General features: G+C 39.5%; 1 protein-coding gene and 3 long non-coding RNA genes across 12 annotated transcripts; 2 read left to right on the forward strand and 2 right to left on the reverse strand.

Annotated features, from left to right (window-relative positions):
- Positions 1-10131: 10131 nt before the first annotated feature.
- On the reverse strand, positions 10132-71753 carry LOC111927543 (uncharacterized). Of its 2 annotated transcripts, XR_015283606.1 has the most exons (5): positions 71663-71753; positions 71040-71191; positions 56908-56983; positions 13760-13858; positions 10132-10612 (listed from the first exon to the last, which is right to left on the reverse strand). It is a non-coding gene; the product is annotated as an uncharacterized LOC111927543 (long non-coding RNA). The 2 variants fall into 2 exon arrangements; XR_015283607.1 differs by lacking the exons at positions 10132-10612; positions 13760-13858; positions 56908-56983 and adding exons at positions 65896-67842; positions 70017-70095.
- Positions 31434-33662, reverse strand: LOC147654972 (uncharacterized). The gene is made up of 2 exons (XR_015283608.1): positions 33316-33662; positions 31434-32222 (listed from the first exon to the last, which is right to left on the reverse strand). It is a non-coding gene; the product is annotated as an uncharacterized LOC147654972 (long non-coding RNA).
- Positions 71688-237824, forward strand: ZFAND3 (zinc finger AN1-type containing 3). 8 transcript variants are annotated; one of them, XM_086878361.1, is made up of 8 exons: positions 71688-71768; positions 107121-107161; positions 109059-109085; positions 176459-176638; positions 194502-194567; positions 199340-199450; positions 213891-214061; positions 237434-237824. In XM_086878361.1, exons 2-8 carry the CDS (start codon positions 107134-107136, stop codon positions 237586-237588), a joined length of 738 nt encoding a protein of 245 aa, XP_086734487.1. In that variant the 5' UTR covers positions 71688-71768; positions 107121-107133; the 3' UTR covers positions 237589-237824. The 8 variants fall into 8 exon arrangements, with proteins under 8 accessions (XP_086734487.1, XP_086734491.1, XP_086734486.1 ...); XM_086878360.1 differs by lacking the exon at positions 71688-71768 and adding an exon at positions 71893-72207; XM_086878365.1 differs by lacking the exon at positions 199340-199450.
- Positions 202260-203506, forward strand: LOC147654973 (uncharacterized). Its single transcript, XR_015283609.1, has 3 exons — positions 202260-202353; positions 202545-203059; positions 203398-203506. It is a non-coding gene; the product is annotated as an uncharacterized LOC147654973 (long non-coding RNA).
- Positions 237825-253168: the final 15344 nt, after the last annotated feature.

A 253168-nucleotide genomic window follows, 5' to 3' on the forward strand; every position in this document is an offset into this window, starting at 1 on the left:
GGTACATGGTCAACTAGGCCCACACAGCCTTTTCTACTCCAAGGAAGGGATTGTCTTCCTCAACCCCTTGTCTATCTTTACCTCTCTATTTCCCCTCATCCTGTGAGCTAACTTTTCTTTCTCCAAGCCCTTTGAGTTTATTCTTGTTGCACACCAAACCCTCCAGTGAACTATATGAATCATTAGCCCAGCCGGATGTGATCCTAATTTCTGGGGTGGTTCTGCTTAATGATTTAAAGCCACTCAGGGTGTGACACATGCAAGGTAAGAAGGCATCAGATACAGCTGGTACGAAAAAAAAAAATAATCTTTCTTCTATAGGGAATAACACAGTGTCAAAACCTAGTGAAGTGTTTCAATATTTTGCAAGAAATAAACCTAGAGTAATTCCCACCTCTGGCCTGTATTTGGATGACCATACTGTACCCCAGATAAAACCAACAATATAGAAATGGGTAAAAATGAAGAGTAAAAAGAATAATTTAACTGCTTTGATTTTCAAAGAGGGGTTTGGGACAGCCCAACTGTGATTATAATGAGCATCTTTTATTTCCTTTGTGAGAGATCTGTAGGGATACGGTGTCTATAAAAATAGGGGCTCAACAAACTGGTAGGACATGATTACAAGAACTGTGCCATGCTGCTACACAAAGCATAGTTCAAAACACAGACATAATATTTTCTCTGAAAAAGGTGGAGTTAATTGCAAATTCTCTTGGTTTCACCAAAATCTGCATCTTGGGTTCATTTAATGAAGCCTGAGCAAAGGAAATGTGAACAGCTGGGATACCAGAGGCGGAGTGAAAAGGAGGAGGAATTCAGTGCAGTGGAAAATGCAAAAATACAAACTGAATGAGGCATAATACACCAGGGATGAACTCTGCTTTGACCTTTTAAAATAATATCCCTTATCCTGAAGGGAACAATGTGAGATGTTATAAGAAAGTTACTGTCCTCTGAAGCCTGATGTCTCAAAATAATGAAGGCTAAAGTCCCATTAGATGTTTGTTTAAGGACTAACACATTTAGCAGCTGTAAAACCTAACTATAATTGTTACGTCTATGTATTAAATATCTTGCTGTTTGTCACTAAATTACATTCTTCTCTCTCAGTGGGATGTATACTCTGTTTAGCTGTTCTACCTGCCCTAAAACTAGAGTTTTCTCACTGAACGTGCCACTTGGTTGTACAGTTCTTGTTCTAGACCTTGAATGAATAGGGCTGGTCAAGAGAGATGTGAGAAACATCTTTGAAAGAGCAGACTTCCTGCTAGACAGCTCAGGAGTAACACAGGCAAGACTTAGACCAAAATAAAAAAAGGAACAGTTTTTCTTTTGTATGAATTTAAGTAGGAAACTATAACCCCTGGAATACAGAGCTGTGAGACAGCGCCTTGCCCACAGTTTAGTGCTGTCTGCACCATGGAATGATGGACACGTCAGAGGGAATGAGGGTTTTCTCCTGGCAGGAACTGTCCTAAAACAAAGCAGGCTGTCCATGTTTCATTTACAATTTCAGTGGGAGTTTGGCTCTCTTTAACCTAGTGTGCTTTGGTCCATGGATCTTACCCAGTAGAAAGTTTCATCAAAGCTCAGCTACTCACTGAATCTGTGCTTGAGTGGACTGTTAAGTCTCAGTGTCCTGGCATTCAGGCTGCTGAAATGCAACACCTTGAAGTCTCAGATCTTCATGTCAAGCTTCTCATTTATCTCAGTCACTGACAAGCTTTCATCTCATACAGATAAGCTGTTCTCAGTGTTTAGAAAGTCATCCTTACAGCCCACTCTAGCTTCTCTGCTGAGCCTCTTAACCCAGTTACAGTTTTATATCTCTCACCTCTCCTGTGGATGCTCCAGACCCAGAATGACAATCCTCAGAACTCAAATCAATAAACTGTGCTCCAGAGTTGTGAGTTTTGTCCAAAAGTTGTAAGCTCAGATAGATTACTTAGGTACAACTTCAATTTCCCTTAGTCTGTATTTCCCTATCAGTTGCTGGCTGGAGAACTGGGCATTAGAAAGAAGGAAAGAACAAAGACATGAATTCCCTGCTCCGGGAGACAAACCTGCAAGACATCAGAAATCCATAAAATCCTGAGCTGGCACCACCCCCAGCCCTGGGGTCTCAAAAATGCCACTGGATGAAACCAGGCACCATAGTTCATCCGCACAGAGCAAATGCAAACTTTTTTGTAAAATCATTGTTGCTGGAAGAATTATCTATTATCTATTATCTCTGTGAGAGCATGAGAGATGAAGTTTGGAAGCCTACTAACAATCACTGAAATTATCGTTGTTATCATTCACTGTTAATCATCATGCCTGGCTCTAATGCACTTAATCAGAGCAGCTGACACTTGGGTTGTAAATGAGAGTCAGCCAAGCCAGAGAGAGGTGGAAAATGCCCATGGCTCTTGAATGGGGCTGGCATCTTCTACTCATGGCAGCTTTTGAGTCAAATAAAGACCCTAGCAGCAGGGTGGAAGCTCCTGGCAAATTCTTCCAGATCCCTGATTATAGCTGGTCTTGGCAGGACATTTAAATGGTGCAGGGAGATAGCAGAAAAGCTCCCTGTCATTGAACATCCCACACAGGACTAACAGACATGCTGAGGAAGCCAGCTCCTGGTCAGGGAAAATTTTTCTTGGGGTGTTTTTGAAAATTCTTGCCTGCCAGCTGTTAATGGATGGGACTGAAATGCAGTCTGCATGTTAATGAGCCTATTATGAGCAGCACTTTATCTTGTGACAAAGGTGGATTTAATGGAGTTGAAAGGTTTCCCAGAGTAAATTATAAATGTCCTAATAATGCAATGAAGACTCTATTAATGTATTTATTAATTACAACACAGCCACATTTCAGCAAGCCTGCTTCACCACCCCAGTATGTGGCTTTTCCAGTAGAGAAAGCTCACAGGGACATGTCCTGCAACCTGAAGATGAGAAACTGCAGTCCGTGTCGCAGCCCTTCTAGAAGCCCTTAACATGGTGTTCCTTATCTCATCTTGCACTTTTACTTCCACTCTATCTGGCAGTATCTAGCCTTGATGTCTGTGAGGAGCTTAGGGTGCTTATTACTCAAATGCTTCAAAATATCTCCTCAGTCTATGTGTCACTGTCATAGTTCTGGAGTGGGATGAAGGCTCATCTCATGTAGGTTTGGGCCATATCTCATAGCTCCCTAGGCATACCCCATTGTTTCTCTGGGCTATTTTGATGAGGTTTTACCCATACCATGAATCTTCCAGCAAAGGTGATGGTCATGTCAGCTTCCACAGTGCCTGCTTTTACAAGGTACTGTGGCATGTACTAATTGTTATTTTTTGCATGCCTGGGCTCAGAGCCTTAAAAGTTCAGGTCAGTCTCAAGGCTGAGATGAATTCTTTGTTTCAGGACTAGTGCTGTCTTTTTTACACAACTGGTCAGAGGACTCTTCTACCTGAGGTGCTCTGGTTAGGTTTCCATGAAGATTGTTCAGAGGAGAAAGGGACCATGATAATTGTTTTACAACACTGTCAGATAGAGGACATCTTTCATTGTCTTTCAGGTTATGATTTGTGTTAATAGTGAAGTGTGAATGACTGCAGACTTCCTGTGGGTTTGCTGGAGTCAAACTTTTGAACTCTTTCCTCTCCTAGGAACTAGCACACTCAGAGGTAAGGAAAACAAGGCATGCAATTAACATAAAATTCTGGCACAGTATCATGATTCACAATATCACCTAGGTTTTTTCTTTCTGTGCTCATCACCCTTGTTTCTTATTGAATGCCATCTGTGCACAGAATACCTATGTTTTCAAGCTGCAATCTACATCTCATTTGGTAACCATACACCTGTTGAAAAAAAAAGGCTAATACAACAGCTCAGACAGCTCACAACTTTTCACTGACAAGGAGAATATGATCTTTCCTACCACGATGAAAGACTCCAGTTGAGAAACTTGTGGTGAAAGGAGCAGCACAGATCTATAGGAGATGCTTTCCTTCATGCCAATGGGCTCATTGGTAATTTTAAAGAAAAGGTTTAAAATTCTATTTCAGTTGGAAAAGGGGACTAAATAAGCTCCTTCATCCCAGTTTCACTCTAAGCTCTCAGTTGCATTGTAATTAACTTTATTATCTGCAGCAGTGTAAGAACATTTTCAGTCAAAATAAGAAATAATGGTTCTTCTACAGTACTTGCTATCCAAGACTGAGTTATCATATCATCCTACTGTCTACTGCCTTTCTTTGCTGTGAAGCAGCTTGTCTCTGCTGACATGAAGTAGTGGTGGGACAGAAAGATTCCATGTTGCTGGCCCTGACTCACCGCCCACTCCTATGTCCTAATGCTGTTCCATTTGAAAACACATGAAAGAGGCCACCCTGAATGAGCTCTTCTTGGTGGTAAGCATTCTTTGCTAAGGAATTACAGATCTCATCAGAGGTCCAGCAAGTTTTAATACTATATCTAGAAGAAAAATGGCTGCATTTTGGTATTTTAAGGAAAGAAAGGTGGGGGCATTTGATCATTTCTTTAAAGCAAAGAAGAAGTTGCTCTGAACATGGAAAGCATCCTATTCAGATCATCTGGACCATGCCTGGACTCACTTGCCATCATATAACTGTGAACTTCAACATCATCATAGAAAGGTATCATTACAGAAGGAGGTCAGTCCTGATTAACGTAAGTATCCACACACTTCTGAGAAACAAAAGGACCATGACAGGTCTGGGTATCTCTGTTCTACCACTCTTCTGGGGGTCAATTGCAGGAATCCTGGCAGACATGATCAAAGAAAAGATTATCTTCCCAATGCTTGTCATAAGTGATCAGAGAGGCACATTAAACCACAAATAGAGCCATTTGTATCAAACATGATGGTTTTCCTGGAAAATAGAAATAATATAAATTAATTTGTCAGCTAATATTTAGATCCCAGCCTGTTCCACAGCAATACATTGAGAAGAGCTGGTTGAAATAATTATTCTTGACTTAAACAATCATTCTTTTTATTTCTGAAGGCTAATGGAATGAAAACATGCTTTCTAGACCTTAGCTAATGACAGAGTCAGAAATAATGATCAGGGACCCTTATGTTCCTCTCATAATGAGGAAGGCAACACAAAATGATAGGGATGTGAGTCCTCAGCAATCACTTGTTCTTTATTTAAAAGATAAATGGAGCATTCAGATGAGTTCTTTAGGTAAAGTGAGCCACAAATAAGGTTTGAGGGCAAGAATCTCTCACAGGTAATGCCATATAGGCAATCACTTCTCTGGAGAACAGATTTACAGATGTTGAAATTTCTCTGTCACAGAGAGGCAATCTAAAAGCCAATACTGTGAGGACAAGCCAAATTAATCCTTATTTCTCATTGCCCCAAGTCTGCACACAAGGTCCCCTCTGGTGCAGAAGCAACCACATGTCTAGCCTGGGTGTCAGCTGGTAGAGTGGTACAGGATGGTCACAGGAAATGAGAGCCCCAAAAAGATTCAGAGAAGGGGACATAGTAAATTTGAAAATCGCTTTTCATATGCCTGTCACCTGAACTTCATGTCCCTCTGCCATGCACTCTCCTGTCCCCTATCCTTGCCCAAGCCCAGATTCTAGCACTAATCCAGCTCACACAAGACCCTCAGCAAAATTAAATGACCCAGAGATTCCTGTTCCACTGTTTGCTGGGTATCAAAAGACTGGACAAAGCAAGCCTAGAAGGTGCCTCAGAGAAGCCCTAAATAGGAGCTCAGGCAGGTTTACCCCAAAGGAGAAGAGGGCAGAGGTAGTCATCCATACAGCTTCAGAGAGAAAGAGCAGGGTATGGGAAGTCCCCCAGGCTCTGTGCTGATAGACAGATGCAATTTCCTTGGCATCTGCTAAAAAGAGCTGGAAGAAGTGAGAGCCTGGAAAGACTTCTTCCCTGCTGGGTCATTCTTGCTAAGGAGATTGTACCTGTTTGTTTCTCATAGGCTGATGAAGGCAGTGGCAAAATGGAGCCCCCATAATCTTGGAAGAGCAGTTCAGGTCCAGCTCTCCAGAGGCATCTAATTTTTCACCACATCACCACATAAAGCAGGTTCATGTTTCCTTTATAGTTCTTGTTGTACTCATCAGTACTCCTGTAAATAGACCTGAAACAACATCCACAGCCTGGGGACTTTTAGGGAACGGGCCTAACTCCTTGGTTGCTGCACCACAAAAAAATTAACCTAACATCACTGCTTTTGCTTCTAGTGTAGGAAGAAGGGAATCACCTGCAGGTTCAGATGGTTAAAAAAGAGTCCAAAGGCAGGTATGCCCATATCATTGATTACTCAGCAGGGGAAGTATATAATCCACTAAAAAAGTTCTGAAAGATGCATGATTAGTACAATCAATAGTATTTCATTCCTTTCGTTATGAAACCATCATGGAGGGAAAAACTTTTTTAATAATCACTATGATACATATAGATGGGTATGTACCAAGAAGCAGTCTCCTGGAAGCAAAGAGAGAGTAGTTCACAGATACATTTCTTTTTTATGAAAGCCTGCTTAGCCCATTAGAAAAATAAATTTAAACCCATTGATCTGTCAGGGTTAATGACAAGAGAAGCACATCTGAGAAATTGGTTAAATATTCAAGACCCTATTTTAATAAAGCTGTTTTCCCAGGGTATGTTCTCATCAGCTCTCACAAGTTTAGTGGCAGGAGCTTTTTTAATGTCTTCAGCTTTTTGAATGTGTTCATGTTCCATAAGCATGTAGAGGAGCATCTTGGAGCGGGAGAGCTGACCGGTCCTGCAAGTCAGGACTTGAACTCCAGCACCCTGGTTGACATCTGCCCAGTGTAGTGATCCATGAAAAGACATGTGGAGATGACATACTCTAAATCTGTGACCGTAAAATATTCCACAAGACTTTGCAGGCTTACATTAGAGTAAGTTCTGTTTCATTTCAAGGAGGAAAAAACTACTAAATTAGTTAGTAGATAGATCCATCTATCAATGGATCCATTTTCATGCCTGCAACTTCTCTGTTAAGATTTTGGACTTTTACTCAAGATTCAAGATATTCCTAATAATTAACTTGAAATAGACTCCTCCTGTATCACATTTTGCATTATTCTATAGAAATACGAGTTTTTGATGCTGTGAAGCAAATACAAGCTTCAGAAATTCCACTACTGTGATTTTTCTTACCCTGCCCAAGACAGTATGAGATGCTAATCACCATCCAAACTTTGCAGCATGAAGACTGAATCTTGAGATTCTATTAATGAAGACCCAGCTGCAGTAAGCTGGGCTTGTGGCTTAGACAGATGGTACAAGACTGCCCAAATAATGAACTGGGAAGGGCAGTTGTCCAAGAAAGTGCTTCAAGTAACTTTAAATGTACATTTGACTTGGTGTAATTTGTCAGCCAATGTATGAATTTTTAGTCACGAGCACCAAGCTCAGGGATGATGTGAGCTGCTTTAATCAGCTTGCCCCCGGGTAGGAAAAGCACACAAGGAGAAGGGTACTGTCAGCAGCACAGAGCAGGTCTCAACAGTTGCCTCCACCAACTCTGATTCACTCACTGCTGGTACAACACTGTCACTCTCACCTGTAAGAGACTAATACTAACATATGCAACCACCTAAAACAGTCTGTGCTGGCAAAAAAACATTTGCAAAACAGTCAGTGATGGGATACAAATGTATTGCCCTAACAGATACTTCAATATTTCAAGATGGGGGAAAAGAAGGAAAGAAAGGAGAGGAGAGCAGGGGAAAGAGGAGGTAGTATATAATCTGCTAAAAAAGTTCTGAAAGATGCATGATTAGTGGGGAGGGGGAGGGGGAGGGGGAGGGGGAGGGGGAGGGGGAGGGGGAGGGAAGGGAAGGGAAGGGAAGGGAAGGGAAGGGAAGGGAAGGGAAGGGAAGGGAAGGGAAGGGAAGGGAAGGGAAGGGAAGGGAAGGGAAGGGAAGGGAAGGGAAGGGAAGGGAAGGGAAGGGAAGGGAAGGGAAGGGAAGGGAAGGGAAGGGAAGGGAAGGGAAGGGAAGGGAAGGGAAGGGAAGGGAAGGGAAGGGAAGGGAAGGGAAGGGAAGGGAAGGGATCATGTTCTAGGGCTGCCATGAATAAGAGTTGACTGTATCAAAACTGGTTTCCCTACAATCCAGGTGAATGACTTGGCATTTGGCAACATTAAAAATGTTGAAATGGGTGCTGCAGACTGCACCATCCTATCTCTCTGTGTAAACATTCTGTCCCCATCATTATTGGCTACTCCTTCAGTTTGTGTGTCATCCTCAGATTTTATCAGCATCAATTTTATATTTATTTCAAGATTACCAATTAAGAAATAGAAATAACACTGGACACAGACTATTTCCTACAAACCTCACTCCCGTCAGTCAGCATTCCCTACCCCTTTTGGCTCAAGTCAAAATACTGTGCTGGGGTATGCTGAACACAGTGCAAAAGCACATTATCTCTCTGCAGTCTCTGTCAACAACTGAATTTGTAATCACATACAAAATGAAAGTTGTTTTGTTTAGTACACTCTACCTCCTTGAAAGCTAAGTTGCCTGATATTAATTATATTTCCAGTTAGAACTTCATATTTCCCTGTGCACTATTTTGCCAGGTATTAATTTCAGGTTGTTCAGTTTGCAATTATCTATCTTCCTGTTACACCCCTCTAAAGGGATGAAAAGGCACTGGCAAAACCTAAGACCTTTGCAGTCATCTGCAATATTGCCAGCACTCCCAGGTTCATTAAAAACAGACATTTCCTGAGACAGCCCTCTCAAAACTCCTAGATATATTTTGTCCTGATAGATAATGTTTAGCAGATTCATCAGTTACTTCTTCTGGGAAGCAATCAGCTTTATCTAAGTCCACATGCTGTAGATTTTCAAATGCAGAGTGGAAATCTTGACATAATGCCTTTGACTCCCTGCCTTCATTGTAATATCTTTAATTATCTCTGGCTGATAACAGCATTCCTACTGTTCCTAAGCCTACAGAAAGTCCTCACTGCCTCTACCTTCTCTCACTAAATTAGAGGGTTTGTGTGCTGTGTTTATCTGCTTCCCACTCCAGCAACCCCTCTTCTGCTGCCTCTTTCCCCTCTCTGACACTGGAAGAGTGTTGTGGTTGAGTAACAGCAGGCAGGTTCTGGAGGGGGATAACAAAGTATGCCTGACAACTGCTTTGAGATTCAGAGACTTTCTGCAATTCATCTACAGGTAACGGGACCAAAAGCCCTGCCAGCAATTAGAGGGAAATTATGTGAAGAGATAAATTTGAAAATTCCCATTCTCGGGTTCTCTATGCTGTTGTACAGGGTTTCTGTCTGTCAAAAAAAAAAAGATAATGAAAAGTAAGTTAATATTTGGCACTGAGGCCGTAACAAAGACAGGCACAGAAGTCATTACTCTGTGGGGCGGGGGAGTCGGCTGATTCTGAGATCCTGACCCCTCCCCTGGAGGCAAGATACTTTCTGCAAGAGAGAGAAAAGTAACACTCCCAGAAGTCTTTGAGTTAGTTGTGTTAAACTGTTACACTCCATTGGTGTTCTCCCCTGCCATCCCACCCCGATACCTGTATCCCAGTTTCCCCCCGCCCCTCTCCTCCTCTCTAAATACCCCAGCTTTTCCCCTGTTCGAGAGAGCGCCTGTCACCGGCTCCCTTCGCCAAGGGCTTTGCCTTAATAAAGGCTAGTTCTAAGCGGAACGCCACATAGCGCTCTAGTCCCTTCTTCCGTGTCACCTGCATGCTGCCGCCGAGCTGAGCTGGGCTGAAATCATTCGCCGAGGCGAGGACGTGACTGTGCTCCTGGGCAGTCCTTCTCAGGACAGCTTCTTCAGGGAGTCGCGGCACAACCTCCACCGCCACGGCATTACTCTATTAATTTTGTGTCTTTTTTCATTTCACTCATTTTCTTTCTCCAAATTACCTGGTGCATCTTGTCTTTACTGCCACATGCACAACTGAACTAAAAGCTTTGCTCTCAGGATGCATATCTACTACAAGGAGAAGATCGTTATTGTAATAGCACATTCACCACACATACACACACTGTATTCTAATAACTACAGCTGTGTAGAGAAATCCTCTTAAATCAAAGAAATACCACAATGAATAATGAGAATGTTCAACAAAACACTCTGAAGCAAACAGGGAAATAGACTGTTTGATCTTTTAATATTTAAATACATCTGGAGTGCCCAAGGAATGGCTGCATCTCACAGACTCCTGAACCTGATGCCTCTAACAACATGTTTTTTCTGCATGCGTCTGTAGCAGCCTCTTAGTATGGTTCTTCTTAGCAGCAGGACAGGACAGCTGGGATTATATGGAGCAGCATTTTCCAGCTGTTTTGATTTCTGTGGGTTTTGTTTTGTTTAGCTTGGGTTTTCCTTCACGGAACTTTGTCCATTGAGTAGGCTAAATCGTTGAATACAGCATCCATTTCTTCTCAGTGGAGTTAGGCAATAGCTGAACACTAGGGATGGACACATGCAGCCAGTCAAGGGCTGCTTTGTTAGTCATGACAGCCTGAAGGACCAGCTGCAGTGAAGCACATGTCCCACTGGACAAGCTATACTTCACTGGGAGAAGGAACATAAGCAGCCCGATCTCAGAGGTCTCCTAGTCCTGAAGAAACTGTGAAAGTCAAAGGAGAATTTTGATGAATGTCTGAGGCAATGGCATGTTCACCTCCTCAGCATCTCTGTATGAGGGAAGCAACCTCCTGGTTTTGGGTTCACCCCATGAAGGAGTGGTTGCAGGAAGAGGGTTCCTCATTGTCTGAGATAGGGGATGAGCATATACCCTCTCCAAAGCACTTTCTAAGGACTTCCAAAGCATAAACTTGTCTTCTTGGTACAACCACGCACAGGGCAAAAGCCACCAAGCTAATTCTGCTCTAATTATCATCCAAACTGGAAGGTGAATAGCTGTGAAGCTGCTTTGCTCCACTGAAAGGCTAATTTTCTGGGCAGTGAAAGGTCGACTGGATCTCTCAAAGCTGAGTTTGTTACCTAAACAGAGCTGCACTGTGCCATGAATACTCATCAGCTTGTTAAGAGAGGCCAAAGCACAGCTCTGGGTCAGGTTTCCAACAAAGTAATGTTCCCACTGAGTTAAGTCTGTGAAACTCCAGTCCCAGGTATTAGTACCAACCTGTTTGGAAAATCAAGCCCAAAACCCTTGAAATCTGCCCTTTTTCATGTTCTTCCAACTACTAATGATCTCCATATTTAAAAACTGGTTGTGCTGAGGGGTGGTGTGATAAGGATGGTAATAGAAATAGGTTTTTGGAGTCCGATAAGCTACATTTGGTTGAAATGTTTTAGCCATCCTTTCTTGATGTTCTTGAAGGCTAAATGTTTTAGCCTTACTTTCTAAGAATGAGAAGAAAATAGTAACAGGATGTTTAAAATGACAGCCAGAGAAGGCAAAACTGTTTCACAAATCTCTCATAATTCTCTGGCCATGTCAGAGGAAAGCCATGACCTACTGATACTGTTAAAATGCTTTTGAGCAAACTTCACAAAAAAGAGAAACTGTAGGAGTTCAGAGAAGAAAGCAAATTATTAATTTGATGAAACTTTAATAGCGGGAAAAGAAGTGAAGAATCAGATGGCCTATTTTCACCCTGGAAAACATCATATGCCTCAAGGTTCCACTCTGGATTCCACACTTTTTAATTTGCTTGTATTTATGAACAATCTAGAAAGGACTGGAACTGAAACAGCAAAAATGCACCAGCCACAAATTTATAGGTGTGTGAGTAGTAAAATTATTATGATGAGAAGACTCAGAAAGACCCTAGGTAACCCCATGACTGGCTCAGGTAACCAAATTCCAGTGCCAAAACAACAAAGATATGTAACATTGAAAAAGGGAAAATATTGCTTGCACTGGAATCTAAATTATGGTGGGAAATCTTTACCAAAAAAGCATAATTTCTTTACACCTATCCTGTGATCCATACTTCCAAACTGCTGAGGGCCCTCATGGCTGCGCAGTGCCTCCCCTTAGTAGACACCAGTGCCCAGAATACCAAGGTGGCTCTGAGCAGCAATTGTCCCTGTCACACCATAGGAGACACTGTGCCCCACAGCAGGGCAACACTTCCCTTCCTGCTTCCCTCCCTCAGCTTGCAGCATGAGGCTTTGCCAGTTCACCAAGACAGGTCCTCCTCTGTAGTCTCTTGCCCACCACGCATAAAGACACACATGGGGCCCTCAGGTGCCCCTTGTCCTCTGTCTCAGTGAGGGGCACCAAGGAGGAGAGAAGAACAGAGTATGAAATGTGAAAGAGAAAGAGGTTGTGATATTATAAGGAGAGGGAAAACAAAGGATGGAGAAAGAGAAGGGAGTAGAAATGGTCGAGAGCTGGGGTTTGGGAGAGGACATTGTACTGCAGGTGGATATAAAGGTGACACAAGGAGGCAGTCTAAGTCATCACTGTAGATATATCCATGTAGATTCAATCTGTGCACAAACAATATCAAATAGCTAAAATTAATTAAAAATAAAACACTCAAAAATATTTGAGCAGTTCTATGTAAGCACTACAAATACAGCTGAAATCCTACACATAACATCAGATCATAGGCTCTAAAACTTCCTCAGAGATACTGCACAAGTTATATGGGGATATGGTTCCTGTTAAAGCAAAATGTTAAGACATGTTTGGGAAAGAGCAGAAGACAAGACTATTAGCAAGGGTTAGGTTTATAAATCACTACAATAAGAGTGGTACAAATGCTGCAGGGTGGAAAGGAGGCCAAAGGAGCAGGGAAGCTGGAAAAGCATTCTGTACTGACAATTCTCCCACACCTCCAGGATGCCTGAGAGTCCTGGGGAAGGCTAGGCTGACAAAAAGGGTGAGTGAAAGGGTTGGTGCTGGAAGAGAGGCATGAGCTACTGCTCCAGTTGGAGTAGGTCAGGAAAGGGCTGCCAAGGGATGGCAAAAATAGCTTTCCTATAAGATCTTGTTTATCCTGACCATGACTGGGAAAGCTGGGACAAAATTCAGCCAAGGTCAGCAATTTGGACTGAGGTATGGATCAGAGTTTGTGTTGGGAGAGGTGCAAATCTGTCTGTATTTTTGAGTGGGGCTGGAAGCAGACTGCCAAATCAATGCTTAAGATGCTGAAATAATTCATCTCCTGAGACCTTTTGTACAATAATATGATGAACGAATGTGTAATCTTTAGAGTATACTCACTTTATCCCTCCTCCTTAGCTCATAAAGTGAGGAAAAGAGACATGGAGTGAAAAAAAATCACAGCAAAATTGCTACAGATAGAAATATTAAATACCTTTTGCAAACAGGTGTTTAAGCCTATGTCCTCATTGCTATAGTAGATCAAGGACACAAGGCGATTTAAAATGAAAATGTATTTGTCTATGGATAACATTAGTTTCCAGAGTCATGGGAGTTAATGATAACAACAATTTTTAGAGTATATTAAATGCCATACTTCAAGACTTAATCCAACCTCTAACTGTTTTGGGATCAGGATGAGAACTAATGGAGCTTGAGAATAAGGTTGAAAGGATTGATTATCCTACATCTGCCTGCTGTGAGGTTCTTACATCTTCCTCTGAAGCATGTAGTGCTGGCCAGGGTCATAGGCAGGCAGCTGGATAGGAAGGCACCCTGGATTAGCTTGTTTGTACTCCCCCTGCTCTGCCTTGGCTGCAAGCTATGCAAGGTTTTATGTCTGTAATCCATGGCTCTCCTTGAGGAACACAGAGGGCCTCTGAAATGCTAAACAACCCAGGGAAAGAAGCGTACCTGAAGCCATGAGTAAACCCAACAGACAAACCTCTGGCACAGATTTTGGCTTCTTCTAAATGGCTCAAGGTTTGGATGTCTTTGTTTTCAGTCCTGTATCTGAAAGATAAAAGAATTAGCAGGATTTCTTTAATCTTTGTGTTCTCCTAGATAAGTGTATTAGAGGAATTTTGCAGGTTATGGTAATATTTATTTTGAATTAAAATTAAAGCTGCACCACACTGTGTTTGTTGTATCTTAGTGTAGGGCACAAATGAACCATGCAATCTCCTTTAGCTGACTGCAGAAGCATCATTCCTTTTGCCCAGACCTGGATAAATGAAATAATGGTGCTAATTTTCAGCAAAAGCCAGTTTATATCTTGCTGTGATGCAGCACACACAGAGCCCAAAACGTCTCCTTAAATAGGTCTTTTATTTTCCAAATTTCATGGGGAAATTGATTTTCCCTTTCAAGCAACAGAGAACTACAGGCATAACCTAGGACCTTTTGGAGTCAGCATGCCCAGCTATTGACAGAGGAGACCAATATTTTTGTGTAAACATCTTTTAGTGAACATAAGAATATCTCAGCTGACTTTGCCTGAGCTCTCTCTAGCCAGTTTCCTCTCATTTAATCAGAGGAGAGGCTGCTGCTACTGTCAAAAATAAAGAAGAATATAGAAAAAATGATAGTTAATAGGCAGACATGTCTCCTCACTACAAGCAGAGTTCTTGCTGGTGTCCACAAAATTTCCTTTCCACCTCCAACAGAAATACAGTTTGCAGAAAAGATTAAGATCACAGGCAATGATTTGTAAACTAAGCAACCACATTTCTGGGGCAGAGTGCTCCTCTGCCTGAACAAAGGGATAGAGGGGATATAGGAGTACAACATGAGCACTTGCCATCTCAGAACCTTTGAGGTCTCTCTGATTCCTCCCCATGGTGGTATGAAGCCCTCCCTGACCAGAGTAGCCCACCAAGCAGTATAGCCCACCACCAGCTGAACTATATTTTCGCCTAACAACCCTAACAATCCCATCATAACCTTCTGAAAATCTCTCACTCTTAGCCCTACCTAGTCAACATTCAGGGAAGTGCAATTTAATTAACCCTTTGTCACAAGGACTCCATTCAAGTACCCCATCCAGATAAGCGCACATATTGGCTCAGTTATATTGCCTCAGTTTCTCTTGTCAGTCTTTTTATTTCTCCTTCTGCCTTCAGTAAGCTCTTTAGATTCAAGCACTAACCTCAGGCCAATTTTTTATTTCAAAGCTGGATTACTGCCTTAACTCCCTCTTCGCATTTTTCTACTACTTAGTTCAATGCTCTCTGACTGTGAGGATGTAACACAGCAACAAAGGACCAGGAAAAAAGAGAAGGGATTAAAGTATAAATGGATCTAAATACTTAATAGCTGGAAGGAAGAAAAGTGTGACCTACCTTAATCAGAAACAAAGTGACGACAATAGGCTTCATCTGGCTGTGTACCTAATTGTTGATTTATTTGTTTGGTTGGTCATATATTCATTTATTTTTAAGGCAGCAGGTATCAAAAAACATGCTTAAAAAGGTTTCATTCAAATGTGTCTTCAGACATGATTTGGAAATTTTCTACACTTTGGAAACAATCAAGGCATCATTAAAGGAAAAAAAAATAAAATTAACTTTGTGAAGACTAGCCCACCAGACAAGAAGCAGTCAACAATTGCAGATTGAACCCACTGTGTGTAAATTACATAGACTTAAATACACCACAAGGATCTTTGTGGCAATTCTTGAAACTTATCACATCCCTTTAAATCTGCATCTTGAAGCTCCGGGCTCTGGAGTTAAGAGATTATATAAGTCTCAGCTTCCATCACAAAATAACACTGAATGTCAACAAGGTTCAGATATCAATAAAAACCTTCCCAACTTACATCTATCTCTTTTTGACTTACAGTTTTTGAAGGCAAAGTTATGGGGATGGCATACCAACTTGTCTTTTGAGTCTCTGGAGTGAGTGGTGCAGTACACATGGACCTGCTGTAAACGTGCAGATCTCTCAAGGTTGTTGGCTGCATTCTTTACTCACACTCCAGCTGCACTGGGAGAAGGGACAGAAGATTTGAATTGCCAGTGCAAACACCTGAACTTTTGCCACCTCCTGCCTCGTGGGAAATCTGGGAGGAAGACTCGTTCTGCTGAGACTTCATGGCCTGCCCCAAGAAGAATGTGCCTTTGGGGTCCTCCAGGTTGAAGTAATGAACAGCTGAGAGTGATGCATGGATTGCTTCAACCTATACCTTATTTGCTTCTCTCCTCTGAAGCAATGCAGCTTGACTCATCACTGTAACTCATCTCAGTAGCCTCTTGAGATCTGAGCTGGATTGGGTTTCCTTTAACAAATCAGCCTTCTAGCCTCATTTTAACATTAATTGATTGGAGATGCTTTTAACTGTTCCTTCTGGGTGTATTAATTTTTTGCAGATTGAATTTGGTTTGATGAGGCAGGAAACCTGAAACTATTCCTGGCATCTCCTGTGTACTCAGAATAACCACTCTAATGCATTCAGAGCAGCACAAAGCAACAAGGTGGTAACAGAGCAGGGCTGGGGGCAGGGGGACAGAAGGAGTAGGGTAGGGTGAGCTTAGGTAGTCACCTATCCATTTCCAAAAGACATCAGTAAGTGATTGCTTTCCCAGTTCATCTTTTATATTAAACACTCTTCTCCCAGCAATGCAGGCTGGCAGCTCAGGCTGGGGCTGCTGACATTAACAGATATTAAATATACTCAGGAGAAATATGATTGTTTAATTGTTTAACATTTATAAATGTTTGAAGTGTCTAGTAAATGTGCTGTTAGCTGCCCTTCCAAGGAGGCTTAGTGCAAGCTATTGTGTTTTGCTGAGCAAGAGAAAGGCTGGAATATTAGACAAGGAATCCAAAGGCAATTTTATCAGCAGTGTTATGCAGTCCTGGAACACATTGCTTTTTTATTGGAAGCTTTTCAGTTACAGCCATCAAATAACTTGCTATTCTTAAACATCGAAATGCCATTTTGCATTTTAAACCCTCCAAGCTGGTATGTGTAAAGGATTGCTGTGCTCAACAGCAATACCTCCTTCTTCTGCCACTGTGGCAAGGCTCTGGACAGGGTTAGGTTTTGATGCTCTGTTAAACCAAAGATTTCATCCTTCCTGCTCACCCACACAGGAGTGGGAGAAACATTTGGCCAAGTTCCTCTCTCACATAACCCTACTCAAGTCAATGTTTAGCCCTTAGATGAGGTTGACTGATTCCATTCCTAGCAAGGTAACATGGATCACTAAATAAGCGTTATCCATCTCAGAGAGTGTTTGTTTCTTCCCACAAGATTTGCTATCCTTTTATTTACAGAGATGCAGTACCAGTAAACTCCAACATTACAGCTCAGCTGTTCTGCTTCTGGAGCAAAGAAAATAACAGATGAGAATATAACTGCCGGAAAAGAGGATTGGCCACACCAGAAGTTATATAAAAGAACATCAAGAAAATGGACTGGGAGAAGATCCTCCCTCTGGCTATTTCTTCTCTGTTTTTCAGCTTTTGGTTTTATAAGAAGCAGCTTGAGGCTGTCCCTTCCTCTTGGCACAGGAGGGATACTGTGCCTGAGCCTGTGAGACCTCTGTTAGCTTGGGCAATGTAAACACCCCCTTGCAGAGGTTTTCTCATCCTTAAAACAGCATCTCTGTCTAGAAATCTTCCACAGGGCTATAAAAAGGAAACCAAGTAAAAGTAAAGGGCCATTTTCTTTGGTAAAAGGCCAGGTTTCCTTAGGAAAAAATGGCTGTTACATTTTACAGAAGAAATTCCATTTATTACTAAGTTACATAGATTAGTGAGTGACATGCACAGTATTTTTGGAAAGCATCCTCATTCCTTTAAAACTCCCCACTATATCCAAATAATACATATACAGCCATATCTGGACTAGGTGCAGCCCTTCAAAATGCTCCTCTCTAGTCAAAATCTCAATTCAGCCAAACTGAGGGACCAGCTTTTATTTTGTATTAAAGAATCCAAAAACCATTCTTCTGGTATACATACATCCACACCTTACCTGAGGTGGTCAGTCCCAGGAGAAGCCTGAAGCCTAGGACATCCCCGAGACTCAGGACTATACATCCAATGCACCCATAGAGATGATTTGAATTCATACTGAATTCAGGCCTATCCACCATTTCAAGAGGAAAGAAGGTCCTTTCCTTGTGAGGAAGGACTTGGACCATCTCATCTGTCCAGTCAATTATGTGATGTTACTACAGGCCACAAGTGAGGACAGCAGAGCCAAGCATCATGCTTTGGGGTCTCTGTACCCACACAGCCTTTAGCACCTGTACATGTTCCTTTTCTCCCTCCTTCCCATAACCTGGGCTGAATAGCTGAATAGCCCAAGGCAGTGATTCAACAGGCTAGACAGCCAGCGCAGTTTGCTTAATGCAGGTCATTAAGATTAGTCATTAGGTGGTCATGATGGTCAACAAGGAACTGGCCAGTGCACTACAGAGGATTTTAATCTAGAGTTCCAGCACCAGCAGGTGCTGGCTTTGGTAAACCGATGGTCTCATTGAGCAAAACAAGGCCTGGGTCCTCCTGATTCTTAGAGCAGTATGTTTATTTTAAATTCAAACCTACTGTCTTTTTCTGCTCCTCTTTTTCTATTGCTAAAAATGGTTTTATGACAGATCTTGATAGATATGAATTGTCTGCCATATGTTGTTTCCTTTCCTGACTGTTATCTCCATATGTCAAATGTACTTGGATCTGATGATCTCCATACAAATGGTAACAAAACAAACAGACAAGGAAAGACCAGACTACAGGGGAAACAGAATCTCACTGAAATACCAGCAGACAGCCTTTTTACAAGAGACTGTACAGTTTACATGCTGTCACTCAAAAACAGTGACTCCTTCTAGGCACTCTCACACATAAGTTGCTCTGTGCTAAGACAGGGTATGTTGAAGGGGAAATTCCCTGGGCATCCACCACCAAGCTTAGTGAGAGTAGTGAGAGACATAATAAATAAGTTTTATTTTGCCTCCAGCATAACTTGTGCCAAGCTTTTATAATTTGGGGTTTTTTTTCCTGGTAAATTGGGTAAATTATCAGAAGTGCCTCAAGTGACTTAAATTTACCAAATATTTGATATCTTAAGTCACTTAGACACTTAAGAAAATGGTATCTCCTCTCTCTTACAGTCACTTCTTTCCTCCTTCATTTCCTTCTTACCATATTGCCATCTTTTTGGGTGTCTTCTCCCACTCTCCAAGAGATCCAACAGCAAGTTTTGCTTTCCTAGAAAAGACACAGAAATTGCTGCTCATCCTTCAGGCTGTTTCCCCCTGCAATGAGCATCTGTGAACATGTGAGTACTTGGCCTGGCCAAAATCTTCTTGTCATGCCTGTTGAAGAGAGGACAGGATATTCCAGGAAGACTGGTGACCATGAGGACAGGTGAAGCCTTGCTCCACAGAGCTATTCTCTCTGTGATGAGAGCTTTCTCTGAGGCCACACAGATCCAGAGTTGTGTTGTGCAGCCTCTGTGACCATCTTGCATCACTGTAAAGGAATCATTTTTCCAATGGTAAGCATACCTGCAGCCCTGCCTCCTTCTTTCTGTGCCCAAACCTTCCTCAAGAAAGCATGACACAGTGCCTTTCTTTCTGGCTAAAACCATAAGGAATGAAATTGTTCTTTACACACCAATTTGTGTAGTTCCTGAGAAAGAACCCACCAGCAAGGTAAAAGTTAAAAAACATATTTCAGGTATGATAGCTTTTGACTTCCTCAAGTTCTACATCTCTGAATCCTTCTTTTCTTTCTCTCTTTCTTCCCCTCACAGCCCCAGCTGAGCTGCTCAAGAAGGGAAGCACAGTGTTGTAACAGACATCTTTCCAAGGTTAGAAAAGACACCTTTCTCTTTAGAAACGACAGTCTACATCTGGTTAGCATTCCTCTCCTGTCTGTAACAGATACAGGCAGAATTGATTATCTTTACTTCAGACCTACTAATTAAAGCCCTGCTCTGATGTAATGGTATCACTAAAATTTCCACTTGGGTCATCTGTGGTTTTTTTGTGGATCCTATTTTTTTTATTTTTTTTTTTCAAGACATGAGATTATATTTAAGGGAGTACATTTTTAAGGGAGTACATTTTTAAGGGAGACCAGATAGCAAAGAAATTAAAGGAGATAATGAGTCTAAACAACCAACACAAAGGAGTTTTAAGACCTAGAATAATTCAGGTTTGAAGGGATTTTAGGAACCCATCTAAACAAGCTCAAAATCATCTTGAAAAGCAGTCAAGCTGCTGAGGGCCCTGTTCAAAAGGTTTGAGAATTTTCAAGGATGCTACAGCCTCACTGGAGACTTGTTCCAGTGCTGGATTGCACAACTAAGAGGTTAATGCAACAACTAAATAAAAGGGTCTGTGGCTGGTTTCTGTCTTGAGCTATCCTTTCAAGGCAAAACATGGAAAGCAAGCTTGGTGTGGCTGGTATTTGCGTGGGGCTCAGCATCTACCCGAGAAAACTTGAGGAAGAGGAACTGCTAAATTGGTGTTTCAAGCTTTTGTTCAACTACAAAGCACATCAAGGATGCTAACTCCTCAGGAAGTGTTACTCAGCCTGCACAGCCATTTGGTGAGCAGAGAAGAGGAAAAAAGGTCTGTAACAGTTTGTCTTGAAGAGCAAGGTCTTGTGAGCCCAGCACTTCACAGATTATCCCTCATCAGAGGACTGGCCACACTGCTCTTCAAAACCAAGAGGGTTTAGGGACTCATCACTCATCATGTTATCAATGTTTTCATTAGTCTTACACTGTTACACAGACCTACTTTTATAGATAATGTGACTGCAGCGTATTTCCTTCCAGCTGTCCCATAATCTTTTCCAGGACTTTACTGAGAGATCTAAGTCCACAGTACACTCAAGAGGACAGTCACAGAGGGTTCACAGGCAGAAACAAGCAGCAATGAGCAATCCAGGTCACAGGAACAACAAACCAAGTCATGCCAACTTCAGTGAAGGCATTAAAATTGTACACTGAGTGCTGAGCCACTGCTGAAAGAGATCTTACTGGAACGAGTGCTTGTGTGAGCAGTCAGGAACATGAAACAGATTGAACCCTTCAAGAAATGCCTCTTTCTGAAACTCAGGTTACCACTTGTTAGTCTGAGTGTAGTTAACAGAGGTCAGAGGTTCCCTTTAGCTGCTGGGTGAGCCCCTCTCTTCATAAACCTTGTCACCATTTGCTCTTGTGATGATGGTGGTCCCTCAGACCTTTCTCATCAAAGGAAAGGAGGTTGCAGCAGACCTTTGAATAGTCAGAGGAAGCTAAGATGTTTCTAAGAAGCTTCAATACACATGTAGTTTATTTGTCAAATTTACTAACACCTAAGATAAAAAGCTTGCTGTTTGCTCAGGCCAATACTAAACAGACTTGTTGGGTTGCCTGTCTTCTACTTTTTGGTTGTTACTACTTGTATATTTAGAATATTAAAAAAACAAGTGTGTCTTTTGAGCTAGCTGAAACCATAAGTTGATCCAAACAGAGTGCATAGACTGTACAACATGCTTGCATACACTGCAGTTTTTCTTTGAGTAGTTCTTGAACTAACCTCTCAAGCCTGAGATTTCAGTATTTAGCAGTAAAGTTCACAGTTACTAAAATTCAAATCTTCTGGGCCACTTGCTCATAAGCCACAGAAGTGCTTTTCTTGAAAGTGCAATATAAATAAAGAAATGAGACAGTGTATGTAAAGAGTAAAATGTGACCACCTGATCAGTATACAAAGATGTTAACCCAGTTGAATGTTGTCACCATAAGGTGCCTTCTTTGTTAAATACCTTATGTCCAATGTTTCTGTGACAGCCTTCTTTCTTAAATGCCACCTTGCCTTGTATTGCCTCTGCTGCTCCTGGCACCCCCTAACAGCAACCGATGACACCACCCAGTATGTAGATGAGTGAAATCCCATGGGGGTTAGCACACAGTGGAAGTGAAATTAACATCTAAAGACCCCAAGAATCAGCAAGCCATGGCTCAAACCAGACTCCACACTACATCAAGGACCAAGGGAGAAAATCAAGCCACTTACTGATGTTCCAGGCCTCGTCGCCATAACTAAAACACTTGCTATGCATGGCTACCCTAGGTTTTCAACAAGCCAGTGTCTTCCCAGGGACTCTCGTGGGGACAGAAGCCCTGGCTCTGCTGTACGGCAAAGCCGAACACCTCCTCCTCTGTGTTGACCATTGGGAGCAGCAGTGGTGTGCACAACCCCTTGAGCTCCCCCCACCTAGAGCTGACCTCAATAAAGACATTAAAAAGGAGCCAGTCTCCTTGCCTGTTCTTGTCAATGTACATAATTCGATTTAAATTGAAGAAAAATGACCCTGGCTAATTTTTTTTACCCATTCATCTTTCCAGGACTCTGGCCTTCTGACTGTGCTTTGACAGGGTATCTGAAAGCAGCATAAAGGAAAACCGCTCAAAATATTCATGGAGTCCTCATAGAGGTAAGAGTGAACTTTGTTTATTGCCTTTATCAGTACGTTTTTATAGGGTTTTACAGGGTTCACGTGGCTTAAGGAAAACTACTGTTGGGTAAACTAACTTGATCATGCACATCTACTTTTACATGAATGATTATATGCAAATCTGCACACGCCTCTATGTCAATCTCTCCTCCCCATTCTGCGGTTAGTGCATCTTGCTTATCATCCTCTTTCTTGTTTACAACTTCACTATTCTCCCTCATTATTCAAGGAGACTTCAAGGACACTGCCTCTGGGGCTGTGGGCTGGGTTGTGCAAAGAGGCTTTGAATAAAATATTGTGTCCTTGGTCTGCTAGAATATTCTCTACAGCAGCAACCAGTTAAGTGAAAGGCACTGGGATATGGGAAGGGCTGAGGACCAGAAGGGATCACTTTGAGTGGTCTGTGACCACCCTAGCATCAGGGCTGAAAGAAAGCAACAATTTCAGACCTCCTTTCACCACAGCCCCAGTTACCACAAGTCTGCCTGTATATAAGGATTTACATAGTAAATAACTCCTAGTTTTGCCTGTGACCATTAAGTACCAGTGTTATTGTCCTTAGGGAGCTCTTAATGTCTCCATATTAATTTAATATAATTTTGTACCTGTTCTTTAGAAATGCAATTTCATGCGTTGCTTTGTTTCAGACAATACCATTTAGACAAACTGAAGTCACTACATACACAAACTCCTTAAAGGTAATACTGCCCTGTGATGAAAAGAAAATATTTGATTGCTTCATATGCTTGAAAGGGAAGAAATTGAAAGGACCAACCAACATCAGACAACCTCACTATTTGGTTTCATATTTAAAGAATTTGACTATATTTTGTTGTCAAACTCTTGCAGCTTAATTCAGTACAGTTTTTACCAATATACAGTGCACTTCTGTGTAATTGCTTCTGTTTCAGTGGTACCCTTTAATCAACACAAGATCTTGCGCTACATACAGCACATGTGGAGCTCCTAGAAAGCCTTGCCAAGCCAGAACCTTCACAAGCTCTAAAAGAACATGCCACTCTGAGTGGAAAATAATAGAAATCATAAAGCTTCCATAATGAGTGCATTCAGTTTTGGTGCCATCTAAAGACTGAAGCATGTTTGAAATTAATTCTACAAGACAGACAGGAACCACTATAGTGTACAAGCAGAACCAGGAAAGACGAGAGAGGAGGAAATGGAACAGCAAAACGACCATGGCACTAATGACTATGGCTATTAACAAGATATTGCAAGAGCGAAATTGTCCAGGGAGAGAGACAGAGTTTGGAGGCGGGGTGGGGGGGTGGGGGGTGTGCACATATGTGAAGGCATGGGACTAGAATCAAAAGGGTGAACTCCCAAATCTCAGTGGAGTTAAGCAAGTTTTTAAATATAAATAAATTACGTTTCTCTTATAATCGATTTAGTGATTGCAAAATGTCTGTTAACAGGTTTGAGATTCTTTTCTGAAATTAATTCACCAATTGAAATTGTAACTGAAAAACTGTTAATTAATTCAAGTGACCTACACTTCATTCACAAGGTATTTTGGGAAAAATTTTGCTGGTTTTGTACAGATTTCTAGATAGATAAATATGCTTCTCTATCCCTAGCTGCTGTGACTCATTACTTGCTAACACTGAGTTCCAAAGGCAGGATCTATTGCAAATTTAAATTTCGCTGTTTGGAAAAAAAAAAAAATCACACACCAGCTAAAATTAATGGTAAAATGTAAAAGATAAAATTTTTCCTTTTTTTAAAATTTCTATGGGCACATATGCTCCTGGGAACTCTGGCCTCCAGCTTCCCTCAATGGGAGAATGATAAAAACACCCCAAAACAACAGAGGGCTTGCAAACATCACAGCAAAAGACTAAAGAAATCAACTTGTGGGAAAAGCAGTAGTTTGAGCCTACATTTCTTGACATGAGACACATTTCAGACAGATGTTTTGTATAAATTGAAGAGGTATCCCAAGCAAGGACCATCCCAGCAAATTCATTTGAAATCACAAATGTTGATGGCAAGTTAATTAAAAAAATCCCTGAAATTTTTTATACTTCTCTAGCATTAATGAGTGGAGGTATCCTGCATTTAGGTGGTACATTTCTTTGTACAAATGAAGGATGGTCACAACTTGTCCTGCTAAAGGAGTACATCTCTAAATCCCCCAGTATTTGGGATTATGACAACAACACAGATACTATAGCAGCTGTGACTGCAGCTGCTGAAGTTTAATTTTATTAAGTGATCTCTAAGGAGGACAAAATAACTTTCTGCACATATTTGAAGATCAAAAAATTTGATCTTTAAATTTTGATTCTTTTAATTTGAAAATTAAAAAGGGCAGTGTAAATGGTACCAAAATAAAACATGTCTGTATGATGCTAAGCAAGTCAGAGGATCTGACTGCAACACAGTGAATACTCACACATGCCATACATCTTAAATACATTACAGGTGAGTTCCCTGAATCAGCTGCTCAGTTGGATATAAAATGTGAAGTACAATTTTTAGAAAAAGAGTTTCTAATAATGCAATCTACCAAACCAAGGGACAGAATTCCAAGGAAAGGGGTAGAGGGTTCTACCCCTCTCATTTTTGAGACACAGACATTCAGTTTGATAGCTGGTCTGTCCAGAGGTAGCTAGAAGGAAGGTCGTTTGGTCTTTTCCACATATAGCTATGATTTTCTAGCAGCCAGTGATAGGCAAAAAAAGAAACTTCTGTTTTCCTGAGAGTAAAATAATCTACTCTTTCAAATTCATTTCTATGGCAACATTGACAGCTCACAGAGAATGGGACAGTGTGTTCTCCACTCCGCTTTGTGCCCCATCTTCAGACAGCTCTTCCCTGGCTCAGCACCCCTTTCTGGTACTTATTGCTTCCTTGTCAATGGCAAACCTACATCCACCACTGCTGCTGCAGGTTATGGCATCAGGCTAGACTCTGAAATCCATAGAGGCAGGACTGACAACAGGCAATAATTTAAATTAATTGAGATTTCCCTTCTCATTTGGAAACAACTCGGGGAAAACATAAACCTTGTCATGTTTGAAAGATGGCTTAATACTACACTCCTGAATGAGACATGACTGAGTCTTAATCCCACTGAGTGAAACTTGACCTGTTTGTATTAAGGGTTTATTATTATCTCTGATATTTCTCCCTCTCCAAATCCTATGCACATCATTTACATGGGATTTTTAAATGGCAAAGCAAAATCCATTTGGAGAGACATTTTCTCATTTTAATAACATTTTCACACACATCAGCTAAGTCAGTCACTGTTGCAAGACCAGCCTCCCTTTTCTGCAGTGATCAAAATTAAATGCCAGCTGATCTCCTGGAAGGCTACAGACTGAGCCCAGTACAGCAAGATGCTGTGGTAGGTACTGATGTTCTTGGTGAATCCCATCACTACTTATTAATGTGTTTAGCAGTAATTCAATGATAATTACCATATTCTTACAGAAATCACAGGATCCTAGTCCAGTAATTTTTCCTGAGGGAGTTTCTTTATACTCTGAGACCAGACTTCAAACCACCAGGGAAAGTGCCAAGTTAGAACCTGCCTCCACAGTGGATCAGGTGAAGAAGTGGCCCTGAAGTTAACACAGGAGCTTAGAGGTAATGATGGGAGGTCTTTCCTGCCAGGAACCTAAGAAATAGATGTCAAATTCAGGCTTTGCTCTTATTTGGACAAACTCAATTATAAAGCTTCTATTTTTCAAGAAGGAGAATAGTATAACTTCCTATATTTCTCCTCCCCACAGAACAGGTTTCTCCCTGTAAGGGACCCTGTCTCTGCTGTAAGGACCTGAAAGGAAAACTAGAAAGACCAGAGTGCAACCTCCCTAAGTCATGTTCAGCACTGGCTGGCTTAACCAGAGCTGGCCAAGGTTCATCCAAAATAAACACAGGGGACTCTTAGGACCAGCCATGTCTTTTTACAGGTAAGGTACTTTTACAAGGTAAGGTCCTTCCTCGTACATGCTTTGATCACATATATCATGTTCATTTCCTAAGGATAATAGCCCACAACACCAAACAATTCAGGAACATGTGCCATCAGGACCTATGGATTTGAATTGACAGAGAGTATAGACATGTTCTTATGAGGACACCAGAGGAAAGTAACCTCACTTGCAGAAGCAGGAAATACTCTCACATCAAGGGTTCTTCCACAGTTACTACCTCCTCTCATCCCCCCAAAATATCTGTCTTCTTAATAACCTGAGCCTGGGCCCCTACAGTTCAATAACAGAGAGCATTTGCTGTGAGAGTAATCCTTAAGGGAGGGTCACCCAGAATTTTTTGAAGGACTCGAAACCATTCCAGAAGAAAACCCAAAAAACCAAATATAATTCAAATGTTCAGGATCACTGTATAATAAAAGATCTTTCAGTCTCTCTGAGCTATGAAATGAATCAGAGGTCACACAAATATTTTAATTTTTTTTGTGAGTACATGCAGAATCCTTTGTCATCCATTATGTTCTGCAGTTATAAGTGATCACAGGACACCCAAAAAAATTATTGAGGGTGCAAACTGGTACTGTTATAATTCCTCCTTGGGCTCAGATTTTGAAAAATGCCATTTTTTTCTTCAGGTTTCCAGTGAACAAGGTCATGGGAAATGCTGTTTTATACCTAGTAGCTTTCTAACTTTATGCCAGTTTTGTTGCATGAGGATTGTGCTCAGTCTCAATAATCCTGTCTTCAGGCAAGAGGCAGAAGAACTAAGGAAATGTACTATTGTGTTTAAGCATTTGCTAGTAATATTCTATGATTGGGACTATTATAGCATCTGAGCTAGTCTTGCTTTGCACCTTGCACAAGGCATTCATGCTTGAACAAAGAACATACAAAATGCTACTCTTTGGATTTGGCAGCACATTATAGGCATTTGGCGCAAGCATAAATTTCAGTGTAAAGTGCAAGGCAACAACGAATCCAATCTCATTCATTCCACAAAGAAAAGAGCAGGGAAAAAGAAGAGTATTTTGCGCTTACCCAATAATGAAATTTGCCAGGGCTGAAGAGTCTTTTTTTTTTTTTTTTTAACATTCGTATCAGCCTTGCTTTTTAAAAATGGAAAGAATGGTAGTTTAAGGCAACTAATAGCTTACCAGGTCAATCTCAGCAGTGGGATATGAATGAGGAGATGAAAGGTATAGAGGGAATGAAATCCCCAGACACAGAACTATGATCCTTTTGGGAATCATTCCCATAGAGCCACTTAGAACAGGCCATCCCAAGCACAACACCCCTGAGAGTAAAAGAAAAACTTTCTTCTTTGTATCTTACCCTCTATGTTAAAAAATACTGTTTTCAGCTTATTCCCTGAGGAGTCAGAGATTCATCAAGAAGAAATAAAGCTGGCCAGTCTGGGAGAGATTGTGTCTCATGTTCTGCAAAGGCACACATTTCTCTTATCCCCAGGAAGAAAACTGCCTCGTTTTATATTCAGATTCAAATGTACTGAAATTATAAGCAGTAGAATAATTATGTTCAACATGATCTGCTAGATCTGACCTTAATAAGATAGCCTGGTGTCCTTAGCTCTTATGTGACTGACTCCTTCCATTTGTAGACCTGGGGATCATTTCCACATTCTCCCTTCAGTAAAAATAAGTTATGTGCTTCTTGCATCATGTCTATGTGCTCTGTGTGACCCACAGGCCAAAATAGCAACTCATTTGGTACTGTTGTGTCTGAGTGCTGGCTTGGCCAGTGCCACCAACATAGATACAAAGAAAGTAAACATTTACTTAGAGTAATAGACACAGCTGTGGAGTATTTTTAACCCTTATTAGTTTGGTAGTGAATTTTACCAATGCCAGAAGAAACAGTGACACAATGAATTTGCTGTGAATGTTGATGGCTCCACAAAGGTATTTGGTATCAAAACCTGTCACAAACCAAAATCTATCAGCTTCTTTACTTCTGACCTCCAGGTCACATTGGTATTCCAGTGCTACACATCTCTCCCAGTGCTGCTCATCCATGACCCACAGACTGTATTGTAGCATCAAGCACCCCACACTATGCAGACAACTAATTTTTTTCTCATGGGATAGGTGTAACACAAAACCGTCACACCAGCTGGAATGGCTCATCCTTGTTTGGAAACCTCCCTGTACTTAGAAGATGGAAAGCCACAGGATGGGAGGGAGAGGGAAGAACAGATCTGTTCAGGACATATCCTTTGGAATCTGCAGATGTGGTTTTTAATCCCTCTTTTCCTTGGGGATCAGTTAATCAAAAGCACATAAAAGATGAAAATCAACACATCAGCTTTCTCCTCAGTAACAGGAGCACTTGGAGAAAAATGTGTGGCTACAACTTAGATCTAATGACTATCTGCCAATTTTAATCCCTGGAAAGGTGCATGCATGAAAATTTGGTTAGAAGTTGCCCCCAACCTCCCACCCCCCTTTCTCTGATAGACAAGGAAGTAAGGTTTTTGCAACTAAATATCAGAAAACAGGTTATTAAAGTGCTTTATTCTGGAACTTATGCAAACATTGCTTATTACTGGTTTGGCTTTCTATATAATTTCAGATTTCTTCAAACCAAATGCATGAGACATGCCTTAAAGCCCTTAATTTCCACTTGCTAGGTGTAAAAGGAGGCACTCTAGCATTTCCTCCACAGGGATGATGGAAGGATAACACTACAAATGATTGAAAGGTGTTCAGAGGCTGTGGGTATAGATGTTGCAGAGTATGAGGAAATACAAAAAGAACAGAAGTGTCTTTATTGGGAAATTGCATATGTATGCATCAGACCAGGAGACTTGGAGAAAAGATGTCTGTTAAATTTTCCCAAGTCTGTCCTTGGTCTTCTAGGTGATGTTGGAAAAAACACTTTCCTTCCCAGCACATCCATCTCTCCAGCCACAGTTTGGAAACAATACTACTGACCTTACTGAGGAGCTGAGGAGATTGGGAAAGCTGAATTCACTCACAGGCAGAACGCTTCATGATTTGCATCACAGATCATGGATTAGAATTAACAGTGTCATTGTCCTGGTGCAACCCCAATGCAGCTGATTTTGAGCCTCTCATATTTCACTGTTAAAGCAAGAAGAGCAAAAGTCAGTCTTGCTTTGACCAGCCTTGAGCAAACTCCCTGCGCTTTCTGGTGTACACACCTTGGAAAAGGATGACATGGCACACTTTAGCCCTTGTGTCAAGGACAACCACATAACACAAGTTTGCCTCTGCAACAGTGACAAGTCATGCCATCTCTTGCATGAAGCACCATCCCTGCTCAATGAGCTCTACAAAACAAACTACAAAAAAAAAAGAGGCTACAAGCCTCTGTTATACCTTTGTCCTCCAGAGCTTCCCTGGCTCACCTGGCAGAAGTTTCCTCTTAAGTGCCTATGATCTGCCTTGGAGAGCCTGGCAGGACAGCAGACACCTCATGGCAGTTTGTCATTCAGTGTTGCAGGTCAGGGACCTGTGTTCCCTTTCCTATAGAAAGCCTCTGACAGTAATTTTCCAAGCTTTAGTGTATTCTTTAGCTGAGGAAGATCCATAATCTAAAGTTGGAGAGGTTCTCCTGCACGGCAGGAACTTGTCAGTGCCCTGCTGCTTCCCAGTGACAGGGATTTTGCTCCTTGTCCTGTTTTGCATGGCCTCAGCATTTATAGTCTGTAGCCTCCTATACCCCCTGCTCTTTGCAGTGCCACCATGAAAATGTCTGTATAAATGCGAATTTCAATAGCCATTATATTCCCAGCAGCAGCAATCCCGGTCAGTACCTCACAGCCTGCTAATCCGTCATAGTCATGAGGTTACTTATCTCCTGCTCTTTTCAAATACCTCGGCAGTGGATACAAAAGGGGAATGGCAGAAGCTATTCTTCTCTGGGGTCTGAGAAGGGTTTTTTTTCTCTTTTCTCTTTTCTCTTTTTTTTTTTTTTTTTTTTTTTTTTTTTACCAAGCATCACATTCAAAATCCAATGGCAAAGTTTTCAAGAGAGATGAAAGTTGAAAATCTCCCAAATTTCTGCTACTGTAAATCTCTTAGCCCACAAGGGCAGCAAGCTGCAGGTTCCAGACTGCTTAGCTAATTAAAGCACTGTGATCTGAGAGCTTTGAAAGATTAAGTTCAGATCTTCCTTGGGGTAATTTTTAGCTCCACTACCTATTTGCTGATGAATCCTCAGCTGCAGCCTAAAGGTGCTGAGCTACAAAAGGATGTTTGAAGAGTGGTGCTTGTAGCCATGGACTTAGACATTGTTGAAAGGGAAAGAGAAATGTGGCTCCACAGAGACTTCTAGTGAGGATAATGAGAGCTAAAAATGCGCAAAGAAAATAAATTATCATTTGTATTGTATTTAGAATGCTGTTGCTATGCCTCTTATGCTGAAGAATTTCGGCTGCTGATTCACTTAATGTCTACCACTGCTGATGTCCAAAGTGGAAGCCATTTCATCAACTAAAAGCTCTCCCTAAGAGCCAGTCCTCATTCTTTTTTATGTCCCCAGGTGTAGTGTCACAGAAAAATAGAACACTGGGAGATCTCACTGTGTGGCCAGCTGTGACTAAAACAAGGCCACCAAAAAAAAAGCATTGAGGCACTAGCTCCATGATTAACCAGCTACATTGGACACACTGTTTAATAGAAACTGAGGAAAATTCTCTTATGTGGGATGAAGTGTCTCAGATGAGATCAGAGATCTGCCAGTGGAGTCGGGTTTACAAAAGCAAAGGAAGGTAACTGGACTTGCACTTCCAAGCACGCCTGCGAAGAGCTGGGTCCTGCAAATGAAGAATAATAGAGCCAACTAAGCTAGGACATGGAGTATAGCAGATGTGAAGGAATGAGAAGCATGGTGAAAGTGCCTAGCAAAGAGCCCCAAAAGATGGGGATGATCTGGTTCTCATGAGGAGATGGTAACAATACAACTTTATTTTCTGCTTATAGAAATTAAGAAACTTAACAGTTCTTTCAGTTCAACTTTAATAATTTAGTAAACAAGAGATGATTAGTCAATGCACAATAATGAAATCTTTGTGTTTGTTGTCCATCACTCAGGCTTTGGAACAAAGGGATAGAACAGGATTTTCTTCTATCCTTCTACCCAGGGTCCCAGAAAATTCAGTAAAAGACAACGTTGAGCTCTTTGGAAGGTATATTTATTTCCTACTGGATTTCTGCATGCACAGTCATATATAAAAATAAACAAGACAAGGCAAAATAAAAGCAAAGAACAAGGCCTGTCAACCTAAGATAAGCTGTGCTCCTTTTGCTCTTGATCACCTGAACCCTGTGCTTTCATTCCCAGTCAAACTGGAGAGAGAAATAATTTAAGGCTTTCAGAGAAAATAAGCCAAATGTGGTATACCTGAAAAAATATCTATCTCAAAAGCCATGGGCCAGGAGCAGAGAACTGAAGTTGAATTGAGATCTGGCTTTCTTCTCTCCTCTTCCACTCTCCCCACTGAACTGAAAAGCTTCTTCCATCATTTGCTTGTAGAAAGGCTTCAGGCACCTTTTTTTGTGCCAGCATCATTGTAATTACATGAGCAGCCGCCAGTATAGTAAAGGAGTCTTTTTCTTCAGTAAGTCTGCCTGTTTGTCCAGCCTGGAAGGAATATATTTTTGGTATCTTTCCTTGTACATCCTCATGCATGGCCTACTGCAACTTGGCTGTTGGTAGCTTTTCCTGCCTCACAGGGGTAGATATCCAGGAGGAAGAAAGTAAATGAGAGAGTGCCCAAGGTGCCTCCCAACATGATTAGGTTTGCCTTCTGAATTATTGCTGCCACAAGCTACTGAACATTTCTTCCCCAGCTTCCTCTCACAAGGACAGAAAAGTCTTTTGGTTTAACAAGATTTTCCACATGCCTGTTGTTGTGGGTACAGGCTATGCAAGCCAGAAATGAGAAATATTTTCATTGTTTGAGGCAGCTGCATAAAAGTAATAAAAAAAAAAGGAAAAAAAAAAAAAAAGCTGTTATCGAACTCAGGAAATACAATGAATGAGCTCAGATTTACAATAAAACTCAAAGGCAAAGAAATTTGAGGTGATCTTTTGCAGTGTGATTCCTTGACATCTTCTGGATGTTCAAGCGTGTGAAAAAAGAGGTTCAGTTGCCTAATAAATTTTTAAAAGGTTTAATATAAACAAAAAGACAATTAGGAGACAAGAGCGTTTGGCTCTTTGCCAAGGGCACCCCTAGTGTCTTTGGAACACTCCTTTTATCCCATTCTGCTGTAGGGGTTTAACGCATATTCAAACTTTTCCAAGAACTAGTTTGTGTAGACACTCCCCAGGTCTGTCTTTTTAGAGCACGCACATTTGGTTTTAATTTCTCTTTTATGATCTTTTTATTTGGGCTGGGGTTCCTTCTTCTACAGGCAGGCAGTGTTGATAGCAGCCTGGACCCCATCATCTGTTCACTATCTTGCTTTGTACAGAGAGGACATAGCCCTAATGTTCAAAATTCTTCTTGACCTATGCCTAAAACACGTTAGCTGCTAGCAGAAGAAAAAAGAAAAAGACACAGCAAAAGCATATAACATATAACATTCATCTTAATACTTGCAAAAAGCCAATATTGCAATATGGATGTATAACAAAGTGCATGAATACAATTTTGTGGTATATGTGTGTGAGTATGTATATACGGTATAAGTTTGCATTTACATGCTGATTATTTATGTGAACTCTGGCATGGGTGTGTGTACTTAGATTCAGGGCTTATTCTTTGAGCTGGGGTTGTTTAACCTGGAGAGAAGGAGGCTCAGGGGCGACCTTACTGCTTTTACTCCTTGACAGAAGGCTGTAGAAAGGAGGGCGTCAGCCTCTTCTCCCAGATAACAAGTGACAGGATGAGAGAAAATGGCCTGTTGTTGCATGTCATGGAGTTACTTTACCTTTAAGGGAGTTAGAGTTGCTGGGAAGTGCTTGGAGTCTTTTCTCCTGACCAATTATCGGTCATTGCTGGGAATTGACAGCAGTTTAGGCCATTGAAAAGTAGGATCAACTTGTGAACCCTACCTTAAAATGTAAAAGCAGAGCTCTCTGGGTTCTTTTTGATTCCTGGCTTGAAGGGTGGCGGAGCTCCAGGTCTCCCGTCCCTGCCCAGGCCATGCGGCCGGGCGGGGATGGGGCCGGGCCTGCCCCGTCTCCCGGCCGGGAGATGGGGGGGCCTGGGGAAGGTTTTCTCCGGGCCGGGCCGAGCCGATCTCTGGCTCGGCTGCAGGTTTTGCTGTAACTACATTCACTAGAAACTGCCCACTGAAGAAAGAGAGAAGCCCTGGGCTTGCAGCGGGTTGGAGCAGTGACCACACGCTCCAGAGCAGCCATGAGGAACCTTCTATCGCAGACGGCTCCAGCTCCTGTTCGGCAGAGATCTCCAAACCATCTACAAAAGCCTGGGCAAGATTTTAACTCTTTCATTACCCAGATGAGACTTGCGGATTAATCTTTTTATCCAGAGAGAGAGAGAGAGATCAACATGAAAAGAGACTTTATAAACTACCAGTGACAGGAAAGAAAAGAAGCTTCAAGGAAGGTAGAGAATTAAGAAGATGCTTTAATTAAGCTGAAATATCTCCCTGTTAAAACTATGGAGATGGACAATGAAGTCCTGAAAAGAACTCCTTTAATTCATGATACAAGATCTAGAGAGGAATAGTGTTCAAAGTGTAAATTTGAGTAAGGAGTAATTATAGTATAGTGAAGTACTGGGAGATTAAAAGCCTTGAGAGGCCATGAGAAAACTGTTGAGAGATTTGAAGCCCTGAGAGGCCATGAGAAAACTGTTTTCTGGTGAAGCTCACAGAAACAGATGAAGAAGACTTTTTTTTCTTTTTTTGCCTTTGAATAACTTATCCTTAAAAATGCTATCTCTAGACGCATAGCCCATACACACCTCAGAGTGATGTGAGAATGGGAGGAGTGAACTCTAATAATAGCATCTCTGGACAGCTAACATTAGAGCAATAGAAAACTATAACAAGAAATAGTTTTCTTGTGAGAAACTCCATAAATTAACAGGAAGAAACTTCTGTTTCTCTATAAAGATTGGTAAAAAGACTAGCAAGAATTGGGACTGTTTTAACCATCAGAGTTCCAGAGTTTTTGTCTCTGTTGTCATGTGTACAAGGGAATAGTGGGTAGATAGGGGATGGAAAGGTTTTTCTGGAAGTTTATTCTGGTGTTCTTATTACTGTGGTTTGTCAATAAACTTTCTTTTTTTTCCCCTTTTAAGTTGTATGCCTGTTTTGCTCTTATTCTAATCCATATCTCACAGCAAGAAGTAAGTAATTTTCTTAGTTAGTGGTTTAAAACCACGACATTGCACTAGGGAAGGTTTAGATTGGATATGAAAAAATTTCTTCGCTGAACAAGTTACCAAGCTTTTGAACAGGCTCTCCAGGGATGTGTTGGAGTCACCATCCCTGGAAGTATTTAAAAGTCATGTAGATATGGCACTCAGGGACATGGCTTAGTAGTGCGTTTGGCAGTGCTGGGTAAATGGCTAGACTAGACTCAATGATCTTAAAGCTCTTCTTACATCTAAACAATTCTACGATTTTATGATTCTAAACGTATTTTCTGATGTTTACTTAAGCCAATAATAACCCAGTTGTACTTACAGCTCTTTGCAGCCAGAACACTTGGGGCACTGCAGAACAACAACAGAAATGCTTCAGAATGCAATACAAATGCAGTATTAGAAACATAATTCAAATAAAGCATGCTGAGTTCCTCAGAGGCAAAGTCATGGAAATGTCAGAAGGGAATAAATATGTGGTTACAATGGTTTTGTTTCAAAGCACAATGTGAGAAAATGTGATTTATATGGATTTAGCAGAGGAGTGATGGTGGGGTGAGTTCCTTGTGCCAGAGCCCTCTCTGACAAAGACTGACAGTAAAAGTTGACACATGGTCAAATAAAGCTTGAAGGAAGCAAGCCCGGGTTATTGCAAGGATCAGCTCTGTAAAGGGCTTTCAATGAGCAGTATCAGCATGTGACAATTGCTCTGCTTCAGAGAAAGTAGCCATAGTGCTGAACAAAGGGCATGTGAAATTTAATCTTTGCCATTTTCACCTGCTAGTAGATATTGAGGGAGTGACCTCCTAACCAACGTGGGAGCCATGTGAAGACACAAGGAATGATACTGTGATCCCAGAGGTGAGGGCTGCTAAATAAACAGCAAAACCTGTTGTTCATACCCATGGCCCATCCCAGATACAAAATAAAATCCTCTACCCTCCTCTTTTATTACTCTGGGTCCTTACCTTGTCAGAGGTTTACCCAGAGAAACACAGGTCAGCCCACTGGGAGCACCAGCTTCCCTGCTCAGCCCTCAAAACCTGGCAAATGCCACTCGAGCAGTTGTTATTTTTCCTATGCAATATCTCTGAGCACAGCATTGAGATATAAAGGCAGCAGAAGTCTTGCAAACAAGAACCTCATGATTTCTTGAGACCCTTCTCCAAGGCTAGTGCTACACAACAGAAGCTGCATCTGGGTATAAGTGCCTGCCTCCAAGCCTACTGAAAGCTAAATAAGCCCATGTTTGTTTGTCATGCAGCAAGCAGAGCTCTAAGCTGGATGCTGCCCAGTGCTTTCCCCATGTAAATCGGGGAGTTCCTGCTCAGATGCCAAATGTTAGAGCTGCTTTGAGTGCTTGACATTGATTTCAATGGAATACAATTGCTGAAGCTTGATTCTCACTGAACAAAATGAAAGAACTGAAACAAAGCTGTGCCTGGTAGAGCTGAGTTTGGTGCAGAAAGAGAAAGGAGGAACACTGCCCTCCGGCTTTTCAGCTCTTTGGAACAGGCATTTTTCACACACAGACTCCTGTAGTATTCCAGGAAAAATGCCAGAAAGCTCTCAAAGGAGCTTAGGGTCAGGGCTGAGCCCTGCTGGGGATGTACACAGTGAACTAGAAATAGTGCTGGGAGGCAAGAGTACTAAAAAGGCAAAAGTGGTAACCAGGAAAGTACCAACACTGCAGTGGAGCATGGGTGTTCAGCATCAGCTGGCTCAAGGAGGTACCAGGAGACCATTGATCATGTTGGTTGTCTCACTATCATTGCAGCAAAAGATCCCTCTTTCTGACCATCTTCAAAAGAATCATCTTTCTGACTGTCTGACAACTCTCTGCCAAAGGCCCACCCTGTGAGAGACCTGAAGTAGCATAAAAATAAACCCTGTACTTTAATATAATCCTACTGACGTAAACAATCACAAATTTCATGTGCCTATTCAATCACAAATGTGACATCCATATTTTCACTCTAATTTAAAGAACATGGAATGATCTTGACTGAAACTTTAATTCAATATAATCAGGAAGGGAAAGAGCCTTCAGTATATACACAAAATTACTCATTCACTTTATCAGAATAGAATAGAATACAAATTAGTTACCGATATTTGTACAGCACGTAGACAATGAGTGTTTGGGCTCTTGGAGTCTCCTTTCAAGAAAAGGACACAAAAGACACTGTTCTCACCATCTTTGTGTTCCCTCCAGTAGCTTTCCCTGTGTGATGGGTAGGAAGGGGGTCTGGCTGGCATGGGGCCATTTACAATGGCAGTACCTCCAAATGTCTAATTGTTACCTGACATCTAGGGTGCTGTGTATCTCAGGTGCAGTGCTCAGTTTGCACCCCCAATGAAGTCATTGGGGGCTGAGAGAATGAGAACTTCAAGTAATATTGGATCAAGAACCAGAATAGTTTAAAATTTATACTATCAGACTCACTACTTATATTCTTCAGTCTGTGCCTTAGCTGGAAAGGTTCCTTTGGCAATAAATCCAGCACTTCTGCAAAACTCGGAGGCAGAGATTTCAAGCTGACCCACCAAAGTCTAAATTTATTAAGCGGGACCATGTAAGAACAGACATAGCAGCTCTGTCATTGCAAGGTTAAATGTTTGAAATCTAATATACAAAAGAAGGTGAAACACCAGGACATATTGGGCCAAGTGGTATCATTAACCCCCAAAGGAGGACTGAATTCCACATGTCTAGAATCTCTAAAGTGCTACCTTCCTCTCCAGAGACCCCCCATTATGCTGCCTCATGTATTATTAGTGACATTAGACCCATATCTATGGCCTCTCCCTGTCACAGTCCCTACACATTACACATTGACATTGTCCTTTCCTCCTTCATAAGGAATGACATTTTTGACATCACCCTGTGAGCAAAGAGTAAAGAAACAAGTAGCAAGCAGGATGAAAATGCACAGATCCACCTAATTAGTGATCTGAGTTTTGCAGGCAGGTGTTGTATGTTTCTTCTTCACACAGAAGGAAAAAGGATACATGGAAGAAGGAGTCTCTCCCAGTCCAGGGCACCCGGTGAGAAAGCAAGAGTGAACTTCCAAAGTTCATTTCATTCTTTTAGGGCACAGTTACGCTTTTGGGTGTTTGAATTAAAAAACCTCCTGGGGCTTCCTTGTTCATTTTGAGAAACTCCTTTCTTATGTGAAACACTTCCCTTGGACATATGGGCATGAGGAAGTGTAGAAAATGTGCAGCCTGGGAGGAAAGTCTGGAAAGGCTGGCTATTCTAGGCATAGGTTTGAAGATGCTGAAAGAGACACTGAGGCCACTTCTGCCTTCCTGTTCTATTATTTTCCTTTTACCCCTTCAGTTTTGCCTGAAAAGAACTTGAGGATAATAATCAGCAGTAACACAAATAGCAGAAAATGACAGATAGCTAGAAATTAATAAAGGAGATGCTTTTCTGGGATTGTGCTGGGGTCTATAATAGTGTTGGAAGGTACAGAAGAACTTGACTGCCACAATGCTCCTATCTCTCTATTCAGTTTCTCACTTCAGTTTTCCTTGGTGCCAGCACTATATCTATACAGCAGTGTTATATGTAAAAGAAAAAAACAAAGCATTAAGTGATGCCCAATTTTCTGAGGTTCTAGCTCAGTTTTAAATCAGTCTTTACTCAAGTTCCTTCTGGAGAAAGAGCTGAATGATGATTAAATAATGAGCATGTAAAAATAAATGGATAAACAGAATATGAAATGTTTCTCCTGGAATTTTGTTCATTCTTCAGCCATTACCCTCTATTTATGTACAAACAGGTGAAAGGATGGGCACAAATGTGTTCCAGCCTAGAAAAAGTAAAATTGATGGAGACTAGAGATGCCAGAGCAAATGAGATCTCTGAGGACTCAGAAATAAACTCTCTGACATGTCCACTCAATATTCGTTGAAATAAGCTCAGGAAATTAAAGACTAGCTGCAGGGGAAGCAGATCCAAGCTGAACTCCACAGAAGTGTTTTCCTGGATGCCTAAGATCTAGGTCAAAAGAGATGTAATTGTCCAAGGGATGAAATATGTTATAATGACATCTTCCAGAAGCAGTATTCTGGAGTGCTCTGGCTTAATAATGTTTATCCTCACAGTTATACCACTGCAGTGTTAACATCTGTAGAGCTGGCTTAGTAGCACAGCTGTACCTGGAAATGTACATTCCCATGGACAAAGTGGACTTTTGACCCTATGAGTCAGTGAATAACAATTAGGACAGCTTCTTTTCCTAGTGACATTAAATCTGGAATGAATCCATGGAATTCATTGAAATTTCAGCTGGTTTATAGTAGTATAGACTATTTTAACTTATTTAGTTGTGATGTTGTAGACTTATATTGATAAAATATATCTTGTGTCCATTTCATTTGGAGAGAAGATGACTAGAGCCAGAACTTTTCATCACCTCCTCAGACTCCCCATAAAAGGTCCAGAACAGGCATGACTTGACCAGGTTAAGCAAACCTGTATTGTCATACTAAATAATGCCTTCCCACACCAAGCCATATTGATGGTACCACTGCAATAACATCTTACATTTCTGTAGTACCTTTCATCCCAAAAGACACAGTGAGGGAACCTGTTTACAGGCTTTGGTGGAATGCTTTGACTTTGTTGCGCATGAGCTTATTAATTAAAGGTATTTTCATAACCAGCACTTGCAGCCCATTCTGCTCCACTGCTGCAAACTCCTTTGCTGGAGCCTATGCAGCCCAGCCTGAAACTCTGGAAGGCCACAACACTCACTGACCACCCAGCAAACCCCCACGTCCAACTGAAGCTGTGAATGAATGTGAAAAGCTGCCAGAGAAGAGCTACACTTTGCAGGTAAAACTCAGCAAAATCTCACTGTAAGGCATGTAAATCTTAAAACAATGGATAAGCAATAGCCTGACTTATCAAATATAAAACTGGATGAAGCATGTGCAGAGACTTATCAGTCTTAAGAGAGAATCTAGGTCAGATGGTGTCAAAGCAAAAGCTGAGCACTTTCATCATGTTGCATTCTCAGGTTATGCCATGAATATCTAACACAGAGAGGAAAATCTCTACCTCCACTTTTGGTAATAGCTCTCATAACACTGAAGGTAGAATATAATTTAAGTGAATTTGATAACTAACTCTGGAAATAAGGGAATTAGAGGCATCAGTAAATATTTTTACCTCAGAACTTAAACAAACAGGACCAAATTGCTGTTTGGTGTGATAAAATTGAATTCTGTGGATTTTCAGCCACAGATGAACTTTAGCCAATAAAGAGAAGAATGTAAATGCTTTATTCTGATACTTATGACATCATGAAACGAATACAGCTATGCAATGAAGATGTCCTGGTTTAGGGCAAATTTGGGAGAAAACCTCCAGTGGGACTCCCCCCAGGAAGCAAACCCACGATGGTCCTTTTCTCCCACCCCCTAACCGGTTCGGGTAGAGATTGCTCTGAGAGAAGTGGAAAAAACCTGTTTATTTAAAAGGCACAGCACTACCCAGCACAAGAATGAACATTATCAAATTACAAAACTTCTCACCCTTCAGAAGAGATGACAAACTTCAGAGAGTCTCTTTCCTGTGGGTGTTTGTTCTGTTATCAGTCTCTCTGGCGCTGGAAAATGCCACTGCCCAGGCTGGGCTCCCGATAGTACACGGGTGCAAGGTCCCGGTGTTCCCCCGAGTCCCCAGACCAGAGCAGGTTCGATCCGTTCAAGGAAAAGGGAAAGAAAATAGTCCAGGAAGACCTCTCTGCTTCGGCTAGCTGGAAAGCTAAGGCGATCTGTCCCTTATTGTCTTTCTGTGCTGTAGTCAAAACCCCGTCCCGGATGCGGAGGGAGCAAGTACGGTCTCTGATAACAGACTCGGTGCTTCTTCTCCACTCACTTTTACTCTTAGATGAAGTTTTAAGGATACAAAACCTATTTCTGGTCTAGATGGACGAGTGGGGATACAATTTAACATCACACTCACCCCAGGACAGAAGAGAAGATTTCTAAGCACATTTGTCTAATTTAACTCTCACTTCAAATTGGAAGTAATTAAATACATTTCATGAAATTAGAGAAAGCAGAAAGGAATGCTGAAAATTGTCACTTCATCCGTGGGACTGAGATGTATTTTGTTATTTCCTGCTGTTTATCTTTAGCTCTGTGAGCAGGACTTCATATTTATGTTCAGTTATCAGCTGCCAACCTAGAGCATATTGGAAGATGCATGTCATTTCCAGAAGTATCTTAATAAACACCACCAGTGGAGAGGCATTTCACACTTGGCAGTTCATCTGTCAGCACAAGACATAACTTCAAATTATTTCCATGCCCATTCTGCAAGTGTTTGTGGAAGACAACTAACACCCAGAGGATAATACTTAGGGAAGACACAAGTTGGAGAGGACTTGTTTCATTAGGAGAGAGCACAGCTCAGCAAGCTCAGTGGTGACGCTAGTCTTACCATTGATACGCTACACCAAGTTACCAAGTTCATCAGGCCAGTGGAAAAAAATGGAAATTTCCTTGCAGTGAAGAGGTCAGTGCTACTATGGCTCTGAGATGCCACTGCCAAACCTCTCTCAACGACATCATTGTGGACAGAGCATCTGCAGGGGGAAACAGGGCCCAGACAAGTGCTTGCATCACACAGAAAAGTTAAGAGAGCACCCTTTAGCCTCCATAGGAGCTTGCCTTTTTAGCAGCGTCAGTTGCAGTCTGTTTTACTAAGAAATTCTGGAAGTTGCCGAAGTTACTCTAGCTTAAGAATAAGGCCATAAAGTTCAAACATTAATCAAGTGGGTAAAAGTGGTAGCACTCACCTGAGCACTGCCCATGTCCCTCTGAACTGTGCTTCCACTGCCTTGTTTATCTGGCAATGTTCCTCTCTCCCTAGTTTCCCATCTCTTTATCACTTTCCTGAAATTCTTGGATAACTGGGAGAATGAGATAATAGCAAACAGAGAAAACAGGATGCCTGACCCACAAGCAGGCAGCAGAAATTGAAATAAGTATGGGTGTCTTGCATTTCCTCCCCAATGGAGAGGCAAAGGCACAAAGAAAGACATGCATCCACAGAATCTCAGGAAAGGTGTGCATATGAGCAGTGCATCTAAGGAAATGCATGGCTGAGACTGTGTCCCCACAGCACCATGAGAGTAGGTCTTGAGAAACAGGAGCTCTGCAGTTCTGGACACGTATCCCAGAGGTTTTTTTCATTTTTTTGCTTGTCACCATGGATATCACTACATCATTACACTGCAAGTTCACCACTCCCAGCTACCGCCAGCTGGTAAATAATGTGTTTGGTGACACACACCCACACCCACACACATGCATACACACACATGCAGTCACACACACTCTCTCAGACTATGTAGCTTTCTCTCTCCCAACAACACTTGGATAATAAGGGTGTTGTCAAAAGTGACTTCTTCCTGTTCTAAGAAAATCAATCAGCTTCCCCCAGCTCATGAAACATTTTTTCTGGGCCACTTCTATAAGAACCACTCCCTTCTACGAAGAATTAACATGGAATGCAAATGAAATATGTATTTGAAAGTCTGACGAAGGCATGACAAAGCTGGAGGCTACTGAGCAATATCTGCCCCTGTGAAGTGTAAACCCACTGTATTTTTTTGCCCCATAGCTTAACCTAGTTCTGAGCCTCACTGGCTGGTAGAAAAGTGAAGCACAGGGTCTTTGGACATGGCAAGATCAGCAAATTTCAGAAAGTTATAGCTCAATGGTGTGGGTAGTTTTACACTTCTTTAAGCCCAGATGCTAGCCATGCTAAAAAGCAAGTTTATCTGGCAGCCTGGCAAGATTTCAGTGGTTTTATTAAAAGAGCATTTTGTTCTGTTTATTAGATTTGTCAAAAAGGCATTTAAAGATGTTTATGAGATAGCATATAAATTTATTAAACTGTAACATTTTTGTCAAAAATAGCATTTGCTGGAAATCAAATAATGGAAGTAGTAAAACCTCCCATCAGAAAAATCCAGGCAGAATTTTCCATCAGGCAAGGTACAGACTCATCCGCAGAACAATCTGTGAAATACTGTCATTAAAATTCATGCTGTAAAACAGTGGAAAAGATGCTGAGTGCATGCAGGAAGGCTGCAATGCTCCCACCTGGGTTCAGATGTGGCCAATCTGTCTGATGTCCTTGCCTGACTACAAGTGAGGGGCCTGCTGGTTTTGTTGTCACAGCTTTTGCAAAAGGAATGAGCAAGCTTCTGGCCTGTGTTTGGCTTTGTGTTGTGTACTGCTGCCCATAATAATCTCTTGTCCCTCTGCTTTCCAGAACACGGCTGGCTGGGGCTGACATAGTGCGCAGGAATGAGCCACAAGCACATCCTCCACCAGCTCTCTGCTCCAATTCAGAAGCCTCTTCTGCAGGGTTGTTCTTTCTCTTTGTTGCTGTTGTTGTTTTTCATTTACTGCTGTTCATTTCTCTCTCCCTCCTACACCTCCTTCAAGTAAAAACCTGTCTTGTATTTCTGCTCAGAGAGCTCCCTTCTTCTTCTCATTTTTCTTTTTTTCATCCTCCACAATACTATCAAGATGATGTGAAACACTTGACCTCTTCCCTTTTCTTTTTTACTTAGGAGGTAAATTTTGTACTCCACAAATGATACTCTCCCATTTCTTGGAGACTACTATGACAGAGCGACAGGCTGACAAACAGATTAAACCATTACTGTGGCAGCTGGGATCTTGATAACAGCCATGACAATGTTTCCAATGTTCCCAAAATGAAAATTAGGATTTTGGAATGTCATTCCCAAGTCTCTCTTCCCAGGCAGGGGAAGATGTAGCAACAATAAAATGTTTCCCATGCTGCTTCCATTTTGCTGAGGAACCCTAAAAAGTTGGAAAGATGGCGGGGATGAGAGGCATTGGGAGGTTAGGCAGGAGAAATCCATGCACTAAGGAGCTGAAAGAGTAGGGATGGGGAAAGAATTAAATCAGCCCTGTCTTTGTGTCAAGGTGCACTGTTCTTATGCTTGAGAAGTTCATCCTGCCATGAATCAGAGAATCATAGCATTTCTGATCTTGGAAAAGACCCTCAAGAGTCCAACTGTTAACCTAGCACTGCCAAATCCACCGCTAAACCACATCCCTATTTCCACACTTACATTTACAGCTTGCTCCATGATGTATCAAAACCAAACAGACCTAATACTAAAAGAAACAGCCCTAATATTCATACAGACATAATATCATTAACCACTGCTAGAATACTGGAAGAAATAAAAAACTAAATTCATGAAAATTTGCAATTTCCAGCTGGTACTTTTTGCACTGTTTTATGTATTTTAAGGTACCCAGTGAAAGTGATGTAAATGTACTTCTCCTAGAGTGACTGCTGTCTTTCAAACAGTTGCTTTTCAAAACATACATGATATTTTGGTATTGGAAAAGCAAAAAGAGTGTAACCAAGTACCTTACAACCAAGGTATTTAAATTTCAAAAGTTTTTTATTAAATTAGGCCCTGAAGGGCAGAGAAGGGAGCTATTTGAAAGCAGAGCACAGACAAAGGAGATGTGATCTTTTTGTGTAACCAAAGAGTCATCTCAGGTCATCACTTCACCAACAACCCTTCTGGACCTGCTTTGTCCTGGTGAGGAGGTGCAGCACTGCCTTGCCCGCTGTTCTCCCTCATTCCAGTACGGAACATATTCAAAGAATAATGCCAAGTTGAGTCCTGCAATAATCTTACTAGACCTAAACTCTGATGATGCCAAGATTGTGACTGTGACAGTGACCAGCCCAGGGGTATTTAATCTCCCATTTCCACACATCTTGTTCTGGGAAATATACCTTATAAAATGCCATGGGAGCTGAAAGCTGACAGTGTCCATTGCCCAAACTCTCCCTAGCTGCAGTAGACTTGAATGTCCCTATTAAGTATTTATCCATCTGAAAGTGCTGCACTGTTATTAGTTTGACTGAGGTGCAGGCATATGCCACAGTGATTGGCCTGATAAGTATGAAAATGCAAAAGGGTGGGAGAATGGGGATGGTAAGTAAGAGACCGTGTGCAATTTCTATGCAAATTTTAGAGGAATGATCATCACCAAAAAGAACTTCCTTGGATGAATGCTTCTTTCAGCAGACTTAGTATCCACAACCCAAACAGATTGGAGAAACTGCCTAATTCTTTTGGCCTAAAATGACATCAATTGCATGGTTCGCAGAACCTATTTGTGTGCCTTCCTTTACCCCTCTCTCTATAATCCCAACACACACCTGAACATGAAGTCTACTGCCACCATCTTGATCACTCTTTTACTGTAACTGTACAGCAAATTTATCCTGTATTTAAGGAGCATCCTTGTCTGGGTCTGTCCAGGGTTTTTGTTTGTTTTTCCACAGGGAAAAGGTCCTAGGTTTTCAGGAATTTTACATTCTTGTAGCCTTGACTAAGTTAGGATAAGGCTCTTCTCTCCCACCAGCACAGGTCACAGCACACAATCTTCTGCACCAAACGTCAGACACAAAGCCTTGGGGAAGAAGTTGGTACATGAAACATTGACATACTCATTGTTTTTTCTCCCATTTTTGCCAGTTTTATTCCATCTTTGTTGCAATGAGCTATATCCTAAGCACATCCTTCTCCACCATTTTAGTATATCCTATATCTCCAGATCACTCTCAGCATGTCTGATCAGCCTGCTTTTCCTGGGTGTAGGATCACCTGTGAATCCTGGATGACTCCTCATTTTCTGGGCAAGGAGACTGTGAGGTGTGAAATAGTGCATGAGATTGTGAGTACGTATTCACAGACTACTTGTGGGGTACATGTACCATTAGCTGAACCCCATTAGCTTGGCCCTATATCCAGTGAGAGCCTACAGGTAAGCAGATGAAACCACCCCAGCATGAAGAAATATCATATGGGATATGCATATGATATTTCAGCACGAGACCAGGTAGAAAAGTTCAAAGTATAGATGTGTCCACACAAAACTTAACACACCACAGCTCATGCAAAGATTTTTGCACAAGCCACTTTTTAGATAAATTCAGTGTATCAAATGTGAACATTGACTTGCTGTAGTTCACTGTGTGAATTCAAAGTCTTTCAGGTTTGTAAGGAGAGGGTAGTACAAAAGCACAAATAGAATAAGCCAGCCATTAGGTAGCATTTGTCATGTGGCTGTGAATAACTGAGGAAAGTGTGTGAGCAGCACATACAAGAGCCACAAAAGAAAGGAGGATCAGAGGCAATGTTAGAGTTTCTTCCTCTTTAGAATTTATTTAACCCACTGACTGCTCATTTGTTTAAGTAAAAATAAAATATTACTGAAAGACCTCCATGGTTCTTGGATGATACATCAAGGATACCTTAATTCAGCACTTTAGGCTGGTACCCTTTGGACTGAACATTGCCTTGGCATAATCCCAATGCCTTTTACCAAGATGCTCCCCATCACAATAGAGCTGACTTTTCCCTCTCTTCCTGGGGCTCTCAGTAGTTATGAAAGGAATTTATGAAGCAGAAATTAAATAGAAAGAACAATATGACTGCAGCTTCATGAATTTTACTCCAGTCGAAATGAATTTGGAAAGATTTCTAGGTAAGCTTTTAAAGTCAGGAAATATTAAGGCATCAGTTTTTTTTAAGTCTATCAACACTGACACTGATTTAGTATTTTCTTTATCACTTTAAACACCAGGATTCATAGACAATCTGTCAGACTTTCAGAGAAGACTGTCCAAGCACCTTGAGGTCACAAATGTCTTGGAAACCAAATGTCCTTAATATCTACATGCTGCTGCCAGGTCAGAAGAGTTTCTTGTCCACTGAGAACCTCAATTTGCTTCTGGTAGCCTGACATGGGTTACTAGAACAAAGACACTTTGCTTCATACATAGAGGTGGCTGTTGCCAGTCCTGAGATCTTCCATGGTTTGGAGCATTGTTTACTGTGGAAACAACTTTACTGCACTGTGCTTTAGGGCCTTTGGAAAAGAACAGAAGTGGAAAAAAAAGCATGGCTCTGAGGTGCTCCCCAGTGCAGTTTGCATACCTTGTGATAGAATAGCAGTGGATATCTGTCAGCTGAGTCCCACTTTCTCTTTCCTTCCATCTGTGCTGCCCCAGATAGGTTTGTATCTTTTTCCTGAGTCTGTGGAGTCCTCTGCCTGCACACCACAAAGCCTTGTAAGATAAGCAGAAGGGTATGTGAGAGACCGGATGGGTTCCAAATTACTCCCTGGGCAGCTCAAAGCAAAGCAGCTGAAGAGACGGCAGCATTCAAAATACCTGGACTCCCCCAAGCCAGGGGATTGAGTTCCAACAGGACCAATTCCACCAGCTATTCCTAGTTACTCAACTGCATTCCACATATTTTCCTGTCTCTAATGCTTTAGATAAGACATCACATCCTGAAGCTGTGCCTGCTTTGTATGCCTGCAACGTATTTTGTAGCAGCCTTGGTGAAAGCTGGGTTTTCCCCAGTGATTCTGTGTAATGTTTATCCAAATATCTGAAGAATCCTAGACCTTCTGGGGACTAAATTTTCTGGGGAGGTATTCAATAAATAAGATATTCTGCTACATATATATAAATACTTACATCTTCTAGGACCAAATCTGGAGTCTCACCAAGTAAGTGGAAGAAAACACACATATTTTGACAGTGCTATGTAAGCACTTTGGGATTAAAGGTGTCCTATAAATGCAAGATAATTGTTAGTAACAGTATTTCTGCAAGTCCCAAAACAGGGGACTAGGAACAGATACAGGGTATTCTGCATGTTTGTCAAACAAAACATAACCACTATAGCAGAGTATTTCTTGTCTTTTGTTAGAATGAAGCAGAGAAACAGTATGAACAAATATAATTAAAAATACCTTCTGGATTACATGTACCCTGATTGCTCTTGTAAGCCAGATATCAAATTTTGCACTTTTTTCTAGGGGTTGATTTTTACTCTATCTGATTTTACAGTCAGCATTACTTCAAGCTTATTACATTTGTAACACAATATAAAGACAACACTATTAATTTAATTTTATTTACGTTTCAGAGTTATTCAGCTGGAATAACTTGAACACAATTTGATTGAAACTGTCCTGCAGGACTGACTTCAGACACATTCAGCAAGAGTGCTTTATAAATAATGGCAGCATTTAGTACACAAAAAACAGTCTCTTGAACTGGAGGATTTGCAGGAGTCGTTACTTGAGGGGGGAAAAGCAACATTGCCAAGCATAGGGCTAAGCTGAATACTTCTCACTGCATGTGCCTTCAGAAGAGACCTTGGCTGGAGGGCCTGATGACCACACACATATACCTCATACAGAAAGCAGTTCCTAACTTGGGTATTTCACTGGCACAAAAGCATCAGCACTCTGTTAAACTCATCAAGTAATGGGAAAGGAATGAGGAAGATTAATGCTTGTTTTGTAGTGGCCCATCCCAGTCAACAATGGGGAAGCTACTGTGGAGACACTTTGCAGAACCAAATAGACTATCCTGACCTTCCAGGTGTATGTAAAGGGCAGCAGGTGCATCTGGGCACACAGGGCCCAGGTTGTTTAGTTTGAGTCCTATCTGTCCATGTGATAGAGAGTGGCCATGTTGCTGGCAAGCTTTTCACAGGCAACACAATAACGGAATGTTTTCAGCAGAAATTTGGAAAAATAATGAGGGTATTTTGCTGCTCTTTACCAAAATTCTTCCCAATAGCAGTAAGGAAAAAAGCCCAGTTGTTTCTATAAAAATGTTAACAAGTGAGAAATAGAGACTGACAGAATGATGAGAAGGAGATGACATTGTCATAGCAAAGGAGAGCTCCTTGACAGGGTGGGAAGGGGCTTGACAGGAAAGACAAATAGCTTGTGTTTGATGGAGTAAAGAAGAGAAATATAGTAGAGAGGAGAAAAGAATGTGTAAAATCCTCAAACGGATGGATTAAGAGGATGATCTTTACAGCCGCATTTTGCAAGGATGTACAAAGACTGAAAATACACTTGGCAAGACCAAAGAGAAGGATATTTCAGTAATCAAAATGCAAGACAAATGAATTTTAGCCAGGTTAGATAAGGTCATATGATGCTTTTTAATGGGAAGACTAGACTACTAGCAGCAACTTTCTTATCTTGCCTGGAAGTGAAAGGAAGAGTTTTGAATCAATTTTCTCTTCTTATTATCATTTGGTTTTGCCCCAAATTCCGACAACCGGCAGCATCCATGAGATACTGCCATTCACATCTGTGGGAGGACATAGAATCATAGAATTGTTCAGGTTGGAAAATACCTTCAAGATCATCAAGTCCAACCATTAACCCAACACTGTGCAATCCAACATTAAAGCATGTCTTTAAGTGCCACATCTACACATATAAATAAATTTAGGGATGATGATTCCATCACTTCCTTGGGTAGCCTGTTGTCAATGCTTGACAACCCATTTGGTGAAGGTTGTGGGATCTTTGGTGTCCTGCCACTCTGTAACTGAGCTCGTGTAAGTTCTGAATGAGAGTTGTAAGATATTACTGTTAGGGCAGGTAAGTGAGATTTGTTGGTGCTGATTTGGTGGTGTCTAATGGGGGGTGCTCAAGGTCAACCCTCTTATGGAACAAGCAGAAGAAAAAGGAAATTTTGTTTCAGGCCACTGAGATTTTTGTGATCCATCAGTGAGACATTTGATTATGAACAGAATTGCCATGCTATAGCAAACAAATGGGCCATATAGTTTAATAATCCTACTGTGAAAGGGCCTGTAGAAACAATTCAGATTAAGTACAAGGAACCTAGCAGAAGACAAGTAGGGAATGACTTGCCAAAAGAGAAAATTTCTTTCTAATTCTTATCAGTTAGCAACTAACCTAGGCCCTGAAGCAAGAGGGCATATATCATTCCATAACAAAAGAAAATACATATTCTATTTAATAAGAACATCCCCAGTTACATTATCCATATAAATGTCTAATCCCTTTATTTTAATCCTACTAATCTCTTAAGCATAAGGTCATCTTATGGGAATGAGCTAATTAGGCATTGTAAAAAATGTATTTCTTTTTAACAGATTTTTTTTTTCCTTTTAACATTTGCTGCCTTATATTTCCATTGAATGTTCCCTTGTCCTTGTATTCTGGGAGCATGAATAGAAGCATCCGTTTCTCTCTATTCTCCTTCCTTCTACTACCTACATTTTTCACATCCCAGTCAGGGGACTCCTCTCTGATGCACAACTTCCAGTATTTCCAAATGTTCCCCAGTCAAACACCACATTCAGATCACTTTGCAATTTCTGACACTTGTATCCAAGAGCCTTATTCAGTATCTGCCAAACAGAAACCAGAGGAGGGAAAAAGGGTTGTGCCATTGACCCAACCAAAGGCATTACCATGATTTCAGGCTGGTTTGGCCAATACTCTGAATAGACTGGCATTATCTGCAAATTTGAGCACCCTTGAGCATTGAGCAGGAGAATCCACTGCACTCTCACTGTTCCTATCCTGAGGCATTACGGTTCCAGGAAAATCCTACAAGTGCCTGGGTGCTCTCCACCACCACTTCCAGAGGCACTGTCCTATGCCTGCTCAAGCATAGGCATGGATGCCTCTGCCATTGCACCATCTCCTCTACATGTGAGGAAGCTCTGTGGCAGCGTCCAATCCACCTCTAACACCTCACTTTGCCCTCCCTTTTCCAAACAGTTAAATAGTAGCCATGGCAGGGATTAAGGACGTGTCTTGCTGCCAATCTTCACCAACTTTAAAACTGAGTGTTTATTCCTATGCTTTGTTTCCAGCCCTTTTGCAGATGCTTCTTCCTCTCATCTTGCCTTTTTAATAATATCTTTGGGGGTGGGAGTTGATACATGTTTTTAAATGACCAAATAAAATCTGACAATTTGCTCACATCCTGTACAACACTGCAATGGTAATGGAGTCATGATAGTACAGCTTAGTTCTTGCTAGACTATAAAGAGCCGGCACAGAGCAAAATATAGAAATTGTGAAGGATTTCTGTACTCTGGATTCAGTACAATATTTCTTCTGGCACTCATCCAAGCTTCTCTACATTGATTTTTTTTTTCTCAGATCTTATACAGGAAGCCAAAAAACCTTTAAATTGAACCCAGAAGTAAACTGATCACAAGCCAAAGATAAGTCCTCTTTTTGCAGCTATCCGAACCATTATAGCAGCATTTATTGAGTGCTTTTATTTTTCTGGTTTTAATCTGCAGAGTGCTGACAGCTCCAGAAAGATCTTAATGGACTTCAATAGTGATGCAGTGCTAAACTTACATAGCACCTGCCACACCAAGGCATCCCAGTAGGTTTCCCAAATAATAGAGTTTAAAGCTTCTGCTTCCATAAGCCAAAGGCAAGGCTCAAGAGAACAAAAATAAGTTTAGCTTTTAAAATATTGACAAACTTGACATTATTAATTTCATGAGGTGAATTCATCATTGCTGGAATCAATTGCAAGGGAGAAACCAGGGGAGGATCAGCAGAGACAGTATTGGACAGGTCACAGCCACACACCTGCATGGGAACCTAGGAATGAAAACCTTTGTCCTATGTGTAGCAATGGCATTTTTACAGCTGTTTAACCCACTGCAATTAAAAACAGTCATCCAGAAAAGCAACAAGAAATCTGAAGTCAGACTTGCTGTATGTCATTTTGAGCTTTCATGCAGTACCTTCTATGCAATGGTCTCAAAGCATTCTACAACTATGAGAGGCTACATCTTCCTGAGAGCAAAAGCATTAAAGGTATTGCAAACCAAGACACAAAATATGAAGTGATCTGTAGAAATTAATTCATAGTAGCACCAATAGCAGAAACTCGGGAACTCAGGTTCTCAGATTCTCCATCTATCTTAGTCAACAAAGCTTCCTGAAACTCCAAGAGACTAATGTGTTCCAGGAATAACTTTTCTTTCACTTTGGTCCTAATCCTAAGAATGGATGTATAGGTATTATTAAGGCTAAAACAGAATTTATAATTGTAGCTTTTAACTGATATAAAGCAGGTGTAATTTCTTTTCACCAATAGGCTCTCATGCTTTGAAAGAAAAGAAAGCAGGAGAACCAGATCTTGTGTTTTCTGAGCAGAACAGTCTTTCAGGAATAAATTAAACATGTCAGAAACAATTTGCAGACCAACTGAAGAAAGAATACAAGGAGATGCTGAAATGTATAGATCATTTATAAACATATTTGAACAGATCCTGGTAAGAGATTTTACCTCATTTCAACAGATAGGAAACATATTTCCTAGCCGTCTGCATGAGCTGATGGAAACTACTTCTAAACGGTGACTGCAAAGTTCAAGACAGGTAACACTTTCCAGTAGGAAACAGGGTACATGCTTACTTATTGTTACAACTAATATATACTTATTTTTGGTTCCATATCTTTCAAAGTTAAATGCATATTCAATTGATTACAGCTATTTTCTTATTGTCAAGTTACTTATCACATGTCTAATAAATCTGTGAGCACTGATCAGTGCATCAAGCTACAAGTTCCCATTTGAAACTCCTGAAACATTTTTTTATAATGGCAATAAATGTTTTTGATTCAGACAGCATAAGTAACTGCATCTTACTGATATTATGCAGAACTGAGCTTGGAATAAGGCATTTTTATTTCTCTGCTGTAAGATTGTCCTCCATGATTTTCAAACCATTCTCAGATATTTTGCTGCCAGGCAAAAGGTAACATGCTGTCTTGGGTTGCAATGCAGGATGTAACCAAAAGAATGTATTCTATTATGATCTGTTAAAACCAGGTGGGGCAGTTTATCTCTTTCATGACCCATCCCCCTATTACTGGGGGATATCTTCTGTTAATGGGCCAGCTGTTAAAACCAGGTGGGGCAGTGTTCTTTATCTCTTTCACAACCCATGCTCACTCCAGGGGAATATCTTCTGTTAATGAGCCATTGAGTCTCACTGCATGACTGACAACATAACATCATCCCATTGTGATGATGGCTCCACACAGGGGGAGGAGCCAAGCATTCCTACCTGGATATAATGAGAGACTTGGAACTCTCCAGCCAGCTCTTCTCCGCTGGATTCCCAGAGGAAGACCACACTCATATACACCACCACTGGACCTCCAGAGGAAAACTACACGCTTCTAAAGGATCATTGCTTCAACAAAACCACATTTGTCACTGCAGGAGGACTGCAGCCACCTTTACACCAGACTGCTACTAACACCCTGACCAACAGGGTGTCAGGTTGTAGTCTGACTCTGTCAGTGGGTTGTATTTTTTGCTGGGTTTTTTTTTTTTTTTGTACTACTGCAATTTTATTTAAATTTTCTTAGTTTAGAACTGTTATTCCTATTCTCATATCTTTTCCTGAGAGCACCTTGATTTTAAGATTATAATAATTCAGATTGGGGGGTGGTTTACATTTTTTTTTTCCATTTCAGGGGAGGTTTCTGCCTTCTGCAGACACCTGTCTTTTCAAACCAAAGACACATGTAAAATCAGCTACTGGATATGACTGGGCAAAAAGTACGCACAAATAAAGGCAAAAAGACCTCTTCCCTGAAAGAGAAAGTTATAACCAAACTCCATGGAAAAAAAAATAGTCTGGGGATTCAAACTATTCTTATCATCCCATATGGGAAATCCATCTTTCCCCAAGGTCATTCTCACTTTCTGCCTCCTATGAAGTCCATTTACAATCTTTTTTGGAGTGTTTATTGAAGGTGTGAAGAGGGAAATATCTCTGACTGAGCTGTGTCTAGCTAGGAACCAATTTGAACCTTTTACATAATCTACAAATTTGCAGCATCACTTCTTTACACCTTTACACCTACACAAAGCATTTGACTGGAAACCAAAATGTTAACTTGGTGCCTTTGGGCTGTCCTATATTTATTTTTTTGGTGTTGGGCCAGTACAGCTGAGTAAGTCAGATAACAAATATCAAAGGCCCAGTTCTGTCACGTTATGAAAATATGGGAGTACTGTTAGTACTATCCAATGAAGAAGGTACATCTTTGGATTAAACAGATCCAAAATATGAAGTATTACTGGATTTGGATGACAAAATGATGAAGAGATATGTTATCCCAAATGCTTAAGTCCCACAAAGATACAGCATAAAATGTGAGGCACAGTCAAGTTCATGCGTTAGTTTGCATGAGCCGGAAAAGAGGCAGTATAAGAAAGGAAAGCATATGCTACCTTTCGTATCCAAAGCTGGGGCAAATAGTCATCAAGAAGCAGTTGATGCTGGTACTGGTAAAGGAGGAGAACTGTCTAGACTGGGTCATGGAGCAAAGGATCGGAGAGCAAAGGGAACAAAGAATACTCAGTGTATTATTTAGGGGTGACTTGTCTAATTGAGAAGGCCTTCCTGACAGACATTGTCCTCCAGGCAGTGAGTTTGGTGGGGAACTGAGAAGCAGCTTTAGCACCTTGCAGGGAGAAGAAGGAATGATCACAGCTTTTTGTTAGGGGTTGGCATGGCATGGGACAACAAGAGAGGGGAGAGAAAGTTTAATAAGTGGGTACTTTAGCCTGAGGCTTTTCGTTTTGTACCTGTAGAGGATTTGGCATGTTTCGTTCAGGGGCCCAGTACTTCCGCGCACTGTCATAACATAAAGTACATAGTCAGTTCTTGATAAAGTTACCAGCCAGGAACAGGGAGTCCAGAACAGATCAATAGATAATGTGCGAGTCATTGGCAAACCACCTGCTTAACCAATGTCTAAGAGCCTGTCGCCAGAAATAGAATACAGGAGACCAACATGGGTGTAAGAGATTCTGCAGTAAATAATTATGGATTAAACTACAGCTAACTACTGGTAGTTTGTCTCTCATCCATTTTTGTACTGCCTTACTTATAGCTGCTGTCTTTGCACATTTTACTTCAACTGCCAGAAAAAGAGAAAGCTAGACATAGATGTTTTTGCAGGGGCATAAATTAGAGCCTAGGTTTCAGTGTAAGCTGAACCCAAATTTGGCACAGCTGAAACCTGGACAGCAGAGTTTAATTTTAGTAGTTCTTCAATGCCATCACATCTCCTAAGCCTGTGTTTTCCCGATTCTCTTTTGCCCCTCCTTTTCCTCCAGCTTACTAGAAGCCACCTGCTTGTTTCTAGCAAAGCTGAAACACAAAATATCACAACATTCTCCATTGCTTCACTTCTCAGATCTCTTCATTAGCCTGAGAAGATACTACCTGAATGGACTACTTGCTGAGCTGAGTGCTCAGTCGTGGGTGGTCGCTTGTGAGAGAAGGGGAAACAATGTGGTATAGGTAAGTACACTGATACCTGCATGGATGTCATGACATAGATGAAGACAGACATGGGAAGATGGCAAAGGAGACTTGGGCAGATGTATGTACTGCTTTGGGGCAGGTTAAACACAATTAGACAACCTCACTATCTGCTTTACAAGGATTTACAAGTTGCTGTACTGCAACAGCAAGAGCTGCCATGAAGCTGTCCCAGAGAAAGGTGACTGACAAGACACACGGACAAGTGGTGATACAGGATAAAAGCAGAAAGAGCAGAGTCCTTGTGAGAGCCCTTGGCAACAGGAGAATCAAAAAAACAAGAATAGACCTTGGAACAGATTGTGTGATTAAGTGGAGTTAGAGATAGTTGTGTTTTAAAGATCTCCTAGGGAATGGGCTCAGAATAAATGCAGCAGCAGAGTTGGATCTGCAGCAATGTATAAAGCAACTGATGCATTTTTCAACATAAGATAGGAAATGGAGAACCATGGTCTATGTGAGTACATCTCTTTTGAGCAAGTCAGTGTGCTGTTAACCATATGTGCCTATACCAGTTATGCAACATTGTCCCACACAGGCCCTTTTATGTCCCAGAGCTTTTCTTGAATGAAAAGGTTGGTAGGAATACTAGTCTCCAAAGGTTATTGTTTGCATCCTGCTATTTAGGAATAATGCAGAAAGTTGGAGAAGAAATAATTTTAAACCATCTTCTGGTTCTTGGTTTTAATACTACCTGGATGTTCCCCCTTTATTCCTTAGTCCTGATTGGGAATGTCCAACAGCTGCCAGATAGCTTTCCCTGTTCATTCATATGATGATCAGTCAACAGGTGCTGGAATCTGCTGCCCATGGATGCCCATGGATCAACTAGCAGAGCATTGAACCCTTTGCTGGAGAATTCTCCTGACCTTCTCACAGATGTTATGCAGATGCACTATGTTGCAGTAAAGATGAGCTGCTTCCAGTGGACTTTGCTAGCAGCATGGCCATGCCTTCAGCGCACCAGATGTGTGTACTAGCAGCAGCTCAGAATATATAAATCACTGACTCTCAGGTACTTAGAATTCAGCATTTTACTTCTGGGACCAGAGCAATGCAGTCTGCTTTTCTTTAAGAAGAGATACCCAGCTTTCAGTTTCAGCAGTACAGCCTCCCTAGCCTGGTTGCGGGAGCACTTTTACCCAGTGCAGCCAAGAGCCAGGTGAACTACTCTGAGTGTGAGAGCAGTTATCGCCCCCTCTGCAGTAAATCAGCATTGCCAGAAAGTGCTGGAATAGAAGTGAGAGTCACAGTGTGTGGACTTCTGGAAGTAAGGAGGTGATGGGCCCATCCCAGAAATGCAGGGAGGCACCTCTTAGAGTGAGTCATGGCTACCAACACCTACTCCCAATCAGCACCTGACTTCTGACACCTTCTGATCCCAGAAGTGAATGAGCTTACTTGGTAACCAGTCAGTAACAACAGTATTTCACTAATAAGCACAGGCAACTCACACCTCAGAGCTGTTGTCTACAAATTGCCTTTAAAAGGTGGTAGAAATTCCTGAACAGGTTTTTCAAGATTTGAAAACCTTTGACCTAGACAGCAGAAAGCTTTCTTCCCTAGTAAAATGATTAGGCCTGCACTGACACAGTCTTAATCCAACCTTGACTATGAATAACAGAATTGGAAAACAAAGCTGTTTGTCCCAGATCCCATTTTGAGGTGTTAAACTGTCACATTTTTTCAGAAATAGAAGTCATGACACACAAAGTTACTCTGCCAGGTTTTCCCTTGGTCTTCTTAAACCTCTCCTGTTAACCACTGCTGAGTGGGTTAATAAAGAAATTAATAAACTCGGCAGGTAACACAAGTAACAGTCTCAGCAACACAGACAAACTTCAGGAGGCTAATTGTGTCAGTAAGGGCTTGAGGATCCCTGCTCAGAAGTCTCTGAGTCTCTGTTTTTGTATTGCTTCCTAAGAGCTCACTGATAACTTCCTCCTTCCTATCCACCTGTTATGCCTTTCTCCATTGCTATGGTTTCTGCCTGTGGTATTTCACTGAACTGTTTTATGCTTGTTAACCACTGACCTGCACCATGTTCCGCCTCTTACATCAGCAGCCTTCAAGATGTACCCTGTAAGCCGTCTTTCTGTTGAAAAGATGTCTGTAAAATATAAAATGCAATAATCTTCTTGAAACTGATACGCAAACTCCAACAGTGATTTATTCTCTCTCTCCTGCACGCATAGTTTATACATACAGGATCACCCAGCATTTCATTCCTGTGCCAGCACTCAGCTCCGCACCTGAGTATAGGCATTTGCACTGGTCTTCTAGCCAGACACTACTGACACCCTAATTTATCCTACAAATCCACACCTTTGGAGCCCATTCAGGCCAGACTCACTGCTGAAGTCGAAGATGTGTTTGGGAAGCTGGAATGCTAAGTCAAACTTCAGAATGTGAAGAAGCTGCAATGAGCCTGTTTCCATCCCATCTCGCCACTCTGAGACCTCTACCTCCCTCACCCATACACAAACATTGACAGCCACTTTCCCTCCCACCTGCTTGTAAGAAATCCTGCCTCCCACAGCAGCTGTGTGACTCTGGGGTGTTACAGGCTATGAAATCTGAGATGGAGAATCCCAAAGACTTTGGGACAAGGCTTGCCATGCCTGCTGCTGTGGGTAGGAAAAGGATGACTGTTCCTTGTGCTACCAGGAGATAGCATCTCCCTGCCTCCACCCAGCAGTGGCCCCACACCATGCAGCCCATTCATCTCTTTGCACTGCTAGTACCATCAACAGAGCTGTGCAGGAGCAAAGTAAGGATCAGCAGCTGGAGTTTCCCAGCTGCTCCCACAGGGGTTTGGTGCTGCAGAAGTTCAGGTGCTGCAGCCTCTCATCGAGTCTGCTCTCCACTTATTGTCCCAACTACAATGTTGAGCAGATTGATTTCTTTGTCTTGCAGCTGGGCCAAGGTTTCTCACCATGGCTGGTATCTTGTCAGAAGCATCTCCCTAACTACTGCTTCACTTCCAGATTCTAACTGGAAACCATTCTTTCATGGCTTCCTACTTGAATTTCTTATGTTGTTTTGCTGTCTAGGTTCTCCTCAAATTTCTTGCCTGACTGAAACAAAATGGGGTATCCTGGCTTTAGCAGAAGCCTGTTAAGAGTGAAATGCTTTGCAGCTTGACAAAGGGGGTACAGAAATCCCTTGCTGAGTTTCTAAGGAAAATTCAAAGCCTCAGCATTCTCCTTACCTTCAACAAGCACCATTTCCTCACTCTCTGGCAAATACTCCAGCTCCTCCAAACTGGAGTAGCAGTTCTGCCCTTTGGGTGAAAAACTCCTTCAGATCACAGTGTTTTCAGCCCAGGGAGAGAAGAGTAGAGCATACTGACCCAGACACATTACTGCAAGAGGCAGAACAGGATTCTCCAGCAGACCCTCACCTATTTGCCTCCTTTTCGGTATCTGCTCGTGGCCAGTAGCTGCTGTTCTGGCCTGGGGAGCACTAAACTGGTCAGGGCCACCTCCTTCTCCAACCTTTCCTGCTTGTATTGTGCCATCACCTCGTATCACACCATCATCTTGATGTGACAGGCAGAGTGTGAAACACCTGGAGCTCTCTGGAGGTCTGACTCCCTGCCTGGAGTCAGAAGGCGACACATTTAACAGGATGGGCAAAAGATTTGAAGACCACCACAAGCACTGGTCAGCTCAGCAGATGCTGCTGCATGGCATGATAGTTGTGGTTGGCTGCATAGCATTCCTGCAAATCCAGGAGTCTGCCCAATCATTTCCAACCCACAGCTGGAGAAATGCATCTCAGAGGAACATCAAGAGAACTGAGCACAAATGTGGTAGCTCAGTTATATGGCATAACAGAAAGCTGTTAGTGTGCACACAGCAGGGGAAACTGTGCCACAGGTACAACGGTTAACACTTTAAACTTGTTTTATAACAGCATCAGACAAATTTGAAACAGCTGTTCTGTATGCTCTTCATTTCCAGTTGCAATGTATTTGTTTTTCACTTGCTGTAAAAGAAATTAGTGGTGCTACTGCTGTTTACAAAATTACCTGAGCTGCACTTAGGACTTCTGATCTTGCTGTGATCACATGGATAACATAAACGGCAGGATCAGAGTTTGCTCTGCTAATGTTGGTGCTACAGCCTTGAAAAAAGCTAAATGCTAATCTAGCTAAATGCTGGATACATTACGGAGGGGAGCAGGCAGGGGCAGCAACCGTTGGCTCTTGCATTTCACATTCTCTAAGACCTTTTGTCATTGAACTACCAAACACTTTCTCAGGACGCCAAGCAATTAAGCCTCCCTGACACTGGAGTGTTTATGAGAGAATTACTAAACCTATTGAGCTGCCAAGAAATATGTTCAGTTGCCACACCCCTGGGGCTGACATCTTCAGAGCAGTGGAGGAAAGAGCAGAAATAGCTTATATTCAAACAGATTACCACGGGCAGTCACCTTTCAATCTAATGAAGGGTGAACTTTTTCATATTTATACAAGGTGAGAGTTTTATAATGCTTCTTTATCTGTGTTGCAGTAGGACCCAGAAGACCTAGGTGCAGAGAAGATCCCTTTGCACAAGGCGTTATGAAAATCCTGAGCAGGGTAAAGAAAACAGAAGAAATATATAAATATTACTAATATTCTACCTTTCCATTTAACCATATTCTTTCGGACTAAGCTGCTTTTTCAAATGGAAAGACGTGTATAGTGCTTTATTAATTTTTATCCGTGCAATTTGTAACTCAAGTAGTTGCAGCAATGATTTGTGACAGCACTGTTAAGCAAAGCTGGACACTGAGGAAGCAGGTCCTGGGAGGTGCTTACAGAAGCACCAAAGGCATGAGTCCAGCAATCCAGCAAGACAGCACAGATTCTGCAATGGTTGCTATATTGGGAGTTGAGCAATGTGAATGCTATTACTAGATCTGCAGGTGCCTTCTTCTGTGAACTGAGGCAGCTTGTGTCACTTACCAAAGCTGCTTTCCTCCTGGTAAAATTGCTGTCACAATGCTTACCTTTTTATATTTTTTTAAGAAGTACTGGAAATCACTTTCTAAAAAGAACATTCAAAAGTTAAGAATGGTCTTTGCTGAGTCTGCCATCCAGCACCAGGAAATGCCTAGCACAAATTCAGCACCATTACAGATTCATAGATGTCATGGTTTCTAATGATAATGAAAGTCTCACTTATATAGAACGTAGAACCATTGCATCCTTTAGGTTGGAAAAGACTTTAAAATTGGGTTCAACCCCTAACCTAGCACTGCTGCTAAGCCATGTCCCAAAGTGCCACATTTACAAGCCTTTTAACATCTGCAGGTTTATTTTTGTGTGAGTGATTTCAGTATTAGTCACTGTCACCCCACTGTGTGAGGTCACTATTCACTTTTGTTTTCTCAGTATCTTCACTCCTTTTACTAAATCATGTCTAATATTCTGATTTTTTTTATTATTATTTGAAATATATTATCTGGCATTTTTTGACTAGCCTAGAATGTTTGTTTAGTTGCATTACAATTTTTCCATCTGTGCTTTTTCAAAGCGCCCTGGATTACATAAGGGGCTATGGATGCTAGCTTTGGAGCAGGCTGCAGGGAGCTGCAGAAAATGCAGGCCCGTGGCCTTTCAGTCCTGCCTGAGAAGCTAGCCTGGGAATTCAAAGGAGGATTTCAAAACAATCCTCAGAGACAGAAAACAACTGCCAGGTGCTGTTTGTCTGTCCTCTTGTTTCCTCTTGCAGGAGAGGGTCAGGGGGGTAAAGTGCCCCTGACCAATGATGGTGATGTAGCACTTTGCTAGCTAATAAGAATTTCTTTTCTGTACTTTTCCACGTATCTGTCTATAAGACAGGCCTGAAGCAATAAACTAGAGAATTCTCCTGTTGAGACTCCCTTGAGAGTCCAGTGTCGTTCTTTATCGCCGTTCCCAATCAGAACGACATCTGGTGACCCCGACGTGATGTTGAACCGACCCCTGAGGTCCGGTAATCCCGACGTGAAGTGCAGCCGACCCCCGAGGTCAGAAAGCAACCGACGTGACTTCTGCTAATCCCCTGAGGGTAAGCAGCGAGCGGGAAAAAGCCAGCCCTTGCCCCTAGAGGGGTAAGTGGAATTCTCCCGGGCTTTCCTAGAGGAAGCTGGTTCTGGAAACCAACGGGATAGTGGAACCTGCCTGTGAGTGGGTTTGGAACGGCCTATCTTGGTGAAGCAGAGCTCAAAATCCCGGGTCTGAGCCGATAGCGTCTGCATAATTGCATTCGCGGAGCCGCCAAGATAAAGTCCTCATAATGGGGAACTGTACTTCAGCTGATGAACAGCTGGCCTACCTTGCATGGCAGGATGCCCTGCCCCGCATGGGACTCAGTGTTTCTGAAGATGCCATGCGCGCTTTATTTCAGTGGGTGAAAGAGCAAGGTTTTGATATAACTATGAACAATGCCTTTGATCTCGAACTTTGGCTGTCGATAGAGAACCATTTATGGTCAGAATTCATTAACGGAAATATCAGCGTGTGTAGCCTGGCAGCCACCTGGGGAGTGCTTTTTAAAGCGCTGAAACGGAGCCAGTCTGAGGACAGTGAAACCGGGATGAGAAACTTTGATGCTGAAAGTTCCTCCGTTGTACAAGATAAGGGACCGGGAGATGAAACCGTGGATGAGCTGCATAGTGCTTTCTCGGCTCTGCCTGGACCCTCGGAGGACTTTGGCGGCGAGTGAGAGCAATCTGCAGCCCGAAAATCTCCCTCTCCAGAGAGGTTTAAGCGCTCGCCATCCGCGGAGCTCGGCGCGCGGGCTTTGCCAGCAGAGGGGCCTCTCTTCAGCCCCCCCCGCGCCCGGCGCGCGGGCCGCCGCCGAGAAGTCTGAGCGCAGGTCCAGAACACGGCGGGCCGCCACCGCCGGGGGGCCCGCCCAAGCAAACCCCCCCGTACCAACGCGGCGGGGCGTGCAGCTCCCCCCGGCAGAGAAGCAGCAGGGGGAGGGAGAGCAACAAGCTCGCTCCCCCTGCGCCTGCCCGCCGCCACCGGCCGCGGCCCGGCTGGCCGCTGGCCGGCTGAGAGAACCCCGAAAAAGCTGAGCCCAAGCCCAGATCAAGCTGGGGCCAGGCCCGTGGCGGGCATCGCCCCCCCCGCGCGTCCGAAGCACCGGCGAGAAAGCGCGGGGGGGGGGGGTGGCGGCCTCGCTCGCCCCACGCGTGCGCGAGACGGCTCGCCCTCGCGCTCCCCCCGCGCTCCAGCGGGGAGGCGCGGGGAAAGGAGAGCGAACCATGCTCCGCACACATCTGAGTTCTAGCAGCGGCCCCCCCGCACCCATAAAGGTGGCGGGGGGAGAGAAAGACAGCGGCAGGCCCCTCCGCCGGGACCTTCCGCACCAACCCGAAGAAATACCTCAACAAGCCCTCCAGCGGCCTGAGCCGCGCCAGAGTCCTGCAACCCCTGCGAGACCCAAACTTCCTTACTCACTTTGTACCTTTTAAGTCTTGTGTTTACAGAACTAACAACCAGCCGCGAGGAGATGGTAACTTCGAGTTCCCTGAACCTTCCTGAAATTCACGAACTACTGTTTTAACAACCAAGAATTTATAAATCCCTCAAAACCCCCTCGATTATATTTAAAGAAAAAATCCAATGGAAAAAACAACAACAACAAAAAACCAAAAAAAAAACCAAAACAAAACAAAAAAAACGGGATAAGAAGAGGGGATCAAAGCAGCATAAATTGCATTGTGCATTATTTTTATCACTTTGGTGTTCTTTCAAACTACTCTATTGACAAGTTAGACTGTCAATTCGAACAGACTAACAATGTTGTATATAGTGTTGTATATAGTGTGTGTACTAATTCACTGAATTAGAGACATTGGAGTCAACCATCAAGTCCTTGCAAGGAGAACAAATCTTAAATACCAAAACATAAGCCAAAATTCTAGATGAATTCTAGACCAGCATCCATTCAAAGTTCTAGCAAAGAAACCTCTTGAGCTGTGTTTGTTCTCTCTCCTGCAAGGGCCCAGCAGGATGTAACAAACACTGCCTTTTTTATTTTTTTCTAACAGAAAGGGTGAGTTATGGATGCTAGCTTTGGAACAGGCTGCAGGGAGCTGCAGAAAATGCAGGCCCATGGCCTCTCAGTCCTGCCTGAGAAACTAGCCTGGGAATTCAAAGGAGGATTTCAAAACAATCCTCAGAGACAGAAAACAACTGCCAGGTGCTGTTTGTCTGTCCTCTTGTTTCCTCTTGCAGGAGAGGGTCAGGGGGGTAAAGTGCCCCTGACCAATGATGGTGATGTAGCACTTTGCTAGCCAATAAGAATTTCTTTTCTGTACTTTTCCACGTATCTGTCTATAAGACAGGCCTGAAGCAATAAACTAGAGAATTCTCCTGTTGAGACTCCCTTGAGAGTCCAGTGTCGTTCTTTCTAGCCGTTCCCAATCGAAACGACAAGGGGCAGGAAGGGGAAGAAATACATGTGTGAAAAAAAGAGAAGTATTCATAATTGCTTCTGGGTTAGTGTCCTGGGTTGATTATGATGTTAAATTGTACCCCCATTCGTACACCTAACCCAGACATAGGTTTTGTATTCTTAAAATTTCATCTAAGAGTAAAAGTGAGTGGAAAAGAAGCACCCAGTCTGTTATCAGAGACTGTACTTGCTCCTCCCGCATTGGGAGTTTTGACTACAGCACAGACAGACAACAAGACACAGATCGCCTTGGCTTTCCAACTAGCCGAAGCAGAGAGGTCTTCCTGGACTGTTTTCTTTCCCTTTTCCTTGAACGGATCGAACCTGCTCTGGTCTGGGGACTCGGGGGAACACCGGGACCTTGCACCTGTGGACTATCGGGAGCCCAGCCTGGGCAGTGGCATTTTCCAGCACCAGAGAGACTGATAACAGAGTGAACACCCACAGGAAAGAGACCCTCTGAAGTTTGTCATCTCTTCTGAAGGGCGAGAGGTTTTGTAATTTGATGTCGTTCATTTTTGTACTGGGTAGTGCTGTGCCTGTGAAATAAACAGGTTTTTTCCACTTCTCTCAGAGCAATCTCTTCCCGAACTGGTTGGGGGGTGGGGAAAAAAGGCCACGTGAGTTTGCTTCCTGGGGGGAGTCCCACTGGAAGTTTTCTCCCAGATTTGCTCTAAACCAGGACAGTTAGTCATAATACTGCAAATTGCAACTGGTTAAGAATTTTCTTTTTGACCTTTGTGAAAAAATGAGGTTCACATTTTTTATATAAAATTTAAGAAGTTTAATAGAAAGACAATTAGGAGATAGAAATAAAGCAAAATATACAAATACGGCTGGGTGGCTCAGCATTCTGCCCAGAGAGCACACCTGACTAACAAAGGATTGTCCCTTAGAAACAGAATTGTACTACATATTCATAAATTCTCATACATAATTCAAACACTCCTCTTAAGTTTTAGATGTTTCTTTGTTTAGTCCCAACTCGCCTCCCCCCCAGTAGATCAATCCTCTTGGCTCCACCAAATTTCACATTCCCTGATAACAGAGGTGCAATAAATTCCTCCCCCAAGCTCCGGTCACCACCGTCTTCATCTAGATAAGATAATCTAAAAATGCAGGGGGGTCTCTGACTATCGGTTATACAAACAAAAGTAGTTTTTGCTTTAATACTATGCCATAGCTCAACATATAAATGTATTATACCACTATTTCTAAATTTCATCAATAACAGAAATAGAAAGAACTATATTAATACAACAAAGTTTTCTAACCTTATACATATAACATTAATTTTAATATTTAATAAAAGAATATAATATAATATAATATAATATAATATAATATAATATAATATAATATAATATAAATCTATAATACCTTGGACCCTCCATCTAGCCATTATTTGCAAAGAAATGGCACTCTCTTAATCACAGTAATAGCAACATCAGCAGTTTTTAATTTCTAAAAACACCATCCAATAAAGACTCCTTTACCAGAATGCCCTTGAGATTATTGTTTCCATTTGAGAAAATGAAACTGAGGCACATAGACACTTAAAATAACAAGAAGAATGCTGAAGTCCCAACTCCAAATTCCGTGTTGTAACTATTTAAACTTGCCCTTTAGTTTTCAAGCTTATGTTTTATGTTTTAAAAAGACACAGCTATACAAACCTTCTAATCTGTGTGACTCGTAAATTGTTAATTCATGGCTGATACTTTTTTTTTTTTTCTTTGTCAACACAAGGTTGAGAGCCAAAATTAACTCAGCTTTAATCTGAAGACCTCCTTCAAACAGCAAAGAAAACTGAGTTGGATTCATTGAGGCCAAGCCAGAGGCTAAGGTGTGGGTACTTCTCTCTTCAGACAGCTTTCACTGACACCTAACTTAAATTAAATGAATAAGCAAATGCTGAGGCGTTCAGGTGGATCACAGCCTGCCAGGCCAGGTGCACAAAAAACCCAAGGTATGCATCTCAAATGGAGAAAATGAAGTAAGCTACATAACAAAGAGCAGGCACTTGCAAGCTTGGCAGCCTCAATCCCAATTCAGCCAGACTTTGGTACAGTTCAGTCACCTTTTCCAGGGTCAGATCTATGCTGGTGACTTGCAGGAGGTTAATGCCTTCATGGTATGCAATCTATGCTCTGGGCTCTAGTGAATCATCATAATCGTTCACTTTTACTGTTCGCTATGGCTTGAGCTCAGACACGTCCTCTCCACTACCCTTTCCAACACGCTCATTTTATTTTGCAGCCTCAGTACAGGTCTTAACAAGAATGATCTTCCAAAAGAAATTATTTCACTAAGAATATCTGCCTACTAAAGAGGAATTAAAAAGTGGTGATTATTTCAATCAGTTCAAGAGTCTCTCAAACAGGCTGGCATCATGAGTTACTTTTATCATTTTATGGTAATTTAGATCTCAAGATGAGAAGGAATATGTACAATACGTGTGACATTCTCCACCTGCTTGACATGGTTTTAAAGCATTACCTAAAAAATCACTAGAAAACGTACTAATTTCTTGCTGTGAGATATGGATCAGGAGAAGGGCAAAACAGGCTTAAAACTTAAAGGGAATAAACGAAGTTTATTAACAAAACTACAAGAATAAGAAACTAGAATAAAACCTCCAGAAACCCTTTTTCCCCACCACTCAACCATTCCTTTGTTTAATTGACAACATAGAGGAAAAAAAACCCTGGTGGTTAAAACAGTGCCAACTTTTCTATAGTCTTTTCATCAGTCTTTGTAGAGAAAAAGAAGTTCTCTTTTGTCAATCTATGGAGCTTTTCACAAGAAAACCATTTCTCATGGCTATTTCTCTGATGCCAGCCGCCTGGAAAACTCCGCCATCAGTCCTTTCCTCCCATTTCACACCACTCTGAGGTGTGTTCGTGGGCCATAGTTCAAGGGTTGTCATTTTAAGGATGAGTTATTCAAAGGCAAAAATTCTCTTCATCTGTCTCTGTGATCATCTCTGGAAACAGAAGTTTTCTCTTTGTCTCTTAAGGGCCACAAATCTTCAACAATTCTCACTTCTCCATTTCTGTTCCAGCATCTCTTAGGATCACAACTACTTCACGATTTACCCAGCTCTATCAATGAATTACTTTTGTTTAGATCCACTCTTTGAAATACTCCATTTCCCCCCAAAACACTCTTTCATGAATTAAAGGAGTTTTTTCAGAACATTATTGTCCATCTCCATAGCTTTAACAAAAGAATATTTCAGCTTATTAAGACATCTCCTTATTTCTCTCCCCATCTGGAGCTTAATTCCTTTCTTCACTGTCTTTGATAGTTTATGTTGTCTCTTCGCTCTCTCTTCTCCGCTCTCTGGAAAAATTATTAATCTGCAAGTCTCATCTGGGTAGTGAAAGGGTTAAAATCTGTCTCAAACCACAGCAGGTATTCATGATGTCATGTTTCAGCTCAGTGGCGATTACAGCTCTGGACCGCCACTGGGAAAAAAAAGCTTCAGCCACCCCAGAGGCTTCCCCGGAGGCTGTACCAGAGCCCAGCCCGACCTGGGCCTGGGGAGAGTCCCACAGGCTTCATCTCCCAGCCAGGAGGCGCAGCAGGCCCAGCCCAGCCTAGCCCAGCCCCCACCCGTGCCGCATGGCCTGGGCAGGGGACAGGAGCCAGATGGAGTCCTGTTACCTTTCAAAGCTGGAAACCAAAGAGAAAGAGAAATTCCCGGGCTTAGGTTTTAAAGGGTGGTGTTCACAGGTTGATCTCACTTTTCAATGGTCAAACCTCAGAAATGGCCAGTTATAGACCAGGAAAAAAAACTCCCATGAGCCTCCAGCAGCCTTAACTTCCTTAGCTGTTTCCCTTTTTTTTCTTAAATGCCAGACTATCACACTGTTCCACTTTATGGTTGTACACATGTATTTCAGTGTGGGAATTGTATTTATAGTAAAATCAATCACTCCCAAATGTTCTGATTATATACAGGTATAACCTTTTCTAGTATACAGACATTAAAAATGAGATTCACTTAATAAATTATAAAAAGCTTAATATAAACAAAAAGACAATGAGGAGACAAAAGAAATAAAGCAAAGGGTTAAAACGGCCGGGTGCCTTGGCGCGCTGCCAAGAGTACACCTGGTATCTCAGTGCGCTGCCAAGAGCACACCTGGTATCTCGGGAACTATCTTTTTATCCCCTCCTGCTGTGAGGGTTTAATGATTATTCAAACTTTTTCAACAAGTATTTAGCATGTCCCCTCCCTGGTTCCACCTATTTAGAACATGATTTGTATAGTTTTTATTTTTGCTGACAATCATTATTTCTGCTGGTCATCATTATTTTTGCTGACCACCATTATTTTGAGTCTGGTTTCCTTTCTTCTGCAAATGGTCAGTGTTGATAACAGTCTGGGCCCCTCATCCTTCCTTTGAGGGCAGCTGGGCTTCGTATCTTCTGCTGATAACAGTTTGGGCTCTATTGTTCTCCTGATAATAGCTTGGGCCCCACTGCCTTTGCCCTCTGGGGCTTCCTTGCTTTGTACCTAGGAGATTTCTTTAAGCTTAAAACTTGTTAGCAAGAAGAAAGTACATACATAGCCAAAAAGTATTTAACATATAATATTCATCTTAATACTTGCGAAAGCAAATATCACAATATAGATTTATAACACAGAGAAAGAAAAAAGAGAGCTCTTGAGAAACAATGACATTTAATTGCTGATTCTAAATTTGGTGGAGTTTTGCTGTCTGATTCTGTGAGGTCTATTACCCCATCTAATCCTGCAATGGGGTTCTGCTGAGAATGAGCTAGGAGTGAACCTCAGTGAGACATCAAAATCAGACTTTAGCATGAGAACACTTTCTGCATATGTCCTAAGCATTTACCACCTTAGAGACATCTGTTTGTACTTTTTATGAAATTCTGTGTGTCTTGCTAGCAAATACCTTGTGACAATTTTAAATAAGAATGTACAGTTATAATCTCTCCCCCAAATGCCAGATAGTAAACATTACATTTTTCAAGTATTTCAGCATCTGCAGCCTGTATTTTGGCTGCTTTTCTCTGTATTCTCTGAAATACAGAGTCTGCAAAAATATGCCTGGAGAATAGCTGCAGGGTTACTCATTAAAAAGGATTAGCACCTTCCCTACCTCTTTCATGCATTCAGATATGAAGAACTAAAATGGCATGAGCTGTTTCTCTTGTTACGTACTTAAACTGTTCCTTAAACTACTCTAGGCATCACTCTTCTCCAAATTACCTTCCCATCAATCAGGTTTTTCCCCCTCATTTAATTCATGTTTACAGCGCATATTTGCTTCCAAAGATTTTTTCCAGACATGCTTTGCTGTATCTGTACCATCTAATAAACTTTCTGCATATGAATATTCCCAGCCTTGTCCAACTAATACACTATTTCTCCATATGTTTCCTGAGTGCTGCTTATCCATTTGTCTGTGGATGCTTGTACATTGTTGAGAAAGCATCCAGGGCCTGGATGCTGGATCAAAAAGCCAGAGAAATGTTAGTTAGCAGTGAAACGCCTCAAGTGCCAGAGGTCTGGCTCAAGAGATCTGTTGGATGGAGAGCCCACACACTGAATGGAGGTTGCAATGCCCTGCTCATGACTGCATTAATTTTAGATCAGCTGAACCAGTTTTGTCCTTGCTAGCCTCTAAAGAAGCCTTGCTCAGCTATACTTCTCCTTGCTGCCACATTTCTACACAAAAAAAGACCTTCTGGTGGTTGCAAATGGATGGACGTCATTAGCAGACATATGACACAAAACATTAAAGGGTTTAGAAAAGCAGGTACAGATTAACATACTGAATTTTCAGGAAACAATGCTGAACTGATACATTTGTAATTTTCTGTTGTCTAAACAAAGTAGGAAATATCACAAATATACAAAACTGTGTTGCAAAGGTCATCTTAAAAAAAAAAAGAAAAAGGCCAAATACATTATTACAAACATAGCATGAAATCAGAGCATATGATCCCCTCTTCTGGGTCCCATAGTATTAGACTGCACTATAATCCTGAAGTCTATCATGTGTGTGTCCCTGAGACTATTTTTCCTTAGGCCATTACTAGCAGCCAGAGTTAGCTGTTCGTGTGTCTTCATCGGCAGCATGCTTATTAAGTGTTTGCTTTGTGCAACAGCATTGTCTCTAAATTCATACTTTTCTTGTGTTTAACTTTGGAGTGAAGTACCACACCCTTGAAGGCTTTTTAAAAATCTGAACTTCTTGGAAAACTGCAATTTTGACATTATCCCGACATCATTTTACAAAATTATAGAATGGCCTTGGGTTGGAAGGGACTTCAAGAGAGATCATCTAATTCTAATGCCCCTGCCACGGGCAGGGACACCTTCCACCAGACCAAGTTACTCAGAGCCCCATCCAAGCTGGCCTCGAACACTCTCAGGGATGGAGCATCCACAGTTTCTGCAGGCAACCTGTTCCAGTGCATCACCACTCTCACAGTTAAATATTTTTTTCCTATTATCTAATCTAAATCTACTCTCTGTCAGTTTAAAGCCATTCCCTCTTGTCCTTGTCCCTACATGCCCATGTACATAGACTCCATCTTTCTTCTAGGCTCCCTTCAGGTACTGAAAGCCAAGATTTATTTGAAATGACACAAGAGTACTGAGTAGAGAGAATGCTTCTGCACATGTAATAGTTGAAAGCTAACTCAGTATGTGCTTACCTTAATAGAAATTACAGACGTAAGGTCCATTAGATCATCTTTAAGAAGCCAATCCTTATCTGAGGGGAGTTTACAGCCTCTGGTAGTAATGCAAGTAACCAGCACAAGAGAGACAATTTCAGTTTCCAGCTGACTTAGTGGCTTAAAGGGCTGAGTTAACAAGGCCAAGGCTATTTTTTGGTATGTAGTCATTTCTCTTGGTATCCTCAGCAGTGTTGCCTCATCAGCTCAGCTTTGTCCTCAGAGAGCTTTGGCAAGGGACATCCCTGGTGCATCAGTGCACAGGGTGGTCTGCAGCCACAGACACTTTAGAGAGGGCAGAGAGCTGCATCAGTCAGGAGTCAGGCAACCCCAAAATAGAATGGTTTGATAAAATCATGACCATTAGTAAACTGTCATGAACCAGCCTTTTCATAAGAAGTCTGTTTACATGATTTCAATTAAATTCCACTTTTTATTAAAAAGTTTTATTAAAAGTTTTAAGTATGTGTGTATTTTGTTATTGCTTTTTTTCTGTCATAAATTAATTTGATAGAATATGCTTTAGGAAGCTTAATACTAAAGCCATAGTATCTTTGTCAGAATTAATTAGTTGTTCACAAAGATTCACATACTCTGAAGTTCGTTAATAATGATAATTTATTATTTTCAAAGTTTAATAACCTTGGTTTGAAGTGCAAAGCAAAAAATCGAAGTAAGATCGGCAACAGCAGTCAGGAATTGATCAAAATCCCACCTTCAGTAATGCCACACCAGTATTTTTCCACACATTTTCCACTCAGATCTCAAATTTCTGGCGGAGAAGGTCAGAAACATTTCCATTTCACAGACAAAACTAAGGTACAGAGTGCAAGGCTGTAACTTGCTCAATACTATTGGCTAAACCGGTACCAGAAGTACAATCCCCATTACTCAGATCTCAAGTCCAGTTGCTGGAAATTCCCCTCTCCTTTCCTGTCCGTCAAAGGCGGCAGCCAGTAATGACCGTGCCCGCTATGCTCTTCCCTCCCTGCCAAACCTTACCTCTTGCAGGTCCCAGACAACAGGGCCAGCGCAGCCAGCCCATAGCTCCGTGTCCTCACGCAGCAAGTGGCGTTTACCACAGGCGAGGAAACCCACGAGTGCGTAACACGTACACGGCTTTATTTAGGACTGAGGGAACCGAGGACGAACATCTACACGATAAGAAGGCAAACAGAAAGCCAAACGTCGCCCTTGGGGCCCTCCAGACCTCGCTAAAGCGGCACCCAAAGGAAACAAGTCCCTGTCCTCACCCTGCACAGCACTGAAGCCTCCCATAGCCGCCTAACCTCCGGGCAGAGCTCCCGAGCGCGCACAGCCGGCCCGGCACTGGCACACTGCGCTAGCAGCGACCAGGACAAGTGAAAGATATTCAGTATTCCCCCCACCCTCCCTCGGCGAAGCAGCTGCCGGCACAGCCCGAGACAGATTCGGCCCAGCCCCCCAGGCCCGCTCCCTCCAACAGACTTCCGCGTCGGGGACAGGTCTGCGCATGTGCGAGCAACACCAGCACCCCACCCCCCCACCCCACCGGCTATCCCTGGCTGTACCACTGTGCGCCCAACGTATATGTATAGGCAAAAGAGGGCAGCGGCTCCAGGCAGCTCTGCTGGCCTCAGACCCACCTGAGACTTGTCATTAAGAATCTCGTTCTCTTCTCGAGCCTACAGGTGTCCTCCAAATTCGTTTCTCATCCAGTTCCTGCACTAGATCTACCCCAACTTCCCCCGGGTATGTGCTATGGTACATGCTGCTCCCAGCTGATTCGGTGGCTTGACGAAACCATCGCTCTCAGAACGGGGGGATCCACAGTGCGCGAGGACGCTTTGTTGCGCGAGGGGCAGAGCGGCGCTCCGGGGAGGGCGGGCGCGTGCCGCTGCAGCACCGGGGCGGTCACTGGCACCGGCGGGCGGACGGCGCTGCCGCCGCCGCTCCGCTGCCCAGCCCGCCGCATCGGCAGGGTGCGGCCGGGCCCCCCCCGCGCCCTCCCCTCCGCTGCCTGTCCAGTGGTGTCACCCGGCTCCAGCTGACCGGCCTGGAATCCCAGCCGGGAGCCGCGCGCCCCCCGCCCGCCCGCCGCCCCGCGCCCTGGCCCCACCATGGGAGACGCCGGCAGCGAGCGCAGCAAGGCACCCAGTCTGCCCCCGCGCTGTCCCTGCGGCTTCTGGGGGTGAGCCGGGCCCGGGGCTGGGCTCGGGCGGAGAGGGACGGAGGGGGACGGGCGGCCAGGCGAAGGGAGAGGTGGCGGGGGACCGCGGCCGGGCGGGGGGGGTGGGGTGGGTACGGGCCAAGTCCTAACCCCGAGCGCTGGCCCCGGTCACGGGGGCCGAGCCAGCAGCTCGCCGCGGGGAGGGGGCGGTCCCGAGCCCCTGCCGAGCGGGCCGCGGGAGTTCCCACCCTCGGAAAAGTGTTGTCTCCCTGCCTGTGGGTGCCGGGTCCCCGGGGGCCTGGACCGCGGTGTCAGCGGCGGCTCCTGGCTTAGAGGCAGCGGGTGCCCGGAGGGGAGGTGGCTGCGCTGCCCTTGGGCGCGGAGGGGGAGGGGGTGCCTAGGCCGCCCGTGGCCCCCCCGCCGCCCGGACACCGCGGCCTTCCCGGCAGCCCGGCGGGGGCGGCCCGGCCGCTTCCCCAGGCACGTAGATTTCCTGGAGGGGCCGCCCCTCCTCTGGGGCTGTGGGCTGTGCTCCGGGGCCTGCCTTTAGCTCCTCTAAGGCGCAGATGAGTAATGCGGCCCCCTGGGCGCCCTGACGGGTGTCCCTGACGCATCCCTGCCCCGTTCCCGGGAACGGAGAACTGTCGCTACAAATCACTCAGGGCAGCATAACTAATGAGGGAAAAAAGCTAAAGACAAAAATATACTTCTTTCTCCACCTTATGAAAGTGAAGTGGTTCTTAATAGATAAGGCCCTTTTTAGCTGCTTGCTGATACCCTTGGAGGAAGAAGGAGGTAGGGATAATTTTTGTTTGCCAAAGGTGAAAAAAAAAAATAACTAAACTGTTCCTTTCTAAACTGCCACCTCTAGGGTTGTGTCTGTTGAAGATATTTCCGTTACTGACTTTTTTTTCTTTTTAATCAGATGTATCATGGGAGAGGGTCTAGCAGATACACATCATCATAAAATGTCTTTAGTGTCTATCACAGCAGCATTATTCCCTAATGTTCTTATTTATGGAAAATTCAAGGAATATGTGACTAAATAGACTTTTGAGGGCCCACCTGAGATTTACACTTCTCTGTGATTGTACCTTCTTGGGATTTATGTCATGCAGTTTAAGGTACTGTGGGGAAGTGGAGGCTGAGAGAAAGATGCAGTAAGAGTGATTTAGTGATGTAACTGTGCATTTGGTTGGTTTATTAAAGTGGCAGGATTGTAAATTAAATCTCATTTTTGAGTTATGACAGAAGCGTGAGTTGCAACAAATGCCTTGGCCCTGTTGGGAGTGATCTTGCAAAACAGATAATAAATGCAGACTTTTTTTTTTTTTTTTTTTTTTTGTTAGGCTCCCATATTTGTGTCTGATTATTTTTTGTAAAGTAGTGGGCAAGTTTTTGCTATCTCTAATGCAGTGCACTGACTTCTGTAATGTGATACTTATGGGAGAATTGTAGAAAGTTGAAAGTGAACTTTTTCTCTGGGCTCAACTTCTTGGCTAGTTCAGGGTGTTTTGATAACGAGAAGAAAATCTGGTGCTTTGTGTTCAAGGATCTGCTTAACGGTTACAGGAGGCTCTCAAGAAAACCCATTGCCTTTAAAGCTGATATTTTTTAAAACATGCTTCCCTTGCATAAGCAGATATCAAATGGTATATTTTTGCCCTCCCTTTTTTTTTTTTTCCCTTCAGAGTGCCATCAATGCAGGGGTGTTTTCATATGATAGTTTTGAAAGAGAGCGGTGTGGAACAAAACACTCATTTTTTTCCCCACTAATACACTGAATGCCTGTTTTTCAGTGTCTTTAAGTGTCTGCCAGGTGCATTTCAGTGCATAGTGGCAAAGTAAATATCTATTTTTCCACTTAAAAAAACTGTTCTGTCAGTTTCCACACTTGATTGCTGTACTTTTCAGTCTTGAAAAAGTGACTACATGACCTTATTTATCTAGGTCTTGCTAGTGCTTGAGCTGTTGTCTGGTAAATCAGTACAGATGTGCCTTTCTATTGAAATTGCATTGTCAGGAGTTCTTGAGGGGTTACAGTTTTATGGCAACTTTCATATTTGTCTGAAGTTGACATTCTGCTGCTCTTGATTTCTGCTACGGTTATGACCAGTGACATGTCTTAAGACAGTGTCTTACCTATGACTTTCGTGTCATCTTAATATCTGTCAAGTCACGTTTTGGAAAATTGGGCCAGGACATTTAAAGCTATGAAAAGTTCTGAAACTTGTAATTTAATGTAGTTTCCATTGAATTTATAAATAAGGCAGTGTAGAGGAGCAGTAAATACGTTTTCTGGTCCTTGTCAGTGCAATGGTTGAGAGCCCTTTCACAGCTCCTTTTGAGTGAGCCCAAGCCAGATAAGCAGCAGAGCAATTCTGTGTCTGCAGATCAAACAGTAAGGTCTAGATTTTACCAAGTAAAAAGATGATGCGTTTTGGGGGGCTTTTTAAATTGATTTTATTGATGCTTACAGGACTTTTTTGTAGTAAGATACATGCTTTCTGCAGTAAGCCACAGTGACAGGAAACATTAAGGAAAAGACTGAAAGAAGTATTAAAATGAAATTAAGCTGTGGGTTACTGTGCTAAACCTTGCCTATTGGTTGAACAGAGATAGAAGTGGCTCCAGAGACACATGTTGATAGTGATGGCATGCAAAGAGATTACAGGAGCAGACTAGTATGTACTATTGCATTGAAGTTGGAGGGGTTCTTCTTTTAAAAGACTTGGGTTTATATTAGAAATTCAGATTCTCTAGGTTTCAAGAATCTTTAGAGACTGGAAAACTACTAAACTCTTGATGTTTCAAGATCTAAGAGACTGAAAAATGAACAGCTGAAAGAAGATACTTTGGAGTGAGGCTGTTAAGAACTTCTGAAACATCTGCTTAAGGTCAACAACTAACATTTGCTTACCTTTTTTGAATCCATCCTTAAATCTGCAGACTTGCCCTTCTTTTTAGAATCTCTAGTCTGTCATTTCTGCTCAAGTGAAGTTTAAATGAATCACTGAGATGATCTTTGTATTTTACAAAATCAATTCACTTACCCAGATAGTCTAAATTGGGAAACCTCATTAATATTCTTGTTATTTTTGAAAAATTCATACAACTTAGTGTTTGGAAATATTTTGCTCCCTTTTCTCCCTATTTTTGTATCTTCAACTTCAGTCATTATCAACTATCTCACTATTTATTGGAATAGTCTTAATGTACAAAAATTGGAAAGGGTTCAGTATGCAAGTTTTTACTTTAGATTACTTCAACTAAAGTATGCTGTACTTAACTTCTGATTCTTATGACCTGGAAAAATGCTTTCTTGGTTAATTTTACTAGTTATCAGACCAGAGAGTCGTAGAATCATGTAATGTTTAATTTTTCTTAGACTACTAGATTTCAGAAGACTTCCTCTTATGGTGTATATGAGCTCAAGGTTGAAGATTTTATAAATACATGGAAATATTACTGAATGTATTACATTCCAGTTCAACCTTTTTGGTTATTAGAGATGAGGCTGACTCTTTAATGACCTACATGTTGTCAATTTTCCTTTGGCTTTTAAATATCTCCATGAAGGTTTTACTTGTGAGTGAAACAAGAGGGCTGGGGATACTACTGTTAAATGGTGTTATGCATAGAAGGGCCTTGTAAGCTGGTGGTAGCATATGCTATGAAAAGAGTATGTCAGAAAGGGTAATACTTTTACAATTCTATTTGTACTGTAGTGGCTGCTGGTTATCTTTTTATTGTCCAGACTGATGCCATAGCACAGCATTTAGTGCCTTAGAGCCAGAAAAGAAGGAAATATGTTAATAGACGTAAAACAAATGAATTCCATTCTTCAAATGGTGGCAGTCAGCAGGAAGCTGATTGAAAACACAGTATGAATAGTTTCAGCTCAGTTCTGGCAACTATAAGGTACTGTAGTCAGCTAAAACTGATAGTAATATTATTTGAGAACATTCCAGCAGGGCGTTTGAGCGATGTTGGCATTTGCTCTGCCTTTCTCTGACACTGTATGCATATGTGTGATGAGACACTGTGCCCCAAGAGTTCTGTGCAGGCTCAATTCAGAGTTTATTTATGAGTCTGGATTTTCCAGTCGCTTATGTATCATCAGATCCTTGCCATGCCAATCTGGTTCTTTTCTCAATTTAGTTTGCTAAAATTAAACATTTGATCAAACGGTGAATCATTTGACTTAAGCATGATGAATTTGTGAGTGTATATCACCAAAGCTTGCTTTTAGCTTCTAAGCAAACAATGGTTATATATATGTGCCATTTAGAAGCCTCTTTTCTGACTAGTCTTTTCTTTACATTTTTTGGTGATTACAGCTGTTCATTCCAAAGGAACTCGCAGTGTTCCTTTTCAATAAACACTACCTTTTTAATAAACACTGTCTAATTTCACAGGCAGTGTAGGTCATCGAGGATGCATAATGCCTCCCTAAACCTAATTTTGCTTTAATCATTGTTGCAAGCTAACAGAGATGTTTCTAAATGAGGCTTGAGTAAACTGTTGAAATACATACCTTTCCCTCTGAGAGTGTTTTCAGTAGGCTTGGATCATGCAGTTCCTTAGCAAGTCTTTCACTGGCTGGCACTTTAGATCAAATGCTGGAGCAAGCAGTGAATTTTTTGTTTTGAGACAGTGTACTCCATTTTGCTCTTAGGTTAAGACTAAAAATACTTTATGATTGTAATTTTTTTATATTATGCATGAACTTATGTAATACTCTGCTAAATTCTTGGGTAATGGAACTTGAAGCAGTTTATATTTAAAACCATCATTAACTGCTGTAATGATATATCTACTGGTGTGTTGCACAAATAGGAGTGACAGATTATTTAACTGAGGAACAAAGAGTCTGATGAGAAATTGATTTAGTTACAACTTTCCTGCAAAGTACTACACTGTATGATAAGGGATGTTGGAGAGACACTGAAATTATTTGCTTAGATCCTAATTTTAGATGATATTGAGAATTATGAGCTTCTTCTCCTCAGAAGCTTCTGTCTGAGGAGAGCATGGTAGTGAGGAATTGAACTTTGTCATGTTCCCTATTTGAATAAAAATATGCAGGATAAAGCATGATAAATTATGATTTCCCTTGGTCACTACAATAATACAACTAGAAGGACATATCAAATAAAGTCAAAAGATAACTAATTTTATCCACTTTTTTGTACAGTGAGCACTTGCCTCTTGCAAGTACAGTTGCAAGGTACCTTGTTTTTGCTAAGTTTTCCATTTGCTCTGTAGAAGCTTACCTTATGAAATGGAGTTTATTGGCACTTAAAGTAAAATCAGATGTACTGGGCTTAATACTTTAAGTGTAATAAGTTGCTTTCTAGGAATGTGAAAACAATACTTTCTTTTGCAGTACTTAATAGAATAGACAAAACAGAAAGGAGATTTTGTTTCTTAATGAAAACCAGCCGTTCTGGATCAGACCAAAGATGCATCCCGCCCTATTTCTGATTTGGGTGATAAGTGCTGCTGAGGGAATAAGCATAAGGACAGAGCAAGCACGAAGTGATTCTTATCTTGGTATACCTCTTTTGCTACTGGCAGTCTGACATAAAGTTGTCCTCTGTTCAGTAGATTTACAGCTTAGTAGGTCTTACCTATTTTTCAGTTTGCATAATGAATTGGTGAGGCCATATGTACTCTTGACCCTTATTACAATGTCTTGCAGGAAGATGTTCCGTAATTTAACCGTTCTCTCTGTGGGAAAAAAAGTAATTGATTTTGTTTCCTTTAAATATGCTGTGTGATAATTCTAAGGAGTGAATAAATTCAAACAGCTGGTGTATGAGGGCATTTTATTTAAGAAGATCAAAAAATAGGCCTGCTTGATTAATAATATCTGTTAACTTAGTGCAGTCAGAATTTGAGGAAAAGGCCTTCTTGAATAACCATGAATTTACTCAAAATCTGTATATAAAATGTTTTATAAATATCTTCTGATTCTAAATGGGTTCTGTGTTAATTATAGCCTGGCATATCCAGCACCTTTTAATCTAATTGTAACTTCCCTATCAGTCAGAATAAAATTCAGTATTGTGGCTGCTGTTCTTACAAGTGGAATAAACAAGGAAGAACTAGATTGTCCTCCTTTTTGAAGCTTGGAGGAGTTAAGTCACTGTGTCTAAGTCACCTTCTGGGTTTCTGTCTTCCTGTGCGACAGAACTTTCTTCATGTCTTCTGCAAACTCTGATTAGTCAAAAGTACTACTGTTTGGTCAGTGCTGACAATTATTCCACATTATTTCAGTTAGTGCTAGAAAATATCTGTCTTTATGCTAATTAGTAAAACATTCAAATGTTGTATGGTACCATAGATGTGTTTCATATAATGCTTCATTTTGATGAAGATGCTTTAGGTTCTCAAAAGTTTCTGATGATAAACCCAGTCAGTCAGAGGATTATAATATAGGCATCGTAGTTTTGGGGGAAATACTGCTGGTGACTTTAATTCTATACATTTCAAACAATTTACCACTTGTATTGAAATTTGATGTTAATAATATTGTTGCTGCATGTTGGACAGCAGTTGAAATCTCAAATTGGTGGAAGCCTCAAGACTCAGTATTTCTTTTAAGGTGTTGAAATCAGCGATGCAAAACATTAGCTAGAGAGAATGAGCCTTGATTGATGTATTTATTGGAGATGTTGGGTTTTGACTTCTATGTTTTCACTAACATCCATTACTGGATTTCAGTTTCTTTTTAAATTAGAAGTTAGTGCATATAAATAGACACGGGCTTTCTTTAGAGCCAGTGGTTAAAAATTATGAATGTGATATACTTTCTCAGCCAGTTACTGTTTATATTCTTTGAGGTTAAAAATGTAATTGTGTTCATGCGTCTCCTTAAATATACAGCCTTGACTGATATAATTAACATTGTACTTCACAAGTTAAGAAAAATTGTGAATGTTGTTGGACAGTATTTGATCTTGATTATGTTGAAACCCTTATTTGGGTTAAGATGAACTTCATATTCACTTTAGATTGGCAAATTCCATTGATATTTTCTTCCTTTTTTTTTCTCCTTTTTTAACTGAAGTGTCAGAAGTATTTCCTGTCTATTTTGAACGGGCAGGGCTCACTAGGATGGAGTCCCTTCTTTGGTTTTGTGAGAAGAATTGAAAATCAGGCAGTAGCTGCAGCATGAATCAACTTCTCTCAGTGATAGAGCTGTGAAGAAACTTAGGTCAGAGTAGCTTCATATATTAGAATGGCATCTCGTTGGGATGCTGAGAACGCTACATAACAAAATGTTGTTGAGGACACCATATATATTGGAAAATAAATGGTTCTGGCAAATGAAACCTTTGTGTGAATGACCACAATGGTTTTAGGCTGTTGAGATGTCATTAATGTACAGAAGTAGCGGGTTGATATTTTTAGGTTCTGCTAAAATGCTCAATAATTATCTTCTAATTTAAGATTTTGATGTAAAGCTATTTTTGTAATAGAGATGGGTCTTTTGTTTGAAATGGTGGGAAGTTTCTATTCTTACGGAGTGTGGGGTTAAACTTTTATTTTTTTTGACACTTTTTTGCAATCTTGAATGTCAAACAGTGTATTGTAATGCATAGCTCCATTAACTCTTAAGTTATTCCTTACCTGTACTCAGGAAAACATAGTAGTTGAAGAGTTTCAGTATTCCATGAGGAGAAGAAAGTTATTTGCAGTTGTGTGTTCAATTTCTGTTTATGGCATCTGACTAGTAACATTGTGGTAAGTGCAGTACTTGCCTGTACAGAGAAGTTGTATTAGAAAATTGTTGATGGATTTTTACACTTAACATGTCATCTGGTGTCTTCTGTGCAGAAGCGAATGCTACTCCACGTTATGTATGAAAGACTTTTAGGTATCCTATTTGATTCCATCTGTTTTATCTTGCCACCATTCACATGCTCTGAACTTGAACAATATAAGTCAATGCAAGGAAGATACATTTCAGTTTCTAAATATTGTAGTATTTTTATTAGTGTTTTAGGGAAATTTATTTCTAATATTACTTTCATCAGTGTTAAGCCCTTTAATAAACGTACTTTGGTTAATGTTGGATTTCCAGTGTTTGTAAGTTGGAGACTAACTGGAAGTAATGAAAAATTTTGAATGGACATAAAAACTGGTTTTCCTAAAATAAGCAATTAGACAAACAGAGAAAAAAAGTTTGGTTGATGATTACTGTCTTTAGTTTTTGGCTCTTTAGATTATATAGTGTCTAATGTTGGGTGAGTTGTTTATTTGAAGGCCTTAGTAATGTATGTATTTAACTTCTGCTTGGTTGAATGTACTGTTTAAGTTGAAAGTTCTAATTAAATCCTAAGCATCCTAAGGAAGGGGAACACAATACTAGATTTGAAGCAGTGTTTTAAAGAATGAAAAGCTGGCTGGTTTCATGATAAGCACCTAATTGTGCCCTTAGAAGAGCAGAATCCAAAGTCATGTCCTCGTTGACTTAATTGCTGAAACACAATCATCCTTCACAATATGACTGTTACATCAGCTCTGTCACCATAACTACAGCATTTTTATCTCTAATTATTATAATTCAGAGGAGTCTCAGAGGAAGCTGCATATATAAAGTAGGCAAAATGCTATCATTTAGTGAGAGTCCCTCAGTTTTGGAAATTGTATTGTCCTCTGAGTATTGATTAGATGATATTTTGGTCCAATAGAATGTCAATATTAAGGAGCCTGGCTTTTTGATAAATCCATTAAGTATCTTAGAAAATTTTTTTTAACAAGTATCCACTATTAGTGAGTGAAATGCGTTTTTTACTTGAAGCAAGAAGAGTTCTAGGTTGGGTATTGCTGACACCAGTTTGAAAGACAAGGCATTAGTAATGCTTGTTCATTGCTCAGTGCCCTACTGTTACCTTTTCCTTAGTAATCTCCTTCAGTGAACTAATGGACGGTAATGGTTTCCAAAATTGTCGGGGTGTTAACAAATGCTTGCTTATTCATGCAGATAGGTTTCAAATGTTCCCCTGAATTGTTAACATGTTTATCAATTTAAAATCTATTAATTTATATTTTTAGAATAAACTTTTGACTGTGTACTTCTATGAGGGAATTAAAGCAATTCTCATATAGCATGTTTCCATAATGAAGATTCTCTCCACTTTAAATTTGTAAACATGTTAGCATAATTATTCCATTTTTAATAGGAAAAAAGGCATCATAATTTAAATTTTTTAAATGCTCAGAATTTTACAAAATTTAAAATATATTTAAAGTTCTTCAAAGAACCCCCAAATATTGGGGGTTTTAAATTTTTTTTATACAGATGTGTGGATGAGCCATCATTTTTGCTGTAACTTATAAAGGGCTTTTAAGATTAGTCCATATATATTCAGTACCTTCCCTAGGTGCTGAGTAGTTTTTGACCTTTTGTTTCAAATACATATTTTTTTGGCATTGAGACTTCCTGATTAGTACTTCTTTGCAAAGTAATTGAAATTAAACTTGCCTTGGAAATAGTAATTAAGATGGAGAAGGTCGACTCCTTTTATTTAGGAAAGTGGACTAACTCTGCTGCTTATTGTCAAATACATGGAGTATTTGTGATACTCCTAGCATATCTATCTTGTAGTATAATTCTTTTCCAGAATCTAATACCAAGTTAGATATTAGAATGCCTCTGCATATAGTGTTGAATGTCACCATATATTCTTCTTTTACTATGAATGTAGCTCCTTAGCAGTTTTATTTTGGACACTGGATGTGTTCTTGTTTAACTTTCTCTTGGGTACTGCTTTAGACATTGTGCTCTAATGTTGATATTTTTTTAAGACATCAGTTTATTACACAACTTTAGAGACATAAATCCATATGGGTAGTAGGATGTTCCTTTTTTAATAAAAGTTCCTTCTTGACATCTAAGTTTCGAAAGCATTTATTGCTATTTCTGCTGCTGATACACTGTGTGTATCAGCACAATCAGTCCATGCTTTTCTCTGCATGGACTTTCTCTGTTTTCATCTGTGAATCATATATCCTTCTTCATTCAGTTCCACAGTGCTTTAGGAGCCTTGAATGAGAGATATAGTAAAGAGTATTTAGAAGCAAGAAATATTTTCATTTAGAAACAGGTATTTGTTTTAAACCTGAACTTGCTGTAGGACAATACTGGCCCGCTGATGTGCTGTTTCCCAGGTGGTTGATCTAGAAGTGTTTGTGGTGGGTGGACGAAATCTCTTTCAATCAGAAGAGTTGCTATGCAATTAGAAGAGCAAGAACTGCCTGCATTACACATCTGTGAGTCTCAAGTGGTTATGTAGCACTCTCTTGGTGAAGATAGGACCCCATTACCATTTTTCTGTGATGCAGTCTCTCCTTTGACTATTAAAGTTCTTGTGTGACTAATTCAGGAAAGACCAGAAATCTTTCTGGTGAATAATTAACACTTCCTGTTCTGCTTAAGTGACTTGCAAAGAGAGATTCAAAAGGTAAAAACAAAACCACAATGATGTATATTACAGTGATATATATTATTGTATAGCAAATTGATGCATTATATTATACTAAAAATGACATCACTCAGTGATATAATAAGAACTCCAGCATCACAGTTTAAAATTCAGTTGCTTGAGCTGAAGCACAGCTGAAATTCAGATAACAGAAAGTACTGGGTGATATTGAAACTGCTGTAATTGGAATAAGTAAATAGAACAAACCAGTGCTTTGAGAAACTTAAGTCTGCAGCTTTCAGAGATTGGTATAATTTTTTTTTTTGGTTGCTTTCTGTGGTTCCCCCTGCCCCCCCACCCCCTTCATAACAAATTTCCATCATACTCCTAGATACAATTGAGACAGAAAGTGATTTACCTTTCTTATTAGCATTCCTTTTGTCCTTATTATTTCAGTTTGCTGATATTAGAGTGGTGTTTTGACTTCTGCTAGCAAGGTGTTTTTTGCAAACTTGTATAAAGAAAAGATGTTATTTCTTTTTTTAAAAAAATTATTATTTTTTGAGGACTATTTAAGGCTGCTAAGCAACCAGTGAGTATTTAAATCACTTTATGGTCGAAATGGATTTATGCTTTTTTCAAGATTACCTAGTAAAATTATGACACAAATAGAAGCTTCAAGGACTTGTGTTCTTTGGATGTCCATGAAGGCAGTTACAGAAGAGGGCATGGGAAATGGTGAGCATGATCCTCATTTTGGGATTATTAGCTGGTTAATCAGTGGTGCTTAAGTTTCTTTGGCTCAGTTTTCTTGTCTCTCATCATTCTACAGGACAAATTCTGAGGGTAAGTGTTACATTTTTAGTAGCACAGCTGGCTACGTAATTTGGAAAAAGTAGACCAACTTTTGGAGGCACAGGCATTTCTTCAGTGTATGGGAAAGTTAATCTGCTTTTTCTAAGTATATACCTAGATATTACCTCTGTCCCCAAAATCAGTCTTGCCCATACCCTTAGGTCATCATGGTTGCAGCAATGACATGAAAGACAAGTGTGTTCTATCATCCAGGACAGGTGGCCTGATTGAATGGTTTTGTATTTTTTTCAGCTGTTTTCATGCGTGTGTTATTCAGAAATCCCTGTTTCTGGCATGATATGTAGCAAACACTAAATGTGGTATTCTCCTTACCACAGAAAATTGAACTGTTCAATTTGTACCATCAAGAAAAAGCTAGAGATGTGTTGAAATTGCTTTGAGTCTAGTTAAATTAGGCAAGTGTAAGCATTTTCTTTAAGTGAGTATAGGTTGTATTTGATTTTGCCAAAACAGAGCAAAATCATCTACATGAATTGACTGGAGAAAAATGATGCTTAGCTGAAAATCCAGAGTTGTATGCAAATCTATTGTTTGCATGGGGTCAGATGTTGGTAAAAGTTTTGGGATGTAAGAGGGAAACAAAACAATGTACATGAAAATAATAATTTACATATTTTCTGTTCATTAGTTTAATAGCTGAAGACACTTTTTTTAGTTCTGTTACATGTCACTAAATTTCCCAGACTTCTGTCATGCATTAGTGTAAATGGAGAGTGAAAAAAGTTTCTGTGGGCTCCTTTCATAAGGGGTTTTCCATGTGTAAGGGATGCAGTTGAAGAAGGTGCACAAGTTTTATGATTATAAGCCTAAAGTCAGGCAGAATCATGGAAATACCGGGTTTTCTTTTTAATTTTACTTGAAGACTAGAGATGATTTAAGAGTTATGAGTGATACTGCTACTTGCCTAATTTTTAAAACTCATTTTAACTCCTGTTAAGGATTCAGCATTAATTTGATGTAGTTAATGAAGCAGTAGAGTTGCATTTTGCAGCTGCAGCCTGGCACAGAGGTTAGGTGGTTAAAACTTGCTTGTACGGAGGTTACATACACATAGCTTGGACGAGAGTTGAGGATGAGAAAAGGTTTTGGGGCTCGTTTGTGTTACTTCCTGTTAATGATCACTCTATTTGCTGACTGTGCCTTTGCCTGAGGTTGCCTTCAGAGATGCATAAAAAGCTACTCTAACGAAAGAGTCTTTGCTCTTTGCATGCATGAGGATAAAATATTTAACTTGGCTCCGATTTCCCACTCTCTGAATTGGATGAAATAAATGTACCGATTGTGGTTTATTCCCTCAGTCTCTATTATTAGAGGAAAATAAGAAGTTGGGGCTTGTTCCTATGGATGCTAAATGTGAGCAGAAAGCAGGGAGAACAGTGTCTGTGGAAAAGCAGGCCACATAGTTTTCTCTGTCTTGCCTGAGAAAGCAGCCTGGGAAATCATAATGAGGAAATTAAAAGAATCCTCAGAGATAGAAGACAGCCTTGCAGGTGTTGTTTCGAGGTGTGGTGTATGCCACTGACCAATGATGGTGATGTGTTAGTTCACTGACCAATAAGAGTTTTACCTTTCTGGACTTCTGTGTATCAGTCTATTAAAGAAGATCTGGGGTAATAAACCTCGCTCTCCTGTTCAACTCACAGGAGAGTCTGTGTCATGCTTCTTAGCTGTTCCTAATCTAAAGCGACATGTTCCCACACTTTCTCCATATTATTCTAAAACAGGGAAATGGTGAGACTAATAATGGTTTCCGTTAGTGCTGTGATGCCCTTGTTTTCATTCATGTAAATGATTCTAGGCTGTTTGCTTTGAACACTCAGTAAAAGCTACCTTGTGAAAATGACAGCAGTGAACATTACAGTTTACATTAATCTGGATCACTGGTGATTTGATGAAAAAGCCAAAATATCACTCTGTGTAAAGGTTTCCTTCTGGCATGGGATGAAGGTTGTAGGATGAATATCGGGATTTTGAAAGAGACCGGACCACAGGGATACGTCCTAAAACATGATTTATTAGTATTCTTGTACAGTCTTATGGAGTGAGAACATCTTCACCATATGCACTGGTTGTTCATGGTCAGTTGTCACAAGACCACAGGTTACAAGGGTTTTTAAGGGTTAATTAGTCAAGAAACTAATGCCACAAAAAATGTTTCTACTTTTACACCAATAGCTAATTGTTTTGTTTCATACATCTTTACTGCAGTGTGGACTTTCTTAACCAGTCATATAATGACACACAAAACTATTTGCTACACTTTAAAACTTCTTACTACCTTTATAACTACTTCTATATCTGAACTTTAAAACCTTAAAACTTTCCACTAACCAGCTCAATGCCTTTCTATTTAAACTCACATTCTTACTTACAATTCTAAATCTGGAAGCCTTCTCCAAGGTCTTAAATCAAACCCTGTGTTCATGTCTGTGTCTGAGCTTTCATACATGAGATTTTGAGAACTTTCTTGGAATTGCTTGGAATTCCCACAGATGAAGGAATTTTTTTTTACTAGATGTTTAAAACCCTTGAATTTTAAAGCAAAATGTGCATTCTGAATTCTTTTTACCTTGGTAATTGAAATGCAGTTGCCTGAGACCTGGGAAGTGTGCTCTGTGAAATAGAAGAAGGGCACAGTGCATTACATAGGGGGTCTCATCCCATCTTCATATCTGACTGACTCCCTTCCTAGAAAGTGCTGTTCCCTGACCTGTTGGCCACTGAAAGGCATGTGCAGCTCATTTCCTTCATTTCCCATGGAGAGATGACCAGTGCAAACTTAGTGGAGAGGAGTGAGCTGCTCCTATAGCTGGTTCACACTGCCTTCTGTAATAGCTGTGGTGTTACTTAGGGGGCTTTTACTTGAACAGCAGTGGAATAAAAGCTTCTGACTCAGCTTCCAAGGCACCATGTGAGAAAGATCTACACACATCTACACTCAAGAATAAATTTAGGCTGGCAAAACTTTAAAGGAGATAGAAAGGGAGGAGAGTAAAGCATCTTCACATTTTGATTATTCCTTTAGTTCCCTTTTTGCCTTTTCTTCTAAGTTCTCCAAGTACAAAAGAAAAACCTAGGTATTTTTATTTTTGACAATGAAAGAATATAATAGTTTTGGGTGACCTTGTTCTGTCTATCCTCCAGCCATTTTAGTTCTGCTGCACTTGTGTAAAGGCTTTAGTTATAAATTTATAAGGAAAATGTCAAGTGGCTAGTTACAAAGTATGATCTATCTTACTCTGTAGACACTGCAAACTTATCCACATCCTGCTTAAAACTCTATAGAAAAAAACCTCACTGCTTATGTGAAGTGAATTATGACAGCAAGAAACACATTACAGAATGTTAAGCACCAATGCATTTTATAATTTTGTTTTAGATCTTGATGGAGTCAAGGTATGGAGGGTAAGGTTTAAGATGTTTGAAAGATCCTCATGATTTACTTAAAAGAGGCTGCTGATGGGTTTTATGTAGTTTCTCTTCAATTAATTGTATGAATTAACAGAACTTATATATGTTTAATATGCAAAAGTGGCCTGATGTAGATCAGTCTATTTAAATTTGGGAGTTTAGATTTTGGGGTCACTGATTAGCTCAACAGATTTGGTTATGTCAAAGCTATTTCCAAACAAGACTTATTGCTATTGATAGCAAAGTTGATGATTGACCTAAACACTTAACTAACCGCTCTGTGATTTAGCATACATAGTGTTTACTTAGTTGGATTCCTCATTAGTTAGTTGCTGAGAGGAAATGAGATTAGTAGGTTTTGTTTATGTTTTGGCAGATTCTTGTATAACACTTTCTTGTACTGCTGCATTGCTAAGGTGATAAATAGGAAATGCTGAGTTTTCCAAAAAAGAAAAGCTTCTACTTGTTTCTTTGAGCTTTAGGTGATTTGTTATAATTTGCAAGTGATAGCCATGTACATCCTACTTTTCAGAGCTTCCACAGAGAGACTGAAATGTAAGATAAATACATTTTTCATTAATATTTCTATTCTACTAAACCTAAACTTGGAACACCAATCACATGAAAGTATTTATTTGTACTTTAGAGACACAAGGAGTTCCCTAAACTGGAAAAACAATTTGTCAAATTCACATTATACAGAATGTTAGCTGTTAATAAATCAGTGTGTTCCACACTAGAGTAGTTCAAAATCCTAAAATGGAATTGCTTTCCAAAGTACATAAAAGAAGTGTGATTCAACATGGACTAGGAAATACCTGTGTTTAGTAGAGATAGAAATGAGTTCAGCTACAAAAGTATAAAGTTCGGAAAACTGCAGAAGAGATTGAAAATCAAATTATTTGTTATCCTACTGCAAACATAAAGGGAGATTTGTGAATGGAAGGTGTGTATGAGGAATGCTGAGTGATTTCTACTGGATATATAATTTGCTACGTACAGGAGCAAAATTTGCATGATGGCTGGGTAAGAGCAGAGGGCAAAGTTGCTTGCACACTGTACAACCTGTGAGGAGTCATTTGAGCTCAGTTTCAGAGGAAGGACAGAATTTGTTGCAATGGATGGTTATTAACCTCCATCTTTGGGAGACAAACAGAAAGAACTCAAGCTTTATTTTTTCTCTCTTTTATCACTAAGAGGAGTGAGAATGATGCGGAAACGTATAAGGTTGAAAGAGATTTGCGAGAAAAGCAACAAAAATTTCTCACTACACCTTGGACCATGAAAATGGAAAAATATTACTTTTATTGATAGCATTGATAGAAATCATGAATCAATGGGTATTTTCATTATATACATTCTTGTCTTCTGTGTTTCTCTTGCTGAGGTTTTGTACACTTTGAAATATTGAAAAACTTAATACTGATGTAAGCACAACTGAATTCTGATATAGAATCATAGAGTCTGTTCTATTTTTTTTCCTTGTGCAACTTGAGTTTCGAGTGATTTCCTGGGAGGGCCTTTTATCTAGTTAGAGATGCCCTGAATAACATGGTTGGGTTAAAACCAAAAGTCATTATCTTTCATGAGTAACAAAGCAAACATAGTTCTTGTAGCTCAGTGTCCTTCACTGAAAATCTAAATATAATGAATGATTTCAAGGCATTTAAATGACTTGTGTGTTAAACCCCCTTGTCAGGAGCCTTTGAAAATCTTACATTACCATTCATACTTACGTAATGCAATCAAACAGTGATTGTAGGTTTGTAGGTCTGAATCCAGAGCCAGAACTGTGGTGAATATCTTAGTGGGGTTATTTACTTCAGTGGCAGAGTCAGCATTGGATGGGCTTATTTATTACTTCACCTAAGTGCATTTAAAATGTAATTGTGTAGTCCATTTCTTTTTTAAAAAAATGTATATGCTTAATATTATAATAAATACGTTTAAGCTTTTGACAACTCTAAAAGGAGTTCATGTTGGAATAAATAATACAGTTTTACATTTAAATTTTTTCCCCAAGTGGAAATGCATCACAGCAAAAACTGTTGTATATGCAATCTGTAGTACACATTCAGTCTTATACTTAAAATTCAGAACATTTTAAAGGAATGCCGTGAAATAAGATAACTAACTATGGTTCCATCCCTGGTTTGCACATCTGAAAATAAGTCATAACTACATTGTGACATTAATATTTTTGAATATCCGTGTGAAATGTTTTTCTATGGCTGTGGACAGGAGTGCAGTTGTTTAATCATCATTTCACAATAATTATTTAATAATTTCATAAGCAGGTTTTGGTTTTTTTACTTCTTACTGGTTATTCTTTCAATTGTTTAATTACTGGTGGAGATCATCTTGTGTGTGCACAAAAATATAAATGTTTTCCCTATTAGTAAGATACATTAGTAAGATTCATCACTCCACAGTAACCTACTATTGTTTCTGATCATAAACTATTTTGGAAGAAATGCTTTATCAGCATTATGTTCACGTTCTGTTTATGACTATTTTTTTGAGAGACCCCATAGCAGTATACCAAATTTTTGCATCATTTGACTTACTTTCAGTTTTGAGTTGGAAATTCCTTCAGGTATTTGTTGTGCTTCAAAAATATACAGTACTTTTTCTTTGCAAAATGTTGTGGATTTGTTGCATGAGTATGTTCACAGCCTGCAAAATAGTCTACAAGATCAAGGGAAAAATTTTGAAATCCTAATTATAATGGGTCCATTCTGTTGCATTTTAACTCCTATATGAAATTTTCTGCAGCATCATTGTGCAATATGTTTAATTATCTTATGGAATCTGGCAGCGCTGGTAGCAATAGGAATTTTCCTGAACAGAGCGATCAAATAAATTGTTTCAAGTAGAGGACAAGACAGGATTACTGAACACATTGACTGGTGTGAGTGGAATAATTTAGATGATGGTAATGGAAAAAAATATGTTTAAAATATAGTTGAGTTTGGGTATCCTGAATCAGCAGGTTTTCAAATTCCCATACTTGTTAAATTTGGGGGAAAGGTGGCAGAGCAAAGAGGCAGGGACAATCTCTATCATGTATGTGTGTTTAATGTTTGATCCTGTGAACTTAAAAGGTATTTGGAATATTTTTGCCTTTACCAACAGTGTTTGCCATAATAAATGCACCCTCTAGTTTCAGTGAGATGTGGATACCTACACTGGGTAAGAAATAGTCGATGAGCCCAGACTAGCTGAGTTCTGACATTCCAGGGTTGATGTTTGATCCAGTAGTTTCAAAAGCCTCGGTAACTTGGAAGATGAGTCAGTAGTAAAAAAACCACATTACTCCGTCCACAGAAATTCTGCTTTTGTAATTACATATGGTATCAACAAAATGTAAAGCTTTCATACAACCCAGTTTTTATGGAGAAGGCTAATATTTTTGGAGGTGTTCTGCCTTCCCCTAAGCAGCCTTTGAATTATTTGAGATTCTTCTATAAAATTGTATGACTTTTTTTCTTATAATGCTGTAAATGCCAGAAGTGGAGCTGCAATCACTGACCTTCAGTTGTATAATGGTAAGATAAAAATTTTCAAAACCTTTGGGCCTGATATGTAAATGCATTGCTTTGTATATCAGGGAAAATTCACTGAAGAGTGAAGATCAGAGTATTCAACTGAGTATTCCCATTCACAGGTTTGTTTCTTGTTTTTTTTTTTTTAAACTATAGATATAATACTTATATTTCATCTGAAAGTGATGATTCAAAATAAGATGCTTACCTTTAGGGAACAAAAAGCAGAGCAAGGAGAGACAGCTATGACAGTCTGTCCCATTGGCAGCTGAGAGGTAAGAAGCAATAGTTAAAAAACTTTTTTTTTTTCCCTTTGGTCCATTTTGTCACTATTATTGAGGAGGCTTCTGGACCTTGTGCTCTGGGATGAAATGTTCAAACTGTATTACAGGAACAAACCTTGCTCACATTGTGTGACCAGTTTTAGTACAGGTGTTGTAAAGGAAAAATGCATAGTGATGGTTCTCTTGCACAGTAGCAAAAATACAGAACTGAATATAACTTTTCCTCTGAAACTCCTTACAGTGATGGTTGCTGTAGCTGATGGGTAAACTATGAAAAGTGATTTAGTTTAATGCAAGCTAGAATTCTATTTGCATCTTGAAGCTTTCGGAAAAGTGTTGGTCACTGATTCACAAATAGTAAGAAAATTTAGCTTTAATAGCAAATATAGCATAAGATAGTTGGGGAAATGGGAGAATTTGTGAATTTTTGTTGAGGTTTTTTAGGGTTTTTTTTTCTGCTAGAATTAGTATTGTTAACAGGGAAAAATATTGTTTCATAATTTTAAGGCATCTTATTTCAAGTGTGAGGGCTTAATGTGTATTTAGAAGGTTGTCTAGAGAAAATTACTTTTAAGCAATTTATTTTTATGTTGCTTTGTAATCTTACATTATAAAAGCCAAGAGCTGTCTGCTTAGCTTATGATTTCTAGTCAATTTTAAGAGTATACTAATACAACTATACCTTTTTTTTTTTTTAATCTCTGCTTAGCTTATGATTTCTAGTCAATTTTAAGAGTATGCTAATACAACTATACCTTTTTTTTTTTTAATCTATCTATAGATGTATATTTCTATCTCAGTTGGAGCATTGTGGTAATAATGCCAGGGTTGTGGGTTCGATCCCTGTATGGGCCATTCACGTTAAGAGCTGGACATGGTCATCCTTGTGGTTCCCTTCCAACTCAGACTGTTCAGTGATTTATATATATATATATATTTCTCTATATCTATATATCTCACTTATATTGAAGCTATGTGCTTTCTTACTAAATTGAACATTTAATCTGTTATAGCTGACTTTAGCAAAGAAGCTGTGTAACCTTTTTTAAACTTTATGATACAGGGAAACAAAACTCCTTATGTGATGCATAGAAAAGCAAAAGTTTTATCAATATTTAGAAATCCAGTAATTGCAGTTCTTGGATGACTTGCAAATGAAATTTCGAGAGAATAAAATTTTGGAGTCTGAAGACCAAGCCATTTGAAAATACTAAGCCACTTAACTTTTTAAAAAAGGACTACTGAAAGAAAGTGTCTCACTTGCTTTTATTCTTTATAGAGACACTTAAAGACTGAAATTTTTCTATAGAACTGGTGAGCCTGTCAAACTACTACTTTGCTTCTGCTGAAGTTACTGAAGTCTCAAGAGCAGAAATGAGAGTTCCTGCAAACTTTTACTGAGGGAGTAGGAAGTGAGTTGAAGTTATGATTTTATTTACTTTGGCATTGCTCAAGCATTTAGTGAATGACTCTCATTCTATTTAAATATAGTAAATGTTGATATTTGTTTTTATAGGTTCTTTGCTTGGCAATAATACCTTCTAATGTGTTCATTCTCTCACCTTGTAATTTGCTAATTTATTGTGCCAAAAAGAAAAGCATGAAAAAATAGATCAGGATTCTTGTTATACAGTGTAAAAAGGAGGCAAACAGTTACATTCCTGTGTAATTGCTCGTATTTTCTTTTCTATAGTGGGTAAGTTTTCTGTGTTGTTTTGCTTGCATGATACTGAATCCCATAATATGCTAAGTTGTAATATTTATCCTATTTCATTTAATACAGTATTCAGCATTTTCCCTTCCAATAACACAAAAGACTACCACATCAACAAATGTATTTGATTACTGAATTATAATTTTGGTGAGTGGTATTTCTTTCCTGTAGATCTATTTGCAGACATGGGCATTTGCAGCCTAAATTATCATATAATAGTACCCACTGCAGATGGCATTCAGTGCAGCTTTACAATGCAGGTGTAAGCAGGTTATTATTTAACTTGGATTTTGTAGAGCTGAGGGATGATCTTCTGAACTTGCTGTAAGTCCTGTTGTGACTCACCCATTGGTACTAGAGCATGGTATCCTGCTTCTGTAATAAATTTCCTTTATAAATTAAATTATTTTTAGTGTTTCCAGTAGTTCAGCTGATTCAGTGTTTACAACAGCAGAAACTCATGTGTGCTGATAGTTTGAGTTGTAAAATATATCACAGATGTTAGAGTACCTAGAGAATTATAAGTGTTCAGTGCAAATTAGCAGAGGCCAGAGTATGGATTTTGTTAACACAGTGGACAGACACTATGTTAACTCCTGCCTGTATGGATACTTCTCTGTGATGACACATCATTTTAAGGGTACTAGATACAACCCATGGATGTTAGACCAATGGTGTATTTGAAAGTACATTGAGTCGTTAACATTTTTTAATTGAATAAACTGTAAATTTAATTTTCTGACCTTGGTTATGTATGAAGGCTAAGGGGAAGTGAGCACCATCTAATAAAAGATGAACAGTCTGTCCCCAACTTCCTTTCCTGCTTTTATATTGTGATATCTGATATTTGAATTTTTTTTTTTTAAAGTTCTCCAAACTTTTTAAGCCAATAACTAAACTGAGATTTGGACTCGGGTCCACTTTCCCTTAGTGGGTCAGTTAGATACACTGGAACAATTTGCCAGTTCTTCATAGGATGTGCTCAAGAAAAAAGAGGTGGAATATTTAATATTAAACAACCTCCTGTGTTAGTAAGCACAGTGGGATACAGCTGGTCTTTCTTAGAAATGCTTTTGATTTCATGCATGCCGAACTCATACCATAAATGTCTCTCAGGAAAATAAATGATTTTAAGAATTACATTTACAAGCTATTTTCGAAGTTGGCTATAGTAGCATACATGTCACAGGACCTGCATTATTTATTTTGAGCCCAATTCACCCTAATACCTTTAAGAAAGTAAAGATTAAACTTCTGATTAGAGAGTATTGTTGTTGTAGATTTGTCTTCTCAGGTAGTAATCAATAACAGAGTTATTTACACTGGTTCCAATTAACAAATCCTAGGAGTCTCCAGGTATGATGGGTGATAGCTGGAAGTTAGCCAATGCGTAAGTGATTAGAATACACAGTTATTACTGTTTTTCCTGACACAGAACAAATCATTCCTAATGCTGTCAATCAGCACTTCTCACAATCTATTGTAGATACATTTTTATTCACAATATTGTAGATCTGTTGTGAGCAGTGTTGAATGACAGCATAAGGAATGATTTGTTCTGTGTCAGGGATAACAGCAGCAGCATTTACAGTGATGAGTGTTAGTTAAAATTTCAAACAGTGAGTCCTTTAAGCCTGAGATAACAGACCTTATGGAGAAAGATACTTCAGACTTATCTGTGAATCTGTTCTTTTCCACGATCCTTTCTCTACTTCTGTGGGTACAGACGCTCATACTGGAATATAAGGGATTGATTTTTCAGGCATGCTGCAGCTGAACATGCTGAGAGAACAGTTCTTGGTCACAGTCAAAAACAAAACAATTGAGGACTCTGACAAGGTCCCCAGCACTTCAATATTTTAAAAACAGTGTTTTACTGGGATAGCTGTATTAGCTACCAAATCTGATTATGTGGAGACAAATTTCTGTTGCTTCCTTTTAGAATTCTGAGAAATGTGGTTCTGTGTAATATTTTGAAAAGGTATAGAGTTGAAAGATGCAAAAATAAGTAACTCAGAATAATCTAGCATAAAAATGCGAGTGTTCCATTAGGACATTGTGACACTTGTCTGATAGATCCAATTCAGCACTTATGCTGTTTGGGCTGTTTTTTGTGAACTGTGCTCATTCTGTTTCAGGTCTTATGGAAGATACTTCATGCTGTTGACTTCCTGATCAATGTCATGATAGTAGTAGTGACCATATAGCTGCAAAAGAGAATGGAATTATATTGGTCTATTTAAAAGAAAAACAGAAAAGCATCTGTATAATTATTAACATCTAATATTAAGACTCAAAATAATTTTATTTAATTGTGTCCTTTTGTTTCATTTTTTACAGAGAAAATTAAACATACAAATGTTTATGCAATAAGCTTTCACATAACAGAGTTCTTCTATCACTTCTATCAAACACTATAAGGTGTTTGAAGAGTTTCAGTTTTCTCTGTGGAATAAATTAATAACCATAGACTAGTAGTATGTCTGTAAAAGAAAATAGCAAAGACTGGAAGAATGTCTACTGAAAGAATGTGTGGTGCTCTTCATCTGTGTTTTGAAAAAGCTTTAGTGCAGTAGCTTAATAAACTTAGTTCTTCTATAGTAGAACCCAATTGTATCGCTGCAATTACAGAAAGAGCAGTAGCCAGACCTAGAAGCTAACTGTAGGTCATGATAAGATTGAATATAATAATAATAGTAATAGTAATAATAGCAATAAATTTAGTATTTGCTATTATATCAGTGATAGGCTTAAAATCTGCATTTAGTAAATAACTTCTCCCTCTAGAATTGTAGTGGGGTATTTAAGATGCTTTTTTTCTGAAAAAATTTGGAAGTACTAATTTCTATTGTAATTGCTCTTGGAGATCATGTATTTGCATTCAGAATGCTGGAAAATGCAGGACATGGACACTGATACATTACATTATTTTAAAGTGGTTTCCTGCTTTTCAACCACAAATTCTGGGCATTATGGCTCAAGTCCTTTGGGCTCAGGATGTTTATTACAATCTATATTTAAATGTGTTTAAATACCTTTAGCCCAGGTAAATTTATTTTAAGCATTTTCTATTCAAAGTAAAATTGAGAAGAGTTTTCAAATAACATAGCTGGATAAAGTAGAGTTGAGTCTGCTGTTCTTCCTGGGCACATGAATCATAGGATGTGAGTGAAAGAGCATGTTTGCTTGCAGTTCAGTTACTGAACTTTACTGCATTGTTAACTCATTAACTTTTCAAAATCCCTTACTTGAAAATAAGAATGGCATTTAGTAGCATTCCCTGGGCCTAACTCAGGTCTTGGAAATTGTGTTGAAGATATAGGGAGGAGCTGAGATTTTTCAGATATTAAAATATCTCTCTTGTTTAATGTTTTAATCACAGCTTAAGAAAACCTCAAAACCAACCAAACAAAAACCCCAAAATAATGTTTCCCTTCCTCCTAAAAAAACTATTCAAGAACTGCCATTTCATTTTGGATTTCTTAATTGTGCAGATTTCCTACACCCTCCACTTTGGGATTTGTTTTTGAATGGACTGGTTTGGGATGTTTCATAGAGCATACCTCTTAAGCAAGTGAAGGGTCTTGGGGCTGAAGACAGTTCCCATGGCCAGCGTCCACTATGTCTTAGAAGCTCCTGAGAAGGCAACTTTGTACTGAAAACTGCTGATAAGTGGATGCTGCTTTATATGAGCTATCAATGGAGCTGCCTATCAAATGTCATGTTTCACTGAATTAATGGTTGTTAGTGTATAACTGGTGTTGTATTTCTTTACCTATGTTTGTGCCTGGGTGCATATGTGGGAAAGAAAATATCACACCTTTTTCTGTGTTCATATTGATGTCTTGCTTTGTATAAGTCTTTGTTATTATCAGCCTAATTCTTGCTTGTAGTGTTTTGGGGTTTTTTTGAGGGCTTGTTTGCTTTATGAAGTGGTGTTACCAAACATGTTTGTGTTGGTTTGTTCCTTCTTTGTTCTAAATTTTTCCTGTTTTATTAAGTCTTTTTCAGGTGCTTTAGAAGTTGAATGTGTAACACAGAAACGTTGTGAAAGAATTATTTATAAACGGTTTTATGCTCATTGGAAATGTTGTATTGGTTGGAATGACACTGAACTGTTAGAAAACTCCAAAGTTATTTACGAGAGGATATCTATTCTCAAGGTTAAACATCCAAACAGTTGTTCTGAGCCAAGACTTTGTGTAATGTGTTGGTGAAAACACTAGTTCATAACATTCCTGCAGTATAGCAAGAGAGTTACACTCTGTTTCTTTACTTTGGGATGGTTCTTTTGAGGGTGGGAACTGCTGTTCATTACCTGATAGATACAAAATCAGGGACAGGTGTCCACCTGAGAGCTATTAGAAAATTAACCAAAATTTCAGCGTGACCAAGATGAACATGTTAACCTGCTTTTGCTAAGAGTAAGATAGTCTTGGGTGGTTTATTCAAATTTAAGAAGTGACTGTTTATGTGGGGTTTTATTCCTACTTTCTTTGTTTTATTTTTCTGCTATTGTAACAGCAGGGCGGAATTGTTATCTGACAGTGTAGGTAGATCTGCTTACAAGAGTGCTTTGTTTAATTAGCTAGAAGATTGCTCCTAGTGTAGGCAAAATCTTAATAAAATTTAAATTCCTGAGGAGGAGCTGAAGTACTCTTGTTTTCTAAAATAGGATCATGAGACATAGCTTCATTTTCACACCTGAGAACTGAAAATGTCTGTGTGTAGTCAGTCAGGTATAAGAGACAGCAGTGACCAGAGTAAGAGCCCCATTGCTTCTTGACTGTACAATTGGGTATAAGGCATGCTAGGGATGGAAGAAAGTTAATTTCTTATGGTGAACTTCTAGCTGAACTTTTGGGGACTCCTGAAACCTGTTTTAAATGGGAAGGAAGAAAAATTCCATCCTGGTACCTTCTTTCAACTGTGTTAATGAACAATGTAATAAGGTAGGATTGCTGCTACCTTGTCAAAATTCTTCAGCTGCTTTTCAGTAAGTGCCACAATTCTACTCTGGGGTGCAGTTCCAGAAGGATTCGATAACTAAGGAGTGCAGGGAGCCGTAAAAGGGAGTTCATCTCTCATTCACAAAATATTGCTGCTTTTTGGGGTTGTCTAAGCAGATGAGAGATCTGGCTGGACAACCTGCTTATTACTAAATAGGACATAGCTCCTTACCCATCTCAGGATAGTAATGCTTTCTTGCTTTGTCTGAGGAATACACTTTCTTCTTGGTTTTGGCTCTTCATTTGTGAACCTAGCTTCTTGTGCTTTTTAACTTATAGAAATGAATAGTCAAAAAAATAATTTGGATTCTAACTCATCCTGACAGAGCTTCTGCTTATATTTTGCATCTTTAAGTGCTTTCTCTCTCCATATTTGGGATGGTCAACAGTTGAAACTCCTTTTTGCTTGATTAATGTTTGACTTGTTGGACACAAAATATAAAGCTCTGCAGCAAAGTACTTCATATTATAATTTTGGTGTTGTGCTAGATTTTAAGAGAATACACATGGCACAGTGTTTATACCAAACTTTATTAGTATGATTTGTTAATACTAATGCAACAACAGCAATTTTAAACCAGTTTATTACCTTGTCCTTTTAAATGTTACTTGACATAAACCCTGCAGTCTTGGAAATACTTTGCAAAGCTCTTCCCCTCTCCCCCTCACCAAGAATTCAAATGTTCTAACCATTCTAAGCCATTATAATGGCAGACATTTTTAAGTATACTTATGCCATAGAAAAAGAACTTGGATTAAAAAAATTCAATGCTTCTCTATGCATTTGCAAAGAGAAGAGACACACTGGGCTTTAAATCAGCAAGAATCAAACATTTTTTTACTTTCTATGCTAAATCTGGCAGTTCAGATCAAGAAGTACTTTAGGAGGGTTTCCTGGCAGGGTTTAATATGTAATTACTTTTTCCTCTAAGTCCGGGGACAAAATGGTTTCTATCTTGAGGTTTCTTCCAGCTGCTTTTTTTTTTTTTTTTTTTTTTTTTTCTAAGAATGTTTTACTATTTAGTATTTATTTACTGATGCTGTGGTAAAAAGAATAACAGAAGTAGAATAGATTTTTGAGTGGTGCATATCAGCAGAGTATTTATTGGAGTGTTGGATCTGAAGAAAAAGATAAAGTTAATATCTCATATTGTAAATCACGGGAGGATGATTGTGTTGTCATAGGGCAATGTTAGTTATTACCTGCAATATACAGCAAAGTAATATCCTTGAGGGAATTGGTGGAAGGTGGCAACTTTCAAGTTTTATTCCTACTTCTCTAAAGGCCTCTTTAGCTCTTAGAATTCCAATGTTTTAATTGTCCTTTAAGTAGTAGGCTACACATCTTGAAAAAGATTTTGAAGAGTTATCAGGAATGTTTTGTATATGATTTTGCTGCAGAGATTGGTTTTTTTTGATGTTTAGAGTTATGTATTCATGGAAATACGAACCATTTAGCTTTGACTCGAGGGCAACACCATTGTAAGTTCAGCTCGAAACCTAGATGAATCAGATCGAAGTTCTCACAACCTGTTTTAGCTAGTGTTGGGGGTTAGGTGTTTTTTTAGTTCTGGCTCACCTGTGGAATTTTTACTTATCAGTTGTGGGGAAAACCTGGCTGCCGGTACTTGGTGGGTACTTGAGAAGAAAGGAAGAGTTTGGCTGGGCCCAGGGAGGAAGTGGGGCAGGAAGAAGGGGAGGGTGGGGGCAGTTTTGCTGACTTCTTCAGCTTCAGAGAAGGACACTTGGCTGAGAGCTGTTGCTGCGGAGAGAAGGGAATTTGCCATCATGCACATGGAGCTGCTGCTGCTTCTTCTCCTTCTTCCTCGCACCCTCTGTCCTGGCAGGACATGTGGCAGTGCCAGCCATCTCCATGGAGCTGCTGATACACCTCAGCCAGCGGCCCAGGATCTCTGCTCATTCTTACTGAGTGTTCCTCAGAGCCCTGCAGGAGCACCGGGACTGACTTTTTCTGAGAGCGAAACCCTCTCCTCCATCCCTTCCCATCTCGCCTGAGAAGGCTGTCACAGGGTCCCTGGCTCTGTTTTGTTGTTAATGCTGTAGTTATTGTTGTTTGTGTGCCTCATTATACATACTAGTAAAGAACTGTTATTCCTATCCCCAGATCTCTCTCTGAGAGCCCTTGATTTCAAAATTATAATAATTCAAAAGGAGGGGGTCTACATTTTTTCATTCCAAGGAAGGCTCCTGCCCTCCCTAGCAGACATCTGTCTTCCAAAACCAAGACAGGTAGTTTAAATGCACTGGATTCTTTTGCAGTTTATTTTAAGAATTGTTGGAGAAGGCTTTCAGTGAAAACTCTTATTGGTGTTTTTGTGTGTCTTGTAAGACTCAGCTACTTTACTGTGTATTTTCTGTATTCTCCCCTCTTAGTATTTGTGTATTTGTGCTCTTTTCTAGACTAATTATCAACTGAGCACTTCAGTGTCTTTATGTATTTAAAACATAAAAAGTCTTTCAGTCATAGCGTTTTAAAAGGATGCTTTAGTGTGCCCATTAGAAAAAATAATAAATTAGGATCCAGCTTCTTCATTGGACTACATCAGCATATCTTTTGAATGTGGAAATCTGCCAGAAGGGCATTGCACTAGTACACTGTAATGTTCATAAATTTGTCCTCTGTTTCATTTCAAATTGAGGTAAGAATGTGTGGCTCACTGACTGAAGCATCATTTTCAGCAGCTTACCAAAATCTTTAGATGATAAGCAAGATTAAAATTGTGCTGAAAATGAGAAGTCCAACACCAGAATACTGATGTTTTTAAAGCACAACCTCCTATAGTAGCTCTAATCATAAAAGAATGTTACTGATAACACTTCTATAATTGAACCAAGTTCTTAACCCTGAGCATATAGGTATAGAACAGATAATGTAGAAGAAGATTTTGAATGCATTTGTGGGATATTTAATTTCAGATGTAAGTTCATTTAAAAATGTGTTTCTGAATGCATGTGACTTTCGTGTTGCCAAGTTCTCTGTAGGTCCACCTGCCTTTGCCATGTTCCACTTCTGCTCTTTTATTTGGAAGGAATCTGACATGCATCATTTATTAAGAATAATTGAACCATCTCAGTTTAAAAATAATTGTTTAAACTGCCCCAAAAAAACTTGCCTATATTCCCTTAACAAGATCATAAATTACAGAGGACCTATAAATACCAAATATGCAGCATATATGAAATCAGTGAGGTGACTTCTGATTTAGAAAAGTAAAATGGTTTTTTTTCAGTGGGTAGTGTACAGGATATATAGAACTTTCAAAGGATAGCTGAGTATCTTACTAACACAGCCTAATTAACCTCCTTTCTGTACAAGGTGAAGTGTTCGATGCTCTGAATGAATGTTGAAATGTGTCAGGGGAATACAGAATGGGATCAATTTTCTTTCAATAATAAATAATCCTTTTAATTTATTTGGATGAAAGTGAACGTGTCTGCTATAGTTTTGCTTTTGCCATGTGCTAGAATTCAGCTCAGAGTGAATTCTTAGCAGAGGTCTAAGGCTTTGAAAATTGCTTTCTAATGGAAATGGTGACAGATCATTAACTACAATAGTATAAATGCATTGATTTAACATGTATTAAATCATCCCAAGTCGTAAAATGCATGACATAATATGTTCTGAGCATATAGGGAGTATCTTTGTGGTTTTAACTAATTAATGACGTGATTCATACTACGTTAATATTTCGCAAACATAGGGCCCCTGACAATATTGGACAGGTATCATTCCGTGGCTGAGATACATTTGTACTGTAGTGACACTGTGATCCCCACTGTAATTGCTGTCCTGGAATGGGACCAAGAAGTGTTTAACATGCTGCATTTAATCACCAATGCAATTACAGGCACACTGAAGTAGATACGTTTTCCTGCTATCAATTCATAGCAACTTCTGAATTATAACAAACTATTACTAGATATGCTAGAAGGCTTTGTTTCCAATAAAAATGCAGAAGCTGAAATTGTATAGTCATACTTAATTAGCATCTGTGGTTTTGATACCTTTAAGTGCACATCTGCTACATGAAAGCATTTTTTTCTCCAAAATCCTTATTCTTCCATCACCAAGAGACAGATGAACAAAAACTTGTTTTAAGAATTATGATTATTTGGGTGTTGTTTTTCAAGCATTGAGAATACATACCTGTATGTAGTAGTAGAATTTTTACTCTGAGGCAGCTGCACAATTCTTGCCATTTGAGCATCTGCACCAATAATACTAGTTCACCATCTTAAAAACGAGATTCACTTAATAAATTATAAAAAGAATTTAATATAAACAAAAGACAATTAGGAGACAAAAGAAATAAAGCAAAGGGTTAAAACGGCCGGGTGCCCTGGTGGGTTGCCAGGAACACACCTGGTATCTCAGGAGTGTCCTTTTTATCCCATCTTTGCTGTGAGAGGTTAATGCATATTCAAGCATGTCCCCTCCCTGGTTCCACCTTCTTGGATCATGTTATTTTCTGCTGGTCAGCATAATTGTTGCTGGTTATCATTATTCTAGCTGGTCAGTATTATTTTGGAGTTTGGTTTCCTTTCTGCTGCAGATGGTCACTTGTTGATAAGAGTCCAGGCCCCTTATACTTCCTCAGAGAGCAGATGGGCTTCATATCTTTCCCCCTTGCCAACGTCCTGGTACCGGCTTTTTGGTAACAGTTTGCTCTCCATTTCCTGCTGCTGATAATAGCCTGTTTTCCACAGCTTGATCCTCCCATTGTCTTGCCTGTTGGAGTTATCTTGCCTTCTCCGGATGAGACATATCCTTACCATTCAGAATTCCTATCTAAGCCTGTAACTTGCTAAGAGAAAAGAATATAGTGAAAGCATATAATATATTTATCAGAATAATAGTGAAAAGCCAATATTTACAACATTAATTCACAACAAGCATTACCTTAAAAAGTCTAGGTGGCATGCTAATACAGGTGAAAATGAGCATTTTGTATTGCCCTTTGGCACTTGTGTAGGGTAAAGCTAGTATTAGTTTTTAGTGTTTCTGGTGTCCTTTTATTTTTTGTCTTATAGATGGGATGGGGAAGTTTTGAAGCACCTGGCCATCTGCTGGAAAATGGAGGATTCTGTTACTAAAACCTTCATTAGGTGTGCCTGTCTAAGTTTCTTGGCAGAGGTTTGATTTTGGAGACTGAGTATCTTGAGATCAGTCAAATTTTGGTATACTTCTTTTTAACTCTTTGACTGCACAAAATTTCCGCATGTAATTTGTTCTTGAATCTTCAGAGTGGGATTGTCTTTTGGTTCTGTTTATTCTGATCAGCTGCTGCGCGTCTAAATGTTGTAGCTTTGAGATTTAGGGCTAGAATTCAGTTGCATTCTCTGAATGTGGTATTGATAGTCACTTACTGGAAGAGGGGGAAGAAAAACCAAACTTCCAGTGAAGATAGAGTAGAATGTGCATTTGGATGGTACCTTCAATGACATACTGTAAAATGGCAGGGAATATGAGGAATAATTGATGGTATAGAGCATGAAATTAAGTTTATAAGATCAAGTGCTCTTCTTGGAGCAGATAAAGCCACTCTATACCTTCACAAGAATGTAAAGGAAGTACCATATGAAAATGGAATCAGGGAAGCAGTCTTTTCAGTTTTCATAATTAGTTACATATCAATAGCAGTATGTAATACAAGCACGTATAGGATTTGAAGTATGTGATTTTTGCTGCTTAATGCTCGTTGCTGGCTCTCAGTTTGCATTATGCACCTTTAACTGGAGATGCAGATGTGCATTTTTCTGAGGTTGGGGCCTTGTAGCTAGCTGTTTGTGTTCATGCCTGAATGCTCAAATAGTTCCCTTCGTTGTGGCAAGACACAACAGCACAAGTAATGGATGATGGTTTGGAGAGCCTTAAATGTGCATTTCCTGCTTATAAGTACAAACATGTTAGAATTTCCAGGATTTCCTATTTCTGTAAATTATTTCCTCTTTCAGAGTCCCTATGTCATTGCTACTGCTTTCATGGCCATGTTGTTAAGGGAGTGGGTTTTTTTCCTTTGTCAGGAGACGCAATTTTAATACCCTTGCTTCTTTCAGACCAAACCCTGCAGAACTGTTGCATGTAATCATTCTGTCGCATCTAGGGTTGAAGTATCCTCTGCATTTAACTTAGTTTTACTCTTGACCTTCTGAGCTTGCTTCACCTTGTGGTTTCCAATCTACATAATAGTTTTGTGTCACACTTCAGTTAAATGGTTTCTTTTTGACAAATGGAAGTACCTTCAAAGAGGGTTTAACTATATATTCTGCCTCAGCAATAATGCCATTCTATTTGACTTGATTTATCTATAAATATAAATGTCTTTCTGAATACCATCTTAAATTATGTATAAGTGGCGATTATAAATTATCTGTATAAAAATTACTTTCTAGGAAAATTGTACATATAAAATATATACTGTGAGTAATTCTGGATTAGAATTAGTAATTTTGGTACTGTTCAGCATGAAGCTGATGTTATATGAGAGAAACCTAGGAATTACTATAATATGTGCAGTTAAAAAATGTGGTGATTTGATATCTGATTTCAGAAGCATATCCTAAACCAGCTGCATCAGAAGGGTGTAGAAGTTCTGGGTGTCAGCCTAAAGACTTGCAGTCTAAAGCACACAATTCTCATTGCCAGGACTAACATAGAATTCTAGCTTTGCTGTGCCCTATACACCACTATGGTCATGATTTTGCTATGTGTTCCTAGAAAGAGGAATTGTATTGCCTTCTCTAAAAGTTATCCATGACCATCCTTTTCCTATGAAGTGGAAACAGAGGGCTGTGTAGTGATCAAGACTGATATTTCATAACTAGGTTGTTTCAGATAAAATTGTCTCTAGAAGTAGGAGATACTGCATGTGTATGATATATTTGAGACGGTTCTCAGGAACAAAGAAATTTTACATTTTTGTGTTCTTCATTGGCACTATGAGCTTCTGGTAAATTCTGGAGTCACTGAGAAATAATTAAACCAGTGATGTGGTTGACATGTGCTTCAAGAGAGAATGGCAGTATGCAGGTTTACTACTTTTTAAGTCTGGTGAGTGAACCCTCGCCTGCTGGAAAGAGTAGATACTAGCAATAAGAGGGGGGATTTGCAGTGTAGCAAGAAGATGTGAAACATTTTACTGGACAGACAGTGACCTACTAGATTTGATGTATATAAATTGTGTAATGCATTTTCTTCATAAAACTTTTACTAATTAAATACTGCATTTTCACAAAGAAGCTGATTGTTGATCAATGCTGTTACTCTGTCTTTGCTGTTTTCTTAGTTCTAGTGTAATATTGATGTATCTGCTCTCACATAAGTGACTGTCTAAAACTATTAAAAAAGCATTCAAGGTTCAGGTTCTCATCATAGTAGCAGCTTCAGACCGACTTGGATGCCTTGAAAAGGGGTATACAAGGATCAAAGAGAAACTGATCCTTGAAACTGTAACAATGTTTTTTGGCTTACAATGTCCTTTCAGAAAATTTCGTGGGATTTTGTGTGTTAGACGTACATGGCAGCCTTTTCTCAGTTTTTTACAGAGATCTATGTTTTGTTTGCATCTGTGTTTTCCATTGTTGGTGTGCTGATAAGTAAATATTTTATGAGGCTTTGGATTGATATTTAACAGCTGAGATGGTTGATTATACCACTGAAAACATTTGTCATTGCCCGTTCCAATGTCATCAATATGAACCAGCTGAACTCTGCCTTTCTTTTTCTTTGCTGCCCCTGGGTTTAGTGGCTTTGCAGAGAAGGTCCTGCCTGGCATATTGAGCTTCTCCAGAAGGTCTAACCCATAAGCAGTGAGTACTGAACTGCAGCACACTAATGCTGTAGGTGTTGACTCACCATGCTGTTTTTAATTGCGGCTCTCTTGAAGGTAGATGATCTGTGCAGACTGTCAACACATTGAGTCTTTGGGGTATCTACTAGTCTGATGATATATTTGTATGGCTACAAATGCTGTTCTGCTTTTATTGGGAATTAACTTTTCTCCTGTGCACATACTGTTTGCATTTAAAACTAGTTTCTATGTGTCTGTGGCTCTTGCTATAGCCAGCAAATGGTTATGGCTCAAATCTCCAGTGATATGTGATCTTACAGAATTTTTGAGCCTGATGTAAACCAGCTTTCAGATGTGCATGAATTGAAAAGCATGTGTAATGTTTTGATGTGAGTGATACCAAGACATGATTGACCAAGTCTGGATTTACTTTATTACTGGAAAGTCATTCAAAATAACCATGTGCAAATTCGGGCAGGGGGAGTCTATAATTCTGATATGTGTTCATTTGTGATATAATTGCTTTGAAAAAATTTCCAGGTCTTTTTTGTCTCAAGGGAACAAGCAGTTTTTTATAATTGGTGTGTTGTTAGACATAGGTCTCTCAAAATTCCATTCCTGTTTGGCTGGAGGTAGAAAACAACTGTTTTGGTAGTCTCAGTTGTTTCTTTGTATGCATTTTTCTAGAGAGAAAGGTGCAAATGATTTGTCTAAATGATATGTTCCAGCTGGAGGCTTCCCTGAGGAGGAAAAAATGTCTTACGGCCATGGACAGTTTTGGTACAGCCTTGCCTTGTACTTGTACTTGCCTTGTACTTTCAGACTTTCCCAGGATAGTGTTAATGCCTGTAAATAATGGCAGAGTTGGTTCAGGAATGCAGAGCAAATCAAATACTGGGCAGTGTGCACAGAAACCAGTTTGTTCCTGCCTAAAGATTCTCCAACACATAGAGAACTTTTGAAAATATTTTCCAGGTCACTCTGTAAAGGAGATGTGATGTTATAACTTTTTGTAAATTGGGGAAAACATAGTGTATTGCTTTGGGTATTTTCATGCAAGCCCTAGAGAGGTCTCACAACCTCAATTTTTATTTTATTTTATTTTTTGAATTTTTATGAGGCTACTGACTGTGGCATAATTGCATATGCACTTTGTAGACATCTGGGAGGCTTGAGATATTGATGCTGTTCTCCTGCTGTTTTTCTCTCAACTGAAGGTTGCTGCCCTCAAAGCTAAGCCACCCGTGTGGATCATATGAACTATCCTAGTCCATGTTAGTGCAAAGGCAGGCTATTTTAAATTACTGCAGAATGCAGCTGCAGGTAGTCATGAACACCTTGATGTAATAAACCATTCCTTAAACCATTCTAGCTAGACTTCCAAGAGCACATCTGTCTGTGTCCTTATAAGTACAATACTTAATCTCTCCATTGCTGTATTGTATTCAGGATTCATCAGGACTGGAGAGTTGTTGCCAGGGGGAGTCTAATATTCAAGTGGAATGTATTGGTGCTTCCTGTCTATCCTTATTATCACATTGCAATACAAAGATTTGAATGATGAATGTGTAACATATACATTGAATGGTAAAGTAAGTTTATTTTCATATATGAGGTAAATGTGTAGAAATCATGTTTTGGAAACTCTTGGAAAGAGATTACTGTACAAAGTCTCTGTCCATACTCTTGTTTCTAGTTCAGCCACTTCTAGCCACTTAGCTTTGATTCCTAGCCATTTAAGTTCTTACCTTCTCTGTACCCTTGCTTCATTTCCCCCAAAGCTTCCCTGTATTGATTAGAAATAAAATGAATTTTTTAGCTCTATTCTTTTTTTATTTTTTGCCCCAGGTCCAGCAAGACTATGAATCTCTGTTCCAAATGCTTTGCTGGTAAGTGCAGTAAAAGGTTTTGTGTTTCCCTTAGATTATTGAAACCACATTGTTGGCATTTCCCTTAGGATTTGTGCATGAGTTTTCTCTTCCTTAAGTGTGTATATGTGATGAGATTTTCCTCACTTTGGTGCTTCCTTTATTTGCTAATCTAGAACCCCTTGTGTAAATGTACCCCTCAAACCTTGTTCTTGAAGTTTAGGGAATTTAGGTACATCCTTGAACTACAGAGCTCAGTTGCCAGCACAGCTCCTGTACAGATGATGTGGTTTCCACAACACATAAGTCTGAATTGTAATTTGGAATTTTGTAGGATTTATTTTCTAATAACTTCTATATATAGAATGGATAAAAAAATAAAAGTTGGTATAGAACACCTCGTTCCATTTCCTTTAACTTGTAGTCCTTGAACATTAAATCATCAGTAAGTCATCAGTAGGCTGTTCTAATTACTTCATATTTTCTTGTTCTTACGTTATTGCTAGTGTGTAAAATCTTAGGAATTGTTATTGACCTTTTCCTGTTAGCAGCTTCTAACTTTGCCCTTCTGAATGAATTTTTTGTATTACTTAGAATTGTAAGCTTAGTTTTAATTGTAATTAAGGTCCTGACATAGCTTAACTGCCTTGGGGCAATAGATAACATTTTAAAAGGTTCAGTATTTTTTTAAACTTCAAAGCTTTTTTAGCATTTTTTAAACAAAAAATGAATTTTAACTCAGATTTCAGATTCGATTCAGCATCACTTCATTAAACAAACACGTGGGAAATGAAGATTTTTTAAAGGTTGTTCAGCACAATGTATTTCTCTAGCTGTTTTCCAAAGGTATGGGTCTCTGGAAAGGGTATATTGAAGAAAAGTGAAAGTGATTTCTTGTACTCTTTCCCTACTGACCACAGTCATAAACAAGTCTTTCATTTGACTCAGTAGGACTGTTATGTTCATATTAGCACTGTAAATAACTTGTGTTTGTGTACTCAGCAATGCTGGGATTCTGATTCTGAGACATCAAAACAGCCCATCCCTCATTTGCTGAGTTTAGCAGATTGCCCAACACTTCATAGCCAGCAGACCAGGCATTAGGCAGAGTATCTTTTCTTGTGGCTTTTACTGGTTTGGATTTTTTTTGTTTGTTTGTAATTTTGTTTCTTTTTAATGAGAAGGAAAGTTCTTGGCTTGTATTCTGCAATTTTTCTGAAATGCCATTACCTCTGATAAAGTTAATTTTTCTCTGCTGTAAAACTGTAAGATGAGACCCTGTGTGATTGGCAGGGTGTGGATGGGAGAGCTTATGTTTTTAAAATTTCAAGATGATCCTTAGAGCCTGTTTATTTTAATAACAGAAGTCTTTCAAGTGTTCTAGTAACTTAAAGTGCTACTAGTGGTTGGAATAAAGATACTGTTGAAGGTACTGTGGAAAATGACAAATTTATTCTGTGTTATTTAGATTTTAACTATGGTTCCTTCAACAAGTAGTATTGAAATAACAAGTTCTTTCGGAGTGATAACTCAAAACCTCTCAGTGTCATCATTCCAATATAAAAGTGTTTTTCTATTATTTCTTTTTTACCCCTCATGTTACTAAAATATCTTTTTGCATATTTTCTATACTAGCTACAGATTTGTTTCTACAGGTTTCTAGCTACAGATTGATATAGAAAGATATGTACTCCTGTTTCTGTACATTTAACCATCACAGGTAGTAAGATTTTAGGGGAAGTAACGTGCTGAAAGATGTTTTTCACTGTTTCAGGTGCTCCAGAGAAAGGATATAAAAATATTTCCTCTTTTTTCTCTTTTAATATGGCAGGTTATTTATTCAAATGTATTGTAAGCAGAGGGAAATTTTCAAAATATTATTTCTCTTGACCATCATTTCCTTTTTCTTTTATTTCAGAAAAAAGAAATCCACACAATGAAAAAGGTTAGTAACTCTTTAAATTACTTTTTATGTTAATTTTTTTCTAGATGGAAGAATCCAGTCTTCCCTTTTTTAAAAAAAGAATAAATTTTATTAGTAGGAAGGACCCTTACATTTGTGTAAGCATTCCTTTTATATATATATCAGGGGAGAAGGGCATCAAGTCCTCAGGGGATGAAATTTTCTTTTATCAGTGCAGTATGATTTATTCCTGGAACCTTCCTACCTTAGCAGTTTTTTCACAGTTTCCAAACTATCAACAGGTTTGTAAATACATGATCATGAAGTCTTTGCTTCTGTGTTTCCTGGCTTCCCCATTGTTCTGGTTCTGCCAGGACAGGGTTAATTTCTGCAGTAGCCAGGAGGGGGCATGGCTGGGACTGGAGGTTATCCTGTACCACTTCACTTCATTGAAAAGGGTGAGGGAAAAGAGACACTCCTCCAGGGAGAAGGGGTTGGCTTCCAGTCAAGAAAGTCTGGCAGAGGGAGTGGTTGGGTAGTGCCAGTTCTGAGCATTTTGCATATGAACCACTCTCCTCTCTCTGATACATATTTGTTTTCAGTGTTGTTGCTGTTAATGTTTGTTTTCTTATCTCATTGCTGTTTCCAGTAAATTTTTCTTAACTCAGCCTGTGATCTTTACCTTTGTGCCTCCAATTCACCTCTTCAGCCTCTCACAAGGGGAGGGGGAAGTGAGGGAGCAGTTTATGGTTTGGAGTTTCAGTCGGACTCTTAATTCAGGAATATCATTCCTAAACCATGACACCCATCCCTTGGGTTAAAAATGATCAAGTTTGACCTCCATCAGCTTAATTAGCCCAGAATTGGAGCAAAGGGTGATGTCAGTTTGCCTTATTGTTAGACCAAATGCTTCTGTTTTCTAAATTTATAATCAAAACAAATTGACTGAATTTTCACTCACATTTGTCCAAGGACGAGACAAACTGCAAAAGCAACTAGATAATATAGCAGGGAGACTGGCATTCCTTCTTTGACTATCTTTTGTACTTTTTCTTATATTAAACTTAGGAATACTGCTTACAAGTTATTACAGAGATTAAGTTGCTCAGTTTTCTGTGGCAAGAATGAGCTGCATACTGCACAGATACATGCAGCCCTTTGCCTGTAACTGCCCAATGTTTTGATCTAAATCCAGAAAGTTCACTAAGCTTTTCTGTACAGCCACAAAATTGCTGTTCATTTGCCACAGCAAATTAACAGACTAGTTCTTAGCTTGCACATAAGGGTTCATAAATACTGTAGAAGAGCTTGAATTTAGGTGCCTTCTACAGCTGTCTTTGCCTCCTCTTCACACCATCTGCCTGTTCCAATAAGGAATACCTGACTTGTTTTACTTAAACCCCGTAGAAGCAACAGACTGAAATGTTCAAGAGCGTCTCTGAAATAATTTCAAGTTAATTGTATTTCTGCAAAGCACTTCACAACATTCTGTCTCCAATTCAGTGCTGACCATGTGTTATCCATGCCTCAGAGTCTCCAGAAACAGAACAAGTGTAACCCTACATATTGAAGTGCTTCACATAAATAGGCTCTTTAGGTGGTGAAGACAGTTGCTTCAGACTTTCCATGCATCTAGAATATAAATGCAGTAAAGTGGTGTGGGTTTTGGTGGGTTTTTTTTTGTCAGAATACAGTCTGGTAAGTCAAAAAATATAAATTATGGCCAGAGTGTCTCTCTTAGTGGCACTGCATCTTTCAAGAATGCTGCAGTCTTTCTTCTTTCAATATAGTAAATTGCAGATTCTGAGTGATTAAATACAGGACAGTGATGAGTTAAAAATTTCAGAAGTACTCTATTAATTTATCTTGGCTCCAATTAGGTTTATGGAAGTTCTAGTATCAGCTTCAGGTAGGGACATTGTTTGAGTACTTTTTGAAATGCCAGTTGGTAAGGTAGGATCTTTCAGGCAGGAATTCTGCATTTATGGAAACAGCACCTGGTACCTCAAGAATTCAATTTTAATTGGAACCTCTGGGAATCAGAGTCACAGAATGAACTGTTACTAAGTAAGAACAAAAATTTCAATAGAGAAAATTATAAGAAAACACTTTCTACTTACATCACCCCCAAAAATGCAGTCTATCTTTAATACATTTGATTGTGAGTCTGGAAGGCTTAATTTGTGTTATGTTCCTATAAGCAATGAAAAGAGAGGTACAGGAAGTGGATTTCAGCTTGTTCAGTAGTGTGTGAAGCTAAAGGTAAGTGCAGCACTGGATGGTTTGGTGGAGAGATGCAATTACAAAACTAGAAGATAAAATATGATTTTATTTGTGAATCAAAATCCTAGGCATTCTGTCTGAACATGTAATTAAAAGTTCTGGAGGTGGCTATTCATCCCTTAATCCAGCTCTGCAATATTTACATTCATGTTGTGCAAAGTACTGGATCACCATCACTGAAACTGAAAAAATAACTCGGCCATATAACCCAAGAATTGTCTGAGTTTCAGGGGCTTCAACTCATAGTTCAGTCTTACTTTTAGGTTGAAATAAAACACATTTTTTTAATTACTGGATTCTTGATAACTAAAAAATTAATTTTTTTTTATCTTCATTATGCTAGCAGAAAGTCAGTATTGCTAGAACTGCATTTGTATTTTCAATACATATGTTTAACTCTATGCTAGGTTATTATGAAATTTTGAAACTTTAATAGTATTTTTTATGTTCCTGAATTGAAAAGCTGTAATAAGGAGTGAAAAATAGATATTAATATGTACTATATATCATCTGAGTCTTGAAGTATCACATTATTCACCTATTGCCTGAACTCAGATGTCTGACTGTAGAGTTACTTCATATTTTTGCATATCTTAACCTTCCTCCTTTGTTGAGCAGACCTTAATTTTGTCATGTTTAAGTTACATGCAGTTTTTGGAGCTTACAAAATGGGCAGTTTTTTGTGTCTCAGACTTACTGAATAGTACAATTTCCTTTTCTCTCAGTTTTTGTAAATCTTTCGAGCTCTTTAGAACTTGTTGTTGTTGCTGCCATGTCTGGTAGTAATAAATCCTGTTGTAAGCATGAGCTGACAAAAATCAGTGTTCCTGCCTAAATAGATTTTGCTGTTAATTACCTGCTGATTTGATTTTTAGTCAAGCTTTTAGCTTGCTTGCAGGAAACTTTTTCAGCAAATGCATTTTGCATGTTGCTAGTTCAGATGATGCTTTTTTGACTGTACCCTATTGTATGGTAATTACTAAATTATGCTTCATTCAGCATTGTGTTCATAAGGTTTTCTACACAAGACATTTCTTTTTTCAGTATGGTATTCCTTTTGTTGGCTTCTAATAGAAGCCAGTGCCTCAATATGTTGCATCATTAGGTTAGAATTTGCTGCTGTATTCATGTTTTTGCATTTTGAAGAACGTGGACTGCTTGCTACAAAAAATGACTCTCACTGGCTGGAGTTTGAAAGTAGTCAAGCTTCATCTTTAACGTCTGTTACACAGTCAAGCTTGCAGCTAAATATTTGTTTGGAAAATTGTATAGCTGTTAGAGTGGCAACAAAAATGTTTCTTATTTCTAGGGCACCTTCTAGTAAAGAATATAACATTTCAGATTAAACTGTAGATATTGTTTGGCATACATTTGATTTATTTTTGTACTCTGTCCCCAAAGAATTTCCAGATGGGTAAACCTGGTAGGAAAAAGATGTCTTAGTGTAATTACTAAGCTTGAAATATGAGATGTGTGTTAAGCTTGAAAGTCACCATTAAGTGGAAGTAAGAAAAAAATTGGACAAACTGCTTCAGTTATTTATACACTTGATTTGCACTGCTGGCCCAAATAATTCCTTTTACTCTGTTAGCACACATTATTCTTTGGCTTTAAAAAAAAATTAAAATCTAAGTAGTAGTTCTGTTTGCATTGTTAAAACAAGACAATATTTTGTGGAAAGGTTAGGAAGGGATTTTTAGTTGACTCCTTTTACCCTAAACTGTCCTAAAGGTTTGGAGGGGAAATACAGATCAGGAGAAAATTAGTTTATTCAAATACAGTTGTATTATCTAAGCTTAGGACTAATAATTTTACATTTGTCAAAAGTAAACATCACAACCACATCATCCAGCGTATTTATAAGGTACCTTTCTAGTTCTTATTATATACAGGAGAATTGGAAATTTGGGAGAGAGAGATACCTAAAGCTTTCTAGCCTTGCTGAAGTTACAGATTGCATGTTGAGTGAAGTTAGTAAAACATTACTCGAGGGGTCCATACCTACATTGTCATGGCATGGAAGCTGCAGAGTAAAGTGCTCCTGTGTTGCTTTATGTCAATACTGATATGATTTGGCTGTGCATTGTATAAAAAGGTATGGAAGACGCTGTGTAGAAGATACAACAATCACCTTCCTGGAACCTGGCTGTGTAAAGGCATTGTGTGCACAGCAGTGCGATGAGGGGTGTCAACAGGGAGTATGGCTAGTGGCTTGGCTGCTGGTTTGGTGTGCTCAATTATTTTGTCCTTCTTCATCCTCCTTTAACTTCCCCAGATAAAATAGTGGGAAGGGGCAAGCACTGATGGAGGGCAGACCCATGAAATTTCTGTGCAATTGTTAGTGGAAGAAAGAGTTTTTTCCACAGCTGTCACTCAAATGTTGTGTATTGAGGTAGGACAGATTTTTCTTTTTCTCTTCTTTCTGGCTGCTTTAAGTTAGTGGGGCATTATCTTGTCACATAAGTGTTTCTTCACCAACTCAGTGTAGTAAAATTGAATGCCTTTTAATTAATAACCATTATAATCTTATAGTCAATCAGTCATATCTTCAAACTATGCTGTAGGACATTAGTGCTGGTTGGATTGTGTCTTGCAAAATTAAATCTAGTAGACTGGGGCTAATTTGTTAAAAATATAAATTATAAAATATAAATATAATAAGCACATATTATATATATATTTATTATATAATAAATACAATAAGTTATATAAATTACACTAAAACAAAAACATGACTCTTTCTCAGTACTGGCTACTTGAAAAGACTGCCAAAGAATCTTAATTTAATTTTTTGCTCTTGTCTTGACAAGACATCATTGGTGTTTTCCATGTATTTTCTTATCTCAGGGGATTGCCAGTCTCATTGTATAGATTGATCTACAGGCAAAGAAAAGTGCTTAAGCTCTTTTTTTCCTCAGAATTATATTATTTTTAGTTTTTCATAGCTTTGTTTACTAGTATTTTTTTTTCTTTATGGTAAAGCCAGTTTCTTTCTCTTTTCTTAGTATCTTGTTCCCCTTCTAACTCATAACCTCTCCAAATGATTCGTTGAAGCACCAGCTGTCATTTAGTCTCTTGTATATAGGTTGTTAATGTAAAAAAAATGTTCAGAAGTACAACTTAATTGTAATGATGTTTGCACTTTGCCGGTGCGAAAGTGAAGTTACCTGTTGAGGATGTGCAACCCACAGGTTTAATTTATGTAACTTCTTTATTACTCCATTCTCTTATAAATGCATGCATAAGATAGAAGAAAGAATGTTACTCTTTTTTTTCTAATTTAGCAATTTGCTTGAAAAGTCTGTGCTCTGTTTTGCGTATTTGCTCATTTGTAACCCTTCTATAGTTTATAGAGACACAAGTGATTTGTTCCTTAGCCTCCCTGTGGAGTTTGTTCCATATTACAGTCTAATTCCATGTCCGTGTTGTGCGCTCCTGAGATGTTAATTTGTATATTTTGATGCAGTTAATTTCATCGTGTTTTTATAATCCAAACTGAATCTAACGAGCTATGTGCTTTGGGGACCCAGCCTTGCCTTGCCAATAGAACAAGTGGTTACTGAGGGAGATTGTTTTAAATAAAACATGGCACTTTTGCATGGGACCAGCAGCCTTCAGGGAATAAAAAGAGGTTATTTAACTCTTTCTGCCTGAGAAGAGAGGGCAATATCAGAATGCATATTTTAGAAACATTCAACGCATTCCTTTAAAAGTGTTATGGAGATTCATGATTTGTCTTTTACATAAAATGTAGTTTGCTATTGGAGATGCATTAGGCACTACTGCCTGCAGAGTATTTAGGAATTCATAAGGATATGTGTCAAGCTGACTGCATGTTTTCTGGGGTTTCTGATTGCTAATGCCAAATCAAAATTGCACAGCACTAGCATCTACCTTTTTCTTTCCCCTTGTACTGCCAAACAACAGGCTGACAGATAACAGGAGTGCCAGAGGAGGTTAACATTTCGAAGTAGCTGGGAAGATGTGTTTTATGATCAATGTCACCCTGAAAACTAAAGCCTTCTGATAATGTTTTCACAGTTTTAGTTACTTTCCCATGAAAGTTTTATAAACATAAGTTGTTCATCACATTCCTTCTAAGAAACGTCTTCTGATGGATGTTTCGCATGACCAGTGTGCTTGGGAAGGTGATAACTTAATTATCCAATCCCTGGTCATTGTTGAGAATCTATAAATACTGGAGGCAGAGAATAAAGGTTGGTTCTTTCCTGTTCTAACACTGAGAAGCGTTTGTGTGAATAATTTCGTGTCCTTCAGCGACATTATCCAGCATTCTACAGTCTTCAAACTAACTAAACTTCCTTGTGAATTCAAGCAAGACAACAATGATTTAGGAAGCTAACTCTACTTTGCAATTCTTTCTTGCATTCCACCCCGAGCATCTCCTTTCCTCTGTCATTACTGTTAACACATTTGACCATCTCTAAATGGAAGTAGTTACTATCCAACAGCGAGTCTTAGTTAAGGACAGTAAGAAAGAATTTAGGTGAACAGTCATGGCAGTTAGACATTTCAACAGTCCTTGCATACACAGGCAAGGCAAGACCAGGAAAGACCTCCCTTGTGAAAACCCTTTTTTTGAGCAGCTAGCTGTAAGGGAAGTGCAGCTGTTTGTGTATGGGACAAATGTGATCTGGTTGATAGAATGAAATGTAACTGATTACTTTTCAGTTCTTTAGCCATTTCATATGAAAGAAATATGTTCTAGCAGCTAGACAGCTAGGATCCTGACTTGATTTCCTTTCTACAGTCAATGAGGATTTCTTTGTGATACTAGCCAAGCTGGGTTTTTTGTCTTGAACTAGAGATGATACTATTTCCCTGCTGATTTTGGACAACCTGATTTTGGATTTGCCTTTCATACCCTTGAGGAATGTATGCAGTTAGGGACCTTTATTCCTAGTTTAGGGTTCCCTTATTTTGTTGTAGCCTTCAGAAGTCATAGGCAAAATTTTGGAATTTCAGTTCTTTTCTGTATGTTTCTTTTCTGTAGTTGAATTTCTGTTCTTCATCTTCTTGATACTTTATCTTCAGTCCAGTTTGTTTCTCCTCTTAATTTAAAGGAAATCATACTGCACTGCTACAATTAATGCATATAATTTCTTTAAAAACTTTCGATGCTTTTTCTTATGTAGCCTGCAAACACGCTAGTCATTGTTTATTCATGCCAGTCTCCTTATATGTATTGCAAAACATTCTCACAAAGTTAGTCACCAGAGGGCAAACTGCTCATGCAGATTTAGTCAATACAACTATAACTTCCTGCTTTTTTAAAAAAAAGCTCAAGTCTGTGAGTGAGTTTCCATGTAATATTAATTAAATGAGAAATTTAATGACTGTTGTATTCAGAGATAAAGAAACAATTTTACAGTGATCGAGATGGGATTTTCAAAAGGTAAAATTTAAACTGTTGGATTAATTTGCAAGCATTGCGGGGGAAATACCCCTTTAGATAATCTTCTTGTTATCACATTAAATATCCCTTAATAAATAAGTGATTAAATATCACTTAACTATTAGGGAGAAAAAAGTAGCTTAATGCAGTTTTCAGCTGGAATGTCTTTATCCTTAATTTTAAGTAGATGACTCTCTATTATGGGGGTGGATGTGTGTGTGTGTAGTCCTATGCTGGAGATACAGATAAGGCCTTTCTTGAAAAGTAACCTGAAATAACTGCATTTCTAGTAGTTGAACCTGTAAGATTTTGTTCCTTTCCTTTGCAGACATCATAGGCTGTTGGCTGAATCTGGCACTGAAGATTTAGGAAATGACGAGACAGGTTATAGTGCTGTAATAATTAATCCAATCTGTGTGTATTCATTGTAACTGTCTTTCAATGATGATAGAAGGATCAGAGTACAGGAAAGCACAAGATTACTGGTGTAATCTCCTGGTTTAAATCACAAGTCATTAAATATCATCTAGGTAAGCTCTGTTTGCTGAAAATTTCTATTTTAAACAGCTACTCTATTTTGATGTGAGGATGCTGGGGGTTCTGAATCCACCATGGTTGGTTGTATTTCTAATGAATAGGCCGCCTCACTATTAAGTAGTACTGAAGAATGCCTTCTTAATTGCAATATTATAGGAACAACATTTGCACATTGAACTGAATAGAGAATTATTATTTTCTTTAGAGAAATCCTTTAAAGAACTCATTAGCCCCCTAGTGCTTCAAGAAAACAAGTAATTTGCCATCTTGACATTTGTGTAAGTCAGAGGTGATGATATTCTTTTTCACCATACATAGATCAGAATTTAAAGCACAAATGTCAAACATACACAGATACTGGATATCAGCTTTGAGAAGCCTTGGAACTGCAGTCTTTCTTAGCACCCCTCCCCCAAGACATAAAATTTTTTGATTCTTTAAGCATTGGAAGTACACACCTCTCTACCTCTATGGAACTGTGATGGTATATAATGCTTCTCTTGGTAAACCTAAGAGTAACTGTGAACATCCTGAAAATAAATAGAATAAATAGATTACAAAAGTCATGTCGAAATTCTGTAGCAGAGAAAGTAGGCAGAATTTAGTTCTCTTTCATTTTTCTTTGAAATGTTCCTTGGGGTTAAAACAAAGTCAAGAGCAGAAAGGAGTTTTGTTTTGCTTTCTGTAAAATTCCAGTTGTACTTTTTGAATGCCTTTCATTCTTTCCAGTAAGGAAGTTAAGGGTCCTCTAAAAGAGAAGTTCTGTGACTTGCATACGTTACGAAAGTAATTTAAAATTAAATAAAGAGGCCAGATCACAAGTATAAAAATAGATTAGATCAGGCACTTCTTTATTTCAGACTGCTTGACTTTTCAAGCTCAGTGTAGGATTTTGCCATCCTGTAATGCTACCCCCAATATTCTAGCATAAATAAATGCAGTTATGTGGAACTGTTAACTGGTACTGGTTAACAGCATTTGGAAGCCATGAAGCAGGAGTGTTGATTCTGAGCTGATGGGTTGCAGTCAGGTTGGACCCAAATGCTCTGTCACGGTTGATGAGAAGTGCTGAAACTGAACAAGCAATCTGATTAGAGTCTTCTATAGAGTCCGTCTTCTGAGATTGCTCTTTTCTTGCTGCAACAAAAGCCGCTGTAGTGATAGTCCTCAGAACATGATTTTTTTCTCTCTCCTATGCATTAAGGCTTCTGGAGGCTCTGGTTTGTATATTTTTAACTATTAATGTTATCCACATCCTATCTGTTTACTACTTGAATAAGTGAGCAGATGAATTTCATGATGTGCAAGGTTAATGATCCAAAGTATAAGGAAGAACCCTGGAGCTTTCTAAACATTTATTTTGTATTTATGTACATTTATCTACATTAATAGTTTAGCAACATTGGTAGTATTTTTATTAGGTTTCAGCTCCTAAATAACTAGAACTTTTGTATTTCGGTATTGGGGCATTTCTGTCCAGCTCTGTGGAAAAAGTTCCGTATAAGTGGAGAGCAAATTATGAGCAGACAATAGATGTCTTGGGGGGTTAGTGAGCATTAGAAATGACTAAAAAAAGTACACTTGTACATCTCAAATGCTATAGGATTGCTCAAAGTGGACATGGTATACACTGTAAGTTGTTTGTGGCAAGCTCAGTCAGCAATAAAAGACTCATTTATTTTTTGGTAATTCTGTAGGCTTTGCTCTTTTAACAAAAGACGCTGCAGTTTTTCCTTCTGTCTTGTGTTTTGCTTCAGAACAGAAAAAAAAAAAAACAAACCCAAAACTTAGAACACTTTAGAGAGTGTTTGTTGAGGTAAATACCAGTGTGGCTCACTTCCAAGCTGAGAAGGAGTTCACTGTGCTATTTACCTTTGTGTTCTAGCAGTGTTTAGTAGAGCATTACTGCTCTTCATAGACAAGCTTTCATTCTCTTCTGTTGACATATCTTGCCCTGCAATATGTGAAGAAATAGAAAGTTGATGCCAGTGTAGGGGAATCCAGTCTTTCACCATGATGTTTTCTGTGCCTCAGCATAGTCAGTGCTTAGCTTCAAGTTCTCAGCAGAATTGCCATCTGCTGAAACACTTTGAGCAGCAGTTTGAAAACTAGAGTTGAACTTTATTTTTTCCCTTAAGACTCATTAATATCTAGAGAAAATTGTGATAGGTGTAAATAATCCTAAAAATGCAAACGTATATAATGACTGTTGACATCTACTCAATTGACACAGATAAGTTCATGTTTAGAAATTGCTCAAACATTATTCTTCATTCTGCACTGCTTCTGTTAGTGTCCATAACTATTATTTCAAAAGAGGTAAAATTATTGTATAACTGGAAACTTTTGACTGTGAAGGTTTAATTTAAGATAGATACAGCAGTGACTTGTTTTGAATAGCAACACATGAAAATCATAGCTGCTGATATGTGGCTGCAGCTAGTTTGAGGTAACTGGATGTATTCCAGTATGAATATTTTTTTTCTAAATGAGCTCTTAAATCTATGAACAACTGAATTTTAAAAAAGAGTATCTCTGAATCCAAAATCAAGGTGGCTGGCAATATTCTCCAAATCAATGTATCTGGTAGCTGTGGGTAGCAGCAGGTCTCCAGTGCATTTCAGTCCTTTTTTTCTCTTCGTTTTTCTTTCTCTTTCTTTGAAAGGGTCCTGGTCAGCTTAAGTTGAGGAAAAATATATAGGAATATTCATCTAAAAGATTTAGAAATGCAAAGTGCTGAAAGTTTTTGTAACAGAACCAGTTTTTCTTGGTAATAACTAAATGAGTTTTTCTTCATGTAAAGGTCAGATTTCATGTATTTGTTCCCACTTGAGTTCTTTCTTGACAGAAGGAAAGCTATTTTGCACTTGATTTATAAGATACTTATTTTGAGTTAGTACTGCATAAACATCTGCCATTGTGAGCAGCACTGTGTACTGCTGACCATGCCATGGTGAAAGGAGTTTTAAGATACTTATAGTGGTCTTTCCTGCAGGTAGTGTAATAAAGTAGAGAATGTCCATTTACAGGAGAGCGGGAGTAATTATTTTAACTTGAAAGTGTTTTCTTTTTCATACAGCAAGCTTCAGTAACTCCCTGTAGTTACTGAACTCCCTGTAGTTATCCCTGTAGATAGAATGGTCAGTTGTGACTCCATCCACGTACCTGGGCCTGAGAAATTTATTGTGACTTAACTTGCAAGGAAGGGAAACGTATGGTTCATTCACTTAAGACTTCTGAAGATGATGTTGTCAGTAGGACTTGAGAGTGTATCGTCATTTAGGAGACTTCAGAAAATAATTAAAGTACTAAATATTGTATGCTCTTATGGCAGCTTGTTCTTTAGTTAGACTTAGCAAGGTTCGAATAAGGTGTTCAAATAAGAGTCTAGCTACTTTATATTTAAAAAAACAAGCAGATAATTGTGTTGATGTGATGACACAATTTATAAAAGTTCAAGTTGAAGATGATTTCTGTGAAATTTTTACTAACATTTCATTATCATAAAAACAGTAATTTTTACTAACAGTAGTGGTATGTCTAAATAAATAAAAAAACATTTGAGTTAACTTCTTATTCAACTAAGTAATCACCTCCTATGAAATTCCAGTCTGCTGTATTCCTAAACCATGAATAGACAAATGAAGTAGAAAACAGTAAGTGTTCAACAAACAGGACAAATACTAGGCTTAATTATTTTGTAAATGCACGTAGCCCTTAGTTTTTTTAGTTAACAGAAGTTCTAAATTTCATTATTAGATGTGAACAGTGACTAAGAATCAATCTTTAAACAGCTTCACCAAATAATAGAACATTTTGGTTAAAATGAGTCCTTGTGAACCAGGATTAGAATAACATTTTCTAAGTTTAAAATCTGAAAAATCTTTCTAGAGTTGTCAGGTTATACCTGTTTCTTCCATTTCTCTTTTCTTAGTGAAATTCAAAGTAATTCAGGCCCTTACAATTGAGGAAAATCATAAGTTACTGTGAGATTGTATTCTTGAGCAGGTTGAGAAATCCCATATTCTGTTGGGCGTTCTCCATCAGGTTGAGGCTAAGGAGCTGTATAACCTGTGTAAGCAACGAACTGCAAAGGCTGAGATGTTTGCTGGTTTCTACCCAACCTTCCTTTTTGCTTAGCCAAAAAGACCTTTGGCTTCTAGACATTCAGTGGCATATGTCTGGGCCATCTTCTTCCCTCTCTGGTTCCCCGTTCTCTGAAAGAATCAGGGTTGGGTGGGCGGGGAAGTTAAAGTGACATAGCATTTACTGTGTCCAAAACAGACACTTTTTTCTCCCCTCTCTTGCATTAGAAAACTCTTCTTCCCTTTTATATTGTGCCTTATCTTGTATTCAGCAAGGTACTGTATTCTAGTAAGGACACAAGCATCTTTATAAAGCACTCATGCATAACTGAGTTATTGAAGAGAAAGTTTCATGAATTTTAAGTGTACTTGGAGGTCCCAGTTGATTGGATGAAACTAGTAGTAAATTATTATTGTGGTTTTTCTGTGCTGCTCTTTGCTGTTCTGACTCTTTAGGTACACAGTTTTCTTCACTAGGACATGTTTGTAGTAGTATTTACTATCACTTATTAAATAGAGGCTTAATAGGGAGTTGCATTTCATGGTTAACTGCAACTCATTTTCTACCCTTTGCTCAAGGGAAAGCAAGCAGGAGACTTCCTGCCTCTTTCCCCAGTTTAACTGCTGATCAGGGGAACAGAGACTGTAAAAGTTACCTTCTCTTCTAAGTTTGTGCAGCAAGGTATTAGCAATTTTTCAGTAGTCCCCTCACCTATTAGCACATATTATACACTGTTTCAAGAATTAATTTGTTGAAAAGTTTATGCCTCCATGACCTGTTGAAGAATGGTATCCTCCTGCAGTGTTATTAAGTCATTTTTCCTCACCTCTTAAATTAATGTTGATGTTCCGTTACTGGATTTGTTCTTGTCTTCGGATTGGAACATAATGGAAAAAAATCTTATTGCTGGTTACATTAAAATTCATGGGTTAAATACTTTCCTTGAAGTAGAATTCAACTAGAAATATTACACTGTAAGATCATTGTATGATTTAGTTTTGCTTTCATGTATGAAAAATTGCTTGTGGAACATTCAAAGCATCAGGAGAATGCAAAAGATAAGGATGAGTGGAAATCACAGTGAGAAAAGGGCAAACTCCTGAAAAAGGAGATACTCTTGTCCATCTGTGTGAAAACAAGTGAAAACAACTCTCCAGAGTTTTGCCTTTAGTGAGCATTATAATGCCATTTCAGTAACTGCCTTGTGACACCGGTGATAGGAATTTTGTGTGGTGTATGGAGAGGTGGAAAAGCTGTTTGATATTAAATGTAAGTCCTGGTGGTTGGTTTTGGTTTTGTTTGCTTTGAACAGTGTCTTTTTACAAAACTGGGTGCAGGTTTGGAGCTGGCATTTTGCAAATGCTTTCACTATAGATTTTTTGCTCTGATTCAGCTCGGGTCAGCCTTAACTAGAAGTTATTGATCAGGAATTTCTGTTTGCCTATGGAAGATAAATAGGCTCTATAATCCTGTTTCTATTGAATACTTTGTAAAAATTTCAGAATACTCCACATGAAGCATTTACTTTTAACTTTAGTGAAGAGACTGATCCGTATAGGTGGAGCCGGAATGCTCAGCATAACCAATAAGAGGTTTGTGATGTGGAAAGAAATTACTTGTTTTGTTTATAAGATAATTTAATCATCCTACTTGAAGGCTTACAGCCCTGAGACAAAGCTTAGGTATAAATGTAGGTGAGTTGGTATTTGACAAGGGGTGGAGCACAGACTTCTGCCAAGGGGGATAGTGTATACAAGAAAACTGCTGAACAGTTTTACAGGAACAGAAAAGGTGAATGGAAAATAATTCACCAATTAACAGCCCTAAACAGAAGCACTCAGTTTTTTGATAGTTTTTAAGTTGGGCATTTCAGAATTCTGTATTCCTTTGGCAAGTGGGGATTTACTCTTACTGTCTTGTATTGGTTGTGGTTTTTTTTATCCTAGTGGGATGGCCCTCACACAGCAGCTGAGGACAAAGAAAATAATCTTCAGTTTGTTCTGTGGGACAGTTCTGGTTTTCCAGGAGTTTTTCTAGTCTTCTGTCATCTGGTTGCTCTCTTGTATAGTGGCAACAGAATCATATAAGGTGTATTCTTTTAATGCATTCGGTTAATGTCTTCAAGTGATATTCAGCTGTCTGAGTTATAAAATGAAATTAGTTTTACATTGGTTTTAATGGTATTGTGCCTGAGACTTTTACAACTGGTGCAAACTGCTGGTTTTAACCAGGAATTGAAAGTTGAGTCATGCACTGGATGGAGTGATAGCTTGAGATGGGAAAGTTATGATTAGGGTTAATTTCTTTATCTGGCTGATGCTGCTCAAATTTAGATCACAAAAGCAGTAGTTGGAAACTTTTCTACTGAAAGTCCGAAGTTGTGTGCTCATATGGTGGGACTGATTCTTGCTGTAATGACACTTAAAAAGAAAGCTTCTACAGAAGCCATAATCTAATGTAGCAGAACCAGTTTGGTCACCTAGTCCCTCTGCAGATATATGGGATTTCTGATACTCTTTTTTGGCATCTGGTGTGTGCTACAGAAATTGTTTTGAGGATTAAAGGCAAATAAATTCAAGGAATTGCTTCATCTTTTCAAAGACCAAAGAGAAAACTCTCATTCTACTGATGTCTACCAAATGAGATACCCAAAGGAGTTGAAATAGATGTACTTTAAACCTGACAATTGCACCCATCATGTTGTCAAACACTGTGTTTGTGTTGCTATGTGTTATGTTGCTCTTGAGCTGGATTTGCTCCTAGAGGATTTTATAGAGGTTATAAAATTACTTTATTTTAAAATAATCACATAAAGTTTGTCAATATATTAGCTTACCGATAAAACACAAAACATAAGTGTGAGTTTTCTAGGGTTAAAATAAGTTATAGGTAACACTGATTTTAATTTTTTATGTTTTTCCTTTTAATCATTCTCTTTCCTTCTGAGAAGCGAGACCTTCACAGAATGCCAGGTGTAACTTGGTGCCCAATAGGCATGAAGAATCTGAGGCATGTACCTTACCTTGGACTTCTCTTCTTTCAAGAATTCCTGTTATGCTGTCAGTCTAACCTAGCTTTTTCAAATTTGGCTCATAGGCTATAGCTCCTGCCTTAGAAAGTACTCATGATTGAGCCCAACCTAAAATGGATCATTAGCTTTTTTTTTTTTTTAGATTTGTATGAAAGTTTGCATTATTCACCTTGATCTACAGAAATGCACAAAATAAAATGGGGAATCTGAACAGAAAAGTCTTTATCTAATGAGGGACTGAGCTTGGAGTCTCTGTGTTCCAGATGGCAATAAATAGTTTCTGCTGCCGGATCTGCGGGTGTTTGCTGGAAACAGCTCCCTTATATTAGACAGCTCTTTTTAATGCCCCTGTCCATCCATCTTTTTTGTTCCCTGGTTTAATTAGAAGATGACACATCTGTCAATGTGGAAATACCTTACAGAGTGTAGTACAAAGTGGTTAAAGGAAAGCATCTGAATCTCTTGATAGCTTTGTGAGAAACAATTTTAATCCCTAGGATACAATGCATTGCCTGTCTTGTATGATCAGTGGGAAGTGTTCCTTTCATATCAGGTGTTCTGTGGCAAACGTTCTAAATTCTTGACGTTGAAACCACAGTGTTCAAGAATTGTAAAACCAGTATTAGGAAGGTTCTCCGCGAGGCAGATGTGCGTTAACATGTTGAGAAGTGTGGTCCTTCAGTTTTTCACTGAGAGAAAATAACTGAAACCTTGACAATTTTTATACTTTGTTAATGTGGTAAATCATTTCCTGACATCGTTTTCCATGTAGATGTAAGTGGTGAATGTGAACTGTATTTTTGAAGGATTTTTCTGCATATGTGCTGTCTGGTGTTTAAATTGATTGGGCCTTTTCTTAACTCTCATAATGAGATTTCAAAACTGTTTTCATTTCTGTCCAAAGCTTTCAGATATGTTCACGCTTGAAATGTACTGGGCTATGAGTAGAGTAAGTTTTTTTTTTTTTTCTGTATGTATGCTTATTACTTTTCCAAAGAAACTGAAAGTTTATCTTAACTCTCACCTGGCAATAGTGTGTATGGGACTGCTTCATGATTAAAAGTTTAGGGTAAGGTTAATTTACTAGGTACTGACAAATTGTGAAAGATATAGGAGATAATTGGGAGAGAATCTGTAAAGAAACTGTGCTCCCTTTTGAAAATTGTTAATATTTAATTTTAATTTTAGTTCAGTAGCTTGTATCTGTCTCCCCTGGACATTCTGGGGGACTTGCAGCTGTAGCTTGTCTTCTGCCAGTAGCCAGTGAAGTGAATATATCACCCTCTATCCTCAGGGCTAAAGAGATGAGAAAATTGTGTAAAATAAAAATAAAAGTTTGAGAATTTATATTGAATCTTAGGATTCAATTTAAACATATTAGCAAAAATTCGAGTTGCTGTTTATTTTCAACAGGCCAGTATTCCACACCATTCCTGTCAATTTTCTCTAAAGCATTAAACAGCAGTGCTGTATTAACTTATGTAGGATTGGCATCTGTGTTGGAAAATCACACTACTGTCTTGGAGCACAGCAGAGCTATTCAGTAATTTGTACATTTAAAAACAATTGAGTCTGCATGACTTGGTGGTACCATGCAATATTACTGATGATGAGAAGTTATTAGAAAGCCTGAAACAGTTCTTTACTCCCTAGTGCTCTAGTCACAATAATGAATCTTGTAGGTCATCTTCATTAAAACTGACAAAAAATGGATGCTAATTTCAGTTTTGTTCTACCTTGGCAGTAGTGTTTATGGAATTTCATTGCATGGATTTTCTACTATTTAGGCAGTAGGCATAATTTCTGTGTGCTTCAATCAAAGAGCTGTGTACTGTATGAATAAAAGCAAGGCACAGAATAAACTTCCTTAATATTGAAAAGGGTAGAGGGGACAGGTGCTTCATTTAAGGAGTCACCCTGCTTACACATTGTTCTTTAATTAGCATAATTCAATGAACATTTATCTTGTCTGAGATTGTGATCCTGAGCAAGTAGCATGGGAAAGGGAAATACATAGTTGAATAGATTGTATGGAAAAAGGTGAAGATTCTTTATGAAAGGAAGAATTCTGGTTCCTTTTCTCAATGTGGAACTGATGTAGGCTTTTAGGGGGAGTTTCTTGCATGGTACAGGAGAGTGAGACACATTTTGATGACAAATGTGTCTGGTTCAAAATACCACTGTACGGAGAACTGCCTCTTTATACCTGGATGTAGAATTTTCTCTCTTCCTTTCTAACTTCTGATGTCATAGAGAGGAAGAATTTATGAAAAAATGAGTGCAGGCTAAAGCAGGGTGTACAGAACTCATTGAAGTTTCTGTATGAATGCATGCTTTTTACTCACAACGTAAAACCTGGAATGTTGTGAGCCAAAGTGTTCAGCTAATACTCCTGAAGTATGTAAGTGTGTACACATCAGGGTTTCTTGATCAGATAGCCTCATATATATCATATTTTGGATTGGTTGAGAGTAAACTGCTTTGAAAAGAACTATTCTGTATTTTATTTCAGAACAGAAGCTCCTCTATTAAGTGTACAGATTTTCTTGCTTTCATCAAAGCAAAACAAGGAATTATCAGAGAGGTGGAAGTGCAGAACTCAGTCTAGGTGGCAGTGGTGAAGGGTTTTCTGCCTGAGGCTGTAAAAAGCATTTGTGTCCTATAAAACCATGTAGGATGTAATAGCTTCTGGAAATACTGATGGTAGCAAACCATTGAAACTGTTGCTTGGTTTTCTTCTTAGGGCAAAATATATTGGTTTTTGACTGAGAGCAACTTTTTTCCAAAGACCTTTCATTTGTTTTAACTTGTTGGAATAGATTTTTTTTTTCTTGTTTCTAAATTATGTTGTATAGTTGTGGCTGTCTTAGAGAGGAAGACTGTGTGCATGTGTGCATGGCCATTTATTTATATTAGTTTCCCTTATAGTTATATAAGGGACTCTCAGATGCTGAGAGCCTCCTGTTTTGTCTGTTTCCATAGAAATAAGTGACAACTATCCCAATCTCAGTAGAAACAGGATGTATTTTCTTCATTTCAAGTTTTATTCCTTGATTGAAGACACACTGCTTCCTCAGATTAACTACTGGAGCATTTTATTCTTGTTACCTGTCATTTTAGGTAGTGATGTTTAATCAGTGAAATATCTTTTCATCTACTTTCTAACTTTTTTCTAACAACATATATGAAACACTTGACTGAACAACAAAATGTGTTCTCTTACTGCAGTTCTGGATGAAGCTTTGCAAGGGGACACTCTTTACTTCACGCATATTCTGTGCATAATTTATTTTCTTTCCATAGTAAAAAGCTCATTAAACATGTAAGGACATCATACATCTGTTTAAAAAGGGAGGGGGAAAACATGTGCAGCATGGCCTGATGTATGTCCTCAACAGTTCTAAATAGAAAATTTCTCCATTGCTAATAGTGAGATAAGAATTGATCAGCTGCATTGTGTGGGATATGAATGAATGGAGGATTGAGAGGTGAAAACAGAAAAGGGAAGGTGGGAGCACCATAATGCTGGAGACATTACTAAAACAATGTTCTTTTGATGCAGTGTCCTTTGTCAGGGCTGTAGTTGAAGCTATTGACTCTTACAGAGATGCCATTAACCAGATTTTTCTCAATTTAGGAGGCTTCTTAGTAGAAATTTGATTTGTTTACCTACCACAGACATTTTCCTTTGCCTCTGTTGTGTTGGTGTAGAAAAATTAATTTCTTTTGGATGCTTTATTCTGAGTTTTACTTTAGGTTCTTAGAAATAAGTCTCCATTTCATAGTTTAAGGCAAATCAAACCAGATGTTTCCTCTGTGAGTTCTGTTTGGTGCTGTCTCTAGCCTGCCGTCATTCTGCTGTGTGTGAATGTACATCTTGGCTGCCGACAGGTTTTCCCTTCTGGAAAGTGCAATTCAGATGTGGAATATAGAAAATGTACATTACAAAAGTGTTTAGTTAAACAGTAAAGGGAAGAAAAAAAACAATTCCCATTTACGAAAGAGCATCAATATATAGTATTAAGTTGAACTTTCATTCTCTCTAAGAAAATCTATCTGAAGATGTAGAAAGATATTGTTAAAAGCAGTTTTTCCATTGATAACGATAGTAAAAGTAAAACTGTACATTTTACTATTTGGTTTTGAACAGCAAAATATTATAATACTAAAGTCATCTTTATTGTGGAATGTTGTAAGGGTTGCAAAAACCTATGCCCAGTGTGTTTAAAGTGTGTCTATTTGTATTTAAATATCTACAGAGGAAAGCTTCCAAACTGTTGGCAGCCCTTCTTGGTAAGGTTTTACTCAGCAAGAGCATAGGCATTCTCTCAATTCTCCGTGGCATTAAGTGATCTTCTAGTGGGATTGTGTTCTAGCCTTGCTGCTATTCTGCCCTTAATTTAGTGTTTTCACAACATCCTTGAATGCTGATTGTATTGGCTCAGTCATGACATTTTCTAATGAATTTACCTTCTTAGTGTTGAGTTTTGTTTCATATATAGTTCTACTTATTGTAATGCCTGAAATTAAGCAAGCAATCTGATTAACATGTGCTATGGGTTGTTTGTTCTTTCTTTCCCCAAGAAAAGTCCTGTAGGATTGTTACTAAATACGTTACTTTATTCTCTGTTCTATATTTGTTAGCAAAAGCTACATCACTGGAGTATACCTTGCCGTTAGAGAAGACACTGATAGTATTTGCAGTGGGTTTAGTTTCTGTGGGAATCCATCACAGAGACTTGAATTGACTGTGGAGAAATCTGTGCTATGCAGGTGAGCTTCACCCGCGCTTTAGGCAATTTGTTGTGTATTCTGCATGGGTCTCTTTAGATGTCTTCTACTACCATGTTGGCAGAAAACACTTATCACAAAGATAAGATCTGACATCTCACCTGAAATTCCTTCCTGAGAAGCCAGGATAAAGGTTTGGACAGGTTCCATGTGCTACTGGCAGTATGGTGATATCTACTATATTCAGCACTTAGCTGTTTTTCCCAGAGGGTTTAGACTATCAGCATTATTGTAGAGCAGCCTTTGTGTGACGAAGTTGAATGTAGTTCAGGCCAGATTGTCACCATCGCCAGGGATGCAGTTTCCCTTACAGCAGCCATTTCTTAGAGATCATATTTACCCGTAGGTTGTGGGTATTTATGGGTTGTTGTCTCCTGTGATTTTCACATTGTTTTAATGTTCCATATGCTGTTCAAATCTTTTGTTTGTTCCTGTTCTCAAACAGTAGCATCAAGAATACAGTCTTAGTACTGCAGGTAATTATCTGCAGTTAATGAGAACTGCTTTATGTTGAGAGGGATTCTTGTCATTGGCCACTCTACTGCGTATTTCACAGAATTACAGACTGCTTGAGGTCACAAGGGACCTTTGGAAGTCATCTGATCCAAGCCCCCTGCTTAGGCAGGGCCACCTACAGCTGATTGCTCAGGACCATGTTCAGATGGTTTTGAATAGATCCAAGGATGGGGACTACAACCTGCCTGGGCAACCTGTGCCAGTGCTCTGTCGCTCTCATAATGAAAAGTGTTCACAGGATCACAGAATATACAGATTTGGAAGAGACCTACAAGGATCACTGAGTCCAAGGATCATCCTCCTGGCCCTGCACAAGACTACCCCGACAGTTACCTGTGTCCAGGAGTATTGTCCAAACGCTTCTTTGAACTCTGTCAAGCTGCTGCTGTGACCACTTCACTGGGGAGCTTGTTCCAGTGCCCAACCACCCTCTGGGGGAAGAACTTTTTCCTAATATCCACCCTAACTCCCCTGACACAACTTCAGGCTGTTCCCTTGGGTCCTGTATTTCTTCATATTCGGATGGAGGCTCACATGTTTCAGTTTGTGCCCATTGTCCATATTTGAAGGAATGTGGTTATCAGGGAAGGAACAGGATGAGCAAGTCTAAGTACATACTTTTGCCATTCCGAACTAAACATTTGTGAAGAAGGAAAGAAAATATAATTAGAGTTTTAATGTTTCAGAATTGCTTCAAGGAATATTTATTGCTTCATTGGGCTGTTGTGTGCTGAAGTCATTACATGGAAAGAATATTGTTTCAGAGTTGTTTGCTTTGACAAGATCATGTATCTAAATGCATAATGGTACTACTAGCCAAATACATCTTTGAATTTCCATTCTATGCTGCATAGCAGTATTCCATTTCATTTAACTTTTGTGTCTTAGACTTCAGTCAAGCAGAAGTGTACTTCCTGAAAATGATGAAAAGTTTGTTGTTTCTTTACAGTCCAGGTGTTAGAGGTCACATGACAGGAAGCAACAGAAGAATTTTTGCTTCATATCTCCCAAAATTTGAAGCAGATTTACTTGAGGTTTTAATGACAACAAACTATTCATCCTCTATGCTATTTACAAGGATTGCAATACATTAAATAATTAGGCTAGCTGTAATGATGGATTTTAGAAATTATCTTAATTTACGTACAATTATTGTGCTACACAAAGATTTTGTAGCTTGTCATATAGGAAGCAGTTCAGGTAAAATCAGTATTTGGCCAAGTTCTCACTATCTCAGTTTTCCCAGGCAGAGAATTAAAAGCAGTGTCCCAGTGTTATGTCTTGTCATTTCCAGGAGCTGTTGAAGCAATTTTATAAGAATAGGCAAAAGTTCTTATATAATTTACACATAACAGGCAGATACCAGCCATGTAAAAGAGTCCTCATGTCTATTTGTCTGCCTCAAGGGTTGACCAGTCCTGGGTTTTTACCGCTGTGTAATAGATCTGTCGATGTGCCTTTTTTTTTTTTCTTCCCTAGCATCCATTAATTCCATGTTGTTTCTCATAAAGGAGCAATAAGGTAGATGACTGACACTCTCCAAGTTACCTACAAAAGATGAAATTCTAAAATGTGACACTAGAAGAACAGGTAAAATAATTTTAGGTTTGTACTTGAGTGACTTTGAGCAGGAATGTATCACGCCCTAGAGAAAGGTCAGGTTAATCCTTAGCATTGTGGATAGAAAGTACTTTTATCATGTTTCTTGTAGAAGAGAGTTTAATGAACCCTCAGGTAGCGTTCAGTAACTGAGAATGTAAGTTAAATTGACCAGCTGTTACAGGTCTTTGCATTTGCTGTAGTGGCATGTGGGATGGTGGAGAAATTTCACAGACATTTTGTTTCAGATTATTCTAATCGTTTCTTTTTCATGCAAAGCATGAAAAGACAATGGCAATTAAGAGAATGCCCTCTCTAAAATAAATGTAAACCCAGAGATTTAATCGAACTAAATCCCAAAGTACTTTCACTTGTCTTCATTTTGGTGCCTTGAAGGGTTAGCATATTACTTCATAACTGATTTGAAACAGGACTTCATTGCAAATGATACCTGACGTGCCTACTGAGTTGCCTTTGTCTCATTCCTTGACTGATTTGCATTTGTTAGACGATTGCAGTTTGTCCTGGGTTGCCTGTCTTAGTGAAGTTGAATAATAAGCTGCATAGTTCTTAAAAATCCTAGTAATTTGCCTTTTACGTGTGTTTTCTGGAGGTGTTCGAGGTCACAGGGCTAACTAGAGGTTCTCAGGAAGAAATTAACAGCAAATGGTATTTAGAAAAATTTTGTCCATATACAAGATACGGGTATGAAGGTGTTGAGAGGCTCTAAATAATTACAAAGTAGTACCATCCCGTGCCAACTCTTATATTATTTGATGGATAGAGAAAGGCTGCACTGTATGCTAACGGAATAAATAGCACTTCCTCATTATGAGAAGCTGTAGCATCTTGGTGTCAGCTCATTTGAAAAATGTCCAGAATGAAGTCATGCACCATAAATGAGAGCCCTCTTGGGAAACTGATTGTTAACTGGTGTACAAAAACACTTTCTAAAATCAAAGTTGCTTCAGGGATCAATGTGTTAGCTGAAAAGTGCCCTCAAGCTGACACATATTGGAGGGAAAATCAATGTTTTAGCTACAAAGTCTCTTTGGAAGTGTTATAGTGAAAACAGTGTTCAATTCCTCCCTGTATCTAGAATTCAATGGAAACCTATCACATATATATATATATATATATATATATATATATATATATATATATATATAATATACAAAGAGAGAGAGAGAGAAATGCTGTGTGCATAGTTTATCTTATCCCATATTGAGCTATTAATCATGCAAATGTATGCAAGTCAACCATATAAGGGACTGATATGTATAAAATCTAGCTTTGGCATAAATTTGAATTTTCAGTAGTTTTTTTTAAAATTGTCTATATAGTTTTAAGTGCTTTATAATTGAGAAAATAACGTTCTATTAGGAACTAAACATTTATTGTCTGTTTTTCTGTATGAAGTAATTAAGACCAGGTAAAACAGCAGTAAAAACAAAGCCCATATTCTTGTTAAAGTATTATTAAATTATTCTTGGGAGCTGTTTTAAACTAGTGATTTTGTTCAGATAATTGGCTGTATGAGATAGTAAACTAATCCTAAATTAATGAAATGTTGTCTGTATTTGGTTCAGAAACACTGAATTTGCTGCATGGAAAAGGATGTTACAGGATTTGGGTGAAAAAAATAACTTTATCTTTCATTTAATTACTACATGTGTTTACCTAAACATATTTTTATTGCTGTAGTCTCTTCCCTGACCCCCACAACAACATATCCACATGATTCACAAGTGACTTGATACATAGCATTAGAAATACAAAATTTTGGCCACTGTGCATTAGGTATGGGAATGTACTCAAAACAGTGCAGAGCAGGTGTGCCACTTGGTAATGACTGATCCTAGGTGGTGTGAAGTGTTATCCTTGTCTGATTCTAAAGGAGAGCTGATGTGGCCTTGGACCTTTTCCAGATGAGCTGATGATTGTATTAGGCATAATAAAAGTATCTCCTTCCTGAGGGAGGAAGTGTTTCAGTGGGTTCAAAGTATGTGCAAGTTCTGCAGCTGGGGAAGACCATACTACATTTCTTAAGCTGGACCCTGATGGTGTAATTATTCAGTTATTATTCAGCTATTTTATCTTCTCATTGAACAGAATTTTAGTGCAAAATTTTCTTGGATTTATTTGGCTTCAAATATTTAAAGAATAGAACTACTTATCAAGAACTGCAGATAACATCTGCCAATCCTTTATTTTGAATTCTCTTTTTGTAGAAAATTATGGGAATAAATTCTCAGGTGTGTCTGCATTTTTTGTTCCCTAATAGAAAACATCTTAAGTGCTTCAAGGTCTCCTTTTAGGTGTTTCTGTAAGACTGAAGCATTGCTTACACTGCTTGTCAACCCATTACGGTAAATTTCTATTGATTGTTTCTCAGTTGTTATTTAAAGTTTCCTTTACTGTACATTACTGTCACAGTAATAGAAATGAGTGGGAAAGCAGCTTCACCATGTGCCATCCAACACAATAACAAACATCGTTGGTAAAACAGTTGTGTTTATTTAATGCCTTTTTTGTCATGCAATGGGGAAAGTATTTGCTTATGTCCAGTGTACAAATGATAGAAGCAGTGTCCTATATAATCACTCTTGCACACACTAGCATTCGTTAGTTATAAATGATGTTTCACAATTTGTCTCTCTGGTGTGCTATCTCTTCCAAAACACAGCCTTATATCTGCTGAGAACAGGACTTTTCTCCCAACTCACCAAATATAGTTGGTGATAACAGGTGAAACAGTTTAACATTTTAAAATCTCTTTTACCTCTGTTGGTTTTGCAGCAGCTGCCAAAGCAGGTTTCTGTGCTTTGAGACTTGTGTAGTGGTCCTCTGTTATAAATGCAAAGGCAATTTCGGGTTAAATAAAAGAGAAATTTATTATAAAACAATAATAAATTTGAACAGCGAGAAAAACCACAATAAAATGAGCAGCGCAGCGCTGGGTGGACAGGGTCTATACACAAGGTATAGGTGTTCCCAAATCCACGCCTGAGAGTCCCTTGGCCTGGGTTTTTATAGGAAGTTTATGTCCCGAGGCCAAATTCCAAGCAGGCACCCTTCACTAAAAGGTTCTTGATTGTTCGAAGAATAGATTTCCTGGCACTGGAGAATAGAGTCAATAGACGCTGGGCAGAGGCTCCTCATATGTAAAGAGGTCCAGGATGTCTTTTTGATATAATTTTGGTCCGGGCCATTAGGGTGGAGTGGTGGGACCCATCTGGCTCCTCTTCCTTTGTCTAGTTTTGCCCACTTCTCCAACACAGGCGGGCAGGGCGGAGGTGCTCAGGTCCGGCGATATCTCGTCCGGACCCGTTCTTTTGTTCGTTCAATGGCTCGGGTCCTGCCCATTCTTCCTGGGCTGATGTGCCTGCTTGTGATCGTTATCTGGGTGTTTGGCTGCAATCTGTTGCCTCTCGGAGGAGAATCACGACCAGATCCTGAGAAGGACTTTTTCCCGTTACATGTTGTATTTTATGCCATTGCAATCATACATATATTTTATTTATACCCTTTACGAATTTTTATTCATAGATTAATTTGTTACACCTCTAAGTTCTTTATTCAGTGTAGGAAATGTCAGCTTCCTCATCTGTCCCCATGTTTTCTATTACTAATGTGATAATTTTTTGGATGATTAACAAAAGTTTGTACTGCTTTCCTTACTTGAATTTTTAATTTTGCATTATTCTGGTTGCCAATACATTTCACCAGCTATGAAGAGTAAAATTTCCTAAAATTTCTGTCACTGTTCTTAAAAACGAGTTTCACTTAATAAATTATAAAAATAATTTAATATAAACAAAAGACAATTAGGAGACAAAAGAAATAAAGCAAAGGGTTAAAACAGCCGGGTGCCCTGGTGGGTTACCAGGAACACACCTGGTATCTCAGGAGTGTCCTTTTTATCCCATCTTTGCTGTGAGAGGTTAATGCATATTCAAGCATGTCCCCTCCCTGGTTCCACCTTCTTGGATCATGTTATTTTCTGCTGGTCAGCATTATTTTGGAGTTTGGTTTCTTTTTTGCTGCAGATGGTCACTTGTTGATAACAGCCTGGGCCCCTCATCCTTCCCCTGAGGGCAGCTGGTCTTCATATCTTCCGCTGATAACAGTTTGGGCTCTATTGTTCTCCTGATAACAACTTGGGCCCCACTGTCCTTGCCCTCTGGAGTTTCCTTGCCTTGTACCTAGGAAATTCTTTTAAACTTAAGACTTTGTTAGCATAGCTAAAAAGTATTTAATATATAATATTCATCTGCGAAAGCCAATATCACAATACAAATTTATAACAAACCCCTCCTCTTCTTTTTTTATAAATCATTTGGCTTGAGCAATAATTCTTGTATTCGTTCATTTTTTTTTTTTTGTGCCATTCCAGATATAGCCAATTTTGAGTCTGTAGGCATTACTACTATTTGCATGCCTTGCACTACTTTGGTGATTAGCCAAATTAAACAGGGGATTAAACAAGGAAGAAATATTAAACCAGCTGTAGCACTGCTACAAGGAGAAGAAACTTAGCTTCTTCTACTACTCTATCCCCAATGTATTATCCCACCAGTTAGTGGTCATTACTGATTTTCATTTTTGGACTGGCACATGGGCCATTTTTCTGATTTCTTTGGCAATATCTAGAACGGCATTTTTATTGTCATTGAAAACAACAATTTTATGTATTAATTTTCTCACAGAACACTCCTTCTTTTATCCAATAAATAGTCTAAAGCCAGCTTATTTTGATATATTGCCACTGGCTTTCATCACTGACTGGCTATTAATTCTATAGCTCCAGCTGTTTCACTGGTTATGATTTCTACAACAACTTGGAGTTTCATAATGCAAAAATTGGGGTTCGATATCTCCAACTTCCATCTTGTGCCCAAGAATGTTTCTAATATGTGTTCAGGGGCTATTTCTCATCTCCCCATTTTTGAGGTACTCAAACTATTCCCTTTTATTTCTTTTTAGGACCTCAAAAACCAACACCCCCAACTAATTTCTGTCTTGTCCTGACAAAAAGAAAAAATCCTAGCTGAATCATTCTCAGAGTACAATTCCCCTTCCATTGCGAAGGGAGCTTTGGGTATGCCCTTTTCTCACATATCCCAAAATAAGACATCTGGTGCTTTCTAATAGTCATTTTTTTGTTGATTTATATTTCCTCAAAATTTGGCTATTTCCAGAGTAAGGATTTTTCTCTGTACTATTACACTGGAAGAATCTGGTTCTATTACTATGTACACAATTTTTTCTTTTACTTTCCTTGGGGTCTAATACCGAGTTGGTTTCTCTGGAACTTACTATGTACAAGTTTTATTACCAGCTTTATACTTTTTACCAGGAGTATTTCTCACTTCATGAAGAAGTTTTCTCCATTTAATTGCTGTTTGAGCTTTGCTTACATGTCCTGATGTGAGGTTAATACAGGTCTAGGTTACTGTGTTGGCTTTATCTTTTCACTTACCATTTGCTCTCTTACTAAATCTTGGTTATTTCTCTTGGCAACAACTGTGAAGAAAATCCATCTTTTTCTCCTTTTTGGGCAGTTGTTTTCTAATCTGTTACTACTTGTTCTTAGATTTTCTGTAGTCTAATATTTTCCCTTTATGCATACAGGTACTTAATTTGGATGGGTTATAGCAGTGATTATTGATACTGGTGTGGGTAATAAGAAAGAAACCCCGGTGTCATTCCATGTAAAGCTTTTGATAGCATTTGTAACATGGCTTTGCTGGTGTCCCAGAAGGGAGAAGGGTAAGTGACAGAAGAAGGAATAATAGGGGTCCAGTATGGCTTATACCCCCACCAATCCTGCCTATGAGGTTGCAGCTCACAGCAGGTGTTTTATATTCTTCTCGGTGGCGAGTTGTAGTGGTCAGTCTGGTCTTGCCCCCTATTTCCTTGTCACTTCCTTTTTTGTAATTTCCAAGCAAATTTCTTTTGACACCTTTTAACAGCAGTTTCCCACCGTTCCTCAGGTACTTCCCACTCAACACGCACTAGTAATTTCCCATCTGTAAAAAAAGTTATCATTTAAGTTATTCTTAATAGATTTGACACCTCACACTTCCTGCAATGAGAGGCTTAACTTTGTGGACTACAATACCTATTACTCTCTAATTTAAACACTTATATTTAATCTAGATAGCATGCCCCGTATTGGGATGATTTAGACAATATATATGATGTGGCACTGATGGAAGTTGTGGTTCTCCCCCCTCCTTTATACAAATCACAGGCAAAAGTAAAAATATACGAGGATTTCCCAACCAAAACAGCCCCAGTCCTCCTGTTTGGAGTGGGAGTTTTCCTCCCCAAGGTGGATATCAAAGTGTCTCAGAACTTATCCAGGCAGGACTTGAAACTACTGATACAGGCTTGGTCTTACTTCCCAGTTAGGCGTGATTCTTAGCTCATTCCTTGGATCAGTTCATTGCCGCCGGTCTCTGCTCAAGAGTACATTTGGTATCACTCAGTTTGGGTATTACAGTCCAGTCCTCAGCTCTTTTGATCTTATTGGTGTGAATCCAACTTCACTCTTTGGTCCAGATTGCAGCTTCTCTGCCTTAATTATCAGTAGTACCTGAAAACAATTTCTTAATAACACAGGGAGAATGAAAACGTCACATCAGAATTTTCCATCAGCGAAATTTATCAGTTAACATAGGAGCCAATCTCTTTCTGCGTGTTCAAATTAGTTAAACAAGAAAGGCTAGGTTAGTTTTGACTTAAATAAATTACATTCATTACCTTTTTTACCTTTTGGTTACTATTTATTTGTTTAGCTTCACAAACTTCTTTTATCGGTTTCTTAGAACAAACCCCTTCCTTTTAACAAGAGTAAAAGAAAGAAAAGAAAAAAATAAGAGAGAGAAAAAAAAAAAAAAATCCTATTTCAAGAAATTAAACACCTTGATGAGGTTTTCAGAACTTAACGAGCAAGACTACTTTTGCTTTGGTCTCATCATCCACCGGTCTGTTTCTTGGCCTTTGTTCCGTTCCTTTCCCATTCACAGCAGTTTTTTCAGGCTATCTCTCTCCCGCACTCCTGCTGCCGCAGCTCTGGGCTGAGCAGGCTGTTTCAGCCGCTCGCTCTGCAGGGGCCCACTTGCGTCTTTGCCAGTCACTTGCGTGCTGACCCTGGGGCAAAGCTCGTGTCTCCTCTTTCCCTGCTCTGCCGTCCCTTCACACACAGGACTGGCATGTTCAAACACACTCAGCTCCCGCCACTGCCGAGGGGCAGCGCCCGGAGTCCACAGCGCTCTGGTCTAGGGCTCCTCTGCTGGGCTAGCTCACTCCTCAGTGGCAAACCTCACCCAGCGCCGCTGCCGGGCCGGCGAGCACTGCCGGCACCCCGCACCCCTCGAGACCCCAGCACAGACACGGCGGGTCTCGCTCCAGCAGCGCCACTCACGAACCGCGCTCTGCACCCTTCACATCGGGTGGGAGAGGACCAGGAGCCGCCACACCGAGCCCTGCTGTTCGCCACTCACAGGGACCGGGTCCTGCTGCAGCCGCTTTACATAAAAGCAATAAAACAACACCTAAACCTAGCAACTCTTAACCCAGCGCTCCAGATGCTCCTAACATCTCCTATTTCGGGCACAATTCTCACCTCTAATCGCGCTTGAAAGTTTTTCTCCCTACAAGCCAGTGCTCACTCTTCGGAGCCAACAAGACACTTCTCGCTCTCTTTCTAAAAATCTTTACAACTTTAATGAAAAGAGACGCAAACCTCTCTCTTTCTCTTTGCCACTATTATCTCGCCACTCTTTACACCACATCCCTCCAGAATCTCCACTACACAAATTACTTTGCTTCAGAATAACAACAAATTCTAACACCTCCTTTTGAGGACGCTCCCCAAAGCCATCAAAGGCACTAGACACAGAGACCAGTCAGCTAGCCAGCTACTTTTACCAACTGAAACAAACTTGCAATTTCTATTTCTACTGCCTTGAACAGATCTTCAGTCAAGCTAGAAATGAAGACAGACATCATTCTTCTCTAAGTTTTCTTCTACAGGTACAAAGGAGTCTATCCTCACACAGCTGCTTAATGTGAATAATCTCTAGTGTAACTTTTCTCATGACAAGATATGATCAGGTCTTTTATTCTTACAGGCATTTAGATACATTGACAAGTTTCTGACAATACTTTTATGTTTCAACAGTACTTGCAGCTTATATACTATGAACAATTTATAGCAAGAACCAGTCTTACAATTATTTTTCGAACTCTTCTTTCACAAAATAAGACTCATCTCCAAAATAACACATGTACTTATTAAAATAGACCAAGTTTAGAGTCTCCACAATTCTTTTCTCAATTCAAAACACCAACAATCTTAATTCTAATCTTTTAACTGGGTCCACTTCTGCTTCTGTAATAAGCACAGCTGCAAAACAACACAAGCACTCCTAGAGACGTGTGCACTTGGCAAATTCAAAAGAACAAGAAATCATGGCAGTTCTGAGCCTGATCTTCAGCTAAACACACCATCACAATAACTCCTTTTTAGAAATCATCAGAGAGATGATCAGCATTTCATATTGTGAAAAGAGACAAAATAATTTTCAGCAGCAGTAAAAAGATTTACAACTATCCACAGGATTTTGCTTTTAGGCTGACACCAGGTTCTGTTGTTAAGAACCATGGGCTGTGCCCATCAGCACAGAACACAAACAACATTAGGGTTAACAGCTCTAACACTTATTGACAACCTGATAAGTTTTCACCTCAAGAAGTGACTACTATGCAAATTACTGCAACTTGCTTTTAAAATTATAATCAACCACAAAATTCTACGATATTCACTAAAGTAAAGAAATTGGAAGGCATACTAAGAAATGGGTTTGTTTCTCTACAAAATAAATATTGCAATCACTCAAGAGAAAAAAAAAAAACAAAAAACAAACAGAGCTCATTTCTTTTCTATTTTCTCCCAGGATGCATACTCTTCCTGAAATCTCAAATTTTAAGCACCGACACAACTTATTGCTGCAGAAGCCCACAGCACCATCATACACGGAATTCTCTCAGAACCCGGTAAAACAAAGGCTTGCAACTTGCAGCTCCCTTGGTTTGGAGCTGATACCATACGCCAGTACTGCTCCATATCTCGCTCACACATCTGGCTAAGAAAAAGCTCTCTGAGACAGTTTGACACCAGTCTTTACTCCTGAAATCACAGAACTTAATGTGCGGGGTCTCCTAAGACCCCGGCATAGAAAACCTGGGTCCCAGAGGGACTCACCCAGCTCTCTCACCATTGGGCATGTTCCCGGCCTGTTTCACAGCTTCAGGAGGTTCCAGGAGTCACTGAGAGCTCCTCCGATCCCCCTGTGCCTGGAGCAGGGAACCCGAACCAGCATCTGTGGTTCAGTCCAGCCTGCCTGCAGCCGCCTAAACACAGCTCTGCGGCTTGAGACCTCTAAATAAGTTTAAACAATCCAGGGGCACCAAGACATAGAAGACCCCTGCCCTCACTTTACTCAAAAGGGATGGGCTGAACTCATCCCCTCAGGGCACCCTCCGTGCCCTGATCTTATCAGGGTTCGGCCCGACTCACCGCTGGCCGGAGCTCCAGGAGTTCCCTTGCACTCCTGAGGCTGACCCGCCCCTCCGTCTCAATAGCTCGGCAGGGAGTAGCTCTGGGAGCACCATCTCCCAGGAAAACCTTTCACCGCCCGCTACAGTGGGGCAAAAAAACTTCTAAAAAAAAAAACCAAAAAACCAAAAAAACCCAAACAACTTCAAACGCTGAATCACATACCAGCTCACCAAAGCGACCCCTCCCCCGCAAGCAGCTCTTGTTGCCCAGGGGGGAGGAAAGGCACGGAGGGACCATCACCACTAAAGATAACCTTGGCTTTGCTCTGAGACCAGAGCTGCTATCCCGCCGAGAACAGATTTGATACAACACCCCTACGGCTCCTGGGCTACAAGCCCCAGTTCTGGTTTGCCCTCCCCGGGGCTCCAAGACAGGAGCTCGCAGGGAGGAAGCGAATCCCTCCATGTGTCCCCACCATGATCCAGTCCCTGTGGAAGCACTGACCCGTGTTCACTGTTACTCTAGCACTGCATCGAAAACCTTTCCTCTTTAACAACACAAATCCAAAAAAAAAACCCCACAAACTTCAATGCAACAATCACACCTATTTACGCATTCTCACATCTGTTCATTCAACTCCACCCAGTCACAGCAAGACAATAAGGTGCTCTTTACTTCCCCTGTTAATATCCGCCCATGGGCGCTGTAATATGTCAAATATCCCAAGTTTCTTGGATTATTCTTCAATTTGGCAGTTTTAAATCCAAATTTCTTGGATTTAATCCTCAACTTGACAAAGTTTTAGAGAATCCACATTTTACTCTGTTTTCCCAGTGGATTGTGCCAGGAAAACCTTGGGCTCCCTTTCCCGAGGGGCTCACCCCTCCCCTGAGACTCAGTCCCAGTAACCCCGGGGGTATCTTGCAACCCCCGCTTCCCGCTCCCCCAAAGATTACTTACAATCCGTCTTCTTCTTTGGGTCTTCGTGCACAAGAATTATGGAGCAAAAATACCGCGGTTTTATGGAGCCTTTTTTCCCCTTTCCTTTGCTTTATTTCTCCCCTTCTTGTCCTCGGGTTTTTGACCTGCAGCCACTTGGTCCACGCTAGGAGAAACAGAATGGGATCTGCTGAACTCAGCAGGGGCGCGCCTGTTTCCCCGTTCTGGATCTCCGGTGGTCCTAGAGGTGAGGTGCTTATCCCGGACGAGCCCCCAAAAATTCTTAAAAACGAGTTTCACTTAATAAATTATAAAAATAATTTAATATAAACAAAAGACAATTAGGAGACAAAAGAAATAAAGCAAAGGGTTAAAACGGCCGGGTGCCCTGGTGGGTTACCAGGAGCACACCTGGTATCTCAGGAGTGTCCTTTTTATCCCATCTTTGCTGTGAGAGGTTAATGCATATTCAAGCATGTCCCCTCCCTGGTTCCACCTTCTTGGATCATGTTATTTTCTGCTGGTCAGCATTATTTTGGAGTTTGGTTTCTTTTTTGCTGCAGATGGTCACTTGTTGATAACAGCCTGGGCCCCTCATCCTTCCCCTGAGGGCAGCTGGTCTTCATATCTTCCGCTGATAACAGTTTGGGCTCTATTGTTCTCCTGATAACAACTTGGGCCCCACTGTCCTTGCCCTCTGGAGTTTCCTTGCCTTGTACCTAGGAAATTCTTTTAAACTTAAGACTTGTTAGCATAGCTAAAAAGTATTTAATATATAATATTCATCTGCGAAAGCCAATATCACAATACAAATTTATAACACTGTTAAAGAGAACTTCTATCCCAAAGTTTTTTCCCAGGAGACAGAATTTGTAACTTGAGTGACAGCAAGCACTGGACTTAGTGCTAGTACAGTAATGAATATGCATATGTTCAAGAGATTATTCTGTTTTCACTAGTGGGTGCTAATTCTCTTGCTTTCCATGTGTCTCCCATGGCTTGGACAGTACAGGAGATTTTTGAGAGCAGGAATGTCTTTGCAGTTAAGGAACTGAGATGTTTATCTTGGATTCTGCTGTAAACTTTACAGTGTTGCATCTCTTGATGGTTTAAAAATACTTTATATTGACTGTATCAGTTAGACTTAGTGCTGATAGCTGGGACACACATTTTGGATCTTTACATTCTGACTTCCATCAGCTAACATAGGAACCTGTGTTGACTTCAGATAAATAAAATAGTTGTAGAAACTGAAGTACTGCACCATACCCAGTGAGAACATGCTTGGATATCGCAGTCTGACAATTAAATGGGGGATATATGTGGTTTATAATTCCTCTAGACATGGAAAAAAATAATAGGGAAGTTACTGTCAGTCTTCTAGATATAAGGAGAGTAAAAAGCATTTGCTACAGTGCTCCTAAACCTAAAAAAATGTTTTATCCAGATTCAGAATAGTTAAATAATAGTGACTTTATTTTCGCAACAGTGAGTAACACTTACTAAATCAATCAAAACAACAGGGTACTTCTGAGAAATAAAACCCAAGCCACGAGTCTTGCATGCAGAATAGTTCTGAAGTTCCACTTACACAAGTTTGTATATATTAGTTTTCAATATGTAAAATAAATAGAGGGCTAATACTGAAGACTTTTATTATGGGTTTTGTGGACAAGCAAGTAGGAGTAATGGAAAAACAAGCTAGTTTTCCTGCTTGGCTTTTATTTAGTTAGGCTGTCTTTCCATTACACAGCTCCTTCAGCTGGTGTTTGAAGTTGTTTATTAATGTGGCTAGCCAGCCATATATTCAGTGCTTTAAAAATAGTCTGAGAGCTTGATCTGCTTGGTTCCACTATATCAACGTTTCTTTTATTTGAAAACACTTCACTGCCTCTCTTTACTTCATACATAAAGGGATTCAAGATAAATTCTAAAATGTATATTTCTTCTTAAAGCTTTTTCTACTCTCTCCTGACAATGCAGAAGCAATAGGGGGAAAACAAAATTCTGCATCTTTGTAAGAATTGCCTAACCTGAAAACAAGAGCAGAAAATCACATAACCTCTCAGAAGCTATGGAGTTCACTGCTGAAATTTCTCCTAGTGTTGTTCTTTGTGTTGAACAGACGAGAGGATACAGGTTTCTCAGCAGACAGTGAAGTGACACTCTGATGTGTTAAAATTTTTTTATATTGAAGATAAAACCATCCTCTAGAGACATCATGTCATGTTTCAGGTTACTACTTTTTCTGTAAATCCCTTTCAGAAGACTTGTACTGTCTACTGATTTAATAGCTGCTTTTATTTAGTATCTTTTGCACTTTAAACCAACTTTTTTCAGATTTTGTTTTGGACATCATCTTGCAGGTCATATAGAATTAGACACATGATGGTATAGATTGCTTTAGTAGATTTAATGTATTGTTTCCCCATTCTTGCCTGTCAAACAGTAACCATGCCTCAAAGTGCTTTGGTTACTGAGTTGTCCAGTTTGCTCTGTAGGCTTCTCAGCCTTGTTTTTATTTTGCTAAGTTTGTCTGTATTTGGACCCGTGTTACACCACTCTCAGTAGCTGGTTCCTGGCTCAGTGTTTGGAAGTTTCATCTGAAGCTGTAGGTGATCAAGCTTTCTATGTTTAGATGACTGAAGTCGAGTTAGCTGAAATGTAACTCACTATAGAGTTTCACTATCAATATGCACTGGTTATGGTAAACTGAACTAGAAAGAAACTTGATACTTACTGAACTAGAAACTTGATACTTACCTCTGGGTATGGTGGTTTTGGCCACACAGCAGACTGAACTAGGGTCAAGATATCCCATCAAAATGCAAACACCTGGATGAGTTGTGTATTTCAGCACATCACAAATAACTTTGAGGCCACAAGGGAGGGAGGGAGCAATTATGTATGGGTTAGCATAGATGGGAATTAATTAGCATAGTTGGAAATTAATAAACTAATTTCAAACGAAGAATATGTTATTAAGGTGTCTGACAATCAATTTAGGAATACATAGAGATGTCTTAATTTTGTCATCTGCATCTTAGAATAAAGGAATCGGTACTAATGGCATGTTCTTACGTATTTTGGATAGGGCAATGCCTAGAGGTGCCTTTGAACCAGAGCAATACAGTAGTGAAAGCTGAAAGATAAAAATAAATTTATTAATTCCCTTCATTATTGCCAAGAGAAGTTCAGAGTATCATGGAAATGACACTTGAGCTACATTGTATTTAAAATCTTGTCTGGAGTGGGAGCTATCCAGGACTTTAACTAAGTAGCAAAAAAAATTATCTCGAACACAAAATGCACAGCTGTCTAGTAACTCATAACAAAGGGAGACTTACTTTTGACCCTTGATGGTAACTGATTTGCCTCGAGGAGAATTTAATTTATTTATTTATTAATTCAGATAAAACCTTGGGCTGTGTTCCATCTTATAAATCTGTCTAAAATGTTGACTCTCCTGGTACATGTAGTAAGTACATGTCTGGCTACAAAGAAGATAATTCTGTTCTTTAGCTAAAAAAATGGAAGAAGGGAAAGTTGAGAAAGATGTGTGGTTGCATTTAGTATGTTTGCTACAAATACTGGACAGTAGTATTTGCTTATGGTTTAGGGAATTACTTCTAAAGGAAAATATATTGAAAATATTATTTGAGATTGTCATGCCAAAAGATAAAAGGTATTTTAAAGTTTTACTGTTAAGAAGTTGATGGAGCTGCATGGAGGGGAGGGAGGAGGGTCTAGGGTGTAGACATGCTATCTTCAAGTGTGGCACCATTCATTGATACTGAAATATATATGCCTCTATAGGTAGAGGGTATCATTTAAGAAATTTCCCATGAAGCTGCTGAAACAAAGGTAACTATGTTAGTTGATTTTGCAGACAGTTTTCAGATACTGAGAACACAACTTCTCTGAAAATTTATCACTGCTTACTCTACAAGATATGTGAAACTGAAGTCAGAGTTTCAAGTAAGTTTCTTCTGTGATTGATGCAGTTTCAAGGACTCCCTGTTACCTGCTTCCTCCTCACCCACCCCCAGTTCTTTTGTGTAACCTGGCCTGGGAAGTAAGTGATGTTGACCAGAATAAAAAAAATTTGGCAATAAAAATGTGCGACTCTTTAAGATGAGAGGAGGTGGTGGATTTTTTCCACATTGAGTTTTCTGATGTGGTTCATCACACTGATGTAGGGCAGTCACCTGAGGAACATCCAGGGAAAGCTGCTTAAACTGGTGCAGCTGTTGTAAGAAATGTATTCTGAACTTTGGCATGTTTATCTCTTCAAGATGAAATATTTTAATGATGTGGACATCTTGTTTTGAATGTGATTTGGGTGGAAAGTACTTTGATTATTTTTGCATTGGACAGAATTTCAGATTTGTGGCTCATGCAGATAATAGGGTAGGATAGGTTTAGAATTTTCTTTTCCTGTGCGAGGAATGAAATCATCCTCAACAAGAGACTGGAAAAACTGTATTAGAAAAATTACTTTTAAAAAGTGAATTAAGTTCTATTTTAGCTAAGGGGAAAACTTTTTTTGTTATTGCAGCATTACATACTGTGGTTATTTTGTTTATTTGGGTTTTTTTTTTATTTTACATAAGAAGGGAGGATGGCAACGCTTACCATTAGCTTCATAATTTTAAAACTTAAGAAAGTAATACCTAATTATCCTGTTATAATATTTGGGGACTTGTAGACTTTATTCTAGCTTTGGGTGTACAGATGGCTCAAGGAGAAAGTCTGGAGGAAGAGAGTAGTGGATTTACAGGTCTCTGCAGATTTGTGTTGGGGAATGTCAGATCCCAGAAAACAGACAGCCTGATATTTTCCTTATTTTTGTTACTGCAAGGGATTCATACGCTTGAAATTTCACTGCTCTGCAATAAGAAGTGCCAGAGAAAGTTGCTTAAAAATACTAATGAAGAGGATGATTGCCCTTTATACTAGATCATGCAATAGTTTGATCTTTTAGTCATCACAAAGACAGAATCCCACAGAAATGTTACAGAAGTCTGAATTTGTGATTTTATTATGTTATTTGTAGTCCTCTGTAATATTGCAGGTACACTTCTCTACAGTCTTGCCTTTGTGTATTTTCTTTTGTTTACAGCTCACCTTGTACAGTAGAACAGCAGTCCTGACTTGTTTGGGTAGCTAGTTACTACTGTAGTATGGGTAGATAAAGAATTAGGGTTTCTTCCGTATTAAACTAAGTAGAAAGGTTTTGTGGTGTTTGGAGGTTTTTTTATTTGTGTTTTGGGATTTTTTTTAATCATTGTTTGTAGGTTTCTCTCTTTATATCCCAATGCCAGTAGTTGGTATAATTCAATATACTGGTTTTGCTTTTTGAAATGGTCGAAGTGTGAGAGAGAGATGATGATTTCTATGACATTCTGAAGTGTCTGAATAAAACATTTTATAGTGGCAGTGTTACTAATGTGAAAATCTCCTTCTAACTCAAGCAGTTCTGTGATGTGGGAACTGAAAGATTTGTACAAAAACAGTTGCTTTGCAAAGCAGAGGCAATAATTTCTGCACTGAAGCAACAAAGCTAAATAAAATTACCTTTTAAAAGTAATTTTAAGTGAAATTAAATAATTTAAGGGTAATTAAGTCATTTTAAGTGAAATTAAAGGCTGCCATCTCCTTGAAGAAAAGCACCTTGTTTTCCTTCTTCCAGCCTTTATACAGCCTTATATTGTCCAATTGCTTTGGGTCTCTTTGTTAAATGTGCTTTACTTCTCTCAGTTAATTTTGTGCCAGTATCACTTTAGGCTGACAGCTGTGGCTGTTTGTGTATCCATTAAGCACACTGCCAGGACACGTCCACCACTTGCCACCTCTCCCATTAAATGGCTGTCAGCAGGTTTACAGAGCTGCTTTCTTGCTTTGCATTAATTTCTTCAACTCAGTAGATGCAGTGAAAAGCACCTATAAACAGAGAGCAGAGTTTGTCTTGAAATTTCTAAAGGTAAATAAAAATGCCATGAGCAGTTAAGTCATATTTCATACTTAGTCATATCAGTATGATCACCAGGAAGTGTCACTTCTTTTTAAATTTTCTTTTTTCAACCAACCTTTCTCCTTGAGTTCTGACTTCCAAAAGGAAAATACTGCAAATCTAAACAAGTATATGTCAGCAGATTCTTGCATGAGACTGTCTTGTTGAAGTTGTATATAAGCCCATGCTGAGATTTGCAATTGGTTCTGAAATGAAAAATCTGTTAGGATTAGATCAAACATTATCCTACCTGAGATAAGCAGTGCGGGAAGTTTAATAATTTGTCCATGAAGGTCAGTATATACATGGGTTATTAGTACAAGGCTTTTCAAGAAATGTGCTAAAATGTGCTCACACTAAGGTGTGCTAGCTTAATTTCATGGGCTGCAGCTAGTTTGCTTCATATTAATGTTGTGTATTTTTTTGGACAAGGAAATTCTGTTTCTAGTTCTGAAGACAAAGAATCTTTTTTGGGGTGAAAATTCTTTTGTACTACTTGAAGCAGTAAAAGCAATAGTAAATAATTGAGCGAAGCAGTAATTTTGTGTATCCAAACTCTTATTAAAATATTACTTTGGAAATCTACTGCTGCATATATGTGAGAGGCCCGTGCAAGACATGGTGGGGCGAGGGGGAAGACATGGGGGGAAAAAAGAGGTGTACTGACTGGAGGTGTGAAGTTGAACCTCAAGCTTATCTTGGAGAAATTTTTGAGACTTTACTATGCTTAGCCCTATGCTCAGAGACTTCAGACTTTTAATTCATTTTAACATTCTGGAGCATCATTTGTAGATGAATTTTGAGAACAAGTCATTGTGTTGATGAGTCTACAAGCTAATTTGACATGACCAGCACATGGAAAAAGCTGAAAAATTAATGACTTGTGCAGCATCATCCAGAATACCAGCACTGGAGAGCTGAATAGCTCCCAAATGCTTTGATACAAATAAATGTCCTCTATGCTGGGTGGCCCAGTCTTCTAAAGATTACCTAAAGTTCTTCTATTCATTCAGCTTTCTATGTCTTACACCTTGCAGGACTCTGAATTTTTCACCCAGTGATGTTCTCTTCAGGATCTTTGTGTTTTATACATTTGGCTGAATACACTGAATTGGTCTTTTGAGGGTTGTTCTGCTTCTCCAGGCAGCCAGTGGTTGATCACACTTACCTCTCCAACCAAACCTGCTGGTGGTAAGCTGCCCACTTCCAGTGGTCGCAGCATACTGGTGAAATAAACATTTTTTAACGATCAGGGTCTTCACTACCTTCTCTCATAGAAATTTGTGTTCTCTGTTTTATCCCTATATGGTATTTCTTTTTACCCAAGATCCCTATGCTCTGTACAAATAGAGTTAGATAAAACTATTCCTGATGCAGGAATAAAATCAACTTTTATCACCAGATACGTTCTATTCCAAGTAGTTTCTAGGCTGCTTGAAGGTAGCACTATAAAATAATGGTCAACATCTGACTTGAATACTTTGAGTCCCTTCTCTTTAGTAATCATTGCATTGCTGCTCATAAAATGTTGATGATTATGAAAATGTGAAAAACAAACCAACATGCAAAAAAAATACAAAAAAAAACCCTTTCTAGAAATGCTTATGTTCAACTATCCTGTTTTGTGCTTCAGATTTTCTTGTAAACTTTAAACTTTTTTGTGTTTTTTTATTGCCTCTCAAAATCTTTGGAGTGCCTACTGCTCCATCTTACCCAGCATTAGTTAAAATTAAATCAGCTCAAAGGCATGTCTGTATAACATTTTTTGCAGGATTCTTTAACGTGTCATTGTATGTTTTGATCATTTTCTGACAGTGCTGAGAAAGTATATTTTCATGCTGACAGTTCCCTTGGTCTTTTGCCAGGGGTAAAAGCCTTTGCAGGCTATCTAAGTGGTTTTTTGTTTGAAAGGGTATGGGGAAGGGATGGGACAGGCCAGGTAGATGTGTGTATATATTAGGAGGAATATATATAATACATACTTTGCATATGTAGAGAAGTGAATTGAGCTGTTTGTGGTTCATTGTCCTGAGGCAGCTCGTTGCAGATTTTGGTGAACAGTTTGCCTCCTCCTCCATTTACCTGACTTTTAGAGTTAAAAAAATATTCTGTTAACTCCAGAGTTCTGTCAGCCACTATGTCAGTGCCAGCTCTAGCAGAACACCTTTAAACCTAGCATTTTTGAACACGATTCCAACAGTTTTGATAACCATTTCAAAAGTAAAGATCTGTTTAATCCCACAACACCCTCTGGGTCTTGAGCAGATGTCCCTGTGTATATCCACAGATGTGTTTCAGTGTACACTTAGAAAACATACTCAAAATCAAAACCAGGATTATCTGATACTGAGATGGGAAAAATTCCTTTAGCCAGGAGAAAATAACAGCAGCAACTATTGTTTCCCATTGATTGAGTCCATTGGAGGTGAAAGCAGAGCTCTTTAAAGTGCAATCAAATTGTCCATTAGGAATCAAAAAAATCACAGTTTCAAAAGTGACATTTAGGTATCTTTACATGGAAGACGGTAGAATGTCGAGATGAAGAATGACGGATGGGACCACCTTGCTTCAAAATGATTTATTGCTCAAGTAGCCAGCTAAGATATCAGCCTCAAGGCATGAGGTTTTGGAGAAGCAACAAATCAGCCATAATTCAAAGAAGTCACAAGTTTCTTTTTTTGCACAGCAGTATATAACATTTTAGCCCAATAGGCAGTTGACATGAAACTTGTTTTCACTTATTAAACTATCACCTTTGCTTAATTTTGCTGCACTGCATCTCTCTCTTAGCCAATAAGTTGACAGGTCACGTACTCATGCACACCTCTGTTATAGTTTCTAGATCTCTAACCTTCTCTGTAAGTCACACTATTACGGCTTAAACTTCAAACTATTTTACTTAATATAATTTCTTACCTACTCTAGGCCTATTTTTACTTATAACTATATAGACTTGAGTTTATAATTTCTCTTCCCAATGTCTGTGTTACCTTCATCACTGCATCAACCCAAGCTCTTTCTAAGGCTGCAAAGTGAACCCTTCAGCATCTGTAGAAGTTTCTATTTTTTGGTTTTCAGCAGTAGAACACAGATTTGTGAGGGCTGTTAGGCTTGTAGTCATTTAGGGTCTCATATTTTTTATTTACTTACAATGTGGTGATATATAGATGTAAATCTGTGCACCCACTAATTATCTAGGAAACAGTTTATCTAGTAATGTTAAAAAGTAAGAAATGAAAGCAGGAAAAGAAAAGGATCTGAAGATGTGTGATACGTTTGGAATTTCCCACAAATGACTTTACTACCCTAAACAAAATGATTTCATTTTTCTGAGGTCTGATTTGTCAGATGTGTATTTATAAGGAATCAATAGCTTTTAAATATTTGAGATGAAAATTCAGGTCAGAGTATCATGTAAACAAAAATAGTTATCCTTGCAATAAATAATAAATGATCTCAACAGCCAGGAAAAAAATATTTTAATTTTTTTTCCTTTATTCCAGACTTTTACCCCTGACCCTGTAAACTGAAGCCTGGTATATATTTGGGGCTATGTGGTGATTACATTATAAGTTCAGAATTTCACTGGGGCTTGAAGGAAATTTTGAACTCTGGAAGGTTTGAGCAAGAGAAATTTAGACTTTAACACTTAACATAGAAATAGAAAACCCTAAAATCGCAAGTATGCTAATCAAAGATCTTTGAGACTCTAGCACTGGGAAGCAAATTAATGCACAAGTACAAGGATTTGTTCAGTATTGAAAAGGTACTAATTCAGGTTAAGCCTTTCTTTGTTTAGATACTCATAACTGAAATCTGATGAATGTTTCTGATGTCTGACACAGATCCATTTATTTACTGCTTATGACTTGAAAATTGGTGGTCAAATCTTAAAGTATTGACATCAAATGTCAGACATGTTCAGTAACTTGTTTGCACAAAGAATTTTATTAGTAGAATGAAAATCCTTGTGTGTTCTCCAAACTGCTTTCCTTCCCCTTTCCTCCTTTTTCATCAGAAAATAGCAAGTGCTGTGAACTGTGGCTGTGTTAAATATAAATGTCAAAAGGTGTTCTGAAGAGTTATATTGCTCTCAAATTCCAGAAATCTTCAGGTGAATTATGTAAGTCATGCAATAGTGAATGGCAACTGGAAGCTAACTTCATTCTTTTGACAGAAAGAGAACAGAAATAAAATGCACTTTGGAGGCTTTGTTTTCCTCAATCTTAACGTTCCATTGTGGAGTTCTTTGCCACACAATCTCCTGAAGCACACTTACTTTATATAAAGCACTTCAAAAGTATATATTTTAAAAATCCTTTAAATCAAATATATAAACTACCAACAAACATACAGAGGATTAAAATCCTGGTGGAATTCTGTAAATAATTCCATTTATGTAATAATAGATGAAGTCACAGAAAAAAAGAGTGATGTTAGTGGAGACTGCCACCAATAGTAGATATTGAAGGGGAGGGTTTCTCCCCTTCAGTAGAAAATAAGATGTCATGAAGTCAGCAAAAATAATTAAAGTAGTCAAAATTTCTGAAGCCTAATGAAAGTTGCCTCTCTTGCACTTCTTTGCTCTTCTTTTCACTTCTGAGAAAATTCAAGTTGTGAATTTTCCATTTGAGTATGGATTTGCATTTTTAAAAGGGCAAAGTAGCATCTCCTCTAATTCTAGATCATGTATTTACTAAGAATGTGTTTGACAGTATACTGTCAAACATCATGACTCTGATATGTGTATCAGAATCTCTGATAATAACTGCCTGTCATGGTACTTGATTAAAATAACTTGATGTTTTTTTGGTTTTCAGGAACTCTTTTTGTCATTTTCTTTGTCTTGTCTTTTTACAACACGTTGATTAGAAAAAACAACGTTCTTCTGGATGGAGAACACAGTAATTGCTACCTTCTTGCTCAGTAAAGGCCTAATTAGTGTGAATGAGCTTGAAAAACAGATACAAAAATACAGTAGATAAAGGTAATACTGTGGCACAAAAGAAAAGCTTTCTTCATTGGGACCAAATTCTGGCATATTTGAAGTATAAGAGGATTAAAGGGGTGAATTAAATAGTTGTACTCTCACTCACCATTTGCATTTGTGAAGGGGGACTATGTGATAGAGTATAGAGGAGGAAATCGAGGGTCCCAGCCTGCTCAAAGTCTCTGAGGAGGCAACAGAAGTGATAATGGACCTACTGGGTTTCCTCACAATGGTTTTTATTATCAAATAATTTTTAGGAGAACAGCAAAAATGCATAAATGTTATTAGATTTAAGATAGATTTACATTAGATGTATTTTGCTTGTAGATGTGTTTTTGTTACAAATTTTTGTTATTATTTTCTAAAATAATTTCGTGAGTGCTTACTGTATATACATGTATATATTCCTCTAATAATTTTGAATCTGGATTAACATAGGACTATTGAGTGCTTTCTTAAAGGTGACAACCTTTTTTTTTTAAAGCAGTGTGTAAATTGAATGCTGTTATTGCAATATCTGGTTTTGATTTTTGTTTTTTGATAAAATTGCTTTCAGGTTCATGGTACCTAAAGAGCATCTTTTCTCTCATGGTATAGCTAATCACTCTCTGTTTATTCCCTTTTCTCTCATTATGTTTAGTTGCTGATTAGAATCTCAGAATAAGAATTTAGGTTTCACTTACAGTTTAGTTAGATAAAATATGTGAAGTTGTTATCATCTTGGCTGTTTTTTCATTTGCATCTACAGATTCCTAATCACTTCTTTGTCGCACTGTTGGGAACGGTGAGGCGGACTCTCTTGTACGACACGGACTCTCTTGTGAGTTGAACAGGAGAGCAAAGGTTATTATTCTTAATCTTCTTTTATAGACAGGTTCGAGAAGGTCTGAGAGGTAAAACTCTCATTGGTCATTAAAGCAACGCATCACCAGCATTGGTTAAGTAGAGCACCACCCCTTGACTGTTTTCCTAAACACCACTTGCAGAGATTGTTGTCCTTTACTAAGGACCGTTTGGATTCTTTCTTGTGCTTTCTCAGGCCACGTGTGACTTAGTTTCACACAGGCTCTGTTCCCTGTTTACTTTCTGCATTTAGCATTTAATTCAATTACTTATCAGTCTGGTGTGTCGTTCTATACTCTGAACATTTGCAAGAAATAGCAACTGTTCTTAATTGGATACATATATATTCTAGTGTTCTTTACTTTTCTGATGCAAGTTCTAGTTCTTTAGCTTAGATAGTATTACCAGAAATACATTGTTGGCAGCTGAATACAGACTAGATGTTGCGTTTTGCCTAAACAAGTCATGTAGCTTAAAACTTTCAGAAATTCATAGTTGTGGACTTGCTACATCTGACTCCTTCTGAAAAACTGAGCAAGCATAGGTCCCAAGGAACTTAGTAGGCATCAATGATAGATGTCATAACACACTATAGAGAGTTTTTCTCCTGTTGTGAAAAATGGTAAAACTTCATAAGCAAGACAAAAGTCTACAGATTAGTTTTAGCTTGGCACTTCTGGATCACTTTCATTTGAACTTCAATTAGACAGCAATTTTGTATTAACATAGGCTGTGCTACCAATCTCTATGTTAAAAAACAGACGTCTTTGAAGGTATTTTAGTACTAATAAGGCATCCAGGTGGAAAGCTACAGCTTTCTGTTCATCACCACATGAGATCTGAGGGAAGACTTTCATTCTTCTTCCATTGAACAGGTAAAGAAGAGAATAGAAACTGTCCTTTCTCAGCCTCAGAATAGCAGGCCAAAATTTGTTTCCCTGAAGAAACTAAGAAAACTAGTTGAGAATTGCAGAAGGATAGCTCTGCACCTTTACTGAACTTTCAGATCTCCCTAAATGTGATATTAATCCCATGCTCTGCTTTGATGGGATTCCAGCTGCATTGGGACTGCTTTGCCTGGTATTGGTGTGTTTTGCTTTCTCAGCAGGTTAAGTATAAAGTTGCTCTAACTTCTTGCCATGTTTTTGGTTTTTTTCCCTTGTGCTTGATAACAGAAGTAAGAGCATGACCTAAAGAAAAAGAAAGAATATGCTCACATGAGAACACAATGCAAATATGACCTACAATAGTCTTAGCTTCCCTTTTGTATAATGTCTTTAAAATTTCATTTGATTGGGGAGATGATCAAATATCAAATGCAAGAAGTGTCCGTCAGCATAACAGCTGATATTGCTCCATAAAAATAAGTGTTGAAAAAAAGATGTCTATCATGAAGAAAAAATACTTTTTACAGCACTAAAAGAAGCCTAGAAGGCAGCTAATGCAGAAAATCACAAACACAAGTCTTGAATTTAGAAGCTGATGGCAACATCATTTCTGGGCATGTACAATTACCACTCCCCACTGGTCAATGTCTGCCTCAGTCTTTAGCATGAATAAAACAGAAAGCTCGAGAATCCAGCATTAGAATAACTTGACGGACCAGCCTGGTCTTAGCTGTCTTTGTGACTGTAATGCTTTTTAAAAAGTCATTACTTTTTCTGCTACCTAATTTTGATGTGAAAACTAGTCTGAAAATACTTCAGGTGAGTGCCATGTCTTCAACATGAGGGACTGCTGCAGATTTTCAGACTGATGCGGTTTTTCTCCTGGCATTGCAAATCAATAAGACTGTGTAGTTTTCTTGTAAAGCAAGTGTGATGGGAAATACTGACTGGGTAAATCATCTTTAAATTGACCAGGGAGCATAAGATTCACATTTCTAAAACTACTTTTTTGAAGCAGTGTGGAGAAGGGAAGAGATTTCAGGTTTGATAAAGCGAGAATAAGAGAAAGTAGCTCAAGAATCACACAGTGATTAATTTACAGTGTTAATTTTTCCATATATTATAATGAGCTACTTCAGGGTTCTGTGGAAAAGGAAAGCAAAAGTCAGGGAGTGAAAAGCTCTTCATGTCAACTATGGCAGTACTTCATTTAAAGTTATGCTAGTCACTTTGCTGTTAGCAAAATAACAAGCTACTTAAGTATTGCATAATGTTTATAAAGATGTTACAAGTGCTGTTTCTTTTCAGAAGGGCTGGGTGATTTCCTTTTCCAATAGTATTTTTAAAAACAGGCTTGTTTGTCTAGAAGGATTAAGATAATTAAGCAAGATGAAAGTGGCAAGTCTTAAAATTTGCAAGCAAAATGGCTTTTTCCAGAATTTTCATATTAATTGATCTGTGACATTGAGTTCTTCACACAGTATACATTAGGAACTGTATTACTTATTTTCTGTTTTCCTTTCTTCAGCTCCATTTTTCACTGCAACATTGCTTGCTTTCTTCAAACTGTTTCCTGTGCACAAGTGAGCAATTTCTAAATGATACATTAATTTGAATAAAGTAATGTTTGTACAAGGCCAGCCAAAGCTACAACTAGTTAGCATCCTCTCATCGGTTGTGACCAAAGTGCCAGACTAAGCAAATAGGAAAAACTAGTGTCAGAATTTCCAGAAATACTCAACAAAGAAACCCTTCCTAAATTTGAAATGAATGTTGGCTTCTTGACTTTGTCATGCATCTCCAACATGAAATTGCGCTACTAGCTTAATTTTCCTTAAATCATAGCTTTTCTCTGTCTCTAAAGACAGTTGGATACCATTAGAAAATGGTTATGAAAATACAGCTAACAGTACTGAAAGTGTATTTGATAATGCTGAAAAGATCACTCAACAGTAAACACAAACTTAACCTTCACTTATATAGCATAGGACACTCTAGGTGGTGTGCAGTTCAATGTAAAGCAGCTTGAAATAATCCAGTTGAACATAGTAGAGAAGCTTGGATTTCATCTGTCACCTCTGCCACCATGGCCCCTTCTGGGCTACTTACTTATTTATCTCTGTTTTTTTTAAAAAAAAATCTTTTAATGTGCAAATATGAATTCGCTAATTTAAGTAGATCACAACCAGAACTCAGTTTGTTGGTAATTTAATAGAGCAGGATTCAACTTGGGACAGACCAGGCAAGGCAGAAGTAACACAGCTGTTACTGTAAATGTCTGCAAAACATAAAAATTAGCATTCTTGCTTAAATTAAATATGAGGTCTTGAAATTTTGTAATTGAAAGCTGAGCTTCTGTAATCATACTGTTTATCTCAGATGCAGCTACATATTCTAGTATAGCCTGGGGAACTTGGAAATTAAGCAAACAGGAAGCCAGACCAGTGTTACAGTCAAGATTGAGTTATGTTCTGAACTGGAAACTGGAGGGGATTATAGATTGAAGCCCCAGAGTGTGTTGTAGAGGTCACAAATTAATTAGCAAGGGAGTATGTTGATGGAATTGAATATATGGGTTTCATATCAGAGGGTTTGTAGTGCTAATGTGTTCTTAGTCATTGCTGAATTTGGCAGGAAGAAGACAGGGCATAACCAGAAACTCTCTTGATCTGTGAAATCGAATGTAGGACATTAGCAAATGATTTGCCTTTATGAAACAAGATTTAAGCTTCAGACTTAGAGTTCCTATGGAATATTAATGTGGTTAGCATGCAGGTCTACAAATTAATTTCTTAATTAAAAGTCTTGGAGAAAACATGCATTAACTAGGAATTTAGTTCTAGGAAAAGAAAAATTCAAATGTTGGGCTGTGGATTGACTTGATTACCTGAAATCCCTTAATTTTACTTCTGCTTTCAGTTGAGCTTCCACTGTTATTTTCTGTGATTGTTAATGTACTAACATTTACAGAAACCTTGGACAACTAATAGAAAGACAGGTGTTTCTTGATATTGTATTCCAGGATATCTAGTGCCACCTATTTTTTATTTGAATAAACATATTAAACATTTTTTTGTGTGTGTAACCAGTGTTTCTAGTGATAACCCAAGCCCATAGTATGAATAAAATTAATAGTCCCTTTGCTCCTGTCCTGTGTAGGAAAAAAAATATTTTCTTCCATTTTTACCTGTGCTAAATAAATATTTTTTTGTTGAATTTTATTTTATATATAAGCATTAAAATGTATCTGGTGTTACATATGTCACTGTGGTCCTAGTATATGATTATGAGAATAAGTCTGTACTTCAGAACAGCAACTTCTGAAGTTGTTTGCCTCAGATATTTTAATGTGCAGACAATTATGCAGGATTGAAATGTTACCTTACAGCATTTTAGTTGAGGACAAACACTGGAGCATAAGTGACAGAGCATTACAAGTTAGATTTACTGTCCCTTTTTCCAAGCAAAATCCATTTAATGGATAAAACTTTGCTCCCCTTTTTTTCTTAGGTGTGTTTCTGTTTCTCCAGCAAGACTAGATTTAGCATTGGAGATTGTCCTGATAAAAGTTACCATCTAGTGTTTATATATTGAAGAACTTGCAGACTTTAATTAGAAGTAGTCAGTGCAAAGGATGACAGATTTCTTCTCTTGAAGACTGGTGTTTTGTGTACCCTGTATTTGATATAGGAAATTCTTGTTCTCTATTTTTCATCTGCATTTCTGTTTGCTGGTTTGAGTGTTGCAGGTATTACCTGTTCAGCTCTGTAGGAAACACACAACTCTTGTCTTTTCTTTTTTTTTCCCAGATGGGGGTTTGTTTTCATTACTTAGGCAGAACAGGAGAAATCATTGTAAAGCAAGATGGCAGGGTTGTGAGTTTGTTTTTTTTTTTTATGCATAGCTGAGTTGCTCACTGTAGTCAGTAGAAGTGGGTATTTCAAGAGTGTCATTTAGGCACTGTATATTGTACCAGTTTTTTTGCTAGTGTAGGCACTCTGAATGTTCTTTATTTTTCCAGAGGTGTCTGTCTCAGTCCTCTCAAACTTCTATCAGAATTAAATTCTTGCAGTTAGACATTGTTGGTACCTCTCCTTTATCTCTTAGATAACAACATTACTGGTTGTTACCACAGATTTATTCAGCAGAATTTACAAAAGATGAAATTACATTATATAACATATCTTTTTTTCCTGTTTAATTTAAAATCTGTCTTTCAAGTTTGACAATGTGCTGCACAGCAAAGTGGTGCCACTTCACGTGACATTTTTTTCCTAATTTTGAATTTATTATATACATATATATAATATTTTTCCCTCTCCGTCCTAAATGAAGAAAGTAGAAGTAGTTTCTGGTTTGGAAGAAACTTCTGTAATGGTCCCCAGTCATATGGGAGATGAGCATTTCTGCTGTGTTTATGTGTCAGAAAGAGGATCAAGGGCAAGGTTTTTGTTGATTGTTTGAGATGAAAAGGATGGATTTACTTACCAAGTTGATTCTGTTAAATAATCAAATTTGCCATAGCAGTACTTATTCTAAAATTGATAAACATAAAAAGACACTTCAGAGTGTCTTTACAGAAATCGGGAAGCTTTTTCCCTGCTGAAGATGATTAGAAATCAATGTGCAGGGAAGGAAGGTTTTGGAAAGTTCAGCCTAATAGATCTCCCTCTGGTGGTAGATATTATAGTTTAGTCTGCTTTGTCACACCATGAACTGGAGCCTTCATGGAGGGGGAATGCCACTGCTACTGAAGAGCTAGGAGAACTTATTAAAAAGATAACTGAATTGCACGTATAGTTTCCTGCCCAGGTAACTCTTAGGGTATGATAGGGAGGTTTAGATTGCTCGACCCCCTTCACTCTGAGTTTGTTAGCTAGTCCATGCTTTCTTCTCTTCCCCTCTTGCTGCTGGTATCAGTTGCATTTTGCCATTTTTGCTGGGCTGTAGGAATTTGCTCTATGGATGTTGGTGCGTTGAACAGGTAATCAGAACAGTATGCACAAAACAGCTCGTAGCTTCTAGCAATCATTTGGCTTGTTCCAAAAATTTAATTCATCTCTTAGCTTATTCATATTTAGCTTCTTGGTCTGAATTTCATGTTCCAGTCATCAGTTAGTTTCCAAAGTAATGTCTGTAATTACTTGTACTTGAAACAAAATTGGCCACCCTAACTCAAGGAGAGGGGTTGCTGTCAACAGCTTATCTTATAGGGTATTAATGCCAAGAAACAGATTATTTCAAATATTTTTTTTTTTTTTTAATAAGCTGTTCAAGGGTGGGTTCGATGTATCAATCAGGCATGTGAACTCCCAAAGAGGAGGCTTCCAAAGAGGCTGTAGAATTATTTCTAGCTCTGTTTAGGCATAGCAAGAATGCTTTAAAATGCTTCTTGAAGGCATATTTTAGTTCCTTGCTTTTCATGTCCGTTACACTTCAGAAAGTATAGCAAACTAGCAGAATGTGTGAGAATAACATTTTTGATCCTCATTTGCCTTTCTGTTTAGTAAGCATTTTATGTTGACTTTTTCTGTTGTTCTTTCACAGCAGAGTGAAAACTGCTCTTATTCCCACCCCCCCACCCCCCCCATCCAGGCTGAACACTCAAAACACCTTTATCTTTGTTTTGTATGTCATTAATAGAAGAACCTGAGAAACCTTGTATATCTTCTCCAAGGCTACAGTTGAAAAGAAGAAAATTTGGGATGTTTTCGTGGTTAGGAGTCCTAATTCCATGACTGTGAGTGACACTGTTAAACTCAAAGAAGCAAAACTTTAGACATGGGGGACTGGCTACAGAAGCCTGTTTTTATGTGCAGGATCCCAACATTACCAGAATTTAATTAATGCTTTGTTCAAGGGCAGCACATCACTGTTCCGATTTGTAGTTTTATGCTTTGCTACTGAAGACTCCCCTTTAAGGGATTCCACACCTATTGTGCCAAATAACCATTTGCAAGCCAGAGCTCTGGAAACACCACTGATGAAAGGATACTTTTCCATATCTGCATTAACTTCCTGTGATAGCACAGGAAGTCACATCACATCAAATGACAAATCATGGATATGAAAAGCGAAAGGATTGTCTTCTTCTTACACCTCTTCTTTATTGTACTTTGTCTTAATATGGAGATACAGACATAGACAAGAGTGGGTGTTTTAGGCATTTTCAGCAATGATCCTCCAGCACCGACAGGCATAAGGATCACTTCATCTTCATAAGAGATGCTTTAAGTTCTTATCTCTTTGTTATATAAAAATAAGGTGAATTGAGGAGAAGTGTATTTTTCTGTGTTTTCCACTGGGGGGACAGAAATGTAAAATTCTGAGGAGAGCAGTTTTTTCATTTTTCCTTTCCTACATTTCTGTGGTTTCTTTGCATTAAAGAAAGCATCAGTATCAAAATAGTCAACATTTGTAAAGAAAAAAAAAACCACTTAAAAATCTATGAATTCATTCATTCATAAAATTCAGATATTAACTCAGTATATTACTTTCTTGCAGTTATTTTGTACCGATTTCAAAGGTACATTTTGTACATTGCAAACGTTGAGATGTATTCTGGCCTTTTTCTTTGGGACCAATTGGCTGATAATGAAAATGTATGTTGTCTTTGACTTATATTCAACACTTCTAATGCCTTCTTCTAAAAGACAGTTTTAATAAGAAATATAGAAACTTTCATTAAATCAAAACTTCATCATATTTTGTTGCTCACAGAGAGGCCTAAGCAGTGTTTATTTTATATAGGCATTCAGTGTCTGTGTCTGATATTTTTGTTCCTAAAGAACTGGAAAAGAAATATATATATTTTAACTTAACTGAAAATAAGCATGGTATGCTTCAGTACGGGCTTGGTTTCTGAGCCGTGGTATTCCATAGTCAAAATATAATGTCACGCGGTGGTTTGTGACAACCCCAACTAGGGAGAGTTCTTAATGTTTGAGTTTTGGGATTTAAAAACCTAAATCAGCTTTTCTTTTCTTTGTCCTTGAGCTCTTCTTTTTTTTTTTTTTTGTTTTGGTTTTTTGTTTTTGTTTTTTGGGGGGATGTTGTGGGGTTGTTTGTTTGTTTGTTTGTGTTGTTGTTGTTGCTGCTGACAGGTTGAACACTACTCTCCAGCATTTCTATATGATTATAGAATGTTATGGTGGGATGGTAAGTGGGATACTACAGCTACCTCCCTTAAGCTTCTGGACTCCTTGTATAGTTAATAAGCTTTGTCTGAAAGGTGTCAGATGAGATTTCAGTGGGTGTTCTCACTTGTATGATTAAAACATTAGTTCAGTTTTCTTCATACTATTGTAAATTATTGAAGTCACAGATTGTCATATAAATGCTAACCTTTGTAAAGTTGTTGCCCCAATGACTGAGGACTGTCAGACTGGGAGTTTCCTGTCCACTCTTTCCTGTAGCTACTTCGTATGAAAGGCAGATGTGTATTACAGGAAGCACCAGCTCGCAGTAAGGTTGAGAAGAGTGGGAAGATTACCCCTTATACTTCACCATTCATTGCTTTGGTGGTTGTGGTGGGTTTAGTGCTGGCTAAAATCACCAGTGCACTTACTCATTTCTTGCTGTGAGCTATGGATTAGGAGAAGGGCAAAAGAGGGTTAAAACTTAAAAGGTATAAAGAAACTTTATTAACAGGACTACAAGGATAAGAAGCATCAGAATAAAACCTCCAGAACACCTTTCCTCCCCCTGCCCAACTTTTTCCTTTCCCAGCTGACAACACTGAGACAAAACTTGGGATGTTAAAGCATTACCACCTTTCATCATAGTCTTTCATCAGTTCTTGTAGGGAGAATTTTCTCTTGTCATGCCATGGAGACTTCTCCACAAGAAACAGTTCTTTTGTGGCTTTTCATTTCCATGAATAGCAGCTGCCTGGGAAAAAGTTCTGTATCAGGAAATTCCCATTTTCACAGCCCTCTTAGAGGTGTGTCCGTGGGCCATGAACTCATGGGGTATTATTTTAAGGATGAGTTGTTCAAAGGCAAAGGTTCTCTTCATCTGTCTCTGTGATCATCTCTGGGAACAGAGGTTTTCTTCTTCTCTCTCTAGGGGCAAAGAGTCTTCATCACTCTCATCTCTCTCTCTGTTCAAGATTCTCATGGGATCACAGCTACTATGGGAACTGACAATGGTCAAATAAAAGATTTTTAGGCTTCAGGCATTGGCTTGAGCCTGTGTGAAACTAAGTCACACAATGTTCCCGCTCTAGCCTGAGAAAGCATAAGAAAGAATCCAAACAGTCCTTGGTAAAGAACAACAATCTTTTCAGGTGTTGTTTAGGAAACAGGCAAGGGGTGGTATTCCTACTCGTCCAATGATGGTGATGTGTTTTAGTTTCATGACCAATGAGACCTTCTAGGAACTGTCTATAAAAGAAGATCTGGAAGAATAAAACTTGCTCTCTTTTTCAACCAAAGCTAAGAGAGTCTGTGTTGTGCTTCCGCCGTTCCTAATATAGCGTGACAAGCTACTTCAACATCTGCTTGGCTTTATCAATGGATGTTTCTGCTCACATCTACAGTTTGAATGCTTCATCCACCCATTCTCTCTCATTAATTAAAGGGGATATTTCAGTATATCATCATCCATCTCCATGGCCCTATCAAAAGAATATTTCAGCCCCATTAGGCATCTCCTCATTCTCCTTCAGTCTGAGGCTTGACTCCTTCTTTATTGACCTTGGTGTTCTCATGTTGTTTTTCCATGTGTTGTCACTCCTCTTCTCTCACTGGAGAGAGGATCGAGGTATGCGGGTCTCATCTGTATAGTGAAATGGTCAAATCTCGCCCAGTGGCCACAGCAGTCACGGTGTTGGATTTCAGGCTGCGCCGGGCACCTCCCTCTGTCCGGCAGCCGCTTGGGAGGGGGGGGCTTGGCTCGGAGCTGGTGGGTGCTGGGGGAGGGGTTTGGTGTCGGCCAGATGTCAGCAGCCATGGCCCAGCCCAGCCTGGGGCCAGGGTCCCCGGCCTCCTGTCTTCTGCCTGGGAGCCGCTGGGGTTCGGCCCAGCCTCCCTTAGGCCGCACAGGCCGTGTGGGGAGCAGGGCTGGCCCCACCACAGCTCTGCTACCTTCTGAGGCCAGAAACAAAGAGAAGGACTTTACAGGTTTGTGGTTTTTAAAATGTACATCTCACAGGGGCGGATCTAATTTCTAAATGGTGCAAAATGTCAGTTTTTAGAACTAGGCAGCTACTGGCCTGCCCCAGGCACAGAGGAAGCTCCCAGCATCTTCTCTCAAAGAAATCACTTCCATGGGTGGTTTCTTACTGCTTCCCCAAATGTCAATCAGTGTGAAGCCACCACAGTGGTAAGACCTAAATTGTAAGAAAATAGTAAATTTTCCTTGCAGATGCATATTTCAAAATGTTTGGCTGGCTCTGGGGAAGTAAGGCCAGGAAATGAGAGTGCCTGCTCTCCCTTTTCTTCCAGAACAACCTGTGAGCTGTTCAAAGGAAAAGAATCTGATAAATGAGTGATTCTGGGAGATGTTCTGAAAGTTTCAGTATTGGTAGTTAAGGTGCCGTAACTGAAGGTAAGGGAAAGGGAACTGATGAGGGGCTTATTACTAAGTAAGTTTTAACCTACTGCAGAGGTCTTCTGTCTTTTGTAAAAAATCCTGTCAGTTTATGGCATAGTCAAACATTTGGGAATGCTTGAACCATATTGAGTATTATTGACAGAAAATGATGCAAATGTACATATTAATTGGAATCACATAAATTACACTGGAGGAATTAATTAAAAAATAACACACATGTGTCTTGAAATTGAAAGGTTCTTTAAGTGCCAGATTGATCTTGAAATGACTGCAGGATTTTACTTTTCCTGGCTGTTAAGTAGTGGTGTTCCTTGTCTTATTTCTTGGAGTTGGTAAAATTGTTGTGATTACCATCTTTAGCAGAGGAGCATGTAAGAGTCCTTGGCAAGCTGTCCATTCAGTTGGTGTTTTACTACTAGACCGTTCTGGTATATGCCCTTCCTAATGAATACCCACTCCACATATCATTGAAAAATAAAATATTTATTGCAGTCATGATGGAGTGGTTGCTTTGTCTTCTTCAGTTATTTAAATTTCATACGTTACCCCTTGCATTGGTCTATTACCAATATCCTTTGATACAGATTCAAGAATCCATAGTGTCAATTAGTTGGGTATTAAATTATCTGCATGTCTAATTTTACCAGATGCAGTTGCTGTATAAGCCAGCTCCTCACCAGTTTTGGGTTTTGCAATGTAACAGTACCTTAAAGTAGAAGTTTCTCATTGTATGTGCTGTGTAATAAATTAAAGTATGAAAGCTAACTGTGGACTTCAGGCATTCTATAACAGGAAATTTAAAAAGGAGTTTACTCTTCACGGCTTCAGCACTTTGGAACCTGCAACAGTCAATAATATTCATTCTTTTTTATGTTGGTGAGTTTTCTGGAATAATGAAATTTTAGTTGAAATAATGTAAGCCTGCTACTTTACTTAACAGTGGGAAATGTGACACCACGGTACAGAAGTTTTCAGTGACCTTATTTCTGGTCTGTACTGAAATAGCTACAATAAGCAAATTGTCATTATCAGGCAGAGCAAGGAGTATTTGTTCTGTGGGGAAGCCACTCTCAGGATACTTTCTAGATGATAATGAAATTCCTATTTCATCAATCTGGGATTTCACAACGGCTTTGGAAATGGTGGGATAATATGCTGTAAAAATGGCAATTTTTTCATGTTTGTCATGCAATGTGTTATAAGCCTGGTTAATACAGCTGCTGTTGACTCTTTTGTACAAAACTGCATTTTCCTTCCTTACAAACATGTCTGCATATATAATGACCTGTATCTTAAGTTGAAGGTAATCTGTAACAATGTTATGCTTGTTGTCTTGATAGTCTTTGCTTATTAGCTATTCATGAATTTTCTTGCTAAATAATAGGCAAAATCTGGTAGTCAAATCTAGAGCTTCCTGTGTAGCTTTGGGGAAGAATCATTTTACTGAGCTAAGGCAAATAAGGTTTATTGTGGAATGTCATCTTTAAGCAAGGAGTGTCTTTTTTGAGCAGGAGAGAAAACCTGCTCAAAAGACATTATCATCAGACTTCCTTGGGAGAGTCCCGCAACCTCCCACCCCTCAAAAAACCCAATCTAAACAAAACAAACAAAAACCCTGCAATAAAACCCCCACCAAGCTGAATCCTAAAAATATTGATACATTGCATAAACTTTGCAAATAAGGCGGTGTTACAAAACTTGATCCTTATTCCTGAGTGAAAAATACATATAATTGCAGCTGTGTTCTCCCAGTGTTTGCCACCCTTGCAGATGTGTCTTTTATATTTTGCCTTTGAAATACTTCTCTGCTTATTTGAAAAGACAAATGCTTATGAAAAACTCAATATATGCAACATGCAAAGCTCAGTGTAATTTGAAACTTACTATTAATGTGTTGCAATTTCAAAAAGTATAGCAATCATAAAGGATAACTTAGCTTAAAGAACTCATTTCAGTTTTTCTTCATGAAGAAGAAAAGCTGAAAAAAATAAAAAAATTGTTGTATTTATGAATAAAACCCCTAAGAACTGAATAGGTTTCCTGTATCATATGTGCTCATAACTCTAAAGTTGTTTTACAGAAAATCACCTTTATAGTATTTCTACTGTTTAATTCTTTCAGTACTTTGTACTGTGAAAGCCATGAGATCTGCTGATAGCTTATATAAGAATATACTGCAATTGTAATTCTGTACTTTCCAGTCTAATATATTTTACTTATATATTTATAAATACAATTTAATTAATACATACCTCTGGTTCTTTTTTTAGGACTTTGTCACCTCTTAATGCAAATGCTTGTGTGTATTATATGGTGCATTCCCCTAATAGCCAGATATCTGTGTTTATTCTCCAAATGGGCTAATGCATCTTTCTGTCTACATATTATTTAAAAAGAAAAAAGCTAAAACTTCTCTTTCAAAGTGGAGTTTTATTCCTAGACCGTTTTTGAAGCCCTAGATTGCATTCAAGTACATACTGAAAGTGAAGGTTTTATCCATCTCAATTTGTTATGCAAAAAGTAGTTATGTGTGAATGATGCTTGAAATGCCTTCAGTAAGCTATGAACCAGAGAAATCAGTGAAGAGTCCTCAATAAGAAAATAAAATATTTAGGACTTCCACTACTATTCCCTGGCTGTATGTGAACAGTTTCTCTGTTCTCAGTTCTGAGAACAGATACATGAAGAAAAAAAAAAAAAGGCCATAACTGAAAGATTTCACAGTTTCAATGTCATAATATTTGTGTTGCTCCCCATAGAGTAGTTTTAGAAAGCAGCTTCTTTTAGTTGTGGAACTGTTTTCTGAGTAAACGACAGTAAGTCTGTTGTGTACATTGGGAGGCTACTGGACTGGAGACATTTGATGTTATACTAACATATTAATTTATGCTCTGTAAAAGAACAAATTGGTCTGGAAATTAAAAACATGTGGATTGTGCTTTTAATGCAGTGTAAGAAGCTAGCACTCTCCAAATAATGTTTTTGCTAGTTCACATTGCTATTTTACAGGAACTGCAGGATTGAAGAGTAAGGAAGTATAATATATCCTGTCAGTTAAAACAATTAAAGATGTTGCACTATATTAGGAATGGCGATAAGTATGACACTGACTCCCTTAGCTTCATTGTCCAAGAGGGCAAAGTTTATTATTCTTAATCTTCTTTTATACACATGTTCGAGAGGGTCTGAGAGGTAAAACTCTCATTGGTCATTAAAGCAACATATCACCATCACTGGTTAAGTGGAACACCACCCCTTGACTAAACAACACCTGTGAAGATTGTTGTCCTTTACCAAGGGCTGTTTGGATTCTTTCTCATGCTTTCCCAGGTCAGAGTGAGAAGCCTGTGTGACATAGTTTCACACAGGCTCTGTTCCCTGCTTGCTTTTTGCATTTAGTATCCACATCTCCCGTTTTTTCCTTATAGGTCAGAAAGGCAGTGTTTGTAATCTCCTGCTGGGCCCTTGCAGGAATGGGAACACAGCATCAGAGGTTCCTTTAGTAACTTGTTGATTACCAGACAGAACCTCAATTGGACACCAACTTAGAATGGTCAGGGAGATTCTCTGGTACATTCTATTGAATATTTCATGCATTACTATCAAATCCTTTTGTTCATTCTTGCAAGGAGTCAGTTAAACCTGGTAAATTGGAGTAACTCTGAATGTGCAGGAAAATTTTTCCAATAATCAGATTCATCTTTGTAGGTATCAATAGCTTTTCTTGTTTTTCTGAGCTGTCAGTAAAAGACAGTGATTTTTGTACTGGCGTCCAGCTATTTTTGGCTTCAATGACAAATTGGTTGCTTTTGCCAATTTCAATAATTTTTGGCTCGGCAGATAAGCAATATGCCCTAAAATTTGTAGCATATTTTGCAAAGGAGAACTGTTTGCTGTTAGCAAAATTCCATTAAAAGTCTTTCTGCTATATTGGAAGAACAATTTTCAAATTGTTTCAAATAAACAGTTAATTCGGACAGCATGGGTGCTGCTTTTTGGGTTTTTTTGGTGTGTGTATTTGCACTTACACTTTCTATTTTCTTTGCCTTCTCTCAAGTTAATAAATTAATTAAACTTTACTGTTGTTAGTCAGTCCAGATTTAGATTTGATAATTAATTTTTCAAGCCTCTAACACAAATATACTTTGTTCAAATTTATCATTCCTTTTTTTTTCCTTTTTTTTTTTCTTTTTTTTAACCTCTGCTTAGAAACTGCAAGCAGAAATATCTGGGTTTTTTGGTGATTCTTGTTCAGAAAGAGCTGGCGTGGCCAGTGCCTACTCTGACTGGAGAAGAATCTCTTACATGACATGATTTTAAAACAAGATTCTCAAAAATCATGGTGTAAAAACCAAATAAACCTTTAAACTTTCAACTTTGTGAACAATATCATGTCAGTAGATTCACATTCTGTAAGCAATATATCAATACTTTTTCATTTTTCAGCTCCAGGGAAAGAGGGGGCAAAGGCAAACCTCTGTTCCCCTTGGTGGAGCCGCCCCACGGGAGCTGGGAGGGTGGCCGTGCCCATCCCCTGCCGCACTGTGCTAATGTAACAGCAGCGTCTGCCGCACCGCGTGGCGGGAGGAGCGAGTTGGAGCCCGGAAGGAGAAACCTGAGCTGCCATTTCCGAAGCTCCACCTGACCGCTGTCCCACACCCCTGAACCCGGAGGAAGGGGGGGGGGGGGGGGGTGGTCTTTGCCCACGGCCGCAGGGAGCGCACAGCTAATCGTTAAAATAAATATAGGAAAGGTTAAAGGCATAAAACATTCAGAAAGCAAACTTTTTCGCTACAAAACTCATGGGGCGGGACCATGGGGTGAATTTGTTAAAGGCGTCTTTTGTCTGATTTACTCTCAGCTTCGTGACCACGGTGTTCTGTTTAAAGCAGCATCACCAGAGTTGGTCTTGTGTTTTCAGAAGTCCAGACGGGCTGGAAGCACTGAGGCGCGGTAGATGCCGGACGGGCTGGCACATGGCAGGGGCGCTCTGCTGCTGTTCCTTCTGGTGCCGCTGCTGCCTCTGCCGCCACTCTCGCATTACCATGCCCAGATGGCCACAGCTGTAACTCTTTCAAAGCCTTCTGATACAGTGAGTCTTATGGTGTTTACATCCAATTCAGAGAAAGGACGAGTCATTCCTCTGAGGAACTTTGGTTTCCTTTTGCAGGAATACCTTTATCCCGACAGCCCGCAAATGCAATATGCAAACGCAGTGGCTTATCCCGGGAGTCAAGCTCTAGCTTTGCCAAGATTGCCGTTCAGGCCTGCTCACTGGCTGGCCCTCTTTCCGGGGTCACTCAGACCTGTAGCTTTCCAGGAGCTCATGGGGAAAAACTCCTTTCAAAGGAGGAGGATGGGGATTCTAATGTCCTTAAACTCGTGGCTGCAGCGAACGTCAAGGGGTCACCAGATGGCTTTCAGCTTGTGGCTGCAACGGACATCACATTGGGGTCACCAGATGTCGCACTATATTAGGAACGGTGATAAGCATGACACTGACTCCCTTAGCTGCATTGTCCAAGAGATAAAGTTTATTCTTAATCTTCTTTTATACACATGTTCAAGAGGGTCCAAGAGGTAAAACTCTTATTGGTCATTAAAGCAACACATCACCATCACTGGTTAAGTGGATCACCACTCCTTGACTAAACAACACCTGCAAATTGTTGAGATGAAGAAGAAGGGATGGGACCACCTTGCTTCAAAATGATTTATTGCTTAAGTAGCCAGCTAAGATACTGGTCTCAAGGCATGAGGTTTAGAGAAGCAACAAGTCAGCCATAGCTCGAGGAAGTCACGAATTTGTTCTTCGCACAGCAGTATATAACATTTTAGCCCAATAGGCAGTTGACACGACACTTGTTTTCACTTACTAACCTATACCTTTGCTTAATTTTGCTGCACTGCATCTCTCTCTTAGCCAGTAAGTTGACAGGTCACGTACTCATGTACGCCTCTGTTATAATTTTTAGATCTCTAACCGACTCTGTAAGTCACACCATTACAGCTTAAACTTCAAACTATTTTACTTAATATAATTTCTTACCTACTCTAGGCATATTCTTACTTACAACTATATAGACTTGAGTTTATAATTTCTCTACTCAATGTCTGTGTACCTTCATCATTACATTAACCGAAGCTCTTTCCAAGGCTGCAGATCAAACCCTTCAGTATTGGTAGAAGTTTCTATTTTTCAGTTTTCAACAGTCCTTTACCAAGGACTCTTTGGATTCTTTCTTATGCTTTGCCAGGCCAGACTGAGAAGCCTGTGTGACTTAGTTTCACACAGGCTCTGTTCCCTGCTTGCTTTTTTGCATTTAGTATCCACATAAAGACTCTGATTTTCTCTGCTTAGCATGCAGCTTACTCTGATACCTCTTCCATAATATATTTGAGTGAACTTATTTATTTTTAATGTAACATCTGTTACAGGTCAGAGAATAGGAATTGTTTGTAACTTAGACTCTTAAAATAACCCAAAAGGAGATCTTTGGAGATGGTGTGATTTCTTATACCATAGCAGGAGTGCGAATGAGGAAACAGTCTGGCTTAGTATTAAGTCATTTCATGTAATACTTTGACATGCCTGTCTTTTTCAGAAGAAATGCTTTGTGATATGCTGATAATGTTCATACTTACCTCCGCCTTAAGTTTTAACTGACTGTGATCACAAAAGTTACCTGAAGCTGTGAAGGGTCATTTCCTACTTAGTCACAGAGCCCCTAGTTAAGCAAAAGTTGAGAACTCAAGATTTTCTTAGGTATTTTGTTGGATATTGACAGCTAAAGAAGGCTAGGTACTGGAATTGGGACTGTCTGGTTTATTTTGTCACAGAAACAAGTATTTTATGTGGTGGAAGGGGTTGGATATCCTTAATATTTGTTCTTGAGGCAATGGATGGAATGAAAATGCTGGGAAGATGGGCTCTTGTAGGTTGCTCACTGTTGTTTGGAAACAGTAACTGGATCTTGAAAATTTTAGGGCTGTGTAGAAGGTGTCATCTTGTGTGGCAAACTCAGTTTTATGGGTTAGTATCAGAAGCTGTAAAGGCAATGGCTTTCATTAGTAATATTATCTTATTAATAAAAATGGGCAAAAGATTGTCATGCAAAAGAACTTCTTACCTGAAGTCTGGGAACAAATTTGGCATCTTGCCTTCCTTTAGTTTAAGCAATTAGAATTCATTGTATATGTAGAATATGAAATATTTTTATCACGTCTGTCTATTCACTTAGTGGTTGTTTTGTTTCCAAAGAAATACTAAGCAACAAAAGAAGGATAACACTCTTAGTATTAATAACCAGTGCATGAGAGCTCCGAGATATTCTGTTCTTGCTCAACTATTTGAGATACTGGGTGTATAACCCTTGAACTCAACAGAGCAAAAGGATTTTGGAGCTTGAAGACTGACAACTGCTTATCCCTAGCATCTTCTCTACCATGCAGTAATAGTTTTTGAATGCATTTCATGCATTTTATTGGTAGATCTTTTCATCTACTATTTCCCCATATTTGCAGGGATGAGCAAATTTTCATGTCTTATTTTGATGCCAACTCCACCATATAGTTAACAACAGGATACTTTGCAGTTTAACAAAAGAAAACCACAAACCACCACAGCCACCCTAAAAAGCCACAGAAACCAAACCCACCAAACCTGAAGTCCGTGGAGAAAGGGATACAATTTCGAGAGGAAAAAGAAAACATCTTTTCTGACAAATGGAGAAGGTTTGTGTTAAAATTTGCAAAGATACATTTAATTAACTAGGAAAGGGCATTTCATGTTTCATGGACTTTTGGTCACCCTTTTCAGCACAGATTTTGCTAGTATAGTGAAAGTCTCAGGAAAAATAAAATAAACTAATTGAAGTGTTTCTCATGCCTTTCCAATTAAATGGGAACTTCTGTGATTAATGTCTTGCCAACTCTTGTTCTGGTTTTTCCTTGTTGAGATTATTTGGTGAGGTCACTGTTCTGTCAACAGAATTGCATTCTGATTTTAATCAGAATACAGGTTACCTTCCAAAACTTACCAGGGTCTTGCCTCTATCATGTGTGTATTTTTGTTTTATTTGTTAAGCAGTTAAGGCTTAACTGGATTTATTCAGGCTCATCTCTCCTGGAAATACTGCCAGCTTTTATGGTAGGGTGAGCATGATGATCTGCAAATTATTTGTGTTAATGAGAGTCCTTGTTGACAGAAACCAAATGACCCCCTGTGATAGATTGGCATTTAAGAAAACAAAGAGAAACACCTAAAGAAGTTAAAACTGATGGAGGCTGATGGAAGTTTTTTCTCCTGGCCAATAACTGGCCATTTCTGAGAACTGACAGTAGTTTTGACCATAGAAAAGTGAGATCAACCTGTGAACACCACCTTAAGACCTAAGCCCAGGAATTTCTTTGTCTCTTTGTTTTCTGGCTGTGAAAGGTAACAGAGCTCCAGCTGACCCCCTGTCCTCTGCCCAGGCCATGCGGCCCAGCTGGGGCTGGGCTGGGCCTGCCGTGGCTCTCGGCCGGGAGATGGGGCCTTCCCCCAGGCTCTGGCTGGGCCAGGCCAGGCCGGTCCCTGGTTCGGCTGCAGTTTTTGCCGCTGCTGAGTTTCACCAGAAACTGCCGAATAAGGAGAGAGAAAGCCATTGACCTGCATCAGGCTGGGACAGTGATTACACTTTCCAGAGCAGCCATGAAAAATCTTCTATCGCAGACAGCTCCAGCTGCTGCTCTGGCAGAGATCACAGAGACATCTACAAAACCTGGGCAAGATTTTAACCCTTTCATTACCCAGATAAGACTTGCAGATTAATCCTTTTTTTTTCAGAGAGAGAGAGAAAGAGAGTGATCAACAGGTAAAGAGACAACATAAGCTATCAAAGACAGTGAAGAAAAGAATTAAGCTTCGGATAGGGAGAGAAATAAGGAGGTGCCTTAATAAGCTGAAATATTCTTTTGTTAAAACTATAGAGATGGGTAATAGTGTTCTGAAAAACTCCTTTAATTCATGAAAGAGTATTTTGGGGGGAAATAGAGTATTTCAAAGTGTAGATTTAAGAAAATGGTGAAGTAGTTGTGATCCTATGTGATGCTGTAACAGAAACGGAGAAGTGAGAGTTGTTGAAAATTTGTGGCCTTTAAGAGGCAAAGAGAAAACTTCTGTTTCCAGAGATGCTCACAGAGACAGATGAGGGGAATTTTTGCCTTTGAATAACTCATCCTTAAAATGACACCCCTTGACCCATGACCCATAACACACCTCAAAGTGATGTGAAATGGGAAGAGAGAACTGATGACAGAGATTTCCGGGCAGCTGGCATCAGAGAAGTAGAAAACCATAGGAAAATGGTTTTCTTGTGAAAAACTCCATAGATTAGCAGAAGAGAACTTCTTTTTCTCTACAAAGACTGCTGAAGAGACTATAGCAAAGTTGAGACTGTTTTAACCACTAAGGTTTTTGCCTCTTTGTTTTCCTGTGAACGAGAGAATGGTAGTGGAGAAAAAGGGTTTCTGGAAGTTTTATTCTAGTTTCTTATTATTGTAGTTTTGTTAATAAACTTTCTTTGTTGCTTTTAAGTTTTAAGCCTGTTTTGTTCTTCTTCTAATCCATATCCCACAATAAGAAATAAGTAAGTTTTCTAGTGATTTTTTTAGCTAATGCTTTAAAACCACGACACCCCCCACCTGCCCCAATACATGGGCAAAATACAAGGCAGCTTTAGTTACAGTTCTTGTGTTTTGGGTGCTTGGATCATCAGTCTTAAGGCTTTTCTCAAGTCTGTAATGAAGGGATTAAAACAGGGGTGGGAGGTGTTGTTGGCTTCCACTCAACTGAGCAGGCTAAAACTTTTTTTAAAGTTAATTGATTTGCAGTCTGAGTGTTATAAATACATATTATAATATTGGCTTTTTGCAAAATATTGAAATGGATGTTATATATATAATGTTAAAGCAATTTTGCTATAGTTTTTTATTTCTTTTATCTAAACTTAAGCATAGTAGTGGAATAGCTGATAGTTATGCTTGAGCTGCCTGCTTGGTTGGTATAACATCCAACAGACATATTATGAAGACCCCTGCTACCAATATGCCAGCTATCAGTACCTACCATCTGTAGAAAGTATGGACCAAAATCCAAGCTGGAGGTGATTATAAGAATGAACTAAAACCACGGCCAAGAAATGCACATGCTCTAAAAACGCAGTCCTGAGGAGGAGCCATGCTAAACAGTTCTTAGAACATGTAAACTAGTTTGGAGAAGAGTTTATATATGTGTAATTGTTTATGAATATGTAACAGGCTGATGCAATAGGAAAGATATAAAAAGGGTATCTCTGAAATAGCAGGTGTGCTATTGGCAGAATGCCAAGCACCCAGCCACTAAACTTTGCTTTATTGTCTATGTCTTTTATTAAACCTTTAAATTTTACCAGGAAAGTGTACCTTGTTTTTCACATGAGTAAAAGTTAGTTCTGAACAGGAGGTCATGAGTGAGTTCATGGAGGCAAAAAGTATTTCACTGCCATGGTGGATTTTGCTGGTGCAGCAGCTCTGAACTTTTATGATTGCTGCAGCTGCCTGATTGTGGCTGGTGCAGAAAAGTGTCTGAAGCCTTCTTGATTGCACAAATACATAAAGAAAATCCAGAAGCCCATATTGGGTTGAACTTTGTTGATTACTAGTGAGGCCTGAGTAGAACATCTTCCTGAGTCCTGTAACTTACCCCTCACAAAAAACTTCCCACTGGTTTTTCAGAGCTGTATTGTGGATGATTTCCGGTCTGCCACCTCCTTCCTCCTCCTCCTCCTCCTCCTCCTCCTCCTCCTCCTTCCCCTCCTCCCTCTCCTCCTCCCTCTCCTCCTCCCTCCCCTCCTCCCTCTCCTCCTCCCTCTCCTCCTCCCTCTCCTCCTCCCCCTCCTCCTCCCCCTCCTCCCCCTCCTTCCCTTCCCCTCCCTCTCCCCGTCCCCCTCTTCGTTCCTGTCTTCCCCCTCCTCTTGGCTTTGAGCTTGATCCTCTCCTCTCTGGACATCTGGCTGACTCTTCCACAGCAGACATTAAGACTTAATTTTTCTGGAAAATCACTTAAATCCTAAATCAGCATTCAGGGACTGTTTGACTGTAGTGCTTCCCAGTCCCAGTGAGTCAGGTTGGCAACCTGTGTTTCTAACACATCATCTAACACACTGCAAATATTTATCGACTGCTGTTTTCTTCTCTGTCATGACATAATGAGCAGCCAAATATTGATTTATCTATGTATTTGTCTGAATAAATTCTACCCTTGTATGTAATTTAGAAAAAATGTAGATACCAAGTGGTGGTGCACTTCAGCTGTCTCTTTACCAGGAAGAGGTGAGAGAATCAGGTGCTAAGCAAACCAAAATTAACTTCGTTGGCAAGTGTGTTTCCATGAGGCAGAGTATGCCAGACTAAAATCCAGTAGTGTAGCTGGTAGACTGATGCTATAATCAATTATATATCAGGACTGCAGATTTGGGAAGAACCTTTCAGTGGGGGATTTGCTCTTGAAAATATTTCCCCTCAAACCTGAATCTAGTTTGGAGGCAAGGTAAGCCGGAGGGTGACATTTGTCAAACACATGGAATTTGGACTATGGAGGCAGTTTGGAGACAAGCATGACTTAGCATTCGCTGATAAAAAACCAAAACTTTGAAGTCAAATCGTTTGTACACATCTTTAATGTATTTTAGTGATTTACCTTCCATATCTAACTCTGCTCTTAGATCAATGGTTAGCTTTTAGCACCAGTGTTGGAGTAAGTGAAGGAAGGAGGAAACACCCCAACCTTCCTGCCACCTCCTCCCACACATTCCCCTCCCAAATACCCATCAAACCAATGATGCAGAGGCAATCCCTCACCAGCTCCCTATGCTAACCTGGAACTGTAGCTGTCTACACTGGCTTTGCCAAAATTATTACTGATGGGATTTTATATAATGGCAATGAAAAGTGTAACATCCCCATAGCACTGTATTACATGCCTTGGTTCTTTCCTCACTGTATGTCTGCTTTCTTTATGTTTCTGTACATGCTTTGTGTAAACCCTATTAAAAATGATACCATATGCTGTGGTAAGCTTTGAATGCTCTTGGATGGCTGGGGAAACAAGACCTTTGTGTAATTCTGAAAGTGTTTTTTCTCCAGTAAATAACTTTTAAGATAATTTAAATTTGAAGTAAAAATTCAAAGGCCACTGTTTGTGTTTACCAAAGTGATGATACCTGATGATACCTCTGCCAGCATTTTGGGCTTATTTCTGTTACATAGGAGTTTTTGCCTAAATTTTTATGATTAGACTTAGCAAGTGTGATGACTTATGAATTCTTGGTTTTGATAGATTTCCAGAAGAAACAGCCAGATGATGACTCTACTCCCAGCACAAGCAACAACCAGTCAGATTTGTTCTCTGGGGAAACAAACAGTGACAACAGCAATACCTCTCTAAACACACAGGCCGCTAACTCCAGCCAGCAACTTTTGACAGAACTGAATGTAACTTCACCGAGCAAAGAGGAATGTAAGTTCACAAGTCCTAAGTGAAAGCAAAGGAGGCACGAACAATTTGCTTTGTTCTCAGGTTTATGTTTCACTGACTCCCTCTGGATGTTAATGGCTTGGATTTTGGGGTGAAGGAAAGGTTAGAAGCTGTTCACAAAATAGACATTGGTGGCTTTAACTGAAGAACAAATAGGAGTTTTTTACTAACTTTACGTTTGATGTATTGTATTTCATATATATGTAAGCCGTTTGATTCTTTCTTGGGAAAGATTTTAATTGTGAGAAACTCCTTCTCACGTTCGTGGTAAATTCATATGTATATTCCAGCATCAAGACCAGTATCTTGTGAAATTTGACTTCTAAACATGTTGATGTTTAATTACTGTAGTTTCACATAAGACTGACTGTAATGCGTGTTTTAGACTGCTACTTGCATATAACCTGTTTCATGTGGTAATTTATCTATTCTTTCATAACCTATCTTTTGTCTATATTGAACTGTCAGGCAAAAATTCTCCCTGAAGGTAAGGTAGAATGCTTAGCAATCACAGTGAGATAAAATCGACTTTTAATTATTCTAAACCTCTGTATAAAGTTCATCTTGCATCTAATATATTGGGTTTTAAAATCTGCCTTCTACAACGTAAGGTCCATTGTGTAATTTGTAGCTTAATTTTTCTCCAGTTGTAGATTTATTTTAGAAGGTGCTCTATGGAGAGAAACCCCCTTGAGCTGAGATTACTTTAGGTTGTGGCTAGTGAATAGATCTACACATTGCAAGAAAATGCCTCCTTTTCAGTAGGAAATTTGCAAGAGATACTCTGGTTCTTGAACATTCAGGCAACTGCTGGAAATAACAATGTTGACAAAGCACTAGGACTAAAATGTCTTGCTTTCAGTTATATTATTTGCACAGGATGGTTTTGCTGAGTTGTCCAGGTAGGAAGAGTTTTTAATTATGCAGGTTGGTTGTGGACAAAGCATAAAATGTCATTTGGAATTCTGGTGGTTTATTTAACTAAAGTAAAACTTTTAAACTGTGAGTTGTTACTAAATAATGTTTGAGAATATTGTCAGAAATACAAGTGTTCAAATGTGAATGTTCTGTGACAAGTTCTCATCGTAAGACTAAACTTGCCATGTAACTCTTGTGCTTCACATTCACATGCTGCTGACCTTCCATCTCTTCCTTCTGTTCAGTGCTTCTTCAGGGAAAACCAGTAGTCTGCTGTAAAAACAAGGTCTTAAAACAAGCTTCTTGGAGAATTCAGGAAAACACATTGTGCTTCAGCAACACATTTGGGCTTTCACAGTGCAGGGGACTTCAGCACCCTGCTTGCTTATTAGCTAGTGTCACATACAAGGTGTCTTCTGTAGTGCTTAGTGGGTCAGCTTTTCTGAAAATTTGTTAAGGTGGAAATGAAATTGTGTTACAAGAAAGTATTTCTGTTGTGACTGAGAAAGATTTGGCAAGTGGGAAGGTGATTACAGGAATGGGAAAGAAATTAAACAGTGTCCTGCATCCTGAATTGCTGCAAGGTTGTGAACATACACTGAATGTGATGGATATTAGGCCGCACAGCCTGCAGAGCATTTGAAAATATTGCCTATTTAAAAAACTCTCTTTATGACTTCCTGCTGGGATGTTTTTAAGTAAAATACAATGGAGAAATTTATTTACAGTTCTGCCTTCTCTCACACCCCCACTACCTCTTTAAGGAAGCTTAATGTCATTTATCAGAAATAATTATATACAGATGGAGATTTCCTGACAGATAATGACCTCATTGTGCAAGGTTCTTTCCTGTAATGAAGAATGTCCAGACTTAAATGTCTTTTTGATTTTAGTTTGAAGGTGTCTTTTTCTGTGCGGTATTTATTTTGCAGCATACTCTGTAAAGTATGCAGTGCTCTTAGTATAGCTGTGTTCTTCAAACATGATGCTTTTCACTGCCATGTGATAACATACAGCCGTGTTCTGTTCTGAACAGAATCAGAATTCAGATTTCTGAACAGAAATCAATTGTATGGGATCTCTGTGATAATCCCTATCCAAGTGTGGAAAAATTGATCTAATCAGGAAGGATTCTTAAGTTTTGTTCCACTCACTTCTCTTTCCTTTCAAGATTTTGAGGAGTCTTGTATCAAGATGTTTGCCACAGTAATTGAGTCCACAGGGTAAACAGAGGGGACAAAATTGCAGCAAGTCATTTAGGCAGTTGAAGTCTTTCTTGTTACAACAGCTGAAGAAAGCCATAGAAATCACATTGTGGTAAGGTTCATACTCTGTATCAGAGAAAGTGGAAGGGTTTTTGTACTTGTTTTTGAATAGCTATTTCCTTTTTTATCACAGAATGAATTATATAGGAGAAAAGTTCCTTGAACTATATTTTGCAGGAGTTCAGTTTGGCAGTGTGCAAGTGTTTTTGTGGTTTTTTTGTTATTGTTTTGATTGCTGTGAGAGTTGCATTTGCATTCCTGAGTGTCTTACATATACAACCAGATTGTAGTGACTTTCCATCTCCCCGCAGCCTCAGTTCTGAAGTTACCTACCACAATGACAGCTGTGCTTTCTTATATCTCTCCCCCTTATAGGTAAAGGGTAGTTCTCAATATTATATTTACAGTCAATGAAAATATGTTAAAATTTTATACCAAACAGTTCTCAATATCATTTACAGTCAACAAAAATGTGTTAAAAATTTCTACCCAGACACAACTTCAATAATTTTTTCCCCTCTTTCACATGTGTTCAATCTTTCATGAAATATTACTAATCAATGTTTTGGATTTTTTTTTTTTTAAAATTGGCTGTTGAAATTGGTGAGGGGGGAATTCTATGGAATTCTTTTTTTCTTCCCTCCACACATACTTCTTGTTGCCTGTTTCTATCCAGAACCTTCAGGTCTCACCAGTTGCAGTAAATTTTCTGAAATAAACTTGCAGACAAAGAGTAATATTGATACTGGTATAGCCCTAGTTAGTCTAGAGCTGCATGGATTTTACTGATCCATTTCTTAACAGGTAGTTAAATCAGTCTAATTTTTGTTCCAGTGCTGCTTTATGTGCAGATAAGTTTCATCTGTTCTCATTTTTCCTTCCATCTTCTCCTTTCATTTAGGAGCTCCTAATGGTAGGTATTTCAGCATCAGTCACTATACCAGCCAGTTGCTCTGTCAAAGATTTCCTTTTCATATTGGGTGGGCAAGGTTTTTGATTATTTTTAGCAGACAGGAAAAAATGGATTTGACAATGGCCTTCACTTCTCTATGTCCTTACCTTCAACCACCAACATTTATTTTTTTTAAAAAAGCAGCTTATTAAGCAAGGTTCTATGTATTTTGGTTGCGAAAAGGTCACATTGCACTTAGAATAATTTTGCTTAGTTTCAGGCCTTCAATGTTTTCTTTGGGGCTGTCACATCATTTTTCTGTCACTGTATGAGCAGAGCTAAAGCTGGTTCTGTGCAGGTTTGAAATTAGCTATGTTGTTATGTGACAGGAGAAATGTCAGTGTGAAGAACACTGAGTCCGGCAGCTTGATCAGATTTGGTATTTCAGTAGTTTTTAGCTTCAGCTGACAGGATTTTATTTTAATTGTGTGCTTAACTTTCCTGGCCTTCTTGAATAGCAAGAAGCACTATTGAAAAAGGACAAAAGGAATATCCGGTCTTTCTAAAAGAGTTAAATACTCTTCATTCCTGTGCTGAAAATTTATAAGATAAACAAAGATCTGAGCTACTCCTGTGAATGTCAGAAAATACACTGGAGATTTCAGCCCAGAAAGATGGTGATGGTCACTAACCGCACCTCACCTCTCTGTGTACTGAATTTTAGATGACCATATACAAAGGTATTTCACAACTGTATGTCTGGGTTTTTTTGCTAGTTTCTGTATACCATTCAGAACTTGAGCCATTGCACATCAAAACTAAAACACCTTTGTCTTGCAATTTAAATTTTCAAGATAATGTTAGAAAAATGCTTTATAACATCGTTTATTTTATTAAGAATTTGTGTGCAGTGGAAGCACTGAAATACCCCCAATTATGGAGTAATTTTAATGAAGTTAACGTATTGTAAGTGTATTAGTCCTGAGACAAAAGATGCAGTAGGCTTCTTCTATAAAAAATACCTAGAAGAAAGGTGAGAGATTATTTTTCCTACTGCACCTACTGGATGTTTATACTCTGAATTTTATTGCTTGTTAAAGCATGACTATGTAAAAAGCTATATAGGCTGCAGCACTCAAAAAGTAATGGAATTTTTTCTGTTTGGAATTAAATAAAAATATATGTAGTTTTTTTCAACATAACTTTGTGGAAAATGGATAAGCAAGTGCATTCTTTGCTTCTTTCTTGCTGAACAGCCTTTTCTGTGATGATATGGGAAAGGTTTCTACCAATTTATAACAACTTAATGGTTTTTGTATTTTGCCTGGGTGTTTTGCTACTGGTGAGTAGAGTCCTAGATGACGACTTTCCTATGTATGCTCTGAAAATACTTCATATTTTGAGTTACTATGATGACATCCTTAATTTTGATTTGTGCTTTTTAAGGAGAGTGATTTTTTAAATGCTGGTTGTTCTTGGATATTATTTATCCAATTTATACTTTTGTAGATGCCCTGACTTTGAGAATTCAGCTGCTTATTGCAGTATGAGTCAGCTTTGTACATTCTGTCTTCATTTGTTTTGGGTTTTTTTCAGGATTTTTTCTGGGGGGTGTTTTGTTTGGTTTGGGTTTTTTCCTAATTCAGTCATTGGGGAACTTTTGTTTTCTGGCTCATCTCTGACTGAAACACTTCTGTAAGTAGTATATGTATAAACAGACCAAATTAGCGGCCTGTTTTTTTCTTGCTTGTCACAAATGGTTGTAGAAAGCAATTTCCTTTGTTGCTAATCTGATTTATTCTCATACCAATTTCTGTGTTTTTCTCTGATTCAAAAGAATTCAAAAGATTGTGCTGTTATAAGCACATATTAGATAAGTGAAGCCTACATGACCCAGTATTAAATTAAACTTATACCCAAACATAACTGAGAAACATGCAGCTGGATGATGGTGAATAATTCTAATTTTCTTTATCAACCCACAAGATTGTCATGTGTTCTTTTTCATTGTACTCAATTTTATGTCTTGTGTTAAAGCAAGAAGGGACACTCCTATAATGTAAGATATGCACCTGCCTGGTTTTTGATTATAGGCATTTTTGGATTTCTATGCCACAGAACAAGACCTAGATATTTTCTCAGGCTTTTGCTTTTATTAAATTAGATAATAGTAAAAGTTGTTTTACATTGTCTGGGATTTTGTAATTTTTAGCCTTGTTTTCATTAGAAGCTATTTAGAAATAGTCTTTTGGCACTGTTTTTAATGTTAAAATTAACTCAGGTATTTTAGTTTTATTATCACTGAATCTGATTTTTTAATATATATCACAGAATGCATGTATTTTAATATCAGTGCAAGCACTTTTTCTCTGGGAATTAGCAAGAATGCTTTCAAATGTAAAACCATATTGAGTTGTGGGCTATCTTTTGAGAATGGTATTTTGAGGAATGCCACCAGTATTAGGTGTGAGTACAGGACATAAAGGCAGTTAAAAATTTGAATACGAAGTGTTGTTATCATCTTTTCTTTGGTGAAGATCTTTCTGTAAGTTTCCATCTATTCCATACAGTCTCAATTTCATATAAAGAACATATATGTGTTTTTTAACAAGCAGAGATCTGACACAAAGATTTATGAAATGAACACTTCTTTCCACATCTGTGGAATGATAATTTTGATACATAATGAAGACTAGGGTTGTTATACCACTGTTAATTGTTCCTTCTGATTTATAGTCATTTCACATTGCAGAGTAGACAGTGAATCCCAGGGCCCCATTTATTAGAGTGAAAGGACCCCATGGAACACAAAACAGAAACACAGTCACTTTGGAAAAACATGGGTTAGAGATGCACAGCTATTGAGGTTAAATAAAATTGTTTATAAAAATGTTATTTAACTGCTGGTTTCAAAAGCACATTATACAGTTCTACTTGCACCTGCGATTAAGAAAATAAAATGTCTATTACGGAGGAAAAAAGATAACAAAGTGAGACAATAGTAACGAAGGAGGTGGAATCTGAATCCTGTCTCCCTTTACTTCATTATGATAGTTAAATTTACTATCCATTCAGCAACGAAGCAGTCCAGGTTTCATTTCCTTCTCCAAAAGCTTCATGTAGACAAAAATCCACAGAAGTACCTAAAGGCCAATTTGTAAAACTAGATTTTAAAAACTAAATATTTTTATGTGATATAATCCTCTTATATGTGTAGAGATGACATCACTTAGATGATCATGCATCTTGCCCATTCTGCAGCAAATAAGCAGTTCTTAAGCGTTTTAAAGTTATTTTGCCTTTTTTCCTTAAAGATAGCATACTCTGTGCAGGCTGAACTTAAGAGATTTATGTTCCTGTTTATATATGTATTGGTGTTCGTAATCAATAACTGTCTTCAGACTCAATTGTGTAGATTAATTCTATTATGTCTCTTAACGGGTTTGGACAGGTTTCCCAAGTTCTTTCCTGCTTTGTAAATAGCCATGGTATTGTTCCTGTCCTGGCTAGTGCACTGCTGTCCAAGGAAATTCAGCTCTTGCTTACTGCCTTCCTCCAGCCTGTTGTATTCAAGGGGTCAATGTGGCTTATCTGGGAAGGAACAATCACAGTACCAAACCACAGTACCAAAAGCTCAAAGTGGAGTTCTCTGTCCTTATGTTACAGTGATCAAATGTTACTAAGCTTCAGGCTCCTTCACTTATTTTTCATGTTTGTTCATTATCTGGCTTGCAGTTTTTGTGGTATCTGAAATTGTTTCAATGTATTACTGTAATTTAGACTTTGTCTTGGTTTGAAAGACAGGTGTCTGCAAGGGAAGGCAAGAGCCTCCCTTGGAATGAAAAGTGTAACCCCCCCCTCCCTATGAATCATAATTTTGAAATCAAGGGGCTCTCTGGCAAAGATATGGGGATAGGAATAACAGTTCTTTACTAGTATGTAGAACAAGTCAAACAAGCAACAATAACTATGGCATCAATAACAAAACAGAACCAGAGACCCCATGACAACCTTCTTGGCCGTGACAGGAAAGGATGGAGGAGAGGCTTTGCTTCACAAGCCCTTCGGGCAGTCAGTCCCAGTGCTCCTGCCGTGACAACCTTCTTGGCCGTGACAGGAAAGGATGGAGGAGAGGCTTTGCTTCACAAGCCCTTTGGGCACTCAGTCCCGGTGCTCCTGCAGGGCTCTGAGGAACACCCTGCTGGAACAGGAAGAATGAGCAGAGATCCCAGGCAGGTGGATGAGGTGTATCAGAAGCTCCGCAGCGGTGGCTGGCACTGCAGGACATCCAAGCAGGATGGGGGGGCCCACAGAAGAAGAGGAAGAAGAAGCTCCCTCTGGGTTATGACAAATTCCTTTCCCCAAGCAACAACAGCTCTGAGTGTGCCACTCTGAAGCCAAAGAAGCAAGCCAGCCAGCAGCTGCCCCCCACCTTCTCTTTTAGCTGTCCCCCTTTCCCCTGAGCCCAGCCAAACTTTTATGTCTTCTCAAACACTCAGTAGGTACCAGCAGTCAAGTTTTCCCCACTGTCGTTCTGATTGGGAATGGCGATAAAGAACGACACTGGACTCTCAAGGGAGTCTCAACAGGAGAATTCCTCTAGTTTATTGCTTCAGACTTGTCTTATAGACAGATACGTGGAAAGTACAGAAAAGAAACTCTTATTGGTTAGCAAAGTGCTACATCACCATCATTGGTCAGGGGCACTCTGCCCCCCTGACCATGTCCTGCAAGAGGAAAGAAGAGGACAAACAGCCCCTGGCAGTTGTTTTCTGTCTCTGAGGATTGTTTTGAAATCCTCCTTTGAATTCCCAGGCTAGCTTCTCAGGCAGGACTGAGAGGCCATGGGCCTGCATTTTCTGCAGCTCCCTGCAGCCTGTTCCAAAGCTAGCATCCATAACTCACCCTTTCTGTTAGAAAAAATAAAAAGCAGTGTTTGTTATATCCTACTGGGCCCTTGTAGGAGAGAGAACAAACACAGCTCAAGAGGTTTCTTTGCTAGAACTTTGAATGGATGCTGATCTGTCATTCCGATTGGGAACGGCGATAAAGAACGACAATGGACTCTCAAGGGAGTCACAACACGAGAATTCCTTAGTTTATTGCTTCAGCTCTGTCTTATAGACAGATACGTGGAAAAGTACAGAAAGGAAACTCTTATTGGTTAACAAAGTACTACACCACCATCATTGGTCAGGGGCACTTTGCCCCCCTGACTCTCTCCTGCAAGGAGAAACAACAGGCTGCAAAACAACACCTGCAAAGCTGTTTAGTATCTCTGAGAATTGTTTTAATTCCTTCTCATGAATTTCCCAGGCTAGCTTTCAGTCAGGCCTGAGAGCTATGTGGCCTGTAATAACTACAGGCACTCTGGTTCAGATTTAGCATCCATAATTCACCTTTTTCGCTTAGGAAAAAAAAAATAAAAATGTACTGTGTTTGTAATTTCCTGTTGGGCCCTTCAGGAAAAGAACAAACACAGCACAAGAGGTTTCTTTTACTAGAAATTGGAATGGATGCTGATTTAGAATTAATTTAGAATTTTGGTTTATGTTTTGGTATTTAGGATTTGTTCTCCTTGCAAGGATTTGATGGTTGAGTCTAATATTTCTAATTCAGTGAATTAATACACACACTATACAAAACTATATACAACATTGTTAGTCTGTTCGAATTGACAGTCTAACATGTCAGTAGAGTAGTTTGAAAGAATACCAAAGTGATAAAAACAATGCTCAATGCAATTTATGCTGTTTTGATCCCCTCTTCTTATCCCGTTTTTTGGTTGGTTTTTTTTTTTTCACATACAATTGAGGGATTTTTGAGGGATTTATAAAGTTTATATGGTTGCTGTTGTTGTTCATCGGGTTTGAACAGTAGTTCATGAATTTCAGGAAGGTTTAGGGAATTTGAAGTTAGCATCTCTTCACGGCTGTTTGTCAGTTCTGTAAACACAAAATTTAAAAGATACAAAGTGAGTTAGTTTTGGGTCCCGCAGGGACTGCAGGACGCTGGCACGGCTCAGGCCGCTGGAGTTGACAGACTTCGTCGAGGTATTTCTTTGGGTTGGTGCAGAAGGTCCTGGTGGAGGGCCTGCCGCTGTCTTTCTTTCCCCCCGCCACCTTTATGGGTGCGGGGGGGCTGGTGCTAGAGTTCAGATCGGGAGCGGAGCACGGCAAGCGCTCTCTCTCCCTCCCGCGCCTCCCCGCTGGAGCGCGGGGGGAGCGAACTGGGCGCAGGGCTAGTGCCTCCCGTGCATGCGCGGGGAGAGCGAGGTTCGCCGGGCCCCCCCCCCGCACTTTCTCGCCGGTGTTTCGGACGCGCGGGGGGGGCGATGCTTGCCACGGGCCTGGCCCCAGCCCCAGATCTGGGCTTGAGTTCGGGTTTCTCGGGGTTCTCGCGGCCGGCGGCGGCGGGCAGGCGCAGGGGGAAGGCGAGGCCGCTGCTTTTCTTCTCCCCGCCGCTCCTCCGCCCGCAGTCGGCCGGCGGCCGGCCGGACCACGGCTGGTGGTGGCGGGCAGGCGCAGGGGGAACGCGGCCGCTGCCTCCCCTCCCCCCGCCTCGGCGGCGGCGGCCCGCCGTGTTCTGGATTTGCACTCGGACTCCTCGGCGGCGGCGGCCCGCGCGCCGGGCGCGGGGGAGCCGAGCGCCGACTCTCTCCCCCTCCCCCGCCGCGCTGACGGGCCGCAGCGGGGATGTCTGCGTTTCTGTTCGTGGCACAGAAGGAAGAAGCTGGGACAGCGTGGAGGGGCTGGAGAAAGCAGGTTCTGCGGCGGCCAGCGGTGGCGCTTTTGGCGCCGGCGGAGGCTTTGCGAGTGGCACAGGCGGAGGCGGGCAGTCTCCCGTTGGCAAAGCCCGCGTGCCCAGCTCCGCGGATGGCGGCCGCTCAAACCTCTCTGGAGAGGGAGATCTCTGGGCTGCGGGTTGCTCTCGCTCGCCACTAAAGTCCTCCGAGGGTCTGGGCAGAGCTAAAAGAGCACTATGCAGCTCATCCATGGTTTCACTCCTCAGACACACACACTCCTCAGACTGGCTCCGTTTCAGCGCTTTAAAAAGCACTCCCCAGGTGGCTGCTAGGCTACACACGCTGATATCTCCGTTTATGAATTTTGACCGTAAATGGTGCTCTATCGACAGCCAAAGTTCGAGATTAAAGGCATTGTCTATAGTTATAACAAAACCTTGCTCTTTCACCCACTGAAATAAATCACGCATGGCATCTTCAGAAACACTGAGTCCCATGCGGGGCAGGGCATCCTGCCATGCAAGGTAGGCCAGCTGTTCATCAGCTGAAGTACAGTTCCCCATTATGAGGACTTTATCTTGGCGGCTCCGCGAATGCAATTATGCAGACGCTAACGGATCGGACCCGGGGATTTTGAGCTCTGCTTCACCAAGACGACCGTTCCAAACCCACTCACCGGCAGGTTCCACTGTCCCGTTGTTTTCCAGAACCAGCTTCCTCTTGGAAAGCCCGGGAGAATTCCACTTACCCCTCTAGGGGGAAGGGCTGGCTGTTTCCCGCTCGCTGCTTACCCTCAGGGAAGTAGCAGATCACGTCGGTTGCCTTCTGACCTCGGGGGTCGGCTGCACTTCACGTCGGGATTACCGGACCTCAGGGGTCGGTTCAGCATCACGTCGGGCGGTCACCAGATGTCGTTCCGATTGGGAACGGCGATAAAGAACGACAATGGACTCTCAAGGGAGTCACAACACGAGAATTCTCTGGTTTATTACTTCAGGCCTGTTTTTTAGACAGATACGTGGAAAAGTACAGAAAGGAAACTCTTATTGGTTAACAAAGTACTACACCACCATCATTGGTCAGGGGCACTTTGCCCCCCTTACTCTCTCCTGCAAGGAGAAACAACCGGCTGCAAAACAACACCTGCAAGGCTGTTTAGTATCTCTGAGAATTGTTTTAATTCCTTCTCATGAATTTCCCAGGCTAGCTTTCAGTCAGGCCTGAGAGCGATGCGGCCTGTAATAACTACAAGCACTCTGGTTCAGATTTAGCATCCATACTGATCTAGAATTAATTTAGAATTTTGGCTTATGTTTTGGTATTTAAGATTCGTTCTCCTTGCAAGGACTTGATGGTTGACTCTAATGTTTCTAATTCAGTGAATTAGTACACACACTATATACAACACTATATACAACATTGTTAGTCTGTTCGAATTGACAGTCTAACTTGTCAATAGAGTAGTTTGAAAGAACACCAAAGTGATAAAAACAATGCACAATGCAATTTATGCTGCTTTGATCCCCTCTTCTTATCCCGCTTTTTTTTTTTTTTTCTTTTTTTTCATTGGATTTTTACTTTAAATATAATTGAGGGGTTTTTGAGGGATTTATAAATTCTTGGTTGTTAGAGCAGTAGTTCGTGAATTTCAGGAGGTTCAGGGAACTCGAAGTTACCGTCTCCTCGCGGCTGGTTGTCAGCTCTGTAAACACAAGACTTAAAAGGTACAAGGTGAGTAAGTTTGGGTCCCGCAGGGACTGCAGGACTCTGGCGCGGCTCAGGCCACTGGAGTTGACGGACTCGTCAAGGTATTTTTTCGGGCTGGTGCGGAAGGTCCCGGCGGAGTGGCCTGCCGCTGTCTTTCTTTCCCCCCGCCACCTTTATGAGTGCGGGGGGGGGCGCTGCTAGAACTCAGATCGGGAGCGGAGCACGGTAAGCGCGGGGGGAGCGAGGCTCGCCCCCCTCCTCTCCCCGCTGGAGCGTGTCTCGCGCACGCATGGGGCGAGCGAAGCCGCCGGCCACCCCCTCGCCGCTCTTTCGCCGGCACTTCGGACGTGGGGGGGGGCGATGCCCGCCACGGGCCTGGCCCCGGCCTCCAATCTGGGCTTGGGCTCGGCTTTTTCGGGGTTCTTGCGGCCGGCCGGTGGCCGGCCGGGCCACGGCCGGTGGCGGTGGGCAGGCGCAGGGGGAGCGAGCTTGTTGCTGTTTCCCCTCTTCCCGCCGCTCCTCTGCCGGGGGGAGCCGCGCGCCCCGCCGCGTTGGTACAGGGGGGATTGGTTCGCCCGGGCCCCCCGGCAGCGGCCCACATCATTCCGGAGCCGCGCTCGTACCCCTTGGCGGCGGCCCGCGCGCTGGGCGCGGGGGGGGCCAAAGAGAGGCCCCTCTGCTGGCAAAGCCTGCGCGCCGAGCTCCGCGGATGGCGGGCGCTCAAACCCCCCTGGAGAGGGAGATTTTCAGGCTGCAGATTGCTCTCGCTCGCTGCCAAAGTCCTCCGAGGGTCCGGGCAGAGCTAAAAGAGTACTACGTAGCTCACTCACGGTTTCATCTCCCGGTCCCTTATCTTGTACAACGGAGGAACTTTCGGCAGTAAAGTTTCTCATCCCGGTTTCACTGTCCTCAGACTGGCTCCGTTTCAGCGCTTTAAAAAGCACTCCCCAGGTGGCTGCCAGGCTACACACGCTGATATTTCCGTTAATGAATTCTGACCATAAATGGTTCTCTATCGACAGCCAAAGTTCGAGATCAAAGGCATTGTCCATAGTTATATCAAAACCTTGCTCTTTCACCCACTGAAATAAAGCGCGCATGGCATCTTCAGAAACACTTGAGTCCCATGCGGGGCAGGGCTTCCTGCCATGCAAGGTAGGCAAGCTGTTCATCAGCTGAAGTACAGTTCCCCATTACGAGGACTTTATCTTGGCGGCTCCGCGAATGCAATTATGCAGACGCTATCGGCTCAGACCCGGGATTTTGAGCTCTGCTTCACCAAGATAGGCCGTTCCAAACCCACTCACAGGCAGGCTCCACTATCCCGTTGGTTTCCAGAACCAGCTTCCTCTAGGAAATCCCAGGAGAATTCCACTTACCCCTCTAGGGGCAAGGGCTGGCTTTTTCCCGCTCGCTGCTTACCCTCAGGGGATTAGCAGAAGTCACGTCGGTTGCTTTCTGACCTCGGGGGTCGGCTGCACTTCACGTCGGGATTACCGGACCTCAGGGGTCGGTTCAACATCACGTCCGGGTCACCAGATGTCATTCTGATTGGGAATGGCGATAAAGAACGACACTGGACTCTCAAGGGAGTCTCAACAGGAGAATTCCTCTAGTTTATTGCTTCAGACTTGTCTTATAGACAGATACGTGGAAAGTACAGAAAAGAAACTCTTATTGGTTAGCAAAGTGCTACATCACCATCATTGGTCAGGGGCACTCTACCCCCCTGACCCTCTCCTGCAAGAGGAAACAAGAGGACAGATAAACAGCACCTGGCAGTTGTTTTCTGTCTCTGAGGATTGTTTTGAAATCCTCCTTTGAATTCCCAGGCTAGCTTCTCAGGCAGGACTGAGAGGCCATGGGCCTGCATTTTCTGCAGCTCCCTGCAGCCTGTTCCAAAGCTAGCATCCATACCCCACAACTAATGGGGAAAATTCTATAGGTGAGGAGGAACAAAAGGAAGGACACCTAACCCTTTTTACTCATGTACCAACTTAGTTTTACTCCATTCTGCATCTCTTTCTCTGCACAGTAAGTGCTTACTAGTGCTGTTCAAATGCACCTGCTATGTGTACTCTGGTTTCAAACTTAGTGCTTCTTTGAACAGCAAGAAGAGGCAATTAAACCCCCTAGTATTTAACTTTTTTCCTACATAGGAGGCTCTGAATGAGTGGAATCACGTCACTTTACAGACTTGAGGAAGGGGAAACAGTAAGTTGCCCTGGCTTAGGGGTGTCCTCAGGGCAAATACTGCTTGGCAGCAGTTAACATAGTTCAGGAAGGGAGGTGGGCAATACAGAGGGACATTCTAAAAGACAATTTAAACATACAGAATTTAGAATAGTCTACAGTAGTAAATAATAGCAATATTAATGTATTCATAGAAATAGAAGCAGTATATAAAATTTTACTACTTTGGATAATTAGAGAAAATGGGTTTGAATCTTTTTCCCATCAATATGTTTTGAATACAGCTAACAGTAAGTTATGGAAAGCTGTGGAAACCAGAAGCCAAAAACATAGTGTTATAAATGAGTAACCAATTAGATTAATAAAAAGAATTTATTAAAAAAAATACAGTCGTAAAAAGCCAGAAGTGAAAATTAGTTTAACGCTGTACGAGGTGAACAGTTTTGGGTGAGACAGGGAGAAGCTTGATAGCACCGCTTCACCATGCTTCACAAACTGCAGCTGTCCTAGGGTGCTTTTTATATGTTTTCAGGTTTTTTGGGGGTCTCTTGGAATACTCTTCTTGCAGACAAATATTCATGCTGTTTTGGGTGTATATGTTGTAATCTTGTTGGGTTTCTTGGAAATACGCTTCTTGCAGATGAATATTCATGAGTTATAATCTTATTGGACGGAGGTTTTTGTAAATATGCTCCCTGCAGACACATATGCATGTTGGCCATGCTGCATATCGCTATAATCTCATCAGAGAAGGTTTCCTGGAAATATGCTAGGATTCTTATCAGACAAGATTATAACTTTAGTGCAAACTTATTTATGCTGTGTATTACAATAGCTACTACGTTAACAAGAAATATTGTATTAATATATGATAAGGTTCGAGTTATCTTGCTTTGTCGTATGTTTGAATTTGAAAACTTGAAGATTCTCAAAGTTCTTCTAATTTCTTCAGTAGCTTTTAGTATTTTTGCATTTATGATTATCATCTCTTGGGATTGCATTATCCCTGGGCAGTGGCTGCTTTTGTTTGAAAGAGAAGTTGCAAATGTCAGAAACCATACACTTGAAAAAATAGGATTAGAAGCTGTTGTGTTATCTGTTAAGTGGATATAGAGTAGAAAGAGATTTCTGTTCTTCCATTTTAATATCTTGTTTGTGCTGAGCAAAAAGAGCTCCACAGCCTTTTGGGTTATGTTAGAAGCTAGACACATGTGGCTTTTCACTGTGCACTGAAGTGTTTTATGTAGCACAGTTAAATAACCTTGTAAATTTTACTTTTTTAGCAATGAAGATGCAGATGTATTCTGAATCATATGAAGTTACGAGCCTAGCTTTGCGAATAGCCTACCTGGACTGGTGTTCTGTTGTTATAACTTCCCTTTTCTTTCTCACGCACAGAATTTTTATCAAAGCTATGAGAAATATACTATTCAAATATATACTATTTCAAACAATACAAAGATACCTGAATTAGCAGTCAGGTATACCAAAATATTCCACACAGTGACTTCCACATAGAACTACACAGTCAAGCCCACAATACTGAATTATGCATGACATTTTTAATGGTGGAACAAAAGGAGTAGCAGAAGGAAATTCTGCAAAGTATGTGCTGCCTTCAATGGTTATTAGGCGCTAGTGTACATGCATGCAAGTCCCAAGATACTCTTTATTGAAACTCTGGTGCTGTGCTATACAAATCAAAGCTGTATGAAAGCCATACGTAATGAGGGAAGAATAAATAACAGGAAAACTCTGACAAAGGGAAGTGCAGAATGCATACCAACTCACTGTCAGAGAGTGAGAAATAAAGTTCCTACATTTGGCTGGATGCTGAAAGTATCAGCTAGTGTAAATATTTACTTTATAGTAAGTGAAAGGATTAGTCTTATTTGTTAGACCGCAATGATGATGCCTCTCACTGTCTAGTCAGTGAAAACTGGGAGAATGTAACTAAAATTATTTACAGAAGGGCTGCTGCATTTTAAGAGGCAGCTGTGCCTAAATTAATTTCATTGAAATTCTGTACCCTGTTGAATTTATTACTTTCACACATTATATATTGAAACCAAATACTTTGTGTCTGAAAGTAGAGACTGACTTAACAGACCTGCTCTGTAGGTTTTTGAATATGCAGAAGGTTTCACTAGAAAACTTGGTACAGATTCTGTTTCAGTATTGATTTTCTTCCCGAACCCTACATTAAGCATTTTTTGAGCCTTTTGCAATCATAATACTAACATAGATCAGGATAACTTTTTATAGGCCAGAGTATAAAAAAATTGAAAAAATTATGTTGTAAAAAATTATTTCTGCTTATTTGACAATTTCTGGTTGTTGAGAAGAGGTTGTTGCTTGCCAGTGCTGTCAGGCTTGAAGCCAACACCACTTTGGTGATACCAGGATGATTGTTCTATCCATCTAGGATTCTGTATTTTCGGCTGAGGAAAGGACCCACCCCAGGGTGGGTGCAGTCCTTCTCACTGCAAAAGCAAGCTTGTCTCTTCTCATGCAGAGTTAACCCTGCAGAGAGGTCCCCATTGCTCCTCTCCCCTTACCTGTGCAGTTCAGCCATTTCTCACCAGCTTCTCTCCTTACCAGCCTGGAGAATCCAGCAGTCCCTTGCAACATGTCTGTAACATCTGCCAGCTGCTTATGCTGTTACCTGTCACAAATAGCAATTTCTGATATCAGGTTCAGTAGTTTCCTATGTCCTCATACTTTGCTTAACCTCAGGCCAGGCCCTGATGAGTGCCCTCAGTGTTGGCCTGCAGACCAAGAACTGGCTTCTTGGCCATTTTAACCACCCATTAAAAGATTACTCATTGCACAGATATGAAATGGTGTGTGTTGCTGGAGGGACTTCTTAGGAGAACAAAAAACTCAACAAGTTTATTGGTCCTTCTTTGGAAAATTGAGAGTGTAAAACTGCTCCCAGGTGGACATGATTGAAATCAAATGCATCAAAGTTCATCACATTTTTTCCCCTCAAATGCAGAAATTTTTTTAAGTGTTACAATACTAGGAGTATTTCAGGGTAGTCAAAGTTGCCTGAGACATTAAACTTTTTGAAAAAGAGGAATGAAGGAAAGCTTCAAGGGGGAGCATCCCAGAGAGAAGTAAAAGGAAACAGTTTATTAGCAGTCCAGGCTTGAAAATACCTGAAAAGGTAAAAACATTGCCACAGTCACAGTGCTGCTTTCCAGATAAGCAAAGAAAAAAAGGGGGAAAAGAAAAGGGAAAAAGTATTTTTAGTATTTTTCAGTGCTTATGTTAACCATTATCCTGTTATACTAAGCTCTGCTTAATTGCCAGTAAGTATATCACCAGCAGGTGATTGGTTATTGGTATTTTGATAGCCAAACTCTAGTAGATCTAACTCAATTTCAGGTTCTCTAGCATCTCCCCATATATAATATCCAATTTTCAAAGCTATGATGTGCTATTGCCATTGGTAATGCTACTGTCAATTTGTCTTAGCTTCCCTGCATGGAGGTTATTTTTATTTATTTATTTTTACTGTAAGTCACTGTGTACACTCAATTGGTTGCTATTTTAACAAGATCTCTGGAGAATTCCTCAATGATGATGCATGTTTAAAAAATAGGCAGAAAGCAATTTACTACCAAGCAGATACCAGATGAGCGGGCAAGAGTCTGGAGACAAAAAACCATAAATATGGAATGAGCTTGTTAGTATATGCTTGTGCCATACTTACAACACGAAATGAGAACAAGATAAGAGGCAAAGTCATTATCTCACTGGAGTCAGTAGCAAGGCTTGATATCAGAGAAGTGATCACTTGTGTTACTTGTGGGTCACAAGTACGCTTAAATACATTTGTAGCATTGCAGTTATGGTGTATATTTTCCTAAAAATGCCTCTTGAAATATTTATAAAGTATATTTAAGAAGTGTAACTTTGTCCCAACTTTTCATCTGTTCTTTTTCCACGAGACATTCAGATTCATCTGGGAAAGAAGTACTGAGAGTAGAACTACTTCTATATGTGCTCTCCAAAGAAAAGTGCTTCTCCGTGTTTTATGTTCCTGAGTATAATCTTGATGTGGTTGTAAATGTTAAATATAGGTGGTGTTTTGAGACATACTATCTTCTCTGTTTCCAGGTGGGCCATGCACAGGTACAGCTCATGCCTCGTTAACCACACCAACCAAAAGATCTTGTGACTCAGGTATGTGTTTTGCGGAATCAGGGAATTAGGTTTCGCATTATATTTAGCAGTTATAGTTCAATAGTTGAACAGTAAAGGGTAATAACCATACCTGGTAAATGCCAAATGAAAATAAATATTGTTGCTTTGCTGACAGAAAGGTACGTATAAAAGGATTAGTATGGCAGGATCTGAGAATCCTGTTAAACATAACTCTGTAAATACATTCTGTTTTCAGTTAGTCTTGTAAAAACAAGACATACAGAAGTAATCAGTTTAATGATTGTGACAGTGTCCTGGAAATCCTGCCCTTGAAATGCAAAGTATTAAGTAGAAAACTGTTCCGATTACATTGACTTTCCCTGATTGAAGATGCAGTATAGGTGGCTGATCCTTGCAGGGACTAAATTTTACCTGCTTTGGGTCATTTTGATGCCTTTATTTCTATATGCAGGATGTACATAGATACATAGATAATACATAGCGCCTCACAGCGCTGGTATTAGTAGTGCCATGTTAGGTTATTGCCAGGCTGAAGTGACTTCTTCTGCATCAGATCTGTCCTGAAGAACCACACATGCACTCATTCAGTCAGGCAGCAGAGTTACCTGCATTGGCTCAGGTCTTCTCCAGGCTTTGGTTTTGTGTGGATTAAGGAGAACTCACATGATTCTTTCCACCAGGACCATTGTTGAAAGCCATAATTTCCTGTGGAGTGGTGTGTAGGTAGTTGTAAGAAATGTTCTTGTAGTCTGAGTTTCCAAAATATCTTTTGCCTATATTTGCATTTATGTGCAGAAAGGAAAGGCATTCCAGTTTGAGTAAAGGCCCCTGCTTTTTAAGGAGTTCAAAGGAAATTTCCTCTGAAAAAGTGTTTCAAGTTCCTGTTTGTTGAGTTGAACTGTAGTTATTCTATAAATGAGTGTTGTTAGCTTGCAGCAGATGTGTGGTGATACAAGTTGGCTTGTTCTGCAGTGAAAGAAGGTTACAGAGAAGCTGCATTACCTTGATCTTGGTGCAGGTGCAGACTTCTCAAGTAACACATGATAATCTGTGACAGTGAGTGTTGTTTGCCAAGGAACTGCATTTGAAATTGGAAGATAGTTCTTCAAAACAGGACGACTGGATTTTCTTTTCTGTGTAGCCATGGAGGTATATCTAAACAAGATGGAATGTTTGCCACAATATCCCTTGCAAACTAATTTGCTTTGCTCATGGTATTACTAAATTTTATTTTCTTTATATGTTAGGTGTTGTAATGTTTAGCTGGTTTTCATGGCAGAGTAATTTAAAAGCTTGCTATGGTGCTACAGATACAGTAAACTGAGAATACTGTTGGAAATTCTTTGTGTATGTGCTTAGCAAAAAGAAATGTAAGTTCATTATTTGGAGCATCAAATGGCACCAGTAAAATCTCCTTGGAGTAAAGCAGATGAAACCATGAGACATGTTGAAAAATCTCTTGGCTAACTTTGCTCAGTCGTTCTCTTATTTTCAGTTTGTGCTCTGTTGGTCTGTTGTATGTTTTTCATTTAGTGCGTTTTGCAAAAAAATGAGGATAACCTTTATTTGATGCCACATCTTTAATCTTCAGTCAGCTAAGTCTGCTGACTTAGCACTGTAATTACCTCAATTTCCCCTGAGGTTCTTACATTATTCCCTCAGTAATCTACATGTTATCTTTATAGTCCCTTACATGAATAAACCTGGTATCAGGAGTTAGTTTTCTTCTCGAGATCTTGAATTTTCAGCAGACTTTCATTTTTAAAATAAATTGCCATGTTGTCATGGGAATTGAAAACAAAATACTGGCTACAAAATATTACACAGAAGTGCTGTGACATCTTGAAGGAATGAGCAGTATACCATGTAGGTGAACATTTGTCAGGATTTAACCACAAGGCCAAAACATAGTCTCAGTATCTACTGTTAAGAAAATTAACTCTACCCCAGCCAAAACCAGCATGTTCTCTCGCACTAGAATCACTTGAGCCTCCTAGGAAGGTATTTAAATAATGCAAGCAGTATTTGTCAACACTACACATTGTTTATAAGCCTATTTTCTGTAAGTATCCTATCAAAGCTATTGAAAGAGCTTTGAAGAAAAAATGTTGGGTTGTATTTTATCTGTGTAATTCTGTTCATCCTTCAAGCTTAATTTTTCCCCGTAGTTCCCTAAATCAGCATTTGAGACAGAAAATTAGAATTTTATCTACTTATCTTATACGTAACTTTCCATCAGAATATTGAGGAAGGAGACAAACCTGTCATATTTTATCAACATGCGTGTAACAATTGAAGAAAGATCAAAACAATAAATCCGCCAAGGTACAAAATAAGTTCTTGCAGAGAAAAAAGAGGTTTTACCTCATGCATTTGTCAACCTGCATGCTGTAGGACCTGTTCTGATAAAAAATAGTATTAGGATACCAAATAGTGGGGTTTTTCCTCCTGTTCACCAGAATCATCACTGTGGTAAAAGTATTTCTATTCCAGTGTAGCCACAGGACAAGGATTATAGTGAAAAGAATGCATAAAGCCCTGCAATCATTAGTTTGGATGATGCCTTAAAGGCTTCTGAGTGCTGGCAGTCTGTGGATTTTGTAGGAAGAAAGATAGGACTGTGTGGCCTGGTGTGTAGCTTCTTGTATATTTTGATTTGTTTCTTAATGTTTGAGTAATGTAAGGATTGATGGCAGGTACTGGGAGGCTTGCTGTAGTCTGCAGGGCATCTACTTACCATTAATATCAGGTGCCTGTGTTGGGAAAGTGCAGTACCAAGTAGCATATTACTCTTGTTTTTCTGCTGTACAGCTTCAATGATGATTTACTACACAACTCTAAACATACAAATTTCATAACATTTTCATGCAGCTTAAAGAAACCTGGGAAAAAAATGATGGAACTGGGAGTTAATTTTTAATTGTTCAGTAGAGAAGGTGGTAGAAACAGGCAGATAAAATGTAGTAATGATACAATCAATTCATACCTTACATCCATAAAGTTGGTGAGGTTTTAAGTACTTTATTTCTCAGTAGCAATTCATGACAAATATGCATCTGTAATATTTTGTATAATTATATGTGTAGATAGCTCACATTTTATGAGAATATCTGTTAGAGGTTGGTGTGGTGATGCTTATATTGTACAAGACAAGAATCTTCTATGTGTGTTTTCTAGTTTAAAATTTGAGTCTAGAAGATGGAAATAATTATTTCACTGCTTGAGTAAAGTAGTTAAACAGCACTGTGGTCCTTTTTGAATTTATAGATATTTTTTTACTAAGATATGTGTACTAAGATATGTGCACTAAGATATGTGCTTGCTTGTAACAGTGCCAGGAATCAGAATACTTTGAGGTTGAACCTGCACAATTCAGAAGACAGCCTTTAAGGAGTTACAGGAAGGTCAAGTTGTGGAAATAGAAGTACACAGATTTTGAACCTGAGCCAAAACTGTGAAATCATTACATTGATAGATAATTTTTTTAATCAATACTTATGTGTTAAGTAAGGACAAAAGGACCTCATACACCACTAATTAGATTTTCTTTTTTTAATTCCTCTTAAGTGTTAAGCTCCTGAGCAAAAAAAAAGCGCAAAAGATTCCTGAAGAGGGCTTTATATTATCTAAACCAACTTTGAGATCTGTTTTTCATTACTGTTTTGAGGGACTATTAAGATGTTCTTTAGTGTTTGACTTCAGGAGGGCATTGTGTTGAAATCCAGACTTCTTGGAGCTCTCTCACCAACAGGAAAGTGATAAAGTGATGATAGAACATCCTTTGAGCAGCAGAGTAAATCAGCCAGCCCAAGAAATAATAGTGGTCATTAGGGATGCACTTCCCCCTCCCTCTGCTCAGTTTCCAGCTATACTAATAGAGCAGCACATCAAGCAAGGCTGTAAATAAAAGTTACAACTTAATAGGTGGGTGCTGAAGTGGAACAGATGGGAGCTGAGACACGGAGGCCTTACTGCTGCTCATCAGCAATTACAAACAGAATGAAGTGCCTGGAACTGGCACTGATGTGGCAGGAGCTGATAGAGGCTGTGAGATGATGCTGTACCATGATCAGATGATGTATGTCGATGGCTTTTTACCGCCTCAGTTTATTGCCTATTTCTGTGACATGCTGGATTATCTGTTCCATGCTCCCATATCTATCTGGATGGACAGATTGGTTTCCTCTCCTCCTCATTGTCTAAGAGCCTTCTCAAAGTGTTATGATTATTGTGGATTAAAATTTTCCTAATGGTAAGGATCATAGTAATCATAGCAGTAAATATTGAGGACTTGCTCTAATTGTATTATTTATTTCCACTATTACTTTTCTCAGCTTTACAAAGCCACTCTTGTTAATTAAAAATAGTGTATATGGTTGTCTCGGTTCACCTGAATTTTCTTTTACACTGAAGGCATCCCATGATTTTAGATCAATTGAATTAGTTGAAGAATCCAAAGTGATGGGTTTTGGGTCAGTATATCAAAAAGTTTGTTAAAAGTCAGCTATAGCTGTGATGATCTTTGCCTCGGAGTTTAAAATCTTCAGCTATTCCTGGGAAGGTTTGTAAGAGCTTATTAGCACACAATAATTGGTAAATTTTTTTTGTAAAAAAGCCTTTCTTGATTTTTCAGTCTAGCACATTTCTATGCTAGACATTTAAATCATCACTTCACTAAACTATAGTGAAAAAAAATGCCTTGAATTTTAGTCCATATTTGCTTTGATCTAAAGTTTTGCAAGTATCTTCATAGTCCGTACATAAATCACTCATGCTGTTTACTTTTGAAGAGAATTTGCTTCTAAGTAGTGGAAAAAACACAGCATTAAGAAATGAAGAGGCGTGCAGCAGCATGACAGCATATGAAAACAGTGGCTCCTGTCCCTGTCTATTCAGTACAGGTAGGATAAAATAAATAGTTACTTTTCTATCATCTTATGGTATTAGAACAAGAATACTTTTATCTGCCTGTGTTAAAGTACACTAAACTAAGATGAATGGAAACCTTTTACAGTATTACTTTGAAATTAACTTTCTCACTTAGTGGCTTCTAAGCGTACGTTCTCTTTGCATTGATCATCAAGTGAGAAAGTTAGATAGTTGATGTGGCCAAAGGGATAAAAAATGTATCATGGCTGCGAAAGCCCTCTTTCATATGCTGTATAGATAAATTACAAATACTTAAGAGACATGCCAGTAATTTTTATTTGGGATAAACTCCTTTTTGTTACCAGTCTGTTGAAATCATTCTTGAAAAGACTGTTGGCTTTAAGAAATAAAATTGCTGTTCTGGAATAAGAGAAATAGATTAACATAGTAACTTACATGCTTATTAATGTTTCCCATTTTATAAGATTATATTTCTCAAAATGACACTAACTCAGATCAATTCTCTTAAGAGCATGTAAGGTAGTTGAATGTGATCTCCAAGAAACTCCTGGATATAAGAATAGTTTAATAATCAAAATAATAATAAACTGTGAAAAAAGTAAAATAGCAGAAAAGAGAGAGAAATAACCAACTTTTGCCAGCCAGTTTCTGAGCAGCAGCCCCTGGTCAGTTTTCCCCCCAGTTTATATGCTGATCATGACACCATAAGGTACAGAACATCCTTTGGACAGTGGGGTTAGCTGTCCTGGCTGTGTCCCCTCACATCTTCTTATGCCCTCCAGTCCCTCTCACTGGTACTGTGAGGTGAGAAGTTGGAAAGCCCTTTACTCTCTGTAAACACTGCTTAGCAACAACTAAAATATCACTGTGTTATCAATAATTATTCTCATCCCAAATCCAAAGCACAGCACTGTACCAGCTACTAGGAAGAAAATTGAAGTGGAAACCAGAACACTACCTCATGCAGAAAGTGGGATTTGGTGTATGCTGGTATGAGTGGCAGAAATGTGCAATAATTCAGATAGATTTTGGTTATTCAGAGATTCATAGGTTGTAAGAATCAACCGGTTTTTACCTTGTGGGGAGGAAAAAATCCCAACCCAGTAAAATACAAGTAAAAAGCAATAATCAAAATCTCTCTGTAGATGAGGAGTAAGGACCTCCTGGCCTATGTGACATCACAGCAAGTGGTGACAAACACACCTACCTCTGTGTTCCTCACAGTACTCCCAGCTGAAGTCAGTTCAAGTTCGGCATCCTAACAGAAAATGTCCTCCAAGTACTTTAAACTGTTATTCCCACTATCTTTATTTATCATCTCAAATCACTCAATTTTGTCTTCTTTTATCCTTTGTGCAGTTTAGATAAGCCCTTGAAACTTTTTCATTCTTCACCAAATAAGCCCTTTTTAAGACTTTCTGGGTTTGTGTAAGTCCATTCCTCAGCTTTTACTTACCTTTATCTCTTTTTGCTGCTTTTGTTTCAAATTTTTCATCTGTTTTTGTTTCCATATTCTGAATCCCATAAAAAAAGAACAACTTGGAAGAAAATGTACTTTGGTCAATAGGACAGGATGATTGATCTCTTGAGAGGAGTTCACATTGAATTGTCAGCCAATAAGAAAATTATTTTGAATGTCAAACTAAAGGTACCAGATTATAGGAATAAACACTATCTGGATTAACTATATTAGGAACCGTACAGCTGGCTGATTAAGGACAGAGATTTTTCCCCTCTAGTTGGCACTGGAACAGGTACCGACAGAGGCTGTGAAGTCTTAGTTTTTGAAAATTTTTGAAAATGGACCAGGCCATGAGCAACCTGATCCAATTTCTTAGATGTTACACTCTGTATCAAGCAGGAGGCTGGACTGCATGACCTCCAGAAATCCCATCCACCCTAATTTTTTCAGTGAGACTAACAGAAAACAAATACAATATGAATGTTCAGAGATACTTAGTCTAACCTCAGGAGCATTCATAGCACTTAATGAGAACTGAGGTCTGGAAGTACAGGCAAGCATTTAGTGCCTCAAGCACTGTGGAGAAGAGCCAGGAGAGAGATTCTTGGAAAGGTGGGAGAGTTGAGATAGTCAATGCAAAGAGCTGGGAGAGCAGTCCATGCAGCAGCGTTAATGTGTGATGAGCGTGATAAAGTACCTGTGCTTTCGTAAATGAGACTCTCCTGTCCGGAAAAAATGTGTGCTGCTGCCTTCATTTTCTCACCACATTTTCTCTATGGGCTGGTTTTTAGTCTGGTAGGTGAAATTGTTGTCAAATACAAAACTATGCAATTGAAAGGCCATTGTCTTTTAAAATTCAGGTATTACCACCTCTTTTTACCAAAGTCTTAGAGAATTACGATGAAGGATTTGTCTTCAGTTTGTTGAAATTGAAGAGCAAATATTTTGTCCTTTATATATATTTTGGTTAAAATGAAACAGCTTTACCTTGATTATTTTTTAGTGATTTCATGCCATGTTTAGTTTTCAGAACTCTCAAGATCTCTATGGTCAGTTAAGTGATCTCTGACAGTCAGTATATACTATGAAAGAATATACATCTATTACCCTTAGTTAACATTGTTCTCCCAAAAGCTCTGAACTCCTTGTTTTATAAGCAGAGACTGCTGGAAAAATTTCATCTCATAACTTTAAACAAAGCATATATCCATTAATTTCAAGGGTTAAGAAATCAGGGTTGTACATCTTGCATTTCTCACCTACACTACTGGAAGAGGATTTGGGGAGCCTTGGGTTTGCTTTAATTTTGACAATATGAAGAATATCACAAAGAATAGTTGAGATCATTAACTTTAAAGACCCAGCTCCTATCAGGCTGAAGAACTGAATTGATTTTACCTCAGCAGTCAGCACCGTGATCTAATCTGTTCAGATCAGACAGCTTCCTTACAGGTATGCTTTAGAAAATGAGACACATAATTTTAAATTTGTAAACTTATCATTTATAATTTTAAAATTGTTACTTTACTGCACTGGAGATTTTTTTAATTAAATTAAGCATTAAATAACTGTCTTGAAATATATTTGAAATAAATACCCACTTCCATTTAAAATTAATTTATTTTTTTTTTTTACTATTTAAGAACACTTGTAACCCAGGGAGCAAATCCACAACCAGATTCCTGCTGTACTTTTTTGATGTGAGTGCCCCAAAAGGTTTCATCCAACTATTGATGAAGTTCTCTATTCTAATTATTCCAGTGACCATCAGACAACTTTCAAGAACAAGTTTTCAATATTTTCATTTAGATGACAGTTTTCATAAGGACTTCAGAAATATATGAAAGTAATTTAAAAGCCTTTCGGAAGTATTCTTTAGTTTGTTGAACATACACAGTGAAAGTGTATCTTCTTAGAAAGTGAGGAAATTATTTGTGTGACAGTTCCGTGAACATACAAGTGATGTCTTTTTCCTGGTTTTGTTCCAAATTATTTCCATAACATGAACTTTGAGGAATAACTAATAACAATGAGGACATCATCTTGGAGTTAAAGAGGATTGAAAAAGAGCTGGATGTAAGATACAAGACAGAGCATGTACTGTTGCATCCTCCAAATTTCAGTGATCTTTTCTTCCTCTTCCTGATCTTTGGTTCAGGTTAGTGTAGAAGTTACCCAAACATCTCCTTTCCAAACAGTAAGAACTGCCTGGTAAGCCAGCCTGACTTCTGGTGGACTGTAGACACCAATCAGGTGTACAGGAATTACATCCTATGCCAGGGCTGGTTGTTTCCCCCCACCAAAAAAATTGCTAGAAAAACTATCACAGTCAAAATATAAACTGATTGTTAAGCTTTATTTAAAGTAAGGGTATTAAAACCAAGTGTACTTTAAAGATTAATTAGCTGTATATTTCAGAACCTTCTCACAATGCATTCAGGAAAACTTCTATTAAAATACAAGAGCTCTTAGGGTTTTTTCCATGACATTAATCAGGTACTATCCTTGGAGCTATAGTCTCTCATTGCAAGATTTCTGTTACTAATAACATCAAGTGAAGTTCTGCAGTTAAAAGACAAACCAGTTTTTTGAAAGATAATTTTTGGTAAGTATTTTTTTCACTGCTAGCAGGCAAGAGTTCTTTACAATTCCTCTTCTGAATATCTTTCTTAGCCTTGGAAAACCCTCATTACACCAGTGGGGGAAGGGTCTACTAAGGATAATGCTGTGTATGAGTGAAAAATAATGGAATAAATATTTTTTATATAGAACTGGCTATTAGTTTGAGGAATTACCTTCTTGAATACTGTATACCATCTGATGGATGAGGACATAGCTGGATTATACCACTAGAATTTGGAAGCAGAGCAGCACAGCTTATTTATGCATGCTGGAGCTGACTAGTAACTATGAAATATTTATAGCATTATCTATTATTGCTAATCATATTTTAGAGAATTTCACAAAGCATAAGAAGGTTCTCATTAAAATCAGCAAAACCAAAACTATGATATTGTTGAATGCTTTTCAGTTTCTTATTTTATAAGAGCTTATTTGTGTGTATTTCCACATACATATTCAGATATGTAAATATGCATATTTGACTACTACTGGGTAGTCTTCAGGTGCTGTAGAATGGCCAGGATGTTCATGATTTGTCTTCATAGGTTTTCCATCATGTTTGTTACTGTTACGACTTTTTCCTTCCTACTTGTGTCTTGTTCTTCCATTTAGCTATTTGTGCATTTGCATTATCCCTTCACTTAATAATCATGTTCTAATTATTCATGCCACTTAGGATGTCATTTGTTCTCCAGCTTCAATCAAGTGTCACCAGAATCGGCCTTTGTTCCTCTCCCAGCCCTAACCCTGTACTATTAAAGTACATAATTTAATAATGATAAAAGAAGTTCAAATTGACACTAATTTTTTTTTATATATTTTTTTTAGTTTAGTCTTATGGCCCTTTTTCTTCTCTGGCCTTTTCAAGGTTCATTCTTATAATAGTCTCAGTATATGAGGTGCTGCTTGTGAGCCATTACAGAAACCCCTACCAACAACCTAAACCAGCTTCCCTTAGCATCCTTAGAATAGTATCAAGCTTCTACCCTGCATCAATTGCTTCCAGTAATCAAGGCAATGGGATTTCAACTTCATGCCTTTACACACCAGCAGTCATTGTGTGTGTATGATACTGCTGTCAGCAGCTGTTTTTAGACACATTCTTCAGATGTTTACCCTTGGAGCGTGAGATGAACAGCAAGCCAGGACTGTCCGACTTGTTCTCTCTTCACAAGCTCATCTGTTGTGGCTCTGGAGGTTTGCAGACTTCTCCCATGGGTGAAATTCAGGAAAGGAGCCCCACTCACATTGTTTTCTAAACAAACAAAATCCTTCTGTCAGCCAGCAGCAGTAGAAGTGGCCATTGCTTTAGGAAATGTTGTAACTAATTGAAATGCCCAGAGTTAATCCATCAAAGGAGCTGTACAGTACAGATGTCTGAATACATTTAAGTATGTGCTTGTTTGAATCAATCTGGGATATAAGTAAAAATGTTTGAGAAATAAATTAATATTTTTATTAACTAAAGATATGCTGACATCAGTGAGTACAGGGGAAGTAATGCAAAAACTTAAATATAAAACAGATGTATAGAAGCCTAAATACAAGATGAAAACTAATTAGCTTTTCACATAATTTAACAATTATGAATTTTATTGACAGGAAGGGAAAATAGCCATTTTCACGCTTTTTCTAATTATAGCTTAGCTAAAATGCATGCAGGAGCCTATGTAGTTCACTATTTGTCATGCATTTTCAAAATGCATTAGATTAGTCTGTTCTGTTTCATTAGAAATGGTAGTTAACACCCTCATTAAGTTACACTGCAGTATAGTGCACTTCTTTTTTCCAGGTGATAATACTGACAATATGGGTTTTGAGGAGAACAAAAAATTAGAATGGTGGGAAGGAATTAGTGTATAATTTTTAATGGTATTTTCCTATCCATGAACCCTAGAATTAAGAAAAGCTGAGGGTGGGAAAGAATTCAGGACCAACCTCCCTACTCAGAGCAGAGTCATCTAGGGCAGGCTGGGGCCTGTGTCCAGTCAGGTTTTGAGTACCTTCAAGGATGGAGTTTCCACACACCCACCTGGGTAACTTGTGCCAGTGTCAGGTCTCCCCTACAGAAAGAAAGCACTTGCTTATCTTCAAGTACCCAAACTGTATGGATGGTTACTCCCCTACACTTTCCTGTTTTTCTGAAATCATAATAATACTCATTCAGTCATACAAGTTTTTTCTGCTGTATCACAGATCTTCTCTAAAATAGGTTTTGTTAGAACCTGTGCCTGGTCTTCAGGCTTTGTCCACCTCCCTTCCCCACATAGATGCTCAAAGGTAATTTCATTATTTTCTGCATCTTTTGCATCCTGCATGCTTTGTTTGAGTTCCTCTAGGAGGTCTTTTAATGACCTTTTCCATGAGCTTTCCCAAAAATGCAACTCAGTGGGGGTTAGGAGGCACCTGAAGAAGTCTGAGGTCAGCAGGAACTAACTCCTGAGATTTTAAAGTAGCTTTAATAATTCTTTTTAATATTTCACTATTTTTGCCAAATTCACATTGTATTTTGCATATCTCTCGGATATCATGATAAGAGAAAGGCTGATATTGTCTATTAGTTCTTTTTTTACCAGTAAATATTACTGGTATGTTTTACCAGTAATTATCACTCTACAGGTGCAGCTGTAGATATATCCTTATCTTCCCCAGATCCTGTATCTCTAGGGTTTCCCTGCCCAGCCCCACCCTCACCGGGCCTCGGAGGCCCTGCTTCCCCACCAGATCTATGAAGGGACTCAGCTCCGTCCCCAGCAGGCCCAGGGGGCCTCGCCTCACCCCCAGGTCGGTGAAGGGACCCAGCTGCACGCTGCACCCCCAGCAGGCCCAGGGGGTCCTGCATCACTCCCGGGGCCGGTGAAGGGACCTACCCCCGCACCCACACGGGAGCAGAGGGTAGGGCCATCCCTCTCACTCCCACCCTCCCCGTGGGGACAGGGGGCGGGGGCGTGGGCAACAGGGTTGCAGCATTTGGAGGCGGGGTTGCAAATTGATGTCATGCCTGAGCAGGGTATGGTAGGAGGAAAGGAAATGTATGAGGGAGGGGAGGGGTTATGGGAGGAGTAGGGGAACTGGGTGGAGACAGGTGAGTGGAAAGAGTCATGGGAAGGGGGAGGGAGATATGAGGGAGGTTTCTCCACATGGCTATCTGGCACATTGCCAGCTTCATCTTGGATCCCAGACATGTGGAGGTAAGAGGTTTTAATAGTTGGGATATGAGGGTGCAGGGGAAGGTCTCTGATAGCTTGCGCGACACTATCAGAGATGGGGGGCTGAATGAGACACATGGATCCAGAAGTGGCATTACTACAGTGCATTTATTGAGTTTCTGGATGTGTTCCATGTATCTTTTTCAGCTCAGGGGCAGAGGATTTAGGGGAAGAAGTAGGGGAAACTGATGGAAACTGCAGTGGCTGCTGTTTTATGTCTTTTTCTCTGTTAATTCTTTTCGAATTATAAGAAAACTTGGGAGATATTTTGAAGCATTTTCATCTCTGTTCTCTATTTTAAGTGTTAAGTAATTGCCAATTTTATCCCATGTAGAGATAGAATTCACTTCTGACAAATCAAGCTGTGGAGTGTTATGAGATAGCCATGAAATGAAACGTTTTAACTTTTTTCTAGAAATTTTAACATTTATAGTACTTAAATATTCTTGCAATTTGGATTCGAAATTTGGTTGGCGTATAGACAGTTTGGACCCCATTTCTGCTATTAACAGTGTGCTAGCACAACTCGTTTTTATCTTGTTTTACTGTAAAAGCAACTAAGCAAGCAGTGGCAGGCTTTTTTTTTTTTTTCTCAGCTTGTCACCCCCCCCCACACACACTGGGGTAAGATACAAACTGTCAAGCTCAGCTGCAGTTACTTTGCTGGGCTGCTAAAACCACATGGCTGAAGGCGTTGGGGGGCAGAACCCTGCCACCCGTTCCCCACGCCGCGGATGCTGGGTCCCATGGCTGCTGTGGGCCTGCGCTGTGCAGCTGTCATGTGTAACGTGCTGTGGCTGGCTCTGTGCTGAGCCCACGGCTCGGTCCCCATGGGCCACATGGGGAAGGGAACACCTCTACCCGTCCTCCATGCCATGGCCACCGCTCGCACGGTCCAGGGCCATCCCCCGCCGCTGCCACCAGCACCCCACAGCTCTCACTACACCGGCCGCCCCGCCCCCGCCACCCATGGGGACACCCCTGCCATTCGTGCAGCCTGTGGTTCTCATAGCCGCCGGCTCGGGCGCGCGCCCAGCTGATCCTGGCTCGGCTCATGCATGCTGCTGTGCAGGCCGTGCCTGGGACCTGCTCCACCCCGGTTTCACGTTCCCCATCACCGTCAGTAGGTGTGATTTACCACTTTAACATTGTTGAGCAGTAAAACTGTTGTTCTTTGTGAAATCTCTCTCTGGGCTTGAGAAGGCTACCGATTTCTCCCTTGTAGGCTATATTTGCTTTTTAGCTTTTCAAGGTAGTTGACGTGTCCAGGCTTGCGAAACACACACGTGTGTTTCCAACCACTTTTGGGGGTCTCTCAGAGCCCCCCGTTGGGTGCCAACTGCTATTATTTCTATGTCCCCTGCTTCTCTGTTACCACTGTCCACCCAGCTAGAGCCAGGGAAACAGGGAGATAGTATAGCATAGAACAGAAGAACTAAAAAACAAGGCGCTTTCCTTTGCTGAGATGGAAGTGCAGCTTTGTTTCTTGGGGTCCCACGAAGAAGAAGAGCAGGAGGGAAAGAGGAAGGAGTATTGATAAGCACCTCTTTTTGAAGGCAGGGGGAAGAGGGTGGCTTACTTTCACACAGCCAATAAGGGGAACTGGGGAGAAAGAGATAAGGGAAGGAAGCTCACATTCTACATTTTTGGGGGTACATTCTTTGGGCCGTACTATGTTTTCTAAATGCATTATACAACATATGTATATCCTCTTTTCTAGTAAATGTTTTATGTATGCTAGCTCTCATTTTGGAGAAATGAAGCCATGCTGTTGTTGAACACAAAAATACCAACTACACCCAAAGCAGTATACATGCTAAGTCCCTTTTTTGTCTTTTGAGGGTTTGTTTGTTTGTTTGTTTTGTTGTTTTGTTTATTTTAATTAATCTAACACTTCAAATCTGTAATGGAATCCTTTTTCTTTGCTGTATTGCAAAGGGGGAAGAAGATTTTTTTTCTGTCAAGCGTTTGCAACCAATCAATAATGTTTCACATTTGGAACATCTTGAAACAATTGTTCCACTTATGTGTCTCAAACAGCTAGGCTGAAAGTTGTGGGGGTTTTTTATTGGTTGTTTTTACACATTAGAGCTGGAAACAACTACTGTTGCATGGTTGTGGTGATGGATGAGAAATAATAACTTACGTAATGCAACTTATGGGTGTTATTTATAGTCTCCCGTGTGATTTCATTGAGAGCCTCCCGAGGCAAAGAAGCGACTGATGGGATGTGAGTTCTGTAGAGACTGTTCCCATGTGGTCTCTCTATTTCACATTGTTTATGGACATTGAGTTTTAGTGCAGTTGCTTCTAAACTCTATGGAGGGAAAAAAAATAAATCAGTGAAATAATGATGGTAAGGGCCCTGCAATGATACTAGAAAAGAGATTGTGTGGTTAAATTTTACCAAGGGGCTTATGTAAGATTTTTTTGATATATCTGTCTAGTGTTTCTATGAGTGTGAGTGCTTTCTTATTTCTTATGAGAAATTTCTTATGAGTGTGAGTGCTTTCAAACTGGTGCACAGCCATGAGATACAATCACGATTGTGTGAGAAGGCATGATGTTAATTTCAATGAAATGCCATAGTTTCAGAATTATGTTTTCCACAGCCCTGTACAGCAACAGGGAGGGACTAAGGTGGTCACAGTTGTCAGATTTGGCTTTTGAGGTGTTAATATTGAATTTCAGTTTCTTCATTGATAGTCAACAAACAAAAGGGTTTTGGGACAACTATGTTAATTTTAGATTTATTTGAACTAGAGAGATTATTTTAAATTATGATTCTGGTAAATGTGATAGGAAAGATTTATATAGAAGCAGTTTTCTCTAGATTAAATTCTTAATGCATAATAATGCATAAACATGCCAGGCAGTTAAGTAATCCCTCATCTAAGAATAGAATAATGAGTAATAACAAAAAAAAAAATAAAAAAAAAACCCCAAACTAAAAAACCAACAACAACAACAACAAAAACCCTAACTAAAAATTGGAAACAAGCTATTGATCAAATTTTAGGTAATCCATGTTACATAGCTACTGTCTGTGACTATGCAAGTTTCTTCATGGACAGAGGTTTTAACAGCTTAAGCTGCTTCTAAAATAGTTTCAGGGGAGATGGCAGTAATGTTTGAGGGTTCATTAAGGACTGCTTGTTCTGGTGTTTACACAGACAGCTGAGATCATAAATGCCAGTGTGTGTGATGGATTCTTTATGATAAGAAAAAAACTGACTGCCTCAAAAGCTGTTGTAAAACAGGAGATTAAACAGATTCATCGTCTTGAAGAAAGCAGCAGCAGAGGAGAGATCCTCTTTTTCTTACTATTTTCCCATCTCTTCCATCCTTCCTCCTTCCCTGTTTTGTTAGTCCACATGTCTGTTGAGCCTAGAGCACCCAACCCTCCCCCCAAATGCCATGGAAGAGCCATCATGATTGTAACTGAAGCCTGCAAATTCCTCAAAGGCTGGAGATTAAGGGAGTGGAATTCTCCTCAGGCACCACTTTTTTGAAAAATTTTGAGGGGAGAACATGAGTAATGAAGATGAGAACAGTGACAGTGAGAAACGAATGTGAGTCTCTGTCCATGACATAATAGTTTTAAGAACACTGCTCTGCTTGCTGATTTCAGGTAAGCCTCGAGTTTCAGTCTTGCCTAACTGAACTTCTTTGTTCTCTCATTTCAAGTGGGAGTTTGATACACAATTAGGAGGATCTCCACAATCAGATACCAGTTAGAAGAATCCTTGTTTCTTAAGTCAGAATTAGAATTGCAGTGGGAGTGTGTCAGTGGGAGTTAATCTGCTGAGCAGTTTCGTCCTGAAATTTTGGGGCTTTCTCATCCTTATTGTGCATTTATACAGAGAAGTTCTATGATTTTTTACATCTGTGGGTAAAAGAGCAGGATTTTGTTTTTTCTCTCGGACTGGGTATTTGGTGGTTTAGGTGCAATACTAAAATGCAAGTTGGGCATGGAAAATGTTTCTTTGAAGCAAAGGAGGAAACAACTGTTACTGAATGAACCAACTTTCTGAGAAAAGCCATTGTCAGTCACTGGCTGAGAGAATCCTCTTCTCTGTAGACATTTTTGGTTATTTAAAGGTTCATACTGGGAATTTACTCTTGAATCTTGAGTGCAGCACTTCAGCCTGTATTTCTAGGGTATTTTTTTCAATTGTGCTCCAGGTAGTAAAGCTATGTATGACAATCTCATTTTGCTATCAAGCCTTTGAACTTTTAGGTTGCAAGATTCCAGTTGATGGAAGATATATTTTGTGTCATGTATTACACGTGTCAGTATCATGAAAAGCAACATGATCTGGAAGAAACCCATGCAGGACTGACTCTAAAAGGTCTGATTTCTGGTTTGTGCTTTTTCCTTGCTCGTTGGACTTGCACACGGGAAGATGGAAGTGTGTATGCTGTAGGTCTGGTTTGTGAGTAGTATTAGCTTGGATTCCTGTGTTCAAGGCCCTGGGACGTCAGTGATCAGAGAGATGGTGCTATCCCTGAGACCCAGGTTAACTTTACCTCAGTGCTAAATGTTTTAGTCTATGGCAGAAAGATACCCATTGTAAAAAATGAGATAGCTATAATTTCTGTGATTATGACCAGCTCATGTTAATATTCAGTTAGTCATTTCCAATTAACAGAAAGTGTGTTACTAAGTATTTTCATGCTAACCTGACTTGAGGTAGCTATTTTTATCATTAAGGCATATGGTTTCATTAACTTATTAGACACTAGTTGACTCACACCGTGAATCCCTTATTTGGACTTCAGAATCAGCAGACCACTATGGTTTCCATCAGTGTAATTCAGAATACCAAATTGGCTTCTGAGAACTACAAGAATGACTTATATTTCCACAATCAAAGATGTATGGGAGGCAGCAGTTCCATAATGGCAATGTACCGGTTCCTTTGCGTAGTGAATAAACTGCAAATGATGTAGATCTTCATCTGAGGCAAGGTGGGCTGGAGCAGGTTTTAGTGAACACTGAGTTAGCCAGGTCACAGGACAGAATCTGCCTGTTGGAGGGGGTGTCCTTATACACTCAAGGTTAGCCTGGTGTTCTGGGCACTCTGAAAACAAGTGTCCTTGGAGACTGTTGGCCTTGGAGTATGACTTGGGATCTCTGTTCAGGGAGTCAGGCAGTCTCTTCAGAGGATCTTTCCCTTGAACTGTGTTCTCCTGAGATTTAAGACAGGACTAGTTGTTCCATAGCTGTATTAATGCATTATGCACTACTTTCTTTTCCTTCCCAAGGCTTCTGCACAGCCAAGCATGCAGAAGTGTACATTATGTACTGAATTTTAGTTTAGGCCTAATATATGTATTTTGTAAGGTGTAAATTGTAATCTGTGACACTGATCAAAAAGGTGTTGTCTTGAGGCACACATCAGATAAAACCATTGCAGCTTAATGAAAACTTACCACTTGTATACAGTGCAGAAAGCAATTCACTCTTCCATGAAATGTGAGATACAGAGGCTTTATACTTGTAAAGCCAGGCACATTTTCAGCATATCTTAAGAGCAATATGACAGAAATAAAGTAGGCCCCAGTGAGGCAAGGTGTATATTTATAATGGCTGTAACAGTGGGGTACAACAACTGGAAAAACACTGTGACACAAGGCCTGAAACATGGGTAAGAAATGTGAATTAATCTCTATTGTATGTGAGGAACCAAGAGAAGTTAACAGATCGTCCCTGAAGGGAGAAGCTACCAAGTATTCAAAGTCTGACTCCTTTAGGTGTTTACTCAAGGAAAGTCATGAGGTTGATAAGCAGTGGCTCAGGTAAGATAGCTGACATAACAAGGTTATGAACAGTGTTGTATACATGGCGGTTACCTGTTCCTGCCTAATCCAGGATGGCACAAAGCAGACATAAGCATTGCAATCTTAGAATAATAGTACAGGCATGTTCAATAGGTTACCATCCTGCCAAAAAGATAGATTTAGCCTGTTATTTGTTGGATTCATGTTGGTTCAAAAGGGATTTAACTAGGCTAATCGGCTTTTTTTAATTTGCTCACCATCATGCAGTAGAATAATGACTGATTGCAGTAATGTCTTTCAGCAGCTTCTTGCAGCACTACAACAAACAATTTAATTTTTAGTACAGTTGGGATTAGATTTATTTGCAGTTCTTATTACAAAGAAATACAGCACTGATTCTGCTGTGCACAGATCTGGGAAGGGAAAATACCTGACTTGGATTGCAGGACAGCAGATCCACTGAAATGTTGTGTCTCTGACATGCCTGACATGCCACAAAAACAAGGCTTGGGAATTTCACAGTTCAATCAGTAATGTGCATTCCATGTGCTACTCTAGAACCCTTATCAGTGCACTCTCCATTGAAAAAAAAAAAAAAAAAGACTGAAAAAGAAGGGACTATGCTACCTGAAGTCAGACTGATGTAAGCTTGACCTCTTAAAGGCTTTCCACACACCATTTTCTTTTACAAGCTGAAATATACGAAGTTATTAATACCATTTGCTATTCTGACTAATACTTTGGAAATGGCTGAGCATTTGGAATTTATGGGATGTATGTACAAATCATGCTTATTTTGTTTGGGATTGTATTGTTGGTGTATACAATTTAAGTTGTTATCTATGTGGAAAGAGAGGGAAGCACAGTATGGTGCTTTCATGTACCGTCTTCAGTCATAAGAGATACAGTTTACATGTTGTGCTTGAAAAATGCTCGTCTGGCCCAGGGACGAAATAGGTCAAACCTGTGCTCAGTTGTTTTTCATCACTTTAGTCAGTTTGTGTCAGGACACCAAAGGCTGCACACAGGAGAAAATAAATGAGATGACAGATGAAGCCTGCAATTTTTTAGGATGGTGTATGCTCCACATGTATCTCTGCATAACCCAACCAAGGCTGGAAGGAAGCTAATCAGTTCATTCTGTATTCAGTATTGACAGCAGGAGGGGTTCTTATGGGGAACAAAGATAATTTCTCCTTTACTTGATGCTCATTTTGGTTGTTACGAAAACTTGCATATGCAATAGAATGGGAGGTATCACACTGCTTGGTGGTGACTGCAGCTGAAAGCCATATACCTTCAGTCTGCCTAAAGGGATGCCTCAGTGAGGAAATTCTAATATTTTTCCTAAAATATTTGTTGTGAATACAACAGATTCACAGTCGGAGAGTGAGGCTTCTCCTGTGAAACGGCCACGGCTACTGGATGACAGTAATAACAGGCCTGAAGAAGCCAGTCGATCCAAACAGAAGAGCAGACGCCGATGCTTCCAGTGCCAAACAAAACTGGAACTAGTACAGCAGGAACTGGGATCATGTCGCTGTGGTGAGTACTGCTTGTCAGTCCAGCTTTTGAACGCAACCATGCTCAGATCTGTGTCACACATGGAATACAGAGAACAATTTTTCACCTTGCAAAGATGCTTTAAACAGAAGCTATAGCTTCCACTGGTAGCAAAAAGTTATAATTAGTTCCTGTCTAATTTACTCTTTAAAACTTTGGCTTTGATATACTGTTTTGTCTCAAGAGATGCCACATATTAATGAATTTAGCTTCAGAAGTCCTTGTAGGGCAGGAGGGGCATCATACGCACTTCACAGGAGAGGAAGCACAAAGCAAATCAATAAATATGCAAAGATAAGAAGTTTCTATAGGGAGTAAAGGAACATAGGTCAGTATCTGCTTCTGCATGCTATAATTACATTAATATTAAAAACTTAAATAAAAAAAACCCTCTAATTAAAAGTATTTTCATTCTCACACTTAGTTTGTGGGGGTAGACTTTCTAGTTCACCGTACAATTAAAGTCATCTTACTTGGCTTTTCCAAAGTTGATGACCCTGTTCAGGTAGTTGAATTGAGGATAATAATACCATACAGACAGCTAATTTGGGTTTTCATATTAAACACAAATAATCTTTCTGAAACAATGATTAATGTGACTAGATTCCAGAGGAGATGTGCTCTCCTTCATGAAACAGTTGAGTTCTTAACTGGTTTAAATGTGCTCGTTAGACCCAGTGATAATGCATGTGGTAGTTTTATCTGATAATTATTTTTTCAAATAACCATGTATTGAAGGCTGCATTGAACTCTCAGACAATGCCTGTATTGGTACATTTGGAGAAGTTTGTTTCAGTTATTCCTTTGTGTTTCAGGCAGAGGATGATTTCCAAAAAATCTGCACAGATGATAGGTGCATTTCATGTTGCGCCCGTGAAATATAAAATCCTGTGTTAAAACCATTTTCTTGAGAGATGCCATGTTCTTTTGAGCAGCAGTGTGGAGAGGAAGGGTGGGCTAATGGTAATAAATGGAATTAATCCTTTACTGAATACCAAGTGCCAAGTGACGAGAAGCGATAGAAAACTGCACACATTTTGTGTTGTGCTTTGTTCTCTTCTTAAGCATCTGTATGTCTTCAGGCTGTTGTGTTGGGCTCTTTGAGACATGAGATAGACATTGTTTCTATATTGGAGCACTGGCACAGAACTAATATACATTATCTGTGAAGCCACAAAACATGAAATCAACAGCTGTAATGTTGAAATTCTTGTTATGAAAGTCATGTGTCAAGATACTTTGAAGTGTCTGGTAACATTTTTATCGAACTGAAGAAATTCAGGGTTATCAATGACACATTTTGGTATGGCTCTTTCTGCTCAGTGTGGTAGAGGCAAGAATTTCTGCTCCTGGTCTGCTGTTCTGCTCCTGGTCAGCTTAGTACACCTACTAAGGCTGCTTATGGGCACCTGGCTGAAATAGCAGAATGGTCCCTAATACTGGGAGCAAAAGAGTTTGAATTTTGGGGTGGATTGGACAAATGATTGCTTAACCATTATGTATCAACCTTACATAGCTCCGATACTGCAGAATGCATTTCCTGCATTCTGCAATATTGGAGCTATGTAAGAGGAATTAAGTTGAAAGCAACTTTTAAAAAACCCTTTTATTGATCAGTAATGTTTTTTAAATTATAAAATAAGACCTGCCTTTTTTTTTCCCTGTAAACTGGATTACAGATATATTTGGTTGGTTCTTCTCAATTTTTAATGAAGTGGTTCCATAATTCAATGCTGTTGAAATATAAATGTTGTAGGAATTACTCTTTAATTTTCTTCTACTGGATATATATATAGCTTTATGGAAATACTTCTGTTAAAGTTCATAAAATATGTTAATAAAACATGAACTTGAAAAAAAATTCTGAATTCCTCAGTAATAAGTGAGATGAAAATTTGCATTCCTGCATTACATCCTATACAGTTTATGGTTTGTATTATTATCATTTTTTGTTCCATACTTTTATTGAGAAAATAGAAGGCAGGAGTTTTATTTCCACATGTACAAAAGGGCTGAAAAAACTGGAGATTTTTTGTTTCTGTGCAGTTACAATGTTTCATTAATATTGCATGTAGTAAGGGTGTGTTGTCTGCTCTGATGTGATTTGAATGTGTGCATACCCTGTGCCACTTAGATTTAATAGTCAGATTAATAAGAAGCAAGCAAAATGCTACCACTGAGCAACACAGGACACCTCAGCTTCACGTCACCGAAACTGCTTTACCAATAATCAGAGCATGTGGCTCTGGTCAGTTTTAAAGATGTTGCATGAGAAACCATCCTAGCTTGCTTGCCCTGCTGTCTGTACAATTAGGTTGCTTTAGGTCATGAATGACACCCATTCAAAAACCCTGGGAGGAGTTGATGGAAATGCTGTAGAACAAATCTGTCAAATTCTCATTTGTTTAACATATTTCCTAAATCCACACATGACTGGGTTATCCTTTTCTGTCCTAATGTGAAGCACAGGTCATGATGTGTGGTCAGGTGGAGGCAATGAGATAGAATCAACTGGTGTAAAATAAGCACGTACACTCTTTAGAAGTAATGATCAACACAGAACATTGTTTGATCTGAGCTTTGAACCATTGCTATTAAATTCTTGGTGTCTTAATCCTGAACTGAAGCAATGGGAAAAAATGGAGGAAACCCCTCCGAGTTTTAAACATTAAGAGAAAATCTGATACCAGGATCAATAAAAAGGAGACATCATCTTCAGAATGACCGATGTGTGGGTTTGCTTGGATATAAGGAAAAAGGATTTAAAGCATAAAAATGTTGTTAACACAGTTGTCCAAACTGTGTTAAAATCCAAATTAACTCCACAGACCAACAATTTAATCATTTGTTGTTGCACATCTTCTTGTCCCAATGTTAAAAGTACTGGAAATCATCTTACTTTTTGATGATTTGTCCTGGTGAGTCCTCCAGTGAGACTTTCAGTTAGACATAGTAGAAAATTAAAAACGTTTAATGTAGACATATCTGCAAATACTGATCTAGTTAACTGGGACTTGTCCAAAAAGGCACTTCTTTTTTGGAAAGGAGACAGACAGAATGACTGGTGCTTTACACTGGCTTGGAGATCTTTGGGAAGCTGCTGTATTGGCTCTCCTGTCTCCTGTAAGCCCTGCCCAGAGAAAGGTGATGCTGCTGAGCTCATTCCCTTGACACTGCATGGAATTTTAGACAGATTTGACAGTGCTGCAGGGCTTTGATGTGAAGAACAACAATTGACAACTGAAAAGGGAGTTCCAGCAATTCAAGTACAATATTCTTCAGATGTAGAAGGATTTGTTTTCATACACACTCTCAAAATCTTTTTTCATTCTTCTTCCACTCTGTTAAAGGACTAACTGCTGACAAGAAATTCACATCTCATAAATAATGCTTAAGAGCCATTGCTCATGTGTTATGAATTGTGATGGGCCTTTTTGTAGCATTCTATGCCCTGAGCGGGAAGAACAGAAGATGTCATTTTCATTAAATTCTAATGAGGTGCCAATAAAGCTAAGGAAGGAACTCAGAAGGGAAGAGTCACAGAGCTCCCCTCAATCCTGTGCCCTGGGGATGTCAAACAAGTGTGCTGGCAAGCCTCCTCTGAAAGTTCCAGTAAATTACTAACTCATCCAGAGCACAAATTCGGCTTCTCTTTGATCTTCAAAAGAGCAATTTGTAAGACGAGTTCTGAGCATTTTCATAAAGCAAACTGGGAGAAGTGATAGGAATTGTTAATTGCTGATGCACTTTGCAAGCTTCAGTGAGAAATTTTAAAATGAATTCTCATTTTAAGCTTCTGACAGAATAACCTTTATATCAACACCACTAAAAATCAGCTTCCTGTGCACTGTTTGTAGGTGACAATAAGAGTAGGCAAGTCCTGCAGACAGCAGTGTTCTCTAATTTTAGCTGGATGCACCTTCCAACAGTTTAGTGTCTTACAATGGATAATGATTGTATTGAAATAATTTTTATTTAGTATTAGATTTAGGAGCCAGTTTTATCATCAAAGAATTGCAGGCATCGTACTCTTTCAGTTACACTTTGTTACAGCATTTCTGCAAGCACTCTGAAATCAACTGCCTGTGATCCTTGATCTGAAAAGGAAGTTGTCACAGTAATGTCATAGCTGGGTGGTTACCAGAGAGTTGCTTCAATACTAGGGACAGTGAATGTGTGAGTGGAAGTAGCTATAAAACACTGAATTATGGAAATGTATTGTAAAAAATGCAGGTTGATTAGTTGCAAATCTATAATTATTAATAATAATCTATTGCACTATAAATTTCTAGGCCTGCTCTTAATTGCTTGACTAGATATATATTGCTACTAAATAAAGTTGTGTACAGTTTTAGAAGACACTGAACAGTAAACTTTGAATCTATAGAAATTATTTGCACAGAAAGAAAAATTTAATTTCTTGGAAGAGGCTTACAATTTTACAGTAAAAAGTAGTTCTGCTGCCAGAACTGGTCTGTAAAGCCAGCACATGGAAGTCTGCAGTGTTGTTGGAATTGCATGAGACATATGAGGATATTCTAGATAATCAGTAAAGGAATTTTAAATTTGTCATGTTAGATCCACTTCTAGTCAGCAGTTAAAGAAAAATCAGTGTCGTGTTCCAGCTCTGCAGCAACTTCTGTGTAGAACAGTTTGGTGTTTGTAGTCCACGTCCCTATAGGTGTGTCCATACCTCAGACTCCATCTGTCTCTTGGCAGTCAGGGCCCTGCAAAGCAAGCCAGGCTTTAGCTTCCAGTAGCAGTGCCATTTGTTTGTGTGCTTCTCAGATCGGAATCATAATGTTTTTCATGTTCTTGGGCCAGAGGAGATACTTAAGAGGATGAGAAGACGTTGAAACCTTCCAGCTTGATCACATTTTGAAAATAATTGCTCAGTCATGTTGCATTCTGATCAAACACTTGCTAGCCATATTTCTTGCCTGTGTGGATAAGAAAGCTTTTCTTGGAATTTTGCTGGCCTAGGTTATGTAGTAAGAAGCTACAGTTTCTTGGAATTCATCTGGCCTAACAGCTGTGCGCTCACTGATGCTCTTGGGGGAAGCTAGTGTGAGCACAAACCTCATGCAGACGTGAAGACAGAATGTGGTGGTTTGTAATTTTAATTGGTGAGATGTTGGCAAGTACTGATGTCTGTCTGCTTTTTGATTGGAAGGGATGCAGTTCACAAGTTGCCTCTACAGCAGTAAGACTGAGCCAGGAAATAAGGGTCAAACTTTGCCACTCAGCCAGAGAACCACCTCGAAATGCTGAGCGCCTGGAATTGAGGATGGAGCACATGACCTGTAACATTTTTTTAAAAAATCCTTTTTCTGTTTTTCTTATTCTGTTGCATTTCTTCTGTATTTTTCTTTCTCTTCTCAGATTTCTTAGCCTCCTTTGGACTGAATTCTTTTGGGATCCTCCCTCGTGGGGAGCCCTGCTTATCTCAGTTCTTATGATTTGAAGAAAACTCCCGAGCTCATTAGAATCTTGTTTCTCGTGTTTATTAAAAGGTCATCACAGAACTTGACACAGGTCTTTCTAGGCTGGCTGCACAAGGTTATATTTTTGTAATCTGGTACATTTTTTTCTTCTGATGGTGCAACAAGGCCTTGCAGCACACTTCATGTCTAATGCACAAAATGGCTCCAAAATACGCCGTTCTTCTATCTTTATACCTATTTTTACCCAATTAACAATAGACACATATATTATTTTTCTTAATGACCCAATGACTTATGTGCTGCACTGCGGCATTTTGTGTCCAATCACTTATTGCTACCCAAAAACCTCTAGGAGAAGAACATGAAGAAGAAAGAAGGGACAAGAGACAGCACCCTAAATCCTCCATCTTGTCTCTTGTTCTCTAAACTAACTTTTTCACCCAGTGATTTAAGAAAACTCTAATTTACACACACTTTTAGCTTTTTCTATCTAACTTTAACAGTTGTCCTCATGTATCACCATGAGAACATGCTCATTAATTTCATGTTACATGAAATTCAGTGTTTTTCTGGATCTTAGAACTAAGTATCAGAAACAAAGGCACACACTGTATCTCAGACTCCAAAATGACCCACAACAGACTGCTCTTTGTAAGGGCATAAATTTCCTTCCTAGTTACTGTTCTTATTTTTCCACACCCCTGTATTTAGTTTAATTCTTTATAAATAATCTGTTGAAATTATTTTCTTGGAGTTACTGTTGGTTTATTTTGTTTTGGTCTAAGCACAGGGATAAGAGGGAGAGAAAAACAGACTCCTATCAAGCACCAGCAGAAACAAAATCCATCCACACAGTAGACACTGTACCTATTTTACAGATAAGATGGCAGCAAGTCTCACTGTCATTGAGTAATCAAAAAAGTGGAGGAACAGCAGCTGTAGATTCTTAAATTGGATAACAGAACTGCTGGTCCATAAGCACAGGAGATGAAGCACTTGTTTGGACTGTGCTAAAATAAATTTGGAGTGATTTGATTTACTCAGTTAATTTAGAAATAATCTTCAGAAAGACAGGAAAAAATAAATTTTAATAGTTAAGCTGCTCCTATACAAAGTTGTCAAACATGTATTGAAACAAATGTTTCTCTTAAAACTTGGTAAAATATTAAATAGTTCCATTTCCATGGAAACTTTTTCTGTGGGGAAGAATTTGTAATGGTGCTGCTAAATTCACTTTCTACATGGATAAGGAAGGTTTATCTGGTACATACCAAAATGGCTTCAGGGCATGATTATGTCTTGGTATAACAGATGTACTTCCATTGATTAAGATGAAATATACACAGTGCTTCTGGAGAGTATGAGTCAGCCAGTTCTTTAAGAAGCATTAAAATAAATCTTTTTAGTGACTTACGTACTACAGTTCTGGCAAGTCTTACTGTCAGCCTGTAAGATGTACCACGTTCAGCTGTCTTGTGTTGGCTGTTCTCTAAGGGAGTTGCTCCCAGAATAGTTCTTTTGCTTCAGCCATTTCAGGAATGTCCAGCATCTTATCTTATAATGCTGCAAGTATTAAAATATACCAAACTGAACACAAAGTCTACTGAAGTTTGAATTTTAACTCAGAGGGGGGGGGGTTGTTTTTTTTTGTATTTTATGAAGTTGTTATTCCAAGACTCCAATTTAATTGATAGTCAATAGAAGCTGTTAACTAATGTTGGTCTTTCTGACTAATATGTATTCTGAAAGTACTAGAAATTAAGAAGTAGTTAATTAATTGGTGCATCATAGATTTCAAGTGTAGGACCCAGAAAAATGGTTTCATGTCTAGGTTTCAGAAAAGCTGTCCACAGCTTTAGAAGTGTTAATAAAGTTCATGCTCCCTGTAAATAGGAATCATGAATTACTGTTCAAAGAGACCCCAGTATATTTCTCCAGCTTGTTCAATTAATGTGGGTTTCTTACAGGATGTGCTGATTTTGATTTCTTCCATTGTGCTGCCAAAAGTTTGGCAATGTTGATTTAGTAATGTGTACTGAACCTGTTCCTTACTTACTGTAGTCCCAATCAGTCCATACAATTGAAATGGGCTGCTCATCTCTTAAGTCCCCAAGTTCTCCGTAAGTAAAACAAGTTAGTATTCCTAAAAACAAAAAGTGCTCTTATTTTTACATTACTGATGTGGTAAGTCCTTCAGTGTATAACCTTCTGGGGGTTTTCAAATGGAAACTGCAATACTGGGTGAAAAACCAACATTTTGTAGGTGTGCCACATTAAGTCTCTTCTTCCCTACATACCTGTATTGTGGTTACAGAAGAATGAAGTGTATCCATAAAGTGAAAGATGGTGCAATTTTTAATTGTCTTGTGTGCACAAAAGACACATGGCCTAGTGAACTTGAATATAAAAATCTGAGAGTACCTTATATCTCTTCCAGTACCTTTAGAGAAGTATTTGCTCAGTCTCAGTAATTTTTTGCTTATGACAGAAAGACAGATAAGTCCCCCTAAAGGTGATTCAAACATGTTTGTCCATATGGTAACTAACAGCTGTGCACAGAAGTACAGATTCTACTAGCATTTGATAAGTAGACACAGAAGGCCCAAAAATATGATATAATAATCTGACTAATTCTGAAGGAACATTACCAGCTAGTTAACTGACCATGAGGTAAGGCTTAGGCAGGGGAGGAATGTAAATTTTATTGACGAAAGTCTAAACTATTCACGAGAAGAACTGGGGAAAGAAACTAGCTACAAATGCTGTATCAAAACTGGGAGGAGAAAAAGGATATTGAGAGGAATTGTCTAAATTTGTTTGAAAAGTCAGGATTTCTTCCAGGAGCTAGAGTATTTTTCCCCTCCCAGCTAAATAAATAATATTTTATCTTAGAGGAAGATACCACCTGTGGCCCTAAATTACATAATTCAGTTATAAGAAGGTGTTAAATAAGTTATAAGTAGGTAGTGTGGCTTGACACTACTTGATGTGGATGTTCTGAGGAAATTGATGTGCTAAGGAAATGGCATTAAGATCAGTGTGCATCAGTTTCCACAGAAGCGAATAGTATTAGTGTATGTCAGGGCCTTTTAGTATTAAATGTTGCTGGCCTTGGAGGAAAGTTTCAAGAGCTGACATCTTGGTTTGAAAAGACAGGTGTCTGCTAAGGAAGTCAGAAACCTCCCTTGAAATGGAAAAATGTAAACCACCCCTCCCCTTCAAATTATTATAATCTTGAAATCAAAGGGCTCTTAGGCAAAGATATGGGAATAGGAATAAGAATTCTTTACTAGGAAAATTTAAATAAAAATGTAGTAGTACAAAAATACCCCACTGACAGAGTCAGGATACAACCTGACACCCTGTTAGTCAGGGTGTCAGTAGCAGTCCAATTAAATGGTGGCTGCAGTCCTTCTGGAGTGACAGATGTGGTTCTGTTGAAGCAATGATCCTGTAGAAGGGTGTAGTTTTCCTCTGGAGGTCCAGTGGTGGTGTAGATGGGTCCTTTTTTCCTCTGGGAATCCAGTGGAGAAAGGCTGGCTGTGGTTTTCCAAGTCTCTCATAATATTCAGGTGGGAATCCTTGGCTCCTTCCTCCCCCTGGGTGGAGCATCTCCCAATGGGATGATGTAATTTCATAAGTCATGTAATGAGACTCAATGGCCCATTAACAGAAGATATCCCCCTGGAGGGAGGATGGGTTGTGGAAGAGATAACGAACACTGCCCCACCTGGTTTTAACAGATGTTAATACATCTGTTACATATGGTTACATCTTGTGTTGCAACCCAAGACAGCTGAAAAAACTGTATCAATGGATAATACAATCACTTTTGAGTATTCAGTAAGTTTTTTAAATAATATATTTATTTACTGTATCTTTACACATATTGAAATGCAGATGGCTTACAAGAGGTGTTCAGAGCTGTTAAACATTCCCTAGTTTCTGAAAGTTTTGCAAGTCATAGGCACAAGTTGTGTATGGGGGTCCTGCTATATTCTGAACAAGCAGGAGTCAGGAATGTTTTGTCTGCACCGAAACCAAAAAAATAAAAAGGGAGGAGTGGGAGTATACATGGCTCTAAGCATTTGTTTTCCTTTGTGCTATAAATCGGGCTTCTGAATGGAGCTCTATTTTCCTGTGATTAGAAGAAGAATTACTCTTGACATAGATTGCAAGACGCTATGGTAACAGAAGACTTTCATGGAGCAGAAGGTGTGATCTAAGAGATTCTGGACATAAGGTCCAGAATAGGGAATGAAGACATAAAACACATTGTACTTAGGTTTAAAAGAAGTAGAGCTGCTTCTGTCTTGTTTGGCCAGCAAGCCTAGCTGCTGTCAGACTATGCTGATCACTATGGTACAAAGTCTAGGAAGCTACTGAAACCCAGGGCATAAATAATAAAACTCATGAAGCATACTGGAAGTCAAACCTGGAATTGTTTCAGCATGTGAGGAAGTCAAAACACATGCAGGATTCAGGAGAACTGTTAGAATTAATGCAACACATACTGGATGTTAATACAGACCCTTTCATTATTCATTCCAGTTCTCTATTAATAGCCTTATCTTTTCTGCATTTTCATTTGGCTAAACAAAATTACACACATTTATAATTGAATCACTGGGTATTGCTTGCTATTTTAATTAACTTTCTGGGTACATTTCAGCTTTTAATTAAATCCTCAGCTTCTGGGAGAAGTTTATTAGCTCAGGTGGGCTTGGTATAGAGAATTCTAGAAATTTTAATGCTCATGCAGCTCTTTTTAAAATGTTAAATACTGCACAAGTCCCTCCTCTGACCTTAGGAGAGTTCTGTCATCCACCTGCCATTTCTCAGGACACTTTAATTAAGGTTTCACACCACTCAAATCTAGAAAGTCTATACTGCACAAATCTAAATATGTTGACTAGGAAACAAATGCCTCTTGATAAGCTGGTATAACCCATGGAAGATCTGATGTTATAGCAGTACTAACATTTGCAATAGTGAAACCTGTTAGTATGATTTACCTCTACTTCATCAACTGCCTTGGACATTAGGGAGACCTTTTGGGCATAATTCTGCTTTTTTACCGAACATTCTGTTCTTTGGATTCATTTTCCCACATATTACAGGATATAATCTTGTGAAACTAGGACTGATTTGGGACGTGCAGTATTATTTCAGTGTGTTCTTGGTTGTACATATGCAACAATGAATATTGCTTTTACAAGTGTAGCAGTGATATTAATTCCTCTTGAATAAGTCATTGTAATATCACACAATTATTCAAATAAGGAAACTTTTCATCTACCTAAAGTCTAAACTTTTTATTTTGAACCTTGCTTTTCCTCTCCTTAATATAAGTTGATCATTGATGTTACCTATCTGATACCTCACTTGATGCTGTAAGTTGTTGGGAGCAAAATGGTTTCTCAAAAAATACTCTTGTTAAATTAAAGTTTAACCAGTTTTGGTTGTTTGGCTTTTTATTTTTTTCCCTGCCTTCATGGTTTAACAGTCACACAAGCTTTTGGTGAAAAATGTTTCTTCCATTTATATCAACAAATTAAAATGCTAATTTCTGGGAAGTTGCATCTGTTACCACAGATGAACTGAGACCAGAGCTCAGTTCTGCAGAGATTTCACAAGAGTGGTAGCCCAGCAGTTGTGGTGGTTGGAGAGTGAGCTTGTGGTATCACAGCTGCTGCTTGTGCTTGACTGCTGTGGGTGAATGCTGTGACCAAAAACCAGGGACAGTGCATAAGGTCAGAAGGGGAGCCTGTAGATGCCATTGTCACCACTGTGCAAGTCAGTGACCTCTGAAATATGAAGCAGTTTAGAAGTGAGTATTGATTGTAATGGTGTATGTGTGGGAGTATTCTTGGGCTTGAATTGCTCTGATAGTCTTTCCCCAGTAGATAATGGCCTTAACTTACAAATCTGTAGTGGCTGAAGAAGCTGTGATGTGGAAGTGTTTACTCTCAAATGCCTAAATTCTGTACAGCAAGAAAAATATCTGGTCCAAATCAAATGATTTAGTCACCGTCTTTTTCTGGTACATGATCCTGTCTGAGACCTTCAGTACTCAGTCAGACCTGACCCATAGCAAACATTTTTTAATGGCAGCTTTTTATTACAAAGTAGATGTGCTGTATTTATGACTTTGATTCATTAGGGATTCTTTGAAATTGAGAAAAATTTCCTGAAAACATCAGTTCTGTTCCTAAACATTTTCCCTACTTCTCTGGTTGTATTTGTCTTGGTTTAGGGCAAATCTGGGAGAAAACCTCCAGTGGGACTCCCCCCAGGAAGCAAACCCACGTGGCCTTTTTTCCCCACCCCCTAACCGGTTCGGGAAGAGATTGCTCTGAGAGAAGTGGAAAAAACCTGTTTATTTCACAGGCACAGCACTACCCAGTACAAAAATGAACGATATCAAATTACAAAACCTCTCGCCCTTCAGAAGAGATGACAAACTTCAGAGAGTCTCTTTCCTGTGGGTGTTCGCTCTGTTATCAGTCTCTCTGGTGCTGGAAAATGCCACTGCCCAGGCTGGGCTCCCGGTAGTCCACGGGTGCAAGGTCCCGGTGTTCCCCCGAGTCCCCAGTCCAGAGCAGGTTCGATTCGTTTCAGAAAAAGGGAAAGAAAACAGTCCAGGAAGACCTCTCTGCTTCGGCTAGTTGGAAAGCCAAGGCGATCTGTGTCTTGTTGTCTGTCTGTGCTGTAGTCAAAACTCCCGATGTGGGGGGAGCAAGTACGGTCTCTGATAACAGACTGGGTGCTTCTTTTCCACTCACTTTTACTCTTAGATGGAATTTTAAGAATACAAAACCTATGTCTGGGTTAGGTGGACGAATGGGAATACAATTTAACATCATAATCAACCCAGGACATTCCACCCCTTGTCCCCATATCATCGACTTACTGCCAAAACTAACATTCCAACTCTGCACACATTTCCTTCTATTTCATGTTTGCGTGGTTTAATGTACAGACAATGGCAGTAACCTTTTACTCAAGGATCAGGTCTCTTTGAGGTACACATTGCGTTGTTCCATCTCTTTGCATTATTCACCATGTACAACTTGGTCCTTGAGCAAAGACAACCCCACGAATGGGTTTGTCTGTGCTCGAGGTAGAATTGACCCAAACTGTCTTCTCTAGCAGACTTCTGACATGTATTACTGGGACTTTGTCTCTGTCTACTACATGTAAAGACTCAGACTGGGCAGGACCTACTCAGTTGGTGGAACCTTTGGTGTTAACTAACCAGGTGGCTTTTGCTAGATGTTGCTCTCAGTTTTTAAAAGATCCTCCACCCAGTGCCTTTAAGGTGATTTTTAATAGTCCATTGTACCTCTCTACTTTCTTAGCAACAGGTGCATGGTAGGGGATATGGTACACTCACTCAGTGCCATGTTTTCTAGCCCAGCTGTTTATAAGGCTGTTTTTGAAATGAGTTTCATTGTCTGACTCAATCTTCTCAGGGGTGCCATGCCTCTAAAGGACCTGCTTTTCAAGTCTCAGGATGGTGTTACGGGCTGTAGCATGAGGCACAGGGTAGGTTTCCAGCCATCCAGTGGTGGCTTCTACCATTGTGAGCACGTAATGCTTGCCTTGGCGGGTTTGGGGCAGTGTGATGTCAATCTGCCAGGCTTCCCCATACTTATATTTCGACCAACGCCCAACGTACAATAGCGGCTTCAACCACTCGGCCTGTTTGATCACAGCACATGTCTCACAGTCATGAATAACTTGAGAAATGTTGTTCATGGTTAAATCTACTCTTCGGTCTCGTGCTCACTTATAGGTGGCATCTCTACTCTGATGACCTGAGGCATCATGAGCCCATTGGGCTAGGAACAACTCTCCCTTATGTTCCTAATCTAAATCTATTTTTGACACTTGTATCTTTGCAGCCTGATTTACTTGTTTATTATTTTGGTGTTCTTCATTAGCTCTACTTTTGGGGACATGGGCATCTACGTGGCGGACTTTCACTGGTAGTCTCCCTACCCTGGTAGTAATATCTTTCCACTCTTTAGCAGCCCAAATTGGTTTTCCTCTACGCTGCCAATTAGCCTCTTTCCACCTCTCTAACCATCTCCACAGAGCATTGGCTACTATCCATGAATCAGTGTAGAGGTAGAGCTTTGGCCACTTTTCTCTTTCAGCAATGTCTAGGGCCAGTTGAACAGCTTTGAGTTCTGCAAGTTGACTTGATCTACCTTCTCCTTCAGTGGCCTCTGTGACCTGTTGTGTGGGGCTCCGTACGGCTGCTTTCTACTTCCGGTTAATCCTTATGATGTGACAGGAACCATCAGTGAAAAGAGCGTAGCGTGTTTTTTCTGTTGGCAGTTGGTTATATGGTGGAGCTTCTTCAGCCCTTGTCACTTCTTCTTGTTCTTCATCTGTGAGACTAAAATTTTCACCTTTAGGCCAGTTTGTAATTATTTCTAAAATCTCAGGGTGATTCAGTTTACCAATACGGGCGCGCTGCGTGATAAGAGCAATCCACTTGCTCCATGTGGCACTGGTTGCATGATGGGTGGAAGGAACTTTTCCTTTGAACATCTATCCTAGCACTGGTAGTCGGGGTGCCAGGAGGAGTTGTGTTTCAGTGCAAATTATCTCTGAGGCAGCTTGGACTTTTTCATAGGCTGCTAAAATTTCTTTTTCTGTTGGGGTGTAATGGGCTTCAGACCTTCTGTAGCTTCTACTCTAAAATCTTAATGGTTGGCCTCGAGTCTCACCAGACACCTTCTGCCAAAGGCTCCAGGACAGACCATGGCTCCTGGCTGCAGAGTAGAGCACGTTCTTCACATTTGGTCTGGTCCTGACTGAGCCAAGGGCTACTGCATGGACGATCTCCTGCTTGATGTGAGCAAAGGCTTGTTGCTGCTCAGGGCCCTAATGGAAATTAGTCTTCTTCCGAGTGACTAGGTAAAGAGGGCTTACAGTCTGACTGTATTCAGGAATATGCATTCTCCAAAACTCTATGGCACCTAAGAAAGCTTGTGTTTCTTTTTTATTAGTTGGTGGAGACATTGCTGTGATCTTGTTGATGACATCAGTAGGAATCTGACGCCGTCTATCTTGCTACTTTACCCCCAGGAACTGAATTTCACGAGCTGGTCTCTTAACTTTGCTCTTCTTGATGACAAAACCAGCTTCCAGGAGGATTTGGATGATTTTCTCTCCTTTCTCAAACACTTCTGCTGCTGTGTTCCCCCACACAATGATGTCATCTATGTACTGTAGATGTTTTTGAAATTTTGTCTTTTCTAGGGCAGCCTGGATCAGTCCATGGCAGATAGTGGGGCTGTGCTTCCACTCCTGAGGCAGTTGGTTCCAGGTGTACTGCACTCCCCTCCAGGTGAAGGCAAGCTGAGGTCTGCATTCTGCTGCCAGGGGAATGATTAACAATGTTAATAGTGGCATACCACTTCGCTGCTTTGGACTCCAGCTCGTACTGGAGCTCCAGCATGTCCGGCACGGCAGCGCTCAGTGGTGGAGTCACTTCATTCAATGCACGATAGTCCACAGTCAATCTCCATTCTCTTTCACATTTATGCACAGGCCAGATGGGGCTGTTGAAGGGTGAGTGGGTTTTGCTGACCACCCCTTGGCTCTCCAGCTCTCTGATCATCTTGTGGATGGGGATCACAGCATCTCGAGTTGTTCTATATTGTCAGCGGTGCACTGTCGAGGTGGCAATTGGTACTTGTTGTTCTTTCACCTTCAGAAGTCCTACTGTAGATGGATTCTCAGACAGTCCAGGCAAGGTGTTCAGTTGCAGGATACCCTCTGTCTCCACAGCTGCTATTCCAAATGCCCACCTGAATCCTTTTGGGTCTTTGAAATACCCACTTCGGAGGTAGTCTATGCCCAAAATGCATAGGGCCTCAGGGCCTGTCACAATAGGGTGTTTCTTCCATTCATTTCCAGTCAGGCTCACATCAGCTTCTACTAAAGTAAAGTCCTGTGATCCCCCTGTCACACCAGCAATAGAAACAAATTCTGCCCCTACATGTCTTGATGGGATTAGCGTGCACTGTGCACCAGTGTCAACCAAGGCCTCATATCTTTGTGGTTCTGATGTGCTAGGCCAACGAATCTACACAGTCCAAAAAACACGATTTTCTCTAGCCTCTACTTGGCTAGAGGCAGGGCCCCTCTAAGCTTGGTTATCCTTTTTTCTTTTGGTATATGTCTTGGATGTTCTTTCAAGGGGATCAGACATGTCATCATCATCATACTTGGCAGTTTGGCTACGGGCAACTGGAGCTGCTTCCCTTTTGGTGGAACTTCCTTTGTGACTCTTCTTCTCCTTCAGTTCACGCACCCGTTGTGCCAGAGCTGCAGTAGATTTCCCATCTCATTTCCTCATGTTTTTTCCGCAATCACGCAGGAAGAACCATAGCTCAGCTCGTGGGGTATACTTTCTCTCCCTATCGGGGGAACGTCTGCATTGAGTGCCAGGACCTCTGATCTGTACTGCTGAGATTTGGAGAAGGTTTTCTTTAATCTCATCTGTAAGTTTCTTGTGATTCCCCTCTATTTTATCTTCTAATCTCTGCAGACGTGTTTCCATAGCTGCGATTCTTGCATGTGTGGGGCCATGCACGGCATCTGCGTATGCTCGAAGCTTCTTCGCCATATCCAGCACGGTCTCTTTCCTTTCATCCCGTTTCATCATTGCTAAAGCAGATGCATATTCTTGTGGCCCAAGTCGTACCAATTTTCACCACATCATGGATGTACATGGCACCAAGTCTGGATTCTTAGTTGGTATGTCATCTGAAAAAACACTCTCTGCCATTTCTCTCAGGCATTGGATCCCTTGTTCGATGGTTTTCCATTGTGTTTGCTGCATGTAAAGATCATCTACACACAGATATCTTTGGGCTATGCTTTCAAGGACTCGTGCCCAGAGACTGCGAGGGTTAGCCCCCCTCATCATCTCCTGGTCAATAACCAGATCATGTGACAGAGATCCTAGATGCCTCGCTTCAGTGCCATCCAGAACTGTAGCTTCACCTGCGGCGTCCCACAGACGGACTAACTAACTAATTATAGATTCATCAGGTCGTTGAGTGTAGTCCTTCCTTAGGCCACAAAGATCTTTCAGGGAAAAGGACTCAATATTAGCCTCTGATCTTGTGCCAGTTGCTTTGACTCTTGGTTTTGTGTCAGGAGGCGTTGAGGGTCCTTCTCCTGCATCATCATCATCATCATCATCATCTACTGGTCGATCGGTTTTGTCTGTGTACTTTCCACTTCTTGTGCTAGTAGCAACAGCTATTGGTTGAGGCTTGCTGTGTGGTTTAGCTACCAGCTTTGTAACTGGGAGGTTGGCTGCAGCCTGAGTAATTGGGGGAACTAGTGTCTTGTGTAGAACTTCCTTAAGAATTGTTGATCAAAAAAATTCCCCTAAAAATTGGCACATGCTCTGTTCTCAAGTGATATAAATTCTCTGTTCAAAATTTGTGTCACATTTATGTAGGAAAAAATAGTTTGATATCTTTCTGTGCAAGTAGTCAGATAAATAGGAAAGTGTATTTGAAGTTAGCATGAATTGGGATAAAACAGCTTGCTTGCAGGGTCTCCACAGTGACAAACTGCATCTCTTGTATGCTCCCTAAAGCAGCTTCCCAAGCTTATGATCTTAAAGAAAATAGACAGAAAATAACTTTGAAGCACAGGTTATGTATATGTAACCAAACTTGGAAATAGTCTTCTCCTTGAAGTTGAAAGAATTCTTGCAGAATCTTTAACCATACCTGTCCAGTGACTCTTACAGGATTATGTCTTTTGTCTTTTGTATACAACTTCTTCCATTCACTTCTTGGGCAGTCCTTTCCACAAATGCTTTTTTTGTCTCTAATGCAGATACATAGACATTGCTTTACCCTCTTTATGGCAGAGAGCAAAATAAAAGAAGGGAAAAAAATTCCTTGTTCCCTTCTTTTCTCCTAAGCATAAAACCAGTAGTAGAAATACAAAATGAATCTGTAGGATCTCATAAGCACTCTTCTGTACCACCAGAGATATCACAGAGCTGTATGCTTTCAGCATGAAACCTGAGGTTATCACTGACTGAGACCAGGATGGAAGTCCCAGGGTGCTCATTCAATCCCAGGGACAGATAGGCAGAGTAAAAGAAACATTCTTAGGTGTCTTACCCCACCTCTTTCCTTTTCCTCTTTGATTCAGCTGCTGATCGTTTTGGTAGTTGTGTGTAAGTATCAACAATCTGTATGACAAAGAAAATACTGAAAATTAAGTTGCAGTGATCATAGCAAATGGTTAGAAAAATAAGTTAATAGGAAAAGTACACTTGATTCTACTGCATGTTTTGTGAACCTTTTGCAGCTGTGCTGTATGTGAAGATTCATGGAACTGAAATGTCTCAAGGAGGGGCAATGTTTAAGACAACATGAATTGATATTTGGAGACTTCTAACTTTGAGCACCTAGAGGTTAACATTTCCCATCTGCTCAATTTGGAGTGGAAATTATACAAAGGACTGCCTCAATTTTGTGGAGTCTTAATAAATACATCTATCTGTTTAAAAAGCTTCATCATACTGTGGCTTGCTCCCATTTCCCCTTGGAAATTAATGACAAGATTCCCAACCAAGTTATTCTGAGGTACTTATCACTTAATCAAAATCCATGACAACTTGCAAAGCTGGGAAAGAGAAACAGAAGAGTTTAGTTCATTTATTTCCAAAACCTCATTGTTTAGCTTGGTGGGATTTGGTTTGGTTTTATAGAAAATGTCAGTAAAACTGAAATTTCCTTGAGTTGTGTGATGAAAGCAGAGCATTCCCACAGAAGAGAGAGGAGAGGTAATTAGAGTATGTGCAAGAATGGAACTGTGCAAAAGAGAATAATACAAGATACCAGGAGAGAAGAATATGCATATGTGTGCATATGAGCTGCACTGGAAGCTTTGCCTGGCTGGACTACAGCGCACATTCCTGTCCTTCCATTACCACGTGTTCTTGCTGAACAACCTCCAGAACACAGGGAAGCAAGTGGGATCATACTGATGTTGTCAGATACTCAAGCCTTTAGGATTTTGCTTTGTATCTTCATTGCTATTTGTTCTATTCTTCCATTCATTTCTTACCTATTTCATGTCTATAAAAAAACAAAAAATATTTTTTCCCACACTTGCTTATAATTTTATTGTTAGTGTAATCTGCAACACATTAAATCATCTTTCCAGTTGGAAGGGGTGGGGGAGATAAATGTTTTGGGGATTATTAGACACTTGCAGTGAATGGTGTGCAGTTTTGAGTGCTGCAGCAACATGAGCTGATCTTCTCTGCTTGCTCATCTGCCTGGTTTGGCTGTGATGTGTGATAGCCTGCAGATATGTTCAGTGTTTAAAGAGACATTAAAATCTGTTCTTGTACAGAAATCTGCTTGTAGACTCACACAATACCTTGTTAGATAATACATCTTTGGTTTAGTTAGTTGACTTCTAACCTTACACAGTTCTAACATTTGGTTAGAGAATTTTTGCAGCATCTTCAACTCTTAAGTCACAAGTGTTTTTAAATTCTGCTTGAACATCTGTTAATTAGAATTTCAAATTTGCAAGAGAAGTAAAATACATTATGAAGAACGTGAAGAAGTCAAAGCACACAGCATAGAACTCTGCACAGGATTATGTCTGTGTCATTACTAGGGCTACTTTTGAATAGGTTTTGTGTATGGCTCTATTCAAACACAGGTTGTTTATTAAATAAAATTTGGAAATGGTGTAAGCTGCAAGTTCCAACAGTTCTGAACTTCTGCCTATTTACTTGGGAATGAAAATGATAAATACCAATCCTAGTGGGCAGGTTAAGATGATTTTTAAGTATCAGAAGTTCAGGGTTTATGGTAATGTTGACTTCACATTCTTTTACCTGCCAGTGGGAGTTTCTTTGAATGTATCAAAAGGGGTCACTGTAGTATAGAAGGCTAAATCTTCAGAGCAGTTGGTGTCTGCAATGAAAGCATAAATGTCTAGAGTGAATAATTGATAGTACTTGGTAATGAAGGGCTTTGCCTTTTCATGTCAACAATGATATTTGAATGGCTCAGCTTTCAGAAATTCAAAAATGTACCAGGGTTCTTGAGTGTAGCAGTGAAGAAAAGGTAATTGTTATACCCACACACAGCATACTGTAGGTCTGTGATCTACTGTGCATACTTTCTGGTCTGGATTGTGTAAGCCTATTTTTGTTTTCTGTTCTCTCCAATATCCCTTTCCCATCTAGCTCCTCAGGAATGATGAAAGCATCTTCATAGTTGCTGGTGTGCAGTCTTGGGCTTCCTTTAAGTGACCCCTCTGTAAGGAAGGAATGGTGCTTTGCTTTATGGCTTTAGCCATTTTTGCTCTGGCAATGAAATGGAAGTGAATTTTTTTAGTGCTGTATTATGAAGAAGTTTCTGTGGTGCTCAGAATGTTTTGAGGAGCTGCATAATGTTTTTCCAAGATGTTTGCATTAGAGATCTGAGGAGTGGATGATTCATGATTTACTTCTAACATCAGAAAACAACAATTGCAGTGCTGTGAGATGTATTACTACATTTACTAGATTGAAATCTCTGTGCTGGCAGTGGAAGTCTGGCATGTTTTATGTTAATAACTTGGATAAATGAACTTTAGTTGGTAAATGGATTCCCTTTTGCAATGCTCTTTCCACTAGTAGAAAGTTGTTTATTTTGTCTTTTAGTTACAGTGTACTAAAAGAAGCATTTCTGCAGTAAATTCCTATAGGGGAGACAACTATAGGAATATAGGGGAGACTGTATTTGATACCATCCCATAATGAAATTAACAGCAAATACACTGCAGGAGTTCATTTATCTAACTTCCGTTATAACTGTAAAAGCAGCGTTCTCAGGAGAAAAAGTTTCACCTCTAAATATGAATTGACATTAAGGATCAAAATACAGATCTATTCATTGGCCTTCTGCCCCAGCACACACAAGTTAATAATGGAACTGCTGTAAAATCTGATGGCCTTGATGCAACATCAGGCACTTGTGCACATGCAGACCACAGAATGTCCATTCTGATTTTCAAACCACTGAAGAAGCAAGGAGTGAATAATTGAATATACCCACTCTGAACTAATGAAAAGATGTTCAGAACTACTGTCACTCAGTTGCTGAATAACAGTGTTTTAAAGGCATTTAAATTTTAAGTAAAACCTACAAAAATTCAAGTTCCAATCTTTAAAGTGATTTAAGCATTTGTAGCAATGAAACTAAAGATCTGCATTCTCTTTTTGGAAATGGAACTTTCATGAGATCTGCATTGCTAATTCAACCATAATAAGCCCCCTTCCATAAATCAGCCAATATATGCAGAACTATTTTCGTAATATTTAAAATTAACTTGGGTATTCTTTCATTAGATACTTTCTGTTCTAATTAGCAGTACATATTTAAATATGTATTTATTAACACGTTTAGATCATTTAGTTGCTGAAATTAGACATACTATTCCCATACTCTGTGGAAAATGAAAATCACCTCCATTCTTTTGTGGACAGTTACTGAAATTTTGTTTAAGAATGCGTTAAAAAATCCTTGATGAACAGAAAAAAATAAATAATGTGTCACGTGGAGTAAATATAGTATACAGTACAGATTTCCTGTGTGAAAATGGGTGCTGTATAAAGAAATAAAAGGTGTTCAAAAATGAAATAAAGATCAGGCAAAATACAGGTTAGATTGTATTAGGGGTGGCAGGGTAGAAGGGAACATCATGAAGCTGTTCTGGTATGCATGGTGTTTTTTGTAGAAGGGGAAGAGATGGGGCAATTGAAAGGTCACATTCAAAAGTGATAAACCATGTGGCATATGTACTTCCTTACTAGATTTACAGAATTGTCAAAGAGTCTTGGTGAAGCAGTGCAGAAGATTTTATACATTTTCAAGATCTCTTTTCAGTAACATTAGATAGGATTTTTACATACACTTGTTAAACATTTACAAAGGATCTGTGAAACTGCCAGGATTTAAAACCAGTTTTTATTTAGAAGGAACTGAGACGCCTCCTGCTCAGTCCATATCTTTGTGGCGTCTTCCATCTACTTCTTAGACATTCATTGCAGATAAGATGATGAACTTGATTTTTGAGCTCATCTAGTCAGGTATTTATGATTCTTGGACCTGAAGTGGACATTGGTTCAGCAATTTGAAATCTCATTTCAAGAAATAAGAGAAGCCTTCAAACCCTGCTTTCTGTGAGAGAGAACTGAGTGAAATGCCTGTTCTGTGTTGGCACTGTAGTCCAGGGATACTTTCATTTTAACAATCAGACCTTGATTTTTGACACCTCAGGAAAGATATTTGTCACATTTGAGTGTGGTATGACCCAGATTGAGATTGAAGTGGAGGCAATGATCACAAGGGGTGAGATACATATCAATTCAATCTGCGTATTTCCATCCATATTTCTGAATTGTACATACCAACACAGAAAACTTGTCTTTTTTTGGCTTTGTTCCTAGAAGTGGGTTTCAAAGCAAGCCACAGATAATAGCATGTCTTTTCATAGCCTGGTGCTACTGAAACAAAGAGCAAAGATAAATCAATTTTTCTTCACTTTTTAAAAATAATTACATGTATGACAATTTTCCTCTCTATGTTTTCTCAACAATCACTCTAATATAAAGGTAGCTTGTTGTTCACTCCTGCAATTGATGTTTTATAGTCCAGGAAGTTAAATTACTTCACACACATATTCTCATATATGTATGTACGTGTATATGCACAAAACACTCTCCCATTCACTCACTTATTTTTATCCTTTTTCATCTCTCAAATACCATAATTGTATCAGTTTAATATGTTTTGAGCATCTGAGAAGCAACAGTAATGTAAAGCATTCAAGTAAGAGGCAGAGTGTTACTCTTTGCACCATCAGGCAGGAAAAATATCCCAGCACAGACAATTATATACAAACCATAATTGGTGTCATGTTCAGTGGCCTGGTGAGCCCTGTAACTGTGATTTTTCTCCTATAGCATCTCAATGCTACTTACTGTTATTTAGCATTCATTTTGGAGGTGGGAAATTTGAGGCAGTTTTACTGTTACAAAGCATTAGGGACAAAGAAGAAAAAGCTGATTTCATTTGTAGACTAGAAAGTGATGGCTGTGGCAGATGCCCTCCTTACCTGCAGGGAAAAGTAATGGCATGTTTCTAAGTCACATGCTTCCTGGAAAGCTGAGTAACATCAAAGAGCTTTAGACAAGGAGACAATAACCTCATCTTCTCAACTACAGAGCAAAGTGATGTGGCATGACATGTCCCTGTGTCAAATGCCTGTTCCCCAACCATGGTTAGTGTCAGAATGGTTCATGGGGAGAAGCTTCTGAAGACTGGGATAGTGAAGGAGCAGTGAACCCTCCTGCCGTCACTGCCAACGCTGGCAGTGAGTAGGAAGAAAAGTGCTTAAATTTAACAGTTCTGACTTGAAAATCTACTTGCGAGCTCACTCTAGAGTACCATAGGCATGAATTTCTGAATTCAAAGTCCACTTAAAAGGAAAGATTTCAGTGAAGATGATTAAAACCCAAAAGCATTAACTTTTTTACTGTACATAGCCTTTTGGATGTACATAGCTTAGATGATTTTGGAGGTTTCCTGTATGAGAGGATGGCAGAAAAAACCACAAATCTTGTATGATTTGAGCTTTGGTGCTATGTTAATAAATCCTCAGCAAAATGCAGTAAATGAGCACATACTCGTTACCCTGTAAGAAAATAAGTAAAAGCTTTGAACTGGCATTAATTTTTGAGAACTGAGTAATCCTCCAGTAGACGGGGTTCCTTCACTTGTGGTTCAGGTGAGATACCAGCTCTATAAGCAGTTCCTAACCGTGTCTCTTGTCTCCCTCTGGCAGGTTATGTGTTCTGCATGTTGCACCGCCTGCCTGAACAGCACGACTGCACGTTCGACCACATGGGCCGCGGGCGCGAGGAGGCCATCATGAAAATGGTCAAACTGGATCGGAAAGTAGGGAGATCTTGCCAGCGCATTGGCGAAGGATGTTCCTGAGTGCAAGACTGCAACCAAATGCTGTTCTCTTAGTTCACTAATGTTAGCCTTATTTAGGACAAAGTCAGCCAGACACCTTGTACTAGGCAAGTTTCAGACTACAGCCAATCAGTTTCCTTTCTTTAGCCAACCATCCTGGTACTGTAGTTTAGGGATTGATGGTTGAAATTGATCTCTGGCTGGTTACTAAGGTGCCTGCTAGCCACCGTATAAAAATAAAACATGAAGAAATACTATTTTTGAGTACGGCTAGTGGATTTAAACAAAGCAAGAAAAATCCAAAGGCTTCTGTTATCGCTGGAGTCACTCTAAAAGCCTTATGCTGGAAACATTCCAGCTGCAGAGTTAAAACAAATAGTTGTATAGAAGCTGGTGTAAAAGTTTGCTATGCACATGGCTTTTGGACAAACTATTTAATGTGCAGCCTTTCACCTCTTCACTGCTACTGAATCCTGAGGAGGTGAAATACTACTTGGAGCAGCAACTGCAACTGCTTAAGTGCAGAAGACCTGACTGGTAACTTGTGCCTTCATCGCGTGTGGCTTTTGAGTTAGGCAGTGTCACCAGCATCAGGGATTCTGTTGGGGTAGGAACACCTTTCTGGTTCTTCCCAGGAAGCCAAAAAGAAAGGGGGACAGAGATTCTTATGAAAAATTTTTATATCTATCTTACTATAAAGAACCTATCAGAGTTTTTTGGGGGTTTTTTTTGGTTTTTTTTTCCTTTCTTCTCTGTTAAATTATGATCTCTCTTTAAAGCCAGCTCCATCCCAGAGCAGTAAATGGTGCATACCAGTAAATGGTGCGACTTTTTACATGGCATCCACAGAGATTCTGCATCTTGTGTGAACAGATTCCACATACCTTGAGCAGTGCAGCCATTCCCACTGGCCAAAACCTGATTGGCTCTTGTTTGCCTTTTGCTAAGTGCAGGTATCTGATGATTGATCAAATAAGGCTAATTCACAGCACAGTAGCCATGGCTGGATTCTACAGACTGACTTTCTGTAGCTAGACTTACATATTGGGTAAAAAAGGACATTTTGTAGCAAACAGAATTCAGTAACAGTATTGGGGAACAACCTGTAAAACAAAATAACCTTTGTCAGAATGAGTTTGTGTTCCTCACGTTCAGAGTGTCCATGAGATAATCAAAGGGGCTCCACCAGCCCTCCTTCTATGCAGCTGAACGTGCCCACAAAAATCCCTGCCCGCAAAATGAATATAGCAAATGAATGTGAAAAACATTATCTGGATAGAATGTTCTGGATCTGGTTAGAGCTATGGTTCTGTGTTATGGTGTGTCACGCTAAGCTGAGCCGAACCGCACCAGCTTTGCCACTTTGGAAACATAAAAGCAAACATCATAACCGGGCTGTCTCTTGCTGCCCACGGGGCTTATGCAGGTAAAAATAATTTGTGCCAATGTCACCCAGCTTAATCCTGAATGAGTTTAACTTCTCATTTGATTAGTAAGTTATTAACAAGTGGGTAAATTTGTAAGAGAACCCGAGGGAAGGATCAACTTTGTCTCATCTTTAAATACTGGGCAGATCTGAAACACATGGGGTGAAGTAACCTGTCACTTGGAAAACCCCAGCTTGTATGAGTGATCCTCCATTCTATTTGTTACAGGTAATTAACTCCTTATAGGCCAAATTATACTATTACTTTGGTAGCCAATGTTAGGAACATTTAACCATGAGACAACTAATTAAAAAAATTTATATATATATATATATATATATATATATGTATATGTATATATGTATGTATATATATGTGTGTGTGTGTGTGTGTGTGTGTGTGTGTGTGTGTGTGTGTGTCTTTACACATACACGGCATCTGACTGTATTAGCATTAACCATGAAGCAAATCAGAAACGTCCTATCATTACAAATGCAAGCTGTCTGGAAGGCAAGCAGGTTTTTTGGGGTTTTTTTCCCTTGTTCTTATTCAAGACTATGAACCAGTAGCAAAAGCTTCTGTAATGGGCTGCGTCTTCAGGATGTGGTCCTGGTGAGAGGGACTGTCCAAGGATATTATTTACATTTGCAGTAAGGAGTTTAAAAAATTCATGGATTTTGGCAGCTGCTGTGATACGCACTTTCTTTTCCCACAAAATCCTATCCTAGCATTTGATGGGCATTCTGATTGATACACAAGACTTTTCTGCATTAATACTGAAGATACTATTTTGTTCCTCCTTAATATTCTGTTTAATCTTGTTACAAGTGCACAGAGGGTTTCAAGGTTGCTCTTGAGAGGACACTACTTAAAGTTCATGTGAATTATGGACAATGTTCACTTTAAATAAAAAGTTGGAGAGGGGGTTGTTCCTTTGCAGTACCTGTTCTGTGAAGTTTGTTAAACGTAAAGAAAGCTTAAGTTCTTGTATCTTAAAAGAAGATCTTATTTAACCCTTTTGTGTTCTAGATTTACTTACACACGTAGCCTAGAGCTCAGTTTTAGTTTAACATTGTGAAAATATTGAAAGAATCTTGTAACTATTCTTTTTCCTCATGCTAAAAAAAAATAAATTAAACCAATCAGATTAAAGTTTGAATTCCTTTCTGCCTATTTCAACAGCTCTTGCTATTTTGCACCATTTCTATCATAAATTCATGTAAGAAATACGAATGGGGAAAAGACCAAGCTGAATTTACAATTGGTGAAAGGTAGACAGGATTTTCTGTAGGTTTGGAAGGGAAGGATAGCATTTCTGCTGAGTTTGAAATGAGGCATTTGTTTTGTAAGCGAATCTACTGTAGCCAGTTTGGTCCGTTTAACTTTGAGGTTAGATACAGTAATCAAAGGAATAATTAAATAGTGCATACTCTTTAAGTCAAATGCATACTGTACACTGTATCACTGGCATTAAAACGTCTTAAATGTTCTTTCATTCACTTGACAGCTTCACCTAGAAGCTGTGTTCCAAATCAGAATGGGCCATATTCATAATGGATACAGAGGAAAAACTATTGTTTCTTACTTGTTTAGATGCTAAAAACACAAGGCTAATTAAAATCTCCACAGTTTATTCTATTAGAGGGAGAGAGAATATAAAACAATTTTAAAAAAATATGAAAATCGTTTGGAATTGAATTTGTGCCTGGTTCATGGGACACATACACCCATTTTTTCCCTCAAATTCTTATGGTACTTTCAATTATAAAACTGTATAATTCTTGCACAAGGTGGTTGTATTCTAGTAAATTGCATAAAACAGCTCTGCCTTTTCGTCCAGTTTCAAACCTGTCACTTAGTGCGAACCAAGACTTCTAGGAAAAATAAGAATTGCCTGGGAATGTTGCTGTATACCTGGTTTGTTTCAAAGCAAGTCCATATTGAGAAACCACTCAGACTATTCAGCCTAGTCTTCACAGAAGTATGGCGAATGTCGTTTATTTCTATCTTTAGCAAACTTTTATAGGTTTTTACAGGGTCCACGGGCTTAGCAAGTTACCATTGGCTAATGCACACTGGTTTACATTTTTTCTCCCATACACAAGGATATTGTTTTGCTTCATTCTCTCTGCTTCAGGAGAGTTTCAAGGACATTAGACATTAATATTGTCGCTTATACCAAAGGCTGGTTTGTGCAGACAGGCTTTTACTAAAATACCACGCTCACCTTCTGTTAAAATATTCTCTACATGTCCGTGTCTTGACTGAGTGGCAGCACATCTGTAGTGCACAGGCAACACCCTGAAAAGAGTCTTGGTGCAATTCCTGCAGTCCAGAAGTTATATTGGCTGCTTTTATCAACTCAATGGCAGGTGGTAAATACATTCAAAACTTGAATTTTGCACCACTGTTCCTATGAACAAATTGTAATCCCCTGGCCTAGTGAAAACGATGTCCTCTTTATATTTGGCTTTGTACTCACTATGGTGTGCAGCTCATTCTGTAATCAGCAGTTCCTTCTGTGATTCTGTGCTACATTTAGATATAAATCTCTAGGGAATAAAAGCACTTTTCTTTTTTTCAATCTTACAATGATTATTTCAGTATAAAGACTCACCAGGGAGGAAAACCAGTATTAACTGTGACATAAAAATACAGGTTTTATAACAGACTCCAAGAAATATGCCAGTGTAACATCTGACAGCACCTGTCCTCACAGTTGATGTGTAGACAGTTAAGTGCCCTGAGAAATTTTAGTAATATTCTCTTTGTATTGTAGTTACTGATACTGTCAGTCATCAGAGGAACAGCCAACTGAAGGTCTAAGCAAAGTGATCCCTTAATATAACAATGAGCTTGTAGCCAGTTCACATTGGAAATAAATTCATATTCTCCTAGAAACTTTTATGCCTAGAAAACCAGTGGAAATATTTAAGACTGCATTTATGTCACAATCCACAAGGTGGGATTCATGATGTGGTTCTTTTAGTTGGTCTTAGAGTACAAAAGATTATCAGCAAACCAAGGACTTAAACAGCAAAACACACTTTATTGAGTGCTCATCAGCACTAATATGTGATAGAGGGAAAAGGGGAGAAAGCAAAGCATAAGGAAAAGAGAGTAAGGGGATTATAGCTACCAATGTCAAAGTCTACTCAGCCGTCCAATGATGCAGAGTCTTCTGTCCGTTGGGGAGATCTCAAAGGAAGGGAAGTTTGGGGTATAATTTTATAGTCTTTTGCAAAGCGAGGGGTGCAGGGCCAAAAGCAGAGTAGATTGATGATCATTGTGATGAATTCCATTGCGCAGGGAGCAGGTGTAGGGTACAGAGCGATCCATGTCTTGCAAATCTTTGCTCACCAGCAGGAACAAGGGCAAAGTGTTATGGAAAACCCATTGCACAGGGTACCACGCATAAACCTCTGCTCATCAGCAGGAATGAGAGCCAGGAGTCGTGGAAAACCCATTGCACAGGTTACCACGCACAAGCCTCTGCTCACTAGCAGGAACGAGGGCAGTGTACTGTGCAACCACCTGCAAACAATCACTTAGCAATCTACCTCAGCAAGACCCAAACCCCCAAACCAAGTCCCTTGTGATATTCAGGGTCTCAGTCTCTGTCCTTGAGACGGTTGTGAGACAGATGAGGGAATCTTTGGACTGTCTCTTAAAACTTCTTAAAAGGAACTGTATTTATTGGCACCAGATCCATTACTCAAATACCTGATTCGAATTCTGCATAAAGAACAAAAGTAACACATGTGGTTCAACACAGAGGTTGTGGTGGTAGAAGCTGCTGTGTAAGGATGTAGTTTTCAGTATAACTAGTTCATAAGATTATGCTTAGTTAAGGCTGTGTCTGTACATACTTTACTACACAAAGGACCACAGTGAAAGAAAAGTGTCTAAGATTAAACTGCTGTAAAGTTTGCAGTGCACATTTTACATGGTGAACTGGTGCAATAATGGGCTTTATTTCTTAATCAGCAGCTGTTCTGGGAGAACAAACTTCACTGCTGCTGAAGAGAACCACTTTGAAATAATGGTCCTGAAATACATCAGTTAGAAGGACTCTTCCTCATTTCATTAATTTTTCCTTTTTGTTGAGGCACTCAGCATGTGCAGCTGGGCATTTGAAAGGAGTTCTGCTTGAATGTTCCTCTTTTTGGCTTTTCAGTATTCCCCACAAAAAAAAAAAACAAAACATCAACTTCGTTGTTCTTGCAAGTCCCTGCACATTAGTTCTGGCAGATTAAAATACAGGTGTTGGTCTACAGAAATGATGACCTGCAGTATTTTAGTGTAGTGACAAGCTATTTTTTTAGTTAACTGAAACAATGCAGACATGATTCACCTGTTCTGGATTTTCAGTTGTGAGGTTTTTCACAGTTAAGTCACTATGATTCTGTTCACAAACATCTTCCCATAAACTCTGCAAGCCTGATCTTCCACTCTGAAGTTGAGTAAGGACAAAAGAAGGCATGAAAACAGGAGGCAGAGGATGCAAAGTGACAAGTGCTTAGTGACCCACATCCACTTTTCGAGTCAGACTGGCTCATAGAATAGGAAAGAGACATGTAATTACTTGCCACACAGCACCAACTTTTTTGACTTGGTACTACAGAAAACCATTTTGTTTTATCTTTGTGACTACATGTGTGTAGATTTTGAGAGTCAGTTCTTCAACAGACATTATATGCAAAGAAATGAAATGGGACTGTCGTAATAAGAAAACATTTCTGATGGATTATTTAGTAATAACTACATATTTTGCTACTGGACCTTCCTATTTTGCAATATGCTGCTATTTTCTTTAGAAGAAAAACAAGCAGAACTTTATAAGACTGTAAATTATTTCAAATTCAATACATGCATCTGAAGCACTAGGAAGACATGACTGAAATTATATATAGTTTTTAAAGATGGTGACAATGACTGCATCCTCTAATAGAAGGGTTTTGTTCTTCACATTTCAAATGGCAATGGCAATGGTCAAACCATAAACAGAATGTTTCTTATTGTGCAAAGCCAATAACATGCAGTAGGATGCTGTGAGTTAATAACTTGTAGCATGATGCACTGACTGTGTAACTAATGAGAATAAAATTATAGAGACCTACTCCTATCCATGGCTCTCCCTTAACACAAAAGGACAGGTAACACCCACTGTTTCCTTACTGCTTAGTGCCCTTTATTCTTTTCTGAATTGTAGGAGACACTTTACTTCCCTCTACCAGCATGCTTGAGGAGATTGGAAATCAAATTCTAACTAAAGGTTCTTTAGAAAAAAAAAAGTTGACATCTCTGAAGGCAAAGTATTGAAGTCATCCTCAATATCAGAGATGAAACTCCAGAAGGAGCTCTCCTTAGGGTTCTTCGAAGGAACACTGGAAAATTGTGGGGTGTCTTTATCTTTGTAGATTGTTTAGGATCTCTTTGAAGCAAAGAGCTAATCCTAAAAAAATCCTAAAAACCAAATAAAAGCACAGCATTGTATCTTTGAAAAAGGCTTGCATGACCAGCACTGCTGCTTTAAGCCAATGAACAGTGAAAGGTTCACTGTTGACTCCTGAAATGCTCAGTCTCATCTCTAATTTTCAAAGCACATAAATACAAGACTCTTGGAGGAGGGAGGAAAGAGTGTGAGCTAAAGCTAAGCTAAATTCATTCTTCATTCTAGCAATAATTTGTCTTTTTCCCCCCACCTCCTCCTACAGTGTTTATACTATATTTGCTTTAGATTCCTGAAAGTTTAAGCTACAACAGTTTCTGGAGAAGCCGTTTAACATGCTGCATTTAGCAGCAGCATTAGAAAGATTATGAACTCCAGTAGGGTAAAATGAAAATTAATCACTGTTGGCCAGCACAACTCTTGTCCACACCAGAGTGTTAAAAGGATGGCTACCTAGAAAAGTTTTAGACCATCCTCCTGTGCCAGCTTTGCATGAATCCATCTCAGTTAGGTAGTCTATCATGCATAGCATCCAGAGGTGTGACCCTTGTTCTGTTTGCAAGCAAACTTTGCCCTTCATTACACACCACCCCAACATTTCTATAGATAGAAGTGCTCACCAGGTAAGCAGTAGTTAGTTAGTTGCAAATTCTACAGCTATACATCTATTTTCAAGTTACTCTGTATACCCCTTGTCTTCTCCTTTTGACTGTTTGGTCTCAGGTCTTGTCAAAAATAATAGTTCCACATTTCCTGTACATGGACCTATATACACTCAAACCTTCTGGGACATCAAATGGCTGTAGCAGAATGATGCTGCTGGAATAAGCCAGCTTTCACTTCCTACACACCCACATGTGTTTTATCAGTCCTTGTCTGGCTTATCTTCTGGCGAGATGTAGCTTGTCCCCATATCTCAACTTCCCTGTTTAATAGTAGCTGTAGTTAAATTACTGTCAACTACTATAGACTTGGTCCTGGAACCACCATCATGTTCATTTGCAATTGCACTAAAAACACTCTCCTTGAGCAGGTGGGAGATTTGAGTGACTGCCAGCAATTCTGATCTTTCTGCATAGTGTGTGTCCTGCTGTCCCAGGGCACAGAGCTTGGAGGGATGATGGGAGTGTGCATGTGTGCAGGATCAGCAGGAAGATGCTGACTGTATTCCATCTGCCACCTTAACAGAAATACTTTGCCTCTGAAGCAGCAACTCCTGCTGAATTAGTGGGAGCAGGTAAATATGTGAAACTTACTATCCAATAAATTTCTATATATCAGCCTGTTTCAGCACCCCTGCTGTCCTTAATTTCTTTGCTGTGATTTCCATAAGCTTTTCTCTATCATCCCTTTTGCAAACTCTTCCTCATCAACTACAATGCCCACTCCTACATCAAATTGTCATGTTCAGAGACAGAGTCTGTGTGAAAACAACAGGAGAGCTGATCACATATCTAAAGGTGCTGGGGCTTGTACTGCCACCTGTAAAGAAAACATTAATTTTTAACTATTAAGTGACTGCTGCTGTTTAGTATGTGACACTCCTACAGCTGTTTCAATACACTGTAGCAAATAACATTAAGGCTGTGTTCTATTTCCAATTCAATCCCCTTCTTCCTTGCTCTTAACTCTGGACTTTATCCATATGAGGAGCCTTAGTCTAGCTTGATACTGCAGCCACTGGAGATAGGCAGGCAGCACCTCTGCAAGTACCAAATACCCATCCAGACCAAGAATAAAAAACTGTCTCTTTGTTCTGCTTTAGTTCTTTCTTTCTCTTGTTAACCCAATATTGTTATTCTGTGCATAAAATATAAAGCTATTACTCATTTGCCAAGTAAATACTAAAGGTTTAACAATCACAGTGATTAAGATTTTTAGCATGTGGTTGATACTGTGTGTTTGGTTTCTTTGCATCAAGCTTCATGAAGATAATGCTCAAGTGTTAACTACTGAAACAGACAGATCTGACTGACACAGAAACCATGGGTCAGGCAGACAAAAGTGAAATCTTAACATGAATCAGAAGCAGTTCCTTGCCTTTGCTGTTTTCTGTGTGGAGAATAAAGGTAAAGCCATCTCTCCTGCCATTGCTTGTGCTAGTTGTCCCCTGGCTCACCAGCTGGAGGGGTGGTTTGTGCTGATCACAGGCCCTGAAAGGTCTCAGGAGTCACAGAACAGTCATCCAGGAGTCCCTGAAGGCAATCAAGTTGTACATTGTACCTCCTGTTTCTAAACGTGTTCTGCAAAAAAAATACAGTGCTGACCTGTGATTGAATCATGCATCCCAGGGTGGCTTTCTCTTAGCAGCTTTTGGCTGATAGAAGTAAGGTGGGTAAGGAACTTCAACAAGCTTTTGGAACTTAAATCATTCCACAGGAACTGAAACAAATGTTAGGCCTTATGCAGTCTGCATACATCCAGCAAGGCAGAAAGATTCATGCTTTTATTTCACACCAGTCCTGATTCAGTCACTTAACATCAACACAGGTCAGTTTCCCTCAACCAACATTCAGCATCTTTCTAGAGTAAAGGTAAGGAGGATTAATCATTTTGAGAGCAATTAAACTTATCAGAGTTAAATATCTACTATAAGGATTACACAGTTTTGTGTAAAGTGTACTAAAACAGAATTCTAATACTGCAATGCATTTCAAAAACACTACATTTCTGATTTCTCAGAAAGCTCCATGGGATCCGAGACTTGGGAATTAACATCAGAAAAAAACAAATGGCAATAGGTTTCCTGCACCATATAATTCTTAACAGTAGGACAGTCTGGCCCTTGTTTGTTCTTACTGTTTATGGATTTCTTAGTGTAATTTTCTGTTAGAGAGAGGTTAATGGTGAACTACAGTTTGTGGATACTGTGTAATTCCATTGCTAAATAACTGCTACTCCAAAGTGAGTGAGAAGAAAGAAAGTATTGAATCTTAGAAGGCCTATTTTTTATCCTTTATTTTTGAGCACATGGCTAAGGGGTTGATCCCCTAAATACAGAAAAAACAAGCAAATTTAAAGTAGCAAATTTTCTCAAGGGGCCTGTGTAAACTTCCGGCACAGATTTCATCAGCATGTTAATTAAGAGCTGCAGGTAAATAGTCTTCAGTTTAAAAAAAGCCTAAGTGATAAAGTGACTCACTGTCTCCAGCCAGAGGCACATTCTTCATGCCATGATTCTGTTCCACACAAATTACCCAGAATTATCCGTGACTACTGGGGCCCTGCCTGTGCCAGCACAGCCACACAAATAGAAGTACAAGCTTTGCACACCAACTCTCACAGTACATGAAGGTGGCTAAACTTCAAAGGTTTACAACACATAATGGGTTTACACAATGCTGCTCTAACCATCTTTTGTTTTACTTCTCTGCTGTGTTGTATGTCTTAGGGAGAAGCGTAATAAATGCCTTTGTTTTGTGAGATGCCAAACCAACTAAGACTTAAACTCTGCACATAACCATCCCTACAAGAAAAAGGATCATTCCTTTTCAAGAATATGAAACCCGGTCACATTCTTCAAGTTGCGATGGGCCTGTAACACTCACAGGGGAAGTCTCACACAGGCATTATTTCTTCAGACATGACTATGAAACCTTCATCTGCAGGCAGTTCAGGAACTAGTTCATGTAATCTGGCCAGGAGACAGAAGTAATACTGGGTTCTAAAGTATTCACTTATCCCAAACTTATCTGAATGTGGTAGCCAGCTCTGATACTGATACTCAGTCCACACCAACCCACATAAAAGAATCAAGCTCTGTTTCTGTGCTTGCCCATACTGACTATGCCAAACCAGTAAAAGAAATGCCATCTGTGGTGAGATCATCATGGTGTCCCTTGTCACTCAGAAGTCATATGCAGCATCAAGGAGTTCAGATTGGCCAGGCCAGGCTGAGACATGTGCACCAGCCTCTGTGCAGAGAAAAGGGTACAACCTCCTGCTACTGTGGAGAGAAGTCACTCTGACATTCCTGCACTGACTTTGGTAGGCAGGACAGAAGGTCAGACGTGTAAGATACAGTCAGTACAGTAATTGTGCAGTGCTGGAGCTCCTAAGCCATCTCCTCTGTGAGCTCCATGATCTGCCCCTACCATCACTTGGCCGTGACTTGCTTGTACTCTATAGACTGTGGCGGTCCAACCTGCCACCACCTCGAGACTACATTGGCCAAAGGTGTGTTGGCACTGAATAAAAGGGCAGGTCATTGGAGTAGTCCGAAAACCGAAAGGGTTTAATGACAAAAATAACAAACAGCAGAATCTGAACAGCAGGGTTAACAACCACAATATAGGACAAGTCCAAAGACCCCAAAATGGGGTAGGTGGGATACATTTATAGAGTAAAGGGTGGAGCCTGAGGCTGAGGGTCCAATATTAGGAAGCGGGTATTAGGAACATGCAAAACTCTGCACCAAATGACAACCAATCAGAGGGAAGAACTGGTGAACCTTCTAGAACTACAACCTTATATGAACAGAACTATTACTAAACAATTTCCCAGGAATCAAAGCTGCTTGAATCATGCTCACCCTAAGTTGTGCATTGATTAGGTTAACTACAGACCGGGTTCCCATGGTGTCTAAGTTGATGCTTTTAGGCAGCTAAACTCCCACAGCAGACCCTCTCCACCAGCAGTAGAAAGGGCTTAAGAGCTCCTCTGCAATAACATCCAACTCTCCTGAGACAAGTGGCAGATCAACACTGGCAAATGCTTGACCAAAAGCCCTCAAAGAGGAAGGAAAAGGAGTAGAATTCCCTCTGTGGCTTTGGACTGCTGAAGGCCATTTTAAAAACTACTCTCTCCCCATTCTCCAAATCTTATTTCAGTTCCTGAACATCTGTCAAGCAAAGGTCAGTGAACGGACACACATGCTCCACATAAGCCTCCTTCCAACATCCCACCAGCTCCTGTCCAAAGTTGCAGTGGTGGCTTGGTATTTGACAGTACTGGAAAGTTTGGTGTGGATGGCATGGGATACAAAACTTGGGTAGAATGTCCTTCTGGGACACAAGAAGGGAAGTTGCCTTGCAGTTTTTTTTAAGACTGGCAAGATCCAGCCTCTGTTTAGTGAGCTGACAGTGCCTATTTTATCATTTTGGACACAGAGCTTCCTGCAGAAGCAAGTTTTAGTCAGTGACCTGACCTCTGGGTACAAGACTGTTCCACAGGAACAATAAATCTCTCTGCCACAGTTTCATTCTCTGCTCAAGCTGAGCCCTGAATCAGTGACTGCACAATGTCAAGGTGTGACATAAAATATCTGGCTCCATGCTGAACTAATGCTTTGAATCAGTATTTCATTTTCACAATAAATGAAAAATAAATAGATATGGAAGATTACTGAATGGACAGATCACTAGCCAGGGTGACTGAGCTCTACATTACACTGACTTCTTACAAGCCATTCAAGTTTCCTATGGTTAGCTGGAGTACTATTCTCCTCTTTCCCACACTAAGAGAGTGTTTGATTTTGCTTGCGATGTTGTAAATGTGTTGGGTTCCTCCCAGAGGTATTTGCCCATTGGGAAAGGGATTAAAGTGTGCAATCAAATTTGTAAAGCACAGAAATACTTGGAAAAAAAAGTGCTGCATACAGGCTATTAAGAGGCTGTCTGTCAGTATTTATGTAAGAATAACCTGTGTGTAGCAGAAAGTAAAGTAAGTGTGTGACCCTAAACAGAAATAAAGTCAGTACATGGTTCCTGAAGAACATGAACATTGTTGACCCAGAACCTGAAGGGTAGGGTTTAAAGGACTTTCCTTTAATTTTTGTTTTAGCAGCCTTGAAAGCAGAATTCTTCCCCATCTCACATGGCTACCTCCCCCATAGATCAGTTCTTTGACAGCATTCCAATTTCACATTTGTATTTATTAATAAGTGGCCAGAATGTATTGAACTGCCACATTTTGCAGCTGGGAACTAAAGCTGAGAATTAAGAGACCAAATAACTATGAATACTTCTGGTATCTGGCTGGAATGAAAGTGGATCCTAGATAAACCAGAAGTTAGTGATTATTATTCTGACCATTAAGATTCCTCCCAATTCCACTGGTATTTAAAGTAAACCTCACTGGGAATGCTGCAGCATTACAGAAATTGCACAAGACTTCTGTAAATTTCTGGGCTAATAGAACTTTTAAAACCCCCCAACAAATATCAATGCCATGAAAATGCATTTGCTGCCATCTCTTTAGGTGACACGATGTCACCTTTCATGCAGTTTTAGTTTGGTACTCCTAATAGCAGTTCTGTGGACTGAAATCAAATGCACAGTATTATGCAGCTGTGTTACAATGCCACAGTATATGGAATTCTGTGCAAGTGCTGTGGGAGGTAAAGTAAGCAAAAGAAGAAACACTTCTTTATAGCAACAAGGGGGTCTCATCCCAGGAGAGAGACAGCCACCCTGAGGACACAGAAAACAGTTGGGTAGTTGTGGTGGCACTGACCATGCCTCCACTCCACACAAATGCAGTTCTGAACTTCACGGGGGCATTGCTAAGTGTGCAGTGCTTGTCTTGCAAAGGCATTGTTCAAACTGGCTTGCAAACCTGGCCAGCAGAGTTAGGCTGTACTTGTCTACACATCAAGTCTGGTTGAATTCTTGCCACCAATTTAATCTGTGAGTCTTGGACACATCCAGTGCTGAGATCTCCTGGCTGCAGATTTATTATCCATACAATGCTCAGCACCTCCATATCAACATACTATTGCCACAATGCCACAAAGACAGCAGCTACACTGACCAGACTTCAGCAAAACCTTGGGTTGTTTCTTACATTTGGCAGAATTGCCATTTGTCAGGTAAACCATGCTTAGCCTTGCCCTGCTGAGCCTCATAGCTCTTCTCTGGCCCCAGCAGAGCCAGTGCTTTGGCATAAAGACCCTTTCCTGCTGAAAACTGGACAAAGTCTCTTCTGCTCTAAGATCACCAGACCACACCTATTGCCAGCTGCTGAGCTCTTTTGTTAACTTTGCTTTTAAAGCACTCCAGACAGCCACAATGCTGCACAAAACATATTTATTTAGCCAAATGACATTAGCTCTGCCTATTACATTGATGCAGTCAAACTGACATTTTTATTGATCTAGGTAGCCTGTTCTATGTACCTTCTTCATTATTTTCCATTTGTCCAATTAAAGTAAAAGGAGAGAATAAAAATAGGCTGTGACAGAACCCTGAAACAGTTTGAGTATTCATGTGGAACAAGTCCCTGCCTTTTCTTTCAGATAAGCACATCAAAGTACACCAAGAAGCTCTCAATCTCTAAACCGTGAGATGTTCTAGTTTATTAGACTCTAAAGTAAGCCCTTTCTTCAAATAGATAAAAAACTGAGATTTGCTTGGTAAGGCAGTCAATAAAAGAGTTTCAGAGCACATTTTCCCTTTCTCATCACCCCGTTCCTATGGAAAAAGAGAGGGACTCTGTCTATCTCTTAGAGTTTCCATACCCATGTTGCTGATCTTTCCTGCTGAAGATTTTCTAGCTGAGAAGAATGGCTTTTCCCCCCACCACCCCTAAGAGAAAGTACAAGTACTTCCAACAGTATTTAACCCCCGTGTAGCAGCTGTAAGACACACAGGCAGCTCTTCTTCACTGCTACTCCACTACAACACACCTCATGAGAAACAAAGGGAACAAATTAAACAGCTGCACCCTTTGCTGCAAAGGCCTGCATCTGGTACCACTTGAATCTGCTAAACAAATCAAAAAACAAGAATGGTGTACAAGAACTAGGACAGCTCAGCTGATGTGCCTAACCTGCATTACTGTACACCCTAGATAATGAATTTCCTGCAGCCAAGAATAACTAAAAAGTCATTCAGAATAAACAGGAGAGCTGGGAAAAATGAGCTTGGTAAACTCAATTCAGAGTATTAAATCTGGATTTTTGTTGTCAGATTTCGTGGGCAACTTAAAAATATGCCATGAAAAGCTATGAAGACAATATTCTTCCTTTTACAAAGAAAAATCCAGACAGAAGGCAGCTGCCAATAAGGTAGCATTTGTTTCAGTCACGTAAATAGTATCTTCCATAACTTCCTTGTCTTGATGTCAACGAATGACAGTAATAGAGAAACTCAGTTAACAGCAGGTCTGCATGAGCCCAGAGGTAACTCCAGGTCTCCAGTGACAGGTGGATGAGCACTGTTTGACAGATGGCCTGAAAACCTGTGCAGAGGATGGGCTCATTCTGAATGGCTTCTCTTTACTGTGGAATGGAAAGGGCACATGGTGACGACACTGTGCAGGAATCAGAGGGAAGTGGTTTGCATAACAGCTCTATTGTTATGTTTGTTTTTTAATGAGGTGTGGGAACCTGTTATCCAAAAGTTTTTTAAATGCTCTCCCTTTTTTACAGCTTCCTTCCTTAGCTGTCAACATGTTTTATAGCTACATGCTTTGAGAATTTCCATAGTTACATGCAATAGCTTCAGCAACAATTGTGGGGTTGTTCAGTGTTTATAGACATATTCAATTAGTTAACATGTAGAAGGCTTTGTTTCCTAATTTGTTCTGTCTTCTCCAATACCTTTCCACTGAGATCAGAATTCCAGAAGTTTAGAGTCAAAACTGTTAAAAACAAAAAGTCAGTCAATGTCAAGTGCTGAACCAAAGTGCTTTTTGAATAGCAAAAATAAATTTATCTTCTTTCATAAGTTGCAGCAATGCAGCACCCCTTTATCTTTCTTATCTCCTCACCATCCAAAGAAGA

This window comes from Cyanistes caeruleus, chromosome 2, assembly GCF_971803275.1.
Source record: "Cyanistes caeruleus chromosome 2, bCyaCae1.hap1.1, whole genome shotgun sequence".
Classification (NCBI taxonomy): domain Eukaryota; kingdom Metazoa; phylum Chordata; class Aves; order Passeriformes; family Paridae; genus Cyanistes; species Cyanistes caeruleus.

Excerpts from the sequence above, each read along its gene's own strand:
- ZFAND3 (XM_086878360.1), top strand. The coding sequence starts at position 72,137 with ATGGGAGACGCCGGCAGCGAGCGCAGCAAGGCACCCAGTCTGCCCCCG. Across the intron at positions 72,208-107,120 it reads TGTCCCTGCGGCTTCTGGGG|GTCCAGCAAGACTATGAATC; the intron begins GTGAGCCGGGCC and ends TTTTTGCCCCAG. Across the intron at positions 109,086-176,458 it reads AAATCCACACAATGAAAAAG|ATTTCCAGAAGAAACAGCCA; the intron begins GTTAGTAACTCT and ends TGGTTTTGATAG.